Raw genomic sequence first — 288,358 nt, forward strand, 5'->3', positions numbered from 1 at the left:
CAAAAATGTGTAAAAAATGTAAAGTTGTCAAAAAATGTTGTTGTCAACATTGTTTCCAAAATGACAGTTTTGTAGAAGATGGAAGGTCAACCATCTTGGATGAGCTCTTTGGGGATGTGAAAGGTCATGCTATTACATAAACAATGCAATCTCATGTAGAGAATAGAGAATGAGATGCGGAAAAGAAAGTTGAAGGGTATGGTGTGTGGTTTTGTATAATAAAAGTCAATTTTTTTGTGAAATCTACTGATGCACTAGTATTTGACAGTAGTCCTAGTATCTTCTTCCTTACCTCATGGATGTAAAGATTCATAAGCTTCCTATATGATGGAATGAAGTCTAGAATTAATGTTGATGTTAAACATGTGCCTAGTATCATTGGGTTATTACCAAGATCTCATTATTCATTATTTTAGATGGTAAATGTTGTACAATTTCAGAGTGTAGTGCCACATTGGTTGCATGTTTTCATTGTGTGAAGTCAGGGAAGATGCTCCTCAATAGCTAGGAGCCTACAAGTTGGAAGTTTGAAATCTCTTGGTAAGTTAAATGTTAGATATATAACTATAATCTATTTTAAAGGTGTATATCTAACGTAGAATATTATACATGTTAGATATATGATTACAGTTATTGTAATCTAGTCCAGAATTTTAATGAATAGCTAGAAATCACCAATTTGTACATAATTATATTAATACTACCACATGCCTCTCTTTTTTTGGGTGGTGGGTTAATTCCTTTATCCCTTAGTCTCTTCTCTTTTGCATCTTCAATGATTTCATTCCACTCCAACTGTGGCACCATAGGAGGATGCTCGTACTTTGGGTTGAGCTTTAGAGCCCTTATGTACTAGTCTCTCACAGTCTTTAGATGTTTGCAAGATTTTTCTAGAAGTTGGGCACTGTTCAATACATTTTGACCAAAGAAATCCTTTATAGTTTTTATGAGATGATCTTTTAATTCAGGGGCTTTCTCAGCCCTACTTTAAAAAAATAAATTTGTTAGATAAAAATTTAGTTCAAGCCATGTGCGTTGAACATATTACAACAAATGGATGAACGGAAAAATGGAGCGACCAATTATATCAAGATATGTACCTTTTACACAATTTGGACCCAAATATATTCAATGTCAAATCATAAAAAGTTTCATAAAAAAGATCATTTCTTGCGAAATCATCACGACATTATTAGTCGAAAATGAGGTGTGAATAAGTAAACTACAATTACACACTAAATAATTACAATTTTAAAGTACCTAGAAGCTTAGTAAATTTTAAGAGAATCATATCTTTCTCAGCCATCAATAATGATGCCTTCAACAATCCAGTAGAAGTAACATGGGCTGCTCCAAGAAAGGTTGGTAAATTATCAATAGTACTAGTATCAGTTCTATCACCATGAGAAGGTGTACATGTCCTTGGACAAAGTTACTTAATTTCATATTATACTCAAATGAACAAAAAAGTACAAATATTATCATATTTAACACATAAAAAAATGTATAAAAACAAGGATTTACCAACTCTAGTTGCAGCAGGTGTGGATGTTTGCATGCTCCTTGTTATCGATCCTGCAGTCGACAATCTCAGAGTGTTGGCTGGCCTCGTGGAAGTAGGCGTATGGAAATCATCAGCACCTGAAAAAAATCATATATATATATATATATATATATATATATATATATATATATATACAATGTATTTTTCATGTCCCCTATTGTCCTCTAATAGAATTTAATAATAAATAATAAATAACAATGGCATCGCTATCAAGAGAAACTCTCCACCCATGAGTCATTCCAAATAAATATTATCAAGTTGAGGGTAAGAAGAAATGAACACAGTCAAGATTTAGGAAGGAATTATCTTTTACAGATCTTTGGATACATATTTCTTGTCAGCATCTTCAACACACAAAAATACAATCACATGTACGGAGATTTAATTATTAGATCAAACTTAGCACTCAAATTGAGGCACATACTAAAGTTATAGATGCAAGTTTTTAATGATATTGTTATGCAGAAATCATATCACAAGAACACTGTAGTAATCATCAGAATCATATTAGAGGAAATGATAGAAATTTTTAGACCAACTGTTATGTACAACATAGATCACTAGTAGAATCATGAGAGAGTCACACTTATATAAAGGTTCATCAGCAGCACAACAAGACAATAGTCTTATAAAGGGCACCAACAACCAAACTGATGATTCGATCAAACACCCATCACATATTTAGTAAAAATCATCACAAGCTCATGGACATGGAATTGGTCAAGAGGATATACATTTAAGACTATATCATCATAAAGGTTAAGCAATTATAATTAGAAAAGATATATGAGTTTTCCACATACAGCTAAGATAACATATTAGGAATGACTATCCATTATAGAGTATGGATAATGGATTGTATCAATCTTAAGTATCAAAGAATGAATACAAGTGGGTAAGTAAAGGAGAATAGTGAACATGATAATAGTAATATAAAACTGTCAATAATAATCATGAAGAAAATAATGTCCCTTTTGATGATTGAGAATTGAAACCACATACCTATAGGATGTACAATGGCACCCTTGTTAGGTGGAACAACTCGGTGGTCTCAAAAAATCCTATAACAGAACACACATATTGTGGTTCATGATCCATAAATTAGTATAAAACATAAAGCTTTATTGAACTATTGTCCTAGAAAAAGACTCATTGTTGCTTACGTCTAGACAATGTGCTCTATGACACAATTCATTTCTTGTGGCCTATTTCTCTTCTGTTGGATGTGGATCCATCACAAGCCCAAGAATTTGTAGATTGACGATCTTGAGGGTCTTTTTACATAGGGTTATAGGGTCATTGCTATATGCAATGTTATCAACGCATAATATCGTAGCTGCCATATCAGCAAGTAATTGCTCTTGTGCAATATGTTCTTTTCCCTTTCCCATTGAATCAAATTGTGACAAAAAATATCACTAAAACAATCAAAACAAGTCCAAACCTTTATGAAAGTAACATAATAATATGACATTTTGTAAATTTTTTAATAGCATAAATTTTTATGCAAAAGGTTTACCTGCGCTGGAGAAGGGGTGGGAGCAACATCCCTACCTCTGTCATCTGATGGATCGGCCATGTCACCTTGTGACAAAGAATATATATATAAACATCAGCATGATGAAAGGAATAGTCCACTTAGCAAGAAAAATTAGTATTAAAATGGTATATTATATATTAGAGTTCTAACTAGAAGTAATTAGTTTAAATTTTGCATATATAGTACTTACAAGTCCCATGATAGTAACTTTTTTATCTATATAATTCAAATTGTAATCTATTAGCAACTCTTCCCTTGAACTTATTGATTTTATTGCACATACAAAAACATGATTTCCCTCATGCACCTCAAAATGCAATTAGGTCATTTATTAGTTGACCCAGGACGTGTACATGTACTATTTATAAAACCTACAATGTTCCCTATTGTTTTTGGCCTTCCATCAATGTACATAGAAAGTCTTTTACTTTGATCATTTTCTTTCCATTGTAGATAATTTGCTGACAGTGCATACCTAAGCATACTTTTTTTTATTGATGATGATGATGATGGAGCTATGCAATATATCCTCTCATTAATACAAAAATCAGTGTTAATTGGAGGTAATTCCTTGGTTACCCATTCTTTCTCAAGATGTGTGTACCTCAAGGGAACCTTGATGTTGCCCTTTGCCTCATCATCATAAGAACATGGCCCCCCTTGAGCAAGGAAAAATTGCATGCGTTTATTGAATTTTCTTCTAATTTTTTGCCCTCTAGTTTGTCTCTCTTTCGTAGATCTACTATATGTCTCACTATCCTCTTCTATTCCTTCATTTCCCTCACTTGAGGAAGACAAATCTGAAAGATACCTATTTGGTGGTACTTGGAGCCCATCAAATGAGAGATATACTTGAAGGAGTGAAATATTTTTCTATAAAATGAGGCTAATATTGATGAAGTTTGCCTAAATTTAATGTCAAAGGTAAAGAGAAAGAAAACATGTAATAAACTTATACCTCCCAATCCATGTAACTTTGTACAATCCTCGTTAAAGGGGTATAGTTTCCTGCATGATGTAAATCATTTGTCTTAAGTTAGTTACAAATTACATGATACTTATGCTACAAATTACATGGAACATAACATGAGCAATATGCATACATCACAAAAAACATAACATTGTATATTTTTTAACTGGTTACCTCTACAAAAAATATATTATAAGTAATCAACACCTAATACATTTTCATTGATCATGTCATTGATCATCTTCTTCATCCATCTCATCATCATGAACATCATCATTATTGCCATCGTTATCCAAATCATCAAAATGACCATCGTCAACATCATGATCATCACTATGACCATCATCGTTGTTGTCATCAACATCATCATCATCACCATTGCCATCACCATCACCATCACCACCATCATCATCTTCGCCACCACCACCACCACCATCATCAACATAATCATCACCATCATCATGAACATCTTCGCCATCATTAGCATCATCATCTCCTTCTTCATCTTTGCCATCATCATTATCTCCTCCTTCATCTTTGCCATCATCATCATTTACTTTGTCTTCCACTTCTTTGTTATCTTCTTCTTCAATCACATTATACTTTACTGATCTTCCTCTTGGATCATGTCTAACAACAAATGACTAACCCGATTTATGTGGAATGCCAAAGTAAAAAACTTGCTCACATTGGCTTGGAAGAACCTAGGGCTCATTTCCAACTGGTTCAAATGACCTTGTATTAATCATTATAAATCCATTATCATGTTCAATAACAATTCTATCAAGATCATTTTGATTCAGTCATAGCCTATACCATTTGACACCGAATAGAACTTTTTTGAAGGAATTAAAGTCACACTCAATTATATCATCCAAAACACCATAGTATTTGTTTTCATATTGTTGAGGATGCATGTAGTTTGTAGATGAAATATTGGTGACCTCGAACACTACAGTTATCCCAGAATCACAAGTTCACTTAGTCTTGTCCACCTTTTTTATGAAAAATTTATGGTCATTGTAGTACATAGCTCTATGGTGCTTGACCTGTTTTTTTCAAACATGTCAAAATTATGCATCAATCCTTGAGTTGATATTTAACAATGGGTCATGATAAATTAACTTGCACATACCTTTCCACCTCTTAAACCATTTACTACATCAACTACCATTGGCGTAACATTGGGATCTCCATTACGATGAGCTTCTTTGACCAATGAAGCAACACCTTCCCATGTTAATGAGAAACCATTTTGTTGAGATTGTTCAATCCATACCATCATCCAATCAAGATTGTTTGCAATATAAAAATGAAGTGCATCCCACTCACTAGCAACTATATAAAATAAATAGACCAATTAGAAACAAGTTATATTAATGATGGATAGGAATTAATTAATTACAATAACATCTTATAATTACCTCTCACTTTCCTCAATCTACCTTTCTCCATCATGTACTCTCCTTTGAATCTATTCATGGAGTTGGGATCCCAAATGTGATCTACATGGATCTTTGATGTAAACTTGGGAAGATTTTCCTTAATGCACACCATGGTCGGGTAGACCATATATCCCTTGACCATGGAACTCTTAGGACATGCTCTCTATCAAACCAAGCCCTTCAAAAAATTTAAATGTCTTTCAATTAGATGGTAAAGGTCCACACAATTCGATCTCCTCAACTAGATGTATGAAGTAGTGTTCTTGTGCATTGATAAAAGTTGAAGGTAGGCACTTGCATCTCACACAAAAGCTGAGGAATTTTTCTCTTCCATTGCTTTATGTTTTTTATTAATTTCTTTAGATGACAACCACCTCGAAGATATTCATCATGCAAAAATATATTAACGAGACTAATAACACTTCTATACAACAAATCTAACAAATAAAACTTCTAACCTCATGTATTTCCCACGACCATATATAACATTTTTGACACTTGTGTTGTCAAAGTTGTGTGGTAGAGATAGAGGTAGAATGTACAACAGTAATAATAAAATGATCTTTTCAATATTATAAAATAAAACAATCAAAAGCACATGATGTTTTAAAAATTGATTTTAAATAGAGAAGAACATAACTTACCTTGACAAAGGTATGCCAATCATACATTTTCAACCTTAACCCAAAATCACCTTTCTTTGATATGAGACTAGTTATGTTTGCAACAAATCCTATGTGATATTTAGTTTTTTTATAGCTTCATATATGACATCAGTTTATCGCTGCATTAATAACCAAGAACTGGTGCTCGTATTAATTTGGTTTCCATTGTTATTTGATTCAACGAAAAACTTCAATGCATGATTGGATTCATCAATGTCATTGCAAAATTTGACCAATTTTTCTTTGTCACATCTTCCATCCAATATTTTCCATAGTGTATCTGTTACATTCTTTCCAATATGCATAGCATCAAACAAATGTGTGATTGGGAGGTGCTCATAGTATGACAACCTACTAAATTGTCTAGGATAGCTTTTAAGTCCTTTTAGAAGTTGTTCATCAATGCCTTGACGACCTCCATGAACATCAATTTTCTCATTAGTAAACAAAAGATAATATCCAAATTTAAATCTCATACAAAAACTTGCATCATATGGAATGACATGAGCTTGATGGTTCATTCTATTGTATTCGAACTTCCACATGTGAGGTGTCATTCTTTGTGACTTTGATGTTGTCTCTTCTTTGCCATTGACAAAATGTTTTTCGACAATCGAGACTTACAATTTTTGCGGAGAAAGTGTCTATGCTCATCGAAAACCTACTTTCCTAAACTTTTTGAATGGTGAGATTTCATCTTTGGACCACAAATTGGACATTCAAATTTTCCCTTTGTCCAAAGACCTACAAGATCGTGTATAATTGGATGACATGTGTACTATAAGATTCATATTTATAATTATCACACACATCTTAAACATACAACAAAAAATATGGGTTAACAGTTTTACGTACCACAAAAATGTGATAGTCCCAGGGCATCATGTATTGTTCATACAAGCATTGCACATAATTGAAATTGTCTTTCACCAATTGGTCTAGAGATGTCATACATAGTGAGCCCATTGCATAACTCCAACAACTCATCAATCAAGGCTCAATATATACATTTATATCTTTCACTTGGTACTTACCTAGTTGAATGAACATAAACAAACAATAATTATTACGATCATTTTGATACTATGTTTATAAATTAAATTAGATGACTATTGAATGGAAAAACACCTTGTACAATCATTGCCAACATTATATGCTCCCTCTTTATGGACATCCAAGGAGGAATTTTATTTTTAATAACAAAAACAGGTCAGACCAAGTAAATAGATCTCATTTCTCCAAATGGATTGACACCGTTTCCTACCAATGAAAGCTTCAGATTACGAGGTTCTTCTTTAAATAATGGCCACCTATCTTCTATGTCCTTAAATGCAGAACCATCCGCAGGCATTCACATAATGTCATATTGACTTCTATTGCATGCATGGTAATCCATAAGCTGTGCCAAGTTAGTACACCTGAATAATTGTTGCAGACGTGGAATAATGGGAATGTATCAAAGAACCTTGTGAGACACCTTTTTTGTTATTTGATCTGATCAATATCTACTAATGTGACAATCGAGGCATTTTGTTGCAAATTTATGTTATTTATGATATATAATATGATCATTGGGGCATGCATGTATTGTTTGATACTCCATTCCAATATCTTTCATAATGGTTGATAATTCTCGGTAAGAGCGAGGTAGAGTGTTTGATGGTGGTAACAAACACTCACCTATCAACCTATGGAAAAATATTGTTATTAATATAAAGAACATTAATGGTACGCTAACATAGAAGATGACAAAAATGACACTATACCTTAGCATAGATGAGATTGCTACTTTGGATATTCCATTTATAGCCTTGAAGTTTACCAGCAACAATATAGCAGAGAGAAGTGTTGTTTGGGAGCTTTGGTACAAGGGCTCATATGCCATTTTAATTACAGGTATATCAAGACTCTCTTCATCATCATCATTAGATGCACGACTATCATCGTCTTCATCATCTTCATCAATTGGGCCAGTAAAATCTTCCTCAATCTTGTTCTCTAGCACATTATTAGTTGCCCCAATACCAACATTTTCAATTGTGTTCTCTCCCTCAGGATCATCTTCTTCCATGGGAGTATTACCTTCTACTTTGATATTCACACCTCCATGTTCCACTGGTTCGAAATCCACATTCATAAGGAGAAAAATCCTTTCCACCTTCAATGTGATCATGTTGCCTACAATGTCTCTGAGCTATTGTGATTAGAATTCTTCAATTCTTTAAACCCTTGCATTTTTTGCAAGGATGATAACATTTTCCATCACTGTTTCTTTTGAATTGAGACCACAATTTAGCAATTGTTGCCTTATTTTATTCTGGGTTCATATTGTTAAGCATGGATTTTCTTCACAAGAAAATATTCGAGCTATAAAATTATATCAAATATAAGCATACAAGCATTAGTAGTATCTTGTATATACTCGATAATAATTAAATAATTAAATATTACTATCTCTTTAGTAAAGATGGCATCTAAACAAATCATAATTCATTAAATCTTTATCTTTAAAGGGGGGAGTAACAAAATAAAAAGAAGTTGAAGTTTGATCCTTAACCAAAATGTCATCATAAATCAGGAACATATTAGGAGAAGAGCTAAGATCAATCCCACTGTCTCCACAATTCATCAGGGGGATGAGACGATGTTGCATGAGTTATGGGATTGTTACAAAGAGAGCATTTCTTAGGCGATAAAGAATAATATAAGCATGAAGGAGGATCATGTGTCCATGCTTTATTAGAGAAGTGTTCATGACAAATTTCATAAGTTAAAAGATCTACAAGAATGTGAAAACAATGTACTACAATCTCAAAAACAATAAGAGGTTGATAATGAAGAATGCCTAGAAACATCACCTAATTATGTCTCTAGAAATTGCTCAACAATTGATTAAAAAATAAGTCCAAAAAGTAATAGTCTAACCTCAAGAAAACTAAATATATTTGAAAAAAAAAAAATATTAGGGCAATGCTAGAGAGTTTGAGTGTTTGAAGGATGAAATGTCAATGAAACTCCTCTCTATTCCCGAGGTAAAAGTTTTAAACTTTGAAATCCTTGATAATCAAAGCAACACTCAAGAACTCGCAAATAGAGATAGCAAAGCTTGCAAAAATATTTTTATTCTCTTGATATAAAAGTTTGCAATTTTAAAGAGGTGAACAAATCATCTTCACACTTAATAATCTACAACCAGTCCATCAAAGAATATTACCTTTTAATAATTAAAACTAATAGTGATAACAAAGTGAAGCTACAAATTGGTAAGAATTGTGCTCTTTTTGAAACTCCAATTAAAGAAATAAAATCTGAAGAAATCTTGCACCAAGATGATCACATGACTAAAGTGCCACATTTATATGAATCATCATCAATTTGGACAATGCTCATCTCTACCAAGAAAAAATTATACACTAGTTTTTGTCTTCTATCAAGCAAGAGAAACCCTCTATGTATAACCTAGGTACTAATTTAACCCAAGCTAAAAATGGGGTTCTAGTTGGAGATTCTCTATTTTAGTCCTTTGAATTTATTATTGCTGAAAATGAAGTTGAAAATTATGAAAATCTAAATAAAAAATTAAGTAAAATGCTTGGTGTATTTAATTATGCTAGTTTGAGTGATCATTTGGGTGTGAAGGCAAATATAATACCTGATTCTTTTGATGAAAATTACATTTCTATTACAAGTGAAGAAGAATTTTTTGTAAGAATTGATCCATTTCCAAATGAAATGTCTTTATTTCATGTTCTGTTTTATTTAGATTATCTAAGAGTTATTGGAATGCAATAGTTAAGAGTTAAGAGTTCTAGTTCAAAGCACAAATTTAGCAGTTCAATCTAGTATATCTCTTACAACTAGTTCAAATTGATTCCAGATGGTTCATTGGGTTCATAAATAATTTGTTAGATTGGTTCAAAGGCACTATAATCAAACAATTTAGAGTTTAAAAATAAAGGTTTGTCAATCCCAAGGTTCATGATCCAAGTCCATAAGTACAGAATCAAGTTCACACTTCAAAGTGCAAATGTTCTAACTCAAATCAATAGCTTGGGTTTAAAGGCACAATTTTGAACTCAAAGGTTCATGATCCAAGTTCAAGATTTGAAATGCAAATTCAAAGGTTCATTGTTCAGATTCAGAATGATAGTTGTAAGTATGATCATGTGGGATCGGTGGCTTAGCACTTAGGTGAATGTTTCTTTCTTGGAAAATGAATTAATGGAAAAGACCTCTAAACCTTCAAATGGAGGAAATCCATGCGAGTTGTTTGATAAGATGTAGATGCTATTAACAGGCCAAATTGGTAGCTTAATGGTGATTTGCATTGCTACCTAGAAGCAGACAGTCTATCTTTAATTATTTGACAAATTGTCACTAGATCATATCATAAAGAATTCAAGTTGCTATATGAGATCAATAAAAGTGAAATTCATCTCATCTCAAATCTCAAATTCAAAAATGACCCTAGTACATTGAATCCAATCATCATTCTTTGATCACATTATTATGGGGAAAATATAACAACAATATCAAAAAGAAAGTACCATCTTTTCTAATGTCGCTATAAAAAGTGAAATGCCCACTCTAAAGAACTACATGGTTTGTTGTTTGAGTGTCAAAGCCCACTCTTTGTGTTGTGAAACTTATTGGATGCAAAAGGAAGGCCATTCTCATCAAGTTATGTTCAAGTGACAAAGAATACACATCATTTTAAATGTAAAGAGAGACATCACATATGCTTGAAAAAATGTTAATTCACAAGAGCTGATAATGAAGCTCTAAATTTGAGAAATCAATTTCAAAATGATATCAAATAATATCAATGAAGACATCATGGGTGTAATATGCATTATGGTCAGTGTGATAAATTATTTTAATGGACTCTTCATGCGGGAGCTCGTGTCTCCAAGCTAGCCTAAGTTGAAAACTATATGTGTGAATATAAGGATGGGGGTTCCTCTTACCCTTAACAAGGATAGAGATGGAAGATTTTGCTCTGTGTATTTTGGCAAGATGGAATACCACATATCATAAATTGATCGCAGATTTAAACCAATGAATACAATGACACCCGCATTCAATGAATACAATCTATTCACTAACAGATTTTTGGCGACTCTGTTGAGGATCCTAAAGCAAAGATTTAAGTGCCTAACATTTGTTTCCTCAGTTTTATGATCATCTCTGTGTGCAGGAGATTGGTGACTCTATTACGATGATCATGCTAACTACAAAAGTCATGAGAAGATCAAGGCTAGACCCTTCTCTCTTGGAACTTTATCAAATTGATGATAAAGTGTTACATGACATTGTGGACAGCTTTAAAGAAAGTATTTCTCAGGGTATCCAGAATAATATAAGTTGTGAAGATGATGACTTGTCCGGGCTTCTATGGAAAAGCCTTTGCACGAGATATCACAAGTTGAAAGACTTGCAAGAACTTGAGGAGAAAGTGTCTTAGTTGAAGAAGCATTTGGAGGTGGATGATGATGAAGCTCCTGTCATCTTAGTTTCACCCATGTACTTCAATCACCTTGTCATGAATGACTAAGAAGTACAACCAAAGTTACTCCAACCTCATGCTGATCCAATTTCAACAGATGAGAAATGTGACAACAATGGAGAAAGGGTAAGCAATAATGATGAAATCTTTCCTCAAGATCTTTCTTCACCTCACGTAGAAAGTTTTCTAGTTGAAAATCATGGTGAGCATTCTTTTTTAAAGAATTCCATTGAAACGCTTTCTAGTAATGCTTTGTCAGAAGATGAACCTTTAAAACTCACTGAAAATTGTGAGAACATTGGCTCTTTGAATATGAATGCTAAAAAAGACCCTATTTTGGAATCTTTTCACTTTGGAAATAGTGCAGCAACAAACCTTATTGTTAATGCTGATTTTGATGAAGGTGCCTCTAAATCTTTCTCCTCTCTGGCTTTAGAAAGTTTCAATTTTGAGAGTGTTGACAACTTGCTGCCAGGATTTCAATCCTTCACTTTTGATGAAATGGGTGAAAATGATATTGGTCATCTTTCTTTGAAGAGTCTTCTTGGTGAAAATTTTCAGAATAACTTACAGTTTGAGATTGAATCTTACACCCTCATGGATAATGAAAATAATTCCTCAAGCTTGAAAATTCAAAATCAGCTCATAGGAAGACTTGATCAGTTTGAAGGTGAAATTTGTAATGAAAAGTTTTCTTCTCATGCTAAAATTAGATTGAAGAAAGATGTGCTGAAATTATCACTCAGCCTACAAATAGCCATGCTGAAACATGGAAAGGCACATTTCTTGATCAAGAAGAGGGAATCATAAGTGAGTTTTTATTATCTCTTCAGCCAGAAGACCTTTCTCAAGGTAGTTCATTTGATGGAAATTTAATCTTCATAGAGATAAGGAAGAGATGTCTTTGGATGGAAGTCTTCCTGCTGAAATTCTTGTTGGGAAAAGGATGTGTGAAGCTAACTTTCAACCTAGTGGTGACCCAGCTGGTATGGGGAAGGACACTCTTCTCAATGGGGAAGAAGAAATTATAGACATGTTCCTATCATCACTCAAGCCAGATCATTTCTTTAATGATGACTCAAGTATTCATTCAAATCAGATTGAGAATGAAGTGTTCATTGAAGATATTTCATTTTCATTCCTCTATATATGGTTTTGCTGATTTGGATTATGGGAGTAATGCTGAAACATTTGATGGCACTTTGGAAAAGGAAAATGATGGAATGTGTAGTATGTTTGATGACAGTTTGGTTCTTGAAAGAGATGAAGAAAACACATATTCAAGGGTTGATCCCATGTTAAATGAGGCGTCTCTATGGTTGTAAGTTGACCATGACATTAAGGACTGTGCAAAAATTGAATCTTGATGACAACATTTCCGGGTATTGTGCATCATCTCTTGGTGAGTTTTCTGCATTTCATTTTTTTCAGCTTGAAGCAAAATCTAACCCTGTGGATGTGAAAGATCAATTCTTAAATGAAGGAGAGTAATATGATGAGTTATGGCTGTTTAGAAAGGAGTGTTGGATTAGCATATGCATGTGCGCTTTCAATTTGAAGTTTAGCATTGAAAGAGTCATCAACAAGCAATGGTTTGGAGCAGCTCTATTAAGACATGGTTTGCTGATGCAGAAAGGCTCCTATTTCTCCCAGCCGGTAAATGGATTCACATAATTCTTTTCTTACTGTTGGTTTTGTGGTAGGTTCTCTTCCTACCTTTGTATATATTTTGTAAATATGTTTTTGGTGTGCAAAGTGTTAGTTTGAATAATGTGCAAGCTTTGCACTTGATGGTAGTTTAGGTGTTTTGGTTAGTTGGCTTTGCCCTGTTCCCCTCTACCCTCTCTACAAGCAGCCCCTGATTTTCTCTTCTTGGTGATTCTATTCACCCAATGGATAAGGCACTTGTCTTTTGCCAGAAAATTCTTCAAGTTTTTTACTTTTGCATCAAAATTAGTCTCGTAGTTAGAGCCCCTGTTGGTACCCAATATGAACCTAGTATTTAAACTTTCGATGTGGAGCCTTGAACCTCTTTGAACCAAGGTTCAAAGAAATTCGAAGTGGTTCAATGGTTCTAGTAGCTCAACAATTCTATAAGTTCTTTCTATAAATAAAGCAAAATCAATAGTTTTATGTGACACAACTAGTGTGTTAAGAGGTTGGTGCCCAGAATGTCTAGGACTATGATAGGAACCTCAAGTTCAGTGATTCATATTTTGGTCTAGATACTTCTTACTCCAGGTTAGTAGCTCAATTCACAAGTTCAGAATGCACTTTCAAAATGCAGATTCGGTTTTCAAAATTTGGAGTCCAAAGTTCGAAATGCAAATCCATTAATTCAAGAAAGTTCACAATTCATGATCAGTTTTCGGGCTCAGTCCCGATTCAATGGTTCAGGTTCAAAGACTTATTTCTGATTCATTTTGGTTCAACTGTTCAGAATTCACGCCTTAGTTCAGTATTCTAGAAGGATACTCAAATTGGATCCAGAATGACTTCATGAACTTCTCTCGGACTCTTTTTAAGAGTTAAGTTAGATGTTCATGAAAATTTAAAATGCTCCGCTCCACCTCATAATAATCCAAAGATTCAGAGGTTCAGGCCGTTTCCATAAGGTTCATAAATTCACAGATAAATTCCTAAATATCACCTCGACCCATAAAATACAAAGAAGCTTAATATGGGTTTTTCCTATGAAGTTATTGGATTATAAATGTGAATGCATTAAATAAAAGAAAATTCTATCCATGAAAGGGAGAAAATCGAAGGCAATCGGGCTTCATACTGGGAAACACAGAGGATAGTAATCAGGTATGATAAAATCGTCAGAGCCATATATCATACAGTAATCAGCTTGATTGATCGGATCCAATCCAAATCATGAAAGATCGGTGAATGTATCAGATTCTTGAATGGGTTTATCCTCATTGAGACCATATCTGGAGGGTGACTGTTTAACTAAAATGCCAATAGTAATGAAAAATGGAATAATGCTTTGTTAAACTTGGCTGCGCCCGTGGTGGTCGAGCTTCCTCAATGCTCAAATGCATTGTCAAGCCGAGGAAAATAAAGGAATGAAATGTAAAGCATGGATCGATGCATATGAACCGTCTGACAGAGAGCCTCGGTAGTGAAAGGCATCTTCTGAGGCAAATAAAGTAAATAACGAATAGTTTGATGCTGACGCTACTATTCATTCCACAATTCTGATTTGGACTTGGTTCTCCAGGATAAAGGCCGTGGACCAGCGCATCAGGAATGCATGAATAAGAAGAAAACATGGCAAGGGTCGAGGCAAAAACATGAAGACCAGATGGTAATTGCCTCTAATGCATTTGAGCAACTGAAAAAGGTTGTAGTAGAACCCATGACTGAGATCTTTGCATCCCAAGACATGCACGTAGGCATCTGCAATATTGCAGATGAAAAGAGAGCCACGGGTTTCGGAGGTGACTGTGAAGAGATGATACAACTCATGGCATTCTCCCTTATGTAGAGATATAATAATTAACATGAGCAATGCACGCGAATTGCTTGACAGATGCTTGTTCAAGCATAGTCCACAATATGATAAAGATATGAACTCTTCTTAGTAGCAATTGTGCGCCCCCATTAAAGCACTACTCTTTGTCAACGGTGAATAGCCCAACCACATGACATATTCAATATTTTTAAACACCAAAATGATAGAAGGAAAGAGGTGGCAATGACCTACGTCTTGGCTCTTCGAACATGCAAACTAAAAATGTCTTATTGGTGATCACATCATGCAGAGTATGCATATCATGATCAGGCAGTTTCAAGTTATGCATTCGCCGACAAACTGTTTAATAAATGCCAGGCTCGACAAGAATAGAGATGCAGATGCAGAGCAATGGTCAAAGGTGAATTGCACACAGAATACACAAGACATCTCCACGCATGATCTTTAGGTATCAAACACTCAATGAATCGTGAGGATTCATCATAAAGATGTGTAAGTAATTCGAATGCACACGAAATTTTATGTAATCTATTCCACAGACAAAATGACCGAATTTGAGGATAAGGACTCCGAAAAGGATAAGTATTGCCAGCCTTTTTGGGATCATTCGAGAGCTTCTAAATTCATAGTACTCTATGAGTAATTTTGTGTCTAGTACCCCTGATGACATTTGCCTTATAATCTATCATTTAAATATGTATGATCTCCGGAGATATATGTGGTAAAGTTTAGGTATCTAAACATTTGGTTAGAAATCATAAAATTATTAAGATGATAGAATTTTCTATGTACGGTGAAATAAAGTGCGGAGAGATAGACAAGAGAAATGATAATTATGAGCTCCAAGATTTAGTTATGGTAACTAACGAATATCATCAAAGAGAGAGGAAGCAATATAAATATATCAGAAACAACAAGAATGGGGGTTCCACTCTTCTTTCCCGGAGGTAGACTAAGGGCTACAGTAGGAAAGAGAGACAGCAGATTCTCGGACTGTAGGAGAGTGGATCTTTATTTTTCTTTTCTAAACTTTGTGTTAGTAACAATAGGAAATTTTGATCTTAAGTGTAACGAAGAGAAATTTTGTTTTATTTCAAATAGTGATTTTGATGTAATATGTATTGAGGATTCTATAATTTATACATCTTAGAGAAGGGAGATTTGGAAGAAAATTGTATACCAAAATTTTGAGTTTGGGCAGATTTCTTTCCACTGATTGTTACTTTGGTGTAACTTTCAATTTTCTCTAAATGCATCTAGTATCACTTTTTCTTGAATATATTTGATTTCAAGATACCTTTAAAAGTTTTGGTTCTTTGCTTTCTCAGAATTTTCGTTCATTTTGTAATACAATATCTAGGCAAATAGACTTTGTGTTATTTGTTGTTCTTTTCTTTTCAATCACTAAGTTTCCACATTTACTTTGTGTTTATGAGTGGATGTTTGTAAACCTTTCTTGCTTTCCGGTTAAAAGCATTACCAGTTGCAGTGTAGTTGATTCATTGTATATCTTACATGGGGAGCTATACCTGATAAATTCAGAGGAAGGTTATCAATTCAATGATAACCTATCCAACTGTTAGTGTTGATTCAATCTTCCTATCTCGGCATTTAGAGTTAATTTGTATTTATTTCTTCGGAGAACAATCTATTCACTAACACATAGCTAACATACAATCCTCAATTTTGAATGAGATTAGAAAGATTCATATAAAGCTGCAAATGAAGAGAAGAGAGATCAATTATCAAAAGGTAATGAGAGATGCCCTCCAACATTTTGACAAAATGACACTGACAAATAACTCATAGCGCAAAACTTGCAGAGTCACGATAAATGCTTGACCAAATCTCAAATACGACCACCATGGAATAATGTAGTTTGAAAGGAAAAACATAACTATAATAACACATTGAAAACTATAGAAGTTGAAGTAGAATGCCATGACATCTTCTCTATCTCAAAATAGACGAATGAATATGATGGTCACACATTAAAGCATGAATACAGAGCCCTGATTAAGGAGAATGCACAACACGTTTGTCAAATTGAGGTTTACATAAATTGTCACAAAGTTTCTAGGGTCATGTAAAATTGGTGAATAGGAAATGACACAGATATAATATCTTTCTTTGATAGTATATAAACTCCAACAGTGGCAAAAAGAAGGCTTTTGTTTAAACAATATGCAACTACTTGTCAATTCCAATTGAAACATCTCAAGACAATGAAATGTTGCTAGCAAAGTATCAGCTTATCTCAAGTTGTTCAAAAAACCCTTACCTTCAAAGGCATTGTAAAACTCTTCCTAAAGCCTCCTCCCGTGCACCTGCCACTTTGCCACGTGAATAAATGAAGTTTCACTTTTTTTTCTTTTAGTTTAAAGCCTTGACAATGTCGAAATTTCGACTCTAAACTTAACTGTCGTCGAAATTTTGACATTATCGGAATCATTTTATTTTTTAAATGAATTTGACAAGCCAAATTAGCTTGCCGTTGAAAGTTTAGGTCGAAAATGACCCCCAAATGTACTAGTCGTATATACATTTAGTACATGTGTAATTTTTGTACATATATGCACATATAGTACACGTGTGTAATGTCTATACATATATGCAAATATAGTACACACTTATATCAGATATGCATGCTTACACATTAATGCCCACCCTAACACACTAATGCACACCCCCACACACACTTTTGCATGCATGCACGCACACGCACACACACCCACACACACACACACACATGTGGCCACTATTAGGTAGAAAGATTGATCAAGCCATTTGAGCTAATATATTAGCTGAGCCTACTTATGCAGTGAAACACTCAATATAACCTACATCGTGTTGACATCATTCCATTCATTATGCTTATCAATACCTACTTATGCAGTGCAACACTCAATATAACCTACATCTGGGGTTGACATCATTCCATTCATTCTACTTATCAATCCCTACTTATGTAGTGCAAGACTCATTATAACGTACATCTGGTGTTGACATCATTCCATTCATTTTGCTTATCAATACTCTATAGGATGTGAATTCCATGTAACAATTAAGTGACATAATTTCTTGGTGGATTGATAAATAGGAGATAATTTCCACAAAAAATCAATTTGTGATATTGCTATCAGGATTTAACTGTGTAGTATTTGAATCAAACTCATTGACCCATATTTCATGAGTATTGATTCAACACGAATCCATCTCTCATGAGAATAAATGGAACACTTAGCACTCATTGGATCTAGGTGCTTCACCTCAGGTGATTCTCACAAAGGTGAAACACCGGGACTTTCTGGGTGGTCACCCATCCCAATACTACTCCAACTTGAGTGTGCTTAACTACGAAGTTTCCTCCATGGTTAAACCCTCTCTGCAGGCAACCCCATTTGCAAAACCTTCACCAAGTGTTATGCCTTATGAACCAGTTATTAGAAAGCCCCTGAAGCTCATCAATTGATAAGTAGGGGATAATTTCCAAGACAAGTCAAATTGTGATATTGCTATCAAGATTTAACTGTGTAGCTTTTGAGTCAAACTCATTTGACCCTTATTTCATGAGTAGTGATTCAACAAGAATCTATCTCTCATAAGAATAAATAAATCACTTACCATTTATATTTTATTGTCACCATATAACTTATCTCCATGTAATCAAGATATATAGTAAATTTCCTAATATAATATCCACCAAGAAGTGAAGCTTCCAAGATAAAGCCATTATAATCAAAGGAAAACGATAATCTTGAAAAGATTATTCTCTCTCTCTTTTCGATCTCCCTCATCATACCAATACAACAAATATTTCACAACCAACTCAAGTTTATGCCCTGACCAATCTCCAGGTCACCTGTCATCTCTTATTGCCCATTTACTCCAAGTTCAATCCCACTTCTATGCTCATAACTGATAGTGACAGATCAAGTTTCCTTACTCTTGGGACAGAGGCTATAGTCCACCTGGCATCTACAAGATATATTAAAAAAAATCTTCTATCCACTGGCTGCAACTCCTTACTACCTGATACCCTTCAGAACAACATGCGCCTTCAAGACATCTCTTTGAAACGAATTAGTAACCTCTCATACTTGGTAGGGCCTAATTGCTATTTGGATTCCCAAAGTGTCATACTGCAACTGAGAAACTAACTCGATAAAATAGGGAGCATAACCATATAAATTTTTTTGTTGAAGAAAGTGGTGTCCAAATCGCTAATGTTTCCAATTGTCTAGAAATATGGGGGACCCAAAGTATTGAAAAGTCACTATTATATGATCCTGTCAAAACCAAAACAAATTTCAGCTCTCTTGGAAAATAGGAATCAGAATAAATATAATAATAAAGTTTGATGAAGAGGCAAGCAGCAGTGGACTTCAAACCCAAGCAACTGATTGGAATATTCCCGCTTTCCACCATGTCCACCAACAGTAGTCCTCCACCTAGCCAGGCTCCTAATGCTCAAATGTACGGCATGTATGGATAACATTCGATTTCTACACCTTGCCAAACCTTTATACTCAATAATAGATAAAGATTATTTATGGCATTTCTCTCAATTTCTATCATCATACTTACAGTACCACTGCTTCCTTGTGATCTCTTCTTATGAAGTCGGCTTACTTTCTATTTCGCGGTTATTAGCCTATACTGACTTTTTCTCTTTCTACGGTTTCTCGCCTTCTCCATTTTTTTCTTCTTTCATGAGGAAAGTGTTTGTGTCTGTAAAACAATTTTTCTTTTAAAAAGCTAGCAAAAACAAAACTCATTTTATGTGTGACAAAGTCATAAAGGTATAATTATGAAAGAGCAGTAGGGAGAAGCCTCAAATATTATTTCATAGTAAGAATCAAATATGATTTGTTGTATGTATTGCCAATGTAAAGAAAAGCATTGATGGCAGTGATGCATATATTTACTGAATTCTCCATTTAATTTCCATACGAACACCATGCTAGCGAATTTCGATCACATTTAGTTCATTAATCATCCTTATTCTTTTACTTGGCTCATTGTGTAATAGTTTTCCCTTTTTTATATCTAACTGCTTTGTTTTTATAAAGCTAACCATATTGTGATGTCTAAATGATCAATCAACTACCATGAAATATTCACCAGACTTATAGTTTGAATGTGGTTAGTCACTACGGCCATATTAGCAGGATAAGATCAAAACAAAAAATCAAGTCTCTAAAGGCACAAAGCACTCTAATGACAATGTAATAGAAGGATCTTATGTTTAACACCTGAAACTACTTATCAGAAAAAAGATTTCAGGATAAATCCACTATATATTCCCAGGAGTTTTACTGTTTCACGCAAGTAACAGCACACAGAGAGAGCCAACTTTTCTAGTGGATTGATCAGAATATCAATTGCCAATGACATTAACTTCACATGTAAAAATCAAACTTTAACAAAAACTGTGTAGAGCACCAATAACACATAGCCACACAGATCTTCTTCTAGAATATTGCAAAGTGTCTTGGACTGTAAAAAATTAAAATAATACTTTTCATTAATTTTTTGCAAAGTTTATTACAGAAAATTATTCCGTGGATGTCCAGAGAAAGCCGGATTTTAAAGAATTTCTGGAGATCCTACACATATGGTAGCTTCTTTAGACGATCCAAAGCTGTGAATAATTTGAACAATTACCAATTCTGATGCGATACGCGAGCAGTTAAAAATTCAAATTATATATTCAAGTATCTTAAAATATATACTCCAATGTCAAAACAACCTTTATACTCTGAGAAACGATACATGTACAATCATATATGTACTCATGCGGTGCAGCAAAGATTATATGTTGTGAATCAATACCCATCCAACGTTTCTGGCATCGTGACAGTAACAGCTCATCAATCAGTGTATTTATACGAAAGAGAAAACAAATGAAATAACAGATGCATCAATTAATATCACTTACAATTGCTTCAATCAAGTTGACGCAAGCTAGTAGCATTAGGTGTGTCCACATCTTCCTCCTTAGTCACAATCTGAATCCAGTTGGAATTTTTAACAGGATAAAGTTTGACTGGATTGATGGCATTCACCCGCAATCTAGTCATACGAGAAGGTACCATAGGCATGACGAGAACTGATGAAGCATTGATTTGGTGTTGGCCTAAGCCCATAAATATTGTGCATGCAGCCTACGTGACATTGAAAAGGAAATCATATTTAGATAACATCAACTTACAATTGGTATTGGAGAAGAAATTGTTATAAAAAAAAATTATTTCCAAATTATAAGAATAAAATAATAATGATAAAAAATTGGAAGGTTCATAAAAAGAATAAAATATGGTCTTTATAATTGTATACATCATTGGCAAAGAAAAATGTAACCATTGCTCTACTAAACATTAATCATGAGGGATAAAATACAGTTCACAAATGTAATGTTCCTACTATTAGAGTTAGTTTGTGACCAGTTATACCTGCTAAGAAATATTAGAACCAAACAATAATATACATCAATTATATTATTCTAAATGCAAAACTATCCCATTTGAGTCTTAAATGATATATCATCGATCCTTGGTTATTTCTTCATCTTCCCTGGAGCACACCCATCAAGGTCCTTCTTGGAAGGGATATCCCTTATGCAAGACCTTTTCACGTTTGCATATGTTGACTCATCAAAATATTCTTGCCAATGGAGATTATATCAATATCAGGCATGTCAGTCAAATGGAGTTTATATCAATCTCAACAGACATGCATAATGGAATTATAGAAATCTCACTCATGTCAGTTCAACTAAAGATTATATCAATCTCTCATACTGACACTATAGAAATTAGATCAATCTTCTCCCCCAACTATATTGATCTCTTCATAAGATATCAATTAACTTTTTATATTTAATAAACATAGATATCTTATCTTGTAAATATCATTTTATGGATTAATAAATATTAATAATAACAGAACATTGAATATCTTCCATAGACATGTACTTTTATATATATATTATACAATTATTATATCCCATTTGATATTCTTTTACATGGGAATAATTATGAAAGTTGCAATCACAATATTATATACCTTTTTACACCTTTATGAAGTCATGGTCTCTTATATGTCTTCCTTATGTTATAGCTGCAAATTATACCTCTTTTAATATTTATTCAATCCCCCTCTATGTATTTATGGTGGTTCCCTTACTTTTCACTTATAAATGCCAAATTATAAGTCTCCCTTTTTCTTAGGACGAATTCCTTCTTTCCCTGGTTATGTATTATTTTCTTCTTTCACCATATTCAAGGGCTCTTTCCTACTTTTACATTAGTGTGGGTTATGGGGTGTGCCCTTTCAAAGGCCCCCATTTATAATTATTTATTTATTAATGATGGTGTTAATTATCATTGTTAATTTATTATTATTAATCTATTAATTGCGCTTATCTTGTTGATTTTGCATTAATGATGTTAATTATGTACACTATTAATTAATGATAATGGATGGTACTAACATGGCTTTGTATTATTAGTAATATAAACTCTATTTTAATTAATTATTTATATTAACTATTAATGGAGTATTTATCTACAGTAATTATAAATGGAATAGTTAAATCAAGGGTCATTGTAACAAACATGCACATAACGTACGGAAGAGGGAAATAACATGCAAACATGATTTTCATGTTATAGGCCCACTACATAGGAAAAAAAGGGGCTAAAACATGGCTAATTTATCTTGGCGTGCATCACTGGTGAAAGCAATTAACTTTTATTAAACATTAAAAACTATCATGTTGCCAGTTTTCAGTTTTCCTACTTCCAGAACCTGAAGACTCTTTGAGCCAGTAAGGCTCCCAAAGAACAGCGAGGGATTTCCCTTTCACGTGCCAGAGCATTTTCCAACTGGATTCTATGTAGGTTTTGCATATGAAAACAACAGTTATATTCTTTCTTGGTTCGTAACAAGGCTTAGTGATGGATCTCTGAACATTGTGTTGGATGTAGGTCATCAGATCTTCTCTACACAGAGAGTGTAACCACGAGAAATTGGTACCTTTTCAATGGGCTCTGGAGGAGGAGAGGCATCCATAGCCTCTTCAAGGGACCTCTGGAAGAGATTTCAGCCAAAAGAAAATGGAGGAGATTGGAGGAACCAAGGAGTTTGTGAATGTAAGGGAGGAGGGAAGTAACTTAAACCAATGGGAAAAACAATGAACATCCTTGACACCAAAGAATTGTTATTCAATATATTGAGATAACAACTGCCCATATAAGGAAGAGCAAGGCCAATGCCGTGTCACATTATGCACCGAACACAAGAAATTTTTTTAATACAGTTGACAAAGGGACTGTTAAAGAAGAAACATACAAAATTCCCACCTTTAATATTGTACAAATAATGAAATGATAGAAATCACCTTGGCCTTTTCTACAAAACTTGCAGCATCTGTAAGAAGAGTCTGCACAAAAGACCCTGCCTCTTTCATTTCTCTTTGTTCTGCTTGTAATTCATATGACCTGTGATTTGCAAACAGAAAAACCATTTATCTTGGCCTATGAATGTATGTAAGAAAATACACATGCTTATTTATATTTACCGATTTGAAGTGTCCATCAAAGGTGAAGACTCTTGAGCTGATGAAGAGGACTGTTTTGCTTCGGGCCCTACATAAAATTGATTGTGTCTTAGGGATTCCCATTGAGATTCATATAGACAAGTACCAAACAACTTTCCAACCATTTCATTTACAAAGGCCATATTTTCAAGAAAAGTAAAATGAAAAGAAGATAATTATCAATATTATATCTGCAATTTCTAACTGCCTTATAACTGGGAACATATAAAGACAGAACGCGTGTAAAGTAATCAGTCTTCTTCTGTTAGTTATAAAAGTATTTTAACTCCAAGAGATTCATCATTATCATAAGCGAACATTCCAATTGCTACTGCCATGTCTGAATATCTTTATTTATATTTAAACAAAATACAAAACTATAGCACAGCCACTTCAAGAAAAACAAAGTTTATCATATGAAAAACTACTTTTCAAAAAATCCTTCTTTAAGATTATCATTTTATCTCAGAAATATCTGTGAAAATCTAACACCTGAAAAGTTGTTCACCGTGAGTTTATACTTCATCATTTGACCTAACAGGCACATATTGATCCAGGTAGCAGGTCAACACACAATTTTTAAATTATCTCAAAAACTAGTGAGTCGATATGCTAGAAATGCAGTTTTTCAAAGCAAAAGTCATTTAGAACTACCACATTTGTCAGAAAGCTTAAGTTGTGCTAAAAAATGGCGAGTAAAAGATGAAGGTCTTCAGTATGGTTACATTACAATCATCAAACAATGGCTCTGAAGGGCCCACCTCACGATATGAAAAAAATAAAAAATTCAAGCCAAAAAAAAGATTTCTGAGTTTATTGATGAGTTCGATGTCATAACATTTCTCTTTGCATCCTAGTGAAGCACTAGTGACGTGACCTTTTAGATGGAGGAATGGTTCACATTTTATTTTCTCTCTCATGCTCTGAGAGTGACATTCGAATGTGGAAGAGAATGTAGCTACATTGTAAAACGTCTCTTCATATAGATTGCTACCATCTTAAATTGATTATCATTACAGTAATGCTTCTTAAGTTTGTAATATTGCTCTTTTTCTCTTCAGTAATATCTGATATATTTTCATCTATGTTATAATAGGCATAATCTAGTAATTTAGTAGGTATTCCACTTGATTATTTCAATCAAAAACAATGTCACATGTCTCTAAAGGAAGTATTATTGTTCCAAAACTCATTGTGAATTTGTTCAATCAACGAGCACTTGAAAGCCAGAAGTGGTCATCAAGTAAATAGACAACCAAGATTTTGACAAGTATCATCAAGTTACTCGCCAGATTCATGGGTCATACTAGAAACTCACCTAATATTTCAAATAGACAGCCACAACTTAATTATTTTTACAGAACCTATGTTCCCAAAAGTTACCAAGATGGGAATGGAAGGAAATGGGGAAAAATGTTTCCAAGATGATAGGGTGTAAGAAGTTTTCTAGGGGGTGGTAGGGGATGGAAATTTAAAAATGGGGTAAATTAAGAACATTAAAAATTTCAAATATTCATATGATAGTAATTTGCCAGTGTCATTTCTATTATATTCCCATAAGATGAAACATTAAAACTAAATTGAGAAATCATGTACTGCCAACAATAGACAAACTACCAATATTCAATGTATAATTATTTGAGTTTTCACGACCAAAGTGCACAAACAACTAAATGAAAAGGCCAAAAAGATACATCAAAAAAATGACAAAATAGACAACTAGATCTATTGTTGCTATTGCCCTACCCCATCTTTTCCTAAATAAGAAATAATACTCTAAATCCAAGATACTGCCAATAAGAGTGATTGTCTCATCAAATTGAACCACAACGAATCTCTCATATGCCTTCTCATCTATCTATGTGGCACCTTTGAGATCAACATTACACCTCAGAAATAGAATCTAATGATGCTCAAGAGTTTACAAATCCTAAAGTCACAAGGCACTATGCATGACCACAAGTTTGTTTGTTTACCAAATAGCCTATTTCTCTTGATTGAATCAATCAAGTTCTATATAAACCAATTCCTCTTTGCAACAAAGGAATTGACAAGTTATGAAAGGAGGTGAATAGAAAACATCCTCAACTATATTGCTTCTTTGTCGTGACGTTCCTCATCCGTCATATTAAGCTAATATAGCTCTATTTGTCCTCACCTCTACTTTGTTGAATGTGGACCTTGAAGATTGACAAAGGCAATTTTCAAACTAAATATGCATCCTTAATGCCATAAATCTTTCGAAAGGGCTATATTTCTCCTCCATTCACCTCTTAATCATCACAAGGAAGCACTCTCCTAAACTTTGGTGCACAAAATAACTATATTTTTTGTATTATTTTCTTAGTGTATAAAATGGAACTTGTAGTTCAAGAATCTTTCAACCTTTGAGTAGGTAATCCTGAGTTTTGAGTGGCCCTATTGATCTCCCTAGATGTCTTCTATTCTACCTCATCTTTTGTTTGGTCTAATTCAGTAATATTGAAGATTTTCATGGGTGACTATGATTACAGAATAGCTCTGAGGTCTAGTCCAATTTTTCTATATACATTTAAGGAGGATGAGAACTTTGGACAGTGGCATGCATATAGTCATTGGATGTAGTTTTAAGTTTTTTGCAGTATATCACAAGGATGTGTCCCCTATGGTTTTGGGGTTGTACCCGTCCCAGGGACGAAACGGGGACGTGGGGACTAATTTTTGTCATCCCCTAAGTTGTCACTTTTTTGGCAAATTTGGAAACATCTTTGAAATGGCCAATTTTCTTTGGCAAGAAGCTTGGGGACAACCAAGAGTACTAGGGACGGTTTTGTCGTCCCTTATCCGTCCCCGAAACTACTGGTCGCCCCCTTTTTTCCAGCTAATTTGGTAAAGGCAAAACACCCCCAAAAAATCCTTTTTTTTAATTTTTGCCGACCACATGGGCCCCTCGTTGTCTTAAAGACATAATAAAATATACAAATCATATTTGGTCCATTAAAACACTAACTCTTCTACTCATTTTTAGATTTGACATACTTGCTAAGAGTAAGAAGAAAAGCATAGAGCAGCGAAAGATTGCGTTTAGTATTTACTAACTATTTTAGTTGGTCTTCTCTTTATTTCATTTTGATTTCATGACTTGGAGCCTTTAGGCATTTTGATTTTTGCTATATATGTATGTGATATTGTTATAATGGAAGTATTTAGTATTTTCCATTTGATAATATTCCATGTATTGATCTTCTAAAATGTCTATGGTGAATGGTTTATCAATGGAATGATATGAATATTTGAATTTTGTCTCTATATATTAAAAAAAATCTCCTATGTTTTTAATCCTCGTTCCCTGAGGTCCCATACCCTAAATTTTGGCTTCGTCCCGTACACATACCAAAAACATATCCCTGTCCCCTAAAACGTCCCCAGCTGGGAAACTTCATGGAGCATAGGTTTTTTGACTTGGGTTTTAAACACTCCAGATATCCAGGATAGAAAATCAATTTATAATATTATCTTCAGGCAGAGGAATTTAATTCAAATTCATGTTGTTTTGGACACATTGGAAATATGACTAAAGACTCAAGGACATACCCTAATTTCTAATGTTGTGGCATTCAATCTTAAAAGGTGTCACATTTAATCAATTAGACTTGTTTTAAAAGGTGGAAGTTTCCAACTAATTGTTATTCTTAATTTAGGCTTAGTTACTTGGTTGATAAAAAGAATTGAGAGAATAAGGAATCCTTTAATTTTGGAAAAAAAAAAATCTTGGGAGGTGCAATGTAACAGCAAAAACTGGCAGATTTGAGGACGAAAACCTTTAAATATCAAAGTTAGAGTGTGTGGCTTTTTGATTTTCTTAGACACATCTATGCAGGGTCTACAAACTTTTGTGGCTGATCTCACTAGTGTTTTGCCTGGGAAAATTAATGAGAAGAACTGCTCTTGATTCTTGCATCTAAATGATCTTTTCCCTCTATCTACAACCACAATCTGTGGTTTAGTGTCATATCAGTGAGCATCTTACTGTATATTTGTAGCAATTCTCCATCACTCAATGGATGCAAATAAAAAGTTCAATCTTTTCAATTTACTGCACTATCTTTATTTGTGGGATTTTGCATGCATTTTATCCTATTGAAATGATGAAAAGTAGAAAAACAATAACTTTCTGCTCAAATTGTGCTTTTATTTTGGAAATTTCACATGAGAGTGTATTTTGGCTAGGGGCTTTTACGAAGCTCCTCCCATCTCCATAAAATTTTGGTTTTCAACTACAAGCAACACATCAAAGATAAAAAAAAATTTCTTTACTAAATCTAAAACTCTTGATTCCTTTAACTTTTGAAAAAGTTTCAAATAATTTATATTATTATTTCCATCAAACTTCTATATTTGACTTTAGTCAAGAATATGGTACTTATATTGGATAAGATAGATGTAGGGAAATTTCACTAAAATAGGTCTTGGGGCTAAAGGGATAACACAATAGTTTCCATAATTAGGAGTTGCTAATAAGGGATTCTTAATGTTGTTAACAATTGATCAAGGATAATACATACTAAGATTAAAGCCAAGAGTTGTCAATGTGGGAAGAAATTGCAAATGTTCTTGCATTAATATCCAAAGTGGTTATGCCTCATCATTTGTTTATCAAACAAACTTGAAATCACCCTTGCAACTACCCTACTCCAAGCACTCTATTCTCAAGAAACCTCATCCTTGGTATTCTTAGTCTTTTTCTTTCAACGAATTGCTCCCCACTTCTATTGTTCACAATTATTTACTTTTAGAGTGACATACCTCACCAACACCCAATATGTTTGCAAATCACACATTTCATATGCTTAATTTGTCCATGTAAAATGCTAGATTTTATTTTACCCTTGGCCTTTTCTGACTTAATCTCACTCTCCTCCACTATATCAAACTAACCCTTGGCACCTAACCAAACTAGGAGTATATGAAATGGGAATATTTAAAGATGCAATGAGTCGAAGGAATGTCCCTTCGCTATTCCACCATCACTCCCAAGGACTTAAAGAAAAAAATTAGGACGTCAAGTGACAATGTCGAGACATCAAGATGTCCCCAAGACACTTAGGGAATCCCTCGTGTCTACCAATTAAACCCAAAATGCCCAAGAGTCCCCAATGGAAATTCTATCAAAAAAGTCCACTTTAAGAAAAAAGAAAAATTGATCCTCGTGCTAGTAACCCTAACCCTAATGGTCTTCTATGGGCTCCACTCACACCTAAGAAATAAAAACAACTTATAAGTAGGATCCAAACTTCATTCCAAATCACTCCTAAGTTTCAAAGATAGTAAGAACTTGGTGTTATAGAAAAAATTTAATAATATTCTGAAAATAGCATTTGCCATGAAGGTTTTTGCAGTTTTCAAGGCCTTAATTTGCATTGGTGAGTGAAATTGCCCCTCAATTCCACTAGGCTCATTGCCTCAAAACCTCCACAAGGGGGCTACCCCTTGACCCCACTAGGGGGCTCTCCCCCTATATGCTCACTCACTACCATCCCACTACCCTCCTCAAATCTAGGCCCTTGGTCCCCCCACCTCAAGAATACATGAAACATAGTACTCTCCTATGTAAATCTTACCCATAGTTCCACCTTTCTAGTTATTACACAAGCTATTTGTAAACTATTGAATGAATTAACGAGTGAACAAACATTCATTTGTAGTTTTACAAGTACGGTGTTTCTATTATGAAACAATCATGAAGTTAGAAAGTTTGTAATATTAACAAGATCTAAAATATTGGCCCTTAAATAATAAAATACAAAGATATTACAAATATATTATTCTAATGCCCTCCTTATATGGTTGTTGCCTAAGTTTCAGTCCATATGTTTTTGCTCTAGGGTTTAAAGTAAGTCAAGTGTTAATATATTGAGTCTGGGTATAGATTGCCCATAGGATGGCCTTTCTTCTCATCTTCCCTTTGAGATAACCTGACGTGGGAAATCATATGAGCAAATTTCTAGTCCATGGCTAGGTGATTAGGTTTTGGGAGGATTTTGTTATGCACTTTTCCTGATGAGAAGGTTTGGATGTTTCTAATAACTCATATTCTTTGTTCCTAATCATGTTGAATACAAGATTCATGTTGAGAAGCAGTTCTTTATGAAAGCATTTCTTCATCTCTGAAATGTTCTAACTCCATGGTCAAAGATCTATATCTAGATAAGGATACATTTTCATAAATATATACAGAGAAAATGTAGAAGAGAAACTGAAGACTGAGGTGGAAGATTGATATACAAATCATGAGAATAGTTCAAAACTAAGCTCAGTTAGATTCAATACAGAATGGACATTCAAAATGCAAAAATGGTGAAGGAAACAATTCAAAGGTGATACAACTCCTTTTGAAAATAAAATCAACAGTTAATATACATGACAAAGTTGAAAAGTCAATTGAACGAAAGAACGCATGCTATTGGCTAGTTGAAAGTCAGATGCTTACCTGTCATATTGAGTCCCGTTCAAACTATTAAACGAAAGTTAGATGCCTTCAGCTGTTGGATCAAAGAAGATCTACGGAGGTCATAATGTCACTATATAAGGGTGCCTATTTGTTAATTTATGCGACAAAGCGACATGAAGACACGTGTTTGGTGGGCCATCACATTTCACAAAGTGCAGTCTAAATCTAGTCACGAGGTGCTATGAAAGAAAGAAAGCCAATGTCAAATTCTCCAAGCAATGGAATGGTGCCAATTGTTTGCCACAATGTGCCTAGTTGGAAAAAGGGACCCATGCTGCGAAACAAAGAGACAAAACGTCATTTTATTACCACCATTAGATTGAGATGGATCCACCATCATCACTATCTCGCTATAAAAAGTTGCTCGATCATTATTCTATGTGACAAAGCGACAATCCAACACGTGTACAAGGAGGGACCCGCAGTAGAAATTATAAAGGAAAGTCTCAACATTTAAATCACGATCATTGATTTAACATTGACGGTCAGAATTTGAAAATACAGTGACCGTTGGAATATGAAATAAGCAGTTTGGCGCAAAACAACAGAAAATAAAATAAACAGTGATTTTCCATAGGATTTTTTGAAGATTGCAGGAAGCCAAATGAGCATCATGTGTTTTAGAAACATAATGGATTCAGAATCAGCAGTGGAGAAGATGTCACATGTTTGTATGACTGGACAATTTCATATTTGATTTTCTTTTTATTCTATGACTATTGCTCTACCAAAATTAAGAAATGATAGAGAACTATAAATGTAACCTCATTTAACATAACAGGGGTCGGCAAACTTGAGAGGGAATGATTCTGTAATTCCATTTATAGTATTTTCTTTCAATATTTTGCAGTCCGTGCATTAGATAGCTTTGCACTTAGAGTTGAAAGACAATTGTGTATGATCCTGTAAATAATCAAATGGATTCCACTTTGTTTTGATATTTGCAGTACAGTAATTCCATTTGTTGCTTCATATATGGTTTTGTTTCTTCTCTTGATAGTTTCATACATGTTAGATATTTCATTGGGAATTAAAGGATAATATATGCGAGTCTATTGGATACTTGTTGAATTGCATTTCAGTAAAGGCTAATAGCCAAAGCAATTCCACTTGCCCTCATATGTATAATTCTTTCTTTCCTATTTCTGCATTTAGATGAGTAATTTGCATTTAGAACAGAATTAGAAATTAGAAAATATCAAGATAATCTACTGCAATCATTCCATTGAGCGTGATAGGTTATTCATATACATCTTGCCTAAGCTATTTGTGCCTACAAACAACTTGGTTATCCTTTACTGTTCTCAGGTTAAGAGCTTATAATATCAAGAATTTCTAATCACATAAAGACATATTCATTGCATATTATTGCAAGAATCATAGGGAGTTGTACCTAATCAATTCAGAGGGCAGTGATAGGATACATACATTGATCCATTTGTTGGTAAGCATTCTTTTGTTTCTCCAAACATTGGGTATCAAAGAGTCAAGATTATCAAATATAATAGGAGAACAAACTGTTAACCAACAATGGTCAATCTATCAACTACAACAAGTTGCACCCTAATTTTAACAAACTTATCTAGGCTCACAGACTTCGTGAGAATATATGTTGTTTGATCCGCAGTGGGAACATACAACAATTCAACTGATCCATCTTCAACCAGCTTTTGAATGAAGTGACAATAAATTCCAACATGCTTGGTTATCTTGTGGAAGACCGAAATATTTGGAAATTTGAGCACCCCTTGATTATTATAGTAAAAGGGAGCAGGATTTACTTGAGACATCTGCATTTTTTTAAGCATCCTTTGAAGCCTAACTACCTCACAAGTGGCCTTTACTATTCCTCACGACTCAGCTTTTGTCAAGGCAAGATCCACTGCGTGCTGCTCCTTGCTAGTACATGTGGCTGCACCAGATCTCAAATTATAAACATAACCAGATGTTGATTTATTGTCATTAATGGAACTTGCACAACTTGAGCCTATAAAACCAATAAGCCTAGGATCATGACTTATGCTATAAAGAAGACTAAAGACTAAAGATAGAAGTGCCCTTCACATAATGCAGCACAAGCTTCGCTGCTACCTAATGATCAGCCTTGTGGGCTATCATGAAGCGTGAAATGTATTTCACTGCAAAACTGAGATCACTCTAGAAGCAGTAAGGTAGGTGAGACTGCCCACCAATTGCCTGAATATTGATTCATTCACCACAGCTGAATTTAATTTGGCTTTCAGCTTCAACGGTTTCTCCATAGGTGTGAATGTAGGTTTACAATCTTGCATCCGAAAATTGTCTAGCAATTTATGAAAATACTTAGACTATGTTCAGTTTGCAAAACTTCAACACCTAAACAATAACGCACTAGTCCCAAATTTGTCATGTCAAAGGATTGATACAAATTATATTTGATCTAATCAATCAGAAGCATCAAATTACAAAAGATAATTAGGCATCAATATAGAAAACAAGAAGAAGAATATAACCACCAGTGCTTTTGACGTGTAGATTAGAATCACACGGACTCCTTTGAAAGCCATTATTTGTAAGGTACTTGTCAATTTTGATGTACCAAACTCAAGGAACCTTCTTTAGGCCATAGAGTACTTTCACCAATCTGCACAACTGATGTTTTCTAGCAACCTTGAAATTGGGAGGCTGCATCATGTAGACTTCTTCCTACAACTCACTCACCATTAAGGAAGGCAGTCTTAACATCTATCTAATGGACTTTTCATCCAAATTCCAAACTGAGTTCCTAAGGCAAGGAGGAGTCATATGGTACTCTTTTTTTTGTAGGAGCGAAATTCTCCTCATAGTCGATCTTCTTTTTGTGAGAACCCCTATGTAACAACACACGCTTTGTACTTGTCAAGGGTGTCGTCATCTTTGCACTTAACTTTGTAGACCTATTTGCAGCTAATGAGCTTGTTTCTTGGAGGAAAGATCAAAAAGGACCCAAGTATTATTTTTCTAAAGACTATGATGTTCATCTACCATGGCCTTTTCCCACCTAGGAACCCCTTTAGCCTCAAAGTATGTTTGAGGGTCAAAAAATATTATGTTGGCCCTGAGAGAAAATTTGATGGTATCATGTTGCTTACTCTTATTTCTAGAAGATCTACCTTCAATAAGGTCATCAAGACAACGATCATTGATAGTATTAGCCCACCATTTAGGCCAAAGAGTAGAAGATCCAGCATTAGATGTAGGAGGTAGAACTGGAACAAGTTCAATAGGAGCATCATCCAGAGAAAATTGAAGTAGTGCATCTCAAATTCAGAATCTGCGTCATCCCTCAGCTAACCAAATGGAAGACGGACACCCAAATCAATAGTTCAAAGGTTGATCGTCAAAGTGTTGTTGAGGCAAGGAAAGATGAAAAGGTCCTCATTCTTCATCAAGAGAAAATTGAGGTAGTGCATCTCAAATTCAGAATCTGTGTCATCCCTCGACTAAACAAATGGAAGACAGACACCCAAATCATTAGTTCAAAGGTTGATCCTCAAAGTGTTATTCAGGCAAGGAAAGATGAAAAGGTCCTCATTCTTCACCAAAGACAATGTCATGACTGAAGATAAGATGGTCAGTGTCTATACCAATCAGCCATATGGTTGTCATTGTTGTCTCAAACCACAATTGATGTATATAAAAATGTTCAATTATTGAGAGTACCATCTTAAACATATAACATCAATATATAATTAATTAATGTACAAATAATACTATTATTAGAAATAACAATAATGAACCTTAAAATTACTAATCAATATAAATAATTAATAATCTTTTCATTAATAAAATAATGAATATTGTTAATGATATGAATACTATTAATATAATTAATTAAATATGAAATACAATCAATATCAATAATATTCAACATTAATACTAAACCATATTAGAAAATATCATTAATATAATCAACCAATGAATATGTATCAATTAATATTAATAATGTCAATCAATATGTAATTAATTAATCAATGTTTAACTGTTATAACCAAGCTGTAATTAATAAATATTATCCATCAATAGTACCAAGTCAATTATAATAAAAATATATATAGTCAATTTCAATAACAAGTCAATAGTAAATCGACTTCATTAAATATTGTCAATTCTATTAACAAGTTAATCATAATCAACTTTGATAATATTAACAACATGAAATGCAGGTAGTAGAGGACAGTAAGGTTGTGACAAGAGATACATATTGGGGGGGGGATTCACAAGAATACAAATATTGTAAATAACAATTACAGTATGGAGAAAGTGGTGTAGAACAAAATAGAAAGTAACGTGAAACAAGGAACAATGAGAAGTAGTCTAGGAAAGAGAACAATGAAACACATTCTCTGTCTTTCAATCATAGAACATGGAGAAGTATAAGTGGTCAAAGCATATGGATTAAAAAAGATAAGAGCCCATCATTATACATATTAAAATAGGAAGATAAGACCATAGTGTACGGAAAAATATGATAAGAAGAAGACTTGGCATTGGACCATGAACTGCATAGGATTGGAATCAGTTGAGTGTTGTTTGAGACAAACAACATTCACTCTTTACTTAGTGGAATACTTAAATATAGGGGAGAAAGAAGTAAGCGACGTAAACTTCTTCCATTATAGATTTAAATATATATGTATATATATGGACTATATACGTCTCAGAATATGGGATATGATTTTCTAAGATATCCTCTCAAAATTGTATTGATATGGAATAGCAAAATCAAATTATAGTTGTGATCTAAGTTGTCGATTTGGATTCCAGTACAAATGCGGGCTCAAGATTCGAGTTTGAAATTCGTCCAAATCTTTTTTGGGTTCGGTTTGCATTAGTTTTTGGTTTGTCCATACAAGATTTTTTGTAGTATATATCTCCAACAGCAAATAAGTTCTTACACAAATGGAGGCAAGAAGATTTTCTTTCCATTCAAAAGTGCACAAATGACATATAAAACAACCGTTTTGGTCCTTCTGGTGATCACTTTTAGGGTTAGAGGGTGTTGTAATGTGAAGCCTAATCAGACTCGGAGGTTTATTCAGCACGGTTTCCCCCCCAAATTATTTCTACGGGGGTTTGTGGGTAGCGCCCCTAAGACGGGGTCAAGGGACAGCGCCCCAAGTGTGCTCCCTGTCGCAGTACAGGGTGGGGTCAAGGGACAGTGCCCCAAGTGTGCTCCCTATCGCAGTACGAGGTCAAGAGAAAACCCCCATGGGGGTTTTCGGAGGCAATGCCCCCGAAGCCAAAAATGACCTTACTATTGTAAAAGGCGTTGGCTGCTATTTTTCTATTGGACAACTTATTTTCTAGCCCTAATTTTGTAAGCGGCAAAAGCTTGTATAAAATGGCTTTAGGGTTAGGGATTTCATAATGTATGTATGGTGATATTGTAGCTTCTTGCGGTGGTATTGAGCTGTAAGGGATTGTAGATTGTAATCACTAAATAATAATAATATTGGACTTGTTGTTGGTGGACGTAGCCCAAGGATTGGGTGAACTACGTTAAATCTTTGTGCCTTGTATTCTCTTCTGTGCAATCTATTATTTTCTAATATTGGTTATATTTGTATGTAGTTGTTATTTCTGTTTGTGGTTAATCCTAACAGAGGGTCTAATAGACCTAAGTTGGCGAACCATCTTTGTGAAAAAATCAATAAAAATGAGGTTTTCAGTCAAATTTGCCCCAATTTTGTTTTGGTTTCCTTTGTCCAAATCAAAAGTCTTCCAAATTCATTCAAAATTCTTATAGGATCCTTCTGAGAGAATTTTGGGCGAATTTACCTAACTATGTCAGTGTTTTGAGCGAATTCGAATCAAATCCAACTTTGCAGCACACAAAATGTCCAATTCCACCTTCCAGGAGCAAACTTGGTAACTTAGGTTGTGATCGATCTTAGGTGTTTAAGAATATTACTGGCAATACAATTTGTGATGTAGCTATAGTAATTCTTATAGGTTGTAATGTCCCCTGTTCCAATGACCTTCTTGTACTTATCTTTCTATTGATAATCATGTCTTTCACATCATCGCCAAATACTTACTCGTAATTAGCCTTTTCATTACAAGCCATCAACACCATGTTTCATCTCACTTGAATTCCCCAATACCAGGCCATCTATGATTGCATAGACATCATCTTAGGGAGCAATAGTTTATTAGTTATTTCCCTCTTATATATAATTCACTTTAGTTTCATTTGCAACTCGGTCTATATACATTTGATAAGCATTTTGGCTCTAGAGTTTCTGACACAAAGATAGTTGATTGAGTATGAAATACCAATATAATATATGTTCTTTCTTTAGTAACCATTATTGGACTCGGTCATTGTCTTATGCTGATAAATCATTGTCTTCCTAGATACTCCCATTGCCAATGCTGATTCCTTCTAATTTATTGTAGAGAATTCACATCCTCTTGTGTTAATAGATACTTGGGTAATTTCTACATATTTAATGTTTATAGAATATATGTTTGTAGAAAGAAAATAGAAGTCTATATTTTGATTGTTGACTATATATCTAGTGATTTTTTTGATTACCACACTTAGATGTGAATTTATTTGTTCCTATTTGGCTTCTGTCCATTCTTCACTATCACCAATTACTAATTGTAGTTGTTCTCTATTCATTAATATCTTAGAATGCATCTGTCTGAGTTTCTCCCTACTGGATAATAGTTAGGTAATTCCTGATTGGACAGGACTGTTGACTCATATGATGGCGTCTGCAATCTGACTGCAACTAATCCCCATGCTTTGTACTAGGTGGTGAAGGTCTCCACTTTGTTGATCTGTAGTCTCTATTTTATTATTCATAATCTGTTCAATGCCCCCCTCCAATAAATGCTGCAATAACTATATTGTCTGTTGCTGCTTATTATGGTCTCCGATATTTTTTTTTGTTTTTCCCTCTCCTTGCTAGTTAAGTAATTGTTACATATATAAATGATTGCTTAGAAGGGACTGATAGGGCGATTGCATCCCTAGTTTGTAATGTGATGCCCGGAATCTATCCTCTTCCTCTGATGTCATAGGCAGTCTCGTCCATTATTTAATGACTGTGTATTGATGCCAAAACAAATGGTGCTCAAGATCGATACTGGTTGTCCATGAAAGGTTGATTGTCTAACAACTTGGGAAAGTTCATGCCCATTCTTTATCTTTCCTGTCTGATTATAGTCACTGCTCTACTCGTAATACACAGTTCTTTGTCTGCGCTGATTTGGATTTTTGTATCTTTATACTGACCTGTAGCCTCCTACACTGAATATAAAATAAGGGAATATTGTTTTTTGCTTTATATGTCTACCGTACTTGATATAGTTTTCAGATTATAATCTGATCTGCCTGTCCTCTTTTTCCATGTTTCTTTCTTATATAGTTTACTTGATGTGGGGTTGTGCCTATTCAAAATAGGTTGCAACCTTTAGTTCTTTAAGTGATATATATTTATTATAATTATTTGATTTATATTTATAATATTTTTGTTTATATATTTTAATAATTATAAATTTATATCAATGACACTATAATCATCTAACATGATTATGTTAATCGATATATGTATTATATATTATTAACTTCTTATTATATTAATAATCTATAATAATAAATTATATTATTATTTATTATTATTTATCCTATCTTTATAAATATGGGGATATGACATAGGTCCGTAACTTTGATCATGTTAAGGCTCATAGTGGATAGGGACTTTGGGAGGAGTAACCAAAATAGGTAGGAACCATGAGGGAGCCTCTTGTAGACAATCTCCTAACCAAAAGTCTTCCACAAGGGAGCCAAATCAAAAGTCTTCCAAATTCATCCAAATTTCTTATAGGATCCTTCTAAGAATTTTGGGCGAATTTACCCAAGTGTGGCAGTGTTTTGAGTGAATTCAAATTGAATCCAACTTTACGGAAAACTAAATGTTGAATTCCAAGAACCATGAGGGAGCCTCTTGTAGACAATCTCCTAACCAAAAGTCTTCCACAAGGGAACCAAATCAAAAGTCTTCCAAATTCATCCAAATTTCTTATAGGATCCTTCTAAGAATTTTGGGTGAATTTACCCGAGTGTGGCAGTGTTTTGAGCGAATTCAAATCGAATCCAACTTTACGGAAAACTAAATGTTGAATTCCACCTTCCTGGAGCAAATTGGTAACTTAGGTCGTGATTGATCTTAGGTGTTTAAGAATATTACTGGCAATACAATATGTGATGTGGCTACAGTAATTCTGATAGGTTTTTACCTTTGATCATGTTAAGGCTCATAGTGGATAGGGATTTTGGGAGGAGCAACCAAAACAAGTAGGAACCATGAGGAAGCCTCTTGTAGACAATCTCCTAACCCAAGAGCAGTAATTCTACCATCCATTGTGAGAATTAGGCAAACAGGGAACACAACCTTATTCGGAGTTAAGTAATAGCATTAGGTATTGTCTTTGTCCTTTGATTCTTGCATTAAACCGTGATAGTATTAGGATTGGACATTTAATTAAATATTAAGGGAAAGGATATATATTTAGCATAAGTTAAACTATCTATTTATTATTCCTTCTAAACTCAATCTAAACTTTGGCCCAAATTGTGCCTTTAGATCATTGCAAAGATGGTCTAAAAATGGGTCATTACAATTGTACCCTATGAACATAAGTTTTTGACTCTAGGAATCCTCTTTAAATCATTTGGCATCTGGAATTTGTATATATGCTAAAAAATGGAAGAATTTCATATGACTATGTTAGAGTAAAAGGTATTTCACTTAATTGTTTTAATTAAGTCACCTTTTATTCCTTTCTTAAGATTAACCTTAGTTGCCGATTCGTGACACGGATCCGATTCGGGCACGTGAATCGGATCCGTGGATTCGGGATTTTTTTTTTTTCCCAATTATGATTCGTGGAGGATTCGTGCATGTATATATATATATATATATATTATATATACTAAAAAAAAGAGAAATATACATAATTCTAAAACTAAATCATTTCATAGTATGAATCTAGTATACTTGATCAATGACATTGATAATTAATCTATTTTCACGATTATAAAGAAAATCAACACATTCACATTGAATTACTGAAAGTGAAAGCTTGTAACATTCAAAATATAGATCATTAAACTTAAAGTTTATAACATGATTTACTCATAAAAGAGTCAAGAGTCAACACTAAAGTTTTTTATTTAATCATCAAATGGATTTTCAAGAAAATCCGCATCAGAGGGGTACTGGTGAGCTGCAAGTGCTGCATCTGTATTAGTAGAGGAACCCAAACCACTAGTAGTAGAGGGGATTGTTAACTCATAATCCTCCTCCTCATCATCCACATCAATCAAAGTGGATCTAGCAAGATCTCGGATGGTCATATCTAAATCAGGAGTCTCGGGTGCTACATCCCAAAGCTTTTCGGGCCCCTTCTTGTACTTAGGATCCTTCCGTGACAACAAGCGCAAATTGTTGTGAATGAACACAAGGTCTTCTGATTTTTTTGGAGCCAACCGGTTGCGTTTGATTGAGTGGATAAAGGAGTAAGTACTCCAATTCCGCTCAGCGGCAGAAGAGCTGGCAACCTAAAGAGAAATTAAAAATTATCAATACAACAATCAAGATAAATAAATTAAATAATAAATTCAAGGAATTGAGAATGTTAACCTTAAGCTTAATTTTACAAACTTACTTGGGATAGGACCTTTATGGCAAGAGGTTGGAGGTACGTGAAGGCTTGCCCATGAAGGTACCACCATTTGATGGCACCCATCCTGCTTTGGTCTGCTATGGCAATAGGGTCGAAATCCTCACCTGAGTTGAAAGCAGCAAATTCACTCCTCACAATTGCCCCAATCTCTGGATCTTGGAATATCTTAGCTAGTGCCCTCTTATACCCATCTGCAACCTCTGCATCTCTAAATGGTGGCACTCTACTTGGAAGGCGAAGTACATCTGCACTATAGTACCTGGGGATAACAAAAGACAATTGAACACTATCAAATATCAATAGCACAAACATTGGATAAAATAAGCACAAACATTTGATAAGAACTACAGTACCTCGGGGATAGAGCATATGCAAGGAGGTGCAAAGGTGTGGTCATCTTGTTCCATCGATGATGAACAATTTTTTCCACCTTCTTGTAAAGGGTGTCCTCAGGATCATTCTCCCTCCTCTGTATGACCTAAGATATGAAATATGAATAATAATTATAATTAGTGAATATGTTAATTTAAACTTTAGAATCTAGATATCTCTCAAATAAAAAATTGTTGTAAAAGAGCGTAAAACTTACCATTTTAATTTTTTCCAGCATACTATCCATGGAATCATAAATATCCCCAAGGCATGGCTCATCACTATCTGCGAAGCGAAGCATTGCCATTATTGGATCGGTGATTTCCAACACATAACTCACAAGACCCCACCAATCCTCATCTAGTATCATTCTTCTCACATTTAAAGCCCTTGCTGTATTGGAATTCTTCCAAATGCCCCATTGGGGGCTAATGACCATATGCTTCAATGCTTCTTTTACCTTCACAAGTCGTCTCAAGACGATTGTGTGAGAGGCAAAGCGGGTTTCAGCAACCTAAGAACATGTTAAACTCAAGTTAGTAAAACATTTAAAAATTAAAACATGTTAATGTAAACAACAACAAAAATTAATAATTGTGGAATCCAATAATATTCAATTATATATTAAATATAAAAATTTACCTTCAATAACTCCAAGTCCGAGAAACTCCTAAAAATTGCTTGTGACATGTGGTGATTTGTCACAAACATTTGAATCTCTTCAGCTTCCTCATATATCATTTTCACCCAATCTATTTCGGTGCCAATTGCTTTCATCACTAAATTGAGAGAGTGGACGGTGCATGGTGTCCAAAAGATATGATCATATCTAGACTCTACAATTATCCCTGCAGCCCTGCAAACTTTTGCATTGTCCGTGACCACTTGAACAACATTATCAGGACCCACTGACTCTATGGCATCAATGAGAATGCGTGAAATAAATTCTGCATCTTTCACTTGCCCTTCACAATCAACTGCCTTCAAGAACATTGCCCCCTTAGGGCATACAGCAATAACATTGATCAATGGACGGTTTCTACAATCTTTCCAACCATCCGAAATAATAGACACACCCGATTGAACCCAAAAATCTCTTATTGGTTGAAGTTGAGCCTCTACATTTTTCCTCTCATCATGTAATATGGTAGTGCGCAACTTCTCATAACCAGGCGGTTTGTAACCATGGGGTGCATCATTTATTGCTTCCACCATCTCCCTAAAATAAGGTGATCTAGCAAAATTAAATGAAACACCATTTGCAATTAAACAACGTCCAATTTTGTGATCAGCAATGTCTCTCTTTTCAATTTGGAATGCCCTATCTAGTGGGCCTCTCTTGCGGGTGAGTGGAGATGGGTCTTCATCTTCATCATTTGTAGTTGGCATAGGCAAAAAAGGATGTGTTCTTGTGTTTGTTTGATCAAATGATGGTGTTGGTATATTTGTTTTTTGGGAAGCACCACGTTTTGCTTTTGCAACTGCTCTATCAGCATCATCTTGCTCTTTTGCTAATGCTGCTATTTGTGCAGCTGGTAATCCCTTCTTATCACTACCTTGACACATGTGAATTCCTTCACCCGCAGGGCCCAAAAAATGTAGTTTCACTCGGGAATAGGAGCTTCTATGTTGTATGTTGCAAAAATTACATTTCCATATGTATGCCCCACCCCCAGGACATTGTGCAACTCTTGTTGTGTGTCTCCATAAAGGAGACCCCTTATCAATTTTGAAGCTTGGTGATGCAGCCCCACCCCCACCCACTGAGCCTTGACTACTCATTGTTCTATTCTTGCAATCTAGAAAAAGTGAAAGAAAACCATACTTCACACTTGCACAAAAACTTGAAAATTTGGAAAACTAAAAATAAATCAATAATCTATGAAAGAATTCAAGAATATGGTTGAAATGCATACCTTAAACACTTCTTGCAAGGTATTTGAAGCTCCACAACCGATCTCCTTCGAATCCAAGCACTTCACTTCAAACTAGCAAGTATGAGAGAGCAAAATGAGAGAGCAAAATAGAGAGCAAAATAGAGAGCAAATGAACTTGCATTGTGATTTAGAGGGTCGTTTTTAGGGTTTACGGCCTTTAGGGCAAAAAAAAACATTAAAAAATGATAATGGGCCCACATTTTTGCATTCTCCTCCTTCATTGCCGCGGATTCACGCGGATCCGCGCGTGGATCCTCGAGGATCCAGGCAGGATTCGTAATCCTGCCTGTGGATCCGTAAGGATCCGCGGGCCGCGGATCCTTATGGATCCACAGGCAGGATTACGAATCCTGCCCGGATCCTCACGGATCCATACGTGGATCCGGATCCGGCCTTTTCCAGGCGAATCCGGTAACTAAGAGATTAACTTATGCATTTTAGGCATTTAATAATTATTATAATTTATAAATGCACCCCTTTAGGATTTTTTCGATCTCCTTTTATAAGGACTTATCTCATTGTATTTTATTCATTCATATCCCCTTTCTAAATAATATACCCTCACATATTTTCAAATTTGTTCTTTTTGTCTCCATTCTTCTCTTGCGACAAGCAAACAAAGAAGAGGAAACCCCTAAATGTGAGGTGAAACTGGAAGGCCTATTTGATGCTCAAAGGAGAATGCATGAGAATCCTGAAATGGAATCTCTAATGAGGTGGGATAACAAGTTTGTTGAATTTGTCATTTGAGAGGAGACCGATGTCCTCTCTTATGGGAGTCGGTTGTACTTATGGTTTTGAGAGAGACTCTTGAGATGTTACATTTGTATTTTCTTTTTCCATCTTTTTTCAGAGAAGAGCTTTTCCCACGTAGTTATCTTTTTCTCTATTTTACAGAGATTCTGTTATTATTGGGTACCTAACATTGCTTTGTTGTCAGGACCCAAGTTTTCTTTCTAGCATGGTAGTTGCATTTATTAATTTCATGCACTTTGTTTATGCTACTCCCTTTGTTCATCTTCCCATTAGAGTAAAAGGTGTTTCACTTAATTGTTTTGATTAAGTCACCTTTTATTCCTTTCTTACGATTAACTTAGACATTTTAGGCATTTAATAATTCAACCTTCTTTTATAAGGATTGATCTAATTGTATTTTATCCATTCATATTCCCTCTTTGAATAATATAATCTCACATATTTCAGAGCCATTTTGGTTTTTGTTTCCATTCTTCTCTCGTGAGATTATATTATTCACTTAGAATACGAGAGAAGAATGTTTCAGAGTCTTTTTGATTTTGGTTTCTTACATGCAGATGTTCTTTGGGTTCTATTAAGTTGGTTTTCACAACTTCTACAGACTAATCCTAGGCTTGCAACCAATCCAAGCTTCCTTAGGAGTCTTCCCCTTCACAACCTGTGTGGGAGACCAATTATGGATATAGACTGCAATAAATGTTGCTTCTACCCAAAATTTCTTAGGAACACTCATGTGTTCCATCTAGACATTTCAATCATGTGGTTTTGACATTCAAAAATACCATTCTATTGTGGAGTGTAAGGTGTGGTTAATTGGCATTTGACATCATGTGTATCACAAAAGCTGCAGAAAGCATCAAATCAAAACTTCCCCCCTCCATTATCTGACCTAAGGATGACTATAGGACAGCATAACTCTTTTTCTACAAAGACCTTAAATTTCTAATAGTAAAGAAATCTGATTTTTGTTGAGGAAAGTACACCCACATAGTACAATTAAAATCATCAACAAAAAGAAGAAACACCTAGCACAAATAACAAAAGATTTATTCATTAGACCACATATATTAGCATGGACCAACTACAATACCTCTAAGGCTTGTCATGAGTCACCATCCTTGAATGGCATCATGTGTTTCTTTCTAGTTTGACAAGCTCCACAAATGCAATGATTGTGAGTCTAAATTTCCAATAAGCCAAGCACAAGATCCTCCCAAACAAGATGAGAAAAGATAATGAATGTTCAGGTGACCATACCGTTCATGCCATAAGGTGCTAATGGAAGATGCTTTTGTTGCAAAAGCATGCTCAAGAGAATCACCCAAATCCACAAGTCTATAAAGCTATAGTAGTGTGAATTGCACAATCAACAATCAAACACTTGTGTGAACTAATACCACATCAAGTTGAGGAGCATGCCACATAATCTAACTCACTGTGAGAAGATTCAATTCCATACCATTGAAGAATATGAGATTCCTCCCACCAAACTGTATTTGCATGTTGCCTTTGCCGACAACTGTATACTCTTTTCCTCCACCAAAAAAGACTGAATCAATGAAAGGTGAGAGATTTTTGAACCAATTATGTTGATGAGTGAAATGTCAAGAGGCACCAAAGTCTATGTACTAAGCAAAAGGCTTCACACAATTTGCAAAGTGCTTTTCCATGAAAGCATTAAATGCAAAATCATTTTTCTCAAAGTGTTTTTCCATGAAAGCATTAAATGCAAATTCATTTTGCTCAAAGTGCTCTACGACATTGCTTGTAGGCTAAGACCCTCCATGCATTCACTGTTCAGGAGCAAGCCAATTTAAAAAATCCTTGATCTAGTGATAAAATTGGTGGCAGTACCTGCACTGAACTTTCTTCTTCTTTGACCTATCCTGAGGCTGACTTTCTTCTTCTTCTACCAAGCTGATTCCTTGATCTTTGTGAAAGGATTTGGTTGCAAAAGCTTGTTCTAAGGAGTATGCAAATGAACTGCTACCAAACTAATGTTTCCAACAATCCTTTTGCAAAATTTTGGTGCACTAATCTGAAAACTTTAAGTCAACAATAGTTGTGACAATATTGAGTGTTCTTATGAATTGCTCCTAGGATTTAGGTAGACTTTTCAAAGTTATGACTACCATATTCTCTTCCTCCATTTTCAACCATATCTTTGTCAGATGCTCATGTAAGGACATATGCTCATCCATCATAATAGAAAATAGTTGGTTCTTTGGAATAAAACAACTCTTATCTAATTGCTTGTCCTTCAAAATAGTCCAAGTCTTTGCATCTATCTTGTTGGATGCCAAAAGTCAATTGATCATCAGTAACTAAAAGCTTGATAAGCATGACCATTTCTCGGTTGCACTCGTCAAACTTATCCTAATCTTGTCCAACTCTAGTAGGATGAGACTATTTACCCAAAATGAGCTCATCAAGATGACAATACTTAGATAGTCATCATTTGTTGCTTCCCTGGGATGTAATTTTGTTGTCAAATTATCAATTGTCTTCCAAAATTATGTCGGTTAATGATGTCACAAACATGTATTTAGAGCACAGATGTAATAACCCCAACCGGTTATAACTTCATCAAACACCAAATTCTTTTATAATTCAATTGTTTGACATTTCGTCAAACATTTTGCAAGCAAGCTTTGATACCACTGTAATGAGCCGTGTTGGCTATCAAACAATAGGTAACACATGCCTTGAAACCCTTTGAAGTGAAGTCTAGTAGCAGCAAAAGAATTCTCCAACAAACAAATGCAATTGCAGATATGTAAAACGTTGCTCCCAAAGTGCAGATAGAAAATAATGCCTAGCAGCAAATATAAATGGGTGCTCAACCAACTCCAAATTAACCAGCACCCAACTGCTTCTCAACAACAGTAATAACAGTATAAGAATATGCCAAATTCCAAATTCCCAACACCACAGTATCTCCCAACCACAGCGTATACAGCAATGGAGATAAAGAATAATTCTCAGAAAACTAATTCACAATACCTCAGTTGTGAATTACACTAAACTTCTCAAGAACAAACTCTTATACTTCAGCAAGGGCACAAAAAAATCAAACTTCAAAAACGTCACAAAGACAACAAAGCAAAATAAGATAATCAAATAATTGGATGCTTTTCTCATCAAATGTCCTCACATTTATAAACTCCAAATGGCACCGGTTTCTCAAAAGAACTCCACTTAAGAAGCTTACTCTACACAACATTAGAATAGATTAAAGTGCCATTAATATAATTTATTAATTGCTTTTGGCTCCAAAAAATGACTTTTCCCACCATAACTTAAAATTCTAACAGGCAAGGCCATTGTTTATTGTTCCCACAATTTAAAACTTTTCATCCCAGTTCCAACGAGCTATGATACTGAGGTGACCAACAAACGACACCAACAAAAATAGCAACCTCAGCGTATTTAGATGAATAATAATAATAATTCACCCGTCTTGCGAAAGCAATTGAAGAAGTATCAGAATTGAAATCTAACAACACCAAAGTGATCCTGATGATGAAAGACGATGAATGAACCTGACGGGGTGACTTACTATAAATAGACGCTCCTCGAAGATTCTTGGAGCCCAAACTGGAAGCTCGAAATAAAAATCGAGAGCATCACCCAACTACTTTAGCTCAACTGAGCTCATCGGAACGAACAATTTGACTTACTATAAATAGTAAGTCCCTCAAATGGAGCCAAAGCACACCATAGGTTGTTGGAAAGCCTGTAACCACATAACTGAGACCCTCAAATCCTACTGCCAGCTCACGAGAGTCATGATGGTGAACTGACCTAGTGAACTGCAAGAACCTACTAAAAAAAGGGGACATTACACTGTAATAACCCTGTCTGGTTATAACTTAGTCAAACATTAATTTCCTTCACTAATCACGAATTTGGCATTTTGTTGAACACTTGGCTAACAAGTTTAATCTTCAGAGCATATGAATTCTAGATGGATAGATGCATACACTAGATATAATGGATGAATCTGAAACAATATTGATGTTTCTATAGTATTCAACTCTCAATAAACACAAGCAATTTGAGTATCTTTATTATGCAACAATAATCAACATTACAATTTAATGCTTCAGATTTATATTTACTTGGCCAAAACAAATACAAAGAACCTGATTTTGCAATGGCAGATTAATCTTGTCTCCATCAGCAATTTATCAATGTCCACAAGCTTGGAGAACAAACCGATCCACAAAAAAATTAACCATAGGCCTGAGGAATAAATGTATATCCTCCTTGCTCCAACATGAGTTCCTGTTACGCAACCGCAGCCCTTGGAAAGACAAATCGTAGGCTGGAGATATGAAATGCTGGCTCTCGAATGGGAATGGCAGGCAAAGATAATAAATCGCAGGTCTATAAACTTCAGCGCAGATTCTTGAAAACACACCTGCGACCACTATTTTGCTTAATTTCAAATCGCAGGACCAAAAAGAAAATGCTGCCCAGCCTCCCAAGAGAAGCATTGGCTTGATAAATGCCAATTGTGCCTGAAATAATTGCAATGCTGCCCTCCAAATGGTTAACCAACACTATACAATGCCCAGATCGTGACCTCAAATCAACTTATAGGTGGCAATAAATCCACAACCATTCACTTCACAAAACTCACAATTACCTCCAGCAAAATCGATCTCCTTAGACACAGTCAACACAGTAGGAGAATCATATAATTCAGATCAAACAATTCACAATACCTCAGCTGCGAATTGCCATGCACTTCTCAAAATCTTGAACTCAACCCTTTTACTTCAGCAAGGGCATCAAATATCAGAACCTAAAAAATGTCACAAAGACAACAAAAGAAAACAATATTCAATTGGATGCTTTACTCATCAAATAGGCTCATATTTATAATCTCCAAATGGCACAAAGTTTCCCAAATGAACTTCACTTAGGAAGCTTCCCACATATAAAATTAAAATATAATAAAGTGTCATTATAAACTAATTTATTAATTGCTTTTGGCTCCGAGAATGACCTTTTTCACCATAACTTAAAATTTTGACACGTAAGGCCACTGTTTCTTGTTCCCATGATTTAAAACTTTTCGTCCCGGTTCCAATGAACCATGATATTGAGCTGACCAACCAACAACACTATCAAAAATAGCAACCTCAGCATATTTATATGAATAATAATAATAATTCGCCTGTCTTATGAAAACAACTGAAGAGGCATCAGAATCAAAATCTGACAACACCAAAGTGATCCTAATGATGAAAGATGATGAATGAACCTGACGGGGTGACTTATAATAAATAGACACTCCCTCCAAGATTCTTGGATCTCAAACCGGAAGCCCAAAATAAAAACTAAGAGCATCCTCCAACTTCTCTTAACTCAACTGAGCTCATCGAAACCAACAGATTTACTTACTATAAATAGTAAGTCCCTCAAACAGAGCCAAAACACACCATAGGCTGCTGGAAAGCCTATAATAACACAACTGAGACCCTCAAATCCCACTGTCAGCTCATGAGGGTCGCGATGGTGAATTAACCTGGCCAACTGCAGGAACCTGCTAAAAAAGGGACATTACAGTCCTCCCTCCCTAAGATTGCTTCTCCCCAAGCAATCCCAGAGCAAAATGAACATCACCATCCTCCTAGATCCCAAAGGTAGAACTGTGTACTATCCCTGTTGTGTACAAGAAACTCTTGTAGCATTAGCACCCAAATAATTGATATGAATGATAGAATCATCTGGAAACTAACTATAGACGTTGATAGTGATGACAACCCATCAGTACTCAATCCAACTAAAATACCAACTCTACCCACATCTGAGTCCCCATCAAACTGATACTCACACTCAACTGCATTAAGAAGATGGTAACAACCATAGGTAACTGAAAACACTACCACCAACTCCAACCTCTGCCAAACTATCCCAACTGTGTAGATACTGCAAAGGATCTAACTTGCAGTTGTCAATCCCACATGCAAAAGATGGTGCTAACCCATCCCATAATGGATGGTATGAAACTAGAGCCAACCCACACCAATGTGAAATCAAGTCCTCTACTTGTGGGTGAAAAGAAAAGTGATGAGCACTCTTCACAGTGTAATGCCGATAAAAGCTCCCGATCTTTGTCAAGGGCTCATCATCATCAAACTAGGAATCAGAAGATGGCTCCAATCTCTGACTCCAAACTATTGGTCGGGAAGGATCCTGGGCAAGCCTCTCAGCAAACCCAACCTCGAAATCCCTATGGGGAAGCATAGTAAACAGAGTCTCTACAATCTTTCCCACCAACCTTTGAATAGCACGAGAGCCTCGGATGAAAGTACCCTCAAACACTTTGTATGAATCCTCCTGCACATCCAAACTCTCCAAAAGATACTCCATAAAAGACTGTGCAGTAGAAATTATATGTAGAAGAATCAACCTGCTCCCCCACAACCCACAACTGATCCCTCTGAAAATGCGGCACTGCCAACTGTCCAATGGTACCAACTGTATGAAATGAAGAAATAGATCCACTTCTAACAGAAGGAAGCAAATCACCATGAGAACTTGTATCCACTGATGCTCTCACCTCCTTTGTACCTACTACACCCATATGCTAGACGAATGTGTCGACCACATTATCACGTCCATCATCCCCAACCGTAGAAGCAAACTCACCACCAACCACAATATGTAACTGAATAGGGTCTGGGGCTGGTGTCGACAATACCCTCTTTAACTCCATGGTAACCTCATCCAACTATGGCAGTGACTCCTGAAGAGCCAACTAACTATATTCCACAATCACCTCAAGCTCCTGGGTGAGCTCAAATACCTCCTCTTTCCCTAACAATGTCTCATAACAGGTGCTACCCCACTCGAGAAGATAATTCCTGTCAAACACTAACTGAGAGTAACTATGTTTCAAGATCCTGACAGCCTCTTGAAGCACATGACCCTCTGCTAAGGAAAAAGTACTATCACCGTGCTCATCTGACACAAGAGCACCCCAACCAAATGTGGCTAGCATCTAACGGATAGCACATAATGCTGAAGAGCTGAAGAAAAGTCACTATCACTCACCTTTAGCTGACAAGTCACATGATGCCTTTGTAACCCCTAACTCCAATGCAAGCTCTGTCTCACTAACTGCACTGTGATAGAAAACTAACTCAGAACTCTCCACCAAAAGATCACTCATACATGTGCTATTGTCCTTGCACAATTTTGCATCCGAGATACAACTACCATGTACCTCAACCGGCTCTGTATCCGAAGAAATGGAAGCCCTCGTAGTACCAATCTCCTCGCATGTCTCAGCTTCCACCTCAATAGTAAGATCCTGTAAACATCGATCCTAGGACCCATCAAAAAACTCCTCGGAGTCATCACCCAATATCTAACAGGGGTGTCATATCAAGTGCATCTCATAGCATCATCGAATGGATCATCAAATGTGTCCATACTACTTGCATCCCCACCACCTGAAAAAGCCTCAATTGTCGTGACCTGACTCTGCACACATGACTCTATGTCAAGCTGTGAATCAATAACACTAGAGCATGAACCTACATCTACCAACTCTTTTGTAACACCCACATCACCAACATTACAGCTAGGTGACTCTATACATGCATCAATCCCACCTGAGGAAGCAACCGCCTCCTACACTGGAGCAACACTATCACAACTCACATATAAATCTCCAATAATAATCCCCTCCTCGAGAGAGTGTGAAGTATCAATAGTAACAATTGTATCAAATGTCTCTATACTAACTATAGCAACAGCTCTAGGAGCCTCAACCTGCTAAAACTCAGTGTCGCTATCCTCTACTACTGACACAACCACATGTCCATGTGAAATAAGTCCATCATTGACACTGTGGATAGGACTAGCAGGTGTCGTACTACATATAGGTCCATCTGCATCATGGACACCTGTCGGGGAAAACTCAAGCCTTCTTCTCGCCAACCTTCTAAAGGTGGAAACCATGTATCTCACAGCTCTCTCAACCATCTCAGGATTCAACAAGCTCTCTGCCAACCTCAGCTAATGAAGCTTAAGTTTCTCCGTACTCTCCCTCAAGGCATTTAATTTCCTGCTATCTTCCTCACTACTCCGCCAACTCCTAGAACTACTAGGCCTCTAGTATCTATCCATAGTTGGAAATGCTAGAGTGCTGGTCACTCCGCAAACAACAACAGATTAGAAAATGAAATAACTTTCCTACCTCACAAGATGGCAAGAAACCGCTCTGATACCACTGTAATAACCCTGTCTGGTTATAACTTAGTCAAACATTAATTTCCTTCACTAATCACAAATTTGGCATTTTGTTGAACACTTGGCTAACAACTTTAATCTTCAAAGCATATGAATTCTAGATGGATAGATGCATACGCTAGATATAATGGATGAATCTGAAGACTAAACTTGTCAAATTATCAATTGCCTTCCAACATTATGTTGGTTAATGATGTCATTAACATGTACTTGGAGCACAAAAAATGAGAAATTCAAAAAGAGGCAAAAAAGTAGAGTTCACAACCCAAGGCATAGATTCCGATGCACAAAGGAAGATTTAGGTAAGACTTCAAGAAAGATTAAGTACCACTAGCTTGATTCTCGAGGTATAAAATTTTGACAAACCAAAATAAATTAATGAAAAGCAAAAAATATATGTAGGTAGAATTTCAAGCCGAACAAAAGTCAAAGGGTTTCTGACAACCCTAATCAGTTGGAAATGGAAGCCTAAGAAAAATGCAGAAAACAACACTAGATAGCATCAAAAATCTTCCAAATGCAGGTTTCTAGCCATGAAATCACTAAAGAAATTTGTCTGTGACACATTTGACCAAGGCAATGGTTGTACAAGCTGAAAAACACTGAGCAAAAGAAAAGAAAAACATTGAAATCAAACACAAAAAAGAAGAAATCTCATCTGTAGAAAAATTGACCAAGAAGATGGTTGTAAGGGAAAAAGAAATATAGAAAATTGTGTTTTCAAAACGTGGAGTTTACAAGAGACGCGTTTGCAAAAATGCATTGTAGATAAGAGAATAACTCGAGCACTAGTCTTGCGAATAGTAACCAGAGAAAGAGAATGGCTATCAAATGAAAAAATGACTTTCAAACAAAAAAAATTGTGTTGTAAAAACAAAAGCTGTTAAAAAATGGCAGTCATGGGCAAAACTCAAGCTTTGTAGTTTGCACTGTCAAAAGTCAAAAATAACAGAGGCAGATGAAGCTGCATCACCTAGCTCACAAAGGGCAAACAAAATGATATTAGCCTGCCTAGAAAACACTAAAAAAGAAAAAAATTCTAGAAAAAAAATCATTTTCCAATAAAACAAGAAAATTTTCATTAAATGTTTCAAGAAAACGAACTTTTTGTTTTTCTTGCTCTAATACTGTATTGCACAAGTACACGGTAAAATATTGAATGATATAATGAATGAACAAGTGTTCATTTATAGTTGCACAAAGACAATGTTTGTTCATTTATAGTTGCACAAAGACAATGTTTCTATTATGAAACAATCATAGAATTAGAAAGTGTCTAATATTTACAATATTTAGCATTAAATAATAAAAATACAAAAATATCATTTTAGTATCAATCACCATTAATATAATTTAATTTCACATAATGTCCCCATTTTTGCGAGTCTCTACAGTTGATTGAGTCACTTCATCATAACGACCCTCGTGAGCTAACAATGAAATTGGGTCTCAATTGTGGTCTTATTATTTTTAGCAAGTCTAATTCGGGCAGTTGCCATATTTGGTAGTGCATTTCGTGGTGCTGGCAGTTGGTAATCACCCACATTGGATGGGGGTATTTATTGCACGGGTTAATATTTATTAATTAATTATTAAGGTTTCATTATTACAATGGCACTTTATTATTATATGTTATGAAATGATGTTGTGTTGGTGAAGCTTCTTAAGTGGAAGTTGTGTTTTGGAAACTAAGTGCCATTTGAGGGTTATATATATGAGCTCGTTATAAAGGAAAAAGCATACAATTGTCTATTTGCTTTTGTTTCTTGGTTGTGAGGATCTTCTGGTTCGAGAATTCAATTCCCTTTCTGAGGTATAAGGGTTTGAAACTGAGAAGTGCATTGTAATTCACAGATGAGGTATTGTGAATTAATTTTGAGAGTTTTATTGTGGGTTCTCCTACTATGCTTACTGTACCTATGAAGTCAATTACTTGGTAACAAATCTGGAGATGGTTGAGGAGTTTATTTTCTATTGCTGAAGGTTCAATATGATTGTAAGGGGCTGTGATTGCATTACCAAGCCCTGCGTTCCTGATGAGAATTTGATTTTTTGTTGCTGGAGTGTTGTCGTCACTTCACAAGGCAACGGTTTGACCTGTTATGAGCTGTAAACGTCCTAGGCAGGCCTGTATTTATCCCGGGAAGGCCCTGTGTTTAAGTTTGAGGCCAGCAATTTGATTTTGAAGGCCTGCGATCAGACATAGAGAGGCTGTGTAAGAAGTTTCAGGCCCTGCAGTAATTGTTTAGAGGCCCACACTGCCTTTAATTGGAAAATGCCAATTCCCAAGAGGCTCCGTTCAATTTTATAGGCAGCTTATAAATGTTCTGCTAGAGCGGTGGAGAATCACGCGAGACTTGGAGCTGAAGTTGAGGCAGTACTGACCACATTCACACCTTAGACTACATATCTATCAGGTTCTATGTTAATTGTTATAAATTAATAAACTGTAATCTGCAGACTATTACTGTGCAAAGACAACGAATGGTAGAGGAAATTGTTCCTTGTTAATGACTAAATTGATATCATAATTTAGCTAGCAGATTTTTTGCAATAAGTTGGAACTAAATTTAAATGATTTCTACCTGGAAATACATAGTTTGTTGATCAGTTCAGTCTAGAGCAATTTTTTTATATATAATCAGTAGCGCTAGCTGGTACCGGAAAATGCTTGCTAAGTGTTTGATGAAATATCAAACCATTAAATTGTGAAAGAAATTGACAGCTGTTTAAGCAATAATCGGTTGAGGGTTATTACATTTCAACCCTCTATTTCATTCTCAAGGAGTTGACAATTACAATCTTCCATAAGAACATTTTGTTATAGAACCTTAATATGACACATTATAGACCACATCATATTTGAATTTCATCAATATAGATCATCTCATATAATCTTGCCTTTAGGGTTTCAACATTGTATAAATCATGGTTAGGGGGAGACCCATCTCCCCCCTAAAGACAAGTCTTGGAGACAGAGATGCATCTCAGAGACTTTTTGTGTCTCCAAAGACCTCAAAAAAGGTCGGAGACTTCATGAAAGAAATTGACGATTGTTTAAGCAACAACCAGTTGAGGGTTATTACATCTCAACCCTCTATTTCATTCTCAAGGAGTTGACAATTACAATCTTCCATAAGAACATTTTGTTATAGAACCTTAATATGACACATTATAGGCCACATCATATTTGAATTTCATCAATATAGATCATCTCATATAATCTTGCCTTTAGGGTTTCAACATTGTATAAATCATGGTTACGGGGAGACCCGTCTCCCCCCTAAAGACATGTCTTGGAGACAGAGACGCGTCTCAGAGACTTTTTGTGTCTCCAAAGACCTCAAAAAAGGTTGGAGACTTCATGACTAAGTTCGCTGAAGTCTCCCAGTTTCCTAATCCAAAAAGTTAAGTGTCCTTGAAGTCTCTAGATAAAAAAATTAATGTAAAATATAATATTAAATTATTTCATGTATTTTAGCCCTCATTTCAATGTTTTTTAATGCACAAATTTAGACCAATGACAATTTAAATGATTAAATCATTTAAAATATTTTAATATTTTATTTAATAATTTAATAACATACTAGTAGTAGTTAGATTTCAGGTTTTTGTTTACTGTACTAAATTTGTTCATTTTTGTTTGCATATCAACAATTTAGCATCAAACTATGATTTTTTTAACTTAAAACTTGAATATGTAATGATAGTCTCAGTGATTATCAATCTGATATGATGATGATCATATGCAATATTCGGAAAGCAAGTATGACTAAGAGATACAGTAATGTGATTATGTGAGTTTTGAAATATTTGACTCTATATTAATGTCACATTACTATTATTATTTACTTTAGTCTTTTAGTTTTACAGTATTACTATTTTGTATTTAATATTAGACTCTTTAAACTATTAAAAAAATTGTCTTCTCCAAGTACCCCCGTCTCCTATTTTTGAAACAGTCGTACAAGTACCAGTACTAGTAATGGAGACCTCCAAGTCTCCCCATCTCCCAGTGACCTTGGTATAAATGTTTCACAATCGAAATTCTCATGCTCAACACTACAATCGCCTTAGAACAATTTACTTAGGTTTGCACGGTGACAAAAATGGTATATCTCCTCTTGTGGCTCTACATGTCCCATATGCCCCTAAGATAGCTCTATGTCATTGTTCCGAGTGATTAGTGCACATGGCTTCTAAATTATCAAAACAACACATTATTTGTGACTTTTTCTTATTTAATAGTTCTTGGATGGTAATGACTTGGAAGCCCATGCAAACTTTTGAATTACTCAATATAATCTAATGGCCAAGGTTGTTGGAGTGAGCGAGTCGATTATCTATCTAGTTTCTATTTTGGATCTTTGTCAAACCTTGTTTGTTAATTTACTTAGCACATTTGTACTTTCCTATTTTAGACGAGTTGTGTGCATTAGTGATTCCATATTTTATCATCCCACATTAGTTAACTATTCTTTTCTTGGTGGTATCTTTTAGATATATCTAGCTCTTATTCTCATATGAGAAACCTCAACTCTATTGAATGCACATTGCATCCTTTGTACAGATTATTTTTATTCTATCATGTTAATCTTCTTGTCTTCCAATAATTAGCTCCAAGGCAGCCTGGGATGGACGCCCCCATAGATAACTCTAATATGGTATTAAAGAAGGAGATTGTGTAGAGTGAATCCATCTTTGGAAGATCCAGGATTGCAATACTTTTTGTTTTTATGAAACTAACTATGAGCTCCTTGTACATCCTAGGGGACCTGGAGAATCATTAAAGTTGAGAGTAGATTCTAGGGAGATTCCTATATGGGGCTTTGTTTTCCAAGTTGTTCTAGTGATTGACAGAGAAAACTGGAGCTCTTCATTGGATCTCGAGCATCTAAAAATCTGATTTTTCTGTTTGTTACACCCAAATTGGATTTTGGAGACTAAATCTGCACAAAAATTAATTGTGGAAGGTGGTTATGATAATCTACTTGTATCCACTTTATGGAGCATTTTGAGTGAAATCTGACTCTTCTATTGCATCCGGAAGTCTTCAAAAACTATAAATCAACATAAAATTTGCCTATTTTGGAGTACTGGGAAAACACAGTTTTTACCATGAAGCCATGGCTTCTCTCAATAGCATTGGACAACACATTAAAAATTTAAAATTAAAATTTCACACATTTTTCATTGTAATGTTTTTAAAAATAATAATAAAAAAGCTATTTTGTATAGCACTTGCCATGTGTTGTTGCAAAAAGAAATATATCAAAAAAGCTGGGAAGCAGGAACCCACTACCCACTTGCATCCTTACTATGGCAAGGAATACGGTGGGTGGGAAGCCCACACTCCCTGCCACCATTCCATTTAAATTGCTTTATGTGCTGTAGGTGGCAAGATAACCAACCACAACACGAGGCTGCAAGCTCCTTAAAACCCATGAAATCATCTATAAAGAATTCTACATGGTCCTGACTTAACTCATACAGCATCCACCCAAGTTCCAGGCCCACTGTGCTTTTATCAGACTTCTGCTATCTTAATGGCCATTTGGCATTGATTTTCTATATTTACGAGACACATGAAAGCTGGTGGTGGCAAATCCAAATTCGCCAAATGATTATTTTATCTAGTTACGGCTGAAGTTATCAATTTTGTTATAAATGGTACTTATTTTGCTAAATTTAGCTATGACACGAGTCACTGAATTCTCAGTTTTTTGAGCACTCTGCAATGTTGCGAGCAGTTTAGTTGGATACTTATTATGGCCTGTATTGTGAAGTCAATTGTTCAACCATGTGGACAAAACCTATTAATTCACAAGTGACTTTTCTATCATTACCACTCCACAGAGAATGATTTGTTGTTTTAATTGCACATAGCATCATCCTCAATAACTATTTCAGCCTTTGGAGATGCATCATTCATAGTTACATCCAATTCACATTTCAATAAATTCCCCCCCTTAGCATTCATACAAGTGTTCCTACCTTTGTTATGCATCCAGCAACATAAAGAAAAACTGGTAATCACAGTGTTTTTTGTTCTCTAATCTGCATCTCAAACTGTCAAATATAATATTTGTGCAAAAAATTGGGACTCATTCTCATTATTTCCTCTTGAAGAACCAATTTATGATGAGAAACTATTAATCTTGACAATACATTCCAATTATATTTATTTGAAAATCCCAGTGCCATAAAACTGCTTGAAACAGCATGAAGCTGGCTTTTTAGATGTTTTTTAATTTGTAGCACAATTACTGAGCCAACGATCGTTAAGAAAATCTAACTGGTAAATACTAAAAACTATGCTCTGCACAAATTATGCCCAATCAAAATCAGAGTAATTGGAAATGATAATTTCTGGTAAATCACATTAATTCACAAAACCTAAAAGCTCTTATTAAGCAAGTTTTAATTCCTGCCTTACAATGAAGTACAAGAGCAGATTATAGAAACCTGAAGTTCTTGCTTTAAGGAAATGTGTGGGTGCCTAGATCTAATATCCACATGCTTATGCATATCTATACATACATGTCTCTGTGTATACACGTGTACACATTTATGAATTTCAAAATTAGGATGCATGATGCATATGCTACCTTTGCTGAACATCTGTGCAGTTTTCATCTTCCTGATGCACTTTTAATAGAAAGTAATTTGATGACATTCATTATTTCATAGGAGACAAAACAAGTTAAATCCTCAAGTGAATTCTATACTTGTTCACTAATCTGCATAAGTTGATATGTATTTCAATCCACAGATGTGTGAATTAATAACTCTTTACCCAATCTGTGAACGTTTGTTATTTTAGACAGTATATGCAGATCATGCCTGATGAACTAGAAATAAAACAAGGTAGATCCAAATTTATGAAGAATATTATCGTTGATATGCCGAAAGTACCTTTAGAATCATCTGGTGCTAACAAGGAAATTCCAGCAAATACTAAACTTATGCCAATGAGAAACATTGATGTTCTAAATGTATCAAACACCTGTTGAAAGAAAAAGATACGGGATCAGAATGCAAGAGGCATGTGAAGTTTAAAGGATGAATTTTCTAACTTCTATTCAATATAAAAATCTTTCCATTTAGTAAAGAAATTCCTCACTTACCTTATATTCCTGAAAATATATGAATCCAGTAAATATAGAAAAGAATGTCCAAGCAATTTGGAACATTGGCACAATAAGAATTGCATCAAACACAGCTAAGCCATCATTCAGCCTGGCCATCTGCATTATCAACACGACTACACTATTCATCAGCTTCATTTCATAAACAGAGAAAATTATGCAAAAATTCAGATAGTTGGACTGGGACCAACTACCAATGTGGAAAGCATGATAAGACATTAAAAAACATCAAACCGCAGACTATACAAACTAGCAGATAAATTTATTCTTAATGGCTCCCAAGTACAAGGAAATTCGAGATAATAAAATGTACAGTATTCGAGTAAAACAAGTAAAATATGGCCAATAGTGGCATGTTGCAATGGTTAGTTGTTGAGTTATTGTTCTTGCCGCCAAGGTTCAAATTCCATTGAGGATGAGGTCCCCCATTTGTGGCCTCACTGGATCATAGCTCCGGGTCAAAGCATTTACCCCTTTAATAAAGCAAAAAACAAGTAAAATATGATGATACTACAATAAAAAACATATCATATGTTACAGGTGTGAAATCTGACAGATCAAACATGCATATTTGAGAAAAATGCATTACCTGATAAGGAAAAATTGAAACAGAAAATAATCAGTGATTGGCAATGATGCAAGAAACAGGATGAGAGGGTTTTGGGCACAAAATACCAAGGGGTATAATTGAAGAGATTCACAAAAAAAAAAATGTCATATGGTACAAAAGGTGTACGTCACAAGACCTGCATAGCTAGACTGGTCATACATATAATCATCCACATTGTAAGGAAAAGCTCAATTGCCATAACCCAGTTTCAATGAGATACTATAACAACTAATAAACAGATTTGCAAATCATTCAAAATTCTACTTTAAACATCTTCCTAAAGCATCGTTTTACCTTGCAAGAATAAATAAAACAATTAAGTAATGATACCAATTTCAATGTTCTGAAAGAATATGTTTGCCTTCTTTGCATAAAAAATTTGGTCCCCACCATTTTCAGCATCTCATATATTGCAACATTGAGGATTTAGTTAAGTCAGTTGGAATCCCTCCCCCATCCTGTATTTAGTAGGTTTTGGTCTGCAATTTTTACTCTCTCTTCTCTAGTTCATCATCCTAGTGATGAATCATAGAATATGATTCTAAATATTGATGAGAAAAAGAAACATGGTCAAAACCACGAGTTGAATTAACATGACTAGTTAATTTTAAAGATAAAAACAAAAGTGACTCAACAGAATCATAAACCATTTCTCTGTTATCTATATAAATGTTTACCAGTACCTTGGGTTTCCATAAAGTCAACAATATGTGGGTCATAGCAATGTTTTCCCACTGTTTCAAAACATTTATGCATGATTTGATGTATCTCAGCTTCAAGTGATGCCAGTCCAAAGAACATCAGGAAGCACTAAGAGAAACTTACTTAAGGAAAACAATTATATTACCAGTCCACTAGGCTTAACACCCCAGATCGAGTCCAATCCGCCTGGAGATGGGTCCAAATTTGGTCTACTCAAGGTCCTATAAATTGCCTGTATGTCTGTCCAGGCCAAACTGAGGCATACCTGCAACAAACTTGACAAGGGCCAATGCCCAAGCAGCAAATTTGCTCAATTTAAAAACAAAATTACTTCTAAGTTTGACCAAAAAGCCAAATTTTCTGTACCCATCCCCCAAACCCTTAAACATGAATTGAAAACAATTAAAACATTTCATTTTATGAATGCAAAATGATGTGTGCCACAAAGATCTAAGTGGTTTTGAAGGTTGAACCTGCTGGAAATGCCGCCCCAAGACCCCCAAACAGGACAGTGCCCCTTAAACTCTCTAGGGCATTGCCACTAGACCCGTTAGACCGGTAATGACCTCATTTGATTGCCAACTACTCACCAAGTCCAAGTTTGTAAAGTATGCATCCAAGTTGGCTCACAGGTTCCCATCTACAATATTGTTATCAAATTGGACAATCTTCCCTAATGTAAATTGATGTTTACTTGTTCCCCTTGCTATCTTGAATATGATTTTTTCTTTTGGGGGGGGGAATGATGTCATTCATGTAATATGTCTATTACTTTGTATATGGATGTTAATGATTTTTTTTTTGACCCATATAACGATGTTTGGTCAATTATAGTCGATTGTTGATGCTTAACATTATTATTTTTTAAATAATATATATAGTAGATCAGGAAAACTAATGAGTTAGTTGTTAAACATGATTAAGCCAACCACGAAAGCCACAAAAAGCATGTTAGTAAAATCCTAATCAACAAACCAATAAGGCTATCAAAAATGAAATGCAAAATAAACAATAAATTTGCAAACCAAATTCATGCATTCCTTTGATGGCGTATCATTGCTTTTTCTTTCTCATGTAACGTGATATGCTGCTCTTTGTTGTCAAATGCACAAATAATAGCCAAAAAGAAAGGATTGATTTTACAGCATAATAGCAAAGATACTAGAAAATCGTGATCTATAAAAAATGAGAGAATAGGGATCAATTTATAGACTCCTAAATTGAAAATGAATGGATACAATGAAAAAGAAATGAGAAGACAAGTGGGAAAAGGGTCAATAATCAATAATAAAAAGAAAAAGGGGAATTAATAAAAAGCACAATCATTAATTCCCTCCAAAAGTGACAAAAGGACAAGAAGGATGAAAGGACAAAGTTAAAAGAAAATAAAACAAAACAAGAGGAAAGGTCAAGTTGGAATACGAATGGACAAGGACAAAATAAAAATAAAATAAGGCAAGTGCAATAAGAAAAGAATAAGGAAAGTGGAGTTAAATTAATAAATTTTTATTTATTAATCCTCTCCCACAATAATAACTAGCCAATTAAATAATAATTTTTTATTTTGACAAAAGGACTAAAGAAATAAATAAATGACGTATTTATTTATACCAAGGAGGACATGTTAGGACAAAAGGAGGAAATCATTAAAATATTATCCCCCTAAGCGAAACTAATAACATAGATTAAATAATTGTCAAAACTATTTAATCAGACTAAATGACAAAAATTGATAAGGGATAAAATAAATGATAAAATCATTTAATCGAACTAATGATCAAGGAGAAAAATCAAAAGACTGTGAAAAGATCCAAGGATATGATTAAAATTAATTAAATAATTGACATTATTTAATTAACAGACAAATGACATAGAATCGACAAATGGTGAAGACTAAATGCACAATATAAAAGACATGCGTAAAAGGCTAGGCAATGGCATTTACCATTTTAAGGTGTGTTTGTGTGTGTATCATAGTTACACCAGGGCGGCGAAACAGTGGAACAGAGAGAAAAGTTTTCAAGATGGGGGGCCAAAGAGGCCTTAATTTGGGGACAGTGGGGGGATGGTAGCGAGGAACGATATAGGTTATATATAGTATACATATGGTAGTTAAAATGCTAGTTATGAAAAGATGTATTGCAATATAAGATATAAAGATGTAAAAGAGTAAATACTTGAACATTGCATTGAATTGGAACATTGAACATAAATAGTCAAATCGGCAAATAGTCAACACCAGGACATCCCCCCCTTCTCGATAGAGGTGGTGGAATCTAGTGGTGCCGCTGGGGATGGGGGAATGGAGTCCCCAAGTCCTCGATGCATCCTCGTCTCTGGGACATGGGGCAAGAAAGGGGAGGGATGCATCCCCGTGTCAATATATATATGTATAACCCAATCCCCCAAAACCCAGAAACCAAACCTCCAAACCCAAACTAGTGCTCAGACTAGTAACTTAGAATATACTCAACTGACGACCAAGAGACAAGAACAAGAAAAATAGTTACTATCTAATTGGTTTCTTCTCAAAAAACAAGGAAAAAGGTGCTGAAATGAAGCAAACAAAAACAATTCATGTCAAAAACTTTGGGAAAGAACAGTCCATTTTGGATAATGTTTTCATGTCATTCTCATTTCAAAGCTATTTTTGACAAAAAAATATTGTGTCACAACATTTATGGCATTTAAGTAGCAAAAAAAACTAAACAATCAAGAAGACTAGCAAGCTGAGACTAGCCAAGCATCCATGAGGTCCACGGGTTAGCTTGCACAGTCCTAGAATCTAGCATTCAAATAGGGTTACTCAATGTTTACTAGGAAGCTATATCCTACAAGTATGTACTAAACATTATTGGCACTACACTAGCCATGGGTAAGGCACCCATCTCCCAACCATAGCTAACTAAATAGAAAATTTACCTAGAAGATTGTGTATTAACCCTTAGTTTTTGTCACCATATTAGATTAATAGAAACAAATCCCCATCTCAAAGACTCGAATGAGGACATCTCTAAACATTATGAGACTTCACATGAAGTTCCTTAGAGTCTCTATGTAACTCCTAGAGACATCCTTTCAAGAATGTGAAACTCCCCATATGGATTTTTGTGGTTACCATAGCCAGCCCAATTTGTTTGATTTAGGCCAAATAGACATTTTTTGGGCCTCCCAAACAAAAATGAAATTCAAACCTAGTAACTATGGAAATTTCTCATATATATCATATCAATTATTAAATTACACTAGTTATTCCCGAAGTACCAATGTGGTTCAAGGGGTTGACCTTAATTGGTTAAAGCATTGAATTCTCGTTATGGAGACCCAAGCTCAAATCCCAAATGGACATCTAATATGGAATTCTAAGTTGGGACTCTTGGGCATCCATAGGTGGCTTCCAGTGTGGAGGTTTTTAAATAAGTGGATTTCTATGTTCTAGTCTTCCATAGGTGTTTCTAGTGTGTTGCTCAAAAGGGCTCATATTAGTCTCATTGATGTGCTCGCAAGAGTTTCTATTGGTCTCAGGTTGATGCTCATTTGAAACGCATAGCAATATTAAAACAATGTGCTTAAAAGAAATAAAGAAATACAGCTGCAATTGTAACAGAAAAGTCTCTTATCAAATCCCAAAGGGGCACAATGAGAAGCAATAATAAGGCTTAAGATGTTATCATGTTCCCTTCTTGAGTGTATGTTTGTAAAGTTTCTGCAAATTCTGTGTGATCAAACTGAAACAATAGTAAATACCTTCTCCAATGCTTGCTGAAGATTATCTTTGTTCAGACTTGTATAAGAGACGTCAATAACAAAATTATTATTCTGAAATCTTTTATTTCTGGAAGTGTTCGAATAGGGCAGACTTGCTTAAAGGAGCAGACTTGATATTATTTTTGTGTGTCCTTTAACTACAACCACACCCTTCATAAATACCTTACCCAAAGGGCATGTCCCTTTAAGGGACATGACCCTATCTAGGTCGGCCCATGAATTCCTCCTCATAATCAGCGCCTAAAGGATGTAATGACATGTAAACAGTATTAACTAGGATTAGTTAAGGTTTAACAATCAAACAATTAAAACCTAAGGGAGATGCCGATCATGCCAACTAAAGGAGCAATATAAATCTAGGCTTTCATAAGGCATCAAGAGAATGGTAAGGTCTGTGTGATCTGCACAGTCAGATCAGTATGTTGATCAGAGTTATGGATTTAACAATGTTCACTTCTAATGTCACAATTTTTCTGGTCTCCGCACTATAATTGGAGCTGACTTTCTGGGTTTGTACTAGCTAGTTCAAAGGAGTATTTCAATGTTGCTAATGTGCTCAGATGGAATGTTAGATATATGCCAAATTTTAGAAGGATTTCAGACAATTTGTATGTACTTACTATTTATAGCGTGTGTCATTTTTGGACACCCACTAAGCAGTTGGTACAATTACTATTTATGATTACTCAGTATGATTTCTTAATTTGATGATATAGTGGCAACATAAGGTGTTTTGAGTTATTATTTCAAATTTTCAAAGAGCTTCAAAATATAAAATTGAGTTAAAAGTTTAAGACTTTAAGTAATGGTATATAATATAATAAAGTGGCTTTATTGGCAACTTAGGAAGACCATAAGGTGAATTCAAGAATTAAATTAAAAAGTTGCAAAACCCTGATTATGGTGTTGAGCTTGAAGTTATAAAAAGGTGTTGCCTCATTCGAAATATGTTAAAGATTGTAATATTTTGCTTCTAGAGAAAAGAATTGTTTGTCTCAGCCTTTTGGAAGATGAAAACCATCTTGAAGACTCATCCTGGTCAATGCTGTGCAGTTCACTCAGGGTTTCTACTTGTGCATTATTAAGTTATTTGTAATTTCATATTTGAAGGTTTGGTTTTTTCAGTTGCCAGTTTGCAAACCAAGTTTATTCTAGCTGAGTGTGGGTGTGCTTAAATATTTGCTGGTGGTTATTTAAAAAAAACAGGAATACATAACTTTATTTTAAGATTTCATAAAAAAGTCTTAAATATTCATATGAATAATGGGGGTATTTTGCTGGATTTGGAGGAGCCGTTGAACCACAGCATAGTATGCATGGAAGTCTTGGAGATTAACACAAGCTTGAGACTGAGCTTGGGTACAGGAAATCTATGGTCAATGTGTGCATGAAGATGGCTTCCCAAATAAGACAAGACAAAAAAACACAAATAGACAAGTAGACAGAAATCAAAACTTCTTTGAAGGGCTGATAGAGAAAATTTATCCAATATATTCTAGAGTATGGATTTTCTTAAAAAGGCAACTTTGGATTTAATTTAATGTTTGATTATTTGGTTAGCCACAGATTTTTTTTCCTTTCAACAAGAAAAATTTGGATCCCAATGTGGTTGAGTTGAGCATTGATGCTATAACATTTGCAAATTTTATGAAAGGATAGGAGTGAGCCTTTTTCACTTTGGTTTGGGATTATTCCTTCTTAGGTGCAAGCCTTCTCTTTAGAGTGAATTTCATCAAGATGCATATTCTCACAATGTTTTGGTGTATGCTTCTTTATCCTGAGTGAAAGTTTTACTCCTTAGTGTGGATTTATTGCCAACATCTGTTTCAAACGTGAAGCTTCCAGGCTCATTGCTGGGCATCCTTTAAAAGATGAAAATTGATTATGAAAATCGATGTCTTCTCTTATTAGATACCAGAAACCTTCAGACGCAGTGCTGACCATGTCCTCTCAAATCAGAAATGTGAAGATTGATTAAGAAAATCTTCGTCCCCGCTCACTAAATGTGAGGTTTCATGTTGCTCTCTGTGCATTGAGAATTTGATTAATGATCACAAGGAAGGACATTGAAGTTGGTAAATTATGTGGAGTGATAGGAAGGAAATTAAGCAAAAGAAGGAATGAAGGAATCGTTGAAGACTTTATTTGATGCTAGACCTTGTTGCTACAGGTGTACCAAGACAGAAAGTAGTCGTTAACTCTGTTCCTGATTGGAGATATTCCTTGCCTTTCTTCTTGCTTGGGCATAACACCTTTCTTCTAGCAAGCATCGGAGGTTGTTAAATTTCTTGGACACAATCTTGATCCCTAGAATTGGTGTGTGCAAATTCATTGGGTGTGAGGATCCTTTGCCTAAGGCATTGGTTTTGCTAAAGATTTAAACTGAGGAAGATATTAATCACAGATCCCTTCAGTCAGGGAAAGAGCTTGGTGTTATTCTTAACATGAGTTAATATTTATTTAAAACTTCAACTAGCATATGGTTGAAGCATTGTACTATCTCTGTTATTCTTAACATGTGAGTTAATATTTATTTAAAACTTCAACTAGCATATGGTTGAAGCATTGTACTATCTCCCTTGAGGTTCCTCAAAACAAGCAGTTTGCTAAACATCTGATACTACTTAACATCTTTGATCTCTATGTTTCAAAAAATCAATTATTGGTTTCAATTGTTATGATGTTCTTCCCATGAATACTGGATGAGACTTTTCATGCAATACCATCTAAACTTGGTCCTGCCATAAACAAATCACAAAGGTCCTATAATCAGCAAACTGTTTGAAAAGAAAAATCCTCAGAGTGCATAAGAGCTGAAAACATTTGGGTAGGAAAACAGAAAAAATTCTCAGAGTGCAAAAGAGTTGAAAAATTTGGGTAGCGAAACATAATAGCTTATTACAAAGGTACCAGAGCTTGTAAATACACCACTGTGTGAGTTTGTTTCAGTGTTAGTCTGTTAGATGATGGCCAACAAGGAAAAGAGTCCTTTGGGAGACAACTCAAAAAGTCATTCAGAAGTATTGATTCTGAGCCTCCATTGAAAGTCGTAAGAGTTTGTGGCATGCTTTATGCTTTGGGGTAGCAACTTCAGTTTCCAAAATCAGTCTGAAGATGTCCTTGTTAGCAAGTTGGAGGGAATGGAAATGTGTTGGACAAAAATTGGACCAATCAGATTTTGAGTTGTTGAAGTGTGCAACAAAGGAATCCTTTGGTTGCATAGCCCAGTTCTAGATGACAAGGCATGTCAATGGAGATGTGATACTTGCAGTCACCAATTGCCTCAGTGAAATTATGAGGATCCTAGCTCTTCAAGTACCCTACAAAGATGACATAATGAGGGAGACCCTCCAACTGATCATTGACACTTTTCATGGTTTAGGTGATCCTAGAACCCCTTCTTATGGTAAGAGGATGAGGATTTTAAAGTTGATGGCTAGGGCCAGAACATATGTTCTCATGATTGATTTGGACCGTGATCTCATCCTTCAAACTTTCAAAAGTCTCATAGCTACTACAATAAGGATCATTAAGAAACTATATCTTCTTGTGTGGAAATCGTTATGGTCCTAATCATTTTTATTAATGTGATTTTATTTCCCAGCACCTTTTATTTATGTTGTTAGCTGTTGTGAAGCAAGAACAGTGTATTTCTACAGCTGATAATGAGATGGTCAGCAGTGTAATCAAACAATGTTATAAGCTAAAAGCTTTCTTGAATATGGAGGAGATTAATGCAGAAAGATTGGAGAGATTGTCTTGGAGAACAAGGAATATGTTACAGAGCTTCGAGATGATTATATGATTATGCATGCAGCTACTAAGGATAAGAAGTGTGGAACGAAAGTGACAAAACAGCATTCTTTGCTTACACATTTAGAGCTTTCTAATAAAGATGAAGCTGATAGCGATAGCGCCAAATGTTTACTGCCTATGGGTAAAGGTAATAAATGCATACTATAGAATCATAGACAGAAAATTATAACGGATACAAGTGAGTGCAATGTAACATCAGAGAACTGTCGTATCTCTCATTAATGTCAAACTAAGTTTACATCCAAGTGATCAGCATAACAGCAGTGATACAAATGATAATGATATCTTTCATCCGAGAGAGTGTACATATAACCCCCGAGGGTACACGACGTGAACTGTCCTAACCATAACTACCTACCCCTTAGCCATAGTAATGACCAATGGCATAATTAATACTTAATAACATATTTGATGACACATATGATTATACCCGACAACAAAGTGATGGAATTGTTGAGATCATTAATATATTATCCGACGATGGGCATGTTGAGAGCTGATATGATGATGCTCTCCAATCAGCTAATGATAATGAATCGATATCTTATGTCAGGGGTGATGCTTATGATGCATTAAGCACATATGAGTTGGAGAATAATTTATTCACAGAGGCGACCAATCATGAGGAGTACAATGAGCACCGTTTTACTGAACAGAGCAATCAGCCCTTTATCACTAGGAATTTGGGTGTGATGGAACTTAAGAATGATGAGGATCCTTTTCAGGATGAATTTCCTTTTGGCTGTAGTTCTTCTCTAACTTCATCTCTACAGTTACGCATGGAGGATGGTATTGAGTCTTGATGATGCTGTCCTTAGTCTTCAAACAAAATCTTATTTCACATTGCATGTAGCTGATCTTAAGCAGATACCTGGTGACCTTGTTGATTTGGATTCACTGTTCAGGGTGAAAAGGAAGAGGCACATTATTTGGGACAGCCTTGGAGACTTTGATAGAAGGTAGAAAAGTTCTGATTTCGGTATGCAACATAACAGTACTTCACTACCCTTGACTGAACAAGATTGGAAATCTCATTTTTTGGTGCCTATGGAAATTGAATTGCACATTTTATCTAAATTTTACAACATTAGAAGGCTAGTTGAAAAACTCATCTTAAAGAAACCAAGAGACCAATGTAAACAAAATATTACCCTTGCCGACTTGCAAACGAACAAGAACACTTTGGAGGAAATAAAAGCAGTTTTCTTACACATGATATATAATAGAGACATAACCCACCACCTTTGCAGATGACACTTTTTGTTTGACCAAGCAGTTATGGGGAGAGTTTGGTAAGCTGACCATTGAGCTTGATTCCACTAGACTTTGTGTGGAAAGTGTCCATGAGGCACTTCCTAAAGAGAATGAACAACTCTGTGAGGCCAAACAATTCAAAGAGTGAGAGAAAAATGAAAGGGCAACGGAGATCAAATAGGCGATGGACTAACTTGATTGCATTCAAGAGGAGAGTGATTTCGCACACTGCCCCACAAATCTGAAATTAGGAGATTGGATTCACAAAATGTTTGGGTAGAGCATAAGGAGTATGTTGATCTTCAAATGATTGATAACTCACTATTTGAGATTGGCCTTGATGGACATTTGATAATCCACTCTTTGAGTGGGATGAGGGAGTTCTTTTAGATTTCAGTGATAAGAGTGTAATTGACAACATGATTTGGGACCCAGGTTCTGTTCTTAGCTATGAGGCACTGTCTCAGGATTGCAGTAGTCAATTTCCAAAGTTAGTACTACTGCCCGATTTCTAATCAGTTAAATATGACTTCAGAATCTGATCCACAAATGACTTGGATGGTTTCTTCAATTCAACAGTTGAGCAGTTCATGGTTGAGGTAGGATGGTACAGATGATTTCATCATAGAAGAACACTTTGTTGCTACTTCCACACTCATGTTTCCTATGTTTTCGATAGGATTTCAAATTAGCTACCACCATCCTTACATTTACACTAGTCTGCTGTATAATTCTGAGCATGTAACAAACTGTAACAACATTCTTAATTTCACAATTCTTAATGTAATATTCCCAATTGCTAATCACAGGACACCAAATGGTAGGAATTAACTACGAACTAGCAATAAGCATGTTAAGATGAACTTGGAAGAAGGGACCCACTTCAAAATTAAAAAAGAAAGAGTTTCATAAAAGAAAAATGTGTTTTTTTAAGTTTTGATGTCACCTATCCCATCAGGGATGCCCATCCATCCCGGTGACTTCCAAGGCATTCCCAAAGCATCCCTAATCATCCTCAAGTAGTACAGGTGTCCCCCCCCAAAAAAAAAGCTCTGAAGTCCCCACGTTTTTGGGACATTTCCTCTGAATTTTCAAAAAGGAGACAAGGTGAGGACATCCCCTAAACCTCCCCAAGTCTCAAAATCATTCCCGGTATAGGGGCAAAGGATTCTAGGTCAAGGACGAGTCCCTGAGTAACACTGATTTTGAAGCGTTCCTTGGACACTTGGAGGTTCTCCGTTGATTTTATGAGTTCAGTTGGGACCAAGGGAGGCATTTGCTAGTTGGCAGATTGTTAAGTTGTGACAATGATCTGCATCATTTTTGGGATATCATGAGAAGAAATGTTGAGTTTATTTCTTTATGGCAAAGAAACTTCTCCTTTTTGTTGCCTAGAATCGTGATTGGCGATGATATTGTTGATGTGATGTTTTCTGAGATAGTTTGGCATGATGTATTTTATGGTGTTGATTTCAGCCCTCTCAGGTATTTCAGTATGGGTCTTGATGATGTCTACTTTTTGGCATTCTAGGAGAGTAGTGCAATTTGGGCATGATGGTTATTATCATAGTAGTGCTAATCAAAGGACACCAAATAGAAAGAATTAACTACAACACAATAATAAACATGTTAAGGTGAACTTGGAAGGAGGGGCCCACTTTAAAATTAAAAAAGAGAGTTTTATTAAATAAAAATGTATTTTTCAGTGTTGATGTCACCTATCTCATCATGGATGCCAATCCATCCCAGGGATTTCCAAATCATTCCTAAGGCATTCCCAACCGTCCTCAGGACGTACGAGCATCTTCAAAAAAAAGTCCCCAAGTTTGTAGGATGTTTCCTATGAATTTTCAAAAAGGGGGATAAAATGGGGACATCCCCTACCTGTTCCTAAGTCCCAAAAACATTTCTCATACGGGGTCAACGGATTTTAGGTTGGGACGAGTCCCTAGGTAACATTGGTTTTGAACCATTCCTTGGACACTTAAAGGTCAGTTGTTGATGTTCCAAGTTTTATTGGGGACAAGGGAGGCATTTGCTAGTTGGCGGATTGTAAAGTTGTGACAATGTTTGATCTGCTACATTTTTGGGATGTCATGAGAAGAAATGTTTGATCTATATTTTCCTTTTTCTCCATGTTGCTTGGTTGCATCCTAATGATGGATCATGGAGTGTGATTCGAAAAATTGATGCCAAAAATACTTTACACAATCTTATACAGAAGTGTATTATAAATAATTATCATTGATTGTGGAAATATGTTCTCATTAAGAAATGTTGAGTTTTGAGAGAAGCTTCTTTTTTTTGTTGCCTAGGATCGTGATTGGCAATGTATTGCTAATGTGATATTTTATGAGCTAGTTGGTAAGTAATATTATATGGTGTCGATTCAGCCCTCTTAGGTATTTCAGTATAGGTGTTGATGATGTTTGCTTTTTGGTATTCCAAGAGAGGAGCAATTTGGCATGATGGTTATGATCATACTAGTGCAGAATCAACGCAGTGGTTCCTTTCTGAGATTGACTTGGAACCCTGGGATCACACAGGTTTGTAGTTCCACAATTTAGGATAAGGGAGCCAATGTTGGATTACTAGAGTTTAATCCTGTGGTATTTCAGTTTGGCTCTTTCGAAGGGCGATGTTTTGACAAGATGATTGAGTTTATGTTATATTTGATTGTTGTCCTTATAGGATACTTTTAGGACGCATCTGAATTGGGCAGCAATCAGGATATTGTCTTTAGTAGATGGTGTTGTAGATCTCTTAGGTTGATTGGGGACCCTAGGATCATTCTCAGCTTTTGTTTGGATCAATCAGATGCTACTTGTATTAGAATGGCATTGGTTAAGTATAAACAATCTTTGGGAAGGGTACAATCCTAGTTGGGATAATCCCCAAAAAAAGACAAGTTTCCAGTAATTGCTGAGTTTTTGGGACCGATGAGTTTTTTCCAAATTTACTCGCAACTCGGTAGGCGAAAAAATTGCTGAGCTTTTCAGAAAAAACTCTTCTTTCTTTAAAAAATTTTACTTTTTTTTTGTTAAAAACAAAAGGCAAAATGCCTATATGTATTGTATAAAATAGAGAATTATAGTATACTAGTAGAGCTGGGAAGAGGAAGATGTAATTGTAATGATGAATTTACTATTTACTTCTATTTTGACACAAAACTATTTACTATTTAGCTTTCTATCATTAGCATTCCACATGAGAATGTGATTTTGTGCCCACTATGCATTTATATATATCTAAACTCTGCTTGTTTCTTTTGTGTTCTCTTTAATTAACTCGTTGCATGCATCTTCTCATTGAATTTTGCAAAAAAAAAATGTATTTTTAATTAAATTTAAACACTTTTTTAGGTTCACAAGTTTTTCCCGATTTTTTGGGAGGGGGCTTGGTGAGTTGTTGCCGAGTGAGAGGCTTCCAACTATAGGTACAATCATGTCCCAATTTCAACATCTATTGTACTTCAGTAGAAGTTAACTTTCAAGGTTTGTGTCAACTAGTTCAAAGGATTATTTGATGTCGCCAATTTTCTCGCATGGCTTATTGAAGATGTCTAACACTTTTTGGAAGGATATCAGACAATTTGTCTATACTTGTTATTTATAGTGTCGATTCTAAACATTGACTTAGCCATTTGTAGAATTACTATTTATGGATAGTCGTTGATTTCTTGGTTTAATGATATCCTAGTGACATGAAGTTTTTGAGTCATCATTTTAAATGACATTAATACAGTAAATTAAGTTTATTTTATATTATATTAAATTTCAAAACATAAAGTTAAATTTGATATTTTACCAAGGTTATTTAATTTAATAAAGTAACTTTATTGGAAACTTAGGAAGAGATGAGATGAATGTAAAATTCAAATTTGCATAACGCATTGAGCTTGAAGTTATAAAAAGTGTTTTGAACCTCACTTGAAGTATATTGAAGATTATGATGTCATCTCCAGTGAAAAACCCTTGGCATTTTCAATATTACTTTTCCAGCCTTCTGGAAGATGAAAGCCCTTCTCAAGAAGATTGGCTACAATGCTGAAAGATCCACGCTAGTTGGCACCATGGGCTTCTCTTTGGGTCTCAGCTTATGGATTCAAAGATTAATGTATTTTTAGTTTCAAATTTGAAACTTTGTTTTTCGGGTTCTCAATTCAGAGTCCATGTTTGGCAAAATTTTATTCTAGCTCAGTGCTTGTGTGCTTCTTTTTTGCTAGTCATCTTTAATTGAAGAGGAATAAATAAGTTTATTGCTTCTAATTTCTAATATTTCTTTTTAAAGTCCTGAATATTCGAAGGGACAAAATGTGCATATGAATAAAGGAGACATATCGGGAGATTTGAGGGAGTTGTGAAAACACAACACAGTATGCATGGAGGTCTTCAAAGTTCACACAAGAGGAGATTGAGCTTGGGCGCAAGAAGCATATGGTCCACCTATGCATGAAGACAAAGTCCTAGATAAGACAAGAACATGTTAAAAGCAAAGCGACAAGAAGTAAAGGTAAATAGGGAGTTTTGTTAAGGGTTAATAAAGTAAGCTTGGTTGATATATTCTATAATATGGATTTTAAAAACAAGCAACTTCGAATTTAATTAAGTGCTTGATTATTTGATCGGTTGTAGAATATTTTCTTACAACACATAAATTCTGAATACCAACATTAGGATATACTCAAAAAGGAAAGGCATGCAAGTTCTTCACTTTGGTTGGGGCTAATCCTTTCTTAAGTGCAAGCTTTTGCTTGAGTGTGAACTTCATTTCTTGAGGTGATTTATCCAATGAGGCGACAGTTGAGCAATTGGGGGCACTCATTATCAAGTTGCACAAGAAGAGGGCTGCAATGCCAAAATCAGTGTGTGATGCAGTTTGTCCCATAGGCTATCTTTAGCCTTGTGAACATTATAACTTATTTCTTTCTATTCTTTCTAGTTGCATGAGCTCACAACATTTTTCTGTATGTTTCTTTATCTTGCACAATTGTACTCCTTAGTGTGGATTTATTACCAACCTTGTTTCAAAGATGAAGCCTTTAGGCTCATTGCATGGCATGTCCTTTTAAATCAGCAAGGTGAATATTGATTAAGGAAATCACCGTCTTCTCTCACTAGACATAAGATTTAACGCTTCTCTGTGTGCATTGAAGATTTAAAATGTGGTTGAGTAGATGAATTTTGTGGAAGAGTGATAAGAAGGTGACTGCACAGTGATAGGAATGTGGGAATCAAAGATTGTATTTGATACTAGACCTTGCTTCTACTGGTGTATTAACTCTGTTCCAGATTGGATTTATCCCTTGCCTTTCTTCGTGCTTGGCATGACACCTTTCTTCTAGCAAACAATGGTAGCTGTTAGAGTGCTTGGGCGCAATCTTGATCCCCGGCCTTGGTGCATGCTATTTCATTGGGTGTTAGGATCCTTTGCCATAGGCATTGACTTTGTTGAAGATTGAAACTGAGGAAGATATCAACCACTGCAATCAAGAAAAGAGCTTGGTTTAATTATTTAGGTGAGGATTAATATTTGTTTTAAATTTGAACTAGCAATGGGGCTGACATATTGTAATATCTCCATTGAGGTCAGAAATAAACTACTCCATTTCTGTATTTTTAGAACAAGCCATTTGCTAAACATTTGATATCATTGTGTTGAACTTGAGCATCATCGGCTCTACATCTTAAAAATCCAATTCTTGGCTCCAATTATTATGATGTTCTTTCTTATGACTGTTGGAGGAGACTTTTCATGTAATATAATGTCAACTCAGTCCTACAATAAACAAATTGGAAAGTTTGTATAATCAGCAAATTGTTTGACAAAATTACTGTGTGGGGAAAAGTTGATAAACTTTGGGTAGAAAAAGTGGACACCTAATTACATCAATGATGATGCAGCCTATTTTTCACAACTTTTCCTATATCATCTTAAAAATCCAATTCTTGGCTCCAATTATTATGATGTTCTTTCTTATGACTGTTGGAGGAGACTTTTCATGTAATATAATGTCAACTCAGTCCTACAATAAACAAATTGGAAAGTTTGTATAATCAGCAAATTGTTTGACAAAATTACTGTGTGGGGAAAAGTTGATAAACTTTGGGTAGAAAAAGTGGATACCTAATTACATCAATGATGATGCAGCCTATTTTTCACAACTTTTCCTATATGATAATGAGATGGTAGGTAAAGGGAAAGTTAATTGGATAATTAAATTAATAAAAATCAAAACTTAAAAGGTTACTTATATTTTAAAAAGCATGTTTTAAGGGTTGCCAAACTTGTGGAAAAAGATGTTTAAAAAGGATACTTAATTATACTGACCTAAATTTGAGGAATCTGTATCAAAAGGATAATAATATTACTATATTTCCTCAAAATAGGAATGTTTTGAATAGAGTCTTTCTGATTTTTAAAACAATCACATTTTTCAGGAATGAATGTTGTTTTATTCTCTCTTCTTAATGATGCAAACCCTCCAGATTTCAATCCAATTACATATAGGGATTGGTAATGAGCTTCAACACGGATTGTTTGTGTTTCATTTTTTTATGAGAGATTTTCTATGTTTGTTTCTGTTTACTTGGTGGTCAGCACCTTCTTGAGGACTTGTGACGACTTAACCACTTCTCCAAGGTCGGGCTAAACCTGGCGTTGGTATTGGGCATTGGTATTTCGAGCTTTTGGCACAACCAAAAACGATTCCAACAATTAGTATCAGAGCCTCAGGTCGTGGGTTTGAATCTCCTACGATGGGTGCAAATAGGCTCAGCCGATGTTGAGGGGAAGATTGTTGACTTGGTGGTCAACACCTCCTTGGGGACTCATGACATGGCTTAACCGCCTCCTATGGTTTGGGTTAAATCTAATGTTTTTATTGGGCATTGATAGTTTGAGCTTTTGGTGCAATGGCAAATGATTCCAACAGTTTCCAGTTTTATTGTGAAGTTCTGAGTTGCTTTGTAGTCTGATGTTATTGGAGTTCGCAAATGAAATGATATAACAATGTTGACATTTTTTGTGTTGTCCATATTAAAGAAATAAGGAGAAAAACTATCACAATGATAATATTTTATTTCTATTCACTTCTGTTCATTTATACATTATATATTTATAGGATGAATAATCTTAATCCTATAACATCACTAAACTCTTACTCTGAATCTAGGTGGGTTGTTCAACCACCTTGATTATCTCACTCCTATCTTCCCTACAAAATCTCCATGTGAGTTGTTAACACAACTAATGCAATATTACACAGTCACAATTATATAATAATAAACTGTTTCTCAACAACTTAATATTAACTTATATAACTTGATTTTATAACACATTACTAAAGTTAAACACTAATTCCTAACAGTTTGAAATGTTTATTATTCCATGTTCCACCATTTTTGTTTTCATGTATCTAATTTTTGTATGTTTTATAAAACAAATTCAGGATGGCACCTATCTTTACACTCTTTTTACTGTGAATGGATTAGCCTCAGCAATAAGTGTGCATGCTGGTAAGGTTAATAAAAAGGCTATCCAGAAAGGCCATATAAAGATTTTATAAAATTTTATTCAAATATCTACATATTTCTCTCTTACTGACTTGCACTCAAAACAGTTGCAAGACTTCTCATCCTAACATATCATGGTCTACATAGTCAGACCACCACACAACTCAATGTATGGTTTAGTATATCAGGTCAAAATCCTAAGCATAGAGTACTGAAATAACAAAACAAGATTTAACTGTCAACAACAATGCATGCACTGAGGCTTTATGCTTCTAGCTATTAACTATAAATATTAAAAAAAACACATATATAGGAAACAGTCGTCCATGCACTTGCTTGTGCCGCTTATCATGATAACAGCTATCAGGAATATGGTATTAGCGAATTTTCTCGTTGATTCGTTTCCAAACTTACCCAAAATGCAGCTGTACTTAAAAACAATGAGAGTATAATGTATGTAAACCACCCATGCAGCTGACTATCACCATTGATGGTTAACCTGAACAAACTTGACCTACAAAATAGAATACCAGAATATTATTATCAAAGATTGAGTCAAGAATACTAGCATGGTGAAGATTTTTTAAAAATCATTGAAAATACTAAGATAAGATATTGCTGGCCATGCCTAAACTCTGAACTGTAACATACAAAGATTTGGCAAACAAAACTGAATGAGAACCAATGGCACCAGAGACAACAGCATAAGTGAGAGGAAGTAGCTGATGCCAGTAGGATTTAATATTGTGTCTTCCAAAAATTGAAAGCAGTTGCTCTCCTTTTCTGCAATATGTACAACTACCAATATCAACTTTCCTACTCATAAAGCATGTTGAAATCGAAAACAAATAACCAAAATCAGAAATTTGAGATAAAGGTCTGAAGATATATAGCATGAACATCATTCTAAGATGCCAATTTGGAGGTCTTTGCACAGTCATTATTGTAAGTGATTATCAAATGCTTATGATAAATATATTCCACATTTTTAATATCTCACCTGAATCATATTGCACTATCCACATTCAAGCATTGTAGAAGTAGTTAAATTACATATCCATAAACAAAGATTAATTAATCAAAAGGTAATTTTTCACTCATAAGTGCATATTACCTGTAAATAGAATGGCTGGCCGCAACGATCAATAAAAGACCCAAACAATATAAAAGATATACTTGACTTGTATATTTTTCCATCAATTGCTCTGGTGTATAAACTGCAAATGAACAAAGGGAACTCATACCAATCAAGAGTTTAAAAAATAATCAAACAAAAGTTATGAAGAAAGTATAAGAGACAGAGTGAGTACCAGGTGATTGATGATTGCCAAATGCAACAAGGAAGATATTGCCAAAAACAATAAGAGCTGTGGCAAGAAGTACCCTGTGTACAAGTAAAGATTTTGTAATCTTCATACCTGACCTCTGACTTTGATTTGAAAAGAATAAATACATGTAATCCTACAGACAAGTATAGTTTTGTGCCATCTAAATTTGTTTTTCCTATTAAAACATGTAACGGAAATTCTTGTTGATAGAATCCAAAATATAGTTACCTTCCTGTCACCTTCTCTTTCAGAACAATATAAGCAAAAGCTACATTAGATATAAACTGCACAGAACCTAGAGCTGCAAGAAGAGACTGTGAAGCACCAATAGTAATCAGAAAAATTGCTAATGTTTTCAATAAATTTCATAAGACTTACAGTGCCTTTATATAAGTGAACAGATTTGCCCACCTGTGCTGCATATCCAAAGGAAATGAAATTGAGACAATTTCCTAGAGCAAATATAAGCAACCCTGCATGTAAAGGATTGAGTGAAAAAGGTTATGAGATAGCAAACATGCATAACCCAATAATACACTCTATATTACATATCCACCTGCAATTAAAATTTGTATGGCTGGATATTGAAACTGGAACATCCTTACCTACTCGCCAAGACTGGAAGTATATGATTGGCTTAAACTCAGCTTTTCCCCCAAACTCTGTAGTTTCCAACAATGCTAATCTCTCTCTCTACAATGTATACATGTTCGACAGAAAATTTAAGGCAATTAAATTTATTTTGGAATTTGCAATATCTGAGACAGATGAGAAATCACTCCATGTGAACTTCTGAATGTTTTTAAATTCAATTAAGATGAAGCATTTTCATAGAACTGTGATGTCAGCTTCTGAACAAACTAACATTTACAACAAACAGTCTACCATTATATTATAATATTTCTAATGCAGAAAGAATTATGTTGTCATCCACAAATGATGAAAGTAGGTGTAGTTAGCAAAAAGAGACTTAGCAACATTTTGAATTTAACATGTTTCTACTCAACTATCTATTATTTACTTGTCAGATTTGAACAATTGTTAGGAGTCAGTGGTTATTAGCAGTTGTGTCACACCCCTCCGGGATGCTCTGCATTAAACAGTGGTTTTAAATATTGTGCCCTAAATGACTTAAGGGTTTAGAATCTTAGATTAAACAACGGGTTTGTAAACTGTGCTCTAAATGGCTTTGGCTTTACATTGAACAGCGGTTTTATAAATTGTGTCCTAAATGGTTTTGTCTTAGACTGAACAGTGGTTTTGCTGGTTGTGCCTTAAGCAGCTATTTGTGAATTATGCCCTAGCTGGGTTCTGCATGAATTAATTCATGATTTTGAAATATTCTTAATTGTAATGATGTTTAGTAAAAAAAATTCACTTGGTATTAACATGTCGTTTATGGTTAATCAAGACCAGTAGATTTAACTATTGTTTTGCAATATTTATGTTTATAAATTTGCCAGAAAATGATAACAAACTAACTAGTGTCGCTTGACAAGTGGTTGCAGGACTGACACGAATTCCCAGAGCAAGGGGGTAAAGGTATCATCGGGAAAGAGGAATGAAGCTGAATAATGAGGACAAGGTCTTCAGGAAACTGGTAAGGCTGACTAGCTAGGAATAGAGCAAACTAGTAGGCTAGGGGTCTTAAGGAAGTGTTGTCCTATGTCTCTCAGTCATAAGGATAGTACAAAATTGACTTGCACCTACCTCAAACAACTTGCTTGCGACACTTTAAATTGTTAACATTAACCTTTTTGACTTCCTTGATCCTAGTTCACCTCAGATTTTGAGCATGTATGCATATAAAATATAAGTAAGCAATTATATATAACCATAATACTTATTCGTCTATATTAATGCACGTCCATATACAAATGATTAGTCATAAGCAAGGTGTTTGACCATGATTAATCACATGTTTATGAGCATGTAATGTGAGTTAAAATATTATGGATGTACATAAATGTTTACATATATTGTCATGCCAACCTTTATAATATTCCAGATTCAATTGATTATCGATTATTATCAACATTGTTATCTCTTTTCAACTCACCGCCCTTACGATAACTACAATTTCTCTTATAGTCATATGCTAAACTTATTATCATCACCAATCTCACTCTATGTCCTAAACTTAAACCGGGATTCACATTGGACCCCAACCTTCTATAATTGATTGATATATTTGTCCAGCCGGCAAGGACACTGTGACATTAATAAGATGATTATTTCTCAAGACCTTTATAATGGATGGGCATACTCAGCAATTGAGCACGAACAAGGGATTGCAAAAAATAGTGCAGAGTCATTTGCATCTACAGCAACAATGCCATCATTTTCTAGGGTGGCATCATGGGGAATAGAGATGAATTGGAATAGTTTTCAATCTTGATATGTGAGCATGAGTATTATTGAAAGGATATGAAAGAAGTATTTTCTCTTCTGGAAAAAAAAATGCATTCACTAATGTTAAGAAACGACTTTGTGGATGGCCGTGCAATTGCAGACCTCTAAATTCTTCTTACCTGTGCACAATGACTTTTTTGGCATTTCATCTTCTTTATTCCTGCGTAGTACCTTCTCTTGAATATGACTGTCTTCTTTGAATATTAATCACCTTGCATAAGCAGTATACAAGGGGAGTCTCCATGTAGCTAAACCATAGTAACGAGAATCGTGGCGATTCACCCAATTCGGTGATTCGATTCAAGCCAAACATTTTTTTGTGAATCGGTTAATCAAATCAGCAATAAAGGGTTTATGAAATAAGTTACTAAATTTCAAGGGTTTTCTTAATTTGCCAATTCGTGGCCAATTCGCGATTCGATTTGGCCTTGTTGATTCCAATCCAATTCCGTTTCTCGTTACTTTTGTTGTCGGTAAAATTATAAAATAGCCAACGGGTACATTAGCATGTTGTCAGTAAAGTTATAAAATAGCCGACGGGTAGATTAGTATCTGAATGGGCATGATGGTTGAGGCACCCCTTCGAAATGGTATATGTACACCGTCCAGAATGGACTTTGGATCATGGTTGTAATCATCGTTGGAAGCACTCTGTAATTTCTTCAGCATATATGAGAATAATAAAAGGAGTATTGTTGTGTTACATGTTCTTGTCTATTGTTTGTATGCATGAAACTATTTACCCCATATGGTAAACATTTGGCACCGTTGCCCCATGGACCTAGAACAAAGGCAAAGGAATGAAGACTAATGCCGAATCAACTGAACAAAAATAAGAATAAGCGAAAGGAAAAAGATGAAATACGCACCGCACAAGGGAATTTAATTTTGGCACAACAGGTCGAACGCAAATGGAGGTTTCAGCAGATTGTCGACGGACACCAAAGCACCGAGGAATTGTTGGAAGAGACTCGACAATGGTTGGATTTGGTGGAAGAAGCAAGTGAGGAATTTCTTAAGCTGTATATGCCGAGGGAAGAGAATCTAGACGGAAGGGAATTAACTCCCACGGCTCAAAGTGTCGAGGGAGCACGAGTGTGGAGTGAACTCTTTGTCTGCGATACACTTCCGAAATGAACAACTTCACTTAACGAAGACCCTTTTTCACCAAGTAACGCAGTTGTCGGAAGTAGGACAATTGTCCGAAGCAGCGCGGGTGTTTGCAGAACAACACGGGTGCTCGGAACAGTGCGGGTACTTGGAACAACATGGGTACTTTGAACAAGGTGGGTGCTCAGCAAGTACCTAAGAATCAAAAGAAAGTAGCAATGGCAAGTCCTAAAGAAAAATTACCGAAGTTTAATGGTGATGGAATGGCAGATCCAATCAAACATTGCACAACGTGCGAAACCATATGGACAGCAAATGGCATGACGGACGAGGATGATTGGGTCAGACAGTTCCCAGCAACCCTACGAGGTGTGGCAATTGATTGGTTTGCCAACACCGATCCCCAAAAATTAACTTCTTGGGCAACAGTTAAAAAGGAGTTTATCACCGAGTTTCAATTGCTACGAAACGACAATGAGATCGTAGCAGAAATATACACCACAAAGGAAGGGAAAAATGAAACAATCTGTGTATATGCTAGAAAACTAAAAAAATAATAAATAAAATGAAAAGTAAGCCGGCAGATGGGCTGAAAAAGAGATGGTTCATGGAAAGACTACACATGGAGTTAAGGAAGAAAATGAAGATTGTGCCGCCATCATCATACACCGAAGCATACAATCGGACGATGGACTTAAAGAGTGAACAGAAAACGAAAAAGAAGAAAAGTAGTTCATCCAACTCAGATGACTCATTTTTGAAAGGAGATAGCAGTGGTGATGAAAAGGACAGAAAGAAGGTCTGAGCCCTCCAAAAGGATATGATCAGAATGATGAAGGAATTTAAGAATATGGAGAAAGAGACGAAGGGAAACGAGCTATGGTGCACAGAATGTAAGACAGAAGGTCACACGAAGGGATCCTGTCCGAAAAACCAGTTCTACGATATCTATCAAATTATGGGACATTCCACAAAAGAATGCCCCTTCAATATGAAAACAAGAGGGCATCAACAAGTGCTCCTGACATAAGAAGCTTTCGTGTTAGGAGGGAGTGGAAACACAAGCAATGATGGTGCCACTTCGGGTGGGTACAGAAATAATAGAAGAGGGCAAAACAACAATACTAGCAATAATACCAATAACAATACCAACAATAATAATGGGGGCCGCAGCCAAATTCAGTACAATGCGAATGGTCGCCCGATGGTTCAATGCCGAGCATGCAATTTGTGGGGCCACTTTGCACGAAATTGTACATCAGCTAATACACCAAAGTTGTTATACAAATGGTGCAGTCCTAGAGATCATGAAGATGCCAAGTGCCCGAAATTAGGAGTGCATCTGATTAGCATTGGCGCAGACAAAGAAGTCTTAGCAATCACCCGTAAACAAGCCAAACTATACCCCGACCCGACGGAAGAAAAGAAGAGATTGGAAGAAATGCGTGCGGAAATTGAGAAAGTAACGCAGGCAGAGAAATCACAATTGAAGGACACTACCGATACCTCAACGAGGAACGGCATAGAATAGAACATTATAAGGCAAATATTACAAACTGAAGTACCAGTCAAAATAAACAATCTACTGCTTACAATGCCTCAACTTCAATCGGCACTCAAAAACATCGCTCTAACTGCTAAACCACTAGGAGAACATGGAAGGGAAAAGGAAAGCGGAGCAAGTGCAGCGGACCCAATGCTGCTAGCCTTCACATCTGGACGACATCCGGCGGTCGTAGAGATGGGTATATTAGAAACAGTCCTTTCAGACGCAATTGTGGACGGAGGTTTAGGGATAAACATCCTGCCAGAAGATATCTGGAAGAAGTTGGGACAGCCGACATTGTGGCCACCTACATACCAGTTGCTCACGGCAGACCAACACAGGATCAAACCATTGAGAATCCTAATGGCACAACCAGTGACTATTGGGACACAGCCGTTCCTACTCAATTTCGTCGTCAATCCGCTAAAGAGGAGAGGATATGACGCCATTCTGGGGCCGAGGATGGCTTGTACAAGCAAAGGTTAAGCATGACCGGAAGAAGAATACCCTATCAATGGAACACGGAGGTAGAAGATTCATAATTGACCTACACTCACAAATGGTAGGTGAGGAGGCAGCGTCATGGGATTCCGAAGGCGAAGGTGGAGGGGATGACGAGGGGAAGAAGAGAATGGAACATGATGAAGAGGGAGTATTGAGACTGGAAGGAGGGTTGAATGAGGACAACCTAGACTCAGTGAATGGCCTTTTCCACTGGCAGATGGAGGATTAAAAGCTTTTTCCGAGCTGTACTATGTTAAGGGTCGACGAAGGTGAGAAAGAAGGAAATGAATGTTCGAAGGAATATAGAGAAGCGGAAGAAGGAAAAGCGGTTAGGACTGAAGCTAAAGGGAAGAATATATAGTACGAACCCAGAAAAAGGATGGATTCCACCGTACGGTTAACAATAAATGGACCGCGTAGAAAGAAAAGGTTACAACGCACCATGAATTTACTAGAAAGGTGCCAACAGCAAGGAAAACACATCATACGGTCTGCACAGGAAACAAAGAGGAAGGGCTTAATAAAAACTTCAGCAGTACGGAGTGAAGGCTCTAAAATCAAGAATACAGTTATTGACGGCAAGGAGTGGTAGCCGACGGAATTCATGGTACCGAGTTTCAGGAACAAACTGGGCGATATGGAAAACTTGAGGGAGAGATCGTGTAACTTAAATAAACTTGATGAGCGACGATTGCAGGCACAATGGGCCACGGAGGTGACACAGAACAGGTGCAATGCGTGGCATGATAAGCACCTAAAACTAAACAAGTTCCAACCAAGACAGCTGGTGTTGAAGTGTGGCAGACGGAATGAAATCAAACCGAGGAAGTTTAAAGTCAAATGGGTTGGACCATACCAAATCCGAGAAGTGGGCAACAACGAAGCAATAAAGCTATGGTCATTGGATGGGAAAGAAATTCCAAAAGTGGTGAACGGTTCCAAGTTAAAAATATATCATGTGAGAACCATTCCCCTGTCGACGAATAATGAGGAGCAGTAGTAAGGAAAAACGAAAAAAAAAAAAAGAGGAAAGAAAAAATTGAAAAAAAAAATGGAAAAGAAAAAAGAAAAAAAAAATTTAAAAATGAAAAAGTTATAAGATCACCATATGGCATCAAGTCAATGACCACCATACGGCCTTTTAAGTGCCCCCACCATAACCATATGGTAAACTCAAACAGGAGGAGAGTTAACAAGAAACACCGTACGGTGTCTTCACAGGGAATTCTATCGTACAGTATTCTTATTTCCTCCCATCGTACAGTAATTTAATATCATATGACAGGCATCGTACGGCTCAAATTGCAAATTAACAGCACCATACAACATCTCCAGCAAGTTGCAAGTCACCGTACAGCAAGAGACCCTTCTATAAAAACCATACAGTCTTCTCAACATGCTCCATACAGTCCCTCCATAACCGTACGACATACAAGAAACAGAGGCCCGAGTAATTAAATACATTTAACGCACAGGCACTGGAGGCTTGGCATCGTACAGACAACAGGTAGATCAAGGGGGCTCAGTCGTACACTTCCTACCACACGCCTTCTTCACCGTACGGTCCACCAAATTCAAAAAATACAATGCATTGCCACCGTACGGTCACGCAAAATAGGAGATAAAGGACATTATCGTGGTACGAGCAGGTGGTGCGGTATAGAGTAGCAATTTTGGACTACTTCAAACACAATACGGTGTAGAAAAAAGGGGAAGTTTATAATTTATTTTGCCATACCACATCTACATTGCCGTCGTACGAGCATGAGGCAGAGGTCGATTTTGGGTTGGGTTTTGTAGACATTTTCTGAGTGATCAAAGAGAAAAGGAGAAAAGTGTAGCCGTACAGCAGAAAGAAATAAAGGAAGGAGCAAAAAAAATTGACGATAAATCAAAAATGCTCAAAATGAATAACGCATGATGCCCAAGGGAAGGGAAAGACATAAACAGGTAGTAAAACATAAGCAATTGCCAGAAAGAGTGGGGGATTGGAAGAAAATCACAAAAATGGTGTTTCTATGGACTTTTGTGTGAGTTTGAGAGTGCTAATTTGGTCTTGGCAGCAGAGGCGCTGCCCCTCGACCCCACCCTGTATCGCGACAGAGAGTGCGCCTGCGGGGGCGCTACCCCTCAACCCTGCTAGGGGCGTTGCCCCCTAGACCCCCAGTCGCTTCAGTTATCAGTCGTGGGAAGTGTTACCAATTGGGGAGTGCCTGTGTACCAGAGGTGGAGAGAGCAACAGAGCAAGCTTTTCGAGAGGGGTGATACACTATGAGTAGGTGTTGGACGTGAGGTTGTCTTAGTGGATGCATAGAGAGCTCGGGAGAAGCTGATCATCCAGTTGGAGGCAGTAAGAGCAACACTTGGCTCAGTGTACCCCAGAGTTGGAAGCAGAGAAGGCGACACGGGTGACTATCACGATCAGCTTGGCTAAGGAGACAATATTGTTAGCAGAGGCTACAGATGCAACGTGTTTTGGAGACCAATTTGGTGCAGGCACGGAACGACTGTGAAAGTGGTGTGACGAAAACATATCTATCTTGTTATAGTTAGTCAATTAATGTATCCCGATTTGTTAATCTGTCTCGGATATTTTGTAATTGTCGTCCAGAGACGACTTTTCTTTTTGGGAGGGATGATGATGTCGGTAAAATTATAAAATAGCCGACGAGTAGATTAGCATGTTGTCGTTAAAGTTATAAAATAGCCAACGGGTATATTAGTATCCGAATGGGCATGACGGTTGAGGCACCCCTTCGGAATGATATATGTACACTGTTCGGAATGGACTTTGGATCATGATTGTAATCATCATTGGAAGCACTGTGTAATCTCTTCGGCATATATGCGAATAATAAAAGGAGTACTGTTGTGTTACATGTTCTTGTCTATTGTCTATATGCATGAAACTATTTACCCCATACGGTAAACAACTTTGAGCTAAACATATTGAACAACAGAGTCTTTCCATTGCAGACATCTCAGCTTCAATTATCCTAACATTTCCATGTTGATAAACATGAAGCTCAGGCACGTTTTCTTCTTGTCTTACTCTTTAGAAGTTAGCTGTCTTTTCATTCACAAGATTGTTGTGTGTTCTTCAAAGTTGCAGCATGTAGCAATTGTTTATTTGTTAAAAAAACTTTTGTTTTGCATAAGGAAGTAGTATATAACTGTAACTTTCATACGTTGCTTTAACAGTTTCCTTCTTGGTTGATTGTTAGAACACAATTAGTAGTATAAGTTCTTTTGCCAAGAGCAGCCTGAGCGGTTGGTCTAATGGCTTCACGCAACCAAGCATACTAGCATGACTGTATAGGCTGTGATAGAAGTTCACTAGCATTGAAGAAACTTTATAATTCTTTACCTTGCACCTGTAGCTATCCTAGTAGGGAACTAACTGGACTTTCAGATGGTGTAGATGCATGATAATGATATTTTGGGACAGAATTTTTACCCATTTATTATATTAATAGGTGACCTGTGCATTCTATCTTACCTAACCCGAAACCTAGTTGTCTATAACCAGTTTAAGAGTTCGCTCCTAAAAATTTCAGAAACTACTCAATAACACATGTCAGTCCAGATTTCTATGCCCTTTCAACTGTAGTAAAACAGAGGAAAAAGTCGTCCTAATGCAAAAGATAACAAAGTAATAACTTCATCTATCATTTGTAACCTGTCTTGCAACTGTTCGAAACTTCTATCTGTTGAGATCGGGTTGACCTCAAATTCAATAGTCATGAATCAGTTTAACTCAAACTTATACATGCTGAAGTGAGCGTTCAACTTGAAAGATCAATGATAATGCTTAACAAGCTCATAAGAACATACTAGTAAACTAAGAGTTTCAACAGTAACACTCAGATGTTGAAGTGTACTCCTTAAGAGTTAGAGACCATAGGAGGGAACCCTATACAATGATAACCAAAAACAAAAACAAAAACAGACTAATTACAAAACAAGGTGCAAGTGGGATTGGGCGAGAGGATGACTTCAAAGAAGTGAAATCCTTGGTCGTAGTGCACTAGTCCCGTGCTGATCAGTCCTAAGAATTCCAGATACACCTATAGTCGAAATAAAGTACTTGTTATGTTTAGTACTTGTTAAAGCTAGTCGGGTTGGGTAGTTAGGTGGTGAGGAAATGCGTTGGTAGGTTTCCAACTGACCCGTCTATAAATACTTGGAACATTGGTAATGTACTCATGTTGGTTTTTGGTATCAATAAAGAAATCATTTCCTTGCCTACTGGTGTTGTGGTATGTTCTATGTTTTACTACATATGAATTAATTGGATTACTTTGTGGGATTAGCATACATTAGTGTTTGTGATAGATCCATTCTACATTTTGGCGTTGTTGCCTAAGTCCAAACCTAGAGGTCGACAAGATGGAGTAATGGGAAGGCCCTTTGTATTGCTCATCCAAGTAACAAATAGTGACGGGGAAGAGGAAGAAATAACTAGGGAAGATCAGTTGACATGTGATCTAGTAACAATCTAGGAAGTTGCGGTCGACCAGTACATACAAAGAGAAGCCCGTGAGAGAACGGTCCCTAAGGGTACGGTATGAGACGAACTTGCGGTGCCACCAGCAATGTACGATCTCCTGGAAGAGATCCCTCACTTGTTAGCACGAAATTTGTTACGAGTGGAAGAGGAAAGAGCGGAGACACAAAGGGAAAGGAGACAACAAGTACTACAACAATTTGCGGAAAGGAGGACAAAGGAGCACAAAGAATGTGAAAATTCCAAAAAGGGAAACAAACATTAAAACAATTCATGCCCTTGATTCCTAATATATATCCCAGGCGGGCACAGAGATAAGAAACTGAGGAAGAAGTCGCCTTGAGGATACTACGTCTCCAATAACAATAGGAGTGACATCGTAACTGGAAAGGAGGACAAGGGGATTCTACGAGAATCAAGGAAGGATTTATCGAGAATACAATTGAAGGTATAGCAAACCTGGTCATCTTTGAGACACCAACAAGGAAGTTGGGATACAAAAACCCAGAGACACCAGCAGGGAGAGACTTCCGACAGGAGCAAAGTCAAGAAGAAGGGGATACTTTTAGCAGTTCCTCCTCGAGAACAAACTTCCAACCAGGAGGGAGTGTTCCATCAGGAGAGAGCGTTCCATCTAGAAGTATTCCATCGGAAGGTGTTCCATCCGGAAGTATTCCACCGAGAGGTGTTCCATGGGAGGTGTTCACATAATGGCAATAGATAAACAAAAATTACCAAGGTTCACAAGGGACGGCTTGGAGGACCCTACTCACCATTGTAAAACATGTATAACAATATGGCAGCCCAATGGACAAAATGACGCGGCAGAATGGCTAAAAGCCTTTCCGGCCACATTAAGGGGTATTGTCATTGATTGGTATACGAACTTGGAGGCAGGAAAGAAAAATACATGGAATAACATCCACACAGCCTTCGAAGAAGAATTCAGACTCCTGAGAGATGACGATGAAATAGTAACGGAGATCTATAACACAAGACAAGGGAAGAGTGAATCTGTCAAGGCCTATAGCAGAAGAATGAAAGAGCTGATACGAAAACTAGATAACAAGCCAGCAAATGGACTAAAAAAATGATGGTTCATCGAAGGATTAACACTATCTCTTAGGAGAAAGATGAAGATAGTCCCACCATCTACTTTTGCAAATGCATGTACCCGTGCTATGGATATAGAGAGCAAGAGTAAAACCTCCAAGGCAAGAAGGCATGGAAATTCAAGTGAAAGCTCAGAGGAGAGCGAAGAAGAATCTAAAACCATTCAAGCCTTGAGGAAATACCTAAGACGTTTGATGAAGGAGGTGGCAGGAAGCAAGGAAGAAAAGAAAGAAGGGAGAGAACTTTGGTGTATGGAGTGTGAAAAAGAAGGCCATACTAAGGGAGCGTGCCCGAAGAAAGCATTTTGTGAGATCTGTCAGGTATTGGGGCACGAAATTAAAGATTGCCCCTATAATTTGAAAACAAGGAACGCCCAAGTATTCTTGACCCAAGGGGGGCAATCTACACCTCCTGTTTACTGTACTGGGTAAAGAAATCAATGCACACAGACAATGGATAAGAACAACAGTACTCCTTTTATTATTCGCATATGCCAATTACATTATGTTGATGATGATTTACAATGACCCAAGAGGGTGTATAAATACTTTCCGAAGAATCTTCCTGAAGGGGTCCGTCGGCTACATGACAATTACTAAAGGGCCCGTCGGCTACATAAAAAGAACCTTCCCAAAGGGACCCATTGGCTACACAATATCTACCGACGACATACATCCTGTCGGCTACACAATATTTACCTACGACATCATCCCCCCCAAAAGAAAAAGTCATCTTCGGACGACAATTACAAAATATCTGAGACAATTAACAAACAAAATACATTAACTGACCAATTACAAAGAGATAAATCTGCTTCTGTCACATCACTTTCACACTCATCTCGTGCCTGCACCAAACTGGTCTCCAAACCACATTACATCTGTAGCCTCTACTAACACAATACTGTCTCCTTAAGCTAACCTTGATAGCCACCTATGCCGCTTTCTCTGCTTCCAACTCTGAGTACATTGAGCCAAGTGTCGTTGTACTACCTCCAACTGGATGATCAACTCCTCCCGAGCTCTCTATGCATCCACCAAGACAGCCTCACGTCCAACACCTACTCCAAGTGCCTCTGGTACACAGACACTCCATGCCTGCAGCAGCTCTAGGTCTCATCAACTAGTCACACTTCCCATGATTGATAACCACAACGACTGGGGGTGTAAGGGGCATTGCCCCCAGCGAGGTCAAGGGGCAGCGCCCCTTGCCACTAAGGCCAAATTAGCACTCTGAAACCCACACAAAACTACATGGAACACACTATTTTTGTGATTTTCTTCTGATTCCGCTCTTTCTGGCAACTTTTGATGTTTTACTACTTGTTTCTGTCTTTCCCTTCCCTTTGGCATCATGTGTTACTCATTCTGAACTGTTTCAATCTATCTTCGTTTTTTTTTTTTTTAAGAAAACCTCCTATCACACTTCTTCTGAATTTTGTTCAACTATTTCATCTGGCAGGCTGTACGGCCTCTCCCTGAATACTTTGCAAATGGCTCCTAATTTCGTACGGATTTTCTATCTTGCCTCCTTCCTATGTCTGCCCTTAGAGATAAATTGCGACCCTGCTTGAGAGTCCGTACGGCAGTGATCAGGTAGCTTATCCTTCAAATCTATATGCCAAACTTTCTTCCTTAATTGCGTATGCCAACTTTATTATGCAAATCTGTACACTAAAGGTTATTGTCAAAAACAATCTCAGACCCGTACCACAATTTATATTCATGAAATCTGTACGACACATAATGGAAACTTTAAAATCCGTACACTCGTACGCCAAATCTAGAAGGCAAATCCGTACGCCCAGTTGTATGCTGGAAATCTGTACGCCAACATGTATATTGGAAATCCGTACAACAAATTCTATTCAAAAAAATTGTACGGTGACAAACTCAAAAAATTCATACGGTGGCAACATATAGTGTCCTTCAAAATCCGTACGATGGAATTAACCTCCAAAGTTTGTACCCAACTCTATACGCCAAATCCATATGCAATATCATACAAAAGCCGTACACCAAAACATGCAACATCTACACGCCAGAATGAGAAATTCGTACATCAACAAGCATTTAATCTGTAAACTTTCAAATCCGTACGAGGTCTGTATGTTTCTTTGTAATTGTCGTACGATGCCTTCTAATACAGCATAGACCATAGTATGGCAACCGTACAGTGATTTCTCTTTTTTTTTTTTCTTTTTTTTTTTAAATTTCATTTTGAATAACTTTTTCCTTACTTATCTTACATATGTACAATATTTACATATATACAGTATTTACAATCGTTCTTTTCTCAGTTGTTCGTCCACAGAAGTGCGTTATTTCTTTCATGGTAGATATTCAATTTTGACGTATTCACTGCGTCGGCCAATTCCTTTCCGTCTAGCATCCATAGTTTTATTGCTCCGTTATCACCCACTTCCCGAACCTTGTACAGCCCGACCCATTTCACTTGAAACTTTCTTGGTTTGATCTCGTTCCGTCCGTCATACGTCAACACCAACTGTCGCGGTTGGAACTTGTTCAATTTCAAGTGTCTATTATGCCATGCTTTGCCCCTATTCTATGTCACCTTCGTGGCCCCTTGTGCCTGCAATCGTTGCTCATCAAGTTTATTTAAAGTACACGATCTCTCCATCCAGTTTTTCATATCGCCCAGTTTGTTCCCGAAACTCGGTACCATGGACTCCGTCAGCTGCCCCTTCTTGCCATCAATAACACCTCCACTCCATACTGCTGCAACTTTTATTAAACCCTTCCTCTTTGTTTCCTATGCAGACCATATGATGTGTCTTCCTTGCTGCAGGCACCTTTCTGTTATATCCATAGTTCGATGTAACATTTTCTTTCTGCACAGTCGTTCGATGGGATCTTTCCTTTTTCTAGGTTCGTACTGTATGTTCTTCCCCTCAGCTTCAGCCGTAACTGCCTTTCCTTCTTCCGCTTTTCTATATTCCTTCAGACATTCATTTTCTTCTTCTTTCTCACCTTCGTCCACCCTTAACATATTACAGCTTGGAAAGAGTTCATAGTCCTCTATCTGCTAGTAGTAAAGACCGTTGACAGAATTCAAATCGTCGTCCATTGATCCTCCTTCCAACCGCAGGACTCCCTCCTGATCTGGTTCCATACGCTGCCTCCCTTCATCTTCTTCTTCAGAATCTGATGACAGGGCTTCTTCCCCGACCATTTGGGTGTGTAAATCAATGATGTATTTCTGCCCTTTTCTTTCAAGCGATAGAGTGTTCTTCTTCCAGTCGTGTTTAACTCTGGCTTGTATCAGCCACCCCCGGCCCAGAATGGCATCGTACCCTTTCCTCTTCAATGGGATCACGACGAAATCAAGTAGGAATGGTTGTGTTCCAATCGTTACTGGTTGTGCTGTTAGGATTCCCAATGGTTTGATTCCATTTTGGTCGGCTGTTAACAACTGGAATGTAGGTGGCCACAATGTCGGCTGCCCCAACCTTTTCCAAGTATCCTCTGGTAACACATTGACACCAAACCCTCCATCCACAATTGTGTCCACCCAAACAGTCCCGAGAATTCCCATCTCGACAACCCCCAGATGTCGTCCGAATGTGAGGGCTAGCAGCATTGGATCCTCTGCACTTGCGCCACTTTCCTTCTCCCTTCTATCCATTGTACTTGCTCCACTTTCCTACTCCCTTTTGTGTTCTCCTAGTGGTTTAGCAGTTGGAGCGATGTTTGTGAGTGCCAATCGGAGTTGAGGCATTGAGAGCAGCAAGTCACGTACTTTGACGGGTACTTTAGTTTGTAATATCTGTCGTACTATGTTCTATTCTATGTAGTTCCTTGCTGAGGTACCAATAATGTCCTTCAGATGTGTTTTCTTCGCCTATGTTACTTTTTAGATTTCTGCCGTGCTTCCTCTAGTCTCTTCTTTTCTTCCGTCGGGTTGGGGTATAGTTTTGTTTGCTTCCAAGTGATTGCCAGAACCTCTCCATCCGTCCCGATGGTGATCAAATTTACTTCGAATTTTGGCCACTTGGCATCTTCATGATCGTCAAATCCGCACCATCTGCATAATAATTTCAGTGTATTGGTCATTGTACAGTCTCAGGCAAAGTGGCCCCACAAATTACATGCATGGCATTGAACTATGGGTCGGCCATTCGCATCGTACTGAATTTGACTCTTGCTGCCATTATTATTGTTGCCATTGTTGTTGTTTTGACCTCACTGATTATTTTTGTACCCTCCCAACGTGGCACCCTCCGTACTGGTGTTCTCGCTCCCTCCTGACACGGAAGCCTCCTGTGTCAAGAACACTTGCTGAGGACCTCGTGTTTTCAAATTGAATGGGCATTCCTTTGTGGAATGTCCCATGATCTGGCACATCTCGCAAAATTGGTCCTTTGGACACAATCCCTTCGTATGGCCTTTTTTGCACTCGGTGCACCAGAGCTCATTTCCCTTGGTCTCCTTCTGCATGTTTTTGAATTCTTTCATCATCCGAATCATATCCTTTTGGAGGGTGCGGACCTTCTTGCTACCTTTTTCGTCATAGCTGCTCTCCTCTTCTGAAGATGCGTCGTCATCTGAATCAGACGAACTACTCTTCTTCTTCTTCTTCGTCTTCTGCTCACTTTCCAGGTTTATTGCCCAATTGTACGCTTCAGTGTATGACGATGGTGGTACGATCTTCATCTTCTTCTGCAACTTTGGGTGTAGGCCTTCAATAAACCATCTTTTCTGCAACCCATCAGTCGTCTTATTCTCCATTTTATTGATCAAGTCCTTCAACTTCCTGGCGTAGACTCGAGCTGTTTCATTTTTCCTTTGTTTTGTGTTATATATTTCGGCTACGATTTCATTGTCGTCGCGGAGCAATTGAAATTCGGCAGTAAACTCTTTCTTAAGGTTGTCCCAAGTGGTTAATTTCTAGGGATCTGCATCGGCGAACCAATCAATTGCAACACCCCGTAGGGTGGCCGGAAACTACCAGACCCATTCGTTTGTATCTGTTATGCCATTTGCCCTCCAAATCGTTTCACATGTTTTACAATGTCGGATTGGATCAGCTGCTCCATCACCATCATAATTAGGCAACTTCTCCTTTGGTCCTACCATTATTACTGGATGTTGTGGGTTTTGTTGGGTGCCTGCATTGTTTTGTACTCCTGCACTGTTCTATACTCCCACGTTGTTCTACACACCCGCGTTGTTCTGTACACCCGTGTTGTTCTACACACCCACACTGTTGTTTCCAAAAATCGTGGTATTCGGTGAAGAAGGGTTTTGGTCAACCGAAGCTGTCCGTTCCAAAAGTGTATCTCGAACGAAGAGTTCACTCCACACTCATGCTCCCTCGGCACTCCGAGCCGTGCGAGTCAATCCTCTTTCGTCTAGATTCTCTTCTCTCAGCGTATGCAAGTTCAGAAACTCCTCCCTTGCTTCTTCCACTAATTCCACCCATTGTCGAGTTTCCTCCAACAATTCTTCAGTGCTACGGTGTCCATCAGTAATTTGTTGAAACCTCCATCTATGTTCGGCCTATTGTACCAAAATTAAACTTTCCTGCACGGTGCGTATTTCGTCCTTTTCCTTCAGCTTATTCTTCTTGTTTAGCTGATTTGGCATTTAGTCTTCATTCCAGCCTTTGTTCTAGGTTCATCGGGCAACAACGCCAAATGTTTACCGTACTGAGTAAAGAAATCAACGCACACAGGCAATAGATAAGACCAGTACTCTTTTTATTATTCGCATATGCCAATTACATTATGCTGATGATGATTTACAATGACCCAAGAGGGTGTATAAATACTTTCTAAAGAATCTTCCCGAAGGGGTTCGTCAGCTACATGACAATTAGCGAAGGGCCCGTCGGCTACATAAAAAGAACCTTTCTGAAGGGACCCATCGGCTACACAATGTTTACTGACGACATACATCCTGTCAGCTACACAATGTTTACCTACGACACCTCCTTCCACTCTACTAAAGAACACAAATACAAAAGCCTCCCCAGGGGGATACAGAAACAACAGGAGAGGAAGCAACAATAATAGTAACAATAATAGCAACAACAACACATCGCAGCGGCCACTCCAGTATGATTCTAAGGGGAGGCCAATGATTCAATGTAGGAAATGTAATGAATGGGGACACTTTGCTCGAGATTGTCAAAGCGGAGGAAAAAATGGAGGGATGCTCTATAAATGGTGTGGCCCAAGCAACCATGACAATGCAACTTGCCCGAGACAAAAGGGAGTAAATATGCTAGACATTGATGATCCAGAAGGCAAGATTCTTGCAGTCACCAGGATGTGGGCCAAAAAATTAACCTATCCGGATGCTAGTACAAAAACCGAAAGATTTTAAGAAACAAAGAAACACATTCAAGATAGCATGAGAGAGGAAGGAAAGGTAAAACCGGAGAAGCCTGTTTCAAATAGAGGTGTAACGAATATTGTGCGGCAAGTCCTAGAAACTGCTATCCCAGTGAAAATAGGTGATCTATTAGAAACACTACCCCAACTGCAGGTAGCGCTAATACAGGGGGTAAACCCGAAAGGGGTAACCACAAAGAAAGAAAAGGAGGGAGAAGTACACACAGAAGACAATACATTATTTGTGATAGGGATGGGGAGAACACCTGTCGTAGTAGAGATGGAGATACTAGGGTGTAAACTCTCAAATACTATTGTGGATGGAGGTTCAAGTGTAAATGTCTTATCAGAGGAAGCATGGAAGGAAATAGGGAAACCTACACTCTGGCCTCCGACATTTCAACTAGTGGGAGCGGACCAACATGGAATCAAGAATATAGGGACGCTAATGGGACAAAAAGTCATAGTTGGTACGCAACAATTCCTTATTGATTTCGTGGTTATCACTTTAGAGAAAAAAGGATACGATGCTTTATTAGGGAGGGGATGGCTGGTTGCAGCAAAAGCTACCCATAACTGGAAGCAGAACACTATCGATTGAGTCAGAAGGAAGAAAGTACATCATAGACCTCAAAGACCAGTCAATAAGTCAGGACTTGGCTTCTGACTTCAAAGAAGAAGACTATGGAGGAATAGATCCAGATGAGGAAGGAATACTGAGATTGGGGGAATGCTCAAAAGACGACACAAGTTCCCTTAAAGGATTATTTCATTGGCAGATGGGAGACTATGAAGCTTTTGGAGGTACAAGAATCTAAATCGGAGGAACAATACCCTAATGAATACACAAAGTATGAGGAAGGGACGGCAACCCTCAGCAAGACACCTGCACATGTTTTTGAATAGGTGGAAAACGACGAGGCCAAGCTCTAGGCTTTGAACCTTGAAGACGGAGATCAACCCAAGGAAATATGGATAGGAGATAATTGGGACCCAATATTGAAAGTAGCAGCCCTTAGAATCTTCTTGGAGTATAAGGATGTTTTTGCCTCGATGTACAAAGATTTGAAGGGAGTACCTCTGGAACTATGTGTCCATCGGATCCCATTGGTACCTGGAGCAAGACCAGTATAGAAAAGACCTTATAGAATGAATAAAAACAATGCAAAAAAGGTCGGGGAAGAGATCACAAAGATGTTAGAAACAGGGATAATATTCAAAATACAAACGAGTGAATGGGTATCTCCTATAGTCATATCACTCAAGAAGGATGGCGCTCAAATTCGAATATGTGAAGATTTTAGATGTTTGAATGTAGTAACAATAAAAGACCCATTTCCCATTCCGTTTACGAATAGCATTTTGGAGAAGGTAGCCGATCATGAGATATATTCTTTCATGGACAGATTTTCAGGATATAATCAGATTAGCATTGCGGAAGAAGATAAACTGAAAACTACATTCGTGGTTGAAGGCAAGGTATATGCCTATAATAGGATGCCCTTCGGTCTATGCAATGCACCAGCCACGTTCCAGAGGATAATACTACATATCTTTGATGGAATGTCTATGGGAAATTTTAAAGCATTCTTAGATGATTGGTCAGTTTACAGTGGGCAGAAGCAACACTTCAAAATTCTGGGAGAATGCATGGAGAAATGTCAAAGAGCAAGATTAGCTCTCAATCCAAAAAAATGCAGGTTCATGGTTCCCCATGGGAGATTGCTTGGCCATATTGTGTGCAAAGAAGGATTAAAGACAGATGCTAATAAGATCAAGGTGATTTTAGAAATGGAAGCACCATCCAATGTAACAAGTATGAAGTCATTTCTGGGTCATGTAGGATACTATAGAAGATTTATAAAAGGATTTGCCGAAGAATCAATGTCGTTAGAAAGATTACCCAGGAAAGGCGAGCGGTTTGAGTGGAAGGAAGAGCAAGAGGAGGCCTTCCAAGAACTGAAGAAAAGATTAATTGAGGCCCCTATTCTCATATATCCCAACTAGAACAAAGAATTTCAGGTCCATGTAGACGCCTCCAATTATGCAATAGGTGCCACTTTGACACAAACAGGGATGGAAGTGTTGGACCATCCTATGTATTTTGCAAGCAGGCTCCTATCTAAAGCAGAGCATAACTATAGTACCACGGAGAGGGAAGAATTAGGTATGGTGTATGCAGTGCAAAAATTCAGACATTACTTACTAGTTACACCCTTTACATTTTTTGTTGACCACCAAGCACTAATGTATTTAGTGAATAAACCGGTGATCCAAGGGAGAGTAAGTAGATGGCTAATGCTACTGCAAGAATTTACATTTAAAATTATAGTAAGGACGGGAAAATCTCATGTGATTGCTAATCAGTTAAGGATTAAGTCCGAGGAAGCTTCGGGTAGTGGGGTGTGAAGATTTTCCAGATGCACACCTATTTCAGATTGTAGTATTACCTCAATGGTATGAAAAAATTGGACACTACTTATCAACAGCAACCTTTCCCAAGGAAATGCCTACAGCAAAAAGGAGAAAATTTGCCTTAAAAAGTAGCACATTCCAGCTAATTGAAGGGTTATTATACAAAATGGGGCCGGATGAAATATTGAGGAGATGTGTAATGGAGGAAGAAATTCTAGGGGTCCTGAGCGAGGCCCATGAAGGACTAGCGGGAGGTCATATGGGACTAGATGCTACGGCGAGAAAGGTACTTTTGGGAGGATTATGGTGGCCGACATTGTTCGCAGATGCGAGGGAATAGGTATTGAGTTGTGACGAGCAGGAAGGCCACTCAAAAGAGACTTCATGCCATTGTTTCCATCCAAACCACAAGAATTATTTGAACGGTGGGGACTAGATTTTGTGGGACCCTTACTGGTAAGCAAAAGTCATCAATGTAAGTACATAGCGGTGGCAACGAAGTACTTAATGAAATGAGCTGAAGTACAGGCTCTTCCAGACAATACTGCTCTCAACACGACCAAATCTTTGTATGAACAAGTGGTCACCAGATTTGGGTTCCACTCCAACTAACAAGTGACTCAGGAGTACATTTCGTCAATCATACCATCAGGAGGATGACAAGTGAGTATAAAAATTTTCATTCTTTATCCAATCCTTATTATCCAAGAGCAAATGGCCAAGCAGAGGCTACGAACAAAGTAATAATGGCAATCCTATATAAAACTTGTGGAGTCAAAGGGCAAGACTGGGAAGAACAAATCCCAGCAGTAGTTTGGGCGTATAGAACTACATTTAAGGCTATTACTGGACATACCCCCTTTTACCTCATGTACAGACAAGAAGCTGTGGTGCCAATGGAACATGTGGTACCAAGCTTATGGGTGGCAATCGAAAACAGGTTGGGGGATGAAGAGAGCCTCAAGGAGCAACTATGTACTTTACTCAAACTGGATGAAAGAAGGACATTTGCTCAATGGAGTTCTAAGGTGGCCCAACAAAGACGAAAATTTTGGCATGACAGACATTTGAAGAAAATGGATTTCAAACAAGGACGGCTAGTACTTAAATATAATGGAAAAAATGGAAAAAATGAAATAAAGTCGAGAAAATTTAAAGTCGGATGGCTAGGACCATTTAAAATATCAGACATAAGGAAGAATGGAGCAATAAGGTTATCTACTTTGGATAACAAACCTATCAGAGAATTAATAGATGGGTCTAAGTTAAACGTGTATAAGGATAGGAATGAGTTAGCAAGAAACCATATTACAGGTACACAAAAAGAAAAAGAAAAAGTATGCAAAACAAGGAGCACGAGTAATGAAGGAGAACGATTTAAACCAAGCCTATATAAAGAGGAAGTTCAAAACATACTTGCCATAACAGTGGAGAGAGGACGAGCGGAGAAAGGAACAACTATGAGGACGTCCGTAGTACAAGAGAGAAGCAGTGAAGGGGTACGGCAGATTTCCGTACAAAAGCATCAAGTACAGCACAATTTAGGACAGATTTCCATACGAAAGCATCAAGTATGGCAAGATTCTGTACGGAACCATCCCATACGGCAAGATTGTGTAAGGAAAACTTTCGTACGGCAAGGTCCTCCCATACGACAATTGCCCCTCGTACGGCCACATCATTTTGTACGACAACATCCTACCTTGCCCCTCGTACAGCCAGGTCATTCCTTGTGACATTATTCCGTACGACAACTCATTGGTTGAAAGAAAACCGTACGGAGACATCACTTTCAGCGTCTTGGCGTACCACATAATTCCATACTATTACTTCAGACCCCTGTACTGCAGATTTCCATACTCAAAAGAGTTCTTGCTAGAGCAACAAGTCGTATAGCGGCTTTGTGGCAAACAGTTATATTACAGTTGGTACACATGGCATTTACAACTAGTTAAAAAGACCTGGGTGCTAACACAGCAACACACAATGGTGAAACTAAGCATTGGAAATCCAAGCAAGGGAAACATTGCCGACTCCAAAAAGAAGAAATCTGTTGCATTGCAAGCAAAGGAGTTAAGGAAGATGGCGACAAGTAAAGGGAAAGTGGCATAGAAAATCACCACCACTGCTGAAAATATTACATTTGAAAGTGTGATGGGAAGTGAGTGCCGGACTTAGTGGCAAAAAGTAGAGGCAGACCATCTGTTGAAGAAAGCGTTATGTACAGCAGAGGTAGATAAAATCATTTTTATGCCAATTTTTGAATTAAAAGAGTTTGAGTCTATATTACGGAATTTAATCACAAGGTATGAGAAATCAGATCATAAATCTATAATATAGCATTTCCACCAACAGGTGACAATTTCTTATGCAGCAAAAGAAATAAGTAAGGTTTTCGGAATTCTTAACAGAGGGCAAGAAGTGGAAAAAAAATTATGACAGTAGCAGACAAGAAAAAATGGCTACAAGTAATGTACCGGAAGGACCTTACAAGGATGGAATGGGAAGGAATCCTGAAGAACAGTCGGGGTCTAAAGAAAATTTTTATCGCAAATGACAAATGGCGCTGCGTGGTAGATCTGGTTAAAAGCAAGCTCACTGCAAGCAGCCACACTTCTGACATTGCCCTATGGATGTTACCTATAGTGGATGGATTGTACAAAGGGCAAATATATAACTGGGCTAAATTTCTTTCCGATAGACTTTGAGAATTTATGGAGTTGACACATAAAGCGTTTTATATGCCTCATCATATAGTGGCCTTGTTCTTAGAGGCAGTACGCACGCAAGTGAGCAGCGAACACTGGGGAACACTAGTACCAGCTAGTAGAGTAGAACCATATAAACTAGCTATGACCTAGTGGCTCCATCCGGATACCTTGGATGTAGGCTCTCATAATGGAGATGAAGCCAAGAAAAAGAAACCGAAACAAACAGTATGATCGAAGAAGCAAAAGAGAAAGAGAATGATGAAAGTTCAAAAGAAGAAGGCGGTGATATGGATTCATCCTCCTCCAACTCACAAGAGGCAGAGATCCGTCTGAGTCATCTTCACGGCACTCCGCAGGCAGTGATGTTTTTACCACCTACAGAGGGACCACTTCTAGCAGGGGTAGCAAAACCTCCGGAACTTTACCAAAAACCACCTAGTTATCCCAACAAAATTGAGGCAGCAGATACTTCCAAGCCAAATCAAGCAGAAGTCAAGGAAGGAACAGGTGGCAGGCAACAAATCCCGACATGGGGGGCTTCCAAAGTCTCAGTTCCGAAGATGGTGCCACTTATCTTTTCGAAATAGCCCTCCCGCACTAAAGTCATAGATTTGAGGTGCCAACCAAAATGTGCTCATAAAGTAAGGGTACAAACACCCCGGGGTCCAGAAGTAGTTCACCTGGTTGCTCTTGTGGTACAACCAGTAGGAGGGAAGAAAACTGGGAAAATTCACACCCAAGGTAGCATGACGACACTAGCTGGTGCCAATGGGGCCACGACAGACACGATCCTGGAGGAAGCGGATAGGTTACTCGAAGAGGAAGGCATGGTGTCTTCTCCCCTAGCGACAACTATTGAGGAGCAAGTTGAGATACAACGTGAGCACGGAGAACCACCAGACACAACATCTTTTGCAGCCAAGGCCAAACTATTCCTCACTGAGCTTCATGCCATGGAGCATTCTACTGAGAGGATCATGCAGCAGGCCAGGGTTCAGAATCTAGAGAGCATCATCACCACAGCAAAGGTGTTGGCCGCCTTTATGCAGACTGACTGCAACACAGATTAGGAACTACTGAAACAAGGTGGCTATTCAACAAAGGACATGGCTACTACGTGGACAGGCAGCTCTATCATTCTTGTTGGACAAGAACCATCGCCTCTCCTAGAAGCGCTGATAGTAATGGAGGTCGCCTCTCCAAAGTCTCAGTTCCGAAAATGGTGCCACTTATCTTTTCGAAATAGCCCTCCCGCACTAAAGTCATAGATTTGAGGTGCCAACCAAAATGTGCTCATAAAGTAAGGGTACAAACACCCCGGGGTCCAGAAGTAGTTCACCTGGTTGCTCTTGTGGTACAACCAGTAGGAGGGAAGAAAACTGGGAAAATTCACACCCAAGGTAGCATGACGACACTAGCTGGTGCCAATGGGGCCACGACAGACACGATCCTGGAGGAAGTGGATAGGTTACTCGAAGAGGAAGGCATGGTGTCTTCTCCCCTAGCGACAACTGTTGAGGAGCAAGTTGAGATACAACGTGAGCACAGAGAACCACCAGACACAACATCTTCTGCAGCCAAGGCCAAACTATTCCTCACTGAGCTTCATGCCATGGAGCATTCTACTAAGAGGATCATGCAGCAGGCCAGGGTTCAGAATCTAGAGAGCATCATCACCACAGCAGAGGTGTTGGCCGCCTTTATGCAGACTGACTGCTACACAGATTAGGAACTACTGAAACAAGGTGGCTATTCAACAAAGGACATGGCTACTACATGGACGGGCAGCTCTATCATTCTTGTGGGACAAGAACCATCGCCTCTCCTAGAAGCGCTGATAGTAATGGAGGTTGCCTTTCAGGAAACCTTTTTGAAACTTCAGAAGGAGAAAAACCTAGCTAAAGTTTGGGGGCTAAAAACAAAGAGTCTTCAACAGCAGTGGACAGCAGAGAAAGTTCCTATGCAGGAAGCTTGGAACAAAGAAAAAGCTGAATTGGAGAGCAAGGTTGCGACGGCAAAAGCTAAAAAGATGGACGCGCTACGGGTATTACAAGGCATTTGGACAAAGCAGAAGACAATGGAGCAAGACTTGCAATGGCTAAAGGGAACTCCTAGCACAGGGATGTCCTCCCGTCCTTCTTCTTGAGATTATAGTTGTTTCTGTTTAATGTTCTAAAGTCGCCTAGAAGACGACTTCTTTTTTGGGGGGAATAGATGTAATCGAAATAAAGTACTTGTTATGTTTAGTACTTGTTAAAGCTAGTCGGGTTGGGTAGTTAGGTGGTGAGGAAATGTGTCGGTTGGTTTCCAACTAACTAACCCGTCCATAAATACTTGGAACATTGGTAATGTACTCATGTTGGTTTTTGGTATTAATAAAGAAATCATTTCCTTGCCTACTAGTATTGTGGTATGTTCTATGTTTTACTGCATATGAATTAACTGGATTACTCTGTGGGATTAGCATACATCAATGTTTGTCATATATCCATTCTACAACACCTATAGTCAAGTGTCATACTAGGACAGCATGAGCTGAGGCTATGGCCTACTAAGTTGTAGGATTCTTACGCCAATTCATAGAAGACTTGTCCTATACAATCCTCATGCCTTGCAGAGGACCAGGCCCACTTTAGAAGGAAGTGCACAAGGGAGGATCAGAAGTGATCCATGGCTGGGTGAATAAACACCCCAATGATACTTTTATCCTTGTTTGAAGCTAAAGTCAAGATACTCATGGCAGCTTACTTTCCTCTACTCTTTAATTTCTCAGTGAGTTCTCTTCCCTTTTGTCATTTTGTATCAATATAAATGCTCATGTATTTTTGAATATCTTAAAGGTAAATTAGATTGGTTTTTCAGTATTAAAATCTAGCAAAGTTTACTTTTGCTTAGCAAGTTGTTTTAAATTGTTCTATTTCAAAAACAAAACAAAAAAAGTACATGAACATTTCTGGCATATAGAATAGTTTTCTTTTCTGAAACTAGTATTTTAAACTTTTTCCAAAATTCAAAAAAAACTAGTCGTTGCTCTCTTGTCAAATTTAAGCCTATTACAAGTTGTGTTCTGCTTGGAAACTGTCAAGCATTTTCAATTGACTTCTTGTAGTCAATGAAAGTAGTCTGATCTTTGTAACTCCAAATAAATAAACCAATTATTGAAATCGGTTGGTCTTCCCAATTATATTGTATTTACTATTTACTTTGTAACAAGTAGTCATAGTGTTATAGGTTTTCCATGTTCCAGGTACTATTCAAAAGATTGCTTCTAGAATTTGACTATTTGTAATGTCCCCATTTTGGCTCACTTCAGCATTGTAGTTAGCTTTGGCTTTCTTGGTGATCATCAGTCACGCTAGAGGGGACGTTTGACATTGGTAATGAACTCAGATAGCTTAGATGACTATTATGCTACTTTTTTAAGAGAACTTTGGCGTCAAGTGTATTCTCTAAGATTCTTGGAGAGAACACCTATAAGTACTTATAAGTCACCCAGCTGGGTCTAATTCTCATAATCCATCATCAGTATCACTCCAATGTAGTCATTCCAATCCTAATATTTTTCGACAATTTCCGAAATATAAGTGTATTATTGGCTGTAATTAAAAAAAATTAACAAAGGATGCTTAATTTAATCAAAAGAATTTATCGGGCACCTTAGTCCTATAGCGTGTTGGAAAGAGAATAAAAACTTTGAGTCATGAATGCGTAATATTGGGACTTGTGAGGTTTTCACACCATCGCCCCTTTGCAAATGGGGAACCCTCATTTTTCTAGTAGGTTTAGGTAGTAGAGTGAGTTTGGTAGGAACCTAGGATCTAAAAGGCCTTGTTTTGGTAGAACTTGAAAGTTTTGCAAAATTTGGCTAGGTTTGGAAGTCTGAAAAAGAAGAGAAATTTTGAACTAAGAAAGAGTAAATTTGTCTAAGTATGGCATGAGATGAAGCACCTACTCGTCTCAAGAGAAGGAGAGAAAGCACCTCTTCATCTCAAGTGAAGGAGAGGAAGCACCCCTTTCTCTCACATAGGGGGTAGAGGAAGCCCCTCTTAGTCTCAAATTTAGTTAGACGAAGCACCTACTTTTCTCAAACTAAAAGGAAAGGAAGCACCCCTACCTCTCATGTTGGGTAAAGTTAAAAGAGAGATAAGGCATGAATTTGATCCTAGTAGGAAGAGCCCAACATTCAATTCTAAAAGGCTCAAAACTCTAATAAGGCCCTGTAGCTTAAAGATGTGGCTAAAGATGTAACTTTAGGCTCATGAGCAGCACTTAAAAGCAATATAAACAGCCATTGGGTATAACATGTGGACCTGGTCTAGTTAGGCCAGGCCATGATTCGATAAGAATTGGGCTTGAAATTGGACCCCATGGGCGGCGTATTGGCTTAGGAAAGCCTATATAATTGAGGTCCTGTAATAAAACATGTAGGCCTTTGTAATCTGCCTGGGCCTGAATTCAAATTTGGTAAGCTTGAAATGACCTTATCTTATAGCATGTGACTTCAAAGTTTGCAATCAGGACCTAAATTTTTATGGGTCAGGCCCCAGTCAACTTGCATGTGGCATTGAATTGAAAACCTGGTCCTATTAATCAAGTGTGTGGCCCCAAGTTGTCTAGAATAGAGACTTTAGGCCTTAGATCTGCCCCTTTGTTCAAGTGGCATAGGCCTAATCAGGCCCAAAATCCAATAAGATCAGACCTAATTCAAATAATGGAAACTTGGAAGGATGAATTAGGCCTAGGTGCAATATAAATAGGTCAAAATGGGCCCTATACATGAAACGTGTAAACTTGAATTCCTGGAGCAGACCCTAAATGAATTGATGCAGCCCCAATCTTGAAATGTGTGGGCCCAAAATTGCAATGACATAGCTCCAGATTAATGAGATAAGGCTTGAGATTTTAAAACTGATGCAAGCCGTGGCTCAAACCTCCAAGTGTGGGGGCCTACGCCACCCAATGCATGGACTTAGATCCAATAAACTAGTCCCAAAAAGTTGAAATTCATGGCCCTTGGGTCCCAAATCTGATCCTTAAGCAAGTACTGTGTGTGAAATATGGGCCCAAAATACAGACAGATCCAGGCACTAAATGAAGAAAGGCCTGCCCTATATCTAGCGTATGGGTTGGAAGACATGAAGATGTACTTAAATTTCGAATTGGGCCCTCCCTTGTAAGCTAGCGTGTACTAAATTTGGGAATAAAATCAAGGTGAATCGGGCACTAAAACAGAGGATCAAGCTCCAGTTTCAAAATGCACCCTCCCCTATATGTGGTGTGTGGTCTTAAGGCTTTAGTATAAGACTTAAATGTGAAGTGTATGGCTCACAGGGACCTAAATACAATGCAGATCTGAGTTGTAAATCATATGGGACCTGCCCTAAATCTGAAACTGCCAAAACGTGGACCTGAGTCCCAGTTCAAGGGGCTGACTAGTCTAGTGTGTGGATTAAAAAATGGATAAGCCAGGCCCAATTTGTGAAACATGTGGACGCGAAGTCCTAAATCTGGCTTCTTTCTCAAATGCATAGATCTAATCAGGCCCATAACTCGATGAAACCAGATCCCAATCATCAAACGAATAGGCCCTAAATGTGGTGTGTGGCCTAGAATTCATCAATCAGACCTTAATCAAGCTTAAGATAAAATAGGGCCAGACCCATTAGCAAATGTGTGGACTCTAGGATCCCAGATCTGGCCTAGTTAGGCCTGGCCCCAGATCAACAGCATATGGCCTCAATCCTAGCATGTGGGCCAGGGATTCAATAAGATGGTCTTAAATTTAATAACACGGGCCCTACATCTGACCTTATGGAGCCATGAATTCAAAATAAAGGCCTCAAATTACATATAAGATATTGGATCTAAATTGGACAATACAGCCATTAAATGTTGAGTATTTAAATTTGATTTTGCAAAGCAAAGTCGGCTTGGAAGAAAAAATTGATTTGAGAAGCTGAAGTGTATATGCCTAGTGTTGTTCAAAGTTCAAACACCCAGCCTTAAATTATCTCAAAATTCATTTGCAGTTTACAGGACCATTTTGGATCCCTCCAAGAAAAGGCTACTAGATGAACAGAGACATTCATAGTTATTGCAAGACAGATCATACCAAGTTCGAATAAGCACGGAGCCACTTTTGATAACCAAGGTTGCTAAAAGGGGAATGAACTTTAACAGCAAGCATATTGCAGATCTTGAGACATCAAAAGGTAAGACAAGACCAGGAAAACAAGTTAATATCTTGCCATTAGCAATCAAAATATCAAGGATAATCAAAAGATATTACAGCACAAAGGTTTTGAAAATGACGCAATTGAGAATACGAGCCATCCCAATTGAAAGCATAACAATGATTATCATCAGCAAATAAGGGGTCTTTATCAAGTTGCTAGATGAGTTTGTTGAGGTGGCAACCATATCCTCAACTAATGAGAATGTGCCAAGCATCCCAAGGTGACGAGGTGGCATAGGCCACATGGCCCTAAATTTTCTCATTGGTTGATAAACAAATGCCTAATTCTGATTGGCCCGTTTGGTGTGAAGTGGCATAGGCTCACACAGCCGTTTTTATGATTGGCTCTTGCAAGAATTTTCTCATTGGTCTACTAGTTGGTGACTTCTTCTACAAGTGCTCTCTTCTTATTGGTCAATTTGTAATTGCACTTTATCTGGTTGTTATGCATTTGGATTTTCTCATTGGTCCTTAGAAAGCAATGTAATTTTCTTATTGGCCCACATGGTGCTGCTTAATTGTTATTGGATGGGAATTTAATATGTGTAGCTATGGTTATGGAAACACTAATTAAGGCTTATGTGAATTAATCTCGGCCCTTGATTTCAAATTAATGTTGATTATTCATTGTAATTGAGCTCCCCATAAAAAGGCTCGCTCGCATCATTCGTAGAGGAGTTGTGATGGAGAGTTGTTGTCAAAGTACTACCAAAATTGTTCTTTATTCATTGTCAGTCTTCCTGATGGATATATATGTGTGTGTGTGTGTGTGTGTGTGTGTGTGTGTGTGTGTGTGTGTGATCATTTTGGGGTATTGCATGGTTCTTTACATCTCTCATTTAGATTAGGATTTCACTTCATGTTAAGTACAAATAGAAGTAGATGGATAAAAGGTGTTGTTGAATGGTCAGTAATGGTGAAGCTACTGTCCATACCTTTTGTTACTTGTTGATTGCTAGTAAAGCTGTAAGATTAATCTAGGCCTAAATTGCATGCTAAAATTCTATTGGAGATGTTCATTTAGATTGCACCTTCATAGGGTATTCGGATGAATACTGCCAATGTGAAAATCATTCTTGCATCCACAAAAGATAGCACCTTCCTATGCCTAGTTGATTTGGTGAAGGATTGGTTAGAAGTTCACCCCATCATCAACATTGTCTCACATTCTTGGAATTAGATAGCATTTATTTCTTTGCAGTTAATTCGGTTGGAAGTGATTGAAGTAGTTGAAGTGGTATAGAATTTCAAAGCTTTTATATCCATTGAATGAGTAGTGTGTGTCCCTTTGTGATAACTAGCATATCACATTATTAACCTTGAGGTTGTCTCATTTGATCACACTATCAATATACATTGTTTAGCATATGAGCATCCTTATTCAAGAGAGTTGGAAATTCAGTATTTAATCTTGGAATATTAAGTATTCGATTTGTACTTTGTAGTGGAACAAAACTCGCATCAACAGGACCATGCAAATCAAACATCATCATTATTCTGATAAAAGGTCGTTCGAAGTGAAAATGGAGTTTTATTTTTTATTTTTTTAAATGAACATGCTATCCATAAACTTTGGCAGGAAAAAGTATCTAATGCAACTCAGGCAGCTCATTTCTGTTATGCAGATAATAATATTTTCTCTAATGAGACCCTTGTGGTTTGGAGATTGAACTTGGTTCATCTCAGCCTTCCCAAGGACAAAAACCCTATTGCCAAAGATCAGTTTCAGTGGTGAGAATATCCTTGCTGGTACAGGCAGAATCATCCAGATTTCGCATTGGATTTCAATGTTTGAAAAGCTTTATGAAATTTGTGATGGCTTTAGTTAAAGACAAATTTCAGAAGATTGAGAATAAGTCGTAGGAAAATGGATGCCATTGAAGGTATTTTTATATTTTTTTACAAGTTCTCCTGTGGGCCTTTAAGTTTTATATTTCTTAGTAAATTTGTTGAAGATATTGCTCTGTGATTAAGATTTTTGAGGTTATAGTGTGGTGCAATTTGTAGTGCAGGCTCATGTGAATGCTCAAGGGTAGTAAAGAAGTGCTAGGCATTAAGAATTGAGAGTTACCCTGTGATAGACGTACGAAATGAAAGACCATGCTGGGCCGATTAATTTTATAACCTTTCTGAAATGTGGGTTTGAGAGGTTAATTGAGGCAATAAAAAACTTGGTGAGTGTTATGAGAAACCAAACAAGCTGGTTGATTATATATAATAAGACATTGGGCATTGTATAAGTTTAAAGGACATTGGAGAAAGCCACCGCATCCTCTAAGGAGTTTGTAGGGTAGAAAAAACCCTTCTCTCAGATTGTGGCGACCTTGCTGAGGTGCATGGAACTTGTTAACAGCAGGAGACCATTGTTGGGAGGTTGTAGGAGGAATTTGAGGACATCTTTTCAGAACTGGTGCATATTTAATCTCAGTGACCATTTGTAAAGGGCTATCTAGGAGACCATTGTTGGGAGGTTGTAGGAGGAATTTGAGGACATCTTTTCAGAACTGGTGCATATTTAATCTCAGTGACCATTTGTAAATGGCTATCTGTGGCGACTTCAATTTTTTGAATGTAATGAATGCCCTATGATCTTTAATTATCTGAATTTAGTCTGAAGATTCCTTTATTACTGGAGTCACTGTATATACTGTTTGAAGGCCAGACGTCTGTTCAAATTAATTTAATTTCTTTAGTTGATTTCTTTGTAATAACTCAATAATCAGAAATATAACAGCACTCTTGTGGCTTGATTAAACTATGGCAACTTGTTCCTTATAAAATACTGTTAACTGTTAATGCTTATACGAAGTAACTATCAGTCTGAAACATTTAAACATGCAAATTAAATACCATTTCTGTCAAAAATAACTATCTGCTATGATGATGCTGGGAAAAAGTGAAAACAATTATATGTTTTTGTATTGATGTTTTAGATTATCTCAGTGATCCATCATCATGAATAGGGAAGTGAAGAATTGAACTGTAAACAGTCTTAAAGAAGGGGCAAGGAACAAAGTGACAAGAGCACTGGAGAACAATGATTAATATCTGTCCCTTCTTCTCTGGACCTCTTGTTAATTCCTCCCCTGCCCCTCTTTTCAAGACTCTCTACAATCTCAATCTTTAGTTTCCTCTTCCTGATAATAGATCACTAAGTCTGATCTGACACATTGATACAAAAACAAACACAGTTAATTATTGAAGCAATTTTTAAAAGCCATAAGGTTATCAAATGCTAGTAAACATTGCCTTCAAGACATCAGATCAGATCTAAATTTTAAATTAATTTGTAATAATGGCCATGTATATCGGATAACCAGTTAAGAAAACAGTGGAATCTAATCAACAAAGGACAATCTCATTAAGGATCTTGTTTATTTGTGAGATGTATCTATAAAAGAGCACACAAAAGGAAACAATTTGGAGACATTAGCAGTGACCGTAGAAGTGAACATGCTCAAACATCTTCCTTAGATCCTCATCAGACACTATAATATTGCATAACTTCTGTCTCAAATGAGATTTAGTTTAGTCTAGACTCAAATGAAAACACTGGTGTCACTAAAATGGTGGCTTCCATCCTCAAAGAACTGAAAACCAGTTCTATCTAATTCTCAATTCAAATTGAAAAAATGGTGTCACTGAAATGTTGATTGCAATTCTGAAGAACTAGAACCTGATTCATTTTATTAAGCCTAGAAGAATGTCCAACCCGCATGGATTCACACCCACAGAAAAAACAAATGGTACCTCATTAGAAATGTTCAGAAGGAAACTTACCTGATTATGACCGTGTTTCAAAAGGTTTGTCCCAAAATTTATACCAATACTTCCAAGCAGATTGATCACTGCTCCTGTGATCCATTCTCCCATTTCAACATACAAGGGAAAATAGGCAGCTCCTACTCAAACTCACCCCACAAAATACCCCATGTTCCTGATATAGTTGGATTATTATGATATTTCACAGTGCAATTGCCTTTAAACGTGTTGTAGAAAGTCCTGATATTCATATTTGAAACGTCATACACAGAATGAATCAACCTTCATATCTAAGATTCTTGAGCTAGCATTAATCCTGCCACCAGATACCAAACACACAGCTTCAACACAGAAATATCCTAGTAGAAATTTCCTAAACTTTTGAGAGCATGATGCTTGCAAAAATACAGTCTACATTAAATAAAACAAGTAAAGCAAGAGTGTAATAGAAAAAGGTATAGATAACAGAGAGCTTTATCAGTACATCTTTAAAAAATACTGTAGTTCATTCATCAATGAAAATATTCCTAATTAAGGCTCAAAAATATAATTGTTGATATGAAAACAAATGGAATATAAGATCAAAGAAAACGAGCATTCCAACAAAGATACTGATAGCATTGTCAATATAGTGACTCAACAAAAAAAAATACTCCAAATACAGCTTCTCGCACTTAGTTTATATGAAGTTGAACCCATTTGACCAAAACAAAATTATTGCACCACAAATCAGATGATAATTACAATCCATTCCTATATTGCATGCTTATTACATATACAAGACAGGTCCATGAAGCAAAACAGCAGTAGCTGGAAGTTAAACAGTAAATATCCATTTATCATGGTTAAATCTCAGAACTTATGAGATCAAGAGTGGAAAAGCCATTTGAGAAGAATCTTAATATCTGTTTCAGATTTTGTATATTCTAAGAAGCCATACTTAGACAACAAGGGAAAACAGTGAGGAGAAATTGATGGCAATAGAGTGATTTAGGAATGCAAGAACAAGAAAATATCAGCGGTATAAAGAGAATACACGAAAGATGCCAGCATATCATTAACACACACTAGTAAGGCAGAAAAGCCTCACTTATTATAGGTACCCATGGCCAGTTTGTGTGCCTTGAGTTTGTAATTGAAATTCTCAAAAAGGGGAGAGGTGAAAAGGTGGGCTGTTAAATATTAAATCAAAATTTTCTATACAAATAGGGAAACAGAGAACCCACCTTGGACGACAAATTAAAAAGGTGGAAAATAGTTGAACCAAGATGGGTTAAGCTACCTTAGAGGGTTCCAAAGCCCAGAAAAGACACAAATAGTATGACAACTCAGTACCTTCCATAAGCCAAGAGTTACAAAGACTCAAAAGGATACTTAAGGTTCAAGAGTCATTAAGTGTTAAGAACTATCAAAAAATTCATGTTCAGCCATGAACAATAAAAAATATGCTGTTGATAGGAGTATCAACGCTACCAAACATCTAGCTCGAGGAGTCTATTGTGACTACGGGAATCGATACTACTGAAACTATACATAAGTTAGATGACTGTTAGAAAAAACAATGAGCTAAAACTCAACTGAAAGCTGACCTCCCTGCATTAGGCCACTTCCAACTCATAGAAGAATTTCGTGTACAAGTCCGATGCATGCAAATGGACTCACTTTCTACATCAGCAGTTAGAATTGGATTTTTAATAGTAGTTTTTAAGTACGTTGTATTGTGTTGCCATATATATAACAACATGAAATAACTCACTAAGAAAAGCAGCTAGGCATGGATAGAAAGTCAAAATGTCATATTCAACTCTAAAAAAAAGGATTTGGAACCACTATGAATTAATGTATGTAATTTTTCAAAAATAGGATTTTATAGGTTCCGTTTCTTCTGAAAACTGAAGATCGGATTTTTTTTTGTAATGTAATATGATTTCTGGAAAAGATTGTGTAAGTTTTTTTGCCATCAACGTTTCGGATCATACTACATGATCCATCATCAGGATGCAAGAGAATCAAGGAAAACAAAAATGATTATTTTTGTTTACAATTTCAGGTTATCTCGTCAAAAATCAGATATTCTGAATAATGTAGATACAGATTATTGATATGCATATACCATTGTTTAATATTGTCATATATTTAAAAGTGTGTCTGAGGTTCAATTTTAGATTTGAATGACTCGTACAGATAGTCAGCTACATCTGTGGGGAGCTTAACATAATTAATTGTCCTACTTCAGATTATGGAAAAGATAGAAAAGATATGAACGTCAATTATTAGTATTTAGTACCATGGCAAAGAAATGGAAAAGTAGAAAAAAGGTATTAAACTCTTGAGTCTTTGCAAATCATTTTTAGAAGAGAGGTCCATAGTTGATTAAGTTTTGTTGTGATTTAATTAAAGTTCTGGAGTTTTTATAACACCTGATGGCATGTATTTTCACTAAACTTATAATTTTGATCTCTTGTGAAAATCAAGAAGATGTATGTTTTCATGATTAGGGTTTCATAAGTTGTCGTCAATTTCCAAGATAAAGCCTTAACTTCATTTTACTCAAACCATAGGGTTTTTGTTTGCAAATTTGAAAAAGGACATGCTAAAACTTTGGTTATACATATAAATGTCTTTATTCCTAAGTTGAGCTTTTAAATTCGTGTGCTATAAGGTTGTAGTCCAAAATGTTTAAGTTACGAAAACCTTTTAATCGTTGTCTCTTTGCATTATGTTTTCTAACCGTTTGATGGTAGTGATGTTGCGAAGCAGTCAATCAAGAGGTTCACGCTACATCTCGGATAGTAAGGATAATGGTTAAGTTAAGGCTGCAAAGTGGAGAAAAGCTTTGAATCACATCTCAACTTATAATTTGCAAGGTGATCTTTAAGTTGCGAGACCGTTAAATGTAACCGTAGTGGTCATAAGCTAGTTCATCACTGCATCTCCTGCAGTCAAAGGTGAAGTAAGTTGAGAGTGGAGAAGTAGAGAAAACCAATGGTCGCAACATCACAAGGTTTAGTTGTGAGTTAAGGTAGGTGGATACAAAACAACGAAGGGAATAACGGTTAGCTCGAAAGTAGTGTTTGCTTCATCGCAAGGTTAAGGATGATAGGTTGCCGATTGTTGCGGAGCAACAAAGCGGTTAAGATAAAGGTTTCGCGACATCGCCAGCATGATAGATGTTAGGTTCTAAACCGTGGAGATCCAGAGATGTACATAATAAAGGTTTCTCCACTTCACAAGGTTAAAAGGTAAACAAGAATAACAAGTAGCGATGAAGAGATAAGAGGTCATTGCACCTTCACGAGGTTCAAGTTGTGGTAAAGTTTTAAAGGCAAGATGTGGCAATGAGGGCTAGGTAGCTGGTCACAAATTATAAATCGTTGGGTCGCTGCAGTTAGTGACATTGATAATTGAATGGTTGCAAAGCAACGAAATGGTTATGGGGACCATGTCCGCGACTTCACAGGTTACTTTCAAACAGCATAAATTTAAGTTGCGATGGAGCAATAAGGCATGATTTAACGGTTAACGCCACATCTCCATAGTGCTATATGCTAAAGCTCTCTTAACCAGTGCGATGTCGCATAGAAAGTTATGAAGTGTGTTTTACTGCTTCGCGAGTCTCTATGGTGAACAAAATTGTATGGTGGCAACGTAGAGATAAATGGGTAAAGCAACATCTTGGGGTGAAGTTGGTGGTTTAACAGGTGAGCGGCAAAGCGGCGAGAAGGTTATGGTAACCATATTGGCACTGTCACGGCCAAAATTGATGATTCATAAGATAGGCTCTTTGATACACTACACACAAAATATACATAGTAGCTACATTGCTTTGCAGGGAACTGAATATCAGTGTTTGTAAGCAATATCATTATTATCCCCTTTATTTACAACATGGGGCCCATATACACAGTACCAATGTTGACACAGAAAAAGAAGTTACCTAAGCAAGTAATTATCCCTATTGAAAAATTGATTAATAGAGTTAAGGAACTAAATGGTTTTTTCTTGGGGAAATTATAATTGATCCAAAACAAAATGAAAACAATTGCCACAGGGACTCCTAATTTTGTGTCTAGCATCATTGATAAGAGTGGGAATGTAAAGGAATGGCAGGAATGGTCTTCCTCTTTTGACGACATTTTGAAGCATGTAAGATTTGTTGCATACTGTAATAATGAGACAAATGTCACGGCAGTATATGATATGATTGATCTATTATATAAAATTGAATTAGAAATGGGAAAGGATAGCAGGAGTAAAAGAAATAACAGATGCAAAATGGAACAAGTGCCTTGATGAGCTGAATACAATCAGAGATGCCAACTGGCCAGATATTGATACCGACATTGCCATCTAGGAGGTCATAGTTGGGATTAAAGCCTTACCATCCGGGGATAGTGATTGAGTAGTCAGGGAAGAAGCTAAGGTTATGCTCATGGGAAGCAATTAGAAATAATAGCTAAATGGCAGAGAAGACAAAATAGAGAAAGGGCAATGATTATAACAGGTTATTAAGTTGTACACATACTTATCTTGGAAACACCTGCACAACAAACCCAAACTATACCTGAAGATCAATTGCCACCTATCAGTTTTGGAACTACTTCCCATCTTCCATCCAAGTACAAAGAATGTTTTGCAAAAGAAAATATCCGATGTCTTTGTATTTATTTTAAATCAAAATTTTGACTAGTGTCCTCCCATCTGTAGCTTGTTTGCAATCCTTGTCCTATAAAAGGATTTCCAAGATGTGGAGTGAGGTTCTAAATTCTATTTCATTTTTAGTGATAATGCTATTTTACAATCGGTCCAATTTCTTGTGTTGATTTTATGTTGTTTCAAATTTGTATTACAAGAACATAGTGAATGAATGAATGAAATACTTGTCAAATCTTGAGCTATATTTTGAGTCTTGTTTCAAAAATGTGTATCATTCTCAAGAAGATTAATACAAAAGGAAGTTACTAAATATCTATGTCCTTAATTTCTGTCTCCATTTTCATATATTTGTCGTTCTGAGATTAAATGAACAAAGTTCATTTCATTTAATGCAGCTTGGATAAGTTGTGTATTAGTTCATTGTTGCTTTTAATTCAAGCAATTAAGTAAATGCTTTTGTGAGTTGATCGGGTTTCTAAGTATATGGAAGGGATATCATAAGAATGGGATTTAGGGTTAATGGCTGATATATTTAGTTGCAAGTCAATTAAATACATCAAAATTTATTGATATGACTCTGTGTAACAATGGATAAGGCATTGGTCATCTAGTTAAGGTACAAATTGAAGCAGCCATTTAGTAACACAAATCACATTTTAAATCAAATTAATATCTAAATTTTGTGACAATGAATTATATGTTGGTCATTCACTTATTGTAATAGATTTTGAGTTTATAGTTAGCTGCTATAGGTCAATAGCTGATTTCAATTCCAAGTAGATTAAGAGAACAAATCTGCTTTAAGGGATGTGTAGTGTGAAAATATGCAGAGACATTGAAATCCTTAGGTAAACCCGTCTAGGTTAGTAGAACCAAAAATGTAGGAAGCACTATTGCTTCATTAAGTTGGTCTAGATCCAAATAGGTTTCGCTACAAATGGGAAGTAGCTAACCCCTAGGTATCTCTTATTGTTATATCCTGGTATTGTTTGAAATCTGTAGACCAAAACTCCAACAAAACCCATGTCTATTAGTAATAGAGAACTTTGGCAACAATTCTTATGTTTAAGTGCCTACAAGATGTTCCTTAAGTCTAGCTTGGATGGCCAGTCTTTCCTATGCGTGGAATGCTAGAAGAACAAAGAATTTAATAAACAATGTCATCTCATGGAGTTAGCCTACATAGTAGTAATATTTGATTGAAAATATATGTTAGCTAAGGCATTGGCCTATGGCAGCAACTCATTTTTTGTATTTATGTGAAAATGTCAGATGGGAAGGAAGGTATCATTGAAGCATTTATTTAAGATCCTGATTCAGAATATTGTATTGGACATTGGATAATCTATGTCTCACAGTGGTCAACCATTATTTGTGGACATGAAGCTCCCATCCATTATTATTGGAAACTGCCCCTCATTGGCGTAGTGTTATACTTGCATCATTGTGTTGCAAGATACAATTTTCAAAATATATTGGGCTACTGATCAGACTACCTTTCTACATGACATTCCAATAAGAGGTAAACATCCTTGAACCAAGATACTGGGCTAAGTCATATGAAGTCACTATTAATTAGAGGGCATTAACTATATGAGAGTGTTCAAGATTTTCATTACAATAATGACTGCAACATGTGTGAAATAAAGGCCTAAATGCAAGAACCTGAGAAGAACGAGAATGTGAAAATAAATCTCTAAAGAAAATGAAACTTTCTTGTAAATCCACAAGGTCCCAATTGAAGAACTATGGGGATAGTTAAGAAGTTCCCTGTTCTCGAGAAGTCCTAGTACTTCACCTCTGTGAGCATCACCTAGATCCAATGAGTGCTAAGTGTTCCATTTATTGTCATGAGAGATGGATTCATGTGAATCACTACTCATGAAGCATGAGTCAATGAGTTCAACTCAAAAACTACACGATTAAATCTGGATAGCAATATCACAATTTGACTTGTGGAAAAATATCTCCTAATTATCAATTGATGAGCTTAAGAGGCTTTCTTATGAATGGTTCACAAGACACAACACTTGGTGAAGGTTTTGCAAATGTGGTTGCAAGCATAGTAGGTTTAACCATGTAGAAACTCTGTAGTTAAGAGCGCTCAAGCTGGAGGAAGACTAAGATGGGTGACCTCCCGGCAAGTCCCAATGCTTCACCTCTATGAGCATCACCTAGATCCAATGAGTGTTAAGTGTTTTGCTTATTGTCATGCGAGATGGAATCGTGTGAATCACTACTCGTGAAACATTAGTCAATGAGTTTGACTAAAAAAACTACACAGTTAAATCCTGATAGCAATATCATAGCTTAAAATTTGTCCTTTACCAATAAAAAAATTATAAGTTGATTAATTAAAAATATACACATAAAATTAAATCATTATTGAATTCCTATTAAATTAAAATATTTCTTAAGTAAAACATATATAAATATTGTCAATTATAAACTATTAAGTACTATGTGAAATTTGAAATTAGATAAACTTTTAAAATTACCCTCAACTACACATGTATGCAACTGAATCATTTCTACAATTTTAGCTTCTTTGTTCAAAAATCCAGGATCCTCTTCAATTAGTTGTGATCAAGAAATTTTCTCCAACATTTTGGAGCAAAAATCATGTTTAAAACATTCTTGGAAAGGGAAATTTAGAAAAGCATGTGATTCTCTCCAGTTGAGACATAAGTCATGATACAATTTGTTCATTCTAACAAAGATATGATAAACATTTACATGAAATAACCAAACCTGAACAAGCTCAAAAATCTTTTTTTTCGGCCTTTTTGTAGGGTTTATTTGGCAAAGTAGTGTTCTAGTTGAACCCTAGGCAAACCCAAGGCCATTCTAACCCAAATTGAACCTAACCAATATAGTCGCATAAAATGCTGATACACTCTTAAAAGTAATTGATGTCATGCATTTTAATGATATGAAATGTATTTTAAAAGTAATTGATATGACATGTATTATTCTCTAAATTTCTCTCCCTTGTGCCTCAAATCAAACATCCTCGCTTTATTATATCTTCCAATGTGGAGAAGAGTTACACCTCTTCATCATGTTTTTCCTTTTGTGACTATCACAACCTTTTTACAATTACTACTCTTTTGAGGGTTGCACAACTTCATCATTGTTGCCCTTTGAAAGAGTCACACTTTTCACCACCCTTTAAAAGAATCACAATCCTTCATCATTGTTGCCCTTCAAAAGAGCCACAACGTTTTATCATTGGTGCCCCTTTGGAAGAGTGACAAACTTTCAGATTTAGAATCCTTTAGAGGAGTCACAACCATTTAAAATTACCACCTATCAAAAGAGAACTATCTATCACAGTTGCCCTTCGAAAGAGTCACAACTTTTCATTATTGTTGCCCCTTTCGGAAGAGCCACACCCTTTCAAACTTACTACCCTTCAGAAGAGCCACAACCTTTCAAACTTACTACCCTTTGGAAGAGTCACAAAATCTCATCATCGTTACCCCTTTGGAAGAGTAACGACCTTTCAGGTTTACTACCTTTTGTTAATTCCTATGCTATTCTCTTCCTTTCCTCCCTCTTCCAAATAAATTTGCTTATCCCTTTGTATATCTCACATTTAAGGGAGTCATAAATTTTCTTCTTATGACTTTTGACCCTTCATTAACTTAACTAAGTTTAATTATGTTATATTCTAATGTTATTATTTTATATTTATTTTATTTTATTTTATTCTTTTACCTTTTTATTTTTATTATTATTATATGAATTATATAGTATATTAGGCAAGAACTTACAACACAATGATAAATTCTAAACCTCTCATCTGGGAGGTCTTGGGTTCAAATCTACTCAAGCTTAACACATTATAATAATTAATCCCAACAAATAATAAATAATCTAGGCTTCAACCAATTACCTATCAAAAAAAATTATATATTATATTATTCTTTCCTGGTTTTTACCCCCAATGCCTGCACTTAAACAGCGTGTAAAACATTTAATGTATTATTAATAAAATAATCCAAGCTAAGGCCTATAACTGGGCAAAGAAAAAAAAACTATATATTATATTATTAGATTAATGATATATTATTATATTAATAATATATCATATTATTTAATAATAGATTATATTATATCATTTTTATTTTTATTTATTTTTTTATTATGATTTATGATTATTTTAATATTATTTATTTATAATGTAATTATATTACAATTCTATTATATTACTATTTATCTATTCACTAATTTATATTTATATTATCATTTATTTATTAAAACTTTTTTCAGGTTGGCTACATCACACTTTGCCCTTCCCCAAATTGCTTGCCCTCAAGCAAATTATACATTTTCAACATTGACCAACAATTTCCTCTTTCAAAGATATGTAATCTCTACCTCGTAGTAGGGGCCCAACGGTTCTCCCTTTATCATAGGACAATAGGGTGCTTTAATAGCGAATCTCCATAAATTATTTTTGCAGTTGGGTTGCCCTAATAGTGAATCTCCCTCAATTAATTTTGCAATAGGGTGCCCTTAGTAATTCTCCCTTAGCTACCTACAATAGGGTGACCTTAGCGGTTCTCCCTTGATAACAATGCAATAGGGTGTCATTATAGCAGTTCTTCCTTAATTGTTACTGCAGTAGGATGCGTTTAGGCGGTTCTCCCTTGTCTACTTTGCACTAGGGTGCCCTTAGTGGTTCTCCCTTAATCGCGGTATAGTAGGGTGCCCTTATATCAATTCTCCCTAAAATGTTATTGCAAAAGGGTTCCCTTAGTGGTTCTCCCTTATCTATTTCTGCAATACAGGGCCCTTAGTGATTCTCCCTTAATCAAAGTGCAACATGGTGCCCTTGTAGTGGTTCTCCTTTAAGTGTCATTGCAATAGGGTTCCCTTTACGATTCTCCCTTAATTACAACCTTGGAAGAGTGCCAATAGTAGAGTACCCTAGCAATTCTCCCTTGATCGCAAAGCAATAGGTACCCTTATAGTCATTCTCCCTTAACTACTATTGCAAAATAGTGCCCTAGCGATTCTCCCTTAATAGCAACCTTTTCCCCATTGCTAGCTCCAATGTAGGGTTGTGTAATTCTTATGCTAAGGGCACATGAACAATCTACAAGTAGGCTTTCTCAAGGTTCTTATCTATCTTGAGACTTCATGTCATTTGACCGAATTACTCTGCCTTTCTCTCCACAAACCCCCTATCTTACGTTCTTATGACAAGCTACTTGTAAGGTTAAATTCCGCTAGAGTAATACTTGCATTAAAATAATGAAATTTATTTCATATTCAACTTAATAATCCTATGCATAATTCTAAAAAGAGAACTTATCTTTTTTTACTGCTATGATATTGTTATGACATAATAGATCACAAGTCTCTTAATCAATACATTAGTGGCTTGTCTTTGTTTTTGGCCCTTCATAATTAGGTTTTTCTCTTCAATGGTAGGTTTGCATTCACTATTATTGTCACGACCCACGTGCGCCCTCCTCCTTTTTGGAAAGTGGGACTTTTTTTTATTCCCTTCCTTGTCGTATGTAATAAAGGTTTTCTTTGGTTGAACGCATGCCTTTGACTAGGGAATGGAACTTTATTTTTAGTCATTTAATATTGCCAAGACCAAAGCAAAGTTCATAAATATGCATTGAGCGTCCATTAAAAGAGAGAATGCTTTTAGACAGTCTATAGAAAATACAGAGAGAAGAAATTGGAAACAAAAAGATAACAAAGGGAAAAGTAGAAGGAAGAAAAAATTTGACATGGAGCTACAAATTTAGCGTCAGCACAAGTTTTTGTTTATTTATTTTATTTCATACTATGCTTATTCTATGCTCTTTAATTCCTGTGGAAAGATTATGGGAAATATAAAATGGCCTATTGATTGATAGATTTGAAAAACTTCTTGGATCTTGGGAGAAAATAAACAAAGAACTAAGAAGCTTAGAAAATAAACAAAAATTTGAATTATGTTCAATTTATTTTATTGATTAAATCTATATGGGAACTTATTTTACCTTCCATGGATAGGAAATATTTATGTAATGAATAGAAAAGCAGTATTCAGCTATTAAAAACCAATTTGAATAAATACATAGATTTGGAAATATTGAACCACATGATGTTCTTTTCTTTTAACATATTTTTATATTCTGTTTAAACACTCCTTGTAGCAGTGTGATCATACTTCACAGATTAAATAAAACTGATTTATAGCAAATTAAAAGGAATATTAGAGGACTAAAACTTGTTATTTTTAATACCTATTATTTAGAAAAAAAAGAGTAATATCAATGCCTTACAAATGATCTATTAAAGAGATAAAAATTTGATGCAGGAATTCTATTTTACTTTGGAAATAAACAGTGGTTTCTATTATTGGTTGGAAAACGTAGATGAAATGGATCAGATTGGATTAAGAAGAAAAGTTACATGAAAACCATATACCTTCATATATTGAGTTACCAACAAAAATGACTACCCCTTTGAACATAAACTTTTAGATTTATGTCATCATGAAACACACCTCAAGATAAGTCTATGGAGATTTAATTTAGTATATTCACTTGGACTGAAAATTTGAAGGTCCATATAAACGATTATTTTATCAAAGATCATAAATTCCAGTGTAACCCGAGTGCAAAACCCCGGCACACCCGGTGTGCGTAAGCACCTCGTGCGGGTGCATCACGCACCCAAGTACCCCCACCAGGAGTTTTTCCACCACCGTACCAATTGAACACCTGAGTGGGACGTGGTGCTCGGGTGCACAGGTGCTTCCTGGGTGCTTGCAGGGTGCTTCCTGGGTGCTCCGAGAAGAGGCCAAAAAAAGTCAAAAAAAAGGTGTTTTTGCATGTATTTTTGTTTTTGTTTATTAGGCATGCTAACCCTAATTGGGTGTGGGTCTCATGTGGTCTATTTGAAGGTTTAATAAGACCAATTGACCTCATTTTCATTTCACCATTTCATTTCATTGTTTTGAAGCAGCAAGGAGCTAAGTGAGAAAGAGAGTTTGGAGGAGCTTGTGAGAGATTAGTGGGTGGTTTTGCAAGGGATTGCAAGATCAAGAGGAGCAAGAGGAGCAAGAAGGTTTGATTTGGCAAGTGTCTCCTCAAGTTCAAGGTAGGATTTTTTATTTTACTTTTTTTTGTTTTAAAAATCAATTTATAATTTTTAAATTTAGTATTTAGTTTTACTTTGAAGTTTCAACTTAAATTTTTGAATGTTTCATTCTTGAATCTTGTTGATAGTTGATAGTTCTTAGTTCTATGATTTTTATTATCTACATTAATTTTTAATTTTTTTCATCGTTCTTAAAATAAAAATATGGCAATATGGCATATGCTGAAACGTATTTAGTATTTACTTTTAGTATTTACTATTTAGCTTCCTTTTTTAATATTTTAAATTTTTAAATAGTAAATGTTAAAATTAAATAGTAAAGTTTTAAGTTTTAACTTATTTTTACTTGGGCTGAAATGTATCATGATCATTTTTATAATTTTATTTTCATTTTGTGAAATGCAGTTTTATAAATGGCATCTAGATCCGGCCAAAGTGCAAAAGACATGGAAATTAATGAGGCAAGTGCATCTGATTATGAGCCTGAACCTGAGCCTGAAGGAAGTGATCATGGGGCTGATGTAGGTGGTCAATCTAAGCCTAAGGAAGAGCCTCCTTATGTTGCACCAGGGGTGCCTTCTATTGATTGCCCTTCAGAGATTTTGACAAAGTATGCTAGGGGTCCTTATGATCCAAAGTCCCCTCTAAAACAGTTTGCTACGAAAATTACACGCTCTACACCTTCAAGTGGTGGCACACGTAAATGGAAGTGCAATATATGTAGCGCAAAATGGTTTGGCAGCATTACAAGAGTTAATTCACACCTTCTTTTTTGTAGTGGCTATAGTGTGAACCCATGCATATTCTTGTCAAATCCTGAGAATGTCAAATACAGAATTGAAGTGAACAAACTATGGAGCATTCCTGATGATAGTGATGTTCCAATGCCTAGATCTTTGTCTGCTGGGCAACAGGTACAAAATATACAGCAGTTACAAGGACAGCGAGATAAATCTACTTGTATCTTGCATCAGAGAGCAGGGACTATGTCACCTACACCATCATTTTCCTCACCTACACACAGTTCAGCAGGGGACAGCGGTAGGGGGAAACGGAAAGCAACTAAAAGTCATAGTGGTAGTAACCCCATTGCTCATTTATTTAACATGCATACAAGGGACCAGTTAGATGATGTTGTTGGTGATTTCTTCTTTGCCAATGACATCTCTACACATGTGGTTCGATCTCCCTATTTTGTGAGGATGATGTCCATAGTAGTGAACGAGGGAGAGCCATCATATGTGCCACCAGCTGACCACAAGCTGAGGATCACAGTGTTGGATAGAGCACATGGCAAGGTTGGGATCTTGATGGAGCAAATGAAAGCATGTTGGATGGAGTCAAGCTGCAGCATTATCATGGATGGGTGGATGGACATTAGTCATCATCCACTCATCAACATTATGGTTACATGCACCGAGGGCCCATACTTTTTGAAGGCAATTGATTGTTCAGGGCATCGTAAAGATGTTGATTTTCAGTTTCATGTGCTTAGGGAAGCTATTTAGGAGGTTGGGCCACAAAATGTGGTCCAAGTTGTGATAAATGCAGCACGTGTGTGCAAAGCTGCAAGGAGGCTTGTTGAGGCAGCCTATAGGCATATTTGGTGAACTCCATGTTGTGTGCATGCCATGAACAATGCACTCAAAGACATCGGAAAAATAGAGTGGATTAGAAAGGTGGTTAATGATGGGAGAGAGGTGCAGATGTTTATCTGCAATCACCATACATCACATGCACTTTTCAGGAGCTTCACAAAGAAGCAATTCCTGAAACCAGTTGAGACCAGGTACGCCTCATATTATATTCTCTTGGAGAGAATGATTGAGTTGCAAGAGCCATTGCAACTCATGGTTATGACACAAGAATGGAATCGATGGCCTGAGTCCAGAACAAAGCAGGGGAAGAGGGTAAAGGAGACAGTGAAGAGTGATCAGTTTTGGAGTGACGCAAAATACGCAGTCTCCATCATTACTCCAGTGTTTCAGGTGATCAAATATGGAGATGCAGATTCACCTAGCCTTGAAGAGGTTTATGAGTGCATTGATTCCGTGCTTGGGCAGATGAGGGCTGTTGTGCGTGAGAGAGACCCCACTCTAGCATTTTATATGGAGCACATTGAGCCTATCATTCACCACAAGTGGGAGAAGTTGAACACTCCTTTGCACATGGCTTCCTATGCATCGAACCCAAAGTGGTACATACCTAGGCCTAGTAGAGTCACACCACTTCAAGATGATGAGTTGAAGAATGGGTTCTTTCGATGCATTGCCAAAATGTATGATATTGAGACTACTAGTGAGATTCGCACCGAGTGGTTCAAATTTGCTTGTCTTTCAGGTAATCCTTAAATCTTGATTCAGTGCTCTAAACTCTTTATAATTATAAGTTCTTTTAATAATTAATTGCTACTTTACTTATAAGTTATAACTTTATTTAAGTTATTTATAATTTTAATATTATGTTGTAAACTTTAAAACTTGTAACTTGTAGGATACTCGGATATTGCAAAGGTGGTGTTTACCGTACAGGTAAAGAAATCAACGCATACAGACAATAGAATATGAACATCAGAACTTATATTATTATTCGCAATAGTAGATGAATGATGATTTACAAAGATCCCAGACGGGCTATAAATACTACCGCCGAACCTTCCCGAAGGAGTCCGTCGGCCACAAATATTCTATCCGCTACAAACTATCTACTGACGATGTTGGCTACAGAATACAGAAACACCGCCGGACCGTCGGCTATAGAATACAGAAACACCGCCGGACCGTTGGCTACAGAATACAGAAACACCGCCGGTCCGTCGACTACAGAATACAAAATACTGCCGGAACCATCCAGTCAGCTAACACCATCCCCCCCAAAAAGAAAAGTCGTTTCCTGACGACTGACAAAATATTTGAGACAAATTAACAAAAAATACATTAACAGAGTGACTACAACAAGAGAAATTTGCTTCCGACACATCACTGTCACCTTCGTCCCGTGCCTATAGCCTCTGCTAACACAACACTGCCTCCTTGATGAAGCTGACCTTGATAGCCACCTGTGCTGCTTTCTCTGTTTTCAATTCCATAGTACCCTGAGCCAAGTGTCGCTGCACTGCCTCCAACTGGATGATTAGCTCCTCCCGAGCTCTCTACGCATCCACCAAGACAGCCTCCCAACCAACACCTACTCCCAGTGCCTCGGTACACAAACAGTCCATGCCTACAGCAACTTCAACTCTTTTGAACTAGTCAGACTCCCACGACTGATATCCGCAACAACTAGGGGTCCTGGGTGTACAAGGCGGGGTCGAGGGGCAGCGCCTCTCGCCGCCAAGACCAAATTAACACTTCGCAACCCATACAGAAATGCACAGAACACACCATTTCTGTCATTATCTGCCGATTCTGCACTCTTTCTGGCAACCACGGATGCGTCCCCTTCCCTTTGGCATCATCTGACACTCATTCTGAACAACTTGATTCTGTCGTCGTTTTTTTTTTCTTTTTTTTTTTTTGTTGTTGTTTTACTGCTTCCTCTACAATCCACCACAAATCCCTCTGCACACAGAAATTCTTCTCCTTCTGGCAAAACAAGCACTCTTCTTTATGTCTCTGTTTCCCCGCAGAAGTCTGGCTGGAGGAGGGAATGGAGTCTGAGGCTTGCGTTCCGATGCCTCTGATGCTTTGTTCAGATGTTTTCAGTGCCTCCTCATCCCAACCGATCCGTCTCAAAATCCTGTGCAATCCTTTTGTGCGGAGGAGTTTTTTTAAACCCGCGGCCTTCCTTTTTACCGGCGAAGACTGCCCGCGGACCTTCCCTTGTTACCGGCGGAGAAAGACAAGTTTTGTTAAAAAAAAAAAACGACGACAAAATCAAAATGTTCAGAATGAATGACAGATGATGCCAAAGGAAAGGGGATGCATCCATGGTTGCCAGAAAGAGTGTAGAATCGGCAGATAATAACAGAAATGGTGTGTTCCGTGCATTTTTGTGTGGGTTTCGAAGTGCTAATTTGGACTTGGCGGCAAGGGGCGTTGCCCCCTGGACCCCCAGTCGTTGTGGATATCAGTCGTGGGAGTCTGACTACTTCAAAAGAGTTGAAGTTGCTGCAGGCATGGATTGTTTGTGTACCAAAGGCAGTGGGAGCAGGTGTTGGCTATGAGACTGTCTTGGTGGATGCGTAGAGAGCTCGGGAGGAGCTGATCATCCAATTGGAGGTAGTGCAGCGACACTTGGCTCAGGGTACCAAGGAATTGACAACAGAGAGAGCAGCACAGGTGGCTATCAAGGTCAGAGTATTGTGTTAGCAGAGGCTACAGATGTAATGGGATGAATGTGGAAGTGATGTGACAGAAGCAAATTTCTCTTGTTGTAGTCACTCTGTTAATGTATTTTGTTTGTTAATTTGTCTCAGATATTTTGTCAGTCGTCAGGAGACAACTTTTCTTTTTGGGGGGGATGGTGTTAGTCGACTGGACGGTCCGGCGGTGTTTCTGTATTCTGTAGCCGACGGTCCGGCGGTGTTTCTATATCCTGTAGCCGACGGTCCAGCGGTGTTTCTGTATTCTGTCGCCGACGGTCCGGCGGTATTTTGTATTCTGTAGCCGACGTCGTCGGTAAATAGTTTGTAGCGGATAGGATATTTGTGGCCGACGGACTCCTTCGGGAAGGTTCGGCGGTAGTATTTATATCCCCTCTGGGATCATTGTAAATCATCATTCATCTACTATTGCGAATATAATTCTGTTGTTCATGTTCATTGTCTATATGCGTTCATTTCCTTTACCTGTACGGTAAACAGGTGGATCTCAAAACCATGGCACAAAAGAATCCCATTTTGTGGTGGAAATATCATGGGTCACAGAAGTTAAAGATCACCTCACTAGCCATCCGACTGCTTTCTCAAGTTTGTAATACTAATAACTAATTTCAGCCCTTTATAATCTTAACTTGAAGAGTTTTACTTTGCTGATTTTAATTTATAATTCATTGATTCAATAATTATTAATCATTGATTTACCATTTATCATTTGTTACAAATTGTATGAACATTTTTTTGTAACTTGTATGTTGTAACTTTCAACTTTGTTATCTCAAGTGTCTAGCTCCTCAGCTGCAAAGAGGAATTTGTCCACCTATAGCTTCATTCACTCTGTTAAGAGGAATAGACTTACCTCTAAGAGAGCGGAGAAGTTGGTTGCTATACATGGTTACTTGCGGCTCAAAGATCGCAAGACACACAAGTACAAGGAGAGCCCTGCAGCACGATGGGATGTGGAGCCAAAGGATCCAACTCAGATTGATGAGGATGCCGATACAGAAGCCAATGTAGGGCTAGTTGGTGTTCCTTTAGAGGATCAGGATCTTACCCACGAGGAGTCTAGTAGTTCCAGTGATGAAGACTTCGGCATAGGGGATGATTAGAGAAAACTTGAGATGATTCCATTCTCATTATTCACATTTTGTCATTTTGTTGATTGTACTCACTTTGATATGGCTATGATACATTATTATTATTTTACTGTTTCATGCTATTCGGCTCATTGTGATCATGAGCATCTTTATGATATATGATATTCATAGAATCATATTTGAACAATGAATTTTGAATCTTGCATCTTGAACTAAGTTAATTTGTTAAATGGTCATTAGTAATGGTTATGAAGTTTCAAGTTTCAAGTTTGAACTTATGATTTGTGAATTGCATTTCAATTTTCTCTATTCATTGTATTCAACTATATTTGGTATGTTAATGTTATATAATATATTGAAGTATCATTTCATAATTAGCATTTTCAGTCATATATATTATATATATACTATGCAACCCCGTCCCCCCACTCCCCCTCCTCCCCCCCCAACCCCCCCTCCACACCCCCGTCGTCCCCAAATTGAGGCTTTTTTTTTCCCACACCTAAAACTCGTCCCGACTTCCCCCCGCACCAGGGTAACACTATAAATTCATTGAAAATAAACAAGAAACACTAAAAAGGTGTTTAGGAAAAGGAATTGGTGTGTAATGTGGAAGATAGAGAAGGGTAATAGATTACCTACTAGTAGTAACTAGTTTGCTTTTGTTTAAGAGCTACCTTGGCCAAAGCTTTGTTTTCACATATATTTCAATAATATGCTTAGTTAGCTATTTTATTTTCTCTCTATCACCCTATATCTTTGATTTCTACTTAAAATAGAATGTTACGTAGTTATATTCGTAGTTGCACCCTTTCCATCTAATCCATCAATGCCAAGTTGCTAGGCTTTTTCGAGCAAGGGACAGTGTGCTTTTTGTTTCATGATAAGCTCCGGGGGAGCTAACTACTTCATGGTTGGGAGGAAAAACCACCTAGGCTACACTCTCATTTTAGGATTTGCTAGTGGACATTAAGTCTGGAGGCTTAGGAAACATGGTTGCAGTTTCAGTGTGGCGGCTTAATGACTAGATTGATGTAGTCTGAATTGAATGGATATTGAACAAACATGTGATATATTGTAGTTTCCATATTATTCACTGATGTATTAATATTAAGACAAACAATCAACATCATTATTAACTTTTTTTTATGTTGATCACTGTATCATGATTGTGTGGGAAATTCCATATTGTAGAATCTTATAAATAAGAAGCGACAAATTAAATTGGAAAATATTTCGATAAATTTGTATACGTGAAAGTTTACTATATGGAAGTTGTACTTTCGACTAGTCGTTGTATGAAGACTATGTCTATGTTTCTTTGACTTGGAATAGTGGTGTTATTTTGATGACATGGCAAGTATTTAGGATTTTAGGACCTTACAATTGTTCGCAAGATGACACAACTATGCTCTAATACCATTGTAATGCCCTATGATATCAATTATATATTATATTATTATATTAATGATATATTGTATTATTATTATTTTGATAGGAAATGGGCTAAAACCTAGATTGGTTATTATTATTTGTTAAAATTAATTATTATTATTGTTATTATTATTATTATGTGTTAAGCTCAAATAGACTCCAACCCAAGACCTTTGAAAGAGGCTCACAAGTTACCATTGTGTTGGAGGCTCTAGCCTATATTATATTATTATTAAATAATATATAATAGAATAGATTATATTTTGTTATGTTATTATTTGTTTATTTATTTTAATTTTTTATTATGATTGATTATTATTTTAATATTGTTTATTTATATTGTCATCAAATATATTATTATTTATCTATTTATTAATTAAAATTTTATATTTAATATTATCATTTATTTATTAAGTCTTCTTTCGAAGTGGGGACATTGCATAGACCTTGGGGGAGAACTTTCCCCTTTAGATTTAATCATTTATAGGCAATTAGAGAAGTGTTAATGGAAATGAAAACCAATTACCTGCAACTACTTTCCAATAAAGATCACCTTTTCATGTTTGGTGAGATCCATTATGATGCACTAGAAGGGGGAAAGGTGGCTTAAGGTCGCCTACGATTATTTAAAGAGCACTCAGATGGCCCTTCAAGAATCAGAAATTTGGATTTACGAGCTTTGGGAAGAATTGAGCTTAGCTCAACCATCGTCATCCACGGCAGAAGCTCAATCTTCTATGGCTGCCACAACACTTGAGGATGAGAGCGGTACTCATATTTTGAGGGGAAAACCCCTTATGAGGGTCAAGCATGAGGAGCTTTCAAATTTGTACAGGCTTGAGGATCAGTATGATTTTGAAATTACTGAGTATACACATAGCCTACATCACAAAGGTCACGAGTCACCTTTGAGGGAGAGCTAATCAAGCACACATCTGGTTTATCTATGTACAAAAGAGATAGTTGAGCCCACACCTAGTGGACCAGCCACTATTTTTATACATACACATGTAAAGGGAGAAATAAGGGATTCAGTTTTCGTTGAGCCATCGCTCATTCATGGAGAGTTTGTGGGTATCTCCTCTAGAGGCTCATGTGGAAAAGCTTACTTTTTTTGGACCAGCTTATGAAAGGGTGTATCTGGGTGGTGGCATTGTTAATTCGAGAGTGTTCGAGCATGTGGACCCTCTTGGAGAGACCATTATACACTATTCCCTCATTATGCATGATCAGAGTATGGAACTGATTTTTTTTCAGAGGATGAAGGATGCATAAAGAGAAGCATTTCAACCCCAATTCACTGGATTGTGGTCTACACATTGGTATTAGATAGCTGTTCTGTTCTGCTGACCACAGAAATTTCAGGTTGTCTTTTCAGGACAACAGCTAACCGGAAAGGATGGAGAGTTTTGAATCAACCTTTCCTCATTGACGGTAGGCATATTAATGAGCTCCCATCATCCTTTGCCCCTGGAGGTACTTGTTGCTTCATTTGGCATCTCAGTTGCGTAGATGTTCTAATATATAACAGTAACATATGGTGGATTGTCTTGACTAGTTACGCACTTAGGATGATCATGTTCTATATCCATGGGAGTTTATTTTGATTTAGATGACATTTGACATTAGCAGCAGTTAGAGATTTTTCTTTTGTGTAAGAGTGTGATGACTTCCCAGGATTTGCATGATAGAGGGAATGCATTCCAGGCTGCAGATTGGTAATAGCTATCTCAGAGTGGTGCGGGAGACTGGTGGATCCATATCTCTAAAATTGATATGGGATCTTGGTATTCAGTTAGGCATACAGGTGTAATTAGCAAAGGGTTTGGCATGCAGATGCAAATTGCTTGAGGGCAAGAAATCCATGGGAATGGTGGACTGTAGTGTCCCCTTTTAAGACATAGGATTTTTTCTAGAAAAGTCACAGGCTAACCTTAGAGCAGTAATAATATACGAATTTTTCTAGAAATGTGAAAATTGTATACACAAATTTCATCTTCAAAAACTTCAAGCAGTATTGGTGTACCATTCACATCTCACATTTTCATTAAAACAGCTATTAAGAGATAAGCATATCCACACATCAACACAAGAACATCGTACTTGAGTGGAAACTTAAAGGCAAAAACCATGGGGAGAAAAATTGCTTTGATCTACTACCTAAATCCAAACTCACAAAATAATGATCTTATAATGGTTTTGTAGGCGCCAACCTATAGTTGACACTAATCCCATAATCCGAAAAATTGAGCACCAACTTAGATAATGAAGCACCAGCCTCAAATACAAACAAGATATGGGAAATACAGATCCAATCTACTTCAAAACACTCTCACAATGTGTACAATATATGCATCTTAGGTCACATACATCAAAACATATGTTCATCACCTTTTTTACATAGAATTCAACTCACAATTGGAATTCCAATAGTATTTACATCTTCATGTTGGCCTACAATCACATTTAACTGTCCGCAAGACGGCCAAGTATATATTTCTTAAATCAAACGATGAAAAGCATGTAGTCGGCTTGGTCCTAACACCAACACATCATTCAAAAAGAACACATTGTGTGTTTCCCAACACAAGCTCAATTGGTCTCAAATTAATAGAAATTTGAAAAGAGCCAAATAGAATTCTACAAGAGATTTTACACAAATAATATTGTCCTTCATATTTTTAAATCAAATACATGACACTTATTTAGGAGTTTAATCTCCTACATTATAGGAAATTTTGATACAACTTTCCTTATTGTATTGAATTTTTTTAACAACGCAACATTCATACCACTAATATAGCAGGCTATTAAACAAACTTTAACCAAAAAAATAGTATATCCATCCTACAAATGATGCAATTTCATAACACCCCCATGTTGCATCATTCTCCAAATGGGAATAAGCAGACCAATTATATTTAATGACCACATTTTGTGGTTCATAATGACATATGAGAGGCATGAGTGGGGACATACACATCTTCTTGCAACAAGAAATAGTAGAACTAGCCTCACTATGATTATTGAACTTCCATCCAAGGATAGGGACAAAGTTCAAACACATTTATCCATGGAACGAAGGATAGGGACTAACACATCTATCCAGGGTCTTACATCAAGTTTGGATGGGCACAAACACTTACATCCAATGTCAAGGTCATGAACAAGAGCACACACATCTGCTCACAATAATCATGATTGGGGACAAACAAATCCAAACATAATCACCAGCTCTTTGACTAGGAACAAACACTTCCAATCACTTACATCTTGTGATGAGGACAAACACATCCATTCACAAACAACCAAGAAATGTGATTGGAGATGTACACATCCAACCACAACATAAAAGCTTGAGCATTAAGCCCTCGTCGTTGCGTATGTAGCTAAGTTACCGGATCCATGCATATACCCCCAGATCCGGATTCGGGTCCGGATCCGCACGTGGATCCATGAGGATCCAGGCAGGATCCGTAATCCTGCCTATGGATCTGTAATCCTGCCTACAAGCCGCAAATCCTAACGGATCCACAAGCAAGATTATGGATCTTGCCCGGATCCTCATGGATCCACACACGGATCTGCGCGAATCCACGGCAAGGCCCAATAAAAAATGAAAAAAAGTGGGCCCAAGTTTGTTTTTTTATTTTGTTTTTTTCCTAAAGGCCCTAAACCCTAAAAACGACCCTAACGCAAGTTCATTTACTCTTATACTTGCTAGTTTGAAGTAAAGTGCTTGGATTCAAAGGAGATCGGTTGTGGAGCTCCAAATACCTTGCAAGAAGTGTTTAAGGTATGCATTTTAACCATATTCTTGAGTTCTTTCATAGATTATTGATTTATTTTTAGTTTTCCAAATTTTCAAGTTTTTGTGTAAGTGTGAAGCATGGTTTTCTTTCATTTTTTTTTCTAGATTGCAAGAATAGAACAATGAGTAGTCAAGGCTCAGTGGATGGGGGTGGAGCTGCATCACCAAGCTTCAAAATTGATAAGGGGTCTCCTTTATGGAGACACACAACAAGAGTCGCACAATGTCCTGGGGTGGGGCATACATATGGAAATGTAAGTATTGCAACATACAACATAGAAGCTCCTATTCTCGAGTGAAACTACATTTTTTGGGCCCTGCGGGTGAAGGAATTAACATGTGTCAGGGCAGTAATAAGAAAGGATTACCAGCTGCACAAATAGCAGTGTTAGCAAAAGAGCAAGATGATGCTGATAGAGCAGTTGCAAAAGCGAAACGTGGTGCTTCCAAAAGAACAAATACACCAACACCATCATCCGATCAAACAAACACAAGAACACATCCTTTTTTGCCTATGCCAACTACAAATGATGAAGATGAAGACCCATCTCCACTCACCCAAAAAAGAGGCCCACTAGATAGGGCATTCCAAAATGAAAAGAGAGACATTGTTGATCGCAAAATTGGATGTTGTTTAATTGCAAATGGTGTTTCATTTAATTTTGTGAGATCACCTTATTTTAGGGAGATGGTGGAAGCAATAAATGATGCACCCCATGGTTACAAACCACCTAGTTATGAGAAGTTGTGCACTACCATATTACATGATGAGAGGAAATATGTAGAGGCTCAACTTCAACCAATAAGAGATTTTTGGATTCAATCGGGTGTGTCTATCATTTCGCATGGGTGGAAAGATTGTAGAAACCGTCCATTGATCAATGTTATTGTTGTATGCCCTAAGGGGGCAATGTTCTTGAAGGCGGTTGATTGTGAAGGGCAAGTGAAAGATGCAAAATTTATTTCATGCATTCTCATTGATGCCATAGAGTCAATGGGTCCTGATAATGTTGTCCAAGTGGTCACGAACAATGCAAAAGTTTGCATGGCTGCAGGGATAATTGTAGAGTCTAGATATGATCATATCTTTTGGACACCACACACCGTCCACTCTCTCAATTTAGTGATGAAAGCAATTGGCACCGAAATAGATTGGGTGAAAAGGATATATGAGGAAGCTGAAGAGATTCAAATGTTTGTGACAAATCACCACATGTCACAAGCAATTTTTAGGAGTTTCTCGGACTTGGAATTATTGAAGGTAAATTTGTATATTTAATATATAATTGAATATTAGTGGATTCCATAATTTTTGTTGTTGTTTACATTAACATGTTTTAATTTTTAAATGTATTACTAACTTGAGTTTAACATGTTCTTAGGTTGCTGAAACCCGCTTTGCCTCTCACACAATTGTCTTGAGACGAATTGTGAAGGTAAAAGAAGCATTGAAACATATGGTCATTAGCCCCCAATGGGGCGTTTGGAAGAATTCCAATATAGCAAGGGCCTTAAATGTGAGAAGAATGATAATAGATGAGGATTGGTGGGGTCTTGTGAGTTATGTGTTGGAAATCACCAATCCAATAATGGCAATGCTTCACTTCGCAGACAGTGATGAGCCATGCCTTGGGGATATTTATGATTCCATGGATAGTATGCTGGAAAAAATTAAAATGGTAAGTTTTAAGCTCTTTTACAACAATTTTTTATTTGAGAGATATATAGATTCTAAAGTTTAAATTGACATATTCACTAATTATAACTATTATTCATATTTCATATACTAGGTCATACAGAGGAGGGAGAATGATCCTAAGGGCACCCTTTACAAGAAGGTGGAAAAAATTGTTCATCATCGATGGAACAAGATGACCACACCTTTGCACCTCCTTGCATATGCTCTATCCCCGAGGTACTGTAGTTCTTATCAAATGCTTGTGCTTATTTTATCCAATGTTTGCGCTATTGATATTGTCTTTTGTTATCCCCAAGTACTATAGTGCAGATGTACTTTGCCTTCCAGGTAGAGTGCCACCATTTAGAGATGCAGAGGTTGCAAATGGGTATAAGACGGCACTAGCTAAGATATTCCAAGATCCAAAGATTGGGGCAATTGTGAGGAGTGAATTTGCTGCCTTCAACTCAAGTGAGGATTTCCACCCTATTTCCATAGCAGACCGAAGCAGGATGGGTGCCATCAAATGGTGGTACCTTCATGGGCAAGCCTTCATGTACGTCCAACCTCTTGCCATAAAAGTCCTATCCCAAGTAAGTTTATAAAATTAAGCTTAAGGTTAACACTCTCAATTCCTTGAATTTATTATTTAATTTATTTATCTTGATTGTTGTATTGATAATTTTTAATTTCTCTTTAGTTGCCAGCTCTTCTGCAGCTGAGCAGAATTGGAGTACTTACTACTTTATCCACTCAGTCAAACGCAACTAGTTGGCTCCAAAAAAATCAGAAGACCTTGTGTTCATTCACAACAATTTGCGCTTGTTGTCACAGAAGGATCCTAAGTACAAGAAGGGGCCCGAAAAGCTTTGGGATGTAGCACCCGAGACTCCTGATTTAGATATGATCATCCGGGATCTTGCTAGATCCACTTTGATTGATGTGGATGATGAGGAGGAGGATTATGAGTTAACAATCCCCTCTACTACTAGTGATTTGGGTTCCTCTACTGATATAGATGCAGCACTTGCAGCTCATCAGTACCCCTCTGATGCGGATTTTCTTGAAAATCCATTTGATGATTAAATCAAAAACTTTAGTCTTGACTCTTGACTCTTTTATGAGTAAATCATGTTACAAACTTTAAGTTTAATGATCTATATTTTGAATGTTACAAACTTTCACTTTTAGTAATTCAATGTGAATGTGTTGATTTTCTTTATAATCATGAAAATAGATTAATTATCAATGTCATTGATCAAGTATACTAGATTCATAGATGCATCATAGAATCATAGATTCATACTATGAAATGATTTAGTTTTAGAATTATGTATGTTTCTCTTATTTTTTAGTGTATATAATGCCTATATATATATATATATACATACACATGCACGAATCCTCCACGAATCATAATTGGGGAAAAAAAAATCTCGAATCCACGGATCCGATTCACGTGCCCGAATCGGATTCGTATCACAAATCGGCAACTAAGGTATGTAGCCACCATTATAGATCATTTCCACTCTGATCACAAATGATATGCGACAATTATCGCTACTACCTAAAAATCTATTGGCTTTAGTCGTCTTGGCACAAATAGTTTTGTGACTAATGCAATTTCACATCTCCACCACTAGTGATTAACGAGAGGTTGTTGAATGTCCTCCATCCTGTTGTGTATCCATCCTCTAGTTAGTTTGCTACTTAGCAAATTTCTAGGAGTGTACCAAATGGTATCACAAAGATTTCTTGATATTGAGAGATATTTGCATGCTTCAACATAGTTTGAAGAGATTGAAGGTGGTTCTTAAAAAATCCATAAATCATCTAATCATCCATATATGACTTTAGAAAATCATAAATGAACTCCTTCAACGCATTCACCATAACCCCCTTGATGTAAACTTCTTATAACGAGTGTCAAGTGCCACTAATCATGCACTCCAATTACAAATGAGATCAATTTTTTTTACAATTTTGCATTTTGACACGACATGACAATTTACAACTCATGAAAGAATGCCCTATTCTATTAAAAGCAATACGACTTGTAATTCTAGACCATACGGACAAAATATCTCCTTATGAACCAATAATACATTTTGAGATAAAAATATTTACTAAACAATAAATGAATCTACTAAACTTAAGTCTATAACTTATCATTTGACATTTAATCTACAAATCTACGCAAGAGTTATTTAAATAAGAGATAATAAAAAATGGCAAGAAAATATTCAGCTTGCTCAAAACATAGCTTTATGGTTGAAAAACCTTCTTACTCAAACGAACTTTTGTGCGTTGATCAAATTAACCAACTTGCTTGTAGAAAAGGATGACATAGCATCAGAAACTATTTTTTTATGATGGCAAATGAATAAGTGGTAGGAGATGCAAAAATCTCACAACTAAATCCTAATTTCAGAATTGACAACTTAAACGGACATATCTAAGAAGATGATATAGCATTAGAACCCTTTTTTTTATGATGGTAAATGAATAAGTGGTAGGAGATGCAAAAATCTCACAACTAAATCCTAATTCCAGAATCAAAGACTTAAACACACATATCTAACTGCTACAACTCCACATATCACTAGAGATCTATGACAAATGGAATTGTTTTGGTACCTTTTGCTTGGCCTTGTGGACTGTCTAAACCATCAACCTCATCGCTTACTTCTCCTTTCAAAACCCCCATGGCAGCAACACACTCTAGAAAAACCCGATATTTTATCTTTAGAAGACAAATTCATAGAAGCTATTACATGTGGAAGTAATTGAGAAAATTGGTTTTCCTCATCAAATAATTGTAAGTGAGTTTGTTCCCCCACCTTCGCAACTATCGATCTTTCATCGCATCAATATGAATTCAACTGCTCCAACTAAACTCCAGCTAACTCAACTTCTCTAATGATGTGTGCAAGATCATCTCTCAACAAAATGGCAATACATTGGTTAAGAGAGGAGCACTTCAATGCAAAAATTCTCTCCAAACCTTGCACCAAGTTAGACACCACAGATGCAAAAGGGAGGACTTGCCGAAACAACAAGAAACACTTCGATTTGTATTGCACCCTCTAGATACCAGCACATCATTTGGTTCCCTTTCTCAGCCCTGTAAATACAACACAAATTTCAGCCATACAACTTTTTGTATGGTTGTGATAACGGTAGAGATATGGATATCCCAATTTCAATCAGATATGTAGCAATCATCCGATTCAACGAGTTTGAGATCATCCATAAAGAGTTGTTAGAAATGGCACGACTTGCAAACAAGCAGCAACAAAGATACCTCCACCCTGAAAATGTAATGTTCCAAAGGTGACCTTGGCGTGAAGACCACTGTAATGGTCTAAAGGTGAACTCGGCCTGAACGCGATTGTTCGTGCTACACGTCCTTAGGGTGGAGATGTCCATGCTACACGGCATCAAGGTGGAGTTGTCCATGCTACACGGCCTCAAGGTGGAGTTGTCCGTGCTACACGACCTCAATTGCTTGTGCTACATGGCCTCAGTTCTCCGTGCTACTCGGCCTCAGTTACCTGTGCTACATGGCCTCAGTTGTCCGTGCTACACAACCTCAAGGTGGAGTTGTCTGTGGTACACGGCCTCAAGGTGGAGTTGTTCGTGTTACACAGCCTCAGTTGCCCCTGCTACACGGCCTCGGTTACCCATGCTACACGACCTCAATTATCAGTGCTACACGATCTCAATTATTCATGGTACACAACCTCAGGGTGGAGTTGAAGACATGATTCCTCCATATGCCTAATCCTGTCTCTGTCAAGTAGTCTGAGAGGTCGTACGATTGTGTCTGAGAGGATCGTATAGTTGTAGCAAAGACATTGTACGGTTATGCCTAAAGGCCCATACGATTATAGCAGAAAGACCGTATGGTTATGTTGGAAGGCATGTACGGTTATAACAAAGTGGTCGTACGGTTATGGGTTGAGGGGTCATGTGGTGAGGGGAAAGAGAAGGTCGTGTGGTGAGGGAAAGAAGAGTTGTACGATGAGGATTGGAGGTGTATGGTGGATGCAGAGGATGTAGCCGTGTGGTTTCAGTGCTAGAATGGTGATCGTATGGCAGATAGTTGTTGTACAGTGAGTGTAGCAGGTGGAAATATATGATTCGCACGCCTGAGGGAGTTCGCAAATGACGAAAGATATGTGATGAAATTCGGTGACGTCAATACATAGTGAATTGCATATGATATATTGAACACAAACAACTTAATACACGAGAGAGACAGATCGTGAATATATGCAATTAATCCCCGAATAGTACTTATATTTGCAAACAAGATGGTGTGCGGATTTGCTAGATCCGAGCAAGTAATATAGTGACGAAATAGGGTGAGGGTTGAATCCCACCAAAACCGGAATAGCCAAGTAGGGAAGATCTTTCATTTCCGAAATCATGAACAATATTGAATTCCAACAAGAATTCATAGTACAAAGAAATAATCCAAAATTGCATACTAACTACTACCTACATGTCATGCTTAAATACCCTTTAGAAGAACTTTCGGAGGGTTTACAAAGCTAGCTGACAACCACACCTACGGAAACAATTAAATAAAAATGGGTCCGAGATTTACTAAATCAATCGAAACCACAAATACGCATATTATTAGCTTGGGCCCCATATTAATTAATTAAAGTAACTAACTAAGGTCCTTTTATTATATTATTTAAATTCTGGGACCAATTAATTTAATTTAATTATTACATTAAAATTTGGGGACATGACAAAAAAAAACTACAACCTTCTCTCAAACACATTTACCTGAGACTAACCTGCTCTAATACCATGACAGAAACTCGGAAAGAGCCAAATAGAAGTGTGCATGAGTTTTACATAAACAATATCATGCTTCATATTTTAAAATCAAATACATCAGAAATATGTAGGAGATTAATCTCCTACAACAGGAAACTCGAGAAACTTATTTATTATATTGAGTTGTTTTAACAACTCAACATTCATACCACTAATATAATAGGATAATAAAATAACTTTATCAAACCTAATAAATGATATTTGCATCCTACAAATGATGCAATATTAATAAGAAAGCAACCTTCACACGCTTCCTCCAGCTACTGCATGTTACCCTTCTCTGATGCATCTAATAGAAGTTAGAACCATATCCACAGTCAATGAACTAGAACTGTGAACATTCTGTGACCTGTCATCTCAAACTTTATGTATGTTGGAGCAAAACCTATTAAACCTGAGAATATATGTCTCCAAGTGTAACCTAATTTAACTGCCAAACTCCAAGCCAAAATACTCTCTTGGAGCAGAATATGATAGCAATAATTATGACAGTGTCTCAGTACACATACAGTGTTTGAACAACAATCCTCAGTAACTCAATGCAAAACACTTCCAAGACTCTACAAATGCACTAGACATTCAAGAACAACTGACACTAGTACATAATGATAACATCAACATTCTGCAAGAGAGCCATCCAGTCATTGCTAGATTCTGTCCTCCATTGTTCTCAAGTACTCTGACCTACTATAGTCAACAAAACATTCACCTTGACGCCAATGAAAATACTATATTCAACAAATCTCCTAATTAAATCTAATCCAATGAATGTCCTTGCGATTTGAGGTCACATTAAATAACAAATTTCTGTTAAGAGACCACAATTTTTTAGTTCTCATACAACCACTGTTCCACAATGACCAAATTAGTGCCAAAGATAGTACTCAATGCAATAGATAACCTGAAGTATTATATTTAGTTTTGCAGCTGTCCCTTTCAGATAATTGGCAAATTATGTATCCATTTGGGATACTCTGTGGTATGGTAATGAGGGTCAATCATAAGACTCCAGTTCAAATCTGCCTCATCCCAAATCGGCCCATCACCCTAGCAGACATTTGGTGAGATTATGGTGCAACAATTGTAACACACTCGATACAGCTTCATATTTTCAAATCGTTAATTATATGATCCAAGCTTATCAAATACCATATTGAAGGCACCCATAATCTCATCCAGGATTTGCCAAGCAGAAATAAAGAGAATAAATATCCAATTGCAGGCATTTCATTGGGGATCAATTGGATTGGGAAGATTGAATTAGGAGTTTTCTTTGGGCATTGATTTGATACGGATTTTTCTTCAGGGATTGATTGGACCAGGAAAAATGAGCATTATTGTCTAAATTTGCTCTTACCAATAGGCAATAAGTGGTCACAAGGTTGATTCCTACAACTCTGATAATTCAAAATGAACACCAAAGCCAGAAGTGCATCCACTGCCATAACTATCTAATTAACTTCGAAAGTTAGTCACATGGGTAATTCTCGCACATCTACATTTGCAAATAACCAACATGGATGCCAAAAACGTACCAATTGCCAACTAAAATAATGAACTATATTTGAAAGAGTCACCTTCTGGCAGATAAATTGCTGCATCTAACAATCTTACCAATAGGTGATCACAAGGTTGATTCCTACAAATCTGATAATTCAAAACGAACTCCAAAGCCAAAAGTGCATCCACTGCCGTAAATCATCTAATTAACTCCATCAATCCATTTGCCAAAAAATGGAAGACCAATTCACATAACAATTTTCCAAAAGGCAGTCCCATAGGTAACTCCCACACCGCTACTAATTCAGACTGACCAATACTTACGCCGAAAATATACCCATTGTCAAATCAAATAATGAACTATATTTTTAGAAGCCATCTGCTTCCAAAGAATTTTCTGCATGTAAGAATGCCAAAAATTACCAATTTCCCCGAATTCACTGATAACATCTGTCTACAGTAATTCCCTTGTAGTTATTTCTCCAGATTACATGAAAATCTGCCAACAGATAGTCATAGTCTCAATTTGCGTACCTCTACCAATTCAAATTGACATGACTCGGTTATAGAAAATGCATATTGCCATCACTATTGAACATTATGAAACGTTCTTGCAAGTGGTTGGCAAATTTTGACAAAATGTGCCCACAGCAGGTTACAGTTTCAATTCTCTTACACATATCTATACAAAATGACTGAACAGCGCCAAGAGTGTCCGTTGCCATGAATCACAGGATGACTTATAATTCTACCGGTACCCTTGCACATGTTTGGCCACACATACAACATTTTGCCCGTGCTGTGGTCTAATCGTGACAGGGCATTTGTCAGAACATCCCCCAGATTCGAATCTCCTGATTGTAATACGACAGCCTATTGTTGAGTTTCTTGTGCAACGATGACTAAAGACGTTCAACTACCACTCGTGTTTATAAATCTTTGAAATGCAGTTTAAGCTTGCGCTATCCTGTGTTGAAGGTCGCCCATAACCTCACAAGATTCTCCAAGCTAAAAAGATTTATATTTACAGAAGTTATTCCGTAGCATAAACCGCCTAATCAAAACATAATTACAACAAACCGTCTTACAGATATTTGGCCACTTTCCTAATTATTTATCAACGTGGAGTCCCCGGATCTATTCTAGTACACTCACTGACCAAGCAGAAACAATGTACTCAATGTAATAAATAGCCCAGCGAGTTATCATTAAGGCAAATATCAAAGCACAAAGTAAACACTGTTATGTAACAATCTACGAAGAAAAAGGTCACAGGTTCAATTCTCAGACACCCTCGGTCTACCAAAACCAAAAACGTACACCGTACAATAAATTGCCTAGTGTTGTATAATTTTAGCAAATCTTCTCTGCACCTAATTGATTATTTCATTCAATAACTTTCCAGCATGAGGTTAAAGGGTCAATGCTTATACACCCACCCACCAATACCAAAAAGACCAGAAACAAGTACTACGTGCCATACTAATTATAATTACAGCAAATATAGTTGCATATGATGTGCACTGTTCCATAACGATTTGGTCACAGGATCGATTCTCACATATCCAAAATGAGCAACGACATAACCGAGAATGTACCCAGATTCGTAAACAACCTATGAATTATACCCACCACAAATAATCCTCACATGACACCTAGGAGAACTGTTAACGTGACAAGTTCAGCCATTCGTTCATTCATTCAATGTGGAATGATAATTCATCTGCGTAACAAGCATAAAGAAAGTATGGCTTACCAAATTTAGAAGCAAACCTCGAATCAGATCCAGATTTATTTCTGGAAAAATACGGGAACTCTCGACCAGTTAAGTTACTGGAAGACCAGATCTTGCGGAAATTTGGATTTCTTGAAAAAGAACTTCGTAATCTACAGGATTGATTTCAAGCAAATCATTACAAATTCAAAAGCATAGCAAAATTCATGATCTTTTACCGGCAATTTGAAATAAACTTTTTCTCAATGATGGCAACCTTCGGAGAAGATTTGTGCGTTTTCTTTCTAGTGTAACTTGGCATGAAACGAGCGGATAGGATTGGGCTCTCTTCCAAAAAAAAATTTGGATTTTCAAGGAAACTATAATTTACTTTACCGTTACTCTGGTATAATTTATTTAAAATTCAGAAACTTCACATGTCCTCCTAAAAGCAATTTTTTTAGTTGTCATGAAAGAAAGAAGTAATAGCTTCTTGTTGTTTTTTAATAAGAGTCAAAGAGATTTTATAAGAGTGACTTTGTTTAAATTTTTTTGGGGTTTTTTTCAAAGTAAATTATAATATTTATAAAGTAGAAGATAAACTTGAGTTTGTGTTTGAGAAATGATAAATAATGAAAAACAAAATTGAAATAGGGTTGATAAAAATTAGTGTGGAAGATTAGATAAAAGTTAAAATTAATTTTGAGTTGGAGTAGTGATTAAAATGAATAAAAATAGATTAATTATAAATTAAAAGAATGGAAAAAAAGGTGAAGTTCAATGGATGAACTTTGGGGAAGGCTTAATATTTCATCTATGTACAAGCATCAATTAAATGCAAGGAGTCATCATTCATTGATATGAGAGATGGGTACTCATTAAACACAGTACATAAGTTGACTCAAAAAATGGTATAATTGAATCACTTATCAATAGAATTAATTATGAATTAACTATAAGTTACAAGTTTTAAAAAACGTCAAACTTTAAAGTTCAAAAGTCTCCTAAATCTTGTAAGAAAGTTGAGACATCCCATCTACTAACATTGTTAGAACACTTCATCCTTAATATTTGGCTTGGTTTTTGAACACCACTAATAAGAACCACTTGCTTAAATTTATTATTTGTTTGTTTTGTGAGTTCAATTGTTTGAACAAATCTTACCATCAAAAAACAAGACACTTATACCTAATTTATACAATGGTGAATCTTATTCTATATTTATTATACATTACTATTCTTCATACCATTTATTTCTTTACTATTGCTCTATTAGCTTAAATTTAATTATTTTTATTTAAAATCATAGCTCATATTTAACACATTGGCACAATTAAGATAAATGTATATAGGAAATTTTCTTAATGATCTATCCCACAAAATTAATCCAACAAAGTTTCAATTATGACTTTACAACTTTGACTCCTGATTTGGTAAAACTGAGGCGTCAGGTTAGGCATGATGGGAATTGTGTATGACGCAATGGGTGGGTTGAGTTCATGCATGAAATGGATGAAAGAATATTCTATATATGCCTTATGCCTTATGCCTCAGCTACATTTTCAACGTGAGTCGTGGAGTTTAATTGATTAATCTCCGTGCAGACTTCATGCAACGGGTCAAGTTTGATCGCGTAAATTTAAAGCCAAATTGCCCACCCTCACAATAGACATTGCATGATCTTTGTTTGATTTTTTGAATTCTTGTGGGAATGTATATTGACACAAGTTATATAGCCAAAGCATAGGTCAAGGCCACGTGGTCAGAAATAGCCAATTTACACATGAGAATTGTTGTTTTCTCCTATGAAAACAAAAGCTTTACTACTATTTTATTTTGTAAAATTAATATTCCTTTATTATACTGAAATGTTTAAAATTTGAATTGATAATAAATTAGTGCTATATATATATAATCAAATATTTTAAGAATAATATTTTTATGATTAGCTTTTTTATGTAAGATTTGATTAGTTTTTTATTAATTTAGTATTTTTAATTTTAATTTCTAAATTGTATTATATTAGTTATAATCTTGAATTATTAATATATTATAATATTATAATTAATAAGGCAAGAGTCTAAATGCATCGGTGAATTGCGAGCCTCTTATCTTCTCATTAGGGAGGACTTGGGTTTGAATCTACTAGCTATTAACACATAATAATAATTAATCTTCACAATAATAATAAATGAATAATAAGTAATCAAGGCTTACCTATCAAAAAAAAAAAAATTAACATTAAATTATTATTGTATTAAGATATTATAATAAGTATTAAATTGTTATGGGTGAGGAGGAGGAGGATATCTTACATGATAAAACCCTAAAGTAACTGTGGAAGATCTTTGGGATGCTTTGAGGGTTGAATAATGTTTTAAATTAGGGGCTTCCTTAAATATACTTATTTGTACATATATATAAAACTAACGACAAACAAGTTGGCTACTAGCTTACTTTTTGTTTTGTTAAAAATCTACAGCTGATATGAGAAACTTTCGATAAACCTCAAATTTTATTTTAACATTTACAATAGAAATGCTACATTATCTTAATATTTTTAGTATACTCTCTGCTTTAAGGTTTTTTGTGTCCACTAACTAGTTTTTGCAACCTGTCGTCTCACTGGCACTTCAAGGCAAATTTTGGTTTCTCTCTGGAATTATTTAACTAGTTTGTAATAAACCTTTGTGAAAGAGCATTCATCAATTCTTTCAATTATGGAATGATGGGATTGTTTAATCTTATTGTTGTCATCAGCTACAGTTTGGTTTTCTGGGTCAATCTCGGCAAAACCATGGCTTCAGTCATGGGTTGTTTATGAGCTTAAATGGGATCATGCTCTTTAACCCCCTTTTTGGGTCCTATTGTGGTCTGGTTTCTCCTTACTTCAAAGTTTTGTAGGATGTTTCATTTGGGTTTCTATCACTATTGCTTGGTTTCATATTGTTACTTTGACTCCCATTGCAGGTCGTCTCTCCTCTATCTTGCAGGTTCATCTCTAGAGAGTATTTGGCTCCTATCTTATGTCTTTGCTTTCTCCATTTTCACTTAATATTGTTATGGCATCCTCCTTGTGTATTGAAGCAAAGTTGAGCTTGTGTGCCCTTTTTCTACAATCAGCTTGTAATTATAAGGGTTTATCCTCTTTTCTATGTTATGAGGGAATTCCCTCTTTGAAGCCCCTAAAGGGCATCTATAAGTATATAGGACTTTGGTCCCAAACAATATCAAGGGTTTTCTTAACCCCATTTTTTTTTTCTCGGTGCCTGCACTTGAACGGGGTTTTGTACATATTTTGATATTAATAAAATATGAACATTTGCCTTTTACTGATAAAAAAGTATTAAATATTTTTTCTTTATTTTTTATAGATAGTGGATCGTAGTCAATAAATTTAATTAACTTGTAAAAAAATTACAATCTTGATTTAGGAGAGCATAGGTAGGAAAGAACCACACAATGAAAACTTTTGGTCTTGCTCATGTAAAGTTCTTAAATTAGTGTTTTGTCTGCATTTGGGTCTATGGATTTGGAACACAAATTTACTATTTGAGAAGACAATGACTATATGGAGACAAGTAAATATTGTCATTTTATTTGTGTCTAATGAAACTACGTAGAGAGGGTGAGAGGGGGGTTTTTTGAGGTAGTCTTGCTAATTGCAATATTAAAATTACCTTACTTGCAAGAGACATATTTGTATTTCAAGCTAGTCTTTCTTATTGTATTATAAAATTTACCTTACTTGCAAGGACACAAATATCAATTTCAAGCTACCTAGTGAAGGAGATACATCATTGGATATGTAATAACTTTATACTCCCTACGATTTCCATTTCTCTTCAAATAGGGAAGAACAAAGACAAGTTTACATAGATAAACTTGTGTCAAATCCCAGGATGAACCCAACCTTCAACAGCTCACATTAACCTACAATGAGATTTGGATGTTCTAGCAATAGATCATTTGAAACTACCTTAGTGAATTCAATTAAGAGCTATACTAGAGTCTATACATGTCACTATCCCTTGTACTCTAGAGGATTGTTTTCACGTGGAGACCTTAGAATCCGTATTAATCATTGACTTGAACCCTTATACATCACACTAGGTATCATGTATATTCTTGATGAACATGAGATTACACCTACATCTATTCAATATAGTATTGGGTGGTAAGGGGTCCTAAGTTGCTCTGAAGGGTTAAAATGTGTCCCAATGTGTCCTAACAGGTTGAAATAGGACCTAAGCAATCCTAGGATCACCTACATCACACTAGGCTTCTAGTTGAACCAAAGTTTGCACCTATCACTATTCCTTATATTGTGAAGGAGTGTGTTGAGGTGGAGATCTTAAAATCTATTAGCTTGTTGATTCAAACCCTTGTACAAGCTAGATAGAAAATCTAGTTATGAATTTTGTTAAAATGAAACTATTAAGTAATTGCATGATATAATACTCCATGACAAAAGGTATAGTATTGATGAACATGGAATTTTAGTTACTCTATTCAATATATTAATGTATGGTAAGGTGTTATAAAGGGTTTGAATGGGTTCTAATGTCTTATAATGTTTAATAATGGTTTTCAATAGGACCTAAGTGGTCCTAGGACCACCTACATCATACTAGGCATCTAGTTAGACTAGAACTTGCACATGTGACTATCCCTTATGTTATGAAGGATGGAATTGAGGTGGAGACCTTATAATATATTAGCTTTTAAACTCAAACCCTTATGTATGACTACATGGAGAATCTAGTTATGAATTATGATAAGAATGAAACTATTAAGGAATTGTAGTACTCCATGGCACAAGTTATATTCTTGATGAAAATGGGTTTGCAACTACATCTATTCAATATACTAATGTGTGGCAAGGTATCCTAAGTTGTTTTGAAAGGTTAAAAAGGATCCTAAGGTTACCTAACATGTCCTAACATGTTGCAATAAGACCTAAGGGGTCCTAGGACCACCTACATCACACTAGGCCTCTACTTAGACTAGAATCTACACATTTCACTATCCATTTTTTGTAAAGGAGGTTGTTGAGGTGGTGACATTAGAATCTATTAGCTCATTGACTTAAACCAAGTTATATTAACTATATAGATAATCTAGTTATTAATTTTGTTAAGAATGAAACTATTAACGAATTGTATAATATAGTACTCTCTGGCGCAAGGTATGTTCTTGATGAACATGGGATTACAAGTATATCTACTCAATACACCAAGGTGTGGTAAGGGATCCGATGGTGTTTTAAAGGGTTAGAATGGCTCAAAATGTTTCCTAATGAGTTGTAATAGGACCTAAGGGGTCCTGGGACCACCTACATAACACTAGGCTTCTAGTTAGACTAGAGTCTACTTATGTCACTATCCTTTTTTTTTGTAAAGGAGGGTGTTGAGGTGGAGACCTTAGAATCTATTAGCTCATTGACTCAAACCAAGTTATATTAACTACATAGATAATCTAGTTATTAATTATGTTAAGAATGAAACTATTAAGGAATCATATGATATAGTACTCTATGGCGCAAGGTATGTTCATGATGAACATGGGATTACAATTATATCTACTCAATACACTAAGGTGTGGTAAGGGATTTGATGGTGTTATAAAGGGTTAGAATGGCTTAAATGTGTCCTAATGAGTTGTAATAGGACCTAAGGGGTCTTATGACTACCTACATAACACTAGGCTTCTAGTTAGACTAGAGTATACTTATATCACTATCCCTTTTGTTAAAGGAGGGTGTTGAGGTGGAGACCTTAGAATCTATTAGCTCATTGACTCAAACCAAGTTATATTAACTACATAGATAATCTAGTTATTAATTTTCTTAAGAATGAAACTATTAAGGAATTGTATGATATAGTACTCTATGATACAAGGTATGTTCTTGACGAACATGGGATTGCAACTATATCTACTCAATATACTAATGTATGGTAAGGGATCTGATGGTGTTGTAAAGGGTTAGAATGGGTCCTAATGGGTTGTGATAGGACCTAACGGATCCTAGGACCACCTAGATCACATTGGGATTCTCGTTAGACTAAAGTCTATAGATGTTACTTTCCCTTTTGTTGTGAAGGAGGGTTGAGGTAGAGACCTTATAATCTATTAGCTCATTGACTCAAACCCTTATAATAATTACATGGTGAATCAAGTTATGAAATCTATTAAGAATTAGACTATTAAGGAATTGTATGAAATAGTAGTCCATGGTGTAAGGTATATCCTTGATGAGCATGGGATTGCAACTACATCTATTTAATATATTAATGTGTGGTAAGGTGTCCTAAGTTGTTCTAAAAGGTCAAAATAGGTCCTAAGGTGCCTTAGTGGATCTTAAGGTGTCTGTTTCTACCACCCCACCTTTTAAATATTTCTCTCTCCCTCCCCTTTATGCCTTTTTGCAACGTATTAGATAGGATGCACATGTTATAACTTGTGTGCCCAATGTAATACATTTTATTTTGAGGTTGCACTAAATACAAACTCAAAATAACATTTCCATTTATATGACATGCACATACTATTGTGCATATGTAGTTTTAAATGCATTGAAATCCACCTAGCCTAAGGCTTGGACTGTCGTTAGAGATTTAACCCGAAGGATTAGAGGATTCAAACAAGTCTTAAGATGTGTTTTCCAACAAGAACACAAAAAAATCCTTAAATCTCTAATTTGTTTTAAATATATGTTCATTTTTTGTCGAAAACCAACATGTAGTATTTTGGGCTTAGATTTTGCCTCGTTCAACAAATTTTGCAAGAAATTAGTTTTTTAGAAGCTAGACTCCATTCTAAACACTTTTTTAAAAAGATTTACAATTACTTTTCAATAATTTCTAAGGGGGCACAAATTTTTTACATTTTCTGGATGTATCCAATTGCAAAATTCATAAAAATTCAAATATACATTAAACATTAAGAAAATTTATGAGATAAACTGCATCGTGTTAGTTGACTCCTCACCTGAGAGATTAAATTTTTATTTTAAAAAAATCAACATTCTAGGAGGAGCACACTAGATACTATGTTATTTTTTCACAAAAAAAGAATCACTTTTTGTGCTCCCCCTTTTTCAGATCTTTAACTCCACCATTTTAAAAAATACTAGTTTAGAAACTAGATTTGGAGGACTACAACACTTTTTCTTATGACATCTAATTTTTTTGATTCTAAGTATCTTCCATTCCTCATTGAAGGTCAAAATTTAGTGATTTAAGGAAAAAAAAAAAAAGGTGGCATCTTATACCCCCTTTTTGGTCTCCCATTTTTGTGCACTTACCCAATTCTAACATTAGCTCCCCTAATAAAATTATACTCATTTTACAAATATCTCTATGAAATTTCCTCCTTTCTAGCATTAGCTTGAGGACGGCAAAGCAGTGTGCCTACACATTGCAACAAGCACAAACCAATACTTGTTTGATACAATTGTTAGTAGCCAAAGTGAAATAGTAAAATAAGATGTGTAATATTTCCCTAATGTGTTTTGATTACATTATAGAGACATGATTAAGAAAAGGCTTGTAACTAGTCCATGATATTAAAGAAATGACTACTAGTCCAATTCTTATCATAGGAATAAAACTCTTTTCCTTGTGGCTTCTAGAAATTTTGACTCTTGACTCTTTTCAATTTCTTGTCGAAGGTTAGAATTTTGTGATTTTAGTAAAAAAGTGTCATCTTATAAGCCATTTTTGGCCCCCCACCTTTGTGCACTTACCCAATTCTAACATCAACTCCCCTAATCAAATTACGCTCATTGTATAAATCTCTCTACAAATTTTCCTCCCTCCCAGTATTAGCTTGAGGAATGAAAAATAGTGTGCTTGTACATTACAAAAAGCACCAACCAATACTCCTTTGACACAATTATTAGTATCCAAGGTGAAATATTAAAATTGATGTGTAACATTTTCCAAATGGGTATTGATTACATTATAAAGATAATATTAAGAAAAGGTTTTCAAGTAGTTCATGATATCAAAGAAATTATTGCTAATCATATTCTTATCATCACACCAATTATTACTCCTCCTAATTATTACTCTTCCTACTAATTCCCAGTGTCTAATTTTCATCCTCTATAATATTATTACTATAATGTAATGAGCATCACATTCAATATATTATGAAAGATTGTAAACCTAATTTTAAACAATGACAGTATTTGAATTGTAAATAGTAGATCATGTGTTTATAAGGACAACATTCATTAGTAGACATTTGATAGATTCTTAGTTATACCCAACATGTTCGAGGTACAAGGTCATTGTAAGGATTATTTAACCAATTAAGTGATCCCTAATTGTGTGACTTGTAATATCAAATGTAGAGTGAACAATTATATTGCATGACAAGCTAGGGAACATACATACATACATACATACATACATACATACATACAATAAGGATGTCATATGCATGCATACATCATATACAAATATATATTATACACAAAGTCTAAAACTATATATATGAATAAAATTTACTCATATGAACTATGTATACATATATATAAATACACTTGTGTATATATATTTTTATTTATTTATGTACAATATATTAACATAATATGAATGACTATTATAAAGATTGTCCAAAAGTTATCACAAGTTCTAACTAAAAATCCATTTGCCCCTGCTTATTCTCAGTCACAAGAAGGATATATTTTATAACTCCCATATAATGTATAAAAAGGAAAGATTTTTATATAATTTGATCCTTAACTATACTCGCTTAAATATCCTTGACATTTTAATATAAAATTGACTAGAAATTTATGAAGATTTGGACCCTTCACAAAATTTAGTTCACAATATGTCACCATTAATCCTATAACATTCATAAGGGATTTTTGAATACAATGCCTATCCTTTAGAAGTCACCTCACTTTATGTCAACCTCATAGTTAAATAAAAAATAATCTTGCAATGGTTCAACATGGGTAGAAAATAAAGCACTTCTTGTTAGATTCAAAAAATTTATCAGGGTACCATCTAATTCTCCATCTATATTTAACCAAGAAGAATATGATCATTCTAAGTATTTCAACATCCACATATCATGTTTGAGTGCTAACTATATTTAAACACTCTACTTTGTAAATTCTTACTAGCTATTAGACTCTTATGCTCCTTTAATATCTTATAATTATATGGGTTGTCTTTATGATATATTATAGCTATATATGTAATTTAGAATTTTACGAGCCTATAATTCTTAAGGCTACTTATTCAAGAATTAATCCAAAAAATGACAACCAATGTTAGCAACCATGAATCCTGAGTATCCCTTCATTTTTAATTATCAAATCAATATAAGAAAGAGGTGACATCTTATTCAAATGTAATGTAGGAAATCCATAATTAATGATTGACTTAAATTTTAGATTTATCCATATGCTTAAGGAATATGAAATAGCTTTTAGGGAATCCTAAATAATAGAACAATCCAAATCCAAGATAAGTATACAATAGTAAATAGTGTTCATCATTTATATAGTAATAATTTAGGTTTTTACATTGTTATCTTAAAGCTTCATACATCATTTCATGCCATGATATCTCTAATTGTGAAATTAAAGCTTCCCATAATAATTTATAACAAAATAAACTATGATATATGAAAACCCAAAACAATAATATAACAACTCTTGTATAGTTACAAAATTAGGTGAAAGCCCTAAATTACCTAGGTAGAAGCAATAAGTTGGGTCTCAAAACTATGGAAGTCTGCAGATTGAGATCATACTCTTTTAGAAACGCGCACCCATATTAGGCTCAGATGCCCAATCCAAATTTCAAAAAATGGGCACCCATTTTTCAAAAATAAAAAATGGGTACCCATTTTTCAAAAATTGGGTACCTATTTTTGTTTTTTTTCTTTTAAATTGGTACTCATTTTTCAAAAATTAGGTGCCTATTTTTCAAAAATTGGGTTCTCGATTTTTACTTTTTTTAAATGGGTGACCATTTTGTTTAAAAAGAAATAATTTTTTTTTTGGGATTTAAAATGTGTTTTAAATGTCAATTTTTCTTTTTCAAAATGGGCACCCATTTTTTGAATTTCAAATAATAGGCACCCATTTCTTACAACATGGGACAGGATTTTTTTCTCCCACCTCGTATTTCGGTTCGGGATAGGCTTGGTGAGACCAAGCCTATGCCTTGACCTCTCAAGATTTGGCTAAGCCATTGAACTGACAAATTCGTGCCTTGCCATAATTTTTAGAGGGTCTTTTCGATCAAAAAATTTCACGAAACAAAAACCCATTAGAGTTCTCATTGTCTTGATTTCATAAATATAAATTTTATAGTGTTATGATTTTATTTACTTTTTTTTCATTATTTTTAATCAAATGTGGTACCTAAATGTAAAATAATGAGGTTCACTAAAAATTTGATAACTTTTTTATTTTATGGTTTTTATTAAATTAATTTATATGTCATCAATCTTCATACAATTCTTTTGAAAAAAAAATTGGAAAAAAGAGAAATTTTGATCAAATTATGGTGTCCGTACACGAAAGGTTTTAAAATTGACCTTTATAGCCAATTAAAAATTATTAATAATAATAGTGTTCAATAAAAAAATTAAGGAAAAATATTTTTGTCAATCTTTGGTGTGTTAGATACCTTCCTTTAAAAGGATTTATAAAAATTGATTTATTTGTGTCAGATCATGGTGTCTATACACAAGTGTGGTATGGTCCTGAAATAAGCATTTTGAAAAAGTGGTTTTTTTAAAAATCTATACCAAAAGAAAAACCTATGATATGAGTGTACAAATAAATTTCGTATTCAAAAAGTAGATACTGAGCACTACAATTTTTTATTCCAAAGTTTTTTTAATTCAATCTCTAAATGCCTCAAATTTTGATATCAATTGAAAAAAAAAATTAAAAATGAAAAAAACACTTCCACTTCTTGGCCAAAAGTAAGACCCAACTTCTTGCACTTACCAACCCAATATAACTAAATATCAAACTATCATACATAAAATTATGAAAACTTTGATTTTTTACACTTCATATCATTGATGTTGTCTCCATTGTTGATCTCTAAGCCTAAGTTGCCTATTAGTGTATAACACACAGTCATTTCCAAGGCAACATTGGATGGTCGTCATTGCGACTGAGCCATCTAGAGAAGGTTGAGCTAAAAAAGACTTGTTTACTTGTCATCACATGCCAAGTAAGTCAAAGGTTTTCGAGCACCCCAGTTAAGACTAAACAAGCATATAAGCCGAGTAACATAGTTGAGACCAAGCAAGTAGAAAGTTAGTTATTACCAAGTGAACAAAATTGGTCAAGTGTATAGAAGTTGAGTGACATCATGAATGTTAGTTATGACTGAGCATCAGAACATTAAAGTGCCAAGTGACAACATGAATGTTAGTTATGACCGAGTGTCAAAACATTCAAGTGCCGAGTAAACCAATATTGGCATATGAGTTTGTAATTGCACAAACACTTACATAAATCATTTTAGTTGACTTATACATGACATTTAAATATCATAGAGATAATTATAGGGGATATTACATATTTTTCTAGATGACATTAATCCCTAGACAAGCAGATTAACCAATCAAAAAATAAGAAGGGAAAATGGAAAAATGATGAAATATGGATCATTGATCCTAATCTAGAACTTCTATGATTATCTATTTAAGAAGGGTTCCTACCCTAGGATCAATATATGGTGAGTGTGTATGAGTGAATGGAGGCAAAGTGAAGGAAGGCTAGGTCTAAAAGGAGTTCAGATAGTGCATCCAGAGTAGTGAAGGATAGAATAGAGATATCAGATAAAGAGACTGGATTGAGATTTTGAAGAGAGGAGATCTGTAATAAGCTTTTAGAGAAAACTAAATCAAATTTTAATAGATTGAGTTAGGGAAAATATCTTAATAGAGTGGTACTAACATACCTATTTTAGATCTCCTAATAAAGTCCTTACTTTACTATAAGTGTAAAATCCTTTAATAGGGTAAGACCTAACAGTCTTAAATACTTTTAACAAAGAAAACTCCTCACAAGGTAGATCATTTGGTATGATAAAAATTGTAACCCTAACAAGTTAGCTTTGTTGTTACAATAATGAAGATTTTTGGGTTTCATCCCCACCCCAATTTTACCTTAAACGTGAAGTTTTTCTGGGTAACCAAAATCATTGTGTTGTGTTGATGATTTTCATGGATGACATGCTTAGATAAATTTTATTTAAGCATTACTTGTTTATGTTTATATGGTATAAGATCTAAGATATGAGATGGATTAGGTGTGAATTGTTTTATCAGTAAAGAGTATTGTAGATCTTGACTCACCCCCCCTCCTAGTATCTTGTTTCCCATTAAGATTTCCAACAATTATTATCAGAGCTTAGTTCTCTTGAAAAAGTCTAACAACTTGAGAGGATCAGATCTTGAATATGGAGGTATAGAAGGTGGGAAAAATCAATGAGAACCAGATGATTGAAATCCAAATCATATTGCAACAACTTGAAGGAACGAAAGAAGAGTTAAGGAAATCCTTAAAGAAAAGGAAAGAAATGCCCATTCGACAAAATGATACACTATACAAGGAAGTCGATACACAAGTTTTTCTTAACAATGGGAATACTAATGACAACAGCATAGCAATAGCAAATCTACTAGAGAATAACAACATTCTGAACAAAAAAGTCAAAGAACTCAAGAGAGAACAAGAAATTCAATTAGTAAGATTATGTGAAGTGACTGAACAAAAGAAGAAAGTAGAAGAAGATAAAAATCATAACTGAAGAAGATAAAAGACAAATGGCTACTAGACTTAAAGAAAGATCATTTGAGGTGTAGAAACTCACAAAAAATCAATTGGACATGATGAACCAGTTGTTAATTACAAATCAGGAGTCAAACAGAAAGGATGTGGAGATCACAATCTGAGATTACAAAGTGACCAACTAAGAAATGAGTTAAGATCTCAGAAAGAATTATTGGAAAGAATGAAAAAACCAAGTGAAGCTATCAGATACTTTGAAGAACTGGTGAGATCACCAAGGTCATCCAAGTGAAGCTATTAGATACTTTGAAGAACTGGTGAGATCACCAAGGTCATACAGTGATACTTCTAGACTAAGACATGAGAAGCACTCTCCATCTACTGAGGAAGGAGTGTCATCAAAGAATAGAGAGCAAAGAAATGATAAATCCAAAGGAAAATCTACTTGTCACCATTATGGTTATAATTGTCAAAAATATGGACATAGAGCTTATGAATGCAAATCTAAGGAAAAATCTAACTAGACATTTGAAAAGAAAAAACATGTACCTAATTAAGGTAACTCTTATAATTGGGATTACAACACATGGTATAATTTTCATTATTATGGAGAGTATGGGCACATTCTAGAGAATTGCATTAAAACACATTTTAGAGGTAACTACAAGAAATGGTTGAATGGAAACCTAGTTTGTTTCAATTGTCTTAAGGTTGGACATGTTAGTAAGAACTACAAGACCTGAGAACTAGTACCAAATAGTGAAAATAATAAAGGGAAAAGGAAAGATGAGATGAAGAAAACATGGAAAGAGATAGTGGAAGTTGGAAGCAGTGGAGAAAGCAAAGCTAAGATCACCCAGTCCAATGGATCGAGTGATCACACCTCATCTAACTAAGAAAAAGAAAGTATGTAAGGGATTATATACTTAATGTAATATCATACATCATTTCCTAAAAAATAAATGATTAAAAGTCTACATCAACATGAATCAAGATGCATTAGGATAAATCTGAGAAAAGTATTGGGCAATGAAATATGCTTTACTATCAAATATCGAGCATCAATAATATAGTCTGTATTGACTGAGCATTGCAATATAGACTTAGAACTTACATTGACCAAGCTGATGTATTGGCTGAGAAAATTGGTATTAACTAAGAAAGGTTATAATGATCGAGTATTTGAAATGAGGCACAAAAGGCCAAGACAATTATTGTGCACCTACTAGAGTACACATGCATTTTATTACAGACCTAATTGGAAAAATTGAAGGTATATATCAAATTTGGGCATTCTTTTTACTTTACCATGCAAATTCAAGTGCATAGGTGATTTGAAGTTGATCAAGGCAAATATACAGCCAAAGCAAGTGAATCATAGTATGGCATTGGTAATTTGATAGAATTCAGTAAGTAAAACTTTTAGTACTGAGCTAGTTATTTTCTAAGGTTGCCAAGAAAATTTTGTCTCAAAACCCTAGTTTGAAATGGTATCATCTGCAACTATGAACTGAAATGTTAAAGGAGATAAATGCACATATTGTAAGGAACGATCAATTTCCCCCACCCAATTTTAGGGATAATTCAACTTATGAAGTTACAGAAGAAAAAATTGGCACTCTATCATCAATTCCACCAAAGGTTTTAACAATTTAGGATGTACAAACTTGTTATATGAGAAAAGTCAAAGAAGTCAAATATTTTGAGGTGACAGTAGCATATAAGAAGTTGTGGGAAAATGGAGTATTAAAGGGTGAGTATAAGATTGTTTCCAAGAAAGGGCTTACCTGCCCTAGGTTTTCTGAAAGTCTTCAAAGAGGAATGGATAAAGACTATGTTGAGTCATATTCATGATATGGAGGTGTGATTAGAAGGAAGGCTAATTAAGATAAATAAGGCCATCATACATTAAGTAACAAGATACCCTACCCTAGATAAACCGAAGACAATGAGATGCACAAGAAGAAATGCAGTTGATAAATCAACAAAAGCTAAATGGAATGGTTGGGGTATATCAACTAACGAGATTGATGAACCTATTGTCAAATTTGTAGTATGAGTGATTGCACATAAGTTTTATTAGTTGAGTCAAATGAATAGTGTGCCATGCATTGCAGTGGTCCTAGGTTACAAAATTGTTAAAAATAATCATAGTTATGATCTTGTCGAGTTGCAACTACAAAAATTAATAGAGAACCTTGGAGCTATAAGAAAAACAAACAATACATCATATGAGTTTGGCTCTCTATTAGTTTGTATATTTTTCTATATACAAAATTCATTTCCTACCATCAACATAGTAGCATGGGACAAGAGTAGGCCAGCTATGAAGCAAATAAATGACTTGATAAGTCAACTAGGAGAAAATTTTGAGGAAATTACGAAAAATTATTTTGAGGAATTCAAGAATAAAATGAGAAACCGAATGAGGATTTCTAAATCTATTGCAGATAAGTATTTTAATGATATATGTTTTATGGTAGACACATATTTTATTTATGCCTAGGTTGTACTACATAGAGTTGCATGGTTAAGGCAGATGCCTTATGAGGTAAATGTTGATGAAGTCACAACAACAATGATTGCACTTTTATTAGAGGATATTGATATGAATGTTGATCCATTCAGCACATATGTCACAATAAAGGATCAAATGAATACAGAGTCAAGTGAGCCAAAGATAGATAAGACAAGAATGAAGATAATAAAATATCTTGAGGGAAAATATGATGAAGGGGAAGGATCTAAACAAGAAACCAAAGCCAAAGAATCAAAAGGCAAAGAGCTAGTTGTTGTTGAGCCCAAGGCAACAAAGCACAAGAAAATAATAATTATGGATCCTAAGGTTAAATAAGATCTCAAGAAAGTTGTGAAGCTTGTGACACACCAAGAGATGAAAAGTAGAATACTAACAAGATCAAAGACAGTGCAACCCCTAGCTGCAAAACCAAAATAAAGTCTAGCAATGAGGAAATCAACCAATTTACCAAAGCATAACCTACCTAAGAGGCCGAAAAGAAAATTGGTTGTAACATAGGAGGAAGAAGATGATGAAGAAACTGAGTCTGACAATCTGAATAGACTTCAAATTAAGTTGAGACCACTTGCAAGGACTACTGACCAGGTATATGTGATGATGAAAGTGTCAGCAAGTATAGAAACATTGAAAACAATTAATTTTGATTCTTTAAATAAAAAAGGTCAAGAGAAGCTTGAAAAATCTATGATAGCTATGATGATACAATTCAAATCTACACCTATAGAGTTAGGTTAGGGCATTCCTAAAAACTTGTATAATAAAGTTGATGCTAAGTGGAAGTGGGCATTATCCACTGAAAGATAGATCAGGGAGACCATATTGGCACAAACAATGCCAGACTTAGGGAAGACACATATGTCTATCACCCTAAAAGATTTTGTGAAGAAATTTATGCCTAAGGAGAGGGCTTATAAAATTTTGATGAATAAATCTCATGAAGTTGAGCAAGAGAGCATAAATATATGGAAGGAAACATTTGAGTTTCTTATTCTAGCAGCTAATAAAGAAGATGATGAAGGAGAAGAAAAGGTGGAGAAGTTAAGGAAGAAGAGGATGATGCAGTGGATGTTAAAAAACTTGTAGAGGAAATCAGATAATTGGTAGAAGGGTGTGAACAACAAGATGTTATCATAATTGAGGACATTCTTGATTCATCCCCACGAGATCAGAATATGTTGATTGAAGAAGATCTCAAAGATGGTGAATCAGATACATCTCTACCAAGCACCAATCCAATATTACTACAAATCAAGGATTATCCAAGGATTGAAAGTGCCAAAACTAATAGTTTTCATGTTACATTAGTTATTGTTGATACAAGTGCTCAGAAGCAAGACAAGGCTATAATTGTGTTTCCACAACTCACTTGTATCTCAATGGGCCATACAATTGATAAGGTTGAAGAAGAAAAGGAAAAAGAAATGACAGACAAAGGTGAGAAACCAAAGGACCAAGAGGCTACATAAGATCTTATACAAATGTCGAGTGCCAAGTCAGTTGAGACACTAACTATTATGCTAGAACAATAGGTTATGTCCACTCAAAAAGAGAAAAAAACATGTATCTAGGTTGATTGAATACGGTAAACAATTGTAGATATTACTACCGCAATGATACAACCCCTCCATCTCAGATAGTGGCACAACTAGATGAGATGACAGAAGAGTTAATAAGTCTAGATGAGGTAATAACTTTACCCATTTATGAGTTAAATAATTTGACATTGGAACAAATGCAAGAGTTTTGAACTTTGTTGAGTTGTAAGGAAAAGGAAGAACAACTAAGAAGAGAGCACCAAAAGAAATAGGTACTACATAACATTAAAGACATTTTTGTTGATGCATTTGGAATTATTGATGTTAATAGTCAATATCCAATTTTAGATCTGTTAGTATACATAATTGACAAAGTTCAAATAGATGATATTGAAAACAATGATAAATTGATGCAATAGTCTGAGAAGAAGTTGGAGCACAAAGTTTTGGAGAAATTCTCTAGGGAACATGCAAATAAGCAAGTAGAGCTTTCTAATCTAATCAAATAGTTGGAGAAATCTTAAAGCTTAATCATTCTTTATATATGAAGCTTTGTGATGTTGGGTTCTTCACATTGGAGAATCAATGATCAATTGATGTGATTTAGGCAAATATGAAGGCATGTTCACATTTAGTGGGCAAGAATGCAAGTTCAAGCTCATCTTCATATAATAATTTGACATTTGGTCAATAGAGGTTAGCCAAGTTACTGGCTAGAGGCACTGGCATAAACAACAAATTGATTTCTATTCAGTTAATGCTACTACCACATTTGGAGATCATTAAAAATGAATTATCTATGTCTCAAAGTCTATTGAAGAAAGACACACATCTTTCAAATGTTGAGAGCTTAATTGATCTTTTTGTTGAGCTAGAGATACATTTTCAAGTCATGGAATCTGCAAGAGACACACCAAATAAAGGACATGAAGAAATTTTGGCTACTCATCAAGCATTTTTTGATAAGTACAAGATAACCCCAACAAACCCCAAGTCATAAGTGACAAAAACAAGGGGAAATATCTAAAAATAACAAGGGGCAATATCTACATGACACATAAGAGAAAGAAGAAATATAGAAGGTGATAGAAATCAAAGACAACATTATCATATGGAACAACATTAGAGATTACAAACACGTATATCCTATATAACAAAGATTAAGTTTTTTTTTGAAGATTGAGTTACAGTCTCAGGGGTGTAGACACCTAAATTTGATTACATTGCTAAGAAATCTTATCTAGTCATCTTCTAGGATAGTATTGATTAAATAATTTATATTTAATTAATTAATCATCATCCCCTAGTTAATTAATTAATTAAATTAACTATAGTCTAATTGATAAAATCAAATGACAACCCATAGTCAAATGATCAATTAAATCCCTATTCCTCTATTAAATTAAATAAAAGCACAAATCTATTTAATTTTAATCCCACATCCCCATTTATTAAATAAAATATTTAATAAATCAATCCCAAAACCTTAAACCAATCCTAAAACCCTATTACTACCCTAAGCCAATCCATTCACCCATACTAACCTCACTTAGCCAACTAACTAGCCCAACCCACTAATGTTAAACCACTTACCTCCTAATCCCCTCCTAAACTAACCCTAATCTCCCTCCTCAACATGTGCACAAGTTTAAACAAGGTTTAAGACTTTGTAATAAAATCAAAGTTAAAAGTCTTCCCTCACCCTCTTACATTCCTATCCAAGAGCATTAATGGCTCTTACATGCATTAAATTCCCTTAAATGCCTCTTACATTTCTCCTCCACACTGCTCCTCCCTCATAGCTCCCTTCGAACCTCCACTTTGACCATCCAATACCCTTGTGACACTTGTCACAAGGCTAGAGCTTTGAAGAAGCACAATCCATGCACTCCCCTCTCCTTGCATCCTAGCCCTTCTTCATCAAACCTCAATCCTCACATCCTAATCCTCCATCTCACTACCTCTCAGCCTATAAATTGGACCCTTCCCCTCTCACAAATCATCAACTGTTATTCCAAACTTACAATGCCCCATTAACCAAAAAAGCATAGCTATTACATCCTTACAATGACAAAATTCATCCACACCTCCATTGTTAAATCCTTCACCCATCTCCATGCTTGATCAAAAACCCACCACTCGAAGCTTGAACACATATGAGTAAACATCCCTCATCGATGGACAAATTGAAGTATCAAGGTTACACTCAGGGAGCTTACCATTCTGGGTTTTCCTTCCTCCATAGTGTTCCCTTTGTCTAATCATAAGTATTGCTAATTATTTAGTTTTGAGAATGTTAGACTAGTTATTAATGTTCCAGGGGAAAAATGTATACACCTAAATCTGATTACATTGCTAAGTAATCCTATTTAGTCATCTTCTAGGACATTATTGATTAAATATTTTATATTTAATTAATTAATTGCCATCCCCTAGGTAATTAATTAATTTAATTAACTATAGTCTAATTGATAAAATCATATGACAACCCATAGTCAAATTATCAATTAAATCCTTATTTCTCTATTAAATAAAATAAAAATTACAAATCTATTTAATTTAATCCCACATCCCTATTTATTAAATAAAAGATTTAATAAATCAATCCAAAACCCTAAATCAATCCTAAAACCTTATTACTACCCTAAGCCAACCCATTCACCCATACTAACCTCACTTAGCCAACTAACTAACCCAACCCATTAATGTTAATCCACTTACCTCCTTATCCCCCCCTAAACTAATTCTAATCCTCATACTAAACATGTGCATGATTTTAAACAAGGGTTAAGACTTTCTAACCCAAACCAAAGTCAAAAGTCTTCCCTCACCCTCTTACATTCTTATTCAAGAGCATTAATGACTCTTACATGCCTTAAATGCCCTTAAATGCCTCTTAAATTTTTCTTCCACATTCCTCCTCCCTCATAACTCCCTTTGACCATCCAATCCCCTTGTGACACTTAGCACAAGGCTAGAGCTTTGAAGAAGCACAATCCATGTGTTCCTCTCTCCTTGCATCCTGACACTTCTTCATCAAACCTTGATCATCACATCCTAATCCTCCATCTCACTACCCCTTAGCCTATAAATAGGACTCTTTCCCTCTCACAAATCATCGACCTTTAATGCAAACTTATAATGCCCCATTAACCACCACATCATAGCTATTACATCCTTACCATGACAAAATTCATCCACACTTCCATTGATGAATCCTTCACCCATCTCCATGATTGATCACAAACCAACCACTTGAAGCTTGAATGCATATGAGCACACATCCCTCATCATTGCAAAAATCAAAGTATCAAGATTACACTTGGGGAGCTTACCATTCTTGGTTTATCTTCTTCCATAGTGTCCCCTTTGTCTAATCATATATATTTCTAGTTATTTAGTCTTGTGAATGTTAGACTAGTTATTAATGTTCTTACATACTAGATTTCATAAAATATAAGGGAAAGTGTTATTTTTACATGGAAAGCTAAGCCATGAAAAAATGTTTATGCCACTAATGTCAAAGGAGGAGATTGTTGATCTCTAAGCTTAAGTTACCTATTAGTGTCTAACACTTAGTCATTTCCAAGGTAGCATTGGATAGTCATCACTATGAGAAACCCATCTAGAGAAGACTAAGCTACAAAGGACTTTTTTTACTTGTCATCACATGTCAAGCAAGTCAAAGGTTGCCAAGCACCCTAGTTGAGACTAAGCAAGCATATAAGTCGAGTAACATAGTTGAGACTAAGCAAGTAGAAAGTCAATTATTATTGAGTGAACAAAATATGTCAACTGTATAGAAGCCGAGTAACAACATGAATGTTAGTTATGACCAAGCATCACAACATTCAAGTACCAAGTAAACCCGTATTGACATATGAGTTTGTAATATTCGTGAACCCACAACTACGGGTTTGTGGGAAGAAAGCGATAGAATTGTGAACTTGCAAATGCAGGATCACATTTATCACAACTCCTATCTACCACATGGCCACTAAAACCTTCCCCTTCATTCCCTCTCCTCAATCTACCCATGGGAACACTTGTTATTGCTAGCGGATTCACTAGCAAAACCTGCGAGATCGCTCAACCGAAAACAACCAACCTAGAAAGTCAATTTCTAAACTTTTTCTTTCAAACCCACCAATAAACTTGTCAGTGGAAACTATCAAGAGTTCACATTGTAAGTATGCTTCCTATGGCCCACTTTTTCTTTGTTTTTCACCAGTTTCTATCCCATAATCCCACATTGTTTGACTGCATTCCTACGCTACAAGATTGTAGGTTGACTCCTACGAGTTCACTAGTTTTATTAACCAATTTATGTTTTTGATTTTTATAGGAGGATAACTCGAAAGCATTTTTTTGGGATTTTCACCTTTCATTATTTTTGCGGGCTTATTTAAATCTAGTTGCAAAAATCAAATCTTGAATGCCTTAAAAACAAAATTAAAACATTTTTTAGAATAAATGGCTAAGTAATAAAAAAAATCAAATCTTGAATGCCTTAAGAATAAATTAACATGCTTTTCATGGAATGCATGATTAAGTAGTTAAAAAAAACTCCTAAATGCCAAGTATTAAAATGAATGAATGTGATAAACTTTTCATTTTAAGTGTCAATGAACTATATGGTTAGAACACTTTACATTTTGGGGCTTAAATAAAATTCACACAATCTCGAATGCCTTAAAGCAAAATTGTTCTTATTGCCATCTTTATCAATACTTTCAATGAACCTTCTATGTTAATCATCAGTGTCTTCAAATAATCCATAGAAAGAACACATTTAAGGCTTCCAAATAGAATGAACCAAGTGCTTTGTGTATCTTGAGATTGTGTCTTTTAGCACATCTTTGCCTTCTCTATTTCATGCAAAACTAAGACCATTTAAATATGTGACACATGTACCGAAAGTTGTTAGCAAGATCATTTGCAACAACCTATGAGTGCTTCTAATGAGTTCATCATCCTCTAGGAAGTGTGTCCCCTTTGGATAGAAGCTCAAACTGGTAAATAATCTGGTTGGTATTGATGTAATTACTACTTGAAACCTCTACACCAATATAAATGAGAGGAAGGGTAAACCTTCTTGCTACATCAGGCATGTTCAGACAGTGTTTTTTTGGGGGTAGCCTAAGGTGGAAAAACTTTCCCATGATTTTAGCATGTCCAAAATAGATTCTTAAGTGGATCACATATGTAACAACTGAGTGGCTGACTCCACAGTCCTAATTATGAACCAACTTAGTAGATACCCTTTTATCCTTGGTGTATTACTCATGGTGCAAGAGAATATTAGGCTTCTCTAAAGTTACCTGACATATGTGTTTTCCCTAGTAGAGGCATAAGGTTACTTGAGTTTCATCTCCAAGAGTCATTGTCCCCATAGAGGGGGAGCTTCTATTTTTCATACCTTGAAGGATCATTGATGCATAAGTTTGTTATTCAACTCTTGTATTGACTCACCTCTTTGATTAGAGGGAAATATCACACTAGATCTAGAAAACATCAAGATGGGCTCCTCTTCGTAGGCCTAATGAGTAATACATTGAAACCAAATTGACCTTAGGGATAAAAAAGTGTGCTTGAATTATCTTATTTGTGCAAGTGACCTCCTAAAAAGAATTTGTAGAAAATACAAATTTATGGTTACTATCAAATCCTTTTGCTAAAGAGATCACATGTCTATCTCTCTTAAAGTTGCTTTGTTCTCTAAGAGATTGTTTGTTCACAAATCAGCATATTTGGTTATTAAAAAGAGTCTTATCCTATTGATCTCAAAATAGTTGTTAGCAAGTCTATTCATAACAACTTTACATCTAGTGGGTTTTACTTCACTTCTTCCAAAACAAAAGTTGTTACACTATCCTTTGATAAAATTCACTATTTCCTTCAAAATAAAAGAAACTTATTTTTACTATCCTTAAAATAGTTGTTAGCAAGTCTATTCACAACAACCCTAATTCTAGTTTGTTCTATTTCATTCCTTACCATCAAACTAAATCCTTTGGTAAAACACCATTTCTTGCTTACTTAGACCCATTTTTTCTATCCAAAAGATCCATGTTGTCCAACCTAAAGTGAAAGGTATACTTAGTGTAGTCACTACCTTAACCAAAATTTGTGATAAACCTATTAAGAGTACCTTATAACAGACCAACCCAAAACCAAGTTCAAAAAGGTCAAGCTTCCACAAACAACAGTTTATAGAGAGATAGAAGTAGAACGCAAAAAACATACACCTAATCCATGACTTGCCAAACTAGATCAAATAAAGAAGGAAGGTGTTGAAATTGCTTTACAAATTGAGTGAGACTATAAAGTTCAAAACTTAAACTTAAGACATAGAGTCAACCATAGCCTCATTGACTACACTAGTTATACACACTTTGACTAAGGTCTCCTTCTTCCTTACACACTTTCTTGCACTTTCCATATCATAGATTGGGTGTCTATCATAGATTTAGTTCTTCATATTGGTCCTTATCCTACTTAGGCATTTTCTAGATCCATCATCTTTAAATTGTACTTTAGAAATCCAATCCCATCCAAATCAAATATCAAAGATCAAATTCCTACATCCTCTCCATCATACTTAAGCACTTGATGCGACTTCATTGAGAATTGTATGCCCTACATCCTACATCCATCACACTATCTCAATTATCCCTTAAACTAAATGTTTTTTAGGGTAATATATCTTTGTCACATGTGTCCCTCATCACCTTGAGTGAAAGGTTGGGCTCCACACTTGATCATCATTTGTCTTTCTGAAGATCACCAATCTACCTTAGAGTTGACATCATCACCAAATCTTGAGCTTACCCATAGGGACAAACATCCTCTCTGTTACTTTGGCATTACATCACTCATCCTTAGGCTTCATAGATATCATATTATTAGACATAGAATCTTTCTTTCATATCCATCATACACCTTTGTGCATCCTAGAATAGCCTTACATCATAGTTATTACATCCTTTAAAGCATTTTTGCAAAAACCACCCCTAGTTATCCTTGCATTCATTGTCCTACCATCTTACAATTCATTCTTAGGAATACTATCATTTCATGCCACCTACCACATGTCTCAGTAAGAACAAATGAAAGAAGGACATGGATCCTAGTCTTAGCAGTAGTTCAATTAGTGCACAACCTTATCTAGTAGTATCCTCAACAACACATGATCCACCAACACCAAATTTGGAAGATTTGGGTCTTGCACTAGCTATAAAGGCCTTTATGAACCAACTTGGTCACATAACATTCTTAACTCCATCATAGATTGAGATAGGGAAACCATCATGGAAAATTTTTTATTAGATAATGTTGGTGTCTTTGATTTTGGGAGACCACCACCCGTTGACATATCAGATCCTATACATCATTTTTTTGGATGGAAAGCACCACCTAAAGGGCCATCTGAACCACATAACCCTCTCTTTTTACCAAGTGGAGGATATCAATCAACACAAACAAAGCCTATAGATCCAAATATACCATCAACCCAACTCGGTGCTCCTATCCCACAAACTATTCAACCCATCATAACTCAACCATTAATCCACACCACAACCCAACCAACTACCACTATCCCATCTACATATACAAATATTTCCACCACCTTTATCCCAATTTCAAAATATATTCCTTTCCCATCTAGTAGTACTACATCTTCCCTTCCTCCTTTTCCAACATCATATCCATCCACTAGCACCACAACCAATCTTGCCGAGCATAACATCCAATCCACATCTCACTATACTACAAGGTCGAACATTCCATCTTCCATCCCACCCAACATCATTGTCAACCCATTTACTACTAGCCAAAGTATTGCCACTTCATTTTCCCTTCATCCTTGGAGTTTTGGCCAATCGCAAGGGCCTACCACAAGTTTCCCCTTTAGTACTTCATCAATGCCCATGTTCCAAACACATCAATCTCTCCCACCACCAATATATTTGTTACCACCCATCACCAACTACTTTACTATGCCACCCCTAAGAAGTAGCTAGAAAATCCTACAATTACAACAACTAGCCATAGGTACCATTCTCTACAATTAATTAGCACCGGTTAACATCTTGTTATCTTCTCAAGCAGGCGTACAACCAACATATATTGGGTAGGGTGTGCAACCTTAGCGCATAGCTCCTCCATTTCCTCCACTACTACCTTTTCAACCATAATAATCACAACAACAATACATCTAGGAACCTATGTAGAGTTATTCATCTGGACACTAATCCTATACCTATCCACCCCAGCTACAACTCTAGTACCAACAGTCTACCCAGCAGGTGCAACAGTACACCCAACTACCATTCCAACAACCCATACATCCCATCCTAACAGTTGCCTAATCTATATACCAAACATCACAATATGCAAGCCAAGGTTTTCCATATCAACCTGCAACATCCAATGCATACCCCACATCGTGGGCACCAAGATTGGGGGCACCAGTCATACCACTTATCAACTCTGAATGGGAAGTGATGAACAATTCCCTCAAAGCACTCAAAGATGGAACCAAAACTAAGACTTTCAAATTTGAAATTGTCTACCCATATCCATTTGATAGAGCAATGAAAATGACACCCTTTTCCAAAGATTTTGAGTTCCCTAAATTTGATAAATTTAAGGGAAAAGGAGATTCGGTCACACATGTCATAGAATTTTACATGCACTATCAAGAAGTGGCTTATAGTTATGAATTTCTCTTGCACCTTTTCCCTAAAATAATAGGAGGTCTTACTCTGGAATGGTTGTATTAGATACCCTACAACACCATTAAAACCTTTGCTAAACTTTTAGAAGCCTTTGTGGCCTAGTATGCCCACTTGGTTGAGACTGAGCTATCTATTGTTGATCTAGTTCATACCAAACATAAAGCTAGGGAAAGCCTTGCCAATTACCTGCAAAGATGGAAAACCTTCACCACCCAAATCTCTCGCACCATCCCAGAACATCACCGTGTTAAAATGTTTATCGACGATGCTCATCCCAATCGTTCTCATCCCATGATAATGAATTGCCTCCAAACATACAAAAATATCAAAGAAAAGGGCATGGGCCTTGAGAAAGGACTTATCAAAGATGGTATCATTAAGATTTACAAAGAGAATAGTCAAGAATGGGGGCAGTACCATAATAAAACCTCTATATTGGAATTTAAAAAAACATAGTTACTGACGGCACCGTAGACACCCAACACATTCATGTAGTTGGAACAACATCTAGCACACCAAATACTACTTATCAACAAAATCCTTAGCAATGAAAACCCACCTATCAACAAAATGCATACCAACAATCCTCCTAATGACCTCTACCATAGAACAATCAACACAATACACAAGCAACTCAAAATCAAGCCAATGCCATTACTATTGCTACCGGGCCAAGGCCACATGTCTAAAGATAGTCTTGGGTATACACCCCTTTGGGGGAGCCACTTGATGTCTGTGAAAAATCAGCTGAGGAAAATCTTATCTGACATCCTTAAACACAACCATTGGAACTTAACTAATCAAGGGTGTCCTGGTATAAAGAAAACAAGTTTTGCAAATTCCACTATGTCAAAGGGCATCCCACCCTAAAATGTATGCAATTCAAAGACTCTGTACAAGATCTCATCAACCAAAAAGAGATCATAGGGGGGGCACAAGAATCCCAAATGTAGGGTTACTGATATACCAAAATGCATTACTCCCACATGCCAAGAACACAGGAAAAACATCGATAAATAATACCACTCCCAATGCTATCAAAAAACCGAATAGTGTGTAGAACAAACAAGGAGACAATAATCATAAATCATAGAATTACACATCGACGTACTTAGACTATGGTAATTTTATTAGTTACATAACTCAGACAAAACCTTCTATAAATGTGATAAATATTAAAGGCCTAGATAACTAATGTACAATCACCACAAGAAGAGCCCGACTCAACATAGTCGGACCATCTACACCTATCCCATTAGGACCACCCCCATCAAGACCATAGTATAATATCTTGGAACAACTTGGAAACATGCCAACCCAAATTTCTATTTTGGATCTTTTATGCACTAGTCCACTTTACAAGAAGATCCTTGATAGTACCCTTCATGAGTCTCATGTTCCCACTTATATCAATGCCACTGAGTTTCAAAACTTGGTGGGTCACCTCTCTGCATCATGTGCCTTGTCCTTTACAACTTCTGACATTCCAACTATTGAGCTAGATCATATCGTTCCACTCTGCACAACCATCATAGTTTTTGACTTTGCTATCAAAAGGGTCATGATAGATAATAGGTTGGCCTTAAACCTTTCTACCCTAAAGTTCATCAAACAAGCAAGATACACTAAGGAAAATATCATAAATAAGTCATTACTATCAAATCTTATGAAAACTTGGAGCATACCACCGAAGGTACCATCTTGCTACGAATTTGACTTGGCCCTGCTACTCAAGAAACAATCCACCATGTAGTTGATCTTAATCTACTATTCAACATCCTCCTTGGTCAACCATGGATTCATGTTATGAAGGCTTTCCTGTCCACCTATCATTAGTGCGTTAAATTTTTGCATCATGGTGCTAAGATAACCATCCACGCTAATCCAAAACCCTTTGCTTATTGCAATGTGGTAGAAGCCTCACATGGCAACCATTTCCCCAGAATTGAGGTTGGCAACACTATGGCTAGCTTCTTTAGCACCTATCATGATCTAAATACCATTTTAGCTTCAACTCTTTCCACAGTTGAGATAAATTACCAAGGTTGTGGTGAATACAATCTTTTAGATGTCTTTGCTCTTGGTGCTCTACCTCTTGATTCACATACTCAAAGATGTCCAAATTATCAAAGGCCAAAGCAAGATACAACTCCTCGACTCAAGCAACTTGGATCAACAATATTTTTTGCTAATGGGATTCTCAATGGAGAGGAAACAACCTTGAATATCAATACATGGCTGTACAAAGATCCACCCTCCAAAGGAAAAGAGTTCCTTGATTATTTAAAAAAATATATCCACACTCACATCACCTTGCTACTAAATAGTGGGACTATCAAGGGGGTGGCCTAGGCTGTAAGGAGTCAGGCATCCAACAACCTATAGAAGCTTACAAAGAAGTGAAGAAGAAAGGTCTAGGCTACAAACTTCCCATAATTAGGGGCACTACTAAGGATGCTCATGCCTTTTCAAATATCCAAAGTACACTCATAGAGGTCAAAGATATCCCTCAGGAAGTTGAAAAGAAATCTTATGGTGATATTTTCCTCGATGAACTTATCCTAGGGGTATCTATTCTCTATGAATTATCCATTAACCTCATTGACCTACCCCTCGTTTACACTAAACTCATCGATTGGGACCAACCAAGTTCTCTATAGAACATGCACTCCTTAGATTCATCGACGTTGAACTACTGCATAAAAAACCACCACCACAATCAACTTATGTCTATAAGTTGGATCCAAAAGGTTACTTTGGGTAGGAGGAAATCTCTAGTCGCAAAAATGATCAAAAGAAAGAAAACAAAAAAACAAAAAAGAAAAGCAAAAGTATCCTTTGGTGAAAACTCTTCAAGAGCACAATCAGATCATTCAAAAATCAAAATAATAATAAAGGACATATCTAATGGTGAAAACCTTCTGAGGCACTTGAATATGGAGATTTCATCCTTCCCCCATAATATCATAGGCTTACAGTCTCATCAATCCTAATAGAAGACACCTGATTGGTTAACATTAGTCTAATGGAGACACCAAGAATCACCTATATTGCAACATCCTTAGCATCAAAACAAGTAGATCTTCTGATTAAGGTACTTCAAGAAAATATTGGTCACTTTTCATGGTCTTATCAAGACATGCCAAGGTTAGATCCTAAGTTAGTGGTACATCACTTGGCCATAGATCCAAACATTAAACCAGTTAAGCAAAAACTCTAAAAGATGCATCTGAAAGTTGCTTTATTAGTCAAAGTAGAGTTATAGAAGATGCTCGATGCAAAGATGATTCACCCTATTAAATATTCAGATTGGATCTTGTTAGTGAATAGATTGTCCTCCAAGAAAATGTGTGCAAATATGACCCTGAATGCCCAAGTAGGAGGATTAATCGGCACAAATAGTTGGATAGGTTATCATTGGATTGATAACCCTCCTCTAAATTTTTATCAAGTACAGCTCCCCATGAAAGATATACAATGAATTGATTGTGGATGCTTTTGACCAAAAATCACAAAAGGATTTCAAACATCTACCTATAAATACAAAGTAGATGTAGAAAAACTAAAATATAAGAAAATAAATAGTAAATGACACAAAGTTCATTCACCTTGACATGCTACAAAGGATGAAATCAAGAAATACGTTTTCCATCTTCTTGAGAAAGTGCAAAAATAGAGAATGTATACAAGAAACAATGATGGTAAAAGCACATTTAGAGAAAACTAAAGTGACACAAAGTTCACAACTAGTGGAAAGAGGATCACTCAAACTTAAAGGTTTGACATACAATCAACTTTCAAGTCTCCCTTCCCTAAAGCATAAAAGATGCAAAGACCTTATCATGCATTTGCAATTACAATCACCATTAAAGAAAGTTGTAAAAAATCAAAATTCTCCTATTTCTAACACATAGTTTAGAATAGGAAAATGGAAACTTTCTCTGCCCACTATAACCTTCATAAGATAATGACATAACTCTAAAAACTTCTCCCTTTGCTGTAGCCCATAGTATATAGCTTTCAAGAGAAAAGATGGATCCCCTACTATCTCTATTGATGGCCTCTTTATCTTTCTTGTTGTTGGTTTCTTTTTAGTTTGAGTAACTTATTCTTTGAAATAAAACCCATCCTTTCATCTTCCTAGGGTATTAGATCAACTCCAATCTTTTATAACATGACCTCTCCTTTAACTTTTTAAAAAGTTTTTCTTTATAAGATAAAGTTTGACTATTTTCAATGGCCTTTCATCTTTATAATATCCTTCTATGTTAAATATCTTTCAAGTCTTTTAAAAAATTTCAAGATTTCCCTTTCGCTATATTTAATTAAGAACTTTGTGAGCACCTCTATGATATATGCATGGACAGGTGGCATTTGCTAGTGATAGAGTGTTGATCTGATAGTGTTGCACTCAAAAAACTATAATTTTTGATCCATAGAAAATTAAGAACAAAAACTTGGAGAGGTTTTATAGAATTAGGTTTTTTAAAACATATCCAAAATTTATCTTGATCCAATAGTTGGATTAAGAGATATAGCCCCCTCAACAAGACTTATTTTCCTATCATCTGCATTTGTGACTGTTATTGCTGATCCGATAGAAGTGCAAATAGAAACCCATAACTTTTGATCCATAATTAATATCATAAAAATATTTGGAAAATATTTAGATAATTAGGTTTTCCAAAAATATCTTAAATGCAGCATGATCCAATGGTTAGATTGAGAGATATGGCCCCTAATATGACTATTTTTTTGTCATCTACAATTTATGACTGTTATTACTGATCCGACAGTGGTGCACTCAAGAACTTGTAACTTTTGATCCATAATTAATCTGACAAAATTATTTGGAGAAGATTTTGAGAACTAGGTTTTCCAAGAAATATCTAAAATTTAGCTAGATCCAATGGTCAAATTGGGATTTATACCCCCCGCACTGAGACTAATTTTATCACTCCAAAAATTGTTATATATTCTAATTCTTTTCATTTGCACAGTCACTCTAAAATCTCCTCTGTACAATTTTGGTATTTCATTATATAAACCATTCAAAAACTAGTCCTTCATGATTTCACTTTTTTAGGTATTGGTATATTTCTCATATTTAGTGAGTATTGATCATCAACGAAGTGTTCATTTTACACTTACAATTTCGTGGATCGGGGACTTGAACTCTCAAAGTTTTCAATACTATTGAACTTAGGATGTCAACATATGACCTTCATTTTGAAAAGAAGTTATTCTAAACCCATATGAACCAACCTAAACCTTCGAATTGACTTCTAAATTCTAAAAGTTTGAACCTATGAATCTAGTTATGAAAACTCAACCACTTTGAACCCTTGAATCACTGAAACCAAGCCATTGAATCGTGCATGTGAACCTCTCAAAATAGACCATTAAACCTACATGAGAAAATTGAACTATTTTGAACCACTTTGAACTACTTCAAACTTTAGTTTGAAGTGGCTCAAAAACTCTGCACTTGAAGTTTTAAAATCGTGTCCATATCAGGTACTAACGGGGGCTCTAACTGTGGGACTATTTTTCAGTACAAAAACAAAGAACTCTAGCAATCTCTAGCCAAAGATGAGTGTCTTGTCCATTGGGTGAACAGAGTCAACAAGAAAAGAAGACCAGGAGCTACTTGGAGAGAGGGTGGAGGCGAGCAGGGCAAGACCAACAAACAAAACAAACACCTAAACTACCAGCAAGCATGAAGCTTGCACATTATTCCAAACTACACTACGCACACCAAAAAAGATGTTTACAAAGTATATACAAAGGTAGGAAGAGAACCTGCCATGAGAACCAAAAGGAAGAAGAATTCATATGAAACCATTTACCGGCTAGGAGAAGTAGGAGCCTTTCTAAATCAACAAATTGTACCTCAATGGAACAACTCCAAACCATTGCTTGCTGACAACTCTTTCAAAGCCAAACTTCAAATTGACAACATGCACACATGCTGAACCAACACTTTTTGCTGAACAACCATAACTCATCATAGTATTCTCCTTCACTTGAGAGTTGATTTTTTACATTCACAAGTGTAGATTCTACTTTAGGTTGAAAAACATAAACTGTAGAAACGTCACTCAAAGGCGATGCACAATACCTAGGAATGCTATCATGAAGATTCAATTCTTGCACATGGTCCTGGTCAACTTGTAGACATAGAGATGCCTCATTCAACATGGGATCAACACATGGATACATGTTTTCTCCATTTCTTTCAAGGAACTAGCCGCCATCAAGCATGCCACAAATTCTATCCCTTTCTCTTTCCAAAATGCTATCACATGTTTCAATATTCCTTCCACAATCCAAATTAGTAAAGCTATTCATAGATGGATGAAAAGAAATAATGAATGCTTCATTTTCAATCTGATTTAAACAAATACCTGAGACATCATCAAAGGAATGATTCGGCTTGAGTAATAACAAGAATGTGTCTATGATTTCATCTTCTTCATTAAGAATTGCATTCTCCAACACATTAGCCGAGTCACCGCTAGATTTAAAGTTAGCTTCATATTTCTTTGTCTCAACAAGAAATTCAGCGGAAGTATTGTCATCCAAAGGCATCTTTACCTCATCTCTATGAAGAATTGAATCACCATCAAAAGGGCTAGTTTGAGAGAGGTCTTCCGATTGAAGATATAACAAGAACTCATCAATGATTTTTTCTTCTTGATCAAGTGATGCTCCTCTCCATGCTTCAACTGGATAGTTTGCAAACTGAGTATTAATTTTAGCATCTTCATCATGAGAAAGAAGCTTTTCTTCGTGCACTTTCAACTTGTCATAATTACATATTTTGTCATCAAACTGAACAAATATTTGCATGGGTTGATTACTAGTTTTCATGCATGAGGAATAATCTTCATTTTTCATGAGAATAGGAAGTTCATTTTTAGGCTGCATGTTATTCTGAATCCTTTCATCAAGAAGACTTTTCAAAGAAAAATGATCAATGTCAAAGGTGAAAGATTGAAATTTCAGAGGCAAGTTGTCTACTTTCTCACCAATAGGAACTTTTGAAATGAGATGACCATCAATATTCTCAAAGTTAAAAATTTAAAAACATGGAGAAAAAGATTTAGATGCACCTCCATTAAAATCAGCATTACCTATAAGGTCTGCTGTTGCAATATCTTCAGAATGGAAAGATTCAAGAATAGGATCTTTTTCAGCATTCACATTCAAAGAGCCAATACCCTCATAATCTCTTGTGATATTTAAAAATTTATTTTTAGATAAAGCACCACGATAAAGCATTTCAATAGAATATTCAAGCAAAGAATGATCACCATGATCCTCTACTATAAAACTTTCTCCATGCATAACTGTCTTCAATGGACTGTCATTCTTTGAACATGGTTCCTTTCTGAAATCTTCCATGATTTCTATAGGTGAGTATAATATACTCCCATTGTCTTCTTGGGTATCAAAATATGAACTATCTTCATGGAATGAAGTCACATACAAAGATTTTATACAAGTCTCCATAATTATAGAATCCAATTGAAAAGAAACATCATCCTCTTTCTGAATACACTCAAAGTTTTCATTAGAGAAAAATAATGATGGACAATATAAAGTCTTTACCTCAACTTCAGGATTTACTAGAGGTGATGTGGAGACGAGAATCATATGCGGCTGAAAGGCATCTAAATATTCATCATCTTATCGGCTTCCAATTCCTTCTTCTTCAAGATCTTTCTCCTGCTTGCATTCCATTTCAGTTGTCTCTTCTTTTTCACATGCATGTCCTTCTTCTTCTAGATATTGCATCTGGGGTCTCTTCTTGATGGGGATAACACCATAGAAAGACTTCAACCAACTTACTTGCTTTGCTACTTCTTCCGTAACTTCTCTTATGGGATTATCTTTGAAAGGTGGGATAAAGATGAAGATATTTGAGGTATCTTCATTCTCCGCTGGAACCCAATCTTTTAATATTTCTTGATGTAAAATGAAGGCCACTAGATATTCTTCTTCAAGAGAGCCACCAACCTCCATCCTAGGGGAGGTACCTCAAATCTGAGGAAAGAAGAAAATTGATCTCTCAATTTTGTGTCCCCAATAAAGTTGCTAAAAATATGTTAGTGAATAGATTTTCCTCTAAGAAAATGTGTGCAAATATGACCCTGAATGCCAAGTAGGAGGATTAATCAGCACCAATAGTTGGATAGGTTATCACTAGATTGATAATCCTCCTCTGAATTTTTATCGGGTATAGCTCCCTGTACAAGATATACAATGAATTGATTGTGGATGCTTTTGACTAGAAAGCACAAAAGGATTTCAAAAATCTACCTATAAATACAAAGCAGATGTGGAAAAACAAAACAAGTTCCAAAAAATAAATGGTAAATGACACAAAGTTCATTCACCTCGACATGCTACAAAGGATGAAATCAAGAAATACATTTTCCATCTTCTTGAGAAAGTGTAGAAATCGAGAATGTATACAAGAAACAAGGATGGTAAAAGCATGTTTAGAGAAAACTAAAGTGACACAAAGTTCATAACTAGTGGAAAGAGGATCGCTCAAACTCAAAGTTTTGACATACAATCAACTTTCAAGTCTCCCTTCCCTAAAGCATAAAAGATACAAAGACCTTATCATGCATTTGCAATTACAATCACCATTAAAGGAAGTTGTAACAAATCAAAATTCTCCTATTGCTAACACATAGTTTAGAATAGGAAAATGGAAAATTTCTCTGCCCCCTATAACCTTCATAGTTTAGAATAGGAAAATGGAAACTTCCTCTGCCCCCTATAACCTTCATAAGAAAATGGCATAACTCTAAAAACTTCTCCCTTTGTTGTAGCCCATAGTCTATAGCTTTCGAGAGAAAAGATGGATCCCCTGCTGTCTCTGCTACTAGCCTCTTTATCTTTCTTTTTGTTGGTTTCTTTTCAGTTTGAGTAACCAATTCTTTGAAAGAAAACCAATCTTTTCATCTTCCCGGGCTATTAGATCAACCCCAATCTTTTATAACATGACCTCTCCTTTAACTTTTTAAAAAGTTTTTCTTTATAAGATAAACTTTACCCAAGTTTGATTATTTTCAATGGCCTTTCATCTTTATAATATCTTGCTATATTAAATAGCTTTCAAGGTTTTAAAAAATATTCAAGATTTCCCTTCAACTACATTTAATTGAGCACTTTGTGAGCACCTCTATGATATATGCATGGACAGGTGGCATTTGCTGGTGACAAAGTGTTGATCCGATAGTGTTGCACTCAAAAACCTATAACTTTTGATCCGTAGATAATCAAGAAAAACTGCTTGGAGGGGGTTTATAGAATTAGGTTTTTTAAAACATATCCAAAATTTATGTTGATCCAATATTTGGATTAAGAGATATAGCCCCCGAAATAAGACTTATTTTCCTATCATCTACATTTGTGACTATCATTGCTGATCCGATAGAGGTGCAAATAGAAACCAATTACTTTTGATCCATAATGAATCTCATAAAAATATTTGGAGAAGATTTAGATAATTAGGTTTTCCAACAAATATCTTAAATGGAGCTTGATCTAACAATCAGATTGAGAGATACGACCCTCGAAATATGACTATTGTTTTGTCATCTACAATTTATGACTGTTATTGCTGATCCGACAGTGGTGCACTCAAGAACCTACAAATTTTGATCCATAATTAATCTAACAAAATGATTTGGAGAAGATTTTTAGAACTAGGTTCGCCAGGAAATGTATGAAATTCAGCTAGATCCAATGGTCAAATTGGGATTTATACTCCCCACACTGAGACTGATTTTATCACTCCAAAAATTGTTATATATTCTAATTCTTTTCATTTGCACAGTCACTCTAAAAGCTCCTCCATACAATTTTGGTATCTCATTGTATAAACCATTCAAAAAATAGTCCTTCATGATTTCACTTTTTGAGGTATGGGTATATTTCTCATATTTAGTGAATATCGATCATCAACGAAGTGTTCATTTTACACTTACAATTTCATGGATCAGGGACTTGAACTCTCAAAGTTTTCAATACTATTGAACTTAGGATGTCAACATATTACCTTCATTTTGAAAAGGAGTTATTCTGAACCCATATGAACCAACTTGAACCTTTGAACTAAATTCTAAATCTCTGAAACTCTGAACCTATGAATTTGGTTATGCAAACTAAACCACTTCAAACCCTTGAATCACTAAAACCAAGCCACTAAATTGTGCATGTGAACCTTTCAAAATAGAGCATTAAAATTGCATGAGCAAATTGAACTATTTTGAACCACTTTGAACTACTTCAAATTGAAGTTTGAAGTGGTTCAAAAACTCTACACTTGAAGTTTTAAAATTGTGTCCATATCAGGTACTAACAAATCTCTAACATGGTACCTGCTACTAAGCCCTCCGATGACATTAGGATTTGCAATGATTTTAGAGATCTCAATAAATATTGTTCAAAGGATGATTTCCCTTTGTCAAACATTGACATGATTGTGGACCTTACCGTTGACCACAAGCTACTATCTGTAATGGATGGTTTCTCCAACTACAATATGATACAAATAGCTATAGAAGACTAGCACAAAACAACATTCACTACCCCTTGGGGGACCTTCTATTATAATATGATGTTGTTTGGATTAAAGAATACAGGGGCAACTTGTCAGTGAGCTATGACGGCCATCTTCCATGAACTCAGCCATAAGACCCTAGAAGATTACATAGATGATATCTTGGTAAAATCTATTAATTCCTTGGATCATCTTTCTCATTTTGATAAGTATTTGATCAGTTGGACAAATATCGTCTCATGCTCAATCCTAAGAAATGCATCTTTGGGGTCACATATGGAAAACTCTTGGGCTTCATTATATCACAATGAGGCATTGAGATTGACCCCCTAAAGGTCAAAGCTATCATGGAGATGTTGCCTCCCAAGATATCATGACAAGTCCACTCCCTTCAAGGAAAGTTGCAATTAGTCAAAAGATTCATCTCCCATCTCGCAGATAAGTGTCAACCCTTTACCAATTTTCTCAAAAAGGATTAAAATTTCAAATCAGATTCTATATGTTAGTGTAGTTTTGAATAGATCAAACAATACTTGGCTAACCCACTTATAATGGTTCTACCAATTACTAGGAGACCCTTAATATTATATATCACATCTGCCTCGATAGCATTAAATGCACTTCTAGCATAGCTTGATGACAACAAAACAAAAAAGGGCTATTTACTATATCAGTCACACTCTAGTTGGTTATGAGCTCAACTACACACCTATGAAAAATAGATTTCTTAGCTAATATTTTTCCCACTTAGAAGCTCTGGCACTACATGCTAAGTCATACTGTGCAACTTGTCTCCAAGAATGACCCTTTGAAATACATGTTATCATGCAGAACATTCATAGATCGTCTGGCAAAATGGGTTATTCTTCTTAGTGAGTTTGACATCCAATATGTCAATAAAAGGGGAATGAAGGGACAAGCCATAGAAGATCACTTGGTTGATGCTCCTCTAGTAGATGATTACCCTTGGTTATGGAATTTTTGGATGAACAACTTTTCTCGATTAAAGAGAAACCATCGTGGAAATTATATTTTGATGGATCTTATACTTTGCATGGATTCAAAGCTAGCATACTGTTAGTTACTCCTCAAGGTGACTATATTCTTAAGTCTTTCAAGCTATAGTTCCAGTCTAAAAATAACATAGTAGAGTATGAAGTTGTTATTGCAAGGCTCAAAATAGCAGTTGAATGGAACATCATAGAGATACAAATCTTTGGAGACTTGCAAATAATCATTAAATAGGTCCTAAATGAATACCAAACAAAGGATGATAACCTTCAACCTTATAAAGAATTGGTTGATCAGTTGAAACAACATTTTACTCATATCTAATTCACACATGTACCAAGGTTGCAAAATAAAGTTGCAGATGTCATGGCTACTATCAATTTGCTCTTGGAAATCCATCAAGAACCTATGTAGTATGAGTTTCTCGTCTAGCAACTACATGAGCCCGCATACAAGAATGATGAATCAACATAAGTATGCATCTTGGTTGGTCCCCAATCCCCATTGTACCACAAAATTTGTGCTTATCTACTAAATGGTGTCATATCTCCCCATCTCACATGGACCCAATGCCAAAACCTTATTTGTAGAGCATCTTGCTACACTCTTGTAGATAACACCCTATATTGTCAAGGATATCATGATACTCTCTCAGTATCTAGACCAAAATGAGGCCATAATGACTCTCAAAGAGGTACGTGCTAGACTTTGTGGTGCTCACATGAGTAGTATGGTCCTAGCTAGAAAAATACTCAGAGCTAGATACTACTAGCCTAGTATAGAACATGATGCTTGTGACTTTGTCAAGCAATGTCTAACTTGATAGCAACATGCAAATTTGATACGAGCCCCAACTCAAGATCTTCAACCTATTGCACCACCATGGTTGTTTGCATGTTGGGGGTTTGACCTTATTGGTGTTATTCGGGCGCCACGTGGCACATTGCCACGTGGCCCCTGCCATGTCATCATGTTGGAGTTGAGGAAAGCCAACTCCGAAGACGCCAAGATCACCTGCATGCGAACCTGTCAAAGAGAAACCAAGAAGGGGAAAAGCATGGAGCATGGGCAAAACCCTAAACGGACGTGAGAGCCATCATAATGCAAACACAAGAAGAAATGTATTTACAATAAGAAATGATATGATGATTCCGATATTTTACAATGAGAGAGAGCCCGAATATAAAGAGCTCCAGGAAGCTTGTAGAACAAGCTGGAAGGAGGTAGAGGACAAAAATGACAACTCAGCACATATCCACAAAAAATGGAATATGCTAAAAAAGGAGAAAACTCCCGAGTTGTCAACAACTAACTACTACATGCATTAAATATGAAATATTAAATAAATGCATGACCTAAGTAAGCTTAAGCAATAGAATAAATAATTAAATATTAATTATTTACTCTAACAGAGTCAGTCCCTAGCTTAGTACCATTGTATATCTCACCCTCCTTCACATCAGTTTGTGCCTGATTATAGTCTACAATTCTCCTAGCTATCTATTTTAGAATATCCTACAAAGAGATTCCTTGTCATCAAAGAATATTCATATGAAGGTTATAGTTGCCAATCTCATCCTCATTCCAACATAATACCAATAGGTCCTTGTAGGATGTATCCTTCCTCATGTCTAATCTTGGTCCATCAGTATCTAGTCCTACTAATCTCTTTGGCAAAAGGTTACTTTTTGATGGATTTATTCTTTCTTTTGATATTGAATTTCATTTTTTAGTTATTGAAACATATCTTTTCCAAGAAATTTGGTTGCTCCCTCCTCAACGTTGCCATGATCTTTTATATCATGGTGTGCTACAAATGCGACAATTAGAGAATGATGTCCTGATCAAGTCTTTTTCTACTTGTCAGTCGGTTAGATGTGACCCTTGCATATTTCACACATATGATCATTTTAGATCACATGGTGCAATTGGGAAATATTGTTTTCTTGTGGATCACCTAGTATCATTTCCACTCTGATTCCCCTAGGATTCATGTGTGCTACTAGGGAAATCCCTGTGTGTTTGTATAGGTCATTCCTATGCAATATTGGTAAAGATGCCTTGATGTTCTTGGTAACCTTGGCATATACGCAATATCCCTATACCAAATTAAGTGCTCAAAATACATGGTGGTACTTCTTTATGAAGTACCCCACCTTCAAGCTTTCAGCATCAAAATCCCCACCTCACTATATCCAAATCAAAACTACCAAATCGTACATGTTCCTATCTTAATCTTCCCATACCTCCATGTCCTACTTATCTCACTATTTTATCAATTTTTTTTCCAATAGACATCCCTAGTCCCACTCTTTCCCCTATCACCACATGGGTCCACTTCAACATCCCTCCCTAAAAATTTTCTCTCTCATCCCCACATCTATCCACTCTCCCTAAAAATATCCCAACAACACCTACATTCAAAAGTTGTCCACATTCATCCCCCCTAAATAGAGACTATAGTCGATCAGTGATATGCTACACATCAGTCCTACCCATCCCCCTACTTCCACATTCACTTCCTTACCATTATACTTGCATCACATCCCTTTGTCCCTTCCCCTCATTATCCTTTCGTTATCATTTTCCTCATTTTTTTTACATTTTTTTAATCATTTGTATCATCATGCATTTTAGATTCATTTTTAGGTCTCATTTTTATCCTTTTCCATCATCATAATCTATTAGGTACATTTTGCATCTTCATTATCATAGTTTTTAGGTTCATTTTACATCTTCATTATCATAGTTTGTAGGTTCATTTTGCATCTTCATTATCATAGTTTGTAGGTTCTTTTTGCATTTTGCATTATCACAATATATTAGGTTCATTTTTCATCTTCATTATCATAGTTTGTCAATTCATTTTAGTTATAATCTTCATTACCATAGTCTGTAGATTCATTTCAGTTCTCATTTGCATCTTCATTACCATATTTTGTAGTTTCATTTTTGCATCATCATCATTATTAGGTTCATTTTAGTCATCATTTGCATCATCATGATCTATTAGGTTCATTTTAATTTTTCATTTACTATCATCATAGTTTTAGGTTCATTTTCCATTCACATTTACATCATCATAGTGTTAGATTATTTTTTTACATTACCATTTCATGCATCTCATGTAAAACACAAACCAAAAAATCACATGTAACCTATCAAACCAAAAACATCAGTACAATCATCCATATCAACCATAACCCACAATCACATCCTACAACCAAAAACATCAATACAATCATCCATATCAAGCATAACCCACAATCACATCCTATAACAAAAAACATCTGTACAAACATACATATAACCCATAACCACAATCACATCCTACATCCAACATGTTAGTACAAATCATGCATATCATATACCAAACATCTCATCTTGCATCACCCACATGTTAGTCCACATTATAAAAAATATCCACATATATTTCATCAAAATATATAGTATAGTAACAAAACCACAAGGCATAGTACTCACTACACACATATCCCACCCCAAAGAATGCTCATCATATATATACCATATCCTCAAAAAAATAAAGAATGCATCACCCATCCCTAAAAGAATACAACATGTCCATCACAATCTAGTGCAGTATCCATATAGTACATATAGCCCATACATATACATATGGGTCTATGCTCGCAGAAATATATCTCAAAACATCCAAAATACTATACATCATCAAAACTATAGAATATTAGTGCTTATTTGTATCCTCATCCATTGCGTCCTTGCCATAAGACTCATGTGGATCTCTCTTGGCACCCACTACTGCTAGTGGTGGTGATGGCCTCATCTTACCCCTTCTAGTCCCCAAACTCTCTATCTCATCTCTCTTCCCACATATACCCCTCTTCCATCTCTAGCTCTAGCCAGACCTGTGACTTTTTCTTGTCCATTGTGACCCATCAATCCTCTATGAACCCTTAGTGCTCCATTTGCTCTCCCCACATTCTTGCATACTTGTGTGTGTGCTAACTGTGCCCGACCATGTCAGTCATCTATAATTCTATATTTGGTCTGTTGGCACTGTTGCATGGTATCTCCCCCTATAGAATCTTTCCCTCTCCCAAAAATCCTCCACCTCCCCCCTTAGCCTCCTTAGCTCCTCCAATCCTCCCCCTACTGCCATTTGTACTTTTAGTGTGGCCACCTCTATCACAAGCCTATCTCTCTCCTCCTAGACAGTTTCCATCCTACCCTCTAGCCCCTACCTCTCGAAACCCATCACCTCTAGCCTCCCTCTAACCGCCCTATCTCTAGTTGCAATCTCCAAAGTTCAATCTTGGCTTGATCTAGTTGTCCTTGCATACCATTATGCTCATGTCAGAACTGATCTTGCTTTGCCCTAAGATGGTCCCTCTCCTACTATGTATCTCACGTCTTCTAGCTCATGGTATTGTGTGCCTACTAAAGTGATGCATACCTTGCTGCCAAACTTTCATCATCCCCTACCCCTAAGGATGATCCTCCTCCTCTTCTAGATATTGGCCCCTAGGCCCTCTGTCCACCCTCTCCCTATGGCCTAGCCTTTGCCTATTCCCTCACCTTTTCCTATGGCCTAACCTCCAGCTATGGTCCTCCCTCCTCCTCTCCTCCCCCATCCTCCTCTCCCTCCATTTGCATCCTCATTTGGGGTACCTCTCTTGTACTATGGCCTCGATCCACTATCTCAACCCTCTCTCCTCACTACTCAAGTGATCTTCCCTACCACTGTCATTGCCCTCACGACCTATGCCCATCCTATTAGCCTAGGGTGTTGAATCTGGTCTCTATACTCCTAAGTAGATCCTACATCTACCACTCCACCAAACCAGTCTGATTCTTGGGGTGCTAGATCCCACCATGCTTGAAGTAAATCTCTCACTGAAGAGGTGACCCAAATAGTGTAACTAACTCTCTAGTCACCCTCTTATACCAAATTGCATCTCCTAGTATGACCTGCAACCATCTAAACTACTTTAGTGCTCTATTTGGCTAATAATACTCAAATGCATACTCCCACCACCCAAAAACAAAGCAAGAAAACATGGTATAAGGCAACTACTACCTCTCCTCTACCCATGGCCCTAGAACCATATACAACCTCCATATCACTGCCTGTATCTAATCTAACTAGACTTGCCAATAGTCTACCTCCTTTGTGTGATGATAGGTGAGAGGATCACCACAATTTTATACCACAAGATCATTTAGCTGCCTGTCTCTCTGTCCAATCAGCTTGAATGTTGCTATATGCTCCTAGGCTCACACTTGTAGAAGGGTTAGAAAGCCCACACTCCTCCCTTGGTGATGTCCTCCTCCCTAGTATACTATTTGATGAAGGTCCTAATATAGCTCAGCCAACATCAATGAGCCCCATGAGGTTAGGACTCCCTCATCTATGATCTAGAAGATCATAGGAATCAGTGCCAAAGTAACACCTATCCTACCTATGTTTGGGGAAATATACCTTGATATTAACCACATAAATAGAAATATATTCACTGATCTATGACCACCCGATCAAAATGCTAGTCCAAAGCAAACTAACCCCTTCAAATTTGACACTCAACTCTGGGTCCCACCAATCATTGTACAACCTTCTCTCCTATAACACTCTTATTGGCCATTACTAACATACCCCACACTGGTATTTGGAGGATCTTGTAAAAATCCTCCAAAGTCATCGTCATTTCGCCTATCGGTAGATGAAATGTCCCAGTCTCGTTGTGTTAGCACTCATACAATGTTGTCACCATTACCATGTAAGTCCATGTGTGGGGTAGTCTAGCTAGGTATCCCAACATAATGACATCAATCCTTGCCTAGTCTGCTAGTGTGAAATGCTCCCTAGTACACAACACGAAAATACGTTGCTCTTGTGACACCAATGCATCCAATGACCACTGAATCCAAAGCATAACATGTATGTCAGCTCTACTTTCCTTTAAACCTTTTGACCTATGTTTCATCCCCCCTCCTATTCCCACCAACTCAATAACTTACCCTTTATCCACGTTCCTACAAGTGGGTTTGCATTCCCATGAACCCATCTTTACCCTAGCATTCCTGCTGCCATATTTTTCAACGAGATCGTGCCTTACCCATTTTCTCACCTTGTCAACCCTAACCCATTCTCATGTTGATTCTTTCTAACCCATCCTTCCTTACAGGACTACATTCTTGCTAACAAGAATGTTTTCCTGCATCCAATATCACTTTCGCACAATCCCTATAGAGCAAGTTCAAGTTATTGCATCAAGTATGAGCCAAATTTGTGTTCTCATGAAAATGGCTTCTAACTCCTTTTTTTTACCCCTTACCCTTGGCCCTTTTGTGGGATCATGATCTTGTTGGACCCATGCCTGCGGGAACACCTTTTCAAAATTTTACAAACGCTATAACATAAACATAAAAAATCACATAGCTAGGCTTTTAGTACCTACTGATCAATTTGGTGCCTGCACTCATTATACCACATCCGTTTGATTCTCTAGTCATCCGTGCACATCCATCATGTAATACCAATCAAAGCTCCAAATTTCAATATCCTGACATCAATATGAAAGTAATTACTCCTTTTTAGCCCTCCCTAACCCTCTTATAGGCCCCCTGTGGTGTTGTATTTCCCTCTTTTACCACTCTAGCCTCTCTAATTCCTTTGACCATGCTCTTTTGGAAATTTTATTATCATTTTTACCACTCTTTTAATTCTTCTGCATCTTCCAATCTCATCCCGACTTCTTGTACCATTTCAAGTAGTCTTCAATCTTCAACTTCTCTCCTCGCCAACCTCTTGAGGGGGCATCACACAGTGCAGTCTCTCCTCTTCTACTCAAGACTAGGGCAACTCTATTTCTTTAAACAAATCTTCTTCACGTTGTTTATATTCAAACTTCTTTGAAATAGTGTTGTCCTAACACTATGTCAAAGAGGGGCAAAATGTAGACACCTAAATTTGACTACATCGCTAAGCAATCTTATTTAGTCATCTTCTAAGACATTATTGATTAAATATTTTATATTTAATTAATTAATTATCATCCCTTAGTTAATTTAGTTGACTATAGTCAAATTGATAAGACCAATGACAACCCATAGTCAAACTATCAATTAAATCCCTATTCCTCTATTAAATTAAACAAAAGAACAAATATATTTAATTTAACGCCACATCCCCATTTATTAAATAAAAAAATTAATAAATCAATCCCAAAACCCTAAACCAATCCTAAAACCCTATTACTCTCCTAAGCAAACTTATTCATCCATACTAGCCTCACTTGGCCAACTAACTAACCCAACCCACTAATGCTATGCCACTTGCCTCATAATCCCCTCCTAAACTAAGCCTAATACCCCTCCTAAACATGTGCACAAATTTAAACAATGGTTAAGACTTTCTAACTAAACCAAAATCAAAAGTCTTCCCTTACCTTCTTGCATTCCTATCCAAGAGCATTACTGACTCTTACATGCCTTAAATGCCTTTAAATGCCTCTTACATTTTTCTTCCATACTTCTCCTCCCTCATAAATCTCTTTGACCCTTCACTTTGACCATCCAATCCCCTTGTGAAACTTGTCACAAGGCTAGAGATTTGAAGAAGCACAATCCACATGCTCCCCTCTCTTTACATCCTAGCCTTTCTTCATCAAAGCTTGATCCTCACATCCTAATCCTCCATCTCACTACCCCTTAGCCTATAAATTGGACCCTTCCCCTCTCACAAATCATCAAATTTTAATGCAAACTTATAATGCCCCATTAACCACTACAACATAGCTATTAAATTCTTACCATGAAAAAATTCATCCACACCTCCATTGTTGAATCCTTCACCCATCTCCATGCTTCATCACAAATGCACCACTTGAAGCTTGAACACATATGAGCACACATCCCTCATTACTGGACAAATTGAAGTATCAAGGTTACACTCGAGGAGCTTACTATTCTTGGTTTTCCTTCCTCTATAATGTTTCCTTTGTCTAATTATATGCATTGCTAGTTATTTAGTTTTGTGAATGTTAGACTAGTTATTAACATTCTTAGCATACTAGATTTCATAGCATACAAGGGGGAGTGTTATATTTACATGGAAAGCTAATCCATGAAAAAGTGTTTTTGCCACTAATGTCAAAGGGGGAGATTGATGATCTCTAAACCTAAGTTACCTATTAGTGTTTAACACTTTGTCATTTCCAAGACAATGTTGGACGGTCATCACTATGACCGAGCCATCTAGAGAATGTTGAGCTACAAAGGACCAATTTTCTTGTCATTACGTGTCAATAAAATCAAAGGTTACTAAGAACCCTAGTTGAGACTGAGCAAGCATATAAGTTGAGTAACATAGTTGAGACCAAGCAAGCAGAAAGTCAGTTATCATCAAGTAAACATAATATATCAAGTGACAACATGACTGTTAGTAATGACTGAGTGTCAAGACATTAAAGTGTCAAGTAAACTAGTATTGAGATATGAGTTTTTGTGGGTTTGTGGGAATAAATCTATAGGATCGCTAACTCGCAAATGTGGGATCATGTTTATCATGATTTCTATCTACCACATGGCCACTAAACCCTTCCCCTTTATTCCTCTCTTCATTCTACCTATAGGAACACTTGTTATTGCTAGTAGGTTCGCTGGAAAAACCTATGAGATTGTTCGGCCAAAAACAACTAACCTTGAAAGGTAGTTTCTACCCACAGATAAACTTATCAATGGGAATGCCTTCCAACCCTATGGGATCATTTTATCACAAGTTTGCACTATATGTATTTTTCCCGCAGACCACTTTTTTTGTATTTTTCACCAATTTTTGTACCACAGTCTCACGTTGTTTGATTGCATTCCTGTGCTGTGGGATAACAGGTTGACTCTTGTGGGTTCATTGGTTTTATTAACTAGTTTATGTTTTTAATTTTTATAGAAGGATAACTTGCAAGTGTATATTTTTGGATTGTCACCTTTCATTTCTTTTATAGGTTTAATTAAATTTAGTTGCAAAAATCAAATCTTGAATGCCTTAAGAACAAAATTAAAATGTTTTTTTGGAATGAATGGCTAAGTAATAAAAAAATCAAATTTTGAATGCCTTAGGAACAACTTAACATGCTTTTCATGGAATGCATGATTAAGTAGTTAAAAAAAAATTCTTGAATGCCAAGTATTAAAATGAATGCATGTGATAAATTTTTTTAAAAAGTGTTAATGAACATTGTGGCTAAAATACTTCACATTTTTGGGCTTAAAATGATATTCACACAATCTCAAATGCCTTAAAGAAAAAATGTTCTTATTCCCATCTTTATCGAAACTTTCACTGAATCAATTTCTTATGTTGACTCAATTTATTATGTTGACCATCACTGTAAGTTGGAAATGAGCCTTTTATGTTAATCATAAGTGTCTTCAGATAATCAACAGAAAGAACACATTTAAGGATTCATTATAGAATGGACCAAGTGCTTTGTATGTCTTGAGATTGTGTCTTTTAGCACATCTTTGTCTTCTCTATTTCATGCAAAACTAAGACCATTTAAATATGTGATGCATGTACTAAAAGTTGTTAGCAAGATCATTTGAAACAACATAAGAGTGCTTCTAGCAAGTTCATCATCCTCTGGGAAGTTTGTCCCCTTTGGATAGAAGCTCAAACTAGTAAATAATCTAGCCGGTACTGATGTAACTACTACTTGAAACCTCTAAATTAGTATAAATGAGAGGAAGGGTAAACCTTCTTGCTCTATCAGGTAAGTTTAGGTGGTGTGTTCCTGGGGGTAGCTTGAGGGGAGAAAACTTTCCCTCAGCATGTCTAAATTGATTCTTAAGTGGATCACATATGTAACAACTGAGTGACTGACTCCATAAACCTAATTAAGAACCAACATAGTAGCTACCCTTTTATCTTTGGTGTATTACTCATGGTGCAAGAGAATATAAGACTTCTCTAAAGTTACCTAACATATGTGTTTTCTATGGTAGAGGCATAAGGCTACTTGGGTTTCATCTCCAAGGGTCATTGCCCCCATAGAAGGGGGGTTTGTATTTGTCATACCTTGAAGGATCATTGATGTGTAAGTTTGTTGACAAACTCTTGTATCGATTTACCTCTTCGATTAGAGGGAAATATCACACTAGATCTAGAAAACATCAAGATGGACTCCTCTCAGTAGGCCTAGTGAGTAATACATTGAAACCAAATTGGCCTTAGGTATAAAAAGTGTGTTTGAATTATCTTATTTGTGCAAGTGACCTTGAAAAATGGTTACTATCAAATCCTTTTGCTAAAGAGATCACATGTCTATCTCTCTCAAAGTTGCTTTTTCCTTTAAGTGATTATTTGTTCACAAATCATCATATCTAGTTATCAAAAAGAGTCTTATCCTAGTAATCTCAAAATAGTTGTTAGCAAGTCTATTCGCAACAACCCTAAGTCTAGTTTGTCCTACTTCATTCCTTACCTTCAAACTAAATCCTTTGGTAAAACACCATTTATTACCTACTTAGACCCATTTTTTCTATCCAAAAGATCCATGTTGTCCAACCTAAAGTGAAAGGTATACTTAGTGTAGTCATTACCTAAACCAAAATTTATGATAACTAGGGCCAAAGGTACAACAAGCTATCAAGACCACCTACAAGAGTAAACACAATAGAAACACAACACGAAGAAAAATAACCAAAGGAGATAGAGAACAAAATACTTATTAATTCATCAAATTTTCAACATACATGCCCAACTGTGAGGCCTTCTGGGTTATTCCCAACAATACAATTCAGACTTCAATCTTCATGGACATTCCTCACATTCTAACTCCTATTGACTCCTTATCTTGATCAAATCACCATCTTCCTCTTCATGGTAATGCCTAAGGTTCTACCCAAGACCTCTTTAAATACTTGTATGACCACAAGTTGGCCTATTACAAATTACCAATTAAATAAACCTTACATTAAATGCATAACAAAGTCACAAGTTGGCTCTCAACAAATACTAAATACAAATGTGCAAATTTGGCTCAAACTAGAACCAAACACAGAGAACTTAGCCAAAGGATGACCAAGACAACACTGACACTTAGCAATGCTTGACACATATATGAACTCAACACCAATAGGCACTCAACATCAACCACAAACTCGACAACAATAGAGAACTTAACATCCACCATGAACTCAACATCAACTACAAACTCAACAACAACAAAGAACTTGACATCAACCACAAACTTGGTAGTAACTAAGAGCTTGACAACATCTAAGAAAAAAGAAACACACAGGATAGCAATGCAATCCAAGATGCTCCTACATTAGGCAACTAGGGTTGAAAGAGATGATTGTCCTAAATCATGCAAGTGTCACAACTTGAGTTGAATCCAACTCAGATTGAGAAATCCATGTAGCATCTTCAACTGGTCTATTCTTCCACTTCACCAAATACTCAAAGTGATCCTTTTCTCTTGGGCTTTTACCAATTCTTTGCTCTAATATATTGTTCAACCTCTTCAATTTTCTTCTTAGCATAATTAGCTAATATAAAAAATCCCTTATGTGACTTATGGTACTTATACAAATCAACAAAATTGAATATAGGAGATATATCCATGTCATTAGATAACTCAACTTCATAAGCATTACCACTGTCAAATTTCCTCAAGATCTTACAAGGTCCAAATTTATTCATCTTCAGCTTACTATATGTTCGAATAGGAAATCTAGATTTCTTCAAATGAACCATCATCTCATCACCAACTTCAAAAGCATGATGTCTTTTATAATTATCAGTGTTCTCCTTATACTTCTAATTACTTTGTTCCAACCTCAACTTCACTTCCTTATGCAAAGAATCCATAAAATTAGCAAATTATTGTCCTAAAACACTTCTCTTCTCTTCACGAGAAACATCCCTCATATCTAATATTCCATTCCTATAACAATCTCAAAAGGTGTTTTCCTTGTACTCCTATTCACATAATTATTATATGCAAACTTAGCTTGTGTCAACACCAACTCCCAGTTATGTGGTTTATATCCAACTAAACATATCAACAAATTACCCAAGCTTCTATTCGCAACCTCTGTCTGTCCATCTATCTTTGGATGGAAGGTAGAACTAAACTTCAATTTAGTACCCATCTTCATCCACAAAATCCTCCAAAAGTAACCAACAAACTTACTGTCTTTGTCAGAAATACTACTTCTTTGTAATCCATGCAATCTAACAAAATATTTGAATACAATTTCAGCAACATGCTTAGCATCTAATGTCTTCTTACATGGTATGAAATAAGCCATCTTAGAAAATCTATCCACAACAATAAATATGAATCATAACCCTTCACTGTATTAGGTAATCCAAGAAAAAAATATATACTGATGTCACTCCAAGGTTTTTGAAGAGAAAAAATAGGTGTATACAAACTAGCATTCTGACACATTGCTTTTACAACTTAGAAAACTCCACAACTCTTCACAAACTTTTGAACATCCTTATACATCTATGGCCAATAATACTTATCTTTCAACAAACTCAATGTCTTATCAATTTCAAAATGTCCAATCAATCCACCAGTATGCTTTTCCTTAATCAAATTCAACCTCATAGAACTTCTAGAGATACACAACTGAATTCCTTTAAACAACAAACCTTCTTGGATAAAATACTCAACAAACTTACTTGGTTGTTTATTCAAACTAGGGCTTTACACTCTCTCCACACCTCAAAAAAATCAAGGCTAGTATCATACAACTCCTTCATTTAATCAAAACCAAGAACTTCAACCTTCATTTCAGTCAACAAAGAATGTCTTCTACTCAATGCATCAACAACTTAGTTAGCAACTCCACTTTTATGGTTAATCACAAATGTGAAACTCTACAAGTACTCAACCCACTTCATATGTCTCTAGTTCAATTTATGTTGACTATCAGTTTACAAGACAAACTCCTTAGGAATCAAATAATGTCCCCACTTCTTCAATGCTTGAACAATAGCATAGAACTATTGATTATACATATAATACTTCCTTTTAGCATCATTCAATTTCTCACTAAAGAAAGCAATAGATTTACCTTCTTGATTCAATAGAGCTTCTATTGCACTACCACTTGCATCACATTCAACTTGAAATACCTTATATAAATTAGGCAAAGCTAATACAGGTAACTCAATAACCTTTTGTTTCAAAGTCTCAAAACTCTTATCAGCTCCATGTGTCCACTTAAGCTCCTTTTTATTTCCCCTCATTGTCTCAATCATAGCATTATAAACAAAACTGAGATTCTTCATAAGCTTCCTATAGAAACTAGCCAAAATATAAAATGATCTTACCTCACCTACATTCTTAGGTGTAGGCCATTCCAAAATTTATTTAACCTTCTCAAGGTCCATTCTCAAACTATTATCTAAAATCACAAATCCAAAATACACAATCTCCTCTTGCATAAAAATAACACTTTTTCAAGTTAATCATCAACTTCTCCTCTTTCAATCTCTACAATACTTGTATAACATGCTCAATATGATTTTCCTTAGTCTTACTGAATATCAAAATATCATCCAAATAAACAATCAAAAACTTACCCAAAAATTTCTTGAGAGCTTCATTCATCAACCTCATGAAAGTACTAGGTGCATTAGTCAAACCAAAAGACATTACAAAGCATTCATACAAACCATCTTTTGTCTTGAAAGAAATCTTCCATTAATCACCTTCTTTGATTATGATCTGATGATTACCACTCTTTAAATCAATCTTGGTAAAATACTTTGCTCCACTCAAATAATCCATTATACCATCCATCCTTGGCATAGGAAACCTATATTTCACTGTGATCTTATTAATAGCTTTGTAATTAGTACACATTCTCCATTCTCCATTAATTAGTACACATTCTCCATTCTCCATTCTTCTTAGATACTAATACAACATGGACTCAAGCACTCTCTGGTCAAACCTTTCTGCAATAATTCATGCACTTTCCTATTAATTTCTTCATTCTCTGTAGGTGTCAATCTATATGGTGCTTTATTGAGAAAAATAGCTCTAGGAATCAGATCCATACAATGAATTATACTTATTACTAGTGGTTAACCATTAGGAATATCTTCTACAATAATATCTTTATACCCACTCAACAAATTCTCAATTTCTACTAACACTCGACTCCTACTACTAGTTTCCATTGTGACTCAGTCAATACTAGTTTTTGCTACTCGACCATCACTAGCTATTACTTGGTCACTGTTGTGATATTCACAACACACGCCCCATTCCTCGCTAGGAATGGGGACCCCCTAATTTTTTTAAAACTCTCGAATGCTCAGTTCAAGAATTGGGACAAAGAAATTTCTTTAAAGTAGTGCCAAAAAAAAAATCCCCTCTCCCGCGCACATGTGCATCGAGGCGCGACGCACTTTACATTTTGCAAGAGGGAGAGAGAGGGTTATAAAACCCTCCCTCCCCCTTTGTTTCATTCATTTTTCACGAGAGAGCAAGGAGGGAGAGGTAAGAAACCCCCCCCCCCCCGCCCCCCTTTTCTTGGTTTGCCACATGCCCTCATGGGTACGCATGCACACAACACTCTCGTATGGTGTACTTGCGTGCAGTGCCTATTTGGCATGCCGCTATGGCATGTGGCACCAAAAGCGGTGCCCTTTTTTTGGGCGCGTGCATGGCACCCACACAGTGCCTCCACCTTTGTGCCGCTAGGTGCGGTGCCCACATGACCCTCTTTGGGTGCCAATGCAGCACATGCGTGCACACACATGGCACTAGACGACACACGTGTGACACCTACATCCACTCCCACGCCCGCCCCAGCATGGAACTTGTACAGTGCGCTCATGCCCATGTGTTGGCACTCGTGCCGATGTTCGTCATTCAAAAATTTTTAAACAAATTATTTTTCTTTGCAAAAAGGTGTTAAAAAAATAACTTAAAAAAAAATTTAAATTTAAAAAAAAAAAGATTCCCTAAGGGGGACGTTATTTTTCTCTTATGTATGTTATTTTAAAAAAAAATTCGATATCCAATGATTGATCATGTTTTCTTTTTCCTATGATGCGCAGGTAATATAATCAGATGGCATCCACATCCGGATCAGCAACGAAACTAGTTGTTTACAAGTTCCAAGGCATAACCTCAAAATCACAGTTACACGATGAATACGATGAGATAAAAGACATAGACCTTGGACACACGGACTTTGGAGAGTTCCTGAGAGTTTGTTACAGTCTGACTAAAATGTCATCCTTGAGGTTTGCCCTAATCCCTTCTAGATTAGTAAATGCAACATCACATCCCAGCACCGTGCAGTCAGCTAAATTTGATTATGACCCTATCTCGGTATTTTGTTCCTGATGAAAGGGTGGTAAAGAGCATCACTAGGGAAGTGGTCTTGGATCTGTGACCTGATAACATTGAGAGGGTTTTCCATCTACCCAGATTCGATTAGTTCATTAAAATTTCATATGAAGCAGTTGAGAGGTGGCATAAAGATCATTACCAAGAGGCCATCAACATCATATATTCCTTATACTTCATTGAGAAGCCACCTCAGGGAAAGATAATTAGCAAAGTGGATATGACTTGAGGAAACATGAAGGATAACATCATATATTCAATCATTCTCTTGAGCAGAGTCATGGGTTTGCCTATAGCGGGTCATCTCGCTCCATTCATGGTCAACTTAATTGAGACCATTAGACACACAAAAATGCCACTAGATTAGGCCACCACACTTAGCGAGAACTTGTGTGATTAGTTGTAGATGGTAAAGGACAAGAAGAAGTCCTACATGACTTCTTATGTGGTGTATCTACTTGCAGCAAGGGCAACCAATTATCTCAAGTTGTACAAAAAGGGCAGTATGCAAGACCCTGATGCACAACCATATATAGTTTATCCCTAGTTGGTGAAGAAGAAGCTGTCATTGCAGAGCAAGGAGTACAGAGTTGTAAATGATGCTTTCATATTCGCCATCATTCAATTTATCAAGGGAGATTATAGGAAGAGATTGTCAAATGAAGTCAAGGTACATATCACAACTCTCAGAGCATATTTCATCCAATTCTAGACATTCACATACATTTGAGTGGGTGGTGCATCTATGAATCTGAAGAAGCTCTCGAGGTACCCAAGTGACAAGTTGGTCATAATTGAAATATCTAGGCAGATTGAGTCAGCTTACAAGAGGATTAAAAGACAGTGGAGACCTTGTTGGGATTGGCCATTAGCTGTAGAAGCATATCAATTGAAGAGGAAGCAAGATATCCCAACTTTTGAGTGGGAATGGGAGAACTATCCCCTGGAAGAATATAATTCTCCTTGATCATATTTTGACAATGTTGCTAAAGTGGTAAACTTGGCAAGGAAAGACTTCCATCATGAGGATGCCATTGAAGATCATTGGATGAATGCCACAGATGACTACGATGTCTGCATCAGAGACTATTGTAGGATGACCTTGTATTTAGCAGAGATGATTCTCCATTTGACTATCCTTGATGAGATAAGGCTACATGACTCACAAGAGCTACTAGATCCCCTATTCAATGTAGATAAAGTTGGTGAGAGATCCATTCTGAATGTAAAAGTTGATAGAGAGGAAGGAGATGATATTAATCATCGAGTCAGACATGTCATTCGAATAACAAAGAGTTGGATCAAGAAACCCTTTCCACTTGATCCAATTCCAGATATAGTGATCTTCCATGCACATGCTCGCCCAGAAAAGGGTAAGGGAAGGAAAGTCACAGTTCCTATCTTTGCACTCTAGTCTCCTATTTGGCCTAAAATAGTCTACCATCTTGATCGTCCAGTGGGATACTACCACCCTTCAGAGAGGAAGGGAAAAATGAAGAGAGCCTCTCCTTAGAGGTTTTAGGTAGAGCATGTTGAAGAACAGGTCCCTTCCTAGCAATAGGAATCAAGTCCCCAAGAAGCCCAGGATGGTGGAGCTTCTCATATCCAGGTTGAATTTCCATTGCCTGCTATTTTGTCAAGTCAACAAGAAGAGGGAGAAATTCCAGAGACCTCCATTCCTCTAGTGCATGAAGAGCCCGCTTCTCCTAGGGTTCCATAGAGACAAAAGAGGATTAAGGTTAGAATGAACAAGAGGAAAAGAGTTTGTAAAAGATTAGTGCCTAATCCATCTATTCCTAAGACCATTCCAGAGGAAGAATCAGATGAGGGGGAAATAGAATCAAATGAAGAGGAGGAGCAAGTGCCTCTACAAAGGAGAACTCAGCTAGCAAAAGCCATAGAATTGGAAAGAAGGAAGAGTGCCACAAATACCTCGCCACCTACCCAAGTTGAAATGGTAGAACTCTCTTGTTTGAAAGATGAAGTACAATGATGGGTGAATGAGCAAAGGGAGCAAGGTGATGATTTTCTCTCCATCCCAAATTTTGATTTCATGCCTGTGGGTACAAAGTTAGTTGGAGATAAGATCAGAGATACCTCTATAGGTGAACTTCAACAACAAGATTGGATGTAGATGTCACCCGAGACACAAGGTCCTCATCTCACTCCTCCATCTCCACCTCAGGTCATGATGGTAGATAAGGGTTTAGTAACACCTCCACCTTTGAGTTCAAAAGAAGAACATGTTCAGAAGGAACTGTCATTACAAGGGCAAGAAAAACCAAGGGTTATTGATGAGCCATCAAAAGAGGCACAAATAGTAGAATGTGTACAAAAACCTTCTCAGGAAGTTGAGGATCAAACTATAGGATCTACAGAAACTGAGACTACAGAAGAAAAATCCTCACAACAGGAGACTCCAAGTAAGAGCAATAGAGGGAAGGAGGTAGTTAAACACATCTCTTCATCATCTAGAGCCAAGGCTATAGAAAGACATATCCCAAGATGGCTTCAGAAGGAAATAATGAGAAGTGCCAAGCATCAATTCTATGCTTTAGAGGATGATATTTGTGACATTGCAAAGATTTTGAACAAGCCTAAGTCTCTATTACATGATGCAACACTATTTGCATTCATCACTACTACACAAAACCAAGACTTATTTGCACAAGTGGCTTACCCTCCAAAGGCAAGTTGAGATCTTAAAGGGATATGTAGCTAAAGTTATTGGACCTCTTGATTTTGAATGCCCTGAGGAGACTTTGAATACCATTCTTACAGAAGGGGAAGGTGTACAACTCAGTCCATTTTTGAGAGCTTGCCAAGATTGGTGAGACAACCTTGAGGATAAGGGTGTCACTATAATCATAGGAAGTTTGAAGTTATTGCATGCTACACAAGAGTATGTTGATAAGATCATGGCAATTTTGAGGTAGGACTTCAGTATCATGGATGAGGTACGGGCATGGAGCAAGGATTTACAAACTCTACAAGCCATAAAAGGGCAAAGGTACCACATTCTAATTGATGTATATACTGAAGAGGAGTTAGACATGATGGATTATTGGATAGAAAAGATTGCAGATGGAAATTAAGTGATGGAAAAATTGCATGATGAGATACATAGGCTCAAGGACCAAGCCCGAGAGCAAATTTTGGAAGTAGAAAAGTTGTACAGTGATGCATGCTTGGACATTTTTTAAGATGAAGGATGAGAGAAGCTATTTCCAGTTGAGGAAGTTGTGGAAAATTTTAGGAAGACTTTGGAGGAAGCATCCAATGATGAAGACATCAAACAAGCCTTCAGGATAGAGGAAGCACTGTTAGAGTTGGACACCAAACTTAGATATTTTGTAGAGACTCAAATTGAGGTGGACAACTATAGATAGAAGGTCAAGGAAAAGTATGAGGCTTTGGATCTTCCAGATGTTGCTAAGATTACTGAGATGATAGAGAAATTCAAGGGCAAACATCCAAACATAGCTTTAGGATGAAGATGTACAAAACCCAGATGCCAAAATTTCAATTTTGTCACTTAGTAAAATTTTGAGATTTTGACCCAATCAAGGTCTACAAGTCCACAACTCTGTAGCTTCACAGGTCGGCAATTCAAAGGAGCACTGACACTTAACTGCCAATTCCAAAAATAGAGCTTTTCATGCAACGGGAACACATTCTGATGGCAAGTTAACTCCAACACACGCCTAGTGAAGGGACAACTTCTATTTTTGGTGTCTCCATGCACTTCCACCTCGACTGATGACTTCCTCCTACTTTCTCTCACATGCTTTCTTTGTTTTTGACATGTAAAGGGCTCATGCATCCAATTAATGAATAAAATATGGATGGAGTCCCTCTAAGCACCAGTTAGATTGTTAGTTTGTATATATTTAGTTTGTTTTAATATTTTAAAAGAATTTTATTGCATGAGGATATCTCTCACTCTTAACACAAATTGAGGAGACAATTTCTCATAAATACCCCATTGTAAAATGTAAGAACCCCCGCCATTATTATGCAATAAAATTATGCTTTTGGTGCTCGCATTTGGAGTGTAGTTATTCTTGCCTGAATGTGTCATTGTTTTGTGAATTTTATTCATGATATTGTGATTGAGCCAAAGGTTTATTGTGTTGTTTCTAGTTGTGTGATCTTTTAGTTCTAGTGTTTGCTATAGGTATATGAATTCTATTGACGTAATGAGCTTGAGAAGAGATCACCCAATTGTGTCTACATAGCTTTTTTGTCTTGCATGAGCGCACTTTCTGTGGCCTTGTGATTTGATGAAGAGTGAAACATCATTCAATTTGTTAAAGACTCTCACCAACGATTGAATTAGTGGATTCTAGGAAGTGCTGCTCTTATTTTCATAGGTTTCCTACTTATTTCTTTGAAGGTTTAACTCGCAGCGTGTTGTGTTTTGTAGCTTATGTCTATTTAGGAATTTCAAATTCAAGTCATTTGATGTCATGCTATTTTACTTTCAATTTTGTTATTTGCTTTGCTAACCCCTCATTAGAATAGGAATGCATTTTAATGCATTGGTAGTTGCATGCATTAAAAAAATAGAAAATACAAAAATATTGTTCTTTTTGGTGTGATATTTTGAGACAGCGAACAGATTTACTTCAATTCTGAGATAAAAGAGTTTTTAGAACTAGCAAAGGCCTCCTTGTGAACACTCACATTTATCTTTTACTAAGTAGATTTTGGTACATCACAAGACAAATACTGAACCTTGGAGCAGATCCTTAAAAAGATTTTCTTTTCAAGAGAGGAATTACGCAATGGATTCCTGTCATTGACCTCGTGCAAAATGAATGCCCAACAGTCACAACTATTTTTTGTCACTCAACTGCTACTGGCACAACTTGGCCTCCTAGCAATTATAACAAATTAGACTTGAGTTTTCTTCACTTCTTTTTCAAATTGCTTTCCATTAACCATGCAAATTCTTACAATAGTGCAGTTAACCCCATCTGGACTTTCAATCAAAGGAAACAATATCTACTTTCTCCCATTCACCCAAAGGATATATTGATTCAATCTTCCATCATGTATAGAATATCTATCATATTTCCAAGGTTTGACCAATAGAATATGCCAAAAATCCATAGGCATAATATCAAATAGGACTTCGTCAAAGTAATGTCCAATCTTGAACTTCACAATACATTGTTCACTTACCAATATCTTATGCTCGTCTTTGATCCATGAAACATGATAGGGTTTAGGATGCTTTAGCCTCTATTGTTGCAACTTTGTAACTATCTCTTCTAATTCCAAATTTGTTGAACTTCCACTATTAATGATTACCTTGCAACACTTTCCAGCCATCTTACATCTGGTTTTGAAAAGACTTCTCCTAAGTAAAGTTCCTCATCACTTCCCTTATTACATAAGGTTCTTCTCACCATCATATTTTCTCTAGTATTAGGTCCACTTGGTGAACCCTCAATGTCTCCTTGAGTGAAAACATTTTTGTTACCTTGCCCATTTTCAAAGGATCCACACTCAAAGGACCCCTGCCCTTCTTTACCACATTTTAAACAATTACCAAAAAAACCACCTCTAAAATAAGAATTACCTCTTCCTCGGTAAGAAATAGTATCTTCACCACCTTTCGACTCAGTCTTACCTTTTTCATCACTCTTCCATTCAAATTTTTCCTTATCTTGCACAAAATTGTTAGATATGCCACCTTCTCCATAAGATCTACCCTTGTCTCTCTATGTAACAACCCTTCTCAAATTTGCTCTCAAAAATGCTGATTGAAGGCTCAAAGAATTTTGTCAAAAAATTCACATGCAAGGGACATATGACTGATATAGTATTTCAGCTTGCTTTAAATGACTCTTTCTTCAATTTGCATCAATGAGAATCTTGTGCTAGAAGACTCAAAATGGACTACACAATGACCTAACATGAATGTGCAACATATTATAACAATATTCAATGCATATATGTGACTGAAACTAGTTTCAATATGCAGCTACAACAACTAGTATTTTTGACAAACACTTGGGATGTAAAATTATAACATTATTTATGCCAAAAAGAGAACCTACAACCAATTGACATTTTGTCGAACAATTGTTATGCAAACGAATAAGCTGATCATGAATAAATGAACACCTACAACCAACTAGCATTTCTACAAAAAGTTGGTATGCAAACTAACTAGCTGATAAATAATAATATTGAATTGCTCAAATGACACCAGCAACTATTATCTCCTTAATTGCAATGAAATTTCCAATGCTCATGAAATATGGCCAAGACTTTTTTGGCATTTTCATGGATTACAAAAAATGATAATGCTGGTATAATGCACACCTACAACTGAAACTTATCACACCTAAAAAAGCAATACTAACAAAGGAACCTGGTTGTAGTTGGCTGTAATAATTTTCTTCAAAATTGCCCCTTCTACTTTGTTTTTTTTCGATCTTCTTTTTCCACTTGCTTTTTCGATTCTACTTTTTTAGCCTTGCTTTTTCAGACTACTTTTTTTGGCTTGCTTTTTCAGTTCTACTTTTTTAGCTTGCTTTTTTCATTCTGCTTTTTTGGCCTATTTTTTCGATTTTGCTTTTCAGACTGCTTTTTTTTCAGCCTACTTTTTCGGTTCCGCTTTTTTCGATTGCTTTTTCGTATCTTCTTTTTTAGACTGCTACCATGTTGAATCTCAAGACCATATATTTCAATGGCTTCAAGATTTTCAGCTTGAAGGGATTTTGTCCTTCAAACTATTGAGACATAATCTCCAAAAAATTTCCCAATTTCTTTGATATTTCCAAGCATACTTAAAAGAAGCTCTTCCATTTCTTTTATAGTGTTCTCACAAGGGCTCCATCCTTCGTTTTCTCAATGTGGGATAAAACATAACTCCCTTTATGTAAATTATGTCTCCAATGTGTTATAAAATAAAGGAGACTCTTTTAATTTAAATATTTCTCACAAACTATAGTCTATGCATTAATAAAGTTAAATATTTAAATTTAACTTTATAAAATAGCTTTATGAATGCATAACAAATCTTATCAATGATAAACAAGTCTTCTTGTCAATTTTAAACAATTACCATCGACATATCATTGCCACTGGATGTACGCCCATGCCCAATATGACTTACTATAAATAGTAAGTATGCCCAAAGTTTCCTCAAAACCCCTCAGAAAGACCTGCAACTGAAACTATCTAGGCCAAATGGCCTCTAAGTCCCTTTAATGTCCTGGTTAGCCTACGAGACTATGGGGAAATAGGTTAATGAAAACATCATGTTATGAATGCTAAAAAGGGGACATTATAGTCTGCCCTTCCCAAAATTGCTTGTCCCCAAGAAATGGTCGAACAACAACCCAATCAATCCACTTGGATCCCAAATATAGTCATGAACTATACTGCTGTCAGTCAACATAGGCTCCTGCAACAACCTCTAAAAATTAACCAAGAGGAATCCATAATCACATTGGCAAATACAACTCACCCAAACTCCAAAGTTAGGAACCCATGAGAAACAAGCTCTCAATATATCAGAACCCAAGTAGAGTAGATAACCCAAACTGCCAACATAGTAAATACCATAAACACATCCCACTAGCCTATGTGGAATGTACAATACAATTCTGCAACAACAATGAATACTCCCACATGAAACTGCACCAAATACAAAGAATCCACACACTACACACCTACTGCAATTATCACAACTCTGTAGATCATCGGTCACTATCTCATAACCATAACACCCATGCATTGCTGATGGTGAATAGTCATTACATAGTAGATAGCAAAAATGAGAGCCCAGACCAAACTTGTTTGCCATCAACTCCTCAACACATGGATCAAAAGAAAACTGATGAACATATCCTACAGTATAATGCCGGTAAAAAGAACCAATCCCAATCAAAGACTCATCCCGCAGATGTGATACAACCAACTGTGATTGATCATTAGCTAAGTCAGAGGATGATATAGCCAAGAGTGCAGAATCAACAACAACATCACTAGTCTCTGTGCCCTCCAAGTCAAACATATCACAATGCTTAGCTGTAGCGCCCAACTCAGTTGACCCTGCGTCTAGTGGAAACAGACCAAATATGCCAATACTAGTGTCATGGACAGATATATCCTCATCTCCACTACCTCTATCAACCTCGACATGGACATCCGCGGATCACCAGACACCACAACTTGTGACTGTACAGAATCTGGTAAAGACTGCAGTCACTCTAACTCCATTGTCACCTTAGCCAAATGAAACTGTGACTCCTTGAAAGCCAACTGTGTACTCTCAAGAATCTCATAAGTCACCTCAAGTTTTTGAGTAAGATCACTCACCTCATCTTCCTTGGCTAATAATGCTTCATATGCTGTACTCCCCCACTCCATAAGATAATCTCTGTCGGCTACCAATTGCATATAATTCTATCTCAGAATCTGAATAGCCTCCCATAAAGAGTGGATCTCTGTCAAGGAAAGATAATTTCCTCCTTGCTCATCACTAGTAGGAGAACCCCATCCATAAACTGCTAACAACTGACAAGCAACATCGAAATGCTGGCAAGCGATAGCAATGTCTCGCTCACTAACTCTCAACTAACTAGACACATGATGGCATTGGCTAGACTATCTCCTACAAACCTCCTTTGACACACTGTCTAAAGAAGTATCCTCAAAGTCACTGGTCTCTAGAGTATTACCATCCATATTCTGCGAATCAACTCAAAAGCTCATATCAACATACATAGTATTAAAGTTTGTAGCACTACTATCCAACTCCTCTGTACCAATAGAAACTATCAAGGAAACTAAGTCTTCAAAACTACCCACTACATCCTCCTGGATGTTATCAATGCCAATATGATCCTGGCACTCATCTGTACACATTGCCAAATATGAAAGATCATCAACACATTCCAACAAGAATGGTTGACTAGATATATGAACAAAGCCCATCACTGATGTATGAAAACTAATACCAACATTAGACAAGCTATCTGACATTATCCCTGTATCCTGGATGTGAATGCAAGATGAACTCACAACATTATCAACGACCCCATATGATTTACGTGCCGTAAAAAGCTGAGTATCAGGAGTGCAAGATGAAACTAAACTCAACTCCATGCCATGCTTATCCCCATGTCTCTCCCAGTCCTGTAATGCCAATGGAGTATTTACCAAAGAAGCTCGAGTATCCTCAAGATTGCGAGAAAGCCTGTCAACTTCCTCCTCCTTCCTCCTCAAGGCATCTGAATAGTCTCCAACAAAGCTAAGAAGATGGTCACGATCTGATAGAAGATGTAAATAACTCAACTTCATCATTCCCATTCCTTCCCTAATCACCTGTAAGTCAACACGAGAAGAACCTGTTGTGACTCCTTTCTATCTCTCCTGCAGTTGAATCATCCAAATGTGATTCTCAATCAATTCATACATCCTGTCATGATGAGATAAAGCTGCGACAATATCCTTGTCCCTTGGCTTGCCAAACCAAGTGAAGAGCTACTAGCCTCTATCTCATGTGAAGAATCATCCAACTGTGCCTGATACTCATTTTTTGTAAAGTCCTGAATGCTCACTTTTTGATCAACTATACTATCCTCAAACATGACAGTATCCTCAACTGTTGTAACTTCATCCAGCCCAATTGTACTATAATCACTATCAGTGTCAATCACGTAATCTAGTGTGCTTATGATATCAACTTTTGATGCAACTGGCTCAATCTACACAACATCTATAACCCCTTTTGCCTGTGAAGATGATGCAGATAAACCATTACCTGAAAATGTGCTAATGTCTCCCTGTATTGAATTTGCATGTCTGTTAAACTCTTCATACAAGTTTCTGCTTGTCATAGGGAAGGTACAATCCTTAGGCCTATCAAAACATTCAATCAGTCTCTCCGTAAACTCTTCATATGAGGTAATGTGTGCATGACCCATAGTGAGCATACCATGATACCACCACTTGTGTGCTAATCCATCCAGGTGAATTACTGCATACTTAATAGTTTCTTCCTCAAGCATAAGGTTCATTTGAAATTATGTGTCAAGATTTTGAACCCAAGCTCTTGCTGTAGACTTCCCTGAGCCATCATAATATGGTAACTGAAGTTTCCCTACTTTCTTCCGTAGCTCATAGCTCTGGTTCCTATCATGTCCAATTGGCATATGCTTCATCCGCACATCTATATACTCCCTAAAGGTAATTGAAGCAATAAAATCTGGACCTTTGGCTTCCCAATCTCTCCTCAGCTGGTCTTGTATATTAGTGATCTAGGGCTCTGGTATGGGCTGCTATAGAGTTCTAGGAGGAAATGTGCGAACCATGGGCCTCGAACTCATTGTCCTAGTTTGCTGGGGTGCATGACCAAAATTTTTCCCAACTTGTTCACCTCCATTATGTGTACCATCCTGATTATTTCCTCCACCCACATTAGCATTCAACCCCATTTGATGAGCCATCATTTGCATCATAAACTCCAATCTCTGACTCTGTTCTTGTGCTTTCTGCTCTGCTAATTGCTGTCCCTATGCCAAGGTGTCTAATAATTGTAAGAATCTTTCCTTTCCCTGATCCGAACTGATATACATGTTGTCCAACATTTTTTTCTCTTTATCTGGCTATTCCAAATAAGACCTCCACAGGATGGTAGGACTTATAGCTCTGATACCACTGTAACAACCCTCCTCAAATCTACTCTCAAAAATGTTGATTGAAGGCTCAAAGAATTTTGTCAAACAATTCACATGCAAGGGACATATGACTGATATAGTATTTCAGCTTGCTTTAAATGACTCTTTCTTCAATTTGCATCAATGAGAATCTTGTGCTAGAAGACTCAAAATGGACTACACAATGACCTAACATGAATGTGCAACTTATTCTAACAATATTCAATGCATATATGTGACTGAAACTAGTTGCAATATGCAGCTACAACAACTAGTATTTTTGACAAACACTTGGGATGTAAAATTATAACATTATTTATGCCAAAAAGAGAACCTACAACCAATTGACATTTTGTCGAACAACTGGCATGCAAACTAATAAGCTGATCATGAATGAAATGAACACCTACAACCAACTGACATTTCTACAAACAGTTGGTATGAAAACTAACTAGCTGATAAATAACAATATTGATTTTCTCAAATGACACCAGCAACTATTATCTCCTTAATTGCAATGAAATTTCCAATGCTCATCAAATATGGCCAAGACTTTTTTGGCATTTACATGGATTACAAAAAATGATAATGCTGGTATAATGCACACCTATAGCTGAAACTTATCACACCTTTAAAAGCAATACTAACAAAGGAACCTGGTTGTAGATGGCTGTAATAATTTTCTTCAATGTTGCCCCTTCTACTTTGCTTTTTTTCGATCTTCTTTTTCCACTTTCTTTTTTTATTCTACTTTTTCAGCCTTGCTTTTTCAGACTACTTTTTTTGGCCTACTTTTTCAGTTCTGCTTTTTCAGCATGCTTTTTCGATTCTGCTTTTTCGGCCTATTTTTTCGATTTTGCTTTTTAGATTGCTTTTTTCCAGCCTGCTTTTTTAGTTCCACTTTTCTAGACTGCTTTTTCATATCTGCTTTTTTGGACTGCTACCATGTTGAATCTCAAGACCATATCTTTCAATGGCGTCAAGATTTCCAGCTTGAAGGGATTTCATCCTTCAAACTATTGAGACATAATCTCCAGAAAATTTCCCAATTTCTTTGATATTTCCAAGCATACTTAAAAGAAGCTCTTCCATTTCTTTTATAGTGTTCTCACAAGGGCTCCATCCTTCATTTTCTCAATGTGGGATAAAACATAACTCCCTTTATGTAACTTATGTCTCCACTGTGTTATAAAATAAAGGAGACTCTTTTAATTTAAATATTTCCCACAAACTATAGTCTATGCATTAATAAAGTTAAATATTTAAATTTAACTTTATAAAATAGCTTTATCAATGCATAAAAAATCTTATCAATGATAAACAAGTCTTCTTGTCAATTTTAAATAATTACCATCGACATACTGTTGCCACTGGATGTTCGCCCATGCCCAAGATGACTTACTATTAATAGTAAGTATGCCCAAAGTTGCCTCAAAACCCCTCAAAAAGACCTGCAATTGAAACTATCTAGGCCAAATGGCCTCTAAGTCCCTTTAATGTCCTAGTTAGCCTACGGGACTATGGGGAAATAGGCTAACGACAACATCATGCTATGAATTCTAAAAAGGGGACATTATACTCTAGAATCTACCATCTCTACCTCTTTATCTTTGTTCATGCTTTTTTGTCAAGATCTCCTCAGCTTTCAAGGCATATTGATATGCTTTCTCCACACTTTCCAATTTTAGAAAACTTATTTCATCTTGAATCCTAGATCTCAATCCATTTATGTAGCTTGCAATTATCTCCGCATCATCATTCACATGTCTAGATCTGATGTCCAATTTATAGAATTCCTTAGTATACTCCATAGTCATTTCCCTTTGTCTCAAATTTTGCATCTTTCTCAACAAGCTAACTTAGTAATCAACAGGAAGGAACTTGTTCTTTACCTTGTTCACTATTTTCAGCCAAGTCTATTAGTTTGCAAATGCTCACACCACAGTGAGGCATGACTCTTCGACCTAGTAACTGCAATTTTCACCTTCCTATTATTAGGAGTGTTTTTACACTCAAGGAAGTTCTCATATCAGATATCCACTCCAACACAATATTGGTGTCCAATTTTCCATCATAAGGAACAATTTCTATAACAAGCTTTGAATGTGCTCTAGACAATACTCTCAAAAATCTTGCTTTATGTTGATCTTCTTTAGGTTATAGATTAGGGTTTGGTGTTATGGATTTATCATCACTTACATCATTGAGATCTGCTCCTCTCCTCTGGGTTGTCTCCATAGCATCTAATCTGCAATTTGTCTTAATGTACCAAATATGACATTATTAACATTTCTTCTTCCTCGAACCATCTTTACAATCAGGTTCCTACAAGATTGTAACCCTTTGCAAGTTATAGGTCAAATCCTTAAATTTTCCACCCCACAACCAAATTCAAATCAGGGTTTTACATGATCCAATCTCCAAAAAGATGAACCTCAACCTCTGATACCATCTGATGCATGTTGATAGATGGATAACTAGGGCAAAAGGAACATCCAGGTACCAAGGTCACTTGCAAGAGTAAACATGACAAAAAAACAACATGAAGGACAATAACCAAAGGAGATAGAGAGAAAAAATGTGCTAATTCATCAAATTATCAACATACATGCCCAATTATGAGGCATTCTCGGTTATGACCAACAATACAATTTAGAATACAATCTTCAAGGACATGCCTTGTTAGCATGAATCTTGATGATACAACATTGTGGGAGTATCCTAGAAATTGAAGAGTATTGATATGTTGTATTCATGACTATGTTTGTTATTGATGTCAACATAACATGTTTTCTATAAAGACTAGCAGAGTAGATGACAAAGATCTTGATGGTATGGACAATAGTTTTATTGTCTAGTCATGCATAGTTATGGACATGTACAACACATTGTCCTAATGATGTGGTTAAGTGCACAAAGCTTGGGGTGAAGATGTACAAAATTTGTACCTAATTTACAGAGAGCAATTCAAAGACAAAGTATTGGGAAAGTAGTTCTTGATGTTTGTTGCCTATCTTTCATCTGAGATGTAATGAAGAGATATGTAATTAGGTAGTGAAAGAGGATAGTCAGGTGATGATGTTAGTGAGTGCACAAGCCTTAGTATCACACGTATGAAGTTTGTAAGCTGACAGTGCTATTGTAATTATAATTAAATAATTATATATTTTTAATTAATTGGGAAAGCTTGAAGGTAGACTCAAGGAATTATTATGAAGATGTGGTATATAGGAAAGATGTTTTCCTTGATGGGAAAATGTATGATGTGTATTGAGATCATTGTTGAAGTGCGAAGTGTGAAGTGCAAAAAGGAGTAGAGTGCTTATTGAATGCATGCAAGAAATCCAAGTGATTATTGGATGTGTAGTTTGAGATCTAGTTACAAGATTTGAAGGTTAGAAGTCTGGTTGACAATAGAGAGATAGAGGGAAGTAAAATTCAATTCTATTATTCTACAAGGAATATTTTAGAGATCATTTGGACAGTGGGTTCATTGATCTTGCCATTGAAGATGTTTGGGCAGTGGGTCTAGCTGTCTTCCACAACTCCTAACAAGGTTGGCACAACTCCTAATAGGGTTAGCACAACTCCTAATAGGGGTAGAATCTCCTTATAGGGATTCAAATTCTCCTAAAATGGACTCATATGTATTGCATGTTGTAACAAACTCCTAATAGGGTTTGTCCTCTAACAAGGAATATGTATATTAGTGCATCATCTTGTGGGTACCATCCCCACCAAGGTTTTCCCTCTGATCAAAGTTTTTTGTAGTTAACATATATGATGTTATTGTGTATGAGTATCTTTTTTTGGTTTCAATTTACTCATATGGTTAATATTATTTAAAGTTGTTATTTGTGATATTAATTAGATAACTAATTGACCTCCTCCTCTTTGTTATATCAGTGGACTATATATTCTAACATTCCTCATATTCTAACTCCTACTAACTCTTCTTCCTCATCCAGTCATCATCCTCCTCCTTATCATGATGCCTAAGACTCTACCCAAGACCCCTTTAAATACTTGCATGACCACAAGTTGACCTATTTCAAATTACTAACTAAATAAACCTTACATTAAATGCATAACCAAGCCACAATTTGGCTCTCAAAAATTATTAAATATAAATGTGCAAAATTGGCCCAAATTGGAACTAGATATAGATAACTCAGCCAAAGAATGATCAAGATAACACTGGCACTTGGCAACACTTGACACATACATAAACTCAACAACAAAAGGCACTCAGCAACAACCACGAACTTAGAAAAAGTAGAGAACTCAATATCCATCACGAACTCAACATTAACTAAAAACTCAATAATAATAGAGAGCTCAACATCAACCATAAAATTAACAGTAACTAAGAGCTTAACAACAACTAAGAAACAAAAAACATGTAGAATAACAAAGCAACCTAGGATGTTGTTGCATCAATAACTTTCTATGATTATCTATTTAAGAAGAGTTCCTACCCTAGGATCAATATATGATGAATGTGTATGAGTGAGTGAAACCAAAGTGAAGGAGTTAACAAGCTAAGTATAGAGAAAAGGAAGGCTAAGTATGAAAGGAGTTCAAATAGGGAAACAAGAGTAGTAAAGGGCAAGCCAAAAATATCAGATAAGGAGATCATATTGAGATTTTGAAGAGAGAAGATCCGTAATAAGATTTTAGATAAAATTGAAGGATCAGGTACTAAATCTATTTTAATAGATTGAGTCAGGGAAAATCTCTTAATAGAGTGGTTCTAATAGACCTATTTCAAATCTCCTAACTAAGTATGTACTTTATTGTAAGTGTAAAATATTTTAATAGGGTAAGACCTAACAGTATTAAAAACTTTTAACAGAGCAAACCCCTCATAGGGTAGATCATATGATATGATCAAAATTGTAACCCTAACAGGTTAACTTTGTTATTGTAACAATAAAAATTTGTGGGTTTCATCTCCACCTTATTTTTACCTTTAACTTGGAGTGTTTTTGGGTAACCAAAATTATTATATTATGTGCTGATGATTTTCATGGATGTCATGCTTAGATTTCATTTCAGCATTACATGTGTATGTTTATATGGCATAAGATATGAGATATGAGTTGGATTAGGTGTGAATTTTTTTATTAATAAAAAGTATTATAGATCCTAATTCACCCCCTCTTAGTATCTTGTTTCCTATTAAGATTTCCAACATCCATCTTTTCCTACCACTTCTCCAAATGTTGACCCTACACCTTAGGCAAACCCTTCTGATGATTCCTCTAATTCAATTTATTATCTTCTGTGTAAGTCAGAGAGCCCTACTCTATATTTATTTTGATTACTAGTTCATTTCCTTGAATGCCACCATATCATCTATAATGAGGAGGGGGTATATTGGGACTAGTCTCCCTTTCAGCAGGATCTTTTTGTAGTGCATTAGTCCCAAGATAGTCAAATTTTCATATATATTGGCCAACACCTTATCCAAATCTACTAGAATTTCATTAATGAATAGGGAGAGAGAGAAATATTTCATGTGGTGTCTTGATTCTTACCAACATGCATAACAACTGCTATAAGTATTAGAGGGATGCTCAGGTTAGGCCTACAATTATCATCATTGAATATAAATTTGTCCCTCAAAATGTTTAAAAGTGCCCTAGTTATCAATTTATTCTTGTAACTCATGATCTTCTTCATTCTCTCTATTTTAAAAACTCCATCAAAGGCTATCTGCCTAGTTTTTCCTCTTGATATGATGGGGGTAGCCATGTCAAAATCTACACACAAGGATGCTTTAGTTCTAGCTTTAAATAGTTGATGATTTTACTTTCTTGATCCTTCTATGATAGATTACTCTCCTTCCATACTCTTCTATTTTAGGTACTGCCATTACTTAATATATGGCTATGAGCTACAAACCATCTATCTTAGGTGAAGCTATCATGGTTTCTCATACCTAGATTTCTATCTAACTGTTTTTATTATTATTAATTTCTATCTAATTATTATAAAAGACCTATAGTAAATATTAAAGGAAAAAGTATTAATAAATATGCATATGAAGGATTTTTTTTTATGCATATAATATCATATCTTGATATAGACTCCCAAGATATCCCTTTATTTCCTTTTGAAGGATATATTTAATTGATAGTTCTTAGTATTAGCTTACTTTGTAATTTTTAATTCCCTCATCTTTCCCTAATACCTATATATATATATATATATATATATATATATATATATATATATATATATATATATATATATATATATATATATATATATATATATATATATATATATATATATATATATATATATATATATATATATAAGATTCTAATATAACTAATGCATTTCTATTCCATATTGGTTTTCAACTAATACTCTCAATTTATCCTCATTTGTACTTTTATTGGCTAAATTATCTACACTTAAATTTACCTCCCTATATATAGTTAAAATTGCATTTTCTAAGTCATTTAATCAATCCTAGACCTTTTTATCAAAATAATCTTTTAATTTCCAATTTCAAATTAAAATTTTCCTAATTACATATATCAAAATTTCCAAATCACCTTTTATTTCCACCTTATCTATTTGGAGGTCCTTGCAAAACCTAAATCCTTCTATCAAGCCTAAAAATTGTATAGATTTATTTATCTTTATGCCAATTGTCCTAGAAAATCTTTTAATTTCCTTGTCTTCACAATTACGGATACTACATCTAATACTTTTTTAACCAAGGTTACCTCAAAATACTCTATCAAAGTTACGTATATATTGCCCATGATTAGGGTTATCCATAGAAACTCCTCATTTTTTGTTTGTTTCCAACCTCCCCCACTTTACTAAAGGGATAAATTGTTAATCCTACGCATATACTTACTTATTTCTTCATCCTAGTAAGTCATTTTGGAGTCCAAGTTAGGATTATTAATTCCCCTGCTCTTAATGGATTATATGATGTCAAGATCAATTTTCTTAGTCAATTAATCCTAACTCATTTTTCTATCCTTAAATATTCTCATGGTTCATTCTTTCCATAATTTCCATATTACAGTTGAGGGGGCATTTACCCATAGATTTCTATATAAATATTTTTGAAGGATGATAGGCCAACATTGGAACAATCTTATGATATTTTAGAGAGGGTTGTGATCTATTCTAATTTATTGCACAACTATTGCCAACAAATGTTCAAGTATCTATAATCGAGCAAAATGTGGTTATTTGTTTATTTAGCCTATTCATGTAGTGGATATCCACTAGAACTTGCATAATCCATTTTTTTCAACCTATTTGTAGTTATTATCTTATCATGGAGGGAAATCTAAGAAGACAATCCTACTTTTGCCAAGAAATTCATATCCCAACATGGTCTTAATGGTATCTCAATTTTTGGCCTGTATTTTTTTATAAAGTAATCATAACCATCTCTTGTATTATATTCTCTAGTTTTGGAGCCAACCCATAATAGCCCATATTTTTCCTATCAAAAGGTTGCACTCCTATTACTTAATATACTCATTAATTATCTTCTTTTATTTTCTACAATATTGAGATTTCTCATCAATCTTCATTTCTAATCTTGTGGCAAGTTTCCTCCAAGGGTCTCTATGCATTCCTTAAAAATTCTCCTAATTGTGTTTCCAAGATAACTTTGGCATTCTAAGAGTTAGATAGACTATCTTCTACATCACAACCACCCCAAGTATCCCACCAAAACAAGGCTTGTTCCCCCTCCCTTAGGTTCTAGGTATTTTTTTCTGAGGTAATTTTCATGCAGTCCATCTAAATGTTCCATATTTTGGATACCATTGATGGAGAAACTATTTTGAAGATACTAATTGAATCATCTTCATCCAAGTATTTTTGTCTCAAAATTTTGGCCCATTTTTAGTTGGAGTTCTTATACATTCCCAAAGTAGTTTATCCCTTAGAGCATTTCTTTGTTCTTTGAGGCTTTTTATTCCAAGACCTCCTTCATCTGTTAGTCTAGATATTTTGTCCCAAGCTAATAATTATATATTTTTCTTGACTTATGTTCTTTGAAAAAATAAATTTATGAAATATTTATCCATTTCTCTAGTATTTTTTCAAGTAGGTTTATATAAGATAATTGATATATAGGGATGGTTGTTAATATAATATTGAGAATAGTTTAATTCCTTGTAGAGGAGAGCCATTTCCCTTTTCAAGATTCTCTATTTTTCCTTATCTTTACTACCACATGCATTAGAATATTAAGAATAACAGGGGGGGGGAGTGAATTAGTTATCCAAGGTTCAGATGTACCAGTTTAACAAATAATCACTTAAACAACTTTATATCATAACATTCAATAGCTCGGTCTCTATAGTCAAGTTTTAGTAACATCAACTAGTTGTCCACTATCCTAAATATAATAGACTTGCAAAATGTAAACATTAATTTGTAAAACACCACAAATAATAACTACACAAGTTTGACTCTAGGATTTAATGTGGAAACCCAATTGGGAAAAAACTACTAGCAACATGTCACCAATTTTCATTCTTTTGAAGTGAGCTTTGTTAGGAGCCAACCCTATCAAAGGTTAAAAAAGACACTATTAAATATGACCTTCTTAAAGGATTTAATCACCCTGTTAGGAGTTACCTTCTTAGAGGACTTTGGAACATTCCATTAGAATACCACCTTGATTAAATGGTTTACATATGACTGTTAGATCAACCTTGATTAAAGGACTTCAATTATTGTTTACATGGTTAGAAAGTAATAGAAGGTTTGATCTATCAAGTAAAACTTACTTTGCATATATAGATCTTAGTGTATCTCATAAGTTGATTAAGTGTTTGGCTCTCATTGTCATCTTAGTCTTTGATTCACTTGGAAACCCTTCAAGCAATCACTCTTCTTCTCTTCTCAACTCTTATTAGCCTTCTTCTTAAATTCACTAGTAAATAACATCAAAAACTACTCCAAATTTCAACAACTCTCTAGAACATATACAAAGTTTTCCCTTGTACCTCCTTAAATAGGTAATTCTAATCCTTTTCTACTTAAAAATCACCATAGATCTTAGGGTTTATGATTAGATTCAACACATATAGTGAATATGATCATTGACTTGTTTATCCTCTTCTTTTCTAAAAACTTCTCTTGGAATCCATTCCTTAGGTCATTTACCTAATCCTTTCCTAACATTAAATAATCCAAATCATTGATCCTTATCTTCAACACACTTTCTACCCAAGAAATCAACATAGTCAGCTGGAAATTATGGTTTCCCATAAATTGTTAAAATATTGTTACTCGATCAACACTATGTTCTGACACTCAATCATCACTAGGTTAATTGATTGCTACTAAATTTCTTGTTGTGCACATGAACTTTCACTTGGTCAATATTGATGCTTAGTCAACACTAATTCTAGTTGACACTTACTATGGCTCGATCGACACTAACATTAATGTCTTCTCCACATGTTGCATGTTTTTAAAAAATCACTTTATCTTGATAAGTAGGAGATATTTCCACAACAAGTCAAATTGTGATATTGCTATCAAGATTTAATTTTTTTGTTTTTTAGTCAAAATCATGACCCATGTTTCATGAGTAGTGACTCACACATGAATACATCTCTCATGAGAATAAATGGAACACTTAGCTGTCATTGGATCTAGGTGATACTCACAGAGGTGAAGCACAAGGACTTCCCAAGATGTCCCCATCCTAGCACTATTCTAGCTTGAGTGTGCTTAACTACAGGGTTCCCTCCATGGTTAAACCCACTCTGCTTGCAACGCCATTTGAAAAAAATTCACCAAATGTTGTGCCTCATGAACCATTCGTTAGAAAGCCCCTTAAGCTCTTCAATGGATAAGTAGGAGATATCTCCATAGCAAGTAAAATTATGATATTGCTATCAGGATTTAACTATGTAGTTTTTGAGTCAAACTCATTGACCCATGTGTCATTAGAAGTGATTCATACATGAATCCATCTCTCATGATAATAAATGAAACACTTAGCACTCATTGGATCTAGGTGTTGCTCACATAGGTGAAGCATTAGGACTTCTCGGGAGGTCACCCATTCCAATACTACTCTAGCTTGAGCACGCTTAACTACAGAGTTCCCTCCATAGATAAACCCACTTTATTTGCAAACCCATTTTCAAAACCTTCACCAAGTGTTGTGGCTCATGAACCATTATTTAGAAATCCCCTTAAGCTCATCAATTCAGAAGTAGGAGGTATTTCTACAACAAGTCAAATTGTGATATTGCTATCAAGATTTAACTGTGTAGTTTTTGAGCCAAAATCATTGACCCATGTTTCATGAGTAGTGATTAACACATGAATCCATCTATCATGAGAATAAATGGAACACTTATCACTCATTGGATATAGGTGATGCTCATAGAGGTGAAGCACCCAAACTTCCCAGGAGGTTACCCATCCCAATACTATTGCAACTCAAGCACTCTTAACTATAGAGTTCCCTCCATGGTTAAACCCACTCTACTTGCAAATCCATTTGAAAAACCTTCACCAATTGTTGTGCCTTATGAACCATTCATTAGAAAGCTCCTTAAGCTCATCAATTGATAAGTAGGAGATATTTCCACAACAAGTCAAATTGTGATATTGTTATTAGGATTTAATTGTGTAGTTTTTTAGTAAAACTTATTGACCCATGTTTCATGAGTAGTGATTCACACATGAATCCATATATCATGAGGATAAATTGAACACTTATCACTCATTGGATCTAGGTGATGCTCACAGAGGTGAAGCATTAGGACTTCCTAGGAGGTCACCCATCCCAGTACTACTCCAGCTCAAGCACGCTTAACTAAGAAGTTCTCTACATGGTTAAACCTAATATTCTTGTAGCCCCATTTGAAAAACCTTCAGTAAATGTTGTACCTCATGAAACATTCATTAGAAATCCCCTTAAGCTCATCAATTGATAAGTAGGAGATATTTCCATAACAAGTCAAATTGTGATATTGCTATCAAGATTTAAATGTATAGTTTTTGAGTCAAACTCATTGACCCATGTTTCATGAGTAGTGATTCACACATGAGTCCATCTCTCATGAGAATAAATGGAACACTCAACACTCATTAGATATAGGTGATGCTCATAGAGGTGAAACACTGAGGCTTTTCAGGATGTCACCTATCCCATTACTACTCCAACTCGAGCATGCTTAACTACAAAGTTCCCTCCATGGTTAAAATAACTCTTCTTGCAACCCCATTTGCAAAAACTTCACCAAGTTTTATGCCTCATGAACCATTCATTAGAAATCCCCTTAAGCTCATCAATTAATAAGTAGGAAATATTTCCATAGCAAGTCAAATTGTGATATTGCTATTAGGATTTACCTGTGTAGTTTTTGAGTCAAACTCATTGACACATGTTTCATGAGTAGTTATTCACACATGAATCCAACTCTTAGGAGAATAAATTGAACTCTTAGCACTCATTGGATCTAGGTGATGCTCATAGAGGTGAAGCATTGGGACTTCCCAAGAGGTCACCCATCCCAATACTACTATAGCTTGAGTGCGCTTAACTACAAAGTTCCCTCCATGGTTAAAACCACTTTGATTGTAACCCCATTTTAAAAACCTTCACCAAGTGTTGTGCCTCACAAACCATTCATTATAAATTTACTTAAACTCATCAATTGATAAGAAGGAGATATTTCCATAGCAAGTCAAATTGTGATATTACTATTAGGATTTAAATGTGTTGTTTTTGAGTCAAACTCATTGATCCATGTTTCATGAGTAGTGATTAACACATGAATCCATCTATCATGAGAATAAATGGAACACTTAGCACTAATTGGATCTAGGTGATGCTCATAGAGGTGAAGCACCAGGACTTCCCAGCAGGTCACCCATCCTAGTACTACTCAAACTCAAATGCACTTAACTACAAAGTTCCCTCCATGGTTAAACCCACTCTGCTTGCAACCCCATTTGAAAAACCTTTACCAAGTTTTGTGCTTCATGAAAAATTAATTAGAAATCCCCTTAAGCTCATTAATTAATAAGTAGGAGATATTTCCACAGCAAGTCAAATTGTGATATTGCTATCAAGATTTAACTGTGTAGTTTTTGAGTCAAACTCATTGACCCATGTTTCATGAGTAGTGATTCACAAATAAAATAAATCCATCTCTCATGAAAATAAATTTTACACTTAGCACTCATTAGATCTAGGTGATACTCACAGAGGTGAAGTACCAAGACTTCTTAGGAGGTCACCCATCCCAATACTACTCCAACTTGAGCATGCTTAACTACAAAGTTCCCTCCATGGTTGAACCCACTCTGCTTGCAACCCCATTTCTAAAACCTTCACCAAATATTGTGCCTCATGAACCATTCATTAGAAGCCCCCTTAAGCTCATCAATTGATAAGTAGGAGATATTTCCACATCAAGTCAAATTTTGATATTGCTACTAGGATTTAACCGTGTAGTTTTTGAGTCAAACTCATTGACCCATGTTTCATGAGTAGTGATTCACACACGAATCCATCTCTCATGGGAATAAATAGAATGCTTAGCACTCATTAGATCTAGGTGATTCTCATAGAGGTGAAGCATTGAGGCTTCTTGAGAGATCACCCATCCTAGTACTACTGTAGCTTGAGTGTGCTTAACTACAAAGTTCCTTCCATGGTTAAACCCACTTTTCTTGCAACTCCATTTTCAAAACTTTCATCAAGTGTTGTGCCTCATGAACCATTCATTAGAAAGTCACTTAAGCCCATCAATTGATAAGTAGGGGCTTTCTAATGAATGATTAATGAGGCACAACACTTGGTGAAGGTTTTACAGATGTGGTTGCAAGTAGAGTGGGTTTAACCATGGAGGGAACTTTGTAGTTAAGTGCACTTGAGCTGGAGTAGTACTGGGATGGGTGATCTCTCAAGAAGTCCTAGTGCTTGATCTCTTTGAGCATCACCTAAATCCATTGAGTTCTAATTGTTCCATTTATTCTCATGAGAGATGTATTTATATGTGAATCACTAATCATGAAACATGGATCAATGAGTTTGACTCAAAAACTAAATAGTTAAATTCTTATAGGAATATCACAATTTGACTTGCTGTGGAAATATCTCCTACTTATCTATTAATGAGCTTTAAGGGATTTCTAATGAATGGTTCATGAGGCACAATACTTGGTGAAGATTTTTTAAATGGGGTTGCATGTAGAGTGGGTTTAACCATGGAGGTAACTCCATAGTTAAGCATGATCAAGTTGGAGTAGTACTAGGATGGGTGATCTCCTAGGAAGTCTCAGTGCTTCACCTTTGTGAGCATTGCCTAGATCCAATGAGTGCTAAGTGTTCCATTTATTCTCATGAGAGATAGATTAATGTGTGAATCACTACTCATGAAACATGGGTCAATGAGTTTGACTCAAAAACTACACAGTTAAATTATGATAGCAATATCACACTTCATCTTGTCAAAGTCCAATTAATCAAATGTCCATTTGTAGTTTCCTCTTCATAACTCAACCTTTCATATAGATACTTTTGTTATGACCATTTTATCAAAACCTCTCCATCAATCATATAGATATGACACTTAGATCAGATAGAGAATTGTCTTACCAATAGATTTGACATCAATGACACAATAACAATTGTTCCAATTATAGTTTCCAACAACATGATCCCATAGGTTTTTTTCTCTACCACCTTTATCAAGAGGGATACTAAGATATGTACAATGCAATTCCCCCTTTTTGAAGTTCAAAACAATTTTTCATTTATCTTTTTATACCTCAATCCATATTAAAGAAAAAAAGTATCTAGCTTTTCCTCACTAATTTCCTAACTTTAAGCCTCAATGTAAGAATATTAATTTTTAAAAAAATTCCTTAACTTCTTGTTTCTTCCCCTTACCATAGGCCAGTGTGTCATATATTAGTATTACATGGTCCAAGATTACTAAGAGTAGGGGTTGAATCAATAATCTATTAGATCAAAAAATTTACCAACTACCCAACCCAAATTAGATCTATTTATTAATCATTCAACCACATACCTCTAAATTTAACTTGTGAAGTAATATGAAAAGAAACACATAAAGCCATCCATAAAATGCAACACAAGAACACCAAATTTTTTTGTGAGGAAATCCTTGGTTAGAGGGAAAAATTTCAATGGGAATTAGTACCCACAAATAGTTGCACACTTTTGAAGGATGCCTAGTTTAAGGCCTGGTCCTATTAGGAGCTTATAATAATGCTTGGTTAAGAGAAAACCCTATTAGGAATCACGTAGTTAAGGGATTTTCCTATAGACCTATTAAAATATTTATTATGTTAGGAGTAATCTTGTGAAAGGATTTAAAACACAATTTAATGAGACACCCAGATTTAATAGGTTCTTGCTCACCCTTTTAGAAGTGACTTGGTTGAGGGATTTAGCTTGGAGAACCAATTATGATTCAACAAGTGGGATTATATGAGAGTGAAACTTCTTCTTTACTTGTATAGATCCAACTAAGCACAAATTTTGCCTCTTATTGTAGATTACCAACATACTGCCTGATCACACAATGCATTCACAATATATAATCTTACAAATACATCAAAATATATTATATACGTTATTCACTTGTTAGGGAGGTCACCAGCTCAACCAAAATATATTATATTTTAATTTCATCTCTGGCCCACCAAAATATATATTCAAAGCCTAATTCATCACTATCCAATTCTTGTCAGCTTCCAAATTCAACCATACATCAACCAACCTAAGAATAATTATACCTTTTCACTTTTTCCCACATGCTTCCATGGCTCCAATAAACATGATCACCATAATCAATGAAATTCCATATAATCATTCCATGTCATACTACCACATTACCATAACACCTTGATCAAGATTCACCCAAGTTGGCAATAACATAACTAGTTAGGATCTAACATCAACTATTCTAAATATTCTATTAGTTCTTCAAAAAATAATGTTGAATCACTCAAGACTATGTCATCTGATGTGCTAAATACTATGTAATAAAAAGATCAATTTCATGATTGACTAAAGACAATATATCTTAAATCAAAACATTTGATTCAACATAGATTTGTTAAACTAATCAAATGAATCACCTTTTATCACCAACTGTTCTTCCTAGTTTCCATGTCATACTTCAATCAATCATAATATTTTTTGGTCTTCTTGCTAGCTTGTGCACTCATAGACACAAAATCTAGAGACATCATTGCGACTCCCATTTGAGTTGCACACTCGAATTCAATCTTGAACACTATTACAACACTGAGTTCAACTTTGTATATATATTAAAGAATACTCTTAATAAATTCTTAAAAAATATTACTTTAGTTGATATCACTGAAAAACACAATAACTAATCTATTAAGCATCAAACATGTACAATTAAACTATTTCAACATAATCTACCTCAATCATGCCATCAATCTCCCCCTTTAGCATTAACATGAACACCACAACATAAATGACAACATTACAATTTTTCTCCTTCTTAGTTGATACTATATATATATATATATATATATATATATATATATTCTTTTTCTCTTCTCTTTAATCTTCAAGTCTTCTCACTAGTAGTATTGTTCACAATACTATTCTTAGATCTTATCCTTCTTTCAAAATAATGTCTAAGATTCCATTCGACATAAGCCACCTTCTACTATAACAAACTTTTTCATCTCCAACTTCTCCCCCTAAGGAGTAGTCCACTTAATGTCAATCAAATGTGAATTTTTAATTAATGAATCCACTGGATCAATGTTGCAACATCATATTTATTCTATTGCAAGAGGACTATGAGCCCTAACTACCTCTTAGATACTCAAAAGTATCCTTACGTAATGTCTTAGTGAAGATATCTACTATGTCTTCAGTGGATGGTACATATTCCATCTCTACTTCCTTCTCTTGTACTTTCTCTCTGAAATAAAATATACTTGTGTGTAATATATTTAGTGTTGGAATGCATAATCAAGCTCTCAAAAATATTGATTTAATTCGTATCATCACAAAATGTATATATTAGTTTAGTTAACTTCTTATGGATTCCATGTAATATCTACTTTGTCCATATATCTCATGAATAATTATTAGAAGATGTCACATATTGAACTTCTGCAATAGACTTGGATATGAAACTATTTTTCTTTCTTATCCATGACACAAGTCTTTCACCTAGGAAGAATGTACCAATGCTTGTGATTTTCCTATCATCAATGTTTCCTACCCAATATGCACTAGTGAATACCTTTAGAGATAAATCTCCTCCATGTGGTTACCATAGACCATGTTATATAGTTCCTTTCATGTACCTATATATCATTTTTATTGCCACCGTGTGGGTTTCATTGGGATTTAATTGAAATATTACCACTATCCTAACTTTTTTGATTAATAACTGGTCTTGTATGAACAACATAATACAAATTACCAACAATAAACCTATATAAGGTTTCATTCACTACACTTGGATTATCATTCTGTAATAATTTGAATCCAATCACCATGGGGGTTCCAACCAATTTAGAATCTTTCATTTCAAATGTCTTGAGTACTTCCATAACATACTTATATTGATTGATGAAAATAACAATCTTTAGTTGTGTAACCTAAAATCTAATGTAGAACTTAATCTCACCTATCATTGATATTTCAAATTATTTCTTCATCTCATTTGCAAATTCTAGACTCATCCCATCATCTCCATTGAAGATTATATTAGCTACAAATAGTTTAGCTAGCAAAAACTCATCACCACCAACCTTCAAGTAAATTTGTTTATCCTCACTAGCTCTTTTGAAACCAATATTGACCAAATAAGAGTGTACTCTCTTCTACAAACATTTAAACTCTATTCTTTTACTACTCTTGTAGTCAAGGTGGGATAGAGAAACTTAGTTTTATTTTTAACAACCAATTATTCCTGCAACTATTAGAACATTTTTATAGATTTTGTTTATATCACTTTTTAAATTTATTTTCTATTTTCAATATGTATTTATTTTCTTTTTATATAATAATATTTTGTTACTAATAAAAATAATGGCTCTTTCTATTGATTATAATGTTACAAAGTATTTAAATTACCACTAAAAACATTTTCTATCTCTTCACCTAATGAAGTAGAAACTCTTTGTAAAAAAATCTATTCTTTTGCACGGAAATATTTTTTATGGTTTGACATTTTTTTTGACCTTCTTCTTCAAATACTATTTTAAAAAAGATTCATTGTCATTTTCAATGTGGATTTTCACTTTGGAATGCAAAGGCATATCTATCTTTGTCTTTGCTGTTCACAATTTACCATAATCTTGTACATCGAAGACATTATTTCCACATATTGATTCATGAATTTTATAGAGCTTTGAATGATGCTACCACAATCACTATTTTTAGCACTTTCCTTTTCCTATTTGATCTTTAATTGATCTTCATTTCTTCTCTTTTCTTTAATCACTTTATTTACCTTAGCTACTCTAACCCTTATATGTTGTGACACTACATTTAATAAAAATCTTTTAATTGTCCTTGTCTTGTTTAGATGGACCCCTTCCTTCAATTATTGTTGATTTATGGATTCAAAAATTAAAGTGATTTGTCTTTAAAAATAGTGTCTACATCCTTGTACAAATAATGAATCCCCCCAATCAAAAATTAAAACAATGGAAATTTGTGGGTCTTTTGAATCATTATGTAAAAGTTGCAAAACCGTGTAAAAGTTGTCATTGTCTAAAATGTCAAGAGTACAACTTGGAATGTGAAGAGTCATTGGGTAGTCAGAAATTTAAAAGAGGGGTTTGAACCAATTGAATGGATTATAATATCTAATTTTTTAAATTTAATTTTTGGTGGGTTTTCAAAGAAGATTAAAAGAAACAAAACTCTATATTTGATACCCTCACTAATTTTCAAATTTTTACTATTATAGTCACTTTGTAGATATGGTAAAGCTCTACATGGACACATGAATGCATGAGACCATACCCATATGAAAGGTCTCTATGTATAATTTTATTTAGTTCAATTTTGAGTCATTTTTATGGATAAATGAATGAGTTGTGTCCATTTCCATAGCAATGCCCAATTAAGAAATATTTCCCTAGAATTTGTATTTAGAAAATGTGTGGTATAATTACATATAGGCTAGAAAGATCTTATAAATTTGCAAGTAGAAAGATATTGATGCTAAAATAAAATAAAAATCATTTCATTAAAAATATTTTTGCATTTTAAGGGTCAAATAACTTAATTCCTAAAAACTATCTTGTAGAGGATCTCTCACAAGAAATCACATAATAGTTTTCAAGAATTACATTATTTGACCCCTTTAAACTTGTAAGAATTTAACTTAAGCTAGAATTCGCCCAAGATAAAGGAACTCAAACACAAGCACAATAGTAGACCAAAGAGAGAGTATGATCAGAATGATGATATATTCATTCAATATGCCATATGCCACATCAACCATATTAGAGTACACTAAGAGTGCCTGTATATAAAGGCCTCTGGAGAGCTTCTAGAATGCATAGAAGTCAACAACATGATAAGTCATACAACCAGGCACATGTCCACCAGATATGGGCTATCCTCCATTAAGCATGGAATTAAGTGCGATGATTTGAGGATAAGCCTACAATGGTGTATCACACAAATCAATGGTGTAGACAACATGTGCTAAATTAGGAGTGCGAATAACTATGTTGTCAACATGAAAACTCAGTGAATGATGCAAACTTCAGTGTTGTAGAGACCATCTTCTAAACTAGAGTTGTGTACTTCTATAAGAATACACAAACTCCTAACTATCTCACCTAAATAAATAACAAAATAATGCATTAACCTAAGTAAACTTACATAAGTGTAAATAGTAAATACTTATTTACACCAACACCCCCCGTTAAGTGCAACTTAGGAAAATGCCCTTAAGCTTATGAAATCTAGGATGAAGTGCATAATGGGTCCCGGCTACAAGGCCATGTTAGGTACCTATGTACATAATGATATGCAATCTCTCATAAAGTAGAGAAAGAGGGAAAACCTCATGGGAAAAACCCTCCCCCAAAAAGAGAGATAAAATGATGTATGTATGGATGGAGTAATCAAGACCCCCCCATTATGACATAAATTTAGTATATACATAAGAGAGTGATGAGAAGAGGAAAAGAGATAGGATAGGTTCCCCCCCCCCTCCCCAAAGAAGAATGCCTACTAGTGACTACTCCGATGAAGAAGCTAATCCAAGACTATAGAATGGCATTCCTCCCCTTAGGAAGAAACAAGGCCAAGGGTACAAATGAGATGCTTTCGCTATGTGTGGAAAGAATCCCATAGATAAGTGATGTCTCTAAAACTTGCTCAATTGGCTGAAGAACCTATCCCAAAGAATTGGCTATCTTTGCAACTGATGAAGAACCCCTCTGCAACTATTGATCATAAGTATCTATAATCACTTCAACCTGTGATGATCGATCATGTAGAGAATGAATAAGAGAGTTGGATGGAGCCCTTGTGACAAATGAAGAAGGTGATTTTGCATCAAGGAGAAGAGGCAGATCATCAATACTATCCCCCAAATCTACCACTGAAGCTGGATCTAGAACATTGGATGTACCTTATTGTGCTAGACCTATCACTATGGTGATGTATGCATGTGGATTGAACTAATGTGGTGACCTTTCACTACAACTTTTGATAGAACCCCATGTGTCTAAATTTTTTGAAGCACTATCGTTGGTGTCACTATCAGTTTCCACACAGTATGATGTATAGAGAGGATTAGAGGATAAGCTTGGTGAACTTTCCTCAAGGTGTACATCCTTCTCAACAAAAATCTAATGTTTCTTAGGATCCATTAGTCTATACACCTTCACACTGTCTTCATAACCCATGAAAGTACAAGGCTAGGATGACTGTGCCTTGCAACCCTTAGAAGATCTATTTTCCCATGCAGGACAACCAAAGACTCTGAAGTGTGTCACAATAGGTTTTCTACTGCACCATGCCTCAAAAGGAGTCTTGTCATCTAAGGTTGGATGAGGAGATTGATTAAGAATGTGAGTGGCACTACTGATTGCTTCAACTTCTAATGATAGATCTAGAGACTTGGCCTCTATCATGCAACTTGCCATAGACTTAAGAGTTTGGATCCTCAAAGAGGAAACATCTATCTTATGTAGACTGAATGCTGGTGAAATTTAAAGATTAATTCTCTTGAGTCTACAAAAGTCTTTTAGTCTTCTATTCACATATCTGCTTCCATTGTCCATTCAAAGAACTTTGATGGCTTTCTTGGATTTTCTTTCTACACGAGTCTTCAAGGCTAGAAACTTGTCCAACACTTCATTCTTGCTATGCAAAAAGTAGACCCAATTGTATCTTGAAAAGTCATCAACAAAAGTCAGTATATAGCAACCCTGGCTGACTACAAAAGGACCTGCTAATACCATGTGAACCATCTGTAGAACACCTAGTGCTCTTGAAGACTTCCCTTTTTGTATCTTCCCTTTTGGATGCATATCCACTAAATCTATTAAACATTCACTATGGGAAAATTTGATTTGAGGTAGAACTTTGACCATTCTATTTGTGCAAAGTTGCTAAAGATAGTGAAATTCAAGATGACCATACCATTGATGCCATAATTGGATTGTTGAATTTGATTATGATAACAAGGCCTTTGAAGGAGACTTGGGCACAAAATGGGAGAAAGAGTACAACCTCTTGTTATGATTCACTCTCCCCACTGTAACCAATGAGTTGTCTTTAAGGCTATGCACCTTTACTGAGTTTGGAAGGAACTCAACTCTAAGTCCATCTCTGAGGTGAGTGATTTGGTAGATTGATAGAAGATTTGAACTTAGGTTTGGAACATAGAGAACATCTTGAAACTCTCTATTTTCCATTTCCACATTTCCTTTCCCTTCAACTTTCATTTTGGTATCATCTCCCATGAAGATGTGTGGTACCTTTGATTGCTTCATTGAAGAAAAATCCTCCTTTGAAGAATCCATGTGATAGGAGGCACCTGAGTCAAATATCCATTGCTTTGAAGAGTTTGAATTTTCCATTAGTGCTTGCCCTTTTCCCTTTGAATCTAAAGAAGACCCTTTATCCTTATAAGCATTAGGAAATGGAACATTACGTTTCTTCATGATGTTGGTCAACTCATCAATCTTTTTAAGATAACACTCATATTCTTCATAACCTATTTTCTTGCAATAAGTGCACTTTTTCTTCTCCTTATTGTTGTTGTCCCCCTTCTTTTTGGAATTTGAGGAAGACTTGCCTTGTTTATTGGATTGTGGTGTTGTATTTTTTGCATCCTCTAATTTGTTGTTCCATTTCTTCTTCTTACCCTTTCCTTTATTTGAAGACTATCTAGCTGAATTTTGAGAACCCTCATTGTTGGCCACCAATGCTTTAGACTTAGGTGATTTTAGAATCCCCATTGAATTCAACTTATTTTCTTCAATATCCAACATATCAACATATTCATCAAAAGTGACTTTCTTATAGGCAGACCCTAAGGTAGTCTTTGAGGTGTTAAAAGAAGATACAAATGTGGAATACTTTGATAACAACTTGTTATGAATGAGATAGATCAATCTGTCATCTTTGATAGAACTCTCATAATCAGTAAGCTTTTTCCTTAGTTCATTCACCTTGATGATGAAATCTTGTATTGAGTCATATGACTTAGGATTTAAGGAGATAAGCTCATCTTCAATTTTGAAAACATCTTCTTTAGACACTTTACCATAGAGGTTTTTGAGGGTATCCCAAGCTTCCTTGGATGTAGAACACTTCTTAATTTGATACATGATCTTATCATCAACCCCTAAACATATATAACCTAGGACTTTCCTATCCATTGCCACCCATGCTGAAATATCATTTTCTGATACATTATCACCTGCTGGTTTAGGAAGAGTACCATCTACATATTGTGAAACTCCATTATGCATTAAGTGATACCACATTTTGATGGACCATGTAGCATAGTTATGAGGAGTTAATTTTGGAAACTTAAAATTTTCCATAATGCAGAAAATGAAATAAAAGTGCAAAAAAGAGAGAACACAACACCAAGTACAACCCCCATTTTCACTAAATCAAGAATCCCCCCCAAAATAGATGATTTTGCCACTTTATCAGTAGTATAATTACAATGGCCACTTACCAAATTTTGGCCTTTGTGGACTTATAATTTCGCTTGTTACAACCTCTTAATGAATTACAAATCTAGAACTTTACAATGTGCTACAATTCTGAAGCAATACAAAGCAAAGAAAGACCCTATTGCTGAAAGTGACACTTTTGTCCACACAACACTAAAATTTGACTAAGGATCTAGAAAGTAGAAAAAAAATAAAAATAATGCACTCTCAAAAAAAATGGAACCTATTTTCGACTACAGATGTGCCCATACAGAGCGTTTAAAGTTGCAAAATACAAGATTACATAGGTATAGTAGCTAAAAAATCAAATTTTGACAAATCTGTGCACCAAAACTAGAAAAGAGTTACATCATTGAAAAGTTTAGGAAAATTTACCCAATTTCAAAAAGAATCACACCTGATTTGGAGTCTAGATGACTGAGATATGGCCTCCCAAAGTTAGAGTACAAAATCAAAAATCAATCTGGAGAGGGGTTGCATCAGCAAAAGATGGGGTTAAATTTGACGGTCATACAACTATCACTGTAGTTCAAAAAGGCCTTGGAATGATGGTTAGATGGTCGTCAAATTTAGGCTCATGGATTTGATGACATTAGCGTACGAATTGTATGCTTGTACTATACAAATTGTATGGACAAAGTAGGAAAAAAAATGATATGGCTACCATGTGTTGCTAGTTGGATGCTATGTCATAGGTACAAACTTGACATGTGCTATTTTGTTGGTAGTTGACTATGCAAGTCGATGTGGCTATCCAGCTGGTTGTTGACTAGGTAGAGATTATGGCACATGTTTGTCAATTGGACAAGTAGCTGGGTCTGCAACCTTCCACATGGAAAAATTATGCAATGTCACATGGCCTACTTTTATGCTATCACGTGGCTCTGGGAGAAGCTGTACAACATGTGCATTTGATGCCAAAAAATTGTGCACCATTGCCATAAATTTTTTTGCAGGTGCCGCAAAAGTTTTTTACAGTGCCAGATTTTCAATGAATAATCCCACACGTAGCAAGTATGGGAACTATAGTTTATTTAAAAGAAGAAGCCCACAAATCATAAACAAATTGGGATGTCTTTCGGTGCTCTCACTGGATTGTGAAGAGAGGGCCACCAATTTGGTTCAATGTGCATGCCAGTGGATTTGCTAGATTTCACAGAGCTGATTAATGGTATGTCTCTAGCTATGGATTTATGAGGCAAAAAATATGTAGCAGTGCCCACTAATAATACCCTACAATAATAAATACCCAAAATTGCAGAGCCAAGATTTGATAGCCCAGTTTCGCAAAAAAAATTTCTCTACTTGAATGCCCAACTGGGAAAATAATTCAAAATTAATTCTAAAAAATATTAAAAAATTGTAAATAAATAATGAAATTAGATATGAACAAATAATTAAGTAGAACCAAAAATGACCATACTCGAATTGCAAATCGAGGACTCTAGGTTTTGATTTGCAAATTTTTTTGCCTCGCGATCATTTTTAGCCCAACATAGGAAAATTTATAGTCGATCTTCATCGAAGTGATATTTCAAATGCAATGGCGAGGTCAAATCTGGCTCTAGACACTCTTAATTTTTGTAGATTCTCTAGATTTGGTTCGAGGTGCTGAAGCATGAACGGTCTCAAATGGCTGTGTAGAGAATCTCTTCGAGTTCTGATACCATGTAAGAGTCTGGCTTAAGCTAGAATTCACCCAAGACCAAGGAACTCAAACAAAAGCACAATAGTAGACCAAAGAGAGAGAGTATGATTAGAATGATGATATATTCATTCAGTATGCCATATGCCACATCAACCATATTAGAGTACACTAGGAGTGCCTGTATATAAAGGCCTTTGGAGAGCTTCTAGAATGCATAGAAGTTAGCAACATGATAAGTCATACAACCAAGCACATGTCCACTAGATATGGGTTATCCTCCATTAAGCACAAAATTAAGTGTGATGATGTGAGGATAAGCCTACAATGGTGTATCCCACAAATCAGTGGTGTAGACAACATGTTCTAAATTAGGAGTACAAATAACTGTGTTGTCAACATGACAACTTAGTGAATGATGCAAACTCTAGTGTTGTAGACACCATGTGCTAAATTAGAGTTGCATACTTCTATGAGAGTACGCAAAATCCCAAGTGTCTCACCTAAATAAATAATAAAATAATGCAAAATAATAAAATAATGCATTAACCTAAGTAAACTTAAGTAAATGTAAATAGTAAATACTTATTTACACCAACAAAACTCAAAAATAATTTTATAGAAGGAAAATGTTTTTTTAGTAACATCTATATCTAGTCATTAAATTTTTTATAGGTTCATACTATCCCATACACAATCATACAAACATATTTTCTACCTACAAATTCTAGGAAAATATTTCTTAGGCTATTATCACAAAAATAGTCATAACGTGTCCATTTCTTTATGAAAATGACTCAAAATCGAATGAATAAAACTATACTCAAATACCTTTCATTTGGGTACAATCTCATTCATTTAGATATATCTACATGTTCATACCATACATGAAAATTGATTGTAAAAAACAAAAAATAGAAAACTATGTTATCAAAGGAAAACTTTGTTTTATTCTTCATCCTAAGACCACTAAAAACTCACTTTTCAAAATTTACATGGGATATTTAGAGGATGGACATTTTAAATTGTGATGATTTAGGGCAGAGATATTCATAAGATGGTGATGTAGATGGAGGGTGGTTTTTTTGGATCTTTTTCAGCCTCTATGGTGGTCTTATTTTGTCTATCACATTCTCTTAGGGTCATTTCAGGTTGGTGCATAGAGTTTTATTTATTTATTGCATGATTATATGTTTAGAGTATGTGTATAGGAGAAATGAATATTAGCTTCATAATATTTTTTTATGGAAAGGTTTAGTGGATTTATTTGTAGAGGTTTTCCTTTCCAATAGTGTCCTCTTTTTAATGTTGACTTGTCATATCATGCATCTGATCTTCAGGGTGTTCACCATTGGAGCTATGGGATTTGTGTCCATTTTTTCTCTATGGATGAGGTGACTTAGAGTGGATGCCTCTTATTCATAAAAATTCTCTTTTTGTGAGATGCCTTTACTTCTTTTATTGGCCCTTGTTATGTAATTTAGGGGTCACTTTGTGTATTATTGAGGTTTGTGAGACTAGGAATTTTTGCCTATGTTGTTTTGGACTGAGGATGCAATTCACTTGTTTTCTTCTAATGAAAGAGGATGATATAAGGAATAAGATGGAAGGAATCTCTACTTAAACCTACTAACACCTTTTCTTAGAGTTACACACGAAATCTTTATTCATAAAGATCCACAGAGAATTTAAAAGCCATATACAATAGATCAATAGTGTAATTATTCCACTTCACATGTAAAGAAACAACATGCTTGGTTGTGACACCTTCTAGGTTGTGGCTGTATACAAGGAAAATTACAAAATCATAGTCCAAGCTCACATCTTCTATCTTCTCCTCTCTAAGATCATCCATTCCTACATCTAACTAAGCCACAAGTCAGCTAGTCAGACATTTAATTACATTATATGCTCAATCTTGGAAGAGTAAACCAAAACCCAAGAAAAGGATAACATAGAACATTTACAATTAGGAATAGGTCCAAACTCAAGTTAAGATTTGTCTCCCAACTACAAAAGATGCCACATCAACATGAGAAATTACACCAACAATAACAACACACCTCACTAGATGAAAACTACAGAAAATAGAGACTGCAAAGAACAATAAGGAACATGAAGACTATGAAACATAAGAATACACACACTTAGGACAAGGATCTAGAATAGGTCCTTGACATGATATCAACTATGCACATCATGAAACCAAAAGAAGAAACTATTAAGATTAACAAAACAAAAATAATAATTACATGGAAATATAACCAATATTAGAAAATAATAAATCACACATAAGAGAATGCATGACACAAAGATTTAATGCGATTCACCCAATCGTTGGGGCTACATCTACCAAATAGTGAGGCTAATATTCTTATTATCCAATGATTACAACCTAATTACAATATGAAATCCTTATATCTCAATACTAGATCACAAGAAGCTACAATCTCATCATACATTATGAAATCCCTAACCCTAAGCAATCTTATACAAGATTTTTGCCAATTACAAAATTAGGGCTAGAATAAGTCATCCAATAAAAAAATAGTAGCCAATGCCTTTTATAATATTAAAGTAGGTTGATCTTTCAAGGGAGTTTCCCCTTGAACCCACCATGTATTATAACAAGGAGTGCACTTGGGGCTCTACCTCAAGACTTCTCAAGGGGCACTGCCCCAAAACCCTATTATAAAATCTAGGGGAACTGTGCCAAATAAAGTGAGGAAAAATTAACCATTGATTCTAACTAGGATCCACATCACAATAACCTCCTACTTGGAGACTAATTAGACTCCACAATAATAACCTCCCACTTGGAGATTGATTATAGCACCACTAAACCTATAGCTTTGAGTAGAATGTAAAAGAACCTAAACTCTATTATTGTTTTATTTTTTTCACTCTAGAAGACAAATCAAAGTTGAAGAGGAGTTTAGCTTCTCTCTTGTTACTGCCATTTTAAACATATCTATTGGATTATTATTTTTATGCATCTTCTCCATATTTAACTTTTCATCATCCAAAACTAGGCAAATTAAATGGTACCATAGTTGTATGTGTTTAGTCTTCAAATGTTGAGTAGAATTCTTTGCAAGATGAATGACACTCTGGATATCTATAAACAAATAATTATCTATTAGAGGGTGCCCCAACTCATCCATGTAGAGTTAAAGCCATATAATCTCCTTGGTAGTCCCTATATTAGAAACATACTCTACCTTTGTAGTGGATAATGCATTTGCTTTTTGTAACCAAGAAATCTAACTCACTATTGTCCCACCAATAGTAAGAGCATATCATGTAGTACTTTACCTGGTATCTAGATCCCCCACCAATTTGAGTCAACATAGACTTGTGAAATAATAATAGTGCCCCTAAAAAGTAAACATTTAGTGGATGTTCCTCTCAAATGCACAAGGATCCATTTGACTGCATTCTAATACTCAATCCTAAGATGATTCATATACCTGTTAACAAATCTCACTACATGTACAATATCTAGCCTAATACATATGATAGTATAAACTAAACTTCCTACAACTAAAGCACAAGGTACATTTGACATTTTAGCCTCCTCTTCTTGTGTCTTTGGACACATCTTTATAGTCAGTTTTAAATGACCAACCAAATGTTTGCTGACAATTTTGACATTCTTCATAGAAAAACATTGCACCACCTTCTCAATATAATCATCTTGAGATGATGTCAATTTCTGTTCTTCCTATCTCTACAAATTTTCATACCAAGTATTTATTTTTCTGCCTCCAAACCCTTCATAGGAAATGAATAGGTTAACTATTGTTTTAACCCAAGACCTAGCTACAAGCATATCATTAACATATAAACATAAAATAATTTAGTTTTCATCATCCAACATCTTAAAATAAACACAATGATCTAAATAAAACATAGTGTATGTATGTTCATTCATTAAATTGTCAAATTTAAGATACCATTGTTGAGGTAATTTCTTTAAGCCATATAAATTTTTCTTCAATCTACACACTAAATTCTCCTTAACTTTGACATAAAATCCTTGTGATTGTGTCATATATATATATATATATCTCTGCATCCAAATCACCATGAATAAAAGTTGTTTTAACATCAAGTTTCTCCAAGAGCAAATCTTCACTAGAGGCAATACTTAAAATAGTGTGAAAAGAAGTCAATTAAAAACAAGAGAAAATATCTCATCAAAATTAATTCCCTTTTTCTATACAAATCCCTAAACAAATAACTTGGACTTAAATCTTTTCTTACCTCCACCCTCTTCTTTCAACCTATAAACCCATTTATTTTGTAAATCCCTTTTACCTGCAGGAAACTTACACAGTTCTTAAGTCTTATTTTTTAGCAAGGAGTCTATTTCTTCTATCATTGTAGACTCCCTTTGAATATTTGCATCTACCTATACAACTTCATCATAACATTTAGGTTCACTGATATCCATTAATAAAATAGAATACAAAGAGGGGGAAAATCTTTCTAGAGGTATACTTAACCTTTTTCACCATCTAAAATTCATTGGGGTTTGTGGTATTTGTTGTTATTTTTGTTACAAAGCATAAGGAAGTATTGGAACATCATCTTTTGGAGTATCATCTAGTACTACATAATCACTTTCTCTCTTCTCATGCTACAACAATAGATCTTTGTACAACATTTTATCATTGAACATGACATTCCTACTTCTTACAATTTTATGATTTTTAAAACCCCAAAGCCTATAACCAAATGCATCATTGTCATATCCAACAAATACACTTTTTTTTGACTTATCTTTCAACTTGGATCTATTTCCAGTGTGTGTGTGTGTGTGTGTGTGTGTGTGTGTGTGTGTGTGTGTGTGTGTGAATGTGTGAATTCTTCACAACCAAAGGTTTTGAGACAAGAATAACTCACCTTCTTACTAGTCCATGCTTCCTTTGGAATACCACAACCCAAAGGAGTAGAGGGACCTCTATCAGTTAAATATACAATAGTATAGCGAGTTTCAACCTACATATTTAAGGGAAGCCAAACATGAAACCTCATGCTCCTTGTACACTCCAATACTATCTTACTCATGTGTTCAACCACTCTATTTTCTTGTGGAGTCCTTAGAACCATTTTTCACCTATGAATACCATTAGTGAAACAATAATCTTCAAATTTATTATAGCAATACTCACCACCATTATTAGATCTAGGATGTTTTAATCTTTTAACAACCTCATTCTCAACCAAGCATTTCCATTTCTTAAAAGTTATAAATAGATTAGATTTCTATCTAGGGAGAAAAACCCACACTTTTGTAGTTACACCATCAATAAATCTAACATTATAATGAGAGCCACCAAAGGAAGATACCAGAGCTAGTCCCCATACATCTATATGCATAAGCTATGATTTCTCTTTTCTTCTTTTCCATTTCACTCTCCACAAAACTCAATCTCTTTTGTTTTGCATACATGAAACTTTCATAGAAATCCACATTGACACATTTCAAACCTGGCAAAACTTTCTTTAATTGAAGTAATTTCATACTTTCTCACTCATGTACCTAAGTTTGTTGTGTCATAGTGTTGTAACATAATCTACAACATATGTTTTTAATCCTTGCTCAATTGCAATAACTATTTTTGAACATTTATTTTTCTCTAAAAGAATATGAAGGGTTTCTAGGTAACCAAATTTCTTGTGTTATGTGTTTACATTATTCTTATGGATATAATGAATAGTTAGATCTATTTCAGCATTTCAAGTTTATGGTTATATGGTTCACAATCTAAGATATGAGATGGAATAGTGGTGAATGCAATTGATTTGTTATTTTCTTTAAAAGGTAAAAGTTTTAGTGATCCTGATTCACCCTCATTCCCTCTCAGTATCTTACTTTCCCATTAAGACTTCATAAAATTGTTATTGTTGACCTCTTTAGTTCTATTTTTTATTAGTCTCAAAAACTTAGTCATTTAGAAGGCAAAGTTGGTTAGTCATCGTTGTGACCAAGTTAGTCTATATAGCTCAAGTTATGTACTAAGTAGACTTGTAAATAATCATGTAATGCCAAGCTCTATAGGAGTCAATATAGTCTATGCTCATTAAGTATCCTTATGGAAACTGAATTATTCAGTTTATAATGAATGTTGAGTAAAGAAAAGTTAGTATGTTCTTAGTCATACATAAGAAGCCTAGCTAGTAGAGGCTGAGCATTAGTAGGTAGAATAGTCGTGATTGGGCATCATGAACCATATGTACCGAGTGACACTCTTTGAACAAAAATATTTGGAATGCCACAAAATATTAGTTAAACCATTTTTGGATGACATGAAGACAACATTTAATGATCATAGAGTTTGTTACAGAGGTGATTGCACATTTTAGCATGGATCACTAGTCACTATGAAAGAAAGTTAGCTAATCATAATAAGAGCCAAAAAGGGAAGCATCCAGATCATTGATTTTGATCTAAAAAATCTACAAATGACTATTTAAGGGAAGATCCAAACCTTATTCTATGCGATGTGAAAGTGTATGTGAAGGGATTGTGTTTTGGATGTTGTAAGCAAAGTTTTGAAGAAACAAATATAGAGATCGAGAGGAGCAATGAAAAGGAGAGAATAGATATATCAGATAGGAGGTCAGATCAAAGATTGGAAATAGGAGATCTATAATACACATTATAAGAGTAAATCAAAGGATCAAATATTGATACATTCTAGCAAGTGGATCAGGGTAAATCTCTTAACAAAATTGTCCAAACAAGCCTAGGCGAATCTCCTAATAGAGTTCTTACTTAATTATAAGTTTAAAATCCTTTGATCAAGGTAGACCTAATAGAAAAGAATTCTCATAGGGTAGATCATTAGAAGTGACCAAAATTATAGCCCTAATAGACAAAATTTATTGCTATAGTAGTCAAGATTTGTGGGTGTCATACCCACCCTAGGTTTACTTTCACCTTAGAGGGTTTTTGGGTAACCAAATCTCTTGTTTTATGTGTTTACATTATTCTTATGGATGTGATGCATAGTTAGATCTATTTTAGAATTTCAAGTGTATGGTTATATGGTTCATGATCTAGATATGAGATGGATTAGTAGTGAATGTAGTTAATTTGTTATTTTCTTTAAAGGGTAAAAGTTCTAGTCATCCCGATTCACTCCCCCTCCCCCCCTCTTAGTGTCTCACTTTCCCAATAAACTTCCAACATTGGTATTAGAGCCTAGTTCTCTTAGAATAATTCTAACATCTTGAGAGTTAAGATCTTAGAGATGGAGCCTTAAAAATTTAGAAAGATCATTAAGAAAAAAATGCTTGACATTCATATCACACATCAACAACTTGAAGTAGCAAGAGAGGAGTTGATGAAATCATTAAAGAAAAGGAAAGAGTTAGCTATTATGCATAATGATACACTCTATCAAGAAGTGGACACTAAATGACTATTTGACAATGGCAATTCTAGTGAAAGTGACGTAGCTATAGCAAACCTATTGGAGAAGGAAAATATTAAGAAAGAAGAAGTCAAAGAAGAGAGAACATGAAAATCAATCAGTGAGGCTATGTGAAGTAAATGAATAGAAAAAGAAAGCCAAGGAAGAAAAAACTATGGCAGAAGTAGACAAGAGACAAATGACTACCAGACTTGATGAAATAACATCTAATGTGGAGAAGCTTACATACAATTAGTTGGATATGATGAATCAATTACTACTTGTAAATCAAGAACTAGATAGGAAGGATGTGGAAATTGGTAATCTAAGGAATGAACTTAGATCTAAAAAAAAAATGATTGAGAGGATGAACAAACCAAATGAAGCCATGAAGTAATTTGAAGAACTAATGAGAACACAAAGAAGACCTAATGACACCTCTGGACTAGGGTATACCAAGTATTAGTTATTTACTGAACAAGGTGAATCATAAAAGAGTGTAGAATAGATAAATGCCAATCCAAAGAACAAAAAAGCCACCTGTTATCACTGTGGAAAAATTGGACACACAATAAACATCTGTAGGAGCAAGACTGGTAAGAAAAATCATGAGCCTAAGTTTACTAGTAATTATTTTAATTGCAAGAAACAAGGTCACCAAGCACATGAATGTAGATCAAAGGCTAGTGTTACACCAATTGTACCTAGATTGAGGGATATTGCTACATCTATTGGAAGTATGGACATAGAACTCAAGAATGAGATCAAAGGAAAAATCTAACTAGACACCCAAAATACAAGGAAATGCACCAGAGAAAGGTAACTTCTATAATTAGGATTGAAACACATGGTATAGTTGTCATTATTGTGGAGAATATGGTCACATTGCAAAAAAATGCATTAGGACACATTCCACAAGAAAATACAAGAGTTGGTTGAATGGAAGCTTAATTTGTTTTAGTTGTCACAAGATTGGACATGGAAGCAAGAACTATAGGACCCAAGCACTAGCACCAATAAATGAATACATCAAAGGAAAAACAAAATTTGATATAGAAAAATAAGGAACGAGATGAATCAAACTTGGAGGAGGAAGGTAGAAGTTGGAAGTAGTGGAACAAGTGAAGTTGAGATCACCCAATTCAATGGAGAAGGATCACACTACCTCAAACTGATCAAGAAAGGTATGTAAGGAAATGTATATCTGAATGCCATATCATACATCAATTCCTAACATAAAAATGTGCTAAATTTCATATTTGCATAAGATAAAATGGATTAGGATAGATTTGTGGAAAGAATCAAGCAAAGAATCAAATACACTATTGATGTCAAACATCAATAATGATGTATATATTGACAGAGCATTACAATATAGATTAAGTGCCTACATAGAATGAGCTGATGTGTTGGCCAAGTTAAAAGAAGATAGTATTGACCAAGTTGTGTAGTGGAGATTGAGATAACAAAGGGTGAAGTATCCACCAAGTTGTCTAGTCAACAAAAAGATAGTTGGATTCCAACTAAAAAAGTACACAACATTTATGAGTGCCCTAGTTCAAATGAATAAAGGTAGATAGTGAAGATTTAAAATTCATTTTACATGCCTTGCATTTAGATTTCAAAAGCTAAAGTGATTTGGGTGAGTTGTGAAGTGATTCCAAAGGCGATTTTGATCAAGTTTATTGGTGAAGTATGATTAAGTATTGGTTGACAGAAGTATTGAGTTACTCAAAAATAAAAATTCAACCCTAAATGCAAAAATGGAATCTAGATCAACCACCATAATGAAGAATCAAGGCAAAGAGGTTAGTAATGTTCAATTGGTGAAGAGTGACACTTGTCCTCCACCCAAGTATTGAATTGTTCCAAATATTACTATGAAAGGTGATTCTATGGGTGCATTATCATTGACACCATCTAGGGTTATAATGATAAATGATGTATGTAGTTGTTATTTGTGAAAAATTAGTAAGGTTGGAGACTAGGATATTTTTATAGCATATGAGAGACTATGTGAGGAAGGAGTTTTGAAGGATGGGTTCAAGATTGTGGAGAAGGCCAGAAAATTTACAATTGTTGAGCCTAAGGTGAAGAATTCTATAAAAAAGGTTATATCCAAACCCACCTCTCCTATTGCACTAGTCAAACCAAGTACTAGAGCTATCACATCAGTGAGTGTCCAACAACCATTAAGAAAAGGAGTTGTAGAGATCACAAAACCAAGTGAAGGCTCAAGTGGCTCAAGCATTTCTTAGAGTAAAATGTTAGCATCTCAAGGTTAGCCTTAATAGAGGAGGAGGAACCAAAGGATGATGATGAGGAAGATGCAAAAAAGATAGAATTAGATGAAACAAGTCACTACTGAGTAGTAGTGCACAAAAAGCCAAAATTAGTTGATCAGGTATGTGACAACATTAGAAGTTCAACATGCTTATCTAGATTTAAGTTTATAAAATTTGGAACATTAAATGCAGTAGATAAGTTCGAGATAAAGGAAGCCATGCTAAATATGATGGCTAAGTTTAAAACTACACCTATAGAGATAGGTAAAACCATTCCTAATGAGTTGTACAATAATATTGATGCCAAATGAAAACATGTAATAAAGAATGAAAGGAATCTTAGGGAAGGTTCACTTGTAGACCTAATGCCCAAGTTAACTGTTAGCAATTTTTGCCCTCCTACAAAAAAATTGAATTCAAAGGTAACATCATGGCCAATGGTCATATTTTAAAATATTCAATTGATCAAATGTTATAAGGATGCATTGAAAACCTTGGGTTATCTTTTATATCCTAAGTCTCAAGATTTTTATGCTTTATCCCTTCGAAGATTCAAGCTATGATCATGCAACTACCTTTTATCACCTAGTCACAAGATATCAAGCCTTAACCATTAAGTCATGAAGGTGTGAGGCAACTAGAGATAGTGGTTGGTGCAACTTTGTAGTATTTTATGTGACATCCTGTTTTAAGTGACAAAGTTGCATTTCATCCTTGTCACATGATCTCATGGCAATATTTTCAAGAATGTTTCAAGTCAAAGGGCCCACTATTTCCTAGCTATCAAATGAAATTAGATCAACATTCAACATATTTGTGCTTTCCAGAGCTATTCAATATTTAACCAAAGTAAGGAAGCACATGATTGACATGTGTCCAAGTGGGACCACTTTCAATTTTATGAAGCCAACAACATTATTCCTTAGTCACAATGTCACAAGGATGGTTTTTTATTATTGTATGTGTAGACACCTAAAAATCCTTTAAAAAAAATAAAGTATTTTTATTTTTTGAAAAAATCCCTGATGACATCATCATTAATTAATTAATTAATTAATTAATTAATTTTTATGCCATTAAATCCCTTTATCTTAATTAAAAATATTTAATTAAGGAATCCCTCCCAAAAATGTTTAAATCTTATTTAAACATTATTTCCTTATTTATTAATTATTTAATTAATAAATTGACCAAAAAATCCTAAAATAAATAAAAAATTTATTTTTTACCCAAAACTTGGCCAATTTCCTTATGACCAATAACCTCTTCCAAAATCTTCTAATCCTTCTTTAATTTCAATTAAAGGCTAATCTCATCATTTCCTACCCCTAATCCCAACTCAAAATATTTAATTAAGATTAAATATTAATCCTCATGTTTATTAAAAAAGTTTTAATAAATATCTCCTCAACCCAAACCCTTGAAATAAATAAAACTTTATTTATTTCCTAAAAATCTAATTTATCCTCATCCTAAGAAGTTCTAGACTCTTCTAGAAAGTCTTCATCCTCATCCTAGGAAATTCTAGACTATTCTAGAAAGTCTTTATCCTCATCCAAAATCTAGACTCTTCTAGAAGATGTCTTTAAACCTAATCCTAAGCCCCTCCTAACCTTGTCACATTCCCTAAACATGGGTTAAAACTTACTAACCCAAGCCAAAGTTAACAAATATCTCCTCCTTCACCCACCCTCATTAAATGCCATCCACTTGCCTATCCCTAAGCTAATCCTAAACCATCCTAATCCGTCCTCTAATCATTTTCACAAGCCTAAACAAGCTTAAAACCTTCATAATCAAGTCCAAGTCGAAATTTCTCTCATCACCCTCAAAATATCTCAACCATAAAACTTTATGAAGTCCACTAGGTCATAAATGACTCTTACAAGCCCTTTTATTGCTCTTACAAGTCATTATGAGGGTCTTTATGAAGATTTTATCCCTTGAGCCTCCTTTGTTGACTCATCCTTCCCCTTTCCTCCATCCTCTCACCATGTGACATGTGTCACTCTTTGATTGGTTATAAGGAAGCACAATCCATGTGCTCTCCTCTCATGCAATCTAAGCCCTCCATGAGATTTTTTCCATCTTTGCATCCTAGCTCTTGATCCCTCAAGCCCTTTGCTTATTTAAGGAATCCTCTCCCAAGCCATTTTAACACAATCCATGAATTAAAGTCATAATGCCATTTTGAGAAGCCATTTTACATCAAAACCATACACTCACACCCAAATTCCAACTCCATTTGAAGCCCTTTTTGAAGCATAAAGCATGAGCATACATCCTATCTATTTAGACAAAGCTACTCAACAAGAGAGCTTCTTATTGAGAGAGCCCATTAATGGCTCATATTCTCAATTAAGAGCTCATCTTAGTCTATCTTGGAGTTTATGAATTTTGTTTAGTTTGTAGAAGCTTTATTTAAATTTGGTTTCTATTAGCATACTAACATTTGCTCATATACATTATGAAGGGTAATTACTTCATTCCATTTTCTTCCATCAAAGTGGGCTTCATGGTCAAGTCATGAAGCTATGAAAAACTCTAGATCATGCAGTCACAAGGGATTAAAAGTTAATCATGGTTTGAGCTGCGAAGTGGCATTCCCTCTTTGTTCGCATGGTCGCATGATTAAATGTCAAACTCAGGGTTAGGGCTGCGAGGTAGCAAGATGGTTGGTTGTAGCATTGAGACTTTGCATGATCACAAGAGAGGTAAAGACCAACCATCGAATGAACCTTTGATCGATAGAGTTATTATTCTGCTCATTCTATGTTTCCTTTCGACAGATATAGTTAAATAGTAAGTTGGAATGTTGTGAATTGGTGATTTTTCATAGCATCATGGCTTCACATGTTTGCATGATGGGTCAAGTTTAAATGTTGAAGGAGTTTTGGTCGATGGAGTTAGCTAATGTTCATTCAATGTCACTTAACCGAGAAATGGAAGTTGTGATCTAATGATCCCCTTCAATTGAGAGATTGCAAAATGAAGAAGTTAAGCCTGAGATGCTATGACAAATGAAGCGACTTTTGATGCTGTGTAGTTCTAATGTCACAAAATGCCCTTGTTCGTGAGATTTTTAGGTAGACTGTCAAGTTTGAGATGTTATGACAAGTAGTGTTCATCATAGCATCGAGTGTTCGTAAGATCAAGAAATCATTAGATCGTAGAGTTGGATGTTCACAAGTATGATTTCTTAGTGCTGTGAAATTATGACTAGCAGTCAGTCCTAGGATCTCAAGAAGGAGAAAATAGATCACAAATTTCATGATAAGAAGGTTAGCTATGATCGCATGATTGTGAGAGTAAAATTTCAAACTGTAGAAGGCACAACATAATTAGCTAACCATGGTTGTAAGATCATGAATGCAAAGATCTAGTGGTGAGATGTTGACCAGATGAAGAATTTCAAGAGTGGTGATGCTATGAAAAAAGACAAATCATAAGATCTCAAAGTTGATTTTGAGGACTTAAGACCATACAAACCAAGTGTTCATCATAGCATCAGGAGATTGTCTAGTCATAAGGACAATAGAATGAGAGAAATTTCATAGTTTGATCTTGATCGTCGAATCTCAAATGATAAAAAAATGCCATTTTCCTAGTTTTTCAAGATGCCCAAGCTTTAACAAAGTAGGGAAATGAGAAGGTGCCATGTGGAGTTGTGCACCCAATTTCATAGTATGGGCTGCAGAGGGCTAAAAAGGTATGTTAGAGTTTCACTAGGTGGACATTTTCTATTGGCCAATGACTATAATTTTATCGAGAGTTCCAATTCCTCCTATAATCATTGATTGAATGATGATCTATGATAGTCATATTCCCACTTTTCCAAGATGAATAAACTTTAATGAAAGTAGGAATACACCTTGTTGACACGTGTCTTGAGTGGACCCCATGCAAGCTTTTAACACATTATCACAGGGTTCTAAATGACAGTTAGAAGGCAAGTTGTGACATTGTGATAGATTTCATATTGTAGTTAAAATTATGTCTTCACATCATCATTGAGGATTAAGGTTTATCCATGGTTTAGGTTGCAAGGCCGTGAACACCTCTTTGCATGGTTGTTGGGGTTAGTGATGGGTTAAAGAATCAAGCTGCAAAGCAACAATAACATGAAATAAGCAAACCAGATGGTTGTCACAGCTTCATTGGAGTTATGGCTTAAACCATAGTTAGTGCTATGATCATGTGTCTCTTTATTGGCATGGTTGCAATGAACTAAAGATGATCCTAGGTTAAGGTGGTTACTAACTAGTGACAGTTTAAATCACAGTTTCACAAGGTTGTAGACATTTAATGCTAGTTGGATATTATGTTGTAGCAATGTGACAAAGTAAAAGGCTCTAGCTTCATAGTATTGTAGGTAAGATAAATGTTAAATCCTTAACCGTGGTGATGTTGCGAAATGCTAGTTTCACATTGTCACCTAGTCATTGTGGTTAAAAGAATAATGTGATGTCAAGTTATGAAATAATGATAAACAATTGTTTGATGTTGTCGCACCTTTGCACGATTAGAATGGCTAATGAAGTTAAGGTTTATGAAGCTACGATCACGGGTAGTCAAAAGTCAAATATGAAGATAGAGGCTTGGCAGGGTGGTGGAATGATAAAAAATATTTGGGCCATGTGGCAAGGATTAAAGATTGACTCCAATTAACTAATGACATGGTTGACTTGGTGTGCTAATAGCGAGGAAGAAATGGTTTTAATGGTAGATCAAATCTTCTTGATCATCTACTACATCTTCAGCATTCTCCATGCCTAATGAATGAAAGGGAACAACCTATCACTACCTAATTATCCATCTACTTGGTTAAAGCATCAATGGCCATTGTTTATGTCTTCTCAAGGCTTTTTTTAGTGAAATATATGATTTTCTTACATTTGGATGTGTATCATGATCTAATCTTTCCTAGATTTGCAGTGATTGTTCTCTGCAACCTTAAATATAGTTGTTGTACTTTTCCTTAGGGTAGAAGGTATCTGAATTATCCTTGAACTATAAATTTATTTTTTTGTAACCCTTCTTAGGGTTAGCCTTTTTCTAATTCATTAGTATTGCATTATATGCTCTACTACTATAATTTCCTTTTGTCTATGAATGAATATAACTCTTTGTTGTACCTCATTCTCCCATCAATATTAGTGCAAACCTTCCTTTCCTCTGTTGGTGTTTTGTCTTCATCTATCAATTTTCATAATAGTATCTATTTTGCCTTAGATGTTATAGAGTGAAGCTCCTTCCTTGTAGCATTTCATTTGGTTTCTGACCTGTTTGTGGCTGTTGGATTGAAACAAATGTTGAATTAGTGTATTTTGAGGTTATGTTAATGAATAGTGTATTGTTAGGCAAAATTAAGGTTGAAAAAACTATTTTGGTGTATCACCCCTTTAGATTAGATTAGGTAGTTTGATTCCATACATTTCATTCTCCCTTTTCCTCTCAAAGAGTAGTTAGGTGCACCTTGATGGTAAGGAAGCCAACCTTCTTTAGAGACTCAATCTCATAGTTCAAGTCCCACAACTTGGAGATTGTTTCCATGTTTCACAAGGTTACCTTTAGGTAAAAACTTTAGGCAAAGGTGCAAGCTTTTGCGACAACAGTTTTTGGCACGCCCGGTGGGACTCTCATATTGAAGCATTCTTAAGTCTATTGGTTCACTAGTGTCAAAGTGAAGAACTTCAAATACATGCTTACAAGATAATGTTGCTCTCAATATTTTGAGGCCCTTGAGAGACTTTTTTTCAAGTACTTGGTGACTCCATCTCTACATTATAGTTTCTAGACCAAGGTTGTTGTGATTCATGCCCAAGGCTCATACAAGAGCATCTTCTAGAGGTAATTTTCAATACATTGAGCTTTCATTTTCAAACTCTAGAGGAAAGAGAAATATATTATCTATTGTGAGATTTTTGAAAGCACAAATGCTGATGATATTCCTATGGGAGAGGATTGTAGATATGTTACTATGATGATATGTTACATTCATGATTGAATTTGTCATTGATGTCAACATAGTAGTTTTTTGTAGTATCCAAAAGAAGAACAGTGAAAAGATCAATTTGGTATGGATGGCTAGTTGAGTATTCTAACTATTCAAGGTTATGAGAGATAAATTTGAGTATCTAGTATATGTAGTTAATTTCAAAAGAAAAAATGATAAGTCTGGAAGAAGTTATGTAAGTTTTGGTGATGTCTATTCTAAGATAGAGTTTACAGAGGCATGTTCTGGTAAACTTGTTATATCTCTTAGCAGAGTTGTTATTCTAAGAATTGAGGTTGAGGATATGAAGAAGACATGTTGGTGATGACATGCCTAACTTTCCTCATCATAATATTGTGTGTACAAAAAGTTATTCAAATTACAAGGTAGAAGATTAATGTTATCACTAAGTGTAACATGTTCTTAATGTGGTCCTATAATGATTAATTGATAAGGTCTAACAGTTGAATCAATAATTTTTTTTGAGGACTTAATATAAAGGAAGGACATTTTCCTTTATCATAGGTATGGTTTATGATTGATGATAAGCAGTAGTAAGAGCAGAATGCGCAGTTGAGTAGAGTAGTGCATAAGTGAAGGAAGGTTCATTGCTGAGGTTTTGCTGAGTGATCCAAGGTTCGATATTTGGATCTAAGGTTCATGACCTGGTCTACAAGGTCTTATAGTGATTTGTTTAGTTGATAGAAAAAAGGAAAGAAGAACATAATAGTAAATTGCATGTTTGAGCAGTGAGCTCTTCTTGTAGTTGAAATTGCAGGTTTGGGCAGTGGTCTCATCTTGCATACATTGTACCACAACTCCTAACAGGGATTCAAAGTCTCCTAATAGGGACTCTATGTACTAAATGTTGTAATAGACTCCTAATCAGGTCCATCCTCTAACAAGGAATATTTATATTAGTACATCATCTTGTGGGCAACATTCCCACCATAATTTTCCCTTTGATCAGGGGTTTCCCTAGTTAACACATCTGGTGTAATTGTCTATGTGCATCTTATTATGGTTGTTGTTTACTTTGGTTGAATGGTTTAGCTTGTTTAAAGAGGATAAATGTTTTAAGTTTTGGATAACTGATTCACCCCCCCTTCTCAGTCATCTTGGTGGACTATTGTTTCTAACAATTGGTATTAGAGCATCAGGTCTTTGAAGATAAAGTTTAACAACTTTGGAAGATCTATGGTGAGAATGTTCAAGAAGCATAGTATGAAGTTTGATGGAACAAATTATGATAGCTGGAAGGAAAAGATGAAGAAACATCTATTGTATATGGGTTTGGGATATTGGATCTTGACAAAATTAGCAAAGACAATCATTGTTGAAAAGGATTTAGAAAATTGTACTAAGGATGAAAGAGATCTTTTTATGTGTGACATGAGAGCTAGAGAAGCACTATTGACTGCACTTCCTAAAATTGAATACAATCAAGAAAAATTACTTGCTACTTCACATTTGATTTGGAAAGCTTTGGAAACTAGTTTTGAAGGTGATGCACATTCTAAGAAATTAAGGCTACAAAGTTGGATTTGTGCATTTCAAGATGCTAAAATGATGGAAGATGAATCTATAAGAACATATGTATGCAGGATATCATAAATTACTGTAGGTATTAAATCTCAAGGAGGAACCAAAGAAGATGATGAGGTTATATGGAAGACATTGAAGACTCTAAAACCACCATTTAAGTCAGTAGTTCAAATGATCTAGTTGTTGATATCTTGTACCAAAGATTTCACAAAGGAGTCATTGATTGGAAGACTTGAAGCAGTTGAGAATGAGCTTAGATAGTCCAAAGAATTGACCAAAATAAAGACAACTTTTAGTGCCTTGAATATTCAACATAATTTATCAAGGAGCACAAGTGTTAGAGGATATTTTGCAGGCAGCAACAAACCTAAGGAAGATAGAAAGATTGAAGGAGTAGCCCTTCTGGTAAGAAGATAAAAAGGAGGTAAGAAAATCTTTAAATGTTGGACTTATGATGAATATGGTCATTATGCATCTAAGTGTCCTAAAAGAGAGAAAAAGTATAAGAGAAATTATAAACCTAGAAAAGATAGAGAGTTTTTGTATACAAATGAAGATAATGATTCTAATGAACAAGTAGTAAGTGCTAGTGATGATGAAATTGGATTTGTGGCAATTAAAGAAGAAAGTTCAGAAAAAGTAGCATTGGTGTCATAGGTTGAAAAGAAATCTAATTAGATAATTGACAGTGGTAGTTCACATAATATGATTGGTGATATGAACAAGTTTGTTAACTTCAAAAGTTAGGATGGAGGCATTGTTAGAGTTGGAAACAATGCAATATGCCAAGTTAAAGGTATTGGATCTATAACTCTTGATGGTAAGACTAACACTGAGGATGTATATTTTGTTGATGGTTTGAAGCACAATCTTTGGAGTGCTGGACAACTAGTGGACAAAGGTTATCACTTGCAATTCATAGAGAAGACATGCATGATCAAAGATAAAGATGGAAAGGTAATTGAAAAGGAACCAAATCTAGAGGTAATGTATTTTCAGTTGAATCCTACTAAAATGACATGTTTGGTTGCAAAGGTAGATGATAGTTGGTTATGGCATAAGTGATTTTTTCATATAAACTTTTAAAGTATTGTGAAGACTAGTAGTATGTTTGTAGTTAAATATTTGCCAAAGATTGTAAAGCCTGCTAACACAATTATCAAGGAATGTGTGTTGGCAAAGCATAACAAAACTTCTTTTTCTTGCAAGAAGTTTATTTACTACAGAAAAATTGTTGATTGTACACATAGATCTCAGCAGTCCTACAAAGACTAATAGATTCTATGGTGAAAGGTATTTTATGATTCTAGTTGATGACTTTTCTAGAATGATGTGGGTTGCATTTCTTAAAGAGAAATATGAGGCATTTGATAAGTTTAAGATATTCAAGAATAGATTTGAGAATAAATCTGGTATGAAGATTAAATGTTTAAGATTAGATAGAGGAGGAGAATTGACTTCAAATGAGTTTAACATGTTTTGTGGAGAAAATGGAATCAAAAGATAGTTATTAGCTCTAAGAACCCATGAATAGAATGACATTATAGAAAGAAGGAACATGTCAGTTATAGAAGCAACAAGAGCTATGTTAGCCGAGAATGATGTATCCAAAACATTTTGGAAAGAAGCTGTGAATACAACAATCTACACTATGAATAGAGTGCAAGTCAGGAAAGACACAAACAAGACTCCTTATGAACTGTGGTCTAGTCACTCACCTACAGTTAAGTATTTCATTATTTTTGGAAGTAAGTGTTATATCAAAAGAGATGATGATATTGTTAAGTTTGATGTTAGAAGTGATGAAGGTATGTTTCTTGGTTATTCATTTAAAAGAAAGGCTTATAGAGGTTATAATAAGAGAACTAAGACTATTATGGAAAGTAGAAATGTGAGATTGATGAGAAATTTAGGATACAAGAGAGAATAGTTGATTATAATTCAGATGATGATGTTGTTACTAAACTAAGGAATGATGAAGTATTTCTTGAGACAAACAATGATTTGAAGAATAAAGGAGGGCCAAGGCAAGAACAAAGCTCAGAATCTTTAGTAGAGCAAAGAGTTGAGATAGAAACTCCTACTCTGGGTAAGAATATGATAAAGAATCACCCATCTGAGCAGATCATCGGAAGCAAAGATAAAGGTGTGATGACAAGAAGCAGAGTCAATGAACAACTATGTTTGATATCTCAAGTTGAACCTAGGAATGTATATTAAACATGTAAATATGATTATTGGAAGCAAGCTATGAAAGAGGAATTGGTCCCTGTTAGTGTAGTTTTTTATTTTTCCTATTTTGATAGGTTTTTCCTACACTTTTAATAATCTCGCTTAGGTTAATAAAGCATGTCTTATTAGGTGAATGGTTGTGAAGTGTCACCTTCCTATATGTGAGCATCCATTAGCTATCTTGGGAAGATACTTTGCTATCTTTAGTCCAATAGATGGTTGCTCTTCATTGGTTGGTGTTGCCACCTCCTTCCTCTTCCTAGCCTATATAAGCATGCTACTTGGCTTGTATTTGCATCTCTTGTTTTTGCTTCCTCTTAATGCTATTTTGCTTCCAGCATTTGCATTATTCTCTTGGAGACTATCTCTATGATGCTATTTTGATTTTGTATCATTTGCATTCATAGTTTAGATATTTACTTTTTGCACTAGTTTTCTGGGTTATTAATCTTTTCAGATTCTAACATGGTATAAGAGCTTTTCTATGTGCAAGAGTAGATTTTAGTTTCCTTATTTGAGAGATTCGGGGGTGGGGGGAGGGGGGCGCAAATAAACTTTATTGTAGTTTTTTGAAAAACAAAGTATGCTCTTCTCTTGCATCTTTGGATGATCCTGAGAATAAAAAAAGTTTTGACAAAAACAGTTTTTCTCTGGGGTTCCAATCTCAAATCGGACAACCAACTTGCATATTTGGAGTTTTCAATCAATTTTGCAGGTTTCAGCATGCCATTGATGGACTTAAGAAGCTGATCTAGCATTTTTATATCATATTTTGGTTGCTGGGGTCATTTTCTGATTTTTGGAGCCATTTTTTACTGTTAAAGGCGTCTGATTTACACTACAACAACATCTTCTGTTCATCAGCAAGAAAAACGCTTTTTGGGTTTTGTTCGCAGCCCCGAAAAACCATCTAGGTATCTTTTAGATTTTTCATGCAAGCTATATATTTTTTAGAATCGAGCATGCAAAGCTACAACCATACCCCTCTCCGTTGGCAGCCGCAGATTTGAATGCAGTTTTCAAATGTCTCGTTCTTGTTCATACAGACTTTGATTTTGATGATTCTTGTTATGAACTTGGCTATTTTTTTGTGCTCTATCCACTACTGGAGTTATTTTTTGATTTTCATGTATGAATTCTTCAGAAATTGCAGATTCTCAGCCGTGACCGTGCACAGTTCTCATTTTGGAAACTTCGAAGGATCATAACTTTCTCATAAGACCTCGTATCGAGACGATTCTTTTTTTGAAAGTGCATGATTTTTTGAGTAGATCGTAGTGGTGCTGTTTGTTTCCTTGATTATTGTGCCCAAGTTTTATTTTTAGCATATGCTCTTCATGATGGTTTGTAATGCATTGAAATCAAGAACACTAAGTATCTCTTTCTAGTGGTAGTTGTAAATGCACTAAAATAAAGTGCCAAATCATATTTATTTGGGGGGGGGGGGGGGGGTTCTTTGATTGAGTAAAAAGGGGGGGGCACTGTCGTGGCTGGGTTCTCTTCTTTTTAGCATTTTTTCTCTGCATTTCTTCATCATGGATCAAAAAAATATGCCCATCCTAACTCCATACAATTACTTTGAGTGGAAATCACGCATGACAATTCACTTAAGTAAAGCTGGATTAAATAGGATAACTATGGGACTTGAAACTGAACTTGCTAAAGATGAAGATAAGCCTAAGTGGTTTAATAAATGTGATGAGGCATTTGGAACATTATGTTTGTCTATTTCTCTTGACTTTCTATTTCACATTGAGTCTTTGGATACACCAAATGAAGTATGGACAAAGCTAGAAACACTATTTGGCACACAAGATTCAATGAGGGGTCATACGTTGGAAAATGAATTAATTAGTTTGAGTCCAGGAAATTTCAACACAATCCAAGATTTCTTCACCAAATTGAAATCACTAAGGCTGCAGTTAAAACAATGTGGAATTGAAAAGAAAGATGAACAACTGATTCTTAGTATTCTCTCTAAGCTAAGTTCAGAATATTCTGTGTTTGTCTCTACCTTCTATGCTACTAAGGGTGCACTTGGTACTCAATTCACCATGCCATCTTTAGATGATTTTTCTGTCAATCTCACTTGAGAACAGGACAAGCTAATCCAGATGGGCATTCTTAAGTCCTCTAAGTCACATGCCTTGGCTACCAACCAAGGCACAAAAGAAAAACAAGGACAAAGTAGTAACAACAATAGTAAGGACAAGAAACAAAAGAATAGCGAGGAGAAGAAGGATCAGATGTTGATTTCTTCAAAAGCAACTATTGATACACCATCTTCCAAGGGCGATAAGCCTAAGAAAGAAAAGGTCAAATGTGCCTATTGTAAAAGACCTGGTCATGATGAACATAAATGTTTGCAGAAACAACTTGATCACTTGACATACATTCTTGAGAAGAATAATATCAGTGTTCCTGAGTCTATCAAACAAATTTCTAATGAAGGGTCTAACAAAGAAAAAGAAAATAGCAAGGGGAAAGGAAAGGGCAAGGCTCTTTTTGCAGTTGCTTCCTCACCATCCACTTGGGTTCTTGATTCGGGTACTTCACACCACATGGCTTCATCTAAGGAAGAAATTGCATCCTTGGAGCCGTGTACTATGCCTTCTATTTTGATGGGTTATAACACTCTTGTTGAGGTGTGTGGGAGAGGGTCTGTTGATGTGGGGGATGGCACATTCCATGATGTTCCTTATGTACCCTTATTGTCAACTAATCTCCTATCGGTACACTAGATCACTCACACAGGTTTAGGCAAGCGGGTTGAGTTCACTCCCGATTCAGTGGAGATACGTGAGTTGCACAATGATTCTAAAGTTGCAGTTGGGAGAGCAGATCATCAGTCACGACTCTATATGTTTTCTCACTTTGTTCCTGATCCTCCTTTGACTATTTTTCTCACTCACTTTAATGATGTGAGCAGATTATGGCATGAGCAGTTTGGCCATTTTAACTTTCACTACTTGCATCAGCTTAACCAGCAGAGCATGGTCATAGGGTTGCCTTCTACTTTGACATCGGAGTCACTTGAAATACATGATAGATCTTCTGATGGGTCAGATTCACTTGAGCAATCTTCTACCTCCACTTTTGATGCAGAGAGTGATTCAGAGGACTCACCTCCTTCCTCTCCTAGTCATCATTTGTAGGTTGATGATTCTCCTCTAGATTCTCCATCTTCTGGTCCACTTTGGGCTAGACAGACCTTGCAGTTTGCAGGTGATTGGGTTGGGGATCCATCAGACACCAAGCAGACTCATTTACAATTCCAAGATGCTCTACATATCTTCATTGCTACTGCCTCAAATCCACAGTCCTTTCATGAGGCTTCTGGTATTTCTGAGTGGGATACAGCTATGCAGGAAGAGTATAATTCCTTGATGAGGAACCACACTTGGGATCTTGTCCCTTTTCCTAAGAGAAGAAAACTTGTTCGATGTAAGTGGATCAACTGGACAAAATTTGCAAGCTTTGCTGGAGGTGCGGGATGCTTCATCTTTTGGGGAGGCCTCTTCCTCTCACTTGGAGTCCTAATTTTCTTTGGGGAGTCTCTTTTCTCTCTCTTTTGGGGGAATTTTATGTACATGGGTACCTTATCAGGCTTGACTTGTCGGGACCCATTTCTACATCCACCTAAGCTTCGCTTATGGGGGGGTGTTAGTGTAGTTTTTTATTTTTCCTATTTTGATAGGTTTTTCCTACACTTTTAATAATCTCGCTTAGGTTAATAAAGCATGTCTTATTAGGTGAGTGGTTGTGAGGTGTCACCTTCCTACATGTGAGCATCCATTAGCTATCTTGGGAAGATACTTTGCTATCTATAGTCCAATAGATGGTTGCTCTTCATTGGTTGGTGTTGCCACCTCCTTCCTCTTCCTAGCCTATATAAGCATGCTACTTGGCTTGTATTTGCATCTCTTGTTTTTGCTTCCTCTTAATGCTATTTTGCTTCCAGCATTTGCATTACTCTCTTAGAGACTAACTCTATGATGCTATTTTGATTTTGTATCATTTGCATTCATAGTTTAGATATTTACTTTTTGCACTAGTTTTCTGGGTTATTAATCTTTTCAGATTCTAACAGTCCCCAGACCAGCAGACAAGAATGTGATAGGAACTAAATGGGTATTCAGGAACAAGATGAATGAACAAGGTGAATTTGTAAGGAAAAAGGAAAGATTGGTATGTAAGGGTTATTCATAGTAAGAAGGAATAGACTACGATGAGACTTATGCTCTAGTGGCTAGAATAGAAGCAATAAGATTATTCTTAGCCTATGCAATACAAAAGAAATTCAAAGTGTATCAGATGGATGTCAAATCAGCATTTCTAAATGGAGAACTTGAAGAAGAGTTATACATTGAGTAGCTTGAAGGTTGTCCTTTGATAGATGACAAGGACATAGTATGTATATTGAGGAAAGCATTGTATGTCTCAAAGCAAGCACTTAGAACCTGGTATGCAAGGTTGGACAAGCTTTTGATAAAGCTTGGATATAGAAAAGGTATGGAAAATAGTGATCTATATTGGAAAGAAACCGATGATGGTTTGATGATTTTAGTAATATTTTTTGATGATACCATATTTGGAGAAAATGATGAAGAAAGTGACAAATTTGCTGAAGAGATGAAGAAAGAATTTGAGATGAGTATGATAGAAGAAATGAAATATTTTCTAGGATTACAGATTATACAAAATAAAGAAGGAATATTTATTTATCAGACTAAGTACTTGACGGATTTACTAAAAAGGTTTTGTTTGGAAAATGCAAACTCGTTGGAACACCTATGGTATCTGGACATAAGTTATCTACAAAGGATGAGACACCTACTATTGAGTAGAAGAAGTATAGATCCATGATTCAAGGATTACAATATTTGACTCACATAAGGTCGGATATAGAAAATGTAGTTGGAATTGTTGCAAGATTTCAATATAATCCTAGAGAAGCACATTATGAAATAATCAAAAGGATATTTAGATATCTAAAAGGAACATCTAAGTTTAGATTATGGTATGATAGATCTAATGATTTTACTCTAAGTGCTTATATTGATACTGATTAGGCAGGCAATATGGATGACAAAAAGAGCACTAGTGGTGGAGCCTTCTTTCTTGGAGGAAGATTGGTTTCTTGGTAAGCAAGAAGTAGGATTGTACATCACAAAGTACAATGGAAGTAGAATATGTTGTAGCAGCAAACAATTACAATCAAGTAGTCTGGATGAATTAGATGTTGAAGAATATAAGGATAGAAATCTACAAACCTATTGTTATACATTGTGACAACACAAGCATGGTGAATATGTCTAAGAATCTAGTGTTGATTTCAAGGACTAAGCACATTTCTATTAAGTATCATATATTGAGAGAGAAAGTTGCAGAAAAGGAAATCATATTGGAGTATGTGAGCACAAAAGAGAAGATTTTATATATATTCACTAAGCCTCTTTCCAAAGAGACTTTTGAGTATTTGCAAGGTATTCTTGGGGTTATGCCCCTTCCTACATTAGAATATAAGATGCAAGAGTGCATTAGTCTAGTGTAATAGAGCACCATTGTTGTTTGGATTGAATGTTGATGGGGAGTATCTATGATGGACAAAGTCATCTAGGAATCTTATTGGATGTTGTTTTGAATAGTGTCTTTGGACACTTGAACTAAGTAAGAATCAATGTTGTAGAGTTTGATGTAGTAAAGTTGGTTAGTGAAACCTTTGACATTGATGTCAATGGGGGAGATGTTTGACATGAAAAATAGCATGTACAATAGCTAGAGAAGTTTGGCATAAGTATAGTATGTTTAGAAGAAGTACAACATGGAATGATAGTTTGATAGAAAGCACATTGAGGTATATCAATGGGGAGAATGATTGATGAAGAGGATTTGAAAAGTAAGATGAATACTCTTTTATTGGTATTCTTGGAACTAGATGTTTTTCATCTATGCTACCATCAATGCTAAAGGGGGCAATTGTTGTGAGATTGTTGAAAGAATGAATCCTAATGATATTCCTATGGGGGAGTATTGTAGATATGTTACTATGGTGATATGTTACATTCATGACTGAGTTTGTCATTAATGTCAACATAGCAATTTTTTGTGGTATCTAATAGAAGAGCAACAAAAAGATCAAGTTGCTACAGATGGCTAGTTGAGTATTCTAACTATCTGAGGTTATTAGAGATACATCTAAGTACCTAGTATATGCATTTAATTTTGGAAGAAGAAATGATAAGTCAAGAGGAAGTTATGTAAGTTTTGGTGATGTCTATTCTGAGATAGATTTTATAGAGGCATGTTCTGGTAAACTTGTTATATCTCTTAGAAAATACATTATATCTCTTAGTAAAGAAATATTGGTGATGGTGTAGCTAAGTTTTCTCATCATAATATTTCATTTATGGAAAGTTATTCAAATTTCAAAGCAAAATATTAATGTTATCACTAAGTGTAATGTATTCTTAATGTGGTCCTATAATGATTAATTGAGAAGCTCTAACATCTAACTCAAGGAATTATTCTGAGAACTTGGTATAAAGGAAGGAAATTTTCCTCTATCATAGGTATGGTTTATGATTGATGATAAGCAATAGTAAGAGTGAAATGAAAAGTTGAGCAGAGCAGTGCGAAAGTGAAGGAAACTTCATTGCCAACATTTTGTTGAGTGATCCAAGGTTTGATATTTAGATCTAAAGTTTGTAACCTAGTCTACAAGGCCTAAAAGAGATTGAATTAGTTGATAGAACAAAGGAAGTAAGAACATAACAATAAATTGCATGTTTGACCAGTGAGCTCTTCTTGTAGTTGAAATTTCATGTTTGGGCAGTGGGCTCATCTTGCATACATTGTACCACAACTCTTAATAGGGTTGGCACAATAGCTAATAGGGTTGGAATCTCCTAACAGGGATTCAAAGTCTCCTAATAGGGATTCTATGCACTAAATGTTGTAATAGACTCCTAACAAGGTCCATCCTCTAACAAGTAATATTTATATTAGTACATCATATTGTGGGTATCATTCTCACTAGGATTTTCCCTCTGATTAAGGGTTTCCCTAGTTAACACATATATTGTAATTACCTATATGCATCTTATTATGGTTGTTTTTTTAATTTGGTTGAATGGTTAAGTTTGTTTAAGGAAGATAAATGTTTTAAGTGTTGGATAACTAATTCACACCCCCCTAGTTATCTTGGTGGACTATTGTTTCTAACATTATCTCTATCACCAGTTAGGAGTGCAATAGTAAAAAATACACCTGTAAGATCTTTTTCCACTCCTCCTATTGATAGGTCACAACCTAGGTTGCTACCTTTTCATTTAAATAGGTCATTATTCCACATGGCCCAACCTAGAGCACATGCATTTTCCACCTTTAATGGTGGGAGTCCTCTCCGTCTAGTCCAAAGACATGATATCCCAGTATTAGCCCTTAAAAGTATTCTTGATTTTACTAGTGAAACTTCCATATCCCCTGTATAACATATTCAAGAAATTTCAAATATCTATAATATTCATGGTATTATAGAGGATGATGTTGTTGTTAGACTTCTAGCAACATCACTCAAGGGAAAGCCTCTATAATGGTATAGAGGTTTGCCACACAACTCTATCACTGATTGGGATGCTAGAAGAAACATTATGAAAATTTTTTGAGGACAAAAATGATCACCTATCACTCTTACAGCAAATGACTACCATTAAGAGGGAACCCCATGAATATATGAGTGATTCAAACTATAGATTCTAGAAAACATGGGACAGAATACCTGTTGCAGTAAAACCTACCCTTGGTAATGCTTTCTTGTATTACCTCTAAGCCCTCAATAGTGATATTGCTACCACAATGCAAACCATGGAAGGAGACACTCTACCTGTTGCCTTTTAAATTTCCATTAGGGCATAGAATATTTTGATATAAGGAGGAAAGTTAGCTCCAAGGCCTCCAATGTCTTTCTTTCCAGATGTACCCAATCATCAATCAACAATAGCCCCTATCCATACTACATCTACATGCTAACCTCTGGCCATAGCCCCAATAAGAAGGCTAATCAATTCATTCAATTTTATTCCATTGAAATGGGCTTCATGGTCAAGTTACAAAGCTGCAAAAAACTCTGGATTATGTAGTTGCAATGGATTAAAAGTTAATCATGGTTTGAGCTATGAAGTGGCATTCCTTGATTGTCCACATGGTCGCATGGTTAAATGTCAAACTCATGGTTAGGGGTATGAGGTGGCAAGATGGTTGGCCATAGCATCAAGACTTTGCATGATCAGAAGAGTGTTAAAGACTAGCCATTGAATGAGCCTTTGATCAATAGAGTTATTTTTCTACTCATTCAATGTTTCCTTTCGATAGATAGAATTAAATGGTAAGTTGCAATGTTGCATCTTGGTGATTTCTTGTAACATCATGGCTTCATATGTTCACATGATGGGTCAAGTTCAAATGTCAAAGGAGTTTTGGTTGATGGAGTTAGTTGATGTTCATTCAATGTCACTTAGCTAAGAAATAGGAGTTATGATCTCATGATCCCTTTCTATTGAGAGATCACAAAATTAAGAAGTTAAGCCTAAGATGCTACAAGAAGTGAAGGGACTTCGAATGCTATGAAATTTTGATGTCATGACATGCCCTTATTCATGAGATTTTTAGGGAGACTAGTCAAGTTTGAGATGTTATGACAAGCAGTGTTCATCATAGCATCGAGTGTTTGTGAGATTGGAAAATCATCAGATCATAGAGCTGGATGTTTGCAAGTATGATTTCTCAACACTATGAAGTTATAACTGGAAGTTAGTCATACAATCTCAAGAAGGAGAAAATAGATTGTCAATGTCATGATGAGAAGGTTAGTTGTGATCGTATGATCATGAGAGTAAAATATGACACTACCAAAGGCACAACATAATTAGCTAACCATGGTTGTAAGATCATGAATGCATAGATCTAGAGGTGAGATGCTATGATATGTGTTGATCGTAAGTTCTTATGGTTGTGTCATTATATTTTCATAGGAATGTGGGACCAAATGAAGAATTTCAAGAGTGGTGATGCTATGAAAAAGGTAGATTGTAAGATCTCAAGGTTGATTATGAGGACTTGTGACCATATGAAGAAAGTGTTCATCCTAGCATCAAGAGATCATCTAGTTGTAAGGACAATAGAAAGGAAGCAATTTCATAGTTTGATCTTGATTTTTGGATCTTAGATGATTGATGAATGCCATTTTCCCACTTTTTCAAGATACCCAAGCTTTAACAAAAGTGGGGAAACGAGCAGTTGCGATATGGAGTCATGGATCTAGTTTCATAGTATGGGCCACAAAAGGCTGAAAAGGTATGTCAAAGTTTTGCTAGGTGGAAATTTTCTATTGGCTAGTGGTACTAATGTAATTGAGAGTTCTAGTTCCTCCTATAGCCATTAATTGAATGATGATCTATGATGGTCATATTCCTACTTTTCCAAGACACACTTGAAGAAGCCATCAGAAAAAAGTTCAAGGAGAGTGAAAAAGACACTGTGAAAATATAAGAAATTTTATACTAATGAAGAAGACATAGGTGTGTCAAGTTCTCAAGATTAGGGTAATGTATCTCCTATCTATTTAACCACACTTAACTCTATAGTCTTGCAACAAGTAAATGCCTATCCTAAGATAGTGAGACACTAGTTCAAGTTGTTGATTTTAGTGCATAGATCCAAAAAATACAACAACAAATCCAAAGACTATCTTAGAAAAAAATATGGTAATAGATGTCAAGGAGTCATAAAAATAAAAAGAATTCAATGAGGTACAATAGGCAAAAAAGAAAGAGAAAGAACAAGAAAAGGGATCTAAGGCAGATCAATCTACCATAGGTCAACAAGGGCCACAAGTATCAAGACCTCTATCAAAGGTAAATGAGGGGACTAAGCCTAAAGAGAAGGAGAAGGAAGACAATAAGAAAGCTCATACATCATAGGCAATTTTGAATGTGATAGCTCACACCCAAGCCTAAACAACTATAGATTCTACATCTGTACAACAAGTACAAGTTCCTCAAACACAAACTTTACCAAGTACTATTGTTGTTGTCTCTAATACTGATGAATAGAATAGGCCAAGTGGTGAAACCTCTTCACTCACTCAAGCCTTAACTGTGCTAAGAAACAACACACCTAAAAAGAGTAAAGGGAAGAATAAAAAGGTGACTTCTCTAGGTAAATATGTTACCTTGGAAGAAATAATTAAAATACCTAATTGGGATTTGAAGAATGTTTCATTGAACAAATTGTTATATTACAAGATATTTTTGCAAGAAAGAAAAATAAAGAAGAAATGACGAGAGAGAAACAACATAAGCAACTATCACACGACATAAAGAATTTTTTTTAATGCATTTGATATTAACCATGTTAATGAAAAAGTCCCTATAATTTCTCAGCTAGTGCAAATAGTTGATAAGGTAAATATATAGAGGATATAGAGACCAATTAAAATTTAATGGCTTTGTTTAAAAATAAATTTGAAAAGAAGGTACTTGAGAAGGTTTCTACATAAAGTGCATTGGGGAAGGTTGAACTATCAACTCTTATACATAACCTAGAAGAACATGGGAAGAAAATCCAAGATCTATACAATACTCTTTGTGATGTGCCTAGATTCACCAATGAATTTCAAGCTCATATTCAAAATCTTGAGGGAGAATTAAAATCTTTAGGTAATACTATTTCTCAATTTTCTAGGTCCATTTTAATGCATTACAATAGGTTATTATTTTCTTAAGGGAGGTTAGTCAAGCTATCAACAATAAATAGCCAAATGAGGGCTAAACTTGTCTCTATAAAGTCAATGTTAATACCCCATTTGGAGGTGATGCAAAATCAGGTAGCTTCAACAAAGGATTTGGTACAAAAAGATCATAATCTTTCTACTACTACTAGCCTCATTGACTTAGTTGCAAAAATGGAGATCAAGATTCAATTTTCATAATCAATTATCACTACATGGGATCATGCTCGAGCCATGATAATTATAATTCATAAGCCATTTATTGACAAGTATGGTTTGATTCTATCCTCATAACCTTAGCAGAAGACATGAGTGACAAAAATAAGGATGAATGAAGAAGAAAAAGGAAAATGATGTACATGAGGTAATTTAGAGAACAAATGAGAAGCAGAGGACAAATCAAAGATATGGAAAAACCACATTAGAAAATTTGATCTTGTATATGCAATTTTTAAAAAAATAATTTTGTATTGAGTCCTATATATATATGAATATGTTGTAAAAGTTTAGTACTCCTCTATAGATTGAGTCATGGACAGGGTGGGGGGGGGGGGGTATCATCATTTTTGTATTATATTGAAAAGATGTAGTCATGATAGTTTTTTTTTCCACTAATGTTAAAGGGGGATATTATTGATTTCTTTAGTTCTATTGTCTATTAGTGTCAAAAACATAGTCATTTATAAGGCAGATTTGGTCAATCATCACTACAATCGAGTCACTCTATATAGGTCAAGTTAAGTATTATGTAGACTTGTAAATAATCATGTACATGTCAAGCTCTATAGGAGTCGAGCAAGTCTATGGTCAATGAGTATCCCTATGGAAACTAAGTTATTCAATGTATAGTGAATGCTAACTATAGAAGAGTTAGTATGTGTCGAATCATATAAGAGAAGCTAAGCTAGTAGAGATTGAGCACCAACAAGAAGAACAATTATGACCAAGCATTGGGAACTATATGTGGTTAGCAACATTGTTTAAACAAAGAATGTTTGGAATGGAAAAAAATGAGGTAAACCATTTTTGGTTGGCATGAATATGATATTTTATGATCAGATAATTTGTTATAGAGGTGATTACACATTTTGGTATAGATCACTAGTCCCCATGAAGGAAAGTTAGCAAATCAGAATAAGAGGCAAAAAGGGAAGCATCTAGATAATTGATTTTGATCTAAAAAACTTTATAGATGGCTATTTAAGAAAAGATCCAAACCTTATTCTATGTGATGTGAAAGTATATGAAAAGGGATTGTGCTTTGGATGTTGCAAGATTTTTTTTTGAAGAAACTAAGTGTAGCAATCAAGAGGAGAAGTGAAGAGAAGAGATAAATTAGATAGGAGATTAGACTAGAGATTGGAAAGAGGAGATATATAATCAACATTGCAAGTACAAACCAAAGGATGAATACCAATACATTCTAACAAGTGGATTAGGGTAAATATCTTAACAAAGTGGTCCTAATAGACCTAGGTAAATCTTCTAATAGAGTTCTTACTTAATCATAAGTTTCAAATCCTTTAATCAAGGTAGACCTAACAATCTTGTAAGCTCCTAATAGAGAAAACCCCTCACATGCTAGATCATTAGAAGTGATCACAATTATAGCACTAATAGGCAAACTTTATTGTTGTAGTAGTGAATATTTGTGGGTATCATCCCCACCCCAATTTTACCTTCACATTGGAGGGTTTATGGGTAACCAAATCTCTTGTGTTATGTGTTTACATTTCTTATAGATGTGATGCACAGTTAGATCTATTTCAACCTTTCAAGTTTATGGTTATATGGTTTATGATATGGATTAGTGGTGAATGTAGTTAATTTTTTATTTACCTTAAAGGGTAAATTTTTTAGTTATCTTGATTCACTCCCCCCTCTCAGTATGTCACATTCTCAATAAATTTCCAATAGTGCAAATACATAAGGTGCCTACTTTCACACCTTTTTCTACTACTCAGGAACCTTTTTAAATCTTTCAATTTTAATCATTAAAAGTAACTATGCAACCCTTATCACCTAGTTTCCTCGCTGAAATTAAATTCCTACTTAGCCTTTGGAATATGTCTTACCTCTTGTAGTAGCCAATGATTCTCATTTTGCAACTTCATCTTAATTTTTCCATTTCCAACAATCATACATGGTTCATTATCCCCCAAATAAACAACCTCAAAATCCCTTGGACATAATCAAGAAAATAACCTCTATGTGGAGTAACATGAAATGAAACCCCTGAATCTAAAATTTATGAATCGTCAACACTTTCTAAAGAAAGAAGCAAAGAATCCTCTTCAGATTTGTTACTTATATATGACATTTACCTCCTTCTTCCCTTCTTGTTTTCCTTATTCATTGTTCTTTTGAGTCTAGAAATGTTTCTTCTTATGCCTTGGTTTTCCATAGCACCAACAATCTCTTGCTCCTTTGGATTGAGACCTCTTTCCTTTTGATTTTCCTCTTGATTTCCCATGGTTTCTAGAATTACTTCCTCTCTCATTCATTCTGACTCTACTTTGTGTGTTCAAAACTCTTCCTAATGTAGATCCACTTGAGATTTTCCTATGATTTTCCTCACTTATAATAACACCAATCACATCATCACAGTTTGGGGTATTAGATTTAGAAATAGAATTGCTCACAACCATTACCAAGACATTCCAAATTTTAGGAAAAGAACACAAAATCAAGAAAGCCCTAATTTCTTCATCAAAATTAACATTTAGAGAAGATAATAAACTAGTAACCATATTAAAATCAATCAAATCATCTGCAATATATCCACCTTATTCCATTTTTATATTAAATAAATGCTTCATGGTATATACCTTGTTTGAAGTAGAGGTTTTTTTCATAAAACTTTGCTAGGTTTTGTATCAACTCTCCAGTCATATTCACTTTTCTAATATTAAATGCCACCAATTACACCAAGAATAAATGAATACTTCCAAGTGCATTTCTATCCAAAATATCCTAGTCTTCATCAATCATAGCTATTAGCTTCTTTAGTTTTCCATCCAATAGCTTCCGTAAATCCTTCTAATAAGGATAGTCCTCCATTTGCATTCTCCATAACTAAAATTGTGCCCATTAAACTTCTCAACCTTTAGCTTACCCTCATCTTCCATTGCTCCCACTCAATTTTGAGACTCTCACTTAACCATGAGACCTTTCTAGAGAGGATAACTAAAACCAACCTTTCTCTGATACCATTTTTTAGAATTATCAAGATAGAAATAATGGTTACATGCAAATATAACCAATATAAGAAAATAATAAATTGCATAAAAGAGAACACAAGACACAAAGATTTAACATGGATCAACCAATCTCTAGTCTACATTCACAAAACAATGAGTCTAACATTCTTATTATCAATGGATTACAACCTAATTACAATCTATAATCCCTTACAGCTCAATATTGCTACAAGAAGCTACAATCTCATCATACATTATGAAATCATTAATTCTAATCCATTTTATTAAAGATTTTTGTCACTTAAAAAATTAGGGATAAAATAAGTCATCCAATAGAAAATAGTAGCTAACACCTTTCACAATAATAAAGTTTATCGAGCATTCAGGGGTGTTGCCCTTGAAAACCCCTGTGGGAGCATTCCCCTCAATCCCACCATATACTATGAGAAAGAGTGCACCTGGGGCTCTTCCTCAAAACCCCACAAGGGGCTCTACCCATTGTCCCCATCTTGGGGGTGCTTCCCTAAAACCCCTATTGTAAAATCTAGGGGAAATTATACTATCGAATAAAGTGGGAAAAAATTAACCTCTGAATTTGATTAGGCTCCACATTACAACAACAATGACTATTTTGTGAACAATAGGATAATAAAAAAAATAAGAAATATTTTTTTATTGATGTAAGATTTCTCAAACACCAAAGATGCTCTTGCATTAGACACCTTGGGTTAACAATGAGCTAGTGACACATGAGGCAATCCTAGTATGAGGTATTTCTAGTATTTTAACCTTAATCTTAAAGATCCAACTCAACTTATATAATTTATGAATTATCTTCAACTGGTTTGTCTTTCCACAAAATTAGGTATTCCATGTAGTCTTTTCCTCAAGTACATTTTCTTATTTTGTTATTCAAGATCCTCTCATGTTGTCTCTTTTCTTCTTAGGATAATCTAGGTTATCTTTTGATCCATCATATACCTCAAAGTAATAAAAGATATCTACAATGTTGAATATATGATGCAAGAGGATCCTGAGTGTAAGAGCAATCTTTTATCAACCAAAAATATTTTATTTTAGTTGTTTGAATAAGTGTTGTCTTAATGCATAATTGTTGTCTGTGGAAGTTTTCTACTTAGTAAGTCAATCATATGAGCTTAGAATGCCCTAATTTCAAAGGTGGATATTCATCTTAGATATATCATCCTACCAGTTGAGGCTCAGTGACATATCATGCATATTCATGGATTTATTGCAAATTTTTGGTTTGCAATTATGGTATATAAACTCTAGGATCATTGTTGAAGGCCTAAACATGCTTGGATGAGGCTCAAAAAGCCAATAGATAGGCACTTTCAATGATTGGAGCCTGTAGATCAAAAGTTGAGGTTTCCAAAAAGTGGTTATAATAACCAATTAGAGAAATGGCTCGAGAGTTATGGCCTTCCAAAGTTGGGCTAACCAAAACTTACAAAATAAATGTCAAAAGTGTATTTGGTCGACTCTATATGTATTTTTAGGGTTTGTTAGCCCTAGGTATTAAGTTTGAGCATTGAGAACCTTCTCAAGTGGCATATAATTACCTATTTAAGAAATTCCTGAACATTATCTAAGAGAACTTTGGGTGATAGTTCGTTGCTTTGTCTTCTAGATTACTATAATGAAGGTGCCAATGTGGGTTAGCATATTGTAATTCTAAATTTTGTAATTTTGCATTTGTGTCATTGATAAGAAGCCCATATTTTGTTCTCACAAATTATTATTGTTTCATTATTAATATTATGTGTTTATGGTATTAAAGGGAGCTCCCTTCATCAAGTGGTACTAGAGTTGGAGTTCCTAAGTGTGTGGATAGGTCACTGACTGTGAGGTAGTTTGCACCATGACCATGTTTTGAGTTAAGGGTATAGTAAATCACCAATTGTGAGGTAGTTTACACTAGGGTTTCAATAGAAGTGTGAAGATGCCTCCACGAAGAGAGAGTAGTGGTAGAGTTGTAGGTGTTACACTTGAGGGTTTTAGAGCCCTCTAGAGGAAAATACATGCATTGCAAGAACAAATGCATAGAGGAATGAATATTTCCATAGGAGATGATGAAAGTGAGGATGAGAGAGAAGAAGTCAATGCTAATCAAGCAGTAAAAGATGAAGTTTTGAACCCAAAGGAAGAAACACTTTTCAAATCCATTTCTAAGATTGGAAAAAGACCTAATTTTGATGTTCCCACATTTGTAGGAAACCTTAACCTAGATGAATTGATTGATTGGATCAATGAATTAGAGGAGTAATCTAAATATGAAATATTAAAAATCTAGATAGGGTCAAGTTTGCAAAGGCCAAACTAAAGGGTCACACAAAGATCTGGTGGTAAGAGATCTAGTTGGAGTGAAATAGAAGAGGGAAGGAAGAAATCACTAGATGGGATTGAATGATAGCTAAAATGAAGTGACAATTCATTCCCATGGATTATGAGCTTGATCTATTAAAGAAAATGCAAGGGTTGAAGCAAGCAAAAAGATATGTTCAAGAGTATACTAAGGAGTTCTATTGAGTTCTCATAAGAACTAGCCATGTAGAAGCTAATAAGGAGAAATTTTCCCATTATCTCAATGGGTTAAGGCCAAGCATTTAGGAGAAGATGAGTCTAGTTTGAATGACCAGTATTGAGGAGGCATACTAGTTTTACCTAAAAGTTGAGGAGAAGTTGAGCAAAATTTTTGATAATAAGAATAGTGGAAGAAGTTGTGGTGGAAGATCCAATAGATGGTCTTATGGATGCCAAAATGATGATAAAAAGAATAAGGATGAGGCAAGTAGTAGTAGTCAGAACTAGAGGGGAAATAATTCCAATCATTTACATGGTCAAAACAATAGAGATTAGAGAGGAAGAGGTAGAGGGCAAGGATCTGGAAGAGGGGGTTTCCGTGGAAAATGTTTTCACTATAGAGAAGAAGGGCATAGATAATTTGAATGCTCCTAGTGCTAGGGAAGGATAGATCAAAGAACAAAATGCTAGGCTAGAGTTGTGCATGTTGATGAAGATACCAAATCATGACATTCTAAACATGTTGAAAGAGGAGAAGTCCTAGTTAATCAAAGAGTCTTGATGAGTGGTGAGAATTAACCTAATCAAAGAAGAAGTTATGTGATATCATACTTATGGATATATGTCATATGTTGTTGGGTAGGCCGTGGTAGTTCGATAGGCATTTTGTACATGACGAGTAAGCAAATACCTACACTCTAACAAAGGATGGAGTGAAACATAAGTTGAAGTCATTGAAGGAGAAATAAGAAAAGGTATATAGTGTTGTTAGAATATGTTTTGTTGATGGAAAGGAGTTTCTTCAAGGTACGAAGCATGAGCATATACATTTTGTTGAAATCCCAGAAGATGGTAAAGAAGAAGTAGAGGAGGTGCCTACAGAAGTTACAATTTTGTTGGGAGTTTCTTGATATTGTGTCAGATAATGTACCTGATGGATTATCCCCAATGAGGAATATTAGTCCCTCAATGGATTTGATTCTAGTAGCTAGTTTTCCAAATAAGGTAGCACATAGAATTATGCTAGCAGAAAGTGAGGAGTTGAACATACAAGCACATGAGTTGTAGAAGGGATTGATTTGAGAGAGTTTGAGTCCATCTATTGTACCAACAATATTAGCACCAAATAAGAATGGATAATGGAGGATTTTTATAGATTTTATCACTATCAACAAGATCACAGTCAAGTATAGATTTTCATTGCCATGGATGGATGATATTATGGATTGTTTGAGTGGAGCTCTATATTTAACAAAGATAGATCTAAAGAGTGGATACCATCATATTTGCATTGAGAAGATGATGAATGGAAGACTTCTTTCAAGACAAGGGAAGGTTTGTACGAGTGGTTTGTCATGCATTTTGGGCTAACCAATACACCGAGCACTTGCATGAGGCTCATGAATGAGGTCTAAAGGAGTTTCTAGATAAGTTTTTCATTGTCTACCTAGATTATATATTGATCTTTAGTAAGACATTGGAGGAGCATTTGATGTATATTTGAAAGGTGTTTGATAAGTTGATGGAAGAAAAGTTGCTAATAAACTTGAAGAAGTGTAGTTTTGTGAAGAAGCAGTTAGTGTACTTGGGATTTTTAGTTATAGAAGAAGGTCTAAAAATGGACCCAAAGAAAGTGAAGGCTATCCTTGAATCATCTACTCCAAAGAGTGCTTCAAAGGTAAGATCTTTTCATTGACTAGCTATTTTTTATAGAAACTTCATAAAAGGTTTTAGCAATATTTGTGGACCCTTGACTGAAACAATGAGGGGGTTACAGGAAATAATTTAAGTGGATTGTAGGAGTAGATAAGAGTTTTAATCTATTGAAACATAAAGTTACAGAGCAACCTTTTTTAGCAGTTCTAGATTTTAAGAAGGTGTTTCAAGTAGATTTTGATGCTAGTGGTATTGCAATAGGAGTTATCTTGAGCCAATAAGGTATACTTGTTGCTTATTTCAGTGAGATTTTGAATGATGCCATAAGAAAATATTATTTTTATGATCAAGAATTTTATGCTATAGTTTAGGCATTGAAGAAGTGGAGACATTATCTTCTTCCTAAGGAGTTTTTTTTGTATATTGATCATCAAGCTTTGCAATATTTGAATAGTAAAGGGAAATTGAACCTAAGGCATTTGAAGTGGGTTGAGTTTTGGTAGAGTTAGACATTTTTTTTGAAACATAGAAGTGGGAAGTCTATTAGAATTGTTGATACTCTTAGTAGAAGACACATTTTGCTAACAGAGATGTAGATTGAGGTGGTTGGGTTCAAGAAACTTAGTAATTTGTATCTAGAGGATCCTACTTTTGGTGAGGCATGGAAGGCTTCTACAAAACCTATTACTCTTGACATGACAAAGTGGTTGGATTTCATAATCTAGGATGGTATGTTATTCAAAGGGATCCATTTGTGCATTTCAAGGAGTTCAATGAAAGAGAATCTTATCAAGGAGAAGCATAGTGGAGGATTGGTTGGACACTTTGGGAGAGGTAAGACTATTTCTATGGTTGCTAAGAATTATTTCAAGCCACTATTATAGCAAGATGTGAAGAATTTTATGCAGAGTATGTCAGATGGAAAAAGAGTGAAGTAAAATACGAGGTTGTATAAGCCATGACCTCTACCAGAGACACCCTAGGAGGATGTTAGCATGGAATTTGTTCCCTGCAAGAAGACTAGTGATGATGTTCACACGACAAATTTATTTCCCAAAGAAGTGGTGAGACTCCATGGTTTGTCGAAGAGTATAATTTCAAATCAAGATACCAAATTTGTTGGGTATTTATTACATACATTGCAGAAGAAATTATAGAGAGATTTAAAGTTTAGCTCATCACGTCATCCACAGACTGATGGACAAAAAAATGTTGTGAATAGGAGTTTGGGAAATTTATTGAGATGCTTGGTTGGAGATAAACCAAAGGGATGGGACTTGATTTTGCCATAGGCAGAATTTGCATACAATAATTTTGTCAACAAGAGTACTAGTAAATTACCATTCCAGATTGTATATGGAAGTAATCCCAGAAATTCTTCTAAATTAAGGAAGTTGGATAAAGGAGAGTTAAGTAGCATTGAAGTAGAAGAATTAGTTGAACATTTGAAGAATATCCACGAGGAGGTAAGGAAGCACATTATTAAGATGAATACAGAATACAAGGCTAAGGAAGGTGTGAAAAGGAGGTATAAAGAATTCTAGATTTGAAATGAAGTCATGGTTCATTTGAGAAAAGAATGTTTTCTAGTGGGTACATACAATAAGCTGAAAATGAATAAGTTTGGACTTTGCAAGATAGTGAAAGGCATGATTCTAGAAATGCTTATGAAGTGGAGTTGCCTACTGAATTGAATATTTCACTAGTATTTAATATTTCAGATATGATAGTGTTTTACGAAGGAGGTGATGATGATGAATTTTTAGAAGTGCAGTGGAGTATTCCAGGAGATAGTTTAGCTACAAAGGAGATTGAGGAGATACTAGACAGTTGTGTTGGCAAAAGTATAAGGAACAAAACTTATGAAGAATACTTGGTCAAATAGAAAGGGAGGCCCATAGAAGATTCATCATGGCTAGCAAAGGAGGAGGTTAACCATCTTGGGTTTTCTATGCACACCTGAGACATGGCGATGTCACTGCTCAAAATACCCAGGTGCTTGATGCCATATCATGCGTATTCATGGATTTATTGCAATTTTTGGTTTGAAATTTTGGTATATAAACTTTAGGCTCACCATTGAAGGCCTAAATGTGCCTGGATGAGATCTAAAAACCTAACATATTGGCACTTGTCCTGACCTGAGCCTGTAGATTAGAAGTTGAGGTTTCTGAAAAGTGGTTATAATAGCCAATCGAAGAAATGGTTTGAGAGTAATGGCCTTCCAAAGTTAGGTTGACCAAAACTAAATAAATGTCAAAAGTGTATTTGGCTGACTCTATATATATTTCTAGGGTTTGTCAACCGTAGATATTAAGTTGGAGTATTTAGAACCTTCTCCAACAGCATAAAATTATCTATTTAAGAAATACCCAAACATTGTCTAGGACAACTTTGGGGGATAGTTTGCAACTTTGTCTTGTAGATTACTGTAATGAAGGTGCCCACATGGGTTACCATATTGTAATTCTAAATTTTGTAATTCCACATTTGCGGCTATAATAAGAAGCCCATATTTTGTTCTCACAAATTGTTGTTGTTTCATTGTTTCTATTATGTGTTTATGTTATTAAGGAGAGATCCCTTCTTCAATATAGGTGAACTATCTATGTCTCTAGATAATTCAACTTCAAAGAAATTTTTACTATCATACTTTTTCAGAATTTTACAAGAACCACATTTCTTTATCTTAGTGTATGTACCAACCATAAATATGCTCTTCTTCAAATGAATCATCACTTCATCTCCTACCTAAAAATATGTATGTCTTATCCCTTTATATTCTCTCTATTTATATCCAAGATTACTATTCTCCATTATATTTCTAACCTCATCTTGTAAAGTCTTCAATAAATCTACAAATTTAGCTTCAACACTTTTCTTTCTCTCAGTAGTCCAATCTCTAAATTCAGTAGTCCCTTTAGGATTCAATCCATTAACAATCTCAAAAGGAATATTCTTGGTGCTTATACTCATAGAACTATTGTATGCAAACCCTACTTGTACTAGAAACAAATCCAAAATAGCGGTCTTATCTCCAATCATACATCTGAACAAGTTACCCAAACTTTTTTTCACAACCTCATTTTTTTCATACATTCATGGATGAAATGTATAACTAAACCTCAAAATTGTATTTATCTTCTTCCAAAGTGTCCTCCATAAATAACCAGTAAACTTAGTTTCTCTATCTAAAATAACAGCCTTAGGAAAACCATGCAATCTTATCACTTCCTTAAAGAATAATTCAGCCACATGTACTACATCATATGTCTTCTTACAATGTATGAAATGATCCATTTAAAAAATCTATCAATTAATACCCAAATAGAATCATTACCTCTCTGATTTCTAGGAAAACTAAGAACAAAGTCCTTGATGATATCTTCCCAAGGCTTATTAGATACATGCAATGGTTAAAACAGTCCCAAATTCTAAATGGTTTCTTTTGTTGTTTGACAAATTATGTAACTTCTAACCAACCTATGCACATCCTTATGAATTTGGGGCCAATAATACCTATCAACAATATAATTAATTTTCTTAGAAATCCTAAAATGTCTAACAAGTATACTACTATGCTTCTCTTTTATGATGTTATCTCTCATAGATCCTATAGGTATACATAATTGGATTCTTTTAAATAACATGTCTTCCTAAATAAAATAATCAGTCCACTTATCTCTTACCATATGATCTTTACAATATTTCCAATGCTTTGCAAAATTAGGATCAATTTCATATAAGTACTTCAAATCATAAAAACCAAGTACCTCAACTCTCATTTCTGTCAGTAAATTCCTTCTTCAGCTTAAAGCATCAACAAATTTATTTGACTTTCCACTCTTATGCTACAATGAAAAATTAAAGTTATAAATCTTCCTTCTTGAATCAAAATAGCCCCAATAGAACTTCCACTAGCATTACATTCAACTTGGAAAGCTTTACTAAAATTAGGCAAAGCAAGGGTAGGTAATTCTACAACTCTCTATTTCAATGTCTCAAAACTCTTATGTGCTTTTAATGTCTACCTGAAATCTTTTTTGTCACGTCTCATTGAAATCCTTTTATGTTCCTCTTTAATAAGTTATCCTTGTTAAATAAGAAATGAGTCTCTTCTAAATAAATGTGGTGGTTGGTAGATGTGGAGTGCTTAGCTAAAGCATACTTAAGTACCTTCTCATGCTTATTGTCAACACCGTGTTCCTTGATTTTGGTAGAAAATGATTGACTAGTTTTGCTAATGTAGGGGAACCATAGGAGAAAAAGACCTTATAGACTCTTGGCTCAAAAAATACATCCCTAGAGTCCTTGAGAGGGGTAATGTGATTCCTCAAAGTGGACATATGTTTGAAGGCACATCAAACTCCTTTCTCAAGAATAATTTCAAAAAATTTATGAGATATGCCTTCAAAAAAAGGAAGGGAAGAGAATGGGTTTGGTGGGGGCTTGGAGGTGATAAAATTGGGAATAGAAAAAGAATGAGATATGGCTTGATGAAAGGCTATCAATATTTTGAGGTTGGAATACCCATTAAACTTGAAGACTTGGCGAAGGTGGGACATAGCTTGGTTAAGTTTGTCATCATCACATATGAGATAGGCCCTCAAAGCCAAAGTTTTGAGAGTTCCAACCTTTTGAGAGGGGTGATGATGGGAAGAGGAATCGATATACAAGTTGATATGGGAAGAGGATTACCCATATAGACTTGTATCTCCATTCCTCTTCCCATCATCACCCTTTTGAAAAGGTCAGAATTCTCAAAACCTTGTCTTTGAGGGTTTTTCATATATGTGATGATGAAAACCTTAACCAAGAGTTCTACCCATACAAAATTATATCTTCATTCCTTTTCCCATCATCATCCCTCTCAAAAGCTTGTAATTCTCAAAACCTTGGCTTTGAGGGCCTATCTCATAATTGATGATGAAAACCTTAACCAAGAGTTATCCCACATTCACTAAGTCTTCAAGGTTAATGGGTATTCTAATCTCCAAATCTTGAGAGTCTTTCATTAAGCCATATATCATTCTTGTTTTATCCCCAAGATTGTTTCCTCCCAGCCTCTGCCAACCTCATTCACTTACCTTTCTTTTGTTGAAGGCATATCCCATAAAACTTCAAAACTTCTTCTTCTTAAGAAAGGGGTTTGACATGCCTTCAAAACTCTTCCCACTTTGAGGAATCACATTCCCCCTCTCAAGGACTCTTCATTAAGGTCTTGTGTTCTTGTAGTTCTCTCTATATAGAAAAATTGGTTGACCATTTTCTACCATAATAAAGGAACACAATGCTGACATTAAGCATGAGTAGATACTTAAGTTTGATTTAGTTAAGCACTCCATATGCACCAAGCACCACATTTTTTTGGAAGAGACTTAGGTATTACTCAAAGAGGATAACTACTTCAAAAGGAAGATAAAAGAGGCCATTAAAATCTTCAATCACTCCTCCAATCTCAACTAAGATGAAGGGTCAGCCCTCAACCTCTCTTGGCATCCTCTCTTATCTTCCTACAAAAGCCTCCTTGACCATCTTTTCCCTCTCGCTCCCCCACTCTCTCTCCCGCCCCCACCCCCCCCACCGCCCCCCGCCCCCCCCTTTGTTTCTTGTTAACTTCTCCCCACCTCTCCACCCCCTCTTATCCCCCTCAATTTTTTTTTGTTTCACTTTTTTAAAAAAATCACTCTATTTTATTTTTATTTCACACACACACACACACACAAATTTACATATGTATATTTACATATACATACATACATACATTTGTATGTATGTATGTATGTATACACACATGTTGTTGTATGCATTCCTACTTGGGTTTATTTGTTTGATTTTTTTAAATTGTTTATTTCTTGCATCTCCCCCTTTCTCTCTATTTTTTTTGTTATTTTATTTTTAAATCCTTAATTTACTTTTATGTATTAATTCATTGTTAGTTTTATTATTTATTTTCCCTTCTTCATTGGTTTATAGATTTTTGTTTCCTTTTTAATTGTGTCATCTCTTGTACCTTTCAAAGTTATTTTCTTTCTTATTCTTTATTTTTAGTTTTAATTTCATTTTTTATTTAACTGTTATTTTTATATTTCTTTCTTTCTTTCTGTATGTCTACTCATATATATATATATATATATATATATATATATACACATACATACATACATACATACATACATACACATAAACATACATACATGTATGCATGTATATGCATATGAATATGTGTGTGTGTGTGTGTGTGTGTATACACAAACACACACACTAATTTCTTTATTTTATGTTATCTATTTATTTTTATTTTTCTCACTTAATATTTTTGTTTATTTTTCTTTCTATTTTGAATGGTCTTATCTTTTTCAATTTCCTTTTTCTTTTTATTCTTATTGTACTTTTGTAGTTTATTTTTCCTTTATTCTTTTGTTATCTTTCTCTCTCTTTTGACATTCGCCATTTTTTTTTCAATTCTCTCTTTTTAATTTTAAAGTTATTTTTCTCTTTTCTTGACTTTTTGTTCTTGTTTGGTGTGCTCCATTTGTCCTTCCCTCTCTTCCCACCTTTTTATTATGTCTTTGCCTACAATTGTTATCATTTTCATCCTGACATTCTTTCATCTCGAAGATAGATCATTGATTTTGATCTAAAATATTTCGTGGTCAAAATATTGTAATATAGTCACACTTAGATAAATATTGTGTATATATCATAGATTGCAGACGTTTACATTAAGATTTTAGATATCATTGTGTGAGCATATATACAAATCAAGAGGCAAAAACTTAAATAACTATATGTTTTTATGGGCCATTTATGATGTTATAGTGATTATCATATTTGGTGTTGCTTGAAATAAATTACAAATATCTTTTGAATTTGGAATTTGATGGTGATACAAATAAATGCTATCTTTACTTGATTTTGATGAGATAGTTGGACATGGTTTAATACTTAGAGTCTTGTAAATGGGATGGTTGATGACATGTACAAAGTGGTGATGATTAAATTGTCGTGGCTATGTAGGTATACTTTGTACATTAGAATATGACAAAATCAGGTTTTTCATGTTTTGGTAATGATTTGGTTTGATGTTATTACATTATTTCATATATCCTCAATGCTTATTTAAATCCTTGACTATGATGTTTGGTTATGGACATCATCTATGACATTCATTTGGTGTTTAAATCAGTTTATCTACATAGTTATTATCTTTGATATCTCAATTTTGTACGATCTAATAATTTTTGCAATTCTTGTGGTATTGGAAAGGTATTCGGGAACTCTACATGGTCACTATGCACTTTTCCAATTTTAGTCACATGCCTAATTTATTTAAACTTTGACCATATAATATATTGAAAAATTACTTGGTATATCATTCTAAAAAGTAAGCACCTAACTTGTTCTCATTTTGTGACCATTTTGTTCCTACTTTAGTGCCCTTCATATGGGAGGACCTCATACTATACTTAAATTCATACTAATTCAAATATGGGTCCTCTTCATCCTTTAGTCTTTCTTAAACTTGAGGTTGTCTCTCACTTCTAAGAATGATTTCTCATTTTCCTTCCAATCTAATTATTCATTTCTCACCTAGGAGCCATTCATTTAATTTTAGATTTCAAGATTTGTCCTTACTGGAAGGAAACTTTCAACCAAAATTATTGTTGTTTCCATATAATCCATAATAAATCTAAAATATAAGAACTTAAAATCCACAAGTAAAATAATAGACAACATACAATCAAAAAATGTGACACATGATATACCCTACGAAACTTTCATTGAGGGAAAAAATCCAGCCTCTGAAAGCATCCATCACTATGTATTATTAAGCAAAAAAACCATTGCAATACAACCATGGAATCCTTCAAAGCCATAGCCAAAACTAAGCAATCCATGCAAACAATTATGAATCCACACATCCCATGCCATGCTTTCAACCTTCACAAATTGTCCCTTGGCTAGCCTGTTATGCCTTGTCTTGCTTGACTTTCCTTTTTAACCTTTTTGTCTTGTCTCTACAACTACCCTTGTGGTTGCTTATATAGTAGCAAGTCCCACAAAAACCATCAAGTGGTATTACATAAACCATGTAATACTTAACTCACTAATACCAAATTTAATATTGGGCATTTAATTCTTTACCCCAATTAAATAGTTATATTAAATATCATCACAATGTTGCAATACAAATCATCAAGTATATCTCGTGAGAATCTTTACATGTTGCAAGTCCATCTAGGTGCTCCTTGGTGCAACATTACATAATAAAATAAAATAAAAATATATAACAATATTATATGATGTATGCAACACCCATAATCTCAACAATCTCCCACTTGTTCTATATACTACATAGGGTCAATTGGTAGCCACATAAATGAAAAAGGAAACAATCCCTCCTAAAACATCCACCATTATGGATCAAAGTACACAAAATGCTCCATCCTGGTACCCACAACAACATAAAATTATTTAGCATCTCAAACATGAATGGTCTCACCTCCTATTATGCCACTACCACTAGACATACATAGAATCCATCCAAAGAGAAATCCACCCGACTTGTCATATAAGAATCATGAAATCTTGTATCAATTGAAATGCCAAGCACATACACCAGATTCAAAGGTAACCACATGTATTCATAGTTGTCAATATTCATAGCTAAAATAACACCCACAATGAGCTTCAAACCCATAAAACTATCCATACCTCTAAAGGTATATGAAGTGAATCTCACATCATCAACATATCCAATCTATAATTTGCAATCACAAGCCTCAAGAGCAATACCTAACACATATATACCTAGAATCTCTCACTAAAAAATATAATGTCAAAACTATAACCAATCCACTCACAATATCTCATATAAGTGAACCAATGTGGTATTAAGGATACCCAAAACATATAAACCAATAAAATATAAGAGAAACTCTCATAACAAGTCTCTAACTGTCTCCCAAGTTCTCCACAATTAATAATAGAAAGACCTAAATGAAAAACCATGTCATCTCTCACATGACATATATTAGCACAAACCAATGATCACAAGATTTAACCAATCCAAAATCCAATTTAAGTGAAACCCAAACATCTAGGAAGATAACCAAGACCAAAGAGAAACCATTGAAATCATAACATGTATGATGTCCTTCTACACATGCCTCTAGATGTAAACTATACAAGTATGATATCCTCCATAAAACCCCCACCAAGAAGCCACAACAACACCCAAACCATACCATGTAACTAATTATTGATTTAATCCTCTCACAAGAAGATCAAATTCATAAACCATTCCTAAACTAAGGAATAAATATTCCTAATCCAAGAAATATGCCCAATATAAAACCATCTCCCAAACTCAACCAATATAACAATAACATATGCACATGGAGATAACCAATGCTAAAATATATCTCAAATGACCCTCTAGAACTAACTCATGTATCATAGCTCAAGATCCATATCAATGAAAGACAAGCAAAAATATAAATCCTCTAAGAGAAATAATGGGCTATGCCTCTCAAGTAGTAGGCCAAGAGTGGGGAATGAGAATGGTCATCAAGATAATAAAGTCTCCAACCAAGACTCCTCTAAGAAAAATCTCCTCTCAAGTCCATATTAGGTGAATGCCCTCCAGAATTCCTGCTAAAACCATCAGTTGTCCCAATAAATACTTCTTTAATCAAAGAGAAACCAACATCACCACTGTCTCTAAGTATCCTTGAGCACTTGTAACCAATCAATTCATGTCAACTCCAAATGAAACATAGCAATATCATGAAGTATCTAGAAAATGATAAATGTATTCAATACTAAGAAACTACACCAAAATAAATGTCAAAGTTCCAACCATGGCCTTAAGAACATAAACATGACAACTTGATCTAAACCATCTCAACCAAAGAGATAACATGCTCCATATGAACTCACCATAACATGTCAAAAATGTAAACGTGTATAATGAGTACAGCATGACATAATAATGAAACCATCCTAACACCAAGAATAAGATGCCAAATAAAAACATAAAATGTACCTTTATCAAGAGCCCCATGAGTCTTCAAGATGCAACCATCTCCACACACCATGAAGAACCATTTCCATACACCATGAAGAACCAAGTACTCCATGAAAATGTCAAAGATGTTTTTGTAGCAACAATATCTAAGGCATTCTCCAACATTTGTAAGCATTCAATAAATATATTAATGCCAAAAACGGCTACTCAATTGTGGTACCAAGTCACCAATGGCATCATAACATCTATCTCCTACATGAATATCCTCTAGGTCTACAAACACAACCAAAGTGTTAGTACCAAGTGAAACCAAGATCTCCAAACCAAGAATATACAAATCAAACCAGGAACGAATCCTACACTTTCATCTCATCACTGTTTCAATCTCTCACTAAACTATGTATCCAAGTTATGCATGACATCATGATGAAAAAACATTCTCTAACCACGAGAATAAACCAAGACATCAAACCATCAAAGAACTCAAAGTGAACATCATGAGCTCCTCAAAAGAAACCAAATAACCATGATCCCCAACCAAGAAGATATACCACCACAACCAAATCAAGAATCTAAACCAATGAACATCAAGGATGTACTTGTATATATAATATCATGCTAAAATCCATGGCACTATGACCACATCCATGAATCGAGCACAAGGTATTTTTGAGTGGCTAATATTCATAAATTGGCTAATTTTAGAAAATTTTGGCTAGTAATTTGGCTAATAATTTAAGATTTAATGCAACCTAAATCACCACATTTTTATTAACTTTAGTTTAAAAATATATAAAATCAGTCTAAATATTATTTTATTAAAAAATTTAAACTCAAAGATGTGCCACAATATTTGATACATGATTAGATTGATTCACCTAAATATTATATATTATCAAAGAAATTAAAATTAATTCACGAATAATTATCAAAATTTCTAATTACTTTAGGGATATATCACCAATATTTAGTTTTCACTATTGATTTAAAATATAATGTAATTATCCTAAAAATTTCCATGACATTTAAAACATTTTCAATTTTGATTTGTAATATTCCACGACGATTAGTGAAATTCCTATTATTATTGAGATTCTCCAATATTTTCTACTCAAAAGTTATGATTCCAAAATAATAATTAATTTAAATAATATTTAAAATAAAAAAATTGAAGGATTCATAGATAAAAATAAATTTTCTTTCAAAATAATGAAATATTCGCCGATATTTTTATATCTTTTTCTAGAGGGGGTTTCTTAAAGTTTACCCTATTCAAGTATCTAACTCTCAAAGTGTCCAACCTATTAGCATGAAATAGTCAACCACAATCCTCCACCATGAATATACTTGGTAACAACATCTAATCCCTTCTACATGAAGATAAATCAAAAAATCATATGACTAAAGACATAGACAATGCAAATCCAAGCCACAAATTTGAATACATATCAATAATGAAAGATCAATGGGCAATGACAACCCATATCGAAGTCACAAATGCAACTTGTAAGTATAGACCACTTAGAATGTTGCACAACTTGTAGACCCAACAATTCATCATACATATTTGAATCAAATACTGATAACCATATAATCATAAGACCAATCTGAAAAATATAAGCTGAGTATACAATAACATCGAATCTCCAAATCTCCAAAATATATAATGTCATAAATGCGCAATGTTATCATAGTCAATATAAATCATAAACCATTCAGATTAATAAATGACCAAAAATATCATGTCAAATATGTACTAAATTTGAAGCAATGTGTAGAGCTCTCCAAGATCTTTCTATTGACTATTCAAATTCCAAAATCTGACTTTGTATGCTTAAAATTATGTTCAAAAGAAAAATATCTGACTTTTAGGCTCTTAAAGCCTAATAAATTTTTAGACTCATAGAATTAAACCTATATCAAGTTGTAGTCCTTTGAATTATCTTTCCAACAACTGTAAGAAGTAAAAAAATGATATCTTGAGTGAAAGTAATGGTCATTTTACCAAGACAACTTTTTTGCCACTTTCAATGAGATTTTTTAATTTTTAATTATTTTTTGTGACAAAAAATCCAATGGGATTAAATTTGATGGTCGTCATGAGCTAAAACTAAAAAAGCTTTATATTTTCTCTCTACATGGCCAAACTAGGGCATATTATATATCAAAATTTATGAAAAAACTACCTTGGGCCTAACATTGAGTATTGTTTTTTCCTAGGAGGTTATTTTTGCAAGCTCCCCCCAAAGATACATCATTTAAATAAAACATCCACAAAACCCTTTTGAACCATAATTTCACATGCCCAAAATTTTGCAACATCTCATCATAACAACAAACCAAAAACCCTCATGTCTACTATAAACAACCTACAAAACCTATTTATCTTTCCCTTCCTTTAATCCTATCATGCATTTCAATAGACTCAATCTAGGGATACAACAATTAAACTATAGCTCTAATACCATTGTTAGATTGTGGTGACAGATTAGAGAAGTACTATACATACTCCATAATAATTTAAGTAGTAAAAATATACTTGTATAAAAGAGCTTAGGGTTAGGGATTGTTTTATAGTGGTGATGTGAAAATTGGTTCTTGCAGTAGTATTCAACTATAAGGGATTACGAATTGTAATCAAGTTTTAATCATTGGATCATAATAATATCAGACTTACTATTTGGTGGACATAGCCTAGGGATTAGGTGAATCATGTTAAATCTTGGTGCCTTGTGTTCTTTTCTGTGTGATCTATTTATTTTTGATATTGGTTATATTTGCATGTAGTTGTTATTTCTATCTATGGTTTAATCCTAACAAGTGGTATCAGGGCGAGGTTGTTTTTCAGTTATCCTCTATAGGAAAGTCTCACGATTGAGTGGTGAGTCTCAAGGTTGAGTGGGAATGATGGCAGACGAGGGTAAGTTGAGGGTTGTTAGGTTTAATGGGCAGACCTTTCAATTATGGAAGATGCAAACAGAAGACTATCTTTTTTAGAAGGATTTATGGAAGTTGTTGGAAGGAAAAAACAAGAATCAAGGATCTATGTCAAATGATGACTAGGATGATTTGGATAGAAAGGAACTTGGAAGCATTTGATTATGCCTGACACCATTGGTGACATTTAATATTACAAAAGTGAAGATAAGTGAAGAGTTGATGCAAACCCTAGCAAAATAGTATGAAAAGCCCTCTGCTTTAAACAAGGTATTTCTCATGAAGCATTTATTTAATATGAAAATGGTAGAAGGTGGATCTGTTGTAGATCATTTAAATGATTTTAATACTAATACTAGTCAATTATCTTCTATGGAAATCAATTTTGATGAAGAAATTAGGGCTCTCTTGATTTTGTGTTCTTTACCTAAAAGCTGGAATGGCTTGGTAATGGTTGTGAGTAATTCTGTTCCTAGATCTAGTACTCTTAAATATGATGATGCTTTTACTGTTATTTTGAATGAGGAAACTTGTAAGAAATCCTCAGTTAGACCTATATCAGGAAGTGCTTTGAATGCACAAAGTCGAGGCAAAATGATTGAGAGAGGAAGTAATTCTAGAAATCATAGGAAATCAAGAGGAAAGTCAAAGGGGAGGAGGTCTCAATTGAGAGGACTGAATGACTAGTGGTACTGTGGGAAACCAGGGCATAAAAATAAAGATTGTTGGACTCGAAATAAAAATGAAGGAGATAAACCAGATGGAGACAAGGAGGCAAATGTGGTAAATAAGAAATTCGAAGATGATGCTTTGCTTCTATCTTTAGAAAGTGTTGATGATTCATGGGTTTTAGATTTTGGTGCTTCATTTCATGCTACATCTCATAGAGGCTATTTCATTGATTATGTCCAAGGGGATTTTGGACTTGTTTATTTGGGGGATAATGAACCTTGTCAGATTGTTGGAAAGGGAAAAGTTAAGATTAAGTTGCAAAATGAGATTTATTGGCTACTACATGAGGTAAGACATGTTCCAAGGCTAAGTAGGAATTTAATTTCAATAAGGCAACTGGGTGATGAGGGTTGTGTAGTTGCTTTTAATAATAAAAATTGGAAGGTTTCAAAAGGTTCCCTTGTAGTAGCAAAAGGTGTGAAAGTAGGAACCTTATATCTTTGTGTAGGTTATATTGTTCCTTCTACTTTAATTATTTTAAAGAAAAATGAATGTTCAAGAATAAATGCTATAGTTGAGCAGGGAGAACAAATAGATACTATAAATTCTGATACAATGATGTTGCACAATAGACTTGGGCACATGAGTAAGAAAGGTATGAAAGTACTTTATTCAAAGAATGTTTTATTAGGTCTAAAATGTGTTAATATGGATTCCTGTGAAAGTTGTGTGTATGGAAAAAAAAAGAGAGTGAGTTTGGTGAAGACTGGGAAGGAAAACAAAAAGGAGAAATTAGAGCTTGTGCATACTGATGTATGGGGACTGGCTCAAGTATCTTCCCTTGGTGGCTCTCATTATTATTTTACATTCATTGATGATGCAACTAGAAGAGTTTGGGTTTATTTTCGTAGACATAAATCTGATATATTTCAAACTTTTAAGAAATGGAAATGCTTGGTAGAAAATGAGACTGGTAAGAAATTAAAATGTCTTAGATCTGATAATGGTGGTGATTATTGTAGTCATGAATTTGAAGATTATTGCTCCACTAATGGTATTTGTAGATAGAAAATTGTTTTAAGGACTCCACATGAAAATAGAGTGGCTGAACACATGAATAGGACTATAATGGAGCATGCAAGGAGCATGAGGTTGCATGCAAGATTTCCCTTACACATGTGGGTGGAGGCTATCAATACTATTGTATATTTGATTAATACAAGTCCCTCTACTCCTTTGAGTTGTGGTATTCTAGAGGAAGCATGGACTAGTAAGAAGGTGAGTTATTCTTTTCTCAAAACCTTCAGTTGTGAAGCATTTGCTCACATAGATTCTGAAAATAGAACCAAGATGGAAGCCAAGTCAAAGAAATGTGTATTTTTTGGATATGGCATTAATGAATTTGGTTATAGGCTTTGGGATTTAAAAAAAATAAAATTGCAACAAGTAGGGATGTCAGATTCAATGAGAAAGTGTTGTACAAAAATCTATTGTAGCAACATGAGAAGAAATAAGATGATTATGTAGTGCTAGATGATACTCTAAAGGATGATGTTCCTTCCATTCATCATGATGTGCAACAAACACAATAGCAAATACCACACACACCAGTGAATGTTAGATGGTCAACAATGAAAATTAGACCTCCAAAAAGATTTTCTCCCTCTTTGTATTCTATTTTATTAACAGATGCTAGTGAACCTAAATGTTATGATGAAGCTGTGTAGGTGGATACTAAGATTTAGTGGGAGATTGCAATGAAAGATGAAATGGACTCATTGTTGATGAATAAGGCATAAGTTTTATGCAAGTTGTCTGCAGGTAAAAGAGCTTTACAAAATAAGTGGGTTTACAAATTAAAAGAAGAGGATGGAGGTAATAAAATATTTAAAGCTAGGTTAGTTGTAAAAATATTTGCATAGAAAAAGGGCATTGACTTTGATGAGATATTTTCTCCTATTATTAAAATGATTTTTATCTGTACTATTTTAAGTATTGTGGCTACTAAAGGTTTTCATTTAAAGTAGCTTGATATTAAACCAACCTTCCTTCATGGTGATTTGGATGAAGAGATATATATGGCTCAGCCCAAGGATTTGAGGTCAAAGGTAAGGAGAACTTAGTATGCAAATTGAAGAATAGTTTATATGGCTTGAAGCAAGCACCTCAGCAATGGTATCTAAAATTTGATAGTTTTATGCATGAGCATGGATACAATAGGTTTCATTCAGATCATTGTGTTTATTTTAAGAGGTTGGATTATGAAAACTACATTATTTTACATTTATATGTTGATGATATGCTTGTAGCTGGGTCTATTGTGGATCATATTAAGGGGCTGAAACACAAATTCGCACATGCATTTTCTATGAAGGATTTGGTGGCAGCAAAACAAATCCTTGGTATGAAGATTTACAAAGATAGGAAGAATAGAATATTGATGCTATCTCAGGCTGATTATGTTGAGAAGGTGTTCAACATTTTTCTATGGAGAATGCTAAAATTGTTAGCACACTTTTACCTGGTCATTTGAAGTTGACTAAGAAGATGTGTCCCAAGACACAAGAAGAGGAGGATAAGATGTCCAAGATACCCTATGCTTCAGCTGTAGGAAGCTTGATATATACTATGTTATGTACAAGGCTAGAGATTGCACATGCAGTGGGAGTCATTAGTAGGTATATGAGTCATCTAGGAATTGAGCATTGGAATGCAGTCAAATGGATTCTTAGATATTTGAGAGGAACATCCAATACATGTTTACACTTTGGGGGCTCTACCACTCATTTATAGGGCTATATTGACTTAGATTTGGCAAGGATATTGATACCAGGTGGAATACTATAGGTTATGTCTTTACTATTGGTGGGGTAGCCATGATTTGGGTTTCTAGGTTACAAAAGGTTAATTATTTATCCACTATAGAGGCAGAGTATGTTGCTGCTACAGAGGAAGCCAATGAGATGATATGGCTTTAGTTCTTCTTGAAAGAATTGGGACACCCTTAGAAGGATAATTATTTGTTTACAAATAGTCAGAGTGCCATTCATCTTGCAAATAATATAGCTCTGCATTCAAAGACCAAATACATATAGTTGCAGTACCATTTCATTCGATCAGTTTTCGAGGATGGATAGTTAAAGTTGGACAAGATACATACAAATGACAATCCAGTAGACATGTTTACAAAGGTAGTAACAAGGGAGAAGCTAAACTCCTCTTCAATTTTGGCTGGTCTTCTAGACTGAACATGAATATAAGAACAACAGAGTCCAGGATGGTTTGATCTGGTGGGAGCCTCATGGAGTAGCAACATAGCTATAAGATCAGTCTCCAAGTGGGAGATTGTTGTTTAGTGTGGAGCTTGATTAGTCTCAAAGTGGGAGATTGTTAGATTGTGTTGACTGATCAAGGAAGTACTATACATACTCGACAATACTTTAAGCAGTAAAAAAATACTTGTATAAAAGAGCTTAGGGTTAGGGATTGTTTTATAGTGGTGATGTGAAAATTGGTTCTTGTGGTAGTATTGAGTTGTGAGGGATTAAGGATTGTAATGAGGTTGTAATCACTTGATCATAATAATATTAGGCTTGTTGTTTGGTGGATGTAGCCTAGGGATTGGGTGAACTACGTTAAATTTTGGTGTCTTGTGTTCTTTTCTATGTGATCTATTATTTTCTGATATTGGTTATATTTGCATGTAATTGTTATTTCTATCTGTGGTTGATTGTTAGATTGTGGTGACTGATCAAGGAAGTACTACACATACTCCATAATACTTTAAGCAGTAAAATAATACTTTTATGAAAGAGCTTAGGGTTAGGTATTTTTTCATAGTGATGCAAAAATTGGTTCTTGTGGTGGTATTAAGCTGTAATGGATTATAAATTGTAATCAAGTTGTAACCACTGGATCATAATAATATCGAACTTGGTTTTTGGTGGACGTAGCCCAAGGATTGGGTGAACCACATTAAATCTTGGTGTCTTGTGTTATTTTTTGTGTGATCTATTATTTTTTGATAGTGGTTATATTTGTATGTAATTGTTATTTCTATCTATGGTTTAATCCTAACAACCACTTGTAAGAAAACTTGTAACCAAAATTATTATTATTTCTACATAACTATAATATGTTTGAAATATAAGCACTTAAAACACACATGATGTAGAGTAAACAACATACCCACAAAATGTTTGACACAAAATATAACCTAGGAACCCCTAATTGAGGGAAAAAACCTAGCCTCCAAAAGCATCCATCACTATGTATTATTCAACAAAAAACCATTGGGAAAAAACCATGAAATCTTTCAAAGCCGTGTCCATAACCAATCAATCCATTTGAAACAAGCATGAATCCACACATCCCATGTCATGCTTCCAACCTTAACAAATACTCCCTTGGCTAAGCTATCGTGCCTTGTCTTGCTCGACTTCTATTTTTTGCCTTTTGTCCTTTTTGTCTTATCTCTACAACTACCATTGTGGTTGCTTACATAGTAGCAATTTCCACAAAAACCACCAAGTGGTATTAAATAAACCATGTGCTACCTAACCCACTAACCCCATATTTAATATTGGACGTTTATTTTTTCCCAATATTAAATAATTAAATAAAATATTATCGCAATATTACAATACAACTCATCAAGTATATCCCATGTGAATATTTACATTTTGCAAGTCCATCTAGGTGCCCTAGCTAGGTGCAACATTACATAATTAAAAGAATATTAAAAAATAACAATATTGTGCAATATGTGCAACACCCATAATATCAATAGTGAACTCATAGAAACCTTCATTTTCTCATCCAGCTCTTTTAACCTTCCCTAGCATCTCCAACAAGATACATCAACTATGCATGTCCCTGGGTTTTTGAGCCCATATTTGACTTTAGACTTGATGAGGTTTTCTTTTTCTCAAAGGTTAAGACTTATGGTTTTCCTTGACAAATATTGAGCCCTAAAATGAGCATAGAAGGATATTTACATCTCTCATTTCATCCATCCACATCCATTTTCAAAAAATACATCTATTATTATTCATTCATTATTCATATAAGAAAGTGCAAGCTACCGCAAATCATTGTGAAGGCATCTATTATCAAGCATTCAATTGCATAAGGTTAAGACTTATGGTTTTCCTTGACAAATATTGAGCCCTAAAATGAGCATAGAAGGATATCTATATCTCTCATTTCATTGATCCACATCCATTTTCAAAAAATGCATCTTTTATTATTCATTCATTATTCATATAAGAAAGTGCAAGCTACCACAAATCACTATGAAGGCATATATTATCAAGCATTCAACTATAAGAAAGCCATCAAGTATTTAGTTCATCATGGAAAAGAGTGTTTCCTTCCATATATCTAGCATATTTTCCCTATTGGAGGCCAATAAAATTACCTTTTCTATCAAGGAAAGAGATCTGAATTCATTTATCAAGGCTAATTATTCTCTATCTTCTCTAATCAAACATAGTTTCTAATTACAACATTTATTTCTTAAGGTTTCTTCTTTCATGATCTTCTTTAAGGGGTTTTTTGTTTAGTCAAAGCTATTGCATCAACATACTTGATCACATTTAAAGAATTAGCTGAATCTAAAATAGTCTAATATAGAACCCATTATTTGAATATAATCTCTTACATGAAAGTGTATTTTTTATTAATTTATTTTATTTCAAGGTAGACAAGGGTTCGAATGAGGCAATCCAATTCATTCAATCTTCTTCCTCATTTTTTGTGTGTGGAAGAATAGGTTGTATACTTATGATTTTAGACATGAAAAGTATATTTTCAACCACAATATCTAGAGAAGTTTCAAAAAAAATTCATTGTTCGGAACAAGTAAATTAGTTGACTTGTTCCTATCATTTTAGCAAAAATTGCAAAGCATAAAGTTACAAGTCCCCGCATTCTAAATTTGAAGTTGCAATAGGATCTTAGGTTCTAACGATAGTCAAATTTGATTTAAAAAGTATCATTTCCACTATCTTATTTCTAGGTGTGTTTGTTCTTTCTCCTTTTACTTTGCACATACTTTCACAGATCAGATCCATCATCTACACATTATCATATCACATTCATTCCATCTTAGGAATCCAAATTCCCCATTAAACATAGATCTTACATTACCTTCATTCATCTATTTGGCTATGATAATGAGATACATCTAAGGGTGAATTTATATTTTAGTGTAGAGCCCAAGAAGTAAAACCTAGTAAGTAATCTATATTCTAGTGTTTCTCACCATTTTATTCTATACACCTAGATATCTTACTTCCTAGAGGGGTCTTATTTTTTTTGAATATCTTCATTTGGAATTTTGGTCATATTTTTGAGTTTCTATATCCATGTGAGGGTTTTAATCTTTTTATTTTGAAGAATTTTGATAGATTAAAATGGGGTTTTCATTTCACCATATTTGATCATCATGAAGAGGGACAGTGCAAGCAAGGAAAGATGATAGAATTACACAATTTACACAGATTAATTTATTGGTCCATTTATATATTCTCATTCCCCTATTTGCATGAAATTTCAAAAGAGGTTATGTCTTTGTATTTATTTTTATGTGTGATAATTTGAAGTTTATTATTATTTATGTGTATCCTCATGGTTTTTAGACTAAAATTTGGGAATTGTATAGAGATCTTGATAGTTAGTTATTCTAGAATCTTGTTTCATATTTAATGTACCTCTTCACTTTTTATAAAAGATACCCTATAATTGTTAGAATATCATTGAATTTGATTTTTTAGAGTATTTTTGAATGTCAAAATATGAGAATATTTTTTCTTAAGGGGCTCTTGATTCTTTTTTGGATATAGTAAAACACCTTCACTTCCAATCATTTCTTGTGTCGAGTCATTTGAAACTATCATTTATCATGTTCATTAGGACCATCATTATCTCTCAAATTTAAAGGATACATTTGAGAGGTCAAATCTCCTCATTCATGATACATACGACATGATTTTTGTCAAATCATATTTGTTGTTGGATCTTGTTCAACATCAATTTATGTAGAGTTCTAGTTTTTCACCTTCTTGTTTGATTTGGCTTGTGGTATCATCATATTTTGTGGAAAAGGAAACACGTGAATTTTTTTAGAGACACCATAATTATTCTTCATAATTATATCTTTCAAAGCATATTATTAGTGGGAAGAGTCAAGGATTATTAAAATACTATCATGACCACAACCTGAAAAAATAACCATCATAGAGAGAAATTAATATTTGACCATAAATTATTATTATGTTAAGATACAACCATAATGTACAACACCTTTCTTACAAGGGAAAGGATTGAGATACAATAGGAATTCAACAAACAAACTACCCAATCGAGAAAATAAACTATCTATTTAAACTTAAGAATGATTAAATGAAAAACTCATAAATACTTCATTTATGTGAAAATTTAGGAGAAGACTATCATGCAATATAATTCAGATGAAGTATGAGTCCCTGTCAAAAAATTCATTAGTACCCATGTACAATACAAATCAAAATCTCTCAAAAAGTAAAGAAAAGGATAAAATCACATTAGATAAAACTCCTCTCCAAAGAGGGAGAAATAAACAAGATGCATGGATAGAGGGCTTAATCACA

The 288,358-nt window shown here is 35.4% G+C and overlaps 2 protein-coding genes across 5 annotated transcripts; both read right to left on the reverse strand.

Moving 5' to 3' along the window:
- Nucleotides 1–20,668: 20,668 nt before the first annotated feature.
- Nucleotides 20,669–142,705, reverse strand: LOC149540786 (magnesium transporter, putative (DUF803)). 4 transcript variants are annotated; one of them, XM_089801865.1, is made up of 16 exons: nucleotides 142,585–142,705; nucleotides 142,350–142,480; nucleotides 110,151–110,448; nucleotides 78,068–78,155; nucleotides 77,874–77,935; nucleotides 77,691–77,776; nucleotides 77,445–77,518; nucleotides 77,249–77,351; nucleotides 76,786–76,917; nucleotides 76,549–76,648; nucleotides 58,450–58,569; nucleotides 58,238–58,328; nucleotides 23,759–23,825; nucleotides 23,579–23,678; nucleotides 21,116–21,341; nucleotides 20,669–21,022 (listed from the first exon to the last, which is right to left on the reverse strand). In XM_089801865.1, exons 3-15 carry the CDS (start codon nucleotides 110,241–110,243, stop codon nucleotides 21,123–21,125), a joined length of 1,335 nt encoding a protein of 444 aa, XP_089657991.1. In that variant the 5' UTR covers nucleotides 110,244–110,448; nucleotides 142,350–142,480; nucleotides 142,585–142,705; the 3' UTR covers nucleotides 20,669–21,022; nucleotides 21,116–21,122. The 4 variants fall into 4 exon arrangements, with proteins under 4 accessions (XP_089657991.1, XP_089657993.1, XP_089657992.1 ...); XM_089801867.1 differs by lacking the exon at nucleotides 142,350–142,480 and having other exon boundaries at nucleotides 142,547–142,657; XM_089801866.1 differs by having other exon boundaries at nucleotides 110,151–110,372; nucleotides 142,350–142,603.
- Nucleotides 39,384–42,254, reverse strand: LOC149540787 (uncharacterized). Its single transcript, XM_089801864.1, has 5 exons — nucleotides 41,001–42,254; nucleotides 40,576–40,872; nucleotides 40,340–40,464; nucleotides 39,969–40,245; nucleotides 39,384–39,861 (listed from the first exon to the last, which is right to left on the reverse strand). The coding sequence occupies exons 1-5, from the start codon at nucleotides 42,138–42,140 to the stop codon at nucleotides 39,475–39,477; spliced, it is 2,226 nt and encodes a 741-aa protein (XP_089657990.1). The 5' UTR covers nucleotides 42,141–42,254; the 3' UTR covers nucleotides 39,384–39,474.
- Nucleotides 142,706–288,358: the final 145,653 nt, after the last annotated feature.

The sequence above is a fragment of the Cupressus sempervirens genome, chromosome 9 (genome assembly GCF_028749045.1).
Source record: "Cupressus sempervirens isolate cs-2001-9-10 chromosome 9, ASM2874904v1, whole genome shotgun sequence".
NCBI lineage: Eukaryota > Viridiplantae > Streptophyta > Pinopsida > Cupressales > Cupressaceae > Cupressus > Cupressus sempervirens.

What these genes read in the sequence shown, in the direction of transcription:
- LOC149540787 (XM_089801864.1), bottom strand. Translation starts at nt 42,140, where the DNA reads ATGAGTAGTCAAGGCTCAGTGGGTGGGGGTGGGGCTGCATCACCAAGC. An exon ending in CGGACTTGGAGTTATTGAAG is followed by an intron (nt 40,873 to 41,000) that starts GTAAATTTTTAT and finishes ACATGTTCTTAG; the next exon opens with GTTGCTGAAACCCGCTTTGC. An exon ending in GCATATGCTCTATCCCCGAG is followed by an intron (nt 40,246 to 40,339) that starts GTACTGTAGTTC and finishes TGTTATCCCCAG; the next exon opens with GTACTATAGTGCAGATGTAC.
- LOC149540786 (XM_089801865.1), bottom strand. Translation starts at nt 110,243, where the DNA reads ATGGGAGAATGGATCACAGGAGCAGTGATCAATCTGCTTGGAAGTATT. An exon ending in TGGCAATCATCAATCACCTG is followed by an intron (nt 77,352 to 77,444) that starts GTACTCACTCTG and finishes GTTCATTTGCAG; the next exon opens with TTTATACACCAGAGCAATTG. An exon ending in AGCACCAGATGATTCTAAAG is followed by an intron (nt 23,826 to 58,237) that starts GTACTTTCGGCA and finishes AATTTTATGTAG; the next exon opens with GGCCCGAAGCAAAACAGTCC.